Raw genomic sequence first — 287,244 nt, forward strand, 5'->3', positions numbered from 1 at the left:
TTAATTTTCAAATTTCTTTTATTTTTTTGTTATTAGAGAATAACCAAAATACATATAAAAGATTGATTCTAACCTAGATATTTTGGATAAATATATAAGATAATAACCTAGAAATTACGCAAACAAGAATTTACATGTGTAATATATGTTAAATATATGAGTAGACGAAATATGGATATGGTAGGATTTGTATAATTACTTATTATGCACGTAATGATATGCGATTAAAAATGTGGGTGGTCTATATAAAGGTCATGGAGGAGAGATGTCAATGAATACTAGTTTGTTTAATTAGTTTGCCCCCCAATGAGTTCTGAATATAAAAATAAAACTAGTTAGATATACACACAAATAAAGTTAATAAACAAATCGTTCAGTAACATTATATTCACGGAAAGTCCTAATTGACTTCGACATTCTGTTCTGAACAGGAAAACACCCTTTAAACTCTAGTTTTCATTATCTCTCTGATCACTTTTGGGAAGGAGAATGGTCAATAAATATTTAATATCTAAAATTTGGGGATAATTATTTGGTTTCTGAAAGCAATGTTGTAATTTGTATGAACGGTAAAACAAGATTTCATCTTGAGTTAATGAGTTGGGTCAAAAAAAAGTTTTTGTCGAGGAATAGTGATGTTGTAACTCATGCCAACATCACTCTGTCGCAACTTGAACATGGCTATAACCCAAGATTATATTGAGATGAGCCCGGATTTTAGAGTGAAATGGTAGTTTAGTTTTTATGTTGGCTAAAAAAATCGAATATTAGTTGGTCATGATTCAGCATAGGTCTCTAGAATTTTAGCCATGTGAGTCTCTGTTTCACTGTAAGTTCGGAGTTCTCTCTCTCTTCTCTGTTTGGGCTTGCGCGGATAAGCGGCAAACATCTTGTTCTCTTAGCTTCATATTTTTAATGTTTGTCTTCATTTAGTTATTTGTAGATTTTTTCATTGTATAGCTTGAGAACTGATTTTGTTGTTTCTAACTCAATCTTGCTGTCTTTTTGGTCGTTTTGGAACTATAAATTAGCCAAACTACTCTCTTGAGGCTTGGCCGGCCCTAATCTACGAGAGGCTAGCTGAACAAACGAATTGATGGTAATTTGTCATTAATAATTTAAAACATAAGATGATGTGAGAAATAAAAATAACAAAACCTATAAAAATATATAAACACTGAAACTATGAACTGTGGTAGAACTAGTAAGATAAATTAAAAAAGAGGAAAAAAATTGTGAAAGAAAATTCGCCAAATAAAATAATACACAAAATTAAAGTGCAATATTGTTTTCTATTCTCTTTGGTTTCAGTATTAAGAGATTGTAGTATTGTTTGTCTGACTAAATGGAGAATTTCAAAACATCATGTAAAATCATGAAACCATAATCTTGTATTCCAATAGGAAGGTAACCAAATTAAATGTTGTCTAAAGCACAAGCTCACTAGGGTTTTAGATCAGAACCAATCCTGATTGAAAACGCATACTCCGTATATATATATCTATGCGCATGTATATTGTTGTGAATCTTAACTGCAAAGATGAAACTTGTTAAAACACATTAGGAAAGATCGATGGCGACTTCAAAGTTATGAATCTCTTTTAAAATGAATCAACTTATGGTGGCATAGTGGTTGAAGATTCACTCTATTAGTTGGAGAGAAGAAATCAAATTGTACCACAGTAATGTAAATTATAGTTAGCTAGCAGCTTGTGGATACCACAGGTAGCAAAAAAATCCAGATTGTCACATGTTCTGAGAATTAGTCCGAGTTTTTGTTTGGTATTCCTTGCTTAACAAAAACAAATCTCTCTTAAAATCAAATTCCAATTTCAATGTTCACATTATGAAAGGTCACTAACATGTCAATGATCATGATCTTGTGTCAAGGCCTCAAGCAAGATCAAGGCCTCAAGGGAAGGATAAATTATTACAGGCTAATTACTCGGAAATGGACTTTCCACATGTCGAAGTTCTAATAGAATTGTGTTCGATAAGAAGTGGCTCTTGGTCTTTTAAATTATATATTTGGTTTGGTAGTAAGAATTTTTGTTGCTTTTGATGGAAAAAATGGAAGTCATTACTCTGACCAAGTTAAGGGGTAAAGAATGCTTATACGAATAGTTAGACATCTGAAGAAAAGATATATCTTATATGTAAATTTATTAACCACTGGTTAACTATATGTGTCAAACGACTCACACCTTGTTTGAAAAAACCTCTCTCGAAATGGGAAGCAATCGAAACATGCACGTAGTTTGAGAAGACCAACAACTAAAACACGTAGGCATGTAGCTTCTTGATGAACAACCACACATATAATTTTGAATACACAATATATATATTTTTTAAAACCTAGTTTCTTTTATGAAATGAAAAAAAAACCATAACTAGCTAAAAGCCTAAAACAAAAAAAAATTTAATTAAATTAAGAGCTTGAATAATATGAATTTTTCATGTTTTTTATTTATTTTGAAAATATGATTCTGATGAATATATACTATTTATAGTAATAAGAACAATGATAATAATAAAATTAACAAATTATTTTTCAATCCATCTCGCAAATTTTAAATTCTAAAATAATTTTATATTATAAAATAATTTAAATAAAACTTTATTTATCAAACAAACCATAGTATTTTAGCGTTTTAAGTTTATTAAATTTTAAATTTTCTTGTCCAGTTGATTATACTATTTTTTATTCAGCTATTTTGCAATACATATATAGTTTTGTTTAACGACTGTAGATTTTGAAATTCTGATTATAGAAATGGAACTTTTACATCAATGTTTTTGCAAAAATAAACTTGTAGATTAAATTAGTTTACGTATCAAGATAAATTTTATCTTATTATTTATTAACCTCTCCTCTCATTTACTTGTTTCTGCGTCGTTGATCTCTATTTATAACGATCTCATATTTTTAGTATTGTATATATTCACATTGTTCCCAACACTTCAAAAGATGTTTCAGAAAGTTTTCTCTTTAGTAATAATAGCAAACCTAGAAATGTTTTTGGAGGATTGTATGTCTAATGAATATTTGGTATCTTTTCATTTATAATTAAACTTTTAGTAATCCAAAAAATGTTTTGGAAAACCGTTTTTTTTTCTTCATTTTTTTTTACTTTTAACTATTGTCAGTTTAGTTTTTTTTTGAATATTCATATTTCTCATTTTTATTATTTTAGAAATTTTAGCGTTTAATTATTTTTGATAATATTATATTTAAATTTAATATACAATTTTTTTTCAAGGCCCGAGGCATAGTACATATAGAACATTTATCAAAACTCTATATTTTTAATTAAAAGTTAAAACCATTAGATTTTTCGTTTTGTTTTTAGTTATCATTTTTTGTACTGAATGGGACAATTTCTCTAGGATAAAAAAAAAACCAAAATAAAAAAACCCCAAACCAAAACCAAAACCAAAATGAATAACCGAATTTCCACCCTACAATTAAAGACTAGACAATTTGGTTTATGTTGTGAATCAGTTATCAAGAGTTATCAAGAGAGAGAGAGGAAGTTGGTGTGTTTTATTCCAGAGAAAGAGAGGTATATAGTGTTACAAATACCCAGCTATAACTTCAAGTTTCCGATGTGGGACAAATACAATATCAGTAATGGGCCTTATAATGGGCATCCATATATTATATTCATAACACTCCCCCTGATGACCATTATAACAATATTGTAGTAAAGCGCGTAAGATGCTGCCTCATTAAAAACTTTACTAAGAAAACCCTGTGGGAAAAACCATAGTTAAAGGAAAAAGAGTGCAGCGCGCATTTACTCCCCCTTATGTGTACCTCTGTCTAGGTCCTTGAGACATCGTAATCCAATGAGTTGAACCAACTTCTTGAAAGTACCAGTTGGAAACACCTTGGTAAATAAATCCGCTAAATTATCGCTTGAGTGGATATGTAGAACACGAATATCCCCATTCTTCTGCAAGTCATGTGTGAAGAAGAATTTCGGTAGAATATGCTTTGTTCTATCTCCTTTGATGTATCCTTCCTTAAGTTGAGCGATGCAAGCAGCATTGTCTTCATACATAATTGTTGGAGCTTCTTTCCCTTTTGATAAACCACAATCTTCTCGAATATGTTGAATGATGGACGTTAACCATATACATTCTCGACTGGCTACATGAATAGCTAAAATCCCAGCATGGTTAAAAGAAGTAGCTGTAATGGTTTGCTTCATAGAACGCTAAGCAATAGATATACCACCACATGTGAATACATATCCTGTCTGTGATTTGGTATTATGGGGATCAGATAAATATCCAACATCTGCAAAACTAATCAAATCTTCTTTGGATGGGTTAGAAAAAGTAAACTCATATATTTTGTTCCTTTGAGGTAACAAAATATTTGTTTATTTTCATTCCAGTGCTTTCGAGTTGGACATGAGCTAAACATTGCCAATAAATTTACTGCAAACAATATGTCAGGTCTCGTATGACTCGCAAGGTACATTAATGTCCATATTGCACTTACGTATGGTACTTCAGGACCAAGTACTTCTTCATCGTCTTCTCGAGGAAGAGATGGGTCCTTTAACACATCAATTGATATTACGACCATAAGGCTACTCAAGAGATGTGCATCATCCATATAAAATCTTTTAAGTACATTTTCTGTACATGTCGTTTGATGCACTAGGATTCCATCCTTTTAAATCATCAATTTGCAATCCCAAGCAAAATTTTGTTTTCCTGAGATCTTTCATCTCAAATTCTTTCTTCAGATATTCCACTATCTGAGAGATTTCTATATCAGTTCCAATGATGTTTACATCATCAACATACACTGCAATTATCGAGTGTCCCATCTTGATATATTTCTTTGCTTCTGATGATCTTAATAATCTCTTTAGTCGTGATAGACTTTCATATTTATATTCCTTTTAGGTCACTATCATTTGCATGTTTTTGTTGCCTCGTTAAAACCTTGTCATGGAAAAATCCAGTGAGATAAAAATCATGAGAAGAAAAAAGAGTACAACCACACAGATCATCATATTTCTCCCCCTGTAAACATCTTCTTCAAGAGATGCTTTTCAATCATATATCATCTTTAGGAAATTGATATAAGCATAACCTTAGTTAATGCACTCATATGCTTATCAAACTTTCTCTGGTTAATGGAATTCTAGTCCATAACATTCTTTCGCATAAAAGATATTTTCTTCCTCTATTTGAACTTTATGCCAAAGTCTTAACATACAATTTTTTACATATTCACATTGTACATATTTGTACATACGAGTTATTCATGCTCTTCTTGTAAAAGCTATCATGTTGGCTTTCTTTCTTGCCATACCAAATCTCATCTTTCAATCATGAAAGTGATCAACAACTTGCTCAAATATCACTTTAGGTGTGGTACTTCAAGACCAACTATGTATGAGCATTTTTATGTTAAATCATACAAGGATCTTTGAAACACTATCTCTTTCTTTAGTTTACAATTTGGATAACCTCAAGACAAACTTGTCATTCTAAAGTTTCTTCTTCCAAATCTTGACTTCCGATAACTCTTCAAGAGTTTTGATTATGTCCAAACCAAAGAATCTATTGATCCATAATATTTTGATACATACACATGGGTATATTGATTATCGTATAATATCCACGGTAAGAGTATACCTCATGAAGCATATTTGCTTTAATTCAATCCAATAGCCAGTGTTCTCGAGAACATCATTTTGAAATCATTAATCCTTCTAATTGCTTCTGGCAATTTGATTTCCTTTAGGACTAAATCAAGTTTCTCTCTTGTTCGTAGACTGATAAAGGATCTGTAAAATAGTTGCATCCACCACAAGAAAGTATATCTTTTTATGTATCACTTTCATTCATCTTTCGTATAAAGATCCACTTATGTCTCACCAGATAAACACTTTCAAGTGTACGGACTACTGGTCCAAATTCTTCTTTACAAGATATTTAATCTTTGCCTTTACGGCCTCTATCATGATTGGCCAATCATCGGTTTACGCATTTTTCAATACATCTTTTATACCGCGGTTTCTGATCCTCATTTCTCATCATCAACTGCTTCATTGCATGCAAAAATGTTATCGACGTCGATTTGCTTTTGATTCCATTCATTCCAGACATGACTCAGTTAGTTGAAATCTCTTATCATTACTAGGTACATAGATTTCTTTCTTTCTCATGTCTATATCTCTTCTATAGAATCTTTCCTCGATCTTGCCATTATATAATATGCTCCTTTTTGCTTTTCGAGGATTCTTATCTTTGGAATCAGTAGGTCTATCACACTTCATGCGATCTTTAGCCTATATAACAGTTGATATTGTCCCCCTGGGACATCAATATTAATTGGAGCACAGCTGGTATCACATAATCAGGGTCAAGTAATGCTTCTAGCATCAAATTTTCTTAACTTTGCAAATAAATTATCTTTCAAACTTTTAAGTGCACATTCTTTCTGAGGATCAAGATAATTTTTTTCACTGATTTTCCAGCTGCTATTTTCTCCCCCCTTCCTTAATTGTTGGAAAGACTGACTCACTGAAATTACAGTCTGTAATTCTAATCTTATCTCTGATTTGATGGCTTAATACATTTACTCATCAAGGGAGATTCATATCCAACATATATTCCTCTTTTGAGGTCCCATCTTAAATCAATGTGGTGGAGCAACATTATCCAAAACTTTTAGATGGGAAACATCTGGTTTCTGACCAAAACCAACCATGAGGAGAACTCAAAATTATTCGTTGGCATAATGCGAATCAATGTGGTTTCACTCTTAATCAGTTAACCAAATACTTTCACAAAGATACATAGTGGGTGATCAATCCAAAATATCTCTTTGTGTATGTACCAGAAAATTAACATATCCAAATTTATTGGAGAGTAAAAATCAAACACATAAGAATCTTCTGGATCTTTTTCGCATTGTTATTTAACTGGAATGGCTTAACCAGTTATGCAAAACAGTGAGATTTTCAGTAAATTTCTTGTTTACTAGACCCATTTATATCTCATATACTAGCATAGTACAATTCAATAGAGAATACAAGTTGTTTCTCTAAATTACTTTTACTGCCTTGGATAATACTCATGATGTGAAGATGTTAAACATTTTCTTCACTCATTGTCTCAACTTGATAAATCTTAAAATCCTGTGAAGATGTTAAACATTTTCTTCACTCATTGTCTCAACTTGATAAATCTTAAAATCCTTTGGATTTTCTTTGCACATGATTTATCGAACATGATCTTCTGGATGTTACACTTACTATGAATTGTGGGATTTTGTAATTCTCCCCCTCGAGATGATGACACTTCAGGTCCATCCATCTCGAATTGAATCCACTCTAGGATCAATAACATACCCAACTTGGGTTTTGTAGTATATCTTAGATTCTCTTAATCTTTTGAGACTTGGGGGAGTACAATTCATTAATTATTCCAAATCATTTCCATAGACAATTATATATTCTCTTCTGGAGCTTTTAATATTTTATACAATCTCATCTTGTACTCACACTAGTTTATTTTATCATCATATGATAGACATATCTCTTGTATGTTATCATCTTTATTTTCTCACTTTTAGTGAATATCTGAGTTCTTAAAAGAATCTCTTTTGCCTCAAGCTTGACCTTGACCATATCAACATCCATATCCACATTAATATCTGCAACCACTTCCATAGCCACTTATTCGGCCTTTATCAATCATGTGGTCTTTTCTTTCTCAATATAAGATGTCACATTTACTTCAGGAAATGGAGTATCTCAAATCAGAAGTGTATTCTGATTTTTCTCTTTCTAACTCATTATGTTGCTCAGCCTCTTTTAGACACATATACAAGTTTATAACACTTCTCAAAGTGTAGAGTATTGTGTCTCTAGGATAACATCTCATTCTTGAAATGGCAGAGTATGTCTTTTAACATCTCTGCATCAACAATATTATCCTCACATAATATCTGAACATAACTGAGTCAAACTCACTTAGAAACTTCAAGTCATGTAATTTTAGATTCAACTAATCATAATGAGTGTAATATCATATTCTAATGATTATACATTTTCTTTAGATTAATCTAAATTTCTTGTGGATCTTTTCGGTCAAGTACTCGATCTTAAAATCATTTAAGAGGTAATGACACATAAATATAATCTAATCATAAGAATATATCAAATTATGTGAACAAAAGATAATGATTTAAATCAAATAACAAAATAGTATTTTCTTTTAACATAAATACAAGATACCACAGAAAATTCAGAATTTATTTGATATAATACTTTTAAATCAAGTTTAACATAATTCTTGGCATATACATATTCAGTTCTTATTGTAACTATCTATGCACATATTCACGGATTGCTTGAATAAATTAACCATGGTAAACCAAACCAAGTAAAACAATTGGTTTTAAATAATAACATGTGCACAAACTTATAATAATAACATGTGCACAAAGTTTTAAAATAACCATGGTAAACCAAACCAAGTAAAACAAATAAAATTCTCAATCTAAGATGTAATTTCCAAACTAACCAAGTCATATCAATTATACCAAATCAACGATTGTATTTTCACTTTCAATTAACAATTTTCAATTCATGTATAAGATCAAGTAATAGCTAAGCATTTGAATTGGTTTTTAGAGGTCTATTTCTAAGAATTTTTCGATCTTAGAAATTCTTGTTTTAAGAACAGAGCACTAATAAACATATTTTTCATCCTAAGTTCGGAAACAAATTTGTCGAATTATTGACCGATAAAAGAAGGTTATATATGTATATACAACATCCAAAAACATTGTAATCATTACTTGTATCTCAAGAAAACTCTTTATTCTAATAAATTCCTAACAGTATCATGAAGTGGTTTTGCTAACAACAAGGGCTTCAAAACTCTGTATATGTGCCGTCGCAACTTCCAGAAGTCCCTGTTCATTTTCGTCGCCATTTCCATCTGATCGACCGATGTTTCTTTCCCCCCAAGAAACAAGCGCAATCAGGCGTTGAATTGATCAATTCGCATCATCTTCCTGAGTATTTGAAAACCCTAAATCATCTGCTTTTGCTGCTGAATCACCAACACAGAAGCTTGGCATTTAAGATCTTGTGAAGTCAAGAGATCACCAACCACTCCAAGTTCCTCGAACTCGCTCCATTCGTCAAGCCCTTCCGTGAACACACTCTTCCTTCCTTTCTCTCTTCCAACGATGAACAGATCATATTCATTAGCAATCGATTTCAAAAACTCTGATGTCTGAGACGCGTCATTCACTACTTCCTCGTTAAAGATTATGTTGGCACCATGAAGAACATTGCTCTTCACGTCTCTGAGTAGCTCTAAATCGAGCATTCGATCCCAATCGGTTATTTGCTTGTTTCTCTGCTCGGAAGATATCAGAGAAACCACGGTGATCTTTATCCTTGAGTCACGGGCCATTCGCTTGGCTAGTGTTAAAGCTTCTCTATCGTCTCTACCTCCAAGGAAGAGCATACACACTTGGTAAGATGAGAAGTTTGCAGCCGTCTCTCGGATTGTTCTCCGGCCACTATTGCTCCGGTAAACAAAGATTCCGACAGAACAAGGAGAGAGCTCGATGACACTCTTGTTCAGTTTCCTGATCATCCTGCTGTCTGAAACAATGGTTGATCCATCAGAGGACCAAGTCTGGTGAAAAGGAAGGATGATGAGAGACGTCGTGTTGTTAAGAGCAAGCATACAGATGTCTCCATGCATCATCTTGGGAACTGATAAAGCCGTGTAAGTACTGACGAAAACAGAACCGAAGTAATCTTTGTGGAACTGATCAAACGAGGCAATGACGCTTTCCGAGTTATAAGACATGTCCTCGCTTTTTCGGGTTTGCAAACGGTGTGAGATGAAAACCGGATTGGCTCGTCCCACAAGTTCCATCAAGTGGAGGACGTAAGTAGCTACGGGACTTTCTCTTGAGGGACAAGTAGCTTCAAGGAGATTGATCATGGGATGGATATCGTCTGTTCTGTAGATACAAGATAGTATCCTTAACTCAGAATTCGGTTTCATGTGAAGCATGTTCCGCTTCTCGTATCCTGCGTACATTCTTGAAGGATCGTATATGCGTCTCAAGATCGGTGGTATGATTGCAGAGTTGAACAAGATGTAAAGAGATAAGATAGTGAAGGTCACTGGCCGGATAGACTGCAAACGAATATGGAAAAACAACGATACGCTTAGCCACGGTTTTGTATCAAAATGTGTTAGATGCATATGTTTATGAATATTGAACTTACCCCTCTTTGAAACCCAAACGCATAAGCTCCAAACTCGAAAATGCCTTTGAAGGACATGATAAGAGACAGAGCAAGGCAGTCATTTGCAGGCATACCGTATAATAAGGCAGGGAGAGTGGTGAGAGCGAATTTGACAAGAAAAGATATGAATATGAGGATGAAGATACTCTTGAAATCGACCCAAGACCGTAAAATAGAAGTATCTAGCTCTTCAGCGGATGTAGCCACGAAGAAAGGAAGGAATGTACCGAAAAACGCAGGCTCGAGCTTCTGAACTATCGCAGAGCCCAAAGGAGGACCGTGAGGAACCGCTAGGCCTAAAATGAACGGTCCCATGAAAATAGACTGCTTGCACCAATCCGCAAGAATGGCAGATCCAAAGACAAGAATGACGATTGAGTATATATAGAATTTCTTCACGGGACGACCAGAAGGCGTTCTTTTGACGACAAGGAACATCAATGGCCTGAAAATGTATATGGCGAAACAAACAAAGATCACCACTGCTGCTGCACGCTTCAAAGGACGGTCTCCGACGAAAACATCTCCGATAAAGGTGGATCCAAGACGAGTTTTCTCGTCCCTGAGTTCCTTCATGAAGACGAGAACCGCGGAGAGAATCGAGGTGCTGAAGTCACTGATCACTGCAGAAGACATAGCGAGACGACCAAGCTCTGAGTTCTGTAGCCTGAGCTCGAAAAGAAGGTTTCCAATCACCGGAAACGATGAAAGGCAATTGATCGAGTAGATGAAGATGATTTCGAAGAAATTCAGAATCGGTTCTCCCTTTTTGGTTCCTACATCTCTTAAGACGACGAAGAAGATCAATGAGCAAACTGTGATAGAGAGTAACACTGAGGAGAGACCAATGGTGATGGCTTTCTTCCCTGTGTTGCGGATTAGACTCAAGTCCATTTTAACTCCCATCAAGAACCAGAACATCATGTATGAACATGCACCGACAAGACCAAACAGAGTCTCTTTATAGTCTTCCGTGGAAAAGAAATGTCTCCCGGGTGTATTCTCCTTCAGAAACGACTTGCTTAGAAGAATACCAGTCTGCAAAACAAAAAACAGAGTTACACCCAAAAAACTCACAAACAAAAGATGAAACTTTCTGTGTTTCCAAACCAAAGATACAAACTTGAATCGAGTTTGAATCACAAACAGAGTTAAACGAAGAAAACCCGAAAAACCCAGAAACTAAAAGATGAAACTTTCTGTGTTTTCCAAACCAAAGATACAAACTTGAATCGAGTTTGAATCAAAAACAGAGTTAAACGAAGAAACCCCGAAAACCCCACAAAAAAAAGATGAAAACTTTCTGTGTTTTTCAAACCAAAGACACAAACTTTTCAAGATCGAGTTTGAATCAGGGAAAGAACATTTGAAGATTCACTTACAAGCATATGGGAAGTGAAAGGAATCATGCCAAGACGTTTGAGGAAGAAATGGAAGAATTGCCAGAGGATGGAGACGATGAGGAAAATAATCTGAACATGTGGGAACATGTAATTCCAGAACTCGATGTTCTCGTTGGGATCTGGAAGCTTCGGGGATGGCCATATCCCGCTCGAGCTCGGGTTTATGGGCACGACGCCACAGATTCTGTTCACTTCTCTCCATGTATCTCTCAGGTATAGGTTCCTATCATCTCCCAACTCCATTGTGACACCAAACTTTCTTGACAAGAACAGAGGATGATAGAAACGAGACAAAATGGTTATAAAATCGAATTAAAAACCTATAATAACTGTTTTAAACAATAAGATTGCGTAACAGAATTGGAGTGAAACGAAATACATCTGGGTTTTGTTTTTGTTTTAAAACCAATTCATCTAAAAATAGTAAATCTTGTCGGAATAAGAGACGGCGACATACGTTTCATTACAGATATCTGGTTATTTGTTAACCTTTTACAGCTTGTTAGTGTTTAATTTAAGCGTCTCTTTCCACTTCAATAGAAATATAATAACTTTGAGGAAAATATTACATTCTTTTAGTATTTCCAGGTTCCAAGATAACTTTCAAAAAAATAGCAAAAATACAAATGCATCAAAGATCTACAAGAAAAAAAATTCACAAACTTTAATTCTCAGCCACTCTCTTTTCCCTTTCTCTATGTTTCCTGCAAACCTCAAAACACCAAACACAGTGCAATGGTCCATTAGCATCTGCGTTTACGGCTAAACCTTCATTCGACGGCCAATATTCTCAACCAATGTTTAAAATATCGGTTAACTACCTTTTTCAATGCGATTAGAGTTCAGAATATGGGTTTAACTACCTATTTCAGTGTGAATTGAGACGAAACTACCATCTCTTAAAAGGAATAAGCCATAAGATCATGGAGAGCCGAGAAATACCTTGGGATGTAGTAGTAATCTTGATTCTTGACTATCTGAAGGGTTAGTTGGCGAAAACGTTGAGCTTAACTCGAGCAATGACATCAGGGTGAAGTTTGAGCTCGGCTATGTATTCTCCGGTTTCACGGATTTCCGGGAGAGAGACAAGGCGTTTGTCTATGTCCCTGCAAAACCAAGACGCAGAGAAGGAGAGAAAACCACATTAGGTTCTTTAAAGAACACTTGAAAACCAAATGCATACTGATCCAACTAAAGTGCATGTTATGTGGAATTAGTCAAATTGTTCTGTGTTATGTTACCTTTGGAGCTGCGCCTTGATGATGTCGACGAGGTCTTGTGCTGTGACACTGCATGGAAGATTAAAGTTAAGTAGAGGCTAGACATGTTTCCCAGGATCATTTAGAATCTGGATTTGGCTAAAGACGACTTACGATCCAAATATTTGTTTGCCTTTACCACCCTTGCGTTTAACCTTGAAAGCCCCAACGGTTTCAAATATCATCGCCAGTTGTTGCGCCTCTTCTTTCACCTGAAAAGTGGTTTCACGCAAAAGAAAAAACAACATACAAAATTCTCAGGTGAAACTCTATAACCAAGTAAGAGAGATTTTGGTGATCACTCAAACACCAAAACTTTACACGACGAGCAAAATGAAACAATCAATTCATTCATCTAAGGTTACCCTTTGCTTTTCTGCCTCTATCCGTTCATCTTCCATCTTCATTTCCCTGGAAAAGACAACAAAAAAAACGTTTAATTTACAAAATGAAACATTTCTTGTTGATCTCATAACAGTATAACAAATAGCTTTCGAAAGACAAGGCTTTAGAAAACAAATGTAAGAGCTTTTGCTATGCGAATAGATGTTGAGGTGACTTTAGGATTCATGAATTTACTTGAGCAGAATCGGAGTCATGAGCTGAGCCTTTCCCGTAGGCAACAGGAAGTTTCTGAAAAAACCGGCTTTCACGTCCAGTAATTGCCCTTGCTTACCCAAGTTGGACACATCCTCTTTCAAGATTACCTTAAAAAAACAAACAATATTTACTCCATTACAAAACTTCCGACCAGAAATCAAATAAACACACAAGGAATCAACCAATCCTTCGTTATTATCTTGGAGCTAAACTCCAGTAACAAAGGTTTCAACTTTGAAATTCAAATCGCACTTTTATCGCATTCCAATTTCTTACACTGTCTCGAAATGAAACATAAACAATACAAATGCGTCATGATAAATTGGAACTAGGATCAGTTTTGAATATTTCTTACCACCTAAACTGATACATGAAGAACAAAGACGGTGTTTTTGCACTAAACCCATATATTAAGCTTCTTCAAGTTCTATTTCATCTCCATCAAAATTCTCCGCTCATAATCAAAGAGAAACTAAACTCTAATCGGATTTTTTGAAGGAAACCAATGAAATGTAATCACCAGAAAAGACTTTACCTTTCGGAGTTTCTTCGTTTTCTTCTGAGCAACAACCTCCAAAGTGGACCTTCGCTGAGATACTTTTAGGGTTTCATTAGCGGCGCCATTGAAACTGTGCGGCGAAGAAAGAGAGGAGCTCCATGAAAGGGACAAAGCTGTAGAAGAAGCCATTGCGAATGATTCAGTTCAGAGAAGAGAGATAAGAGAGCAGTTTTAGTGTTATCTTCTTATCGGTGAAGAACGAATGTCTTTCTGATGTTTCGAATTTGGCCCCCTAAATTTTTGGTCGTTTGGTTTTCTTCCATAAGCTTTCTTTAATTTTACTTTTTACCCCCAACAAATATAGTCATTTTTCTTGCAACCACAATTAGATGTTAGCTATTGGAGAGTTACGAATACTGTAAAATTGCTATCAATTTCTCTGATTTTGATTTACAAGGTTGTAAGATGATTGTGTACATATACAACATATCTATCTATTCAATTTCAGAGTGAACGTAATCTCTGAACACAAAGTTATTCTCTTTTTCATGTAAAGCATAAGCAGAAGCAGCTGAGATCAGTGCTAAACCAGCCAGAACCAACCGAATCTGAACATCCGAAGGAACACCGGCTGTGGCGGCGAAGAAAACCGTCGTGCCAACAAGAAACTTCTTGAGGGTTTGGAAACCTTTGTATGCTCCTTTGCATGAGGAACACACTTGTGTATGCTGCTCAAATCTATCCAGCATCTGTTTTTGTTCAAAACATAGATGAGTTTGTATATATAGAGATCAATGATGTTGCAAAAGAAGGGTCGATGACTCACCTCGCGCTTGGTTAAGACAGTGGAAGGAAGAGGTTGGTTAGCTGCAGTGGAGCCAAACCAATCAGGCTGACTCTTCCCATGCCGTCTGAGCCAGTTCCTGAACGCAAGAACGAACCGGTCTGCTTGTGTTGGAGTGAATGTGAGCTTTGTGTACTCTTTGTTCACATCATAATCCGGTGAATCCATTGATTTAGAGAGGAACACTTTCTCTTGTCCCTGAAGTACGATCATGTCACCGTCATAGACTAAGTTTGAGGTCCAGTGTTCATACCATCTCGGTACAACCTATAACAGAACAGCATTAGAAGAGTTATGAAGACAAATCGGATTGGAGATGGAATTCAAAGTTTGTTTTTTTACCTGCCACCAAGCGGGTCCTGGTACAGAGAACTGGAAGAAGTTACGAGCGCTGCAAACGATGGAACGGGTCTTTCCCGGAGCCATTGGTATATTGAATGAGCAAATCCAAATAACCCATTTTTGATTACCAAAGATAGGTAACTTTGCATCTATCTCAATTCTGTACACACAAACATATAGAATCCCCATTACAGTATGAAACTTTATGCTAACCATTTGTGTTGGGAAACTCAAGACTCACTTGTTCAGAGAATAGCAAGGAGCAACGAATTTCGCAGTGATCCTTGGATTGTCGTCATTTGCACCTTGGAAACCCCAAGGCCCACTTGACTCCACCTTAAACGGCAATGGTTTTGCTCTGTCTCTTCTTCCTGTAACCTGTTTTACAACACCAAATCTTTGCCTGAGGATACTTTTCCTTGGCAAAAAATGCAAATACATTGGGAGCTTTGAGAGAGAGAGAAAAACACCTTATGATGAGCAAAATCGATATGTGAAGGATCAGATACGTTTTCCATGAGAGTATCATATCCATAGAAAAGATCTCTTTGAATTGTCACTGTTGAAAATTCTGGTTTGTCAAAATCATCCGGTAACCTAAATTGTTGAAGATCAAAGCTTTATTAAAGTCTGCGCATTAAACAACAAGAAGATAATCAGTTCACTCGTTACCTAGGAGGGTCAATTGAATTGGCTCTGTCCCAGCCATTTTCATCAGGCCACACAAAGAGAAGACCTTGAGACACCATTGTTGGGAACTTAATAGCGCAAGCTCTAGGGGATTTAACCGCGCGAGCTTCAGGTCCTGAAGTAGAAGCCTGTGGAATCCTAGTGCAAGATCCACACCCTGAGAAGGACCATCCATGATACGAACATTGCAAGTGTCCATTCTCATCCAATCTTCCTTCCTACAAGACCCACAATACATCAACACATACACAACACATGTATCTCTACGTTTGCTACACAAAAGTCCAGAAACTGATTCAAAGCTCAAGACTTAGGAACTTTGCCAGAAAGTTGACTTCTTTTTGCACATAACAGTTCTGATTCTGATCCTAATATTTAAATTCTAAACTTGTTGAAGCTGACTTAATAGTGAAATACACTTTAAAATAGATATATTATTACATAGTAACAATTAAACAATCATATCTCCATTAATTTATTCTTCTAATCCAATACCTAATTAAACTGTTTGTTCCAAGAGAGAGACAGAGAGATAAAGAGAGAGAGAGATTACAGATAGAGGAGCGAGCCGATGAGGGCAGAGGTCATCAAAGGCGGCCCATTTCTGATCATTCCGATCAAACCAGAGGACGAGGTCTCGACCCAGAAGCTGGAACCGGGTCGGTACATTCGGATCCAAATCTTCAACCAGAGAAACCGGGTACCAGTGATCTCTCCACTTAAACTCAGACCCTTCCTCTTCCTTCTCTCCGCCGATATCTTCTTCGAACCGCCTCTCCTCCGCCGGATCTGAAGTAGGCGTAGAAGGCGGCGCCGCCACGCGAAGAGGGTTGTCGAGAAGTTTCGGTCTTTGAGGATAAATCGAGACCCTGAAGGGGAATTTCGTGGAGTTGGTGGTGGGAGATAAAAAGGGAATCTTTATGGATTTGGATTTCGTTAGTGTCGCTGAAGCAGAAGAGACTAAAACCACTGACATTTTCCTTTTCCGACTTGCTTCTCTGGATTTTGACGATATCTAATCTTACTGAAGTTTCCGAAATCTGCGAGAAGAAGGACGAGGAAGAGCTTGCGTGCAAGTTTGCGTTTTATTCGTGGCCATCGATACCACTTTGTTGTCTTTTAACGAGAGAAACTGTTGAACAAATGGGTTTAACACGTGGCGGATTTTGGCACATGGCAAATCAGAACGTTGATCAAAGCCTTTGCCGTCAAAAATGTCAAAAATCTGTTGGACTGTTATTACTTCTTTCGTTTCAAAAAATAATTCATTTAAAGCTTTTTCATACATATTAAAAAATAATTTAATTTTCTATTTTACGTTTTATGAATTTTTAATATATTCTATTCATTTAATGAATTAGCTATAAAAATAAAAATAAAGTAGCTTTTTTAGAACATTTGCAAACCGAAAGCATCTTATATTTTAAAACAAAAAAAATCAATTTTAAAAAAAAATTTATATTAAAACAAAGAAAATATTATTTTTTTTTAGCAGCATCAGTTGAATTCTATCTAAGAATCGACCAAATCTATTGGCTTATGGCATTTTGTATGTTTTAGATTTCAAGTATAGTATCTACAATTAGTCAATTTGTAACACTTAAGTTTCGGGTATCTGAAGATAACCAGAGACCTCATACTTAGATTGACGGACTAATCTCTTTTGGTTAGCCACTTGGTTTATTCTTTTGGTGAGTACACAAATCTGAAAAAAAAAAAAACAGTCAGATAACAATAATAATATAAACTTTGCTGATCAACCCAACCTGAAAAACAATAAAAAAAAAAAGAAAGGTAAGTAATAAGGATTAAATGAGCTTTAGAGAAGCCCACAATTCACCATTAGACAATTACGAGAGAAAACTATATATAAAAGTCTACACTTAAAACAAGCTCAAACAATCATTAGATAATAACTCAACCATTTTCCATAGCATCTCCACATTAATACTATTTCTACTCAATATTCAACACCACAAAATACACTAATCAAGAGCTCCTTTCGCTCATCACACAAATCAATAACCACTTTAACATCCGATCCTCGCCTTCCCGTAGAGATCAACTGAGACAAACCTTTCATAATCTAAATCTCCTGTGCATCCAATCGCGCTTTTCCGTAAGAACTAACTAGCGATTGGCCATGCTACCACAATAAATGTGTCACACAAACTCCCAAAACCATAGATAAATGTTTGTCTTTTATTTTCGAAGCACTAGTCAAGCTCTTCTATCGAATTAAGCGTATATTGGCAAAAGCAAATATTTTAAGGTTATCCTAACTTCCCATTGCTAGAATGCTGGTTTTGATGTTATCAACCTCTTCGATGATAATATTATCATCAGGTATAGGAAACTACTTGTGATCCTATAATATCCCTACTTTTTTTTGTTTTTACAGTAATCAGCTTAAAAGCCTAAAAGAAAGAGTTAAAATATAATGTAAATTACTCAAGGATTATTGCGCTATATTTGTCAGTATATATTTATAACTCTGTTGTCATGTACTTAGATGACAATATCTTATGCAGTTGTCCGTATAAATCAAAATCTGAAAAACAAAGCACAATTAAATACATAAATATATTGTATTAAATTAGAAGAGAGATTGTTTGTTAGCTATGAGGCCCAAAGGCCACCGAGATTGTTTGAGTCCACAAGGAGAAAGAAGACCCAGGTGAGTAAGGAGTAATTTGGGAAGCAAAAGTTATACCTCAGGTCGTGAGATTGTGGCATTCACCAAAGGGATTGATTCTATAATTAAGGAATAACCACCAGTTAAGGGGAATCTTATCCGTTGCAACAAACCACATGAGGGGGCAGTGATGTGTTAAGAGACCTATAGTATTAGTATTTAAGCTTGTAATTTTCCTAAAGTAAAATATCAAGAAGATTGATCAAGTGTTGGGGAGGTGAGAGACTCCATTAATGTTCTCTCAGATTGTTGTATCAACTTTGATCTATTCATAATAAAATAATATCTTGGTTATACAAGGAAATCATAACTAACTTGGTATTAGAGCTCACCTTTCTGGGAATCCAAAATGCCTCCAAAGTGAACTGATGCTGAGAAGGCCCTCAAGAATCTATAAATAGAGGGAGATAAGAATCACCGCCTTGGAGAGGAGTGTCGACGAGATCAAGCAACAGAGTAGGGGAATGAATGAGATGCAAATGCAACTCAGCATGTTGGAGAAGATGGGCCAATGCTGGCTACTGCTGGCTTGAAGAGGATGAGGCCAAGCATCGTCATGTGGAAGCGTCATCAGGTTCTGACATGATCGGGATCGCAGCATCCGCGATCAAAGACCTCGACATGGGAGGATCAGGTAAAGGGATCACGTATTTCTCAGAGCAGACCCATATAGAGGAGCAGATCAAGATGGAGGTTCCCCTGTTTGATGGCGAAGACGCGGAGAGCTGGGTACTGCGAGTGGATCAATACTTCAAACTCAGCCACTTCACCGAGGATGAGAAGATGAAGGTGGTGAAGATGTGTTTTATGGGCGAGGCACTGCTGTGGTATCGATGGGAGCGAAATCGGAATCCCATTTTGAGCTGGGAGCAAATGAAACAACGAGTTCTGGAGCAGTTCTCCACCACACGACACCAGCGAGAGGCTACTAACATTGAGACAAGAGGGCTCTGTGCGTGAGTATTGCAAGGAGTTCATATCCCTGGCATCTAACGCGCCTGAGATTTCCGAGTCAGTTGATAAGTGGCGATTTTGATTCATTCAACCTGTATTTGCTGATCTTTTTAGAGTCTTTGGAGTCTTTTCAGGCCGTTTCAGGTAACTATGAGGCTTTAGGCGAGGTTTGTAGCAGCTGGAGCTCTGGGATCAAAAAGGAGTTGAAGCTGACCAAAAGAGCCCAATTCACACGCAGAAGTACCACTTCTGGTTTCAGAGCACTTGCTCCTGACAGAACCCTTTCGCAGAGCACCTGCTCCAACCTCCAGAAAAAAATAAGAAAATAGATTTTACCTAGTTCTAAGACGCACAAGGAAGAGAATAAAAAGAGGGAGCCGCCTCAGAAACAATGACACGTTGTTTTACGCTTTATTTTTATAGTTTCTAAATCTTTTGGAGTTTTTGCTTGTAAGATTTGAGAGAAGAATTTCTGCTAGACTTGAAAAGAATTCTGAACCCTTTGTTATTCCTAAGTTTTATTCATGAACTCCATTTCATCTCCTGTTGTTTTTCTTTTTGCCATGTCTGAGTAGTCTTTTAGCTAGATTAAGGGTTTTTAAGGAATTTTCAGGAGTTAGAGAATTAAATGCAAATATGACGACTTAATATCGATTGTCTTCACCATTGTTAATCTTAGTTCTTAGGTTGAATTGATCACTCAATCTGCGATCCTAGGTAAATCTATTCATCAAAAGTGTAATAGGTTGCTAGAAAAGACTTAGGCGAGTGAGTCGTCCTTGGTCAATGACAGTTGATGCTAAGGCGGATCATGAACAGATCAAACCTACTTGTTAATGCTTGTCTGCGATTTTTAGGTTTAAACGACATTTTATAATTTAGGTTGTTACATGAAGTTATTGGTTCGACGACAATGGGTCAATATGAATTTGTGTTTGAGTTCGAGATTTGCATTTAAGCCGTGTCATGAATAGTCATTTGATTGCTATCTCCGAAATTTCTGCGAATTGCTTTAGTCTAGTGTTTTGTTTTATTAAATTTAAATCGTTAATTACATTTTCTTGCATGTCACGTCACAACCAAACAAGCCACCTTTGTTTTAGCTTTGTTACAGTTTTCGTAGAGTCATAGTGTAACACTGGTCCTCTGGAATTCGAGTCATTTATATTACAATTACAAGCTGTTCTATTGCAGTAGAAAATAGGAGATCATATCCAGTGAATCAATTTTTGGCGCCGTTGCGACGGGGACCAATTTGTTACCTTTGATTCTTGGCTTGAAATTCCGTCTAATATTTTACTAACTTGCTATATTTTCTCTATTGCGTGTGTTTCAGGTGTATGAGAAAGAGATCCACAAGAAAAAACTGCACCGAGGATCTAGTCACCTTATCAAACGCAGAGCTTGCAAGAGTAGAGCGAGCAAACAGACGTCAAAAGCCTACCATAGCCAACATGGACGACCAAGGCAAAGATGAAATGGCTGCTGAACTGCAGCAGCTCCGACAGCAGTTGGAACAGCTGCAAAAATCTCAGCAAGACAGGGAACAGTGATGCGAGCTAGGGTTGCTGTCGCAAAATAGTTTTAAATTTATAAACCCTAGTGTCTGCAAGTGCACAGTCGTGCGTTGTAGTACTTAGGGTGTCGATCCACAGGGAGAGTTGTCTTTTCCTGCAGAAACTTCAAACTGGATTAGTAATCGAACTCAAAGACCAGTTGGGGTTTTAGTGGGGTTGTTTGTCACGATTTCTAAGCTAAACAAGAAATAAAAATAGATCAAAACAAAGATGAAAAACGTGCTGGGAATTAGGGTTCATCTCTAGGGTTCATGATCTATGACACAAGGAATCTAGGTAAGGATTTTCTATGATTCTGAAACTAGGATATACACATGTAAGATTAGCTAACTCTCGTCACCCTAATCATCTAATCACTTATTCATGGCAATTAACTCTCACTCTCATGCCAGAACAAGATCATGCTTTGTAGCTCGGAATCAATCTCTGCTTACGTATCCTCCATATGTAGCTTTCGTCTCCTATGACGGGGACGTCCATAAGATCCAGTTCAGGCAACCCAGATACAACACTCTCGTGGCTCGGATTAAACCTAGGATCGGACACTGGTTAGCTACTCCAGCGTTACCGCTTTGAGATTTGGATGAATGGGAGAATCATGTTAAAAATCGAAATCCTTTAACCTAAAAAACCTAGATGTCATCGGTCATGGGGTCCCTTTCGATGGCCCTCTTCACCCAGCAAGGTGACTACTCAGACATGGCTGAGCTTGACAACATCATCATTTGTTTTGAAATAGAAAAACAGTAAAGAAAAAGAGATTGCATAAACTGAATAGATAGATGAAAAGAAACAGTAAAGATTCAAGAGAAGAATCTCTATCTCCCTAATCTAAACCTAAGAAACAAAAGTTTGGTGCCTCCCTATCAAGGGAAAAGGAGCACACACGAAATTAGGTCTCTAAAATACATATTTATTGGTCTATAAGTGTTTCTGGTCGTCCTTAGGGCTTCTTGTGAAGAGACAATGAGTTGGGCTTGAAAACAGGCCATTGGGCCGTTTATGGGGTTGTCGCAGAGTTGGGCTTCTCCAAGTCTGGTAAATGCTTGTCCACCGTGGATGAAGGCTCTCAGTTGTGGCCAGGATGATGTTCACCGCGGTCACGAGCTCCTGGACCGCGGTGGTTGGTCTATGATCTCCAAACTTCATTCTTCCTCTAGCTTCATTCACGAGACTGCAGAACATGTCTTACCATTGGAAATAACTTATGATTCAACCGTTAGATTGCTTTGATTCCACTTGCATTGGAAAGCTGGTTGTGTCCTCTATCTGGTGTCCAAACTTGATCGGACGGTGAGAAAGTCTTCATCGGATGTGAAACTTCTGACGGTTCAAAATTGGCCAAAAGTGGATTTTTCTCCAATTTGCATTGTTTTTGCCTAAGTAACCTGAAAAGTCTTTTAAAACTCCAAAACATAGAAAAAACTTATAAAACCTTCAAAAGTGATTGAAAACACCTGCATAAGATATTGAAAGTGATCCATAAATATGGTCAAAATCAGGTGTTATCAAACAGCCGCAACCAGCCATTGGAGACAAGGATAATCTGCATGTTTTTTTATGAAAACAGAGCTGTGATTGTCCGTCCTGCAATTCAGAGGCAAGACTTTGAGATAAAACCTCAGATGATCTCATTTGTGAAGCATCACCTCTTCCATGGGCTCCCTGCTGAAATTTCGATGGACCACATCGAGAATTTTGAAGAAATTTGCAGCACAACTGGTTCGAATGGGATACGAAGTGACTTTCTGAAATGCAAGCTTTTCTTGTTCTCTCTTGCGGATAAAGCTTCGCGCTGGCTGAAGTTATTACCACATGGGTGATGTGAGTGCAGTGGGCAACTACAAGTTTTACCCTAAACAAAGCTGCAAGTACACAACAAACGCATTAGTTTTTAGGGATAAAATCCACAGGGATTTGTGTGTTGAGGACTCCTAACTGATACTAAGAACAATCATAGACCTAATCAGATTAAATAGAGTTTTGGTTGTCACTAATCCTAATAAACTAAGAAGAAAATAAAAGCTTGAAAAGAAGTCAGTTTAAAAAAAATAGAAAAACAATGCTGGGCTTAGGGTTTATCTCTAGGGTTCATGATCTATGACATAAGGAACTAGATAAGGATTTTCTCTGACTTTGGAACTAGAATAAACACTTATAAGATTAGCCAACTCTCGTCACCCTAATCATCTTATCACTCCAACTCGACAAGTAGCTTTCGTCTCTTGTCGTGTGAGAGATCATGCATTAATAATTAAATTCATTTTGGCTCACATCCGCTCTGTAGGTAGCTTTCGTCTCATAAGACAGCCACATCCATAAGATCCAGTTCAGGCAATCTGATACATCACTCTCGTGGCTCTGATTCAACCTTAGATCAGATACTGTTTAGCTACTCCAGCATACAACATTAAGAAGGGGATGAATGGGAGAGTCATATAAAAATAAAAATCCTTTAACCTAAAAACCTAGATGTCATCAATCATGGGGTCCCTTTTGATGGCCCCTTTATCCAACAAGGTAACTACTGAGACATAGATGAGCTTGACATCATCATTGGTTTTAAAACAAAAGCAGTAAAGTAAAAAAAAAAAGAAGATGAAGAAAAGCTTTTCTTATTGAAGACAAGTATGGCGAGAAAAGCCTTCTACAAATTCATAAAATTAACACCTAAAACTAATGCATGAAAGAGGCTTGGTTACAAAAGATCTAAAGACAATGTATTTATAGTGTTTCTCTTCCTCTAGGCGTCTAGGGTTTGTAAAATGAGTCTAGGAAGTGACTTGGGCCTTGGCTGAGCTTCTGAGGGTCGGAATTAGGTCCACCACGGGTGAGAGTGGCTGAGCCGCAGTGTAGGATATCTTGGCCGTGGGTGAGAACTACTTCACCTTTCCGGACTGTGTTGATTGACCTTCAGTGCATTGATGATATCCGGAGATCTAACCATTGAATTGCATTGATTCTAAGTGCATTGGAAATATGGTTGTCTTCTCTATAATTTCTCCAAATTTGAAGATGATCAGACGGTGAGAAAGTCTTCTTTGGTTGCCAAACTTCTGACGGCCTGAATTTATCCAAAAATCTATTTTTGCTCTAAAATGCACTCCAAAAGTCCAAGTTCCTGAAAAATCTTTTAAAACTCCAAAACATGGAAATCACTTATAAAACATTGAAAACACCTACATAAGACATTGAAGTGATCCATAAAAATAGTAAATATCCGGTGTTATCAACTCCCACATACTTAGACCTTTGTTTGTCCTCAAACAAAACAAAGATGTAATCCTAGAAAAGAGGTTTGAAACTCGCAGGAACTAACAAAATCTCAGTGACCATACTTCTAGACTAAATCAATCATCATGCTCTAATCGAGTGTAGCCTAGAAAATTCTCACCAAAACACAAGCACAACTAGTCTTTTGATCCATCATACGAAAATCTACACGCTTAGACATGACTTCCAGTCAACTAGCTCTTAACATTCATTAGAAGTTCCAGTGGTTCTCATCAAAAAGTAATAAACAAAGCATTCAAGGCTATGTATTCAAAAGGCTTTTTATGGGTGAGGTTTGATGTATTTAGGGTTTTTCTGAAGAAGCAGGATATTATGCAAAACAACAAGAGATGATAAGATGTTGATGTTCACAGTTTCTAGTCACTTTCTTCTTGCCATAAAATCTTTGGTCTCCTTTTTCAGGTTCTCCCTCATATTTCCCTCAGACTTAGATTCTTTTCTAGGTTGTAAAAACCATAACTCTATAGATGAATACTTGTAACCTTTTGCTTCCAATAATTTCGACCCTCTAAGACTCTTGAGGCTTTTGTTTTCTTTCCTTTCATTCTATTCAGTTTATGCTCTTTTTTTTTGTAAGGGGAAACACCTTTAGATTTAGAGGTCTTAGTGAGCACGAAATTTACCATTAGGAGTGAGCTTCCTTAGGCACCATTAAGCTTGATACGCTTCTTTCCCAATCCTATTCAGTCCTTCTTCCGAGTGACTGAAAACTGTGTTGATCCTCCCTCTCCGGCGTTTTTGCACATATCTGCCGATAAAAACTAAAGAGAGAATGCATGAGGTTCGAACAAAAGAGTTTGCGTTAAGGGTATGGTACCAGCTAAAGATGAAATGACCATCTAGGACAACAAAGAGTGGTAAAAATGTAGGAAAAGATGCCCTAGAAGTATATCATGATGTCTGTCTAAAATCAATGATGAGAAAAATAAATGTCAATATTAAGTTCAAGTAAAATGAGCTAGTATATCCTGTCAGAAAGAATCTCCATGAATAAAAGTCTTCTGGTGGGAATTCGTAGTGCAAGCATTCTAGCTACTGCTTAGTCTAGGACTAAACACAAAAAGAGCTATCATATATAATCTAGAAGCATATAGGTCGAAATCATCATAGATTTGTGTCAAACATTCCTGAAAAATACTAAAGGTCTTAGTAACAAAAGAAAAAATTTTAAGAAAAATTTGCATAAATGGATAAGAAACAAGAAAAATAAATCAGTATGGATAAACATCCTCTCCCTCGATCTGATGGGCATTGGTGCAGGCTGGAGTCTTCTGCGAGTCTCAGCTGCATCTCTCTTGGCTCTCGCAGCCAGGAACTGACTCACAGTAAATGGAAGAAGTGGAACAGATGGTAAGAAATCTTGTGTACCTGATCTCCATCCAGGGTTTGCGCCATCTCTAGTCTAGGGACCGAGTCTGTTGGTAAAAGAACTCTGAACTCATATGTATCAATGAATAATTTGTAGGCGAATCCAGTGGCGTCCATTCTTGTCCTAGATATGTTATGTCTCTGGAGAACTGAGATAGGTCGAACCAGTCTTCGCAAAGAGGTGCCTCAGCTGATAGATCAACTCCTGATGCAAGCATGATGGCAGTGATGATGCTTCCAAAAGCTGGTGAAGGGTCTTGGCAATCGGATTTGAGAACTTCATGCTTGACTTTCACCATGTTCTTGCCAATGATGAATGCAAAACAGGGGAAACGAGGGTGATTTGCGAATGGAAGCTGAAGAGTGACTAACTCTGGCTTGATGAGGACATTCACGTGGTTGCTCCTAGAGAAATAAGTGTCTGCCAACAACTTATGAAAAAATCGCACTGGTGGGTGAGTGAGAAGAGAGGCCTTGGATCTTCCTTTGTCATACATTCCTTGACACATCACTCTCCATAAATCCTCTTCTGGATCTTTCTCGAAAGTCATCTCATCATTGTATGGGAGTTTTAAAACTTTACACATCTCAGAAATGGTTAGAGTATAAAGATGTCTCTTAATAGAGAAGGAAAGTGTACCATCTAGGGCTCTTGAATTGGCACTCTTCTAGTAGCACAAGGTGACTGAAGCCAGAAACTCTCTAGTGTAACTCATAGGTTGGAAAACTCTGCTCCATAAAGGATCTGATTCCAAGTGAATCAAAATACCATACCACATCTTCTCTGATTCCAATCATCTCTAGGGTAGATTCTGGACGTTAATGCCGACATTGTAAGTCAGCCTTAATAGGCCCAGAAGTCGTTAGTGGATCAAATATTCTTGAGTATGAACCATCGTAAAACCGTGATTAATTGAGCCAATCTCGATTCATACCGGGCTTAACCGGGAGTGTGGAATACACCTCCAACATCTATTAGGCCAAAAGATTAGACGGTTAACTCCAGAGTTACGAATCAGAACTTTCAAACCTGGTATTATTAATTTAGGGAAAAGGGTCAAGACCAACCCGAACTAAATTTGGTGTGCCGAAAAAAATCTGAACATAAATACGGTGTCAATAACTACCCGAATTCTAAATAATTTAAATTTCATACCCGAACTCTTTTTCATGTGTCAAAATCTACCATGACTAACTTTGATATTAGTCAACTGTTAAAAGACGCTGACGACGCATTACGGAATATGACCTAGCATGACACGTTGTCACATTACTAAAAAGACGACATTTTTGTAAAAAAAAAATCTAAAATTTTTCCTCTTTCTTGGACTCGAGCCCGAGACATTTTAAACTGTACTTAAACATATGGACCAATTGAACCATGAGACATCATTGGTATTTCTCACAAACATATTTATATATGACTGATATGCTTTTCATACTCAAGATCATTAGTAGGAAGCTCAATTCTCTCTCCATCAAATATGTCAAAACTTTCGACATGGATCTAGAGTCATTAAATCCTTCGCCAACACCGGAATCTCTTTGTCTCCTTGTATCCCGAACGACAAGATTCCGCCTCTAGCCTACAATGCCTCTGAAACCGAATCAATCATCAAGAATCTCATTTTACCTTATCCTAAGAGCACGGTCATCACATCAATCACTGTTGTAAACGAAGTCTCCCTGCTGCCGCAATTCTCTGAACGTAAAACCGAACTCTGTTCCCTCTTAATTGCAGCCTCTAAATGCTTCGATAATGGAACTCGATTAAAAAGAAGAACTGTCTAACCCTAATTCGTTTTTGGGAGTTTAATTTACCCCTAATTGAATACGCCATTGTTTTGTTTTGTTTTTTTTTTCGAATGTTGACATATAGTATATACCAATAATATATAACTGAATTTGTAAGAAAAACCAATAATGTATGGTTCAACTGGTCTGCATACTTATATTTTGTTGACAGTGTCTTGGGTTCAAGTCTAGGAAAGAGGAAAAAATTTTGATTTTTTTTTTTACAAAAATGATGTCATTTTAGTAAGGTGATAACATGACATGCTAAGTCAGATTCCTTCATGCCTCGTCACCGTTTTTTGACAGTTGACTCACATCAAAGTTAGTCAATGTAGATTTTGACACATATATTAGAGTTCGGGTAGGAAATTTGAATTATTTTGAAATTCGGGTAGTTATTGGCACCATATTTTAGTTCAGATTTTTTCCAAACACCAAATTTAGGTCAGGGTGGTTTTAGCCCTTTTCCCTGAATTAATAATACCAGGTTTGAAAGTTTTGATTCCTAACTCTAGAGTCAACCGTCTAATCTTTTGGCCTAATAGATGTTGGGGGTGTACTCCGCACTCCCAGTTAAGCTCGGAATGAATTGAGATTGGCTCAATTAATCTTGGTTTTACAATGGTTCATACTCAAGAACATTTGACCCATTAACGGCTTACAGGCCTATTAAAACCGATTTACAATATCGACATTAACATCTGGACTTCGCATAATATTTTCTAATCTTATCTGAAAAATGAAATATTCCAAAAGGACATATCCAGAGAAATACGGATATCACTAATATCAAATCAAGAGAGAAAAGGAAAATCAATGGACTTCGACATCTATAAATAAAGAGCACCTCATTTATTCATTGAATTTTTGACCGTTAATAATACCAGGTTTAAAAGTTCTGATTCGTAACTCTTTAGTCAACGGTCTGATCTTTTGGCCTAATAAACAAAGAATCTGAACAGTTTTCTCATGGTGAAATTTAACTTTTACATTATAAGTCAAGACCATGACAAGATAAAAAAAAATACCCATACATCAATGTCATGGCAACATAGTCTCATAAAGATTTCACTTCATAGATCTACATTGATCATTAAATCAATATTTTCGAAGAACAATGAGGTATTGCATTCCGGGTTTGGCTTTGGCTATTTGAGGAAGCATTTCTTGCGTTTTCTTTTTCACAAGCTCATAGGTTTTCTCCATCACATCTTGCCCAAATTGTGAAGCTACAGATCCTCCAACTGTGACCTTAAACGTCATCGTCAAATACTCTGGGTCTAACGGATATTCTTCGTTCGCATGGCTAATGTTGTCAAAAATCTCAATTGTGAAACATCTGTTATCCTCGATGATTCGCTTCAACTCATCCGCGTGTGCAAAATAGATAGGCAATATGAAAGTGTCGAGGTTTTCTTGATCAATGAGACCCTTTTGATTAGGAGATAAAACCGCTAATGTTAGTATTGATTAGAGCTAGATATTATGATCCAAAGAGCTAAATAATTTTGTTTGTTTTGGATTTTACCTGTTTAGCGATTTCATGAAGAGAAGATCCAATTAAATCTATCATGATTCCATTGACGGTTTCAGACATTTGAACTCCATTTGGTAGACATGATCCAAGAAGCAATAGCAATCCACCAGACACGAGCTCTTGAGCTCTCGCGTTCAAGAAACTCCCCACATCGATCTTGTATTGATCAAGATACAAGCTCGCTACCTTTTTGGAGAACCCTGTGCAATGTATGTCCTTGTTCCACATCGGAGAATCTCGGGTTTTAATCCCTTTGGGAATATTGGATACGAAGTGGAGTGAGTAAGAAGAAACTCCCACATGAAAGCTGTTCTTAGGAAGAACACGACCAAAGAAAGAACCCGGAACTCCAGCTGCGAAATAATTTATAGCCGGAGGAAGTGTCATGAAAAGAGTGTTGAAATCATTGTTCGAAGAATCATTGAAGAAAACTTGGAACTCAATGTCTTTTAGATACTTGTGTTCCACGGCATCTATTATGGTTTGTACCGCGGCGAAAGTGTTAGGTCCCGTGGAACAACCAAAATCTGCTATGTTAACGAGATTTGAAGTAAAATCAATATCGAGTTTTGTGGAAATGGCTTCGTTGATCTTCTCCTTTGAAGCTTCAAGCAGTACTGCTCCCTAATGAAACCATCAATGTCTCGCAATCAATATCTCAACCTCAAAAGTCAAAAGAGATGATTAAAGTAGATAACACGTTCATATATTAATAAACCTGGTATTTCGAATGTTGTCGGTAACTATTAGGACCTTCACCGCCGATCATCGTGAATGTATTCGACATGTTTATCTTCTCTTTTGTCTTTTGATTATTGTGTGTTATGTGTATATGATGGTATATATTTACCAATCGGCCTTTGGGGTATGGGTATCAGGGGGCAATACTATTGCCGAATAGACTGACTAATCAGAAAACGATATACAGTATTGGGACCATTATGTTTGTTTTCTTTAGTCACGGACTGACCAAGAGCAATAATTTTTGTGGAGGCAGCGGACTTATGTGGACTTGTCTTCTAAGTTCCGACAAATTGTTTCACAAAAAGGTGCGGCTAAAATAAAATAAAGGTAGTATTATAGAGTATAGTATTCACACACAGGTTGTAGGAAGGTTTGAGACATAATTACACATGTGTATGAACAAAATATTTAATAAATAATAACGCAATAGTGAAACATGGCATTTTTTAAATGTTTTCTAACCGCATATTAAACTAAAAACTAGATTTAGTTGGTTATCAAATTTAGAGAAACTAAAATGGAAAAATAAAGTTTACAACGTAAAATTTTATTTTAATAAGATAAACTTCCTCTAGTTGTCTAAGACTCATATATATACGCTTTTGAGTATAGCTTTAGACTAATACAAAGCAAATATGCTATCAATCCGTTAAAGGAAAATATGTTATTTAATATAAAAACAAGTAGACTATTTTGTTCAAATTTTACCTATCCCAAGTTTAAATTGAGAGGTTAGAGTTTAAAGTTGAGGAAATTTTAGATAGTTTGTTTCATTTCCTCTTGTTGCAGAAGCACTAGCGGTCAGAAGTGTAAGAGCTGGATGAACAATGAAGGTAATGTGTTGATGGTGTCTTGATGTGGGTGTCGAGGGTTGTCAAGTTTTAACCTAATTGAAATCGATAGCCGCAAGTACACAGCTGATCAATTGTAGTACTTAGGTTGAATCCACATGAAAGAAGGATCTTTTGCTGCAAAAAGCCTTTGAAAATAAGTTAAGTAAGGAAGTCTAGAACTAAAACGGTTTAGTGGGGGTTTGGTAGTGTGTTTAAAATGTAAAAACGAAATATTAAAAGAGAATACGGAAATTAAATGGCGTAATAACTAAACTTAACGAAAATAACTAAAAAAGATAAAAACGGATATTCTAATGCTTAAATGAAAATGAACTAAAAAGGAAAGACAATATTGAATTAAAGCTTAAAGAAAATCGGTGTAAAACAATGGAGAAAACGGCGTTGGGCTTCAGGGAAGTTTTCTCAGGGGTACGAACGATTCAAAACATTGCTAGAGAGGAAATTGATAAGATCTTAGCTTAAACTTTTCGAACTGGAGTCACGGACGTATGAATACGCCACTGTCGTGATCATAGACAACTATCTCTCTCAACCCTGACCAGTAGGTTTCCACTCTGGCCCTGGAAGAGAAGAGATGCATTATGTTTAAGACTCGTCCTAATTCACAAATCGCCCATAGGTAGGTTTCCACTCCTATGTTTGTTTTGCTCTCCTAAACTAGATCTGATACCGGATGAACACTTTTGCGTCACCAAGCATCTGGATCAGATTGTAGTTCATGATGCTACTCTCATGCAGTATAAACGAATTCAGAAGAAAAAGTTCTAAGATTCAGCTCAATAGCCAATGGAATCCTCACCGAACATATAAATCCCCATCGAAAATCCCTTAATCCCAACAATAAAACTACTCAGACATAATAAATGAAATCAAAGACATAGTATTAAGAAGTAGAATAGAAACCGAAATTGAAAAAGAAAGAACAAGGGTTCAAGAGAACAAATCTCTCTCTCCCTAAAAGCTAAAGCAAAAACAATAAAAGTTTGAAGTAATGAAAGATGATATTCGGTTTTTTCTCACGATATTCTAGGGCTCCTAAGACATGTATTTATAGTGCTCAAGACCTCTCTGGACGTCACTTAGGGTTTCTCCAAATGTGGGCTTCAGAAATGGGCTTTTTGGGCTCGGAGGTTGATGGCCGCGGTCGGGAGTGCTCTGACCGCTGGGAATGTATGGTTTGCTGCGGTCGGGATGCTCCTGACCGCGGGAAAATGCTTGTTGGCCGCGGGTGGAAGTGCTGGCCAGCTGGTTTACGGGACATCTTACTCTTCGCGTATCTTTTGATTGAACCGTTGGATTGCCAAGCTGTAAAGTGCACTGGAAAGCTGATACTTCCATCTTTAAGGTCTCCAAATTTGAGCTGGATCAGACGGTGAGAAGGCCTTCAATCAGGGGTGAACTTCTGACTGTTTGACTCTGAGCTGAAATCTGGTTTTCTATCCATTTTGTTAAGCTTTTCCCTAAGTTACCTGAAAAGAGTCTTGAAACTACAATACTAGAAAAACGTAATAAAAGTATTTAAAAGCAATTAAAAACATAGAAAAAGTATTTCAAAACGATCCATAAAAGTGGTCAAAATACGGTGTTATCAACTCCCCCAGACTTAAACCTTTGTTTGTCCTCAAACAAAGCAAAAGCCTAAACTGGTTAAGTGAAAACAAAAATAGGGAATGCACAAATCTCATAGACATGAACTCCTAAACTAGGACCAAAGATAGTGCATCAATCCACAACTTAGTCTAGAAAATTCTCACTAAAGCACAAGAGATACTAGTCCACTTTTTCCGTCATGCAAACCTTAAACAATTTAAATCTTGATTTCAGTCAACTAGCTCTCTACATTCATTAAGTTCAATAGTGAGTTCTCATTAAAGACATCATCCAGGGTAGACGGCGTTTGGCATTAAAGGGCTATTTAAGTGGTGGAGTTAAAGTGTTTTGGGTTACCTGAAGATCTGGAAGATGCAAGATAATATGCAAAACCGCAAGAGAGATAAGGACCTGTTGATGACCACAGTTTTCAATCACTTCTTCTTGCCAAATGTTGTTGCATAATCCTTCCTCCTTTGTTGTAAACAGCTGTTCCCCCAGACTTCGATTTTTTCCGGGAATCAGAAAACAATCTCCAAAAACTCCATAAAATCGAACTCCAGTTGCCTTGGGACTTAAAATTCGACCTCTCTAGACTCTCTAAGGCTTTTATCTCCTTATTTTTGGATTTTTTTTTTTTTTTGGGAAAGGAAATGCCTTTTAAAGAGAGAGAGAGACTAGAGGACGAGATTGTACCAAAATTTGAGATTTTTCTAAGGCAAACTGAGCTTCCTCTTGTGTTGAATCCTTCCGGGAACTTTTCCGGCAAATCGCAGGTCTCTGTCCTTGGTGACTGAAAACTGCGTCGTCCCTCTTTCTCTCCAACGTTTTTGCACTTATCTGCATATAAGACAATAGAAAACAAGAGTGCAAGTGGTTTGAAAGAGGATTGGTTAAGGTGGGGAACTAGCTAAAAATGAACTAGCCATTCAGGATCAACAGAGAGTGGTAAAAGGATAAAGGAGTCCTGAATGTATGATTCGTTTCCCTGGTCTAATGCTTCAATGAGAAAATTAAGTCCAAATTAAGTCCAAATAAACAGAGCTAGTGTATCCCTTCATCTAAATCGAAATCATTCAAATTCCTCTAGGGTACTTCGTTTCAAATGTGTTTAGCTACCGCCTAGTCTAGTCCTAAATCATGAATGAGCATGTCACTAGGAACAGTCTAAAAGCACACAATCAACTATCATTGATTCATGTTCACCATTCCCTTTTAAAACGTATTTTGTTTTGAAAACCGATTTTGAAAAACTTTAAGGAAAATGCAAAAAATGTAGATAATGCAAGACTCATGAAAGAAAAGTGGTTAGAAAGGGATGAAATCCTCCCCCAGACTTAAATCACACTGTCCTCAGTGTGAAACAAGTCGAGATTGGATGAGAAAATGCATAAATAATCGAATTGGTAAGGACAAAGAGAACTTACCTGGATCCGGGATGCTGGTGGAGATGAACCGGATTCATTCGAAGGGGTTTGGGGAAGTGATTAGGTGGTGATGAAGGTGGTGGATGGTGATGAATGAGGTGGAGGGTGATTGGTGAGGTGAAAGGGGGTGAAAGGGGTGGTTTGGGTCGGGTTTGGATCTCAACGACCAAGTGCCGCGGTCAAGGGCTGCACGACCGCGGCAATCAAGCACTTGGCCGCGGTCAGGACTACGCGACCGCGGCCGACAGTAGGTTTCCCGCGGTCAGAGCACTTGCGACCGCGGGGGCTTATATCGCGGCCTCTTCCTGCTTCTCCTTGGTTCCTGCTGGGCCGAGCAGTCAGGTACCATCCTTCTTTTTGGTTTTTTCTGGTTTTTTTATTTTTTTTGGCTTTTTTGTTTTATAAGAAACACCTGAAACTAAGAAAAAGAAAAAGATCAAAAGAAAAAGAAAGAAAAATTCTAAAGAAAACAATACCTAAATGGGTTGCCTCCCATGAAGCGCTTTTGTTTTAAGTCGTTTAGCTCGACTTTTGGTGTTGGACGTGACTTATTCCAATGAAGAAGACCTTGTCCTTAGACAAGTCTTTTTCGACATCTCCTTGCTTTTCTTAGCAGGTTCTTCTTCACTCCAAAGTTCTTCTTCAAACTCTTCAGTTGCAGAACGTTTTTCTGCTTTGCTGTTGTATGGGACAGCTTCTGTGAAGACATCTTTGTCGATATTAGCAAATGAAATCCTCCGGTTTGGCCAGTCCATTATAGCTCCGGAAGTTGCTAGAAAAGACCATCCGAGAATCACTGGATAAGTTGCATCTCTCGTTTCGACAATGTAGAAGTCGACAGGCACAATGCAATCTCCTATTCTCAAAGGAATTTCATGAGCTATTCCTTGAGGTGTTGCATTTGAATCATCAGCTAGGCTAATTTTTGCTCTAGTCCTGCGCAGGTGTTTAATACCAAGTCTCAAAGCAATTGCCTTGGACATCATGTTAAGACAAGCTCCAGAATCACATAGCATGTTTTTAAACATTTCTCCTCTAATAGAACAAGAGATAAGAAACTGACCTACTCCTTCTATTTTATGAAGTGTTCGAACAGGTTTACCTTTTCTGGCATGATTGAACAAGTCTTCTATCTCAGGGATTGATTCTTTTCTCTCACAGAAGTAGTGGCCTATCATGAAGTCCTTGCAAGCTTTGGCAAACGTGATTCCTTCAGGTAAATTTCGAACCACATCATTGAATTCGTCGAGCTTTTCCTTGCTGATTTTTGTTGGTGTAGTGGCTGCAGTCTTCCGGATTTTTGAGGTGAATCGCATAGACAGCTGCTTCTGGTGTTGTCATGTATCGAGCTCTCATAAAGTATCTATGGATATCCTCTTTAGACTCCTTGCAGTACCTGAAAAAGACTTGCAAACGACCAAGTTTCCAGATTTCATCAAAGCTTAAATGAGCAGGGAATGACCTGACTACGTTGTTGAACTCCATTAGCTTCTCTCTACTGATGTTGTTGGTGATCCATTGAATTTCTCCTGAGTCGTCTTCTGAGGAATATCCTGCGTTTGGATCTTCTACAAACAACCCATACTCTTCATTTTCAGAGTATTGCTCTTCATACTCATCTTCACAAGACAAAGCCATGTTGCAAGGCCATGACTTGTCCTCTTCTTCAGATCTTTGGGTGCTGATGGAGCAAACCAGTTGTTGATGAAGTGGTTTAGTCATCCCAGGAGGTGTACCAGACGTACAGATGCTTGTATGAGCTGAACGGGACTATTTTGGAACGTTTTTACGGTTGGCCTTGACTGCAGGTGACGCGACCGCGGGGAAGCGACCATGGGCTGCGGGCAGACCCATCACGACCACGGGGGAACGCCTGTTGGCCGCGGTTGGAGCCAACGCGACCGCGGGGATTTGCCTCCGAGTTGCTCTGCTGCTGTTGCTTCCTCCTTTGCCTCCTTGGTGGTCTCCTGGGTCTTATAGCTTGATGTACTTCCTCTCTGGGCTTGAGTCTTTAGTTTTGGTTGTTAGAATCTGCTCTCCAAGTCCTTGCATGATCTTCTCAACCTTTTCTTCAACTTCATCAAGAGCATAGACTACTTTGTCCATGGTTGAGTCAAGCTCTTCGGTTTTGTCGATGACTTTGTAAACCTTCTCTGAAACTTCGACTGTAAAGTCATAAGACTCGTTCTTGTTCGTTTAGGGCTTTGTCCACATCATCAAATTTGAAATCCAGGTCCATGACTTTGTTTTTGGTGTTGCGAAGCTCATAGTTGTGCTTTGCTTGCTCTTCCTCCATGTTGTTGAACCTGTTAGCTATCATAGCTGCATCCTTGGTTGCACGTTCCTCTATTGAATTGACTTGTGAGGCTAGGTTATCGATTTTTTCATTGAAAAGTTTTGATATCCCATCAATCCTTTCGTTTAGAGCAGTTGTAGCGGTTGCTTGAGCTTCTATGAACTGTCTGATCACGCATTCGAGCTGACTCAGTCTGTTACTGAGCTGTACGTTCTCATCTTGCTGGAGAACTTGGTGAGGTAGGCGATACATAGAGTATCTAGGGTTTGCCATCTCAGGTGCGTAGGGCTCCTTCTGGAACGTTCTGTAGTCTTCGGTTTGAGTTTTTTCGTAGAGATCGCGTAGATGATTCTCTCTGCGTCTGGTGGCTTGAGGAGTGTTATAGAAACCTTCCTCATAGTGTATATTTCGATTTATAGGATCCATATCTTCTGAAATGGAAACAAAATAACCAAAAAATGGAAAGTTGCAGAAAAGGGGGTTCTAGAGTCGATTTACTAACCTTTCTCGGGGTTTTGCAGAAAAGAAAATGCGTGCCTTCCCCGGCAACAGCGCCAAAAACTTGATGGTGGTGTCGATGTTGTGACTTGATGTGTCGAGGGTTGTCAAGTTTTACCCTAATTGAAATCGATAGCCGCAAGTGCACAGCTGATCAATTGTAGTACTTAGGGATCGAATCCACAGGGAAGGAGGATCTTTTGCTGCAAAAAGCCTTTGAAAATAAGTTAAGTAAGGAAGTCTAGAACTAAAACGGTTTAGTGGGGGTTTGGTAGTGTGTTTAAAATGTAAAAACGAAATATTAAAAGAGAATACAGAAATTAAATGGCGTAGTAACTAAACTTAACGAAAATAACTAAAAATGATAAAAACGGATATTCTAATGCTTAAATGAAAATGAACTAAAAAGGAAAGACAATATTGAATTAAAGCTTAAAGAAAATCGGTGTAAAACAATGGAGAAAACGGCGTTGGGCTTCAGGGAAGTTTTCTCAGGGGTACGAACGATTCAAAACATTGCTAGAGAGGAAATTGATAAGATCTTAGCTTAAACTTTTCGAACTGGAGTCACGGACGTATGAATACGCCACTGTCGTGATCATAGACAACTATCTCTCTCAACCCTGACCAGTAGGTTTCCACTCTGGCCCTGGAAGAGAAGAGATGCATTATGTTTAAGACTCGTCCTAATTCACAAATCGCCCATAGGTAGGTTTCCACTCCTATGTTTGTTTTGCTCTCCTAAACTAGATCTGATACCGGATGAACACTTTCGCGTCACCAAGCATCTGGATCAGATTGTAGTTCATGATGCTACACTCATGCAGTATAAACGAATTCAGAAGAAAAAGTTCTAAGATTCAGCTCAATAGCCAATGGAATCCTCACCGAACATATAAATCCCCATCGAAAATCCCTTAATCCCAACAATAAAACTACTCAGACATAATAAACGAAATCAAAGACATAGTATTAAGAAGTAGAATAGAAACCGAAATTGAAAAAGAAAGAACAAGGGTTCAAGAGAACAAATCTCTCTCTCCCTAAAAGCTAAAGCAAAAACAATAAAAGTTTGAAGTAATGAAAGATGATATTCGGTTTTTTCTCACGATATTCTAGGGCTCCTAAGACATGTATTTATAGTGCTCAAGACCTCTCTGGACGTCACTTAGGGTTTCTCCAAATGTGGGCTTCAGAAATGAGCTTTTTGGGCTCGGAGGTTGATGGCCGCGGTCGGGAGTGCTCTGACCGCTGGGAATGTATGGTTTGCTGCGGTCGGGATGCTCCTGACCGCGGGAAAATGCTTGTTGGCCCCGGGTGGAAGTGCTGGCTAGCTGGTTTACGGGACATCTTGCTCTTCGCGTATCTTTTGATTGAACCGTTGGATTGCCAAGCTGTAAAGTGCACTGGAAAGCTGATACTTCCATCTTTAAGGTCTCCAAATTTGAGCTGGATCAGACGGTGAGAAGGCCTTCAATCAGGGGTGAACTTCTGACGGTTTGACTCTGAGCTGAAATATGGTTTTCTATCCATTTTGTTAAGCTTTTCCCTAAGTTACCTGAAAAGAGTCTTGAAACTACAAATACTAGAAAAATGTAATAAAAGTACTTAAAAGCAATTAAAAACATAGAAAAAGTATTTCTAAACGATCCATAAAAGTGGTCAAAATACGGTGTTATCATGTGTGTGACACATAGAAGCACGGGAACTATTGGAAGTCTGTTGGTAATACGTAGGATTCTGAGAAGAAGCTGACATGGCACAACATGAGTAATGATCGTGAGAAGATCTCCTGTATCAAAAAAAGAGGATTGGGAATTATAACAAGAAAGGAAAAATGATATGCACAGGCTCAGGGTCAGATATGGTATATATTATGAAGGTTGAGTGCTTAGAAGGTTTGGCTGTTCTGAGCATAAAGAGAGATTATCGTCACAAGAAAATGAGTGAGAAATTATGGTTCTTGTTGAGCGATTGTATCTTAGTTACACAACTGTTGTTGTGTAAGGTTGAGTAGATTAGGAATTGGTCAGTGACGAGTTGCGTAGCAAGGTCATGTAAGTCTGATTATCCCTATGATTATCTAAGTGATTCGAATGCAAAAAGTGAAGCAAGAAAATACAGTGATTTTGGTCATTGGAAAGCTCGAATGCAACTTATCATCAGAGGAATCGATGAAGATGCTTAGGGATGGACATATCCAACTGTGTTCTCTGAAGATAAAGATGGGAAGAAAATACAGATTCCAAAACCCAAGAACACTTGGACTGAGGTGGACAAAAATCTGTCTAAATACAATTCATAGGCCATATCAGCAATCTTTGCAGCAGTTAATCTGGACGAGTTTGGAATAATCCAAAGCTGTGAATCAGCTAAGGAAGCATGGGATACATTGGTGTACAACTTCGAAGGAGACACTAGTGTATAAAAAGGACTCGCATATATCAACCTCGCGTCTGAATTCGAGAATCTCAAGATGTCATCAGATGAATCTGTTGCAAGCTTCACTACAAAACTGAGCACCATTGCAAATGAAGCGGCAGTCCTTGGCAAAAAATACAAGGATAAAAAAGCTAGTTAAGAAACTTCTCATGTGTTTACCTCCGAAGTTTGCGGCACACAAAACGGTAGTAAAATACTCTATGGATACAGATAATCTGAAGTTTGACAAGCTAGTTGGGCTTCTAAAGGCAGAGGAATAAAAATATAACTCATAAGGGTATCGCGTTTGCAGCTACTGGTGAAGTTGATCGAATGAACCAAGTTGAAGAAAATCTAAGCCTTATTGCTAGGAATTTCAACAAGATGCTGAAAAAAGTTGAAAAGGGTCAAAACAAATTCACCAAGGTACAGAGATCCGATGGTGACAGAGGAAATTACCGAAACTCACATTCCGAAGGTGAACGCTCAAGAAACTCCAGAAAAAGAGACCTTCAGTGCCATGAATGTGAAAGGTTCGGGCATTTCAGAAGTGATTGTCCTTTGACTAAAAGAAAAGAGCTGAAATGTATTGAGTGCAAAGGGTTTGGACATACCAGAAATGAGTGTCTAAAAACATCAAGTCCAAAGATAAATCATTGATTGTCTTTGATGAATCTGACTCTGATGATGAAGAGGAAGAAAGTGAAAACCTTATGCTGAATTTTGTAGCTTTCACTGCTGGTGATGAAGTGAGGATCGAATCTCAAGCTGGCGACTCAGAGTTAGAATCAGATGAAGAGGACATTGATCCAAAAGCTGAAGACAGAATACTTTATGACAGTTGGGTGAAACTAAGCTCTGAAAATCTTCAGTTAATCAAAGACAATGCTCTGATGAAGGCTCAGCTTAACATTCTGGAAATAGAACAGGGAATACCAAAGGATCATAAGACAGATAGTAACCTAAATTCAGATAAATGTTTGGATCCTGAAGTGACAGATCTTCAGGGTGAACTAGCTCTCGAGCAAGAGAGGAGAAAAAACCTGGAGGATAAGTTGGAAAATCTGAGAGAAGTGTGTCACTTGGAGAGAAAAAAGGCCAGGAACTTATAGAGTCAACTGGTGCTGAAAATATTGATCAAATTCTGTCCTCAGGTCAACCACCTAAAAAGAATTGGGGGCTTGGGTACACTGGAGGCTTTCAGGTTGAGAAACTCACATCATCTGCTGGACATCTGTCTGGTTTTGTTTATGGAGACACATCTGTCAGTGAACTGTCAACTGGAAATGATGGGTGCAGTAGTCTAAAGGAAGAGATCAAGAAGACGAGTGCGGTCGAAACAAGAGATGTCAAAATATATGGACATATTGTACAACCTCAAGAGAGAGAGGTTAAGAACACAAGTGTGATCAAACCAAAAGATGTCAAAGTCTCTCAGCACACTGTATCTCCTTCCGCCAGGAACTCAAGACAGAAACATGCATGATATTTCTGCAACAAAGTTTGCCATAAAAAGAGAAACTGTTTCAAGTTCAAGAATCGTATAAAAGAGGCCTGGTGGAGTAGACTTTGCTATCCTGAGCCCAAACACTTTAGAAAAGTGTGGATTGATAAGAGAAATCTCTATGATGAGGAAGTCACAGCTAACCATATGAAGAGTGACGCTGTAAGGAAAAGGTAGTGTGTAATCTGGTCCATATGGAAATTATCAAACCAGAAGTGCTGAGTAATGTCACATATACATCTGCTGATGGTGAAATTACAGAGGCGTGGTATTTCGACAATGGATGCTCGAGACACATGACAGGAAATCAAGGCTGGTTTCATAATCTCAACAAAGACAAAGGAGGACAAGTGACTTTCAGAGATGGAGGACAATGGAAGATACTCGGTGTCAGATCTCTTGTAGGTGAAGATCAACCACAACTTTTGAATGTGTACTATGTCCATGGTCAGAAGGCAAACCTTATCAGCATTGTGTGAGCCAAAACTCGCACAACCAAAAATTTGTTCAGAAAAACTTAAGGGATCTGAAATTTCTAGGGTTTATCGCAAGAACAGGAAGATCAAAAGAAGGTTTTTATTGCTGTGAAAGTGTTTAGTCTTTATTGCTTAGGGTCGCAAAAGTTACATAATGAATCGTGCCAATCGCCTATTTATACTAATTCTCTAAATAGCCTAGCCGAGAATCTCGAGAGAGATTTCCGGAATATTTCCTTATCTTGTTATGCGGCCACCGTCATAATGTTTTCGCCAAGGGTTTCAGCGGGCTCGCGTCCTTTGGCTCAGCCCATCTTCTCTTGTACGCAGCTCGGCCCATCTTTTCTTATGCACGGCTTGGCCCATCTGGATGTCACGGCTCGGCCTGCTTATTTCCTCCACACAGCTCAGCCTATTTACAGCTCGGCCTACTCTTCTTGTGCGGGGGTTTGGCCCATATCTGATGGATCTCTGGTTCCTCTCGCCAAATCGGCTCTCCCTGATGTTTAATCGTTCTTTGAGATGGGTTAAACCGGTTTGGGTGGAAACCGACCCCAACAGTTAGCCTCCCAGCTCGTCAGTTTTGGAGACGAGAATGACGAGGTTTATTGCTCTTAGCCACGGGATAAACCATCGAATTAAGTTTTTACCGAGCAGTCTTAGGTGAAGTGTTTCTGGAACACGAGTGCCTAACCATTCAAAAGGGCAAAACAACTCCGAGCTGCTTTTCAGCGACGTAGTTCCAAAATTTGCTAGGCGACGAAGCACATCGAGATAAGAGACATCACCGAGCTGTTTTGTTAACGAGGCATGGCATAGTCTATGTTGTTTAGTGGGTTGTTCTAAGGAAAAGGCTTGTTCACGAGGCAATTTGCGAGTGTCGTGCCAAGCCATGTAAACGACGAGGCGTTCTATGAAAATTATACCGAACCGTGAACGTCGAGGCGTTTTGAGAAGGCTACGCTGAGCCGGATAAATGACGAGGCGTTGTGAGAAGAATATGCCGAGCCGAATAAACGACGAGGCGTTCTTGAGTAGGATATGCCGAGCCGAATAAACGACGAGGCGTTGTGAGAAGAATATGCCGAGCCGAATAAACGACAAGGCGCTCTTGAGTTGGATATGCCGAGCCGAATAAACGACGAGGTGTTTTTGTGAAGGATATGCCGAGCCAAATAAACGACGAGACGTTTTTGTGAAGGATATGCCGAGCCGAATAAACGGCGAGGCATTTCTTGAGGAAGCTTTGACGTGGCATTAACGAAAGGCTCAGATTTACCGACTGTTGGTTTTCCAAAAGAAGATACGCGGACACTGACGCGTGCAGCAAACGCTCTTAGGATTTGTTCGTTCGCCGCGGATTCTACGCGCCGTTACCTTGATGGTTTCCCGAGGTTAATGCGGATCCCACGCGCCTCGGCTTATTCTATAAGAAGACGAGTCCCCTTCTTATCTCCTCATAACTTCAGATCTTCGATTTCACTAAAGGTAGCTCTCCCTTCTCTCTTCTTTCTCTCTCTAGTTTATTTATATTCCGGCTAAGGTTTCGAAGTCTTCCGCCGTCCCAGATCTTTTTCCGACGAAAACTTGCAGCGTTGTATTGTAATATACGAGCTGTATATTATGTCGAACCGCTCTGACGATCCGCTAGATCCTCTTTTCCACTACGAGCCGAGCCGCGTAGATGCCGGGATAAGAGGCAAGACGGAGTCTTCCGAGGCGTCTGTTTCGCCGAGCCCCTCCAATCACTCATCTAAAAGTGACGGGGCGTCGAATCGCTCGAATCCTGCAGGTGCTTGCTCTCCGGACGACAAGCCATCGATCTCGACGAGCTGCTACCGGGGTCCCGTCTGCAACAAAAGCGTTGATTATGCAGCGATCAAAGTCGAAGAGAAAGCGTTTTCTTTCGATCCAGTCGAGGCGAGGCTTGAGTTAGAATGTCTCATGTCATCCCGAGGCACCTCTTCTTCCGGGAAGAAGCCACATAAACGAGGAAAAAGGCAAAAACCCGACCCTCTGGTTCCACGCTCTCTTCTCCTGAATCGCTCGAGGTGTTGCGGCACCGCTTTGGAATCTCTGAGGCGGTGGAATTTGTTCTTCCGGAGAAAGACGACCGAGCCGACAAGCCTCCCGAGAATCACTTTACCCTGTACGAGGTGTTATTTGAGCTCTGCATCCTTTGGTCCCGGATCCCGGGGGTTATTCTCGAATACTTATGGAAGCACGAGCTCTCGATCGGGAAAATCATGCCGAGGGGCTTGCAGCACATGATCGGCATATTGGTTCGGGGTTTTGAATGCGGGCTTGACATTGAGCTGGGTCATTTGCTCAATTTATTGGAGATTAGAAGAGCTCTGTAAGGGGGTAGATTCTACATCTCTAATAAGTCGAACCGTCAGATTATCGGCGGTTTTCGGAGCAAGGATCAGTTCTGTACCGAGCGCTTCATCTACGTTTTGGTGAACGAGGCGTCGGTGGGCGAGGAATTTGTTTGAAAAACCAAGACCGCTTGGGGACCACTTGGTAGCCGATCTGAAGCTCTGCCTCGGCCCGGTGCTGTTAATATGCAATTTTCTTCTACTAACCTTGTCTTTTTCGGTCATCTTTGCAGTTCGGAGCATCTTCCATTCGATTCCTGACGACCTCTTCACCGTTCGAGACACTCTCGCGGCTCGGAAGGTTAATTGGAGGAGACACTTCTCGTTTGAGAGAGTTGAGAGAGCTCGTGCCATCTTTGCTGGGATGTCTGTCAGTTCTTCGTCGTCTAAGTCTTCAGGAGATACGAGAGAGAAAATGGTGATCGTTACTCTTAGGGACAAGAAGAGGCGTGAGGCTGAAGAGGCTGCTAAGCGGGCCGCCTAAGTGGCTTAAACAGAGAACGAGGAGATTCCTCGAGAAAATCCACCGAGCCGTGAAGAAGATGACGCGAACCAAGCCGCAGACACGACTGTTGCCGAGGCGGTTGCAACAGGGGTGGCGCCCGAGGTGGAGCCGGGCGAAATCATCCCCAAGGTGTCCAGAGAAGACTCCGCAGCTCCAAGAAAAACACCATTTATCTTGGCCCTGCCGCAACCGTCGAGGCCCCCGGCTTCGAGCCTGCTGAAGCACGATGCTGGTCGAAAACGATCAGCTACCGACAAAGGAAAAGGAGTGGCCGCTCAGAGAAACGAGCCGCCAAAAAGAAACCCAAGCCGACGACAGGCAAACCTAAGTCGCGCAAACTGCTCGTCGATGATCCGGACGCTTCCGCGGTGATGTTCGCGCGTGTTAATAATGCCAACACGCGTCTTCCGCCCCCGGAGCAGCTTAGGAGGCCGAGGTCCTACGGCGCAATGGCGCAGCGCAGCACCAAGGTCTGTTACCTTTTTCTCGCTTGTATCGAATTTTGACTAAGTACCTAATACGTGTTTTCCTCCATAGTTCGTGGCGGCTATCAACGAGCTAATGGCTGAGTACGAATCGGATTTGGCCAAGGTCGAGCGTCGCCTGGAGGAGGCTCAAAGTGAACCTGCGGCTGCAAAGGGGAAGCTGGACGAGGCAACGGTCAGGATCAAGAGGCTGGAGGAGGAAAAGATAGTCCTCCATGCTAACGTCGACAAGGTGTCGTCCGCGGTCACTCGTCTCAAAGAGGCTAGTAGAGCTAAGAGTGCCGAGGTGGCGCTACTGAAGAGGCGTATCGAGGCCAAAGATGCCTTGTTCGACGCCAAGGTCAAGCGCGCGAAGAAGGAGGCGAGGCGCGAATTGACCGCCAAATTCCAAGAACGCCTCGCCAAAGTGGAGGAAGGTCTCGCCAAGCTCGAGAAGGCCAGGAGTGACGAGAATGAGTTGGGGCAAATCAAGAGCAACCTTGCTATGATTGACGAACTCCGAAAGCCTGACGGCTCGACTTTGGATGCCAAAGAGGCAAAGTTAAAGAATTGGGAGAGTGAGTACGTCGACGACAAGGCGTATGAGCGCATCGCATCCGAGATCCAGGGCGAGGTAGTCTTTTCTCTCGTATCGCCGGATTCCGTGGACACCTGCTTGGGTAACGAGCCGATCGAAGAAACAACGCCTTATCTGGGCGTTGAGGATCCGACCAGATCAAACACTGGTACGCCGGCTCTTACGAATCTCCTTGTCGAGCGAGAGACGCGATCTGCAGCTTGACTCTTCTGTTTTCTCCCTTGTTTTTCTTTTACATTCTCTTTTCGTGCTAAGTGCCTGGATGGCTTTATCCGTTTTTCAGACTCGAATGTATTTTTGCGATTGGCGCCTGGATTGATTTTTCAGACTGATGGCTTGATTTTGCTATAATTATATCTATATCTTTGTTCTGTCTTAGCGATATTGAGGAGTTATGTTTATTGTTTCGTGACCAACTTCGTTGGACCGAGAGTTTCTTTCTTCCCTAGCCGTTAGAATAGTTTGGTCGGGCAGGCTATTTTGTTTTTCCTTATATTGAATAGACTTTGTTTAAGTTAAAAGGTCCCGAGCTGGGAGACGTGTTCTTGTTTAGACAATACTTATAAAGGAAAGGTAGCATTCTTTTATGTTCTCGGCTGTTAGTGCCGTGGCGTTGAGTTAACAAGGGAGAAGGTGTATACAAATCCTTTTAATCCGAATCTAGTTTTTGCCTCGTGAGGTGTTACATTTGAACTTATCGTTGCTGAGGTTCGTGTCGAAGTAGACGGTATTTAGAAATTCGTCGTAGACCGGTGTTCCCGAGAGGGTGAGAAAGCGATGTAGTCTTGACTTATAATCTTGTGTGCGATGGCGAGATTTGTATAGCGCGCTTTTTTTAATTTGTATAGCGCGCTTTTTTTAATCCGTATAGGATGTAACTTGCACCCTCGTCCTAGGAAAGGTGGTAAAAGTCCATTTAGAGAACTTTGTGATTGTTGTCTTGTTGTGGCCAGCAGCAAGACGTAGTGTTCGAAACGAGAAAAGCTTTGCCGAAGCAAGTGCAAGGATATGCAAAAGTCAAGGCGAAGTGAAAAACAAATGGGTAAGTGCTTGAAAACGAGTTTCTCAAAAATTTCTAAAGTGAAGATAATCTTCGAGATAGTAGACTTGACGAGCTAAATATCTTAAAAATGGTGTAAGTGTAAGTGTATACGTACCCTCTCCCCCCCCCCCCCCTTTTAGGAGGGGGGGACAGCTGAACCCGTCCGAGGACAGGCTGCCTACATACCCTTTGCAGGGATTAAGCTGTCCCGTAGTTCATGTTGACCGTGTTGTAGTCTTAGTGATAGTACTTCTTTAGGTGCATCGCGTTCCACGATCTTGGAATTGCTTCGTCAGCTACCGTCGCAAGTTCATAGACTCTTGGGCGAACTACTTTTGTAATCTTGTAAGGGCCTTCCCAATTTGCTCCAAGCTTTCCTGCATTCCTCTCGACAGTGTTTTAGAACACTTTTCGAAGAACGAGCTCTCCTTCTTTGAATCTTCGGCTTCTAACATTTTTGTTGTAGTATCTCGCCGTTGCTTGTTGGTAGTTCTGGACCCGGATTAGAGCCTGGTCGCGCCTTTCGTTGACGAAGTCGAGTTCGTCCAGCATCATTAAGTGATTCAAGCCATCCTGTCCTGGCAGAAGTCTTCGTCGAATCCCTGGAAAATCCATCTCGGGGGGAATTACGCACTCCGTTCCATAGACGAGAGCGAATGGAGTTTCTCCAGTGGCTCGGCGCGGGGTCGTCCGATGCGACCAAAGGACTCCTCCGAGCTCGTCTGCCCATCTTCCTTTCTTGGTGTTGAGCCTCTTTTTTAGGCCGTCAAGGATCGTCTTGTTGGCTGCTTCGGCTTGTCCATTCCCCTGGGGATATCTCGGCGTAGACTTGCTCAGACGAATTTTCCATTTCTCGCAGAAGGCTTCGAAGCAAGTTGAGATGAACTGGGATCCGTTGTCGGTGACTATCTCGTAGGGGACCCCGTGTCAGCAGATGATGTTTTTCCAGATGAAGTGTTCGACTTGGGCGTCCTTTACGCCTGCGTAGGAATCGGCCTCGACCCATTTGGAAAAATAATCTGTAAGGACGAGCAAAAAACGCTTCTGCTTCGATCGATGTAAAGGCCCGACTATGTCCATCGACCATCTCATGCAGGGGTAAGGCGACGAGATTGACGACAACAGCTCGGTAGGTTAATGGATTGTAGGCGCGTGCCGTTGACACTTCTCGTACTTCGCCGTAAACTTCTCGCAATCCTAGACCATCGTAGGCCAGAAGTAACCGTGCCGTTTTATCTTGATCGCAAGTGACCTTCTGCTAGAGTGATTTCCACATGTGCCACTGTGCACCTCGTGCATTATCTTTCTTGCTTCCGGTCCCTCGACACACGTCATTAGTGGTTCTGAAAATCTCCATTTGAATACTTTGCCGTCGACGAGGACGTATCATGCGGCTGGAGCCCTTAATTTGCGGGCTTCCCACTTGTTGGATGGTACTTCTCCATCGGCGATGTATACTCGGATAGCTCTGAGCCATTCCTTGTTGCATCCGTACTCCAGCTCGGTTAGCGAGGCATCTTCTTCCAAGCGATTGCTTCGCCGTTCTCTGGTTCTTCCTCGGGAGGGTTGATCAGCCAAACTCCTTCTACCTCTTCTATGCTTGGACGTTCAATGAATTCGACTGGAATTGTTCGACGGAGATCCAGGTCTGAGGTTGAAGCAAGTGCTGCTAAGGCGTTCGTCGAGGTATTTTTGCCCCGGGGTATTCGTGTGAGTTCAAACTCGTCAAACTTTCGTACCAAATCTTGGACTACTCTAAAGTAAGCTCCCATTCTTCCATTCTTCGCCTCGTACTCTCTCTTAAATTGACATGCTACGAGCCGTGAATCGCAAAAGACTCTTATTTTTCGAACTTTGATTCACTGCGCTAGTCGTATACCAGCGATCAGTGCTTCGTACTCTGCTTCATTGTTCGAGGCATGGAAGTTTAGACGAAAAGACTGCTCCAATATTTCTCCAGTGGGAGAGGTAAGGCGGATTCCTATTCCCGAGCCGTGTTTAGATGACGAGCCGTCGACATACAGCATCCAAACTTCGTCTGGGGTTGGCTCGGTCGTCGCCTTGGTCGGAAGTTCGATGAGAAAATCTGCGAGCACCTGTGATTTTGCAGATGACCTGTTCCGATACTCGATGTCGTACTCGCTCAACTCTATGGCCCATTTGGCGAGCCGCCCAGATTGGCTCGCGTTGTGCAGGATCGAGCGTAGCGGAAGGGTGGCGAGCACCATAATCGAATGTGATTAGAAGTATGGACGCAGCTTGCGAGCCGATACTACAACGGCTAGGGCGATCTTCTCGATCTAGGGGTAGCGGGTCTCGGCATCGATCAATGTCTGACTGACGTAAAAGATGGGTTTTTGCTCGGATCGCTCTTCTCTTATCAGCACCCCGCTCACGGCCGTAGCGGATACAGCGATGTAGAGGAAGAGAGGCTGTCCTTCCACTGGTTTTGCCAAGACTGGCGGGCTCGCCAGATAACCCTTCAACTCCTGGAAAGCTGCTTTGCATCGCTCGTCCCACTCGAATTTCTTACTTCCTCGGAGGATGTCGTAGAAAGGCAAACACTTGTCGGTAGAACGGGATATGAATCTGTTTAGCGCGGCTACTCTTCCAGTGAGCCTTTGAACTTCTCACTTCGTCCTTGGGGAGGGCATCTCGACTAACGCCTTGATCTGCTTGGGGTTCGCTTCAATGCCTTGATGAGTTACCAAGTAACCGAGGAACTCTCCCGAGATGACCGCAAATCTGCACTTTGCCGGGTTTAGTTTCATGTTGTGCTTGTTCAATTGCTCGAAGCATTCTCGTAGGTGTGCGATATGGTCTTTTTCTTCAATCAATTTAACCAGTATATTGTCGATGTATACCTCCATGGTTTTTCCGAGCTGGTCTGCGAACATCTTATTGACAAGCCGTTGATAAGTTGCCCCCGCGTTTTTGAGTCCGAACGGCATGACTTTGTAGCAGTAAATCCTGTGATCGGTTATGAACGCCGTTTTTTCTCTGTCATCGGGATGCATCAGGATTTGGTTGTAACCTGAAAATGCATCCATGAATGTCAACAACTTGTTCCCCACAGTGGCTTCAACGAGCCGATTGATGTGCGGTAAGGGGAAACTGTCTTTTGGGCACGCCTTGTTGAGATCAGTGAAATCTACACAGACTCGCCACTTGCCATTCTTTTTTTCACGACCACTGGATTCGCGAGCCAGTCCGGGTACTTTGCCTCGGCGATTGATCCTACTTTGAGCAATCTTTCCACTTCATCGTTGACGGCTTTGGCTCGTTCAGGCCCGAGTTTCCTCCTTTTTTGCTTGATTGGTTTGAAGGTTGGGTCCACGTTCAGCTCGTGACAGGTTATGTCGATGCTTATGCCTGGCATGTCCTCCGCTGTCCAGGTAAAAGTGTTGATGTTCTCCTTGAGGAAGGAAAGGAGTTCGCTTTTCAAAGGTTCTTCCAGCTTAGCTCCAATCTCGACGCGCCTCTCCGGATGTGCTTCGTCTACGCATACCGAGTCCACCACATCACATTCGGGCTCGGTACGCGTTTTGCGGCTCTCTGCGATCTTTAATTGCTATAAGAGTTTTGAGAGCTCGTTCGCGGGCTCTCGATCTGTCTTCAACTTCTTGCGATCTACGTCTGCTCATGCGTCGGTGACGGGGTTCCTCAACTTGTGCTCCGTCAAGAAACACATTCGCGATTCCTTCTGATTTCCCCAAATCATTATGATGCCTGCTGGAGTTGGGAATTTGAGGCAGAGGTGATAGGTGGAAGGGATCACCCTCATCGCATTGATACATGAAGTCCCCATAATCACGTTGTAGATTGCTGGGTGGTCGGTGACAGAGAATTTGACGATCTTAGGAACTCCACTGGCAACCACTGGGAGCCTAATTGTGCCCATAGTCATTGTTGTTTCTCACGAAAATCCGGTTAGAGGTTTGGGGATCGCCGTCACCTCGGAGAGATCGATTCTCATCCTTCTTAGTGTCTCCCTGAAAATGACATCCACCGAGCTCCCGGTATCGATGAGTACTCTTGCTTGGTGGTCTCTGATCGTCAGTTCGATCACTAGTTAATCGTTGTGTGGTCTATCTATTCCTGCCGTTTCCTTTCGGCGAAGGAGATCAACGTGTTCGGGATATCGGTCAGTTCTGTCCAGTTCTCCTTTGCTTCGGCTCGGCGCTGATAGGCTATGATGGAAGAAACCGTGTCTTGATAATATTGGGATCCACCCATGATCATGTTGATTCTTTGTCTCGGCTCGGGTCGCTCTTCAGGTTCACCTCTTCTGTCGTGCTTGGTGTTATCGCCTCGTCAGGGAGGATTTATGGGTTTTGTCGCGCCGCTAGGCTAGGTTCCATCTTTAGGTTCATTAGAGACGAGGTCTTTAAGGTTCACCGCGCTCTAGAGCTCTCCCGCTGCCATTTTAGCCGCAAGTTTGGCTCCTAAGGTTCGGCATTGCGCCGTCGGGTGCCTGTAGGTTTGATGATACTCGCAGAACGCCTTTTCGTCGTGGTTAGTGGGTCTCCTTACCCAAGTATTGCTGCGCAGCTCTCCTCTTCCACGTCCAACGCCTACTTGATAGTTGTGGGCGCCTCCGCTTCTCGGTTCCTCCGAGCTCTGTGTTGTCGCGTTGTTGATGTGTTACCTTTCTTTGAGGGGCGCGTCAAGATTGAGCTCCGGATCGCTGCTTTCGTCGCTTTGTACTGCTCGTCCAGATTTTTCATCTCTTCCTCGTTTATGACGAAGTCTGACGACTGATGTAAAGCGTCTTGAATCGTTTGTGGCGTGTTGAGGGCCATTTCCCATTGGAATTCAGATTTGTACCACAAGGACCGCTTTAGAGCCACGAGTGCAGCCTTGTCGCTTATTCCTTCTACTTTGGACACGACCGCCTTGAGCCTCGCCATGTAGTCCCGAAGCGGTTCGTTCAGTCCTTGGGATAGTGTCCATAGGTCGGCATTGGAGGTTCCTCGATCCATGAACATCGAATACTGCTTGAGGAACAGAGCGGAGAGCTGTTGGAAACCGCCGATTGAATTGCGCTACTGTCTTGAAAACCATTTGAGCGCGGCTCCCTTGAGATGCTCTACGAAGAGCAGACAATATCCGGCATCTACCTCTCGTTCGGTCAGATTGGCTATCCGAAACGCTGTGATGTGCGCCTTCGGGTCAGTTGTACCTTCGTAGAATGGGATTCTCATTTTCCGGGCCTCAAGAATCCTACCCTCTGTGATTCTTGCCGTGAACGGTGCTCTCTGGGTCTCTTCGAGCATTCGATCGATCTCAGGCGCGGCACTTGTCGCGTTATGCACTTGAGATTTCATGGCGCGTATCTCAGCCACTGTCCGAGCCATTGAGGCTCGCAGCTCTTTGATTTCGAGGGTTTGTGCGCGAGTCATTCCCTTTGATTGGTGAAGTCGCTCCCGGTCTTCTCTCCTCGGCTCATCTTCGCGCTCTGCCTACTCGACCCATTGGAGGTTTTCCTCTTCTTCAGTTGGGTTGTCGTCGCGAGCCAGGTCGGTGACTTCGTCAGTCCGAATACCGTTTAGTGCCGATGCGAGTTTTTCTTGGCTTATTCACCGAGCCGAGCCGCTTGGTTGCGAATTCGTGGTTCCGTCGTTTTGTTGGGCGTCCACGTCGATCGCGTCGTTCTCCTCTTCGTTGGCTCATCGTCTTGAGTTCCGACGGAGTGGAGACGGCTCGGTCATGTTGATTCGGGTTGCTGCGGGAGTCTGTTCGCCGAGGGGACGAAACTTTGGTGGAGCCAAGGGGTTTCTTGCGCCGCTGCCCGAGGCTCTTGCAGGCGTTGAGAAATCGAAACGTCTCCGGACTCCGTCCGTCGGATCGGAGATTCCGGCTCTCCAAGTTGGGTGTCGTCTCTCAGCCGTCATTGCGTTGAGCCTTTCCGTAATCGCCTTGTTCCTTCGTCCTGGTCATCAATCTTCTTCATCAATGTAGCCATCATGTTTTGCATCTCCTCTTGGGTTTCAGTTGTCGCCGTCGTTGTGCCCGATGGTGGAGCGTCCTTCTCCGCGCCGTTGTCGTTGTTGTTGTTGTTGTTGTTATCGTCGAGGGTGTTGCTCGCCATGTTCTTCAGATCTTAAAGTCTTGTCGATTTAGAGTAAGAAAATTTCGATCCCCCACAGTCGGCGCCAAATTGTGTGAGCCAAAACTCACACAACCAAAAATTTGTTAAGAAAAACTTAAGGGATCTGAAATTTCTAGAGTTTATCGCAAGAACAGTAAGATCAAAAGAAGGTTTTTATTGCTGTGAAAGTGTTTAGTCTTTATTGCTTAGGGTCGCAAAAGTTACATAATGAAGCGTGCCAATCACCTATTTATACTAAGTCTCTAAATAGCCTAGCCGAGAATCTCGGGAGAGATTTCTGGAATATTTCCTTATCTTGTTATGCGGCCACCGTCATAATGTTTTCACCTAGGGTTTCAGCGGGCTCGCGTCCTTTTGCTCAGCCCATCTTCTGTTGTACGCAGCTCGGCCCATCTTTTCTTATGCACAACTCGGCCCATCTGGATGTCACGGCTCGGCCTGCTTATTTCCTCCACACAACTCGGCCCATTTACAGCTCGGCCTACTCTTCTTATGTGGGGGTTCGGCCCATATCTGATGGATCTTCTGTTCTTCTTGCTAAATCGGCTCTCCCTGATGTTTAAGCATTCTTTGAGATGGTTTAAACCGGTTTGGGTGAAAACCGACCCCAACAAGCGTCAGTCAGCTATGTGATGAGGGACTGAAGGTAATTTTCACTCGAATAGACTGTACAGCAGTGGATAAGAATGGGAACACAGTGTTGTTTGGTGTTAGGTCTGGAAACAACTGTTATATATGGAGTGTATCAAATCAGTGTTTGTCAGCCAAACAATCACAGCTGGATCTCTGGCATAAGCGCCTTGGTCATATGAATGTTAGTGGTCTGAGCAAGCTAGTCAAAGCAGAAGTGGTCCAGGAAATCCCGACTCTCAAAACAACTACTAAGACAGTGTGTGCTGCATGTCAAAAGGGAAAACAATATCCTCTCAAATTTTGGAGCTGATGCACATGGATTTGATGAGTCTGATTCAGACTGAGAGTATTAACGGGACGAAGTACATATTTGTGGTGATTGATGATTTCTCTAGGTATACGTGGGTCAGTTTCTTGAGAGAAAAGTCTGAAGTAGCCGAGAGTTTCAAAATTATAGCTCTTCAAGTAAAGAACGAGAATGACAATATCATCCAAATATGCAGTGACCACGGTGGTGAGTTTCAAAGTCAAGATTCTGTCAAAGTCAGAGGATAATGCATCAATACTCTGCACTTCACACTCCTCAGCAGAATGGTGTGGTTGAGCGGAAGAACAGAATCCTGCAAGAGATGGCACAAGCCATGCATCATGGGGACAATGTTGCTCCTAGGTTTTGGGCTCAAGCTATTAATACAGCTTGTTACATTATCAATCAGGTGTATGTCAAACCTGGAACCAAGACCACACCATATGAAATCTGGAATGGGAAGACTCCAAATCTGAGTTACCTTCACATTTTCGGATGTGTCTGCTATATCCTGAATGATAAAGACAACCTTAGAAAATTCGACTCTCGGAGTGACACTGGCACGTTCCTTGGTTATGTTACATACAGTCGTGCATTTTGTGAGTACAATCATCGAACCAAGACTATAGGAGAGAGTATCAATGTTATGTTTGATGACCAGAGTACATGTACTCTAGAAAAAGTTGTGTCGAATGACATGAGAAACTCAGATCAGGATGTGTCGCCCACAGAATCTGATGGTTTGAATGAACAAGAAGATCTTGAACAATCTGATGAGATAGATAATTCGGGAACTCACCAAGTTCAAGTTCACCGAAATCACTCAGTCAGCGATGTTATTGGAGATGTCCATGATGCTAAGACAACACAGAACATAAAAATTGATTTCAAGGCAATGGTTAAGCTGGCTTGTTTCATATCATTTGTCGAACCAAGCACTATTCAACATGCTCTTGAAGATGAGCTATGGGTTGCTGCGTGTCACGAGGAACTGGCGCAGTTTGTGAGGCTTGATGTGTGGGATTTGGTGCCACCACCAGAAAATGTCAACATAGTGGAGACTAAGTGGATCTTTAAGAATAAGACCGATGAGGATGGTAATGTGATTAGGAACACGGCTCATTTGCTGGCACAAGGATATTGTCAAATTGAAGGTATCAGCTTTGATGAGACCTTTGCCCCTGTTGCAAGGTTAGAGTCATTTTTCCTTTTGTTTGCAATCACATGCAAGATGAACATAATCATGTATCAAATGGATGTGAAAAGTGCATTTCTGAATGGTATGCTTCAAGAAAAGGTGTATGTGGCTCAACCGAAAGGTTTTGAGGATCCCAACTACCCAAATCACGTGTACAAGCTAAAATGTGCCTTGTATGGTCTGAAACAGGCTCCTCGGGCATGGTATGAGATGCTAGCTCAGTTCCTGCTCTCATACAACTTCCAGAGAGGTGGGGTGGATAAAACCTTGTTCATTCAGTGTGTTAAACACGATATACTGACTGTACAAGTATACGTGGATGACATTATCTTCGGGGCTACTCGCCAAGACCTTGTGAAAAGGTTTGTCCAAACAATAACCAAAAAATTCCAAATGAGTATGGTCGGAGAGTTGAGCTACTTTTGGGGATTACAAGTGAGACAGACATCAGAAGGGATATTTGTGTCACAGAGTATATACTTCAAGAATATGATCAAAAGGTTCGAGATGCAGACCAGCAAACCAGCAAGTACTCCCATGAGTACTTCAAGCAAGCTGTCTAAAGAAGAACAAGGTCAACGGGTTGATGAGAAACTTTATCGGGTGATGATAAGGAGTCTTTTGTATTTTACAGCAAGTCGTCTGGACATCTGTCCCAGCGTGGGTCTGTGTGCTCGCAATCAGGCCTCTCCACGTCTCTCTCACTTGACAGCAGTGAAATGTGTGATCAAGTACATCAAGGGGACGCCTGAGTATGGTATGTATTACACTAAAGAGACTAACTTAAATCTTGCAAGTTATTGTGATGCAAATTGGACAGGGTGCCTAGATGATAGGAAGAGCACATCAGGAGGATGTTTTTTCCTTGGAAATAACATGGTGTCATGGCACAGTAAAAAAGCAAAACTGTGTTTCTCTCTATACAGCCGAAGCTGAGTACGTTGCTCTTGGAAGCTGCTGCACTCAACTTCTATGGATGAGGCAAATGCTCGCTGATTACAGCATCCACTCTGACTCATTCCTTGTTAAATGTGATAACAAAAGTGCGATTGATTTAACTAAGAACTCAGTTCAGCATTCACACACTAAACACATCTGAGTATAAACTTGGACTACTCTGAGTATCAACTGGCTGATATTTTCACTAAACCCTTGGATCTCAATAGCTTTCTGCGCCTACGCAAAGCTCTAGTTATATGTGAAGACTTGGTCGGTTTTTTCAGGGAGGAGGAGGTTGTCGCGCTGTAATTCAAACTCAAGTAGTTTTCAAAAAACCTTCTTGGGCGAGTCAATGGCAAGGATAGTGGACTTATCAAGAGATCTCTGCCTTTTGGTAGCCATGTCTCAGTGTGATAGTCATTCAGGTCGGAATGAGGTATCACCACACTTTGATTCTGGTCTTGATCACTGATTTGATTGAGCAGAGATCCTGTACTCTCACAAGTAAAGGGAAACATGGTCATTGTGATATCTGTCCTGGTTACTAACTTGAAGTTGTGTGAAAGCTCCTCGGCTGAGAGTAGGCTGCACAAATGTATGACAGGAGAGAAAACAGAGACTTAGTCATCGAACGCTCACAAGCTAAGGAAAAGAAACTAATGGTTATCATCTTAAAAAAAGAGTTCAGAAAACTCGGACGTACGTCACAAATGTAGTCTGTGATTGTGTGAATGCTCCTTAGATGAGGGTATGCAGCACAAGTAGATCCTTCATGTGGGCCTCGGAACTGAATCTCTCAATGTGTGATCATGTGCTAGTGGTTGATGAAAAGCATCCCCTGAAAGTGGTTTTCGGTGATCTTGTAGACTCATGGCTCTCTTGGATCATGATGTCTCATGTAAGGCGTATTATCCTTGAGTTGATTGGTTGTGTGAAGGCTCCTTGGCTAAGGGAATGCCGTACTTCTGGGTTTAGAGACTTGCTTTGCTCGTAAATGCTTTGTTTGGTTAAGTAGAATTGTTTCCACTGCAGCTCCTCCTCTTTGCAACAGTACTAGATTGTGTTCCATCACCTGATCATATCGTTGTGAATATGTCTTGTTTGAGCCTCATTGTTGTTGCATACTTAGGTGTGATATAGTTAGTTAGGCATGAGGTCCTTATCTTACCGTCTCTTGCATATGAGTGTGGGCTTAGCCGAATGAGCATGTGTAGTGGCCTTCTTCTCAAAATGGGTTTTTCTATTTTTGATCGCGGGCTTGTTTGTTCTCTCATATGGGCTGTCGGCCCAATGTAGTTACTGAGGAATGGTCTGAGTTTGTGATGGTAGAGTTTCTTCCCGCGATCCTTTAAAATGAGCTTGATGATGTTTCGTGTGCCATAAACCCTAATTGTGTGCCAACTTAAGCTTTACTGAAATTTTCGAGCTTCATCATGCCTCGCAACACCCGTTTAGCCACCGCGAAGCGCTTCGCCTCAGCTATTGAGGCTTCTCACCGCCGTGCACCTGGTGACAAAGAAACACTCACTTCCGCCCTCTTGCATCTCACGGCTAAGCGAAAGTCCCTTCAACGGTTCGGGAAGGAACCCATCGAGATTCTAAGTGCTGAGGAGGAGGATAGTGATGACTCGAGTGGCGCTTCTGAGTTTCAACCCCTGTTTGAAGGTTCGTCACACCCACCGGAGGATTTTTCGAACCCGTTTGGGCAATCCTCCGCCAATGAGATGGATGAAGACTCTGTTGAGAATCTTGACGACATTGTTGACCCGCGTGAACCCAGTCACCCTCCCTACATGGATCTGGAGTTCCGCTATCCTGCGAACCAGCGTGAACAAATCGATCGTAACCGGATGCAGCCTGAGCTCACGATTCCTCGCCGTCAGCCTCACAATAATTTTGCCTCCATTGCTGCTCAGAAAAGGTTTGTGTCCTTTCGTCTTAGCCCGTTTCACAATCAGAAATACCTTCTTTTGTATGATCCCAAGCTCGTGGGAGTTCGAAAGCTCTTAGATGCTGCTGGATTGATCTATACAGTCAATGATATGGAACCATAACATCCGACTGTGGTCCATGAGTTTTTCGCCAACGTTGCTGATCTGGAATACCTCAATGGTACCAATCTGATCTACATCTGCGGCTTGATGTTTGAGTTCACTCCTGAAATCATCAAAAAGATGCTTTTTGTTGATAATTCGCTTCCCTACGGCAATTGGGAACAGATAAACATTGATGATGCATTTCGTCTGGTTTCTGGGGGTCGCAAGAACCGCTGGGAAGGCTTTCGGTCTCGCCATCTCACCCTTCTCTACGGTGTCATTTACAAACTTTGCTGTTGGAACTTGATGCCAACCACCAACAACACCACGATGGTCAAAGAAAAGGATCCGCCTTCTCGTCTACATCGTTCAGGGCAAGAAGTTTAACTTTGGGAAGATGGTGTATGATCAAATTTTGGCTGCAGCACAGACGCCTGAAATGGTTAACCACAAACTGATGTTTCCGAACCTCATCTTTCAGCTCCTCCGCTTTCAGCATTTGGTCCCGGGGAATAAGGGTGATCGTCCTCTTCAAGGTTTTCCTGTCAAAACCACCTTGATCCAAAGGCCGGCAAAGGCTTTGGGGATGATAAACCTCAAGCAGCTCCTTCTCTAGCAGTAGACTTGGATCAGCTCGCCACGGGGCTCAAATGCATTCAACTGCGTGTCAAAGGTAAGTTCTCTTTCACTCAAGTAGTGTTCATTATGTTTCTGTGTTTTTCTCTGAATATGCACTCAAGCAGGGAGAGAATACGCTGAGATGGTCTCTTCATCGGGACATGCTGATGCGGACGCAGAAAATGCTGATCACGGTGGATCACACACTGAGGAGGAGCAGGATGATGGGTCAGATGGTAATGGCTGGGCTGCAAACTAAATGTTTCATAGTGTGTTGTAATGTTTGGAGTTTCTTTTATTTTTGTTTGTGGAACCTTTTTCTTGTGTTTTGTTTCTTTTATTCTTGTTTGTGGAACCTTTTTCTTGTGTTTTGTTTCTTTTATTTTTGTTTGTGGAACCTTTTTCTTGTGTTTCGTTTCTTGTTGAACCTAAAACGGTGTGTTGAAATTTCAGTTCAATGTCTTGATTTCATGATATTGCTCGTCTTATTGGAGACAACTCTATCGTATGTGTGCTTGTCCTTGGTTACTGTGTTGTCCGATAGTACAGGAAGCTTGGAGTGTCACACTCAGTACCCATAGTTAGCATGTATCTCCCCGGGTCATACTGGATGAACAGGGAGAGAATGTAAAAGCTGGATGAACAACGAAGGGAATGTGTGTGACACATAGAAGCGCTGGAACTATTGGAAGTCTGTTGGTGACACGTAGGATTCTGAGAAGAAGCTGACATGTCACAACAGGAGTAATGATCGTGAGAAAATCTCCCGTATCAAAAAAGAGGACCGGGAATCATAACAAGAAAGGAAAATAGATATACACAGGCGAGATGTGGTATATATTCTGAAGGTTGAGTGCTTAGCAGGTTTGACTATTCTGAGCATAAAGAGAGATTATCGTCACAAGAAACTGAGTGAGAAAATTAGGGTTTTTGGTGAGCGATTGTATCTTAGTTACATAATTGTTGTTGTGTTAGGTTGGGTAGATTAGGAACTGGTCAGTGACGAGTTGTGTAAATCTGATTAGACAGATCCCTGTGATTGTCTAAGTGATTTTTAATCGTATTGCAATAAGAAATTTTTGCTATTTCGAAAGTAGTTTTAGTTGTCTCTGTGTTACAACCCTTACAAGAAGAGCTGTAACTTATGCAGTCTCTTGTTAACGTTAAAAGCCTTTTCAGTGTTCTCAAATTTGCAAGTGCTTATGGACGATGATTGTATATGTTGTTTGACTCTATCTTTTTCACTTTTATCCCTCATAGTTGTTGCAATTGCAGACTCTTTAAGAAGTTAAGCCTTTTGGCTGCAAACATTTCCTCTACCGTTGGAGTGAAAATTTATCTAGTAATGTAGAAAGAGTTTGACCAATAAAAGAAGTTAAAGTTTAACATGTAAGACATAATTGTTTTTCTATTTTTTTGGAAACCCTCAAATAAATCTCTGTGTAAAGGGAAGTAAAATCACTTTTATAACCTTCATGTAAATTCAAGTTCAGCCAAACACTCAAATGGATTGGATGCCGAGCAAACGTGAATCAACCTCAAGTGGGCCTGATATGAAGATTCAGCCCAATAGTTTATGTGGGCGTATTGAAAGACTTGCATAGACTCGACTTCTACAAAAGAAGAGAGAGAGACTTACAAAGGTCGTTACAGAGAGAGAAAGCAAAAGAACAGAGAGATAGAGAGAGAGAAACAAGATAGAGAGATCATTGGAGGCGTCTTCCTGGAAGTTATTCTCGTTGATTCTTCTCCTCTATGCCTGTTCTTGTAACGTTGAGTCGCCGTTGACTGCAATTGAGGGACATCGTCTCCCTCCCTTGAGACGCAGCCATTCCGGTAACTCAGGGTGTGTCATTCGTTTTATGCTTGCTTCACTTTTACGATCATAGAATCTCACCTAAGTCTTAGATTGGAAATCGGATTAAATCTCTACACTTTGTTGCTTCAGTTTCAAAACAATGGTTCAGTTCCAAAAATATCTACTAAAAGTTTCAAAGTTTACTCCTACAACGAGAAAACTTATCCAGCATGTATATTGTAAGTCGTGCATATTAACATTTTAAGATTTCTGTTCCTCTAAATTAGGAATTTTAATATATTAATCTTCTGCTTTTATATTGTTTTGGAGAAAATTTTGTGACAATTAACAGCAATGAGCCTCTAAATTGAGGGAGACCGATCTGAGTCAATTTATCCAGCCCTTCCTGAGGGAGCTCTCCTACCCTTCTCAATGCACGAATTCACATACAATTATACACTGATCACTACGGAGAAGATAAAAGATGACCAATACCATAGCCATATTCAATCCGGTAGGTCAAGAGAAGGAGAGCGGGATTGCATATCAGGTTAAATAAAGCGGGTGAACTCTAGAAACCAGTACAAAACTGCCCCATCAAAGACGAAAAATTGGTATAAACCAAGATAGCAAATGGAATGATTTAGAACACCTTTATCAGTAAGATCTTTAAAAAGAAGTTTTTAAAATTAAAATATTACTATTTTAATATAATTTAGTTATCTGATTTAATTTTTGTTATTATTAAACAGACAAACCAATTAAAAATGGATAGGTGTAGAGACTCTCTTTTATGGAGCTCTTATATAAAAAAATTTAGAGCTTCTTCTATAGTTTCTTTCATATTTTTTTATTTTTTTTATTTAATTTATTGATTAAGAACCTCTCCTAATTCTCTTGATGGAGATGCTCTAACTAGTGTCAACCCAAACCCAAAAACAATCTAACCACAGGTATGGATTGACACCACAAAAAAAAAGTCAATACAAGAGGGTTAAGAGTGAATGGAAAATATCGAGATAGATATCAAGATATCAACCCAAAACCGTGGGTCTAGAAATTAACGTAACCTTGGGCACATAAATAGTTTTTTATTTATGACTTAATAAATTATTTATAAAAAAAATGTAGCATTAGTAATATAGAAAAAATCCACAGCTAAAGGGGGAAAAACATAAAACAACTGTCATGTGACGAAAAAATATATATTATAAAGTCGTATAAAGGTATTTTCCGATTTTCTATATCTTAAAATCTTTTCATCGCTATTTTAATTGGCACTTTGTCAAAGTTCTCGGTTTCAATAGAGAAAAACATCAAATGTATTATTTGGTATGACTGTAACAGCTCTTATTCTCAAATAGGAAGCAAAAATAATGAAAGATTATAGACATATCTCTTGTTATAACGTGCTATACAAAGTGATTTCAAAGGTGTTAGCAAACAGATTGAAAAGCTGATATTCATTGCTTCCAATCAATCGACATTCATAATAGACCGTATGTTGATGAAGAATGTTCTGCTTGCGTCTGCGTTATTGCAGACTTATCATAATAAAATGGCTGCTGCTCATCGAGCAGTTAAAATCGATATTGCTAAAGCCTTCAATTCAGTTCAATGGCTTCTTCTTCTTTCCACATTACATGCGTTGAACATACCCAAAATTTATTTATTGAATCAAACTTTGTGTTACAACAGCATCATTCTCGGTTCAAGTAAATGGTGGCATCATTCTCAGGTTCAAGTAAATAGTGAGTTTGCAGGTATTTTAAGAAGTGCTCGGAGACTAAATCAAGGTTGTACATTATTGCCATATCTTTTTGTGATATACTTGAATGTGCTTTTAAAAATGCTTGATAAGGCGGCAGAGGATAGGAAGTTTGGAGATCATCTATATTGCCAAAACATCAGGCTCACCCATCTTTATTAGCAATGAACTATATATTCCTCTCTAAATCTTAAATCAAATGTAAAATAATTCAAGTCAAATTACAATTTTCCCTTAAATGTAAAAGATCCTGCCATTTGATTGAACTTTCCAAAGCTCGCAGAAGATGGCCTTTTAGCTGTTGTATATATTCGTCTGATCCTTTCGTTTGTTAATTGTAATTACGTTTGAATCTAACTTTGTTATTAAATCAAAAACTTAGATTAAAATTAGTACTAATTAGTACTAACAAAAAAGTCAATTATTTAGATCTTTTTTTGCAGTACATAGTTTTGGCATATTTGTTTCTCCCAGAGTCATAAGTTAAAGGGAAAAGAAAACTCAAGCTGAAAATGAGCCAAATCAAAATGAATTGAATTTTTTGTTTGTTTGTCAACGAACTGAAATATTGGGATATATGATTATGACTACAAAGAAAGTCAGCAACACATTTAAGAAATTAATTATGAAAATAGCAACATATAATGCTACTTCCTCTGTGAAACAGTAATTATTTTTTGAGGAGTTTTTTCTTGTTTTTTACAAGTGACGTTTTACATTTTAAATGCAACTTTTAGCACATAATATTTAATTTAAATTTAGATCATTATAATATTTTTAAGGATATTATTGAATTTCAGTATGTTTGATTTAATTTGTGTGCCAATGTCAAAATAACACTTTTTGTAAAACAGAGGAATAATAGCTTTTCTTTGGGTACAAATATCAATAACATTATATCCCCTCCTTTCTTGATTTTATAGAGCTTTCATCCTGTTAAAAAAAAACGACAATCAAGTACCGTATCAAAGTTTCAATACAAAAAAAAAAAAATACATACGTACACATAAGCAAATAAGGAAACAAAAAAGGAGTAAACGATATAAAAGTATTTACCAGGTAGGAGGAAGAGCAGGAAAACCACAGCGAGTAAAAATGCATTGAGCAAAGCAGTTCTTCTCTCCAGGCTTGGCTAAGCACAAGTTATGACACTTTATCTCACACCTTCGATCTGGCGAAGGCATCCACGATCCCCTGTATATTATGGTTTCCACCAACCATGTCAAAGTTTTGTCATTAATAGTTTAAACAAAAAAATATACGTACATACGCACAATCAATAAGCAAATGTAGATAAATAACATTATTATATATAAAAGTATTTACTCGGGAGGAGGATGAGAAGGAGGAACACAATGAGTTCGGATGCATTGAGTAAAACATTTTATATTCACAAACTTGTCTGCGCCTGAGCACGAGTCAGAACAGTATTTCGCACACTTTGAATCTATTTTAGGCAGACCCGGATCTATCCCTACATCTCCTCGTATGGTTCCAACCAACACAATCATCATCATCATCACCATCATTATCATCTTCATCATCCTCATCTCTTCTGCTTCTTTTTTTTTTATGTTCTTTTTATATATTTATTTGGAATGAATATATTAAATTACAAAAATGACTCTTTATTTATAGTTGTAAACATATAGATATATTAATTGTAATTAAATGTTAGTGATAGGAATCATAACATATACGTCGACCAAATCTATAGTTGTCATTAAATTCCTGTTTGACTGAATAATATATACTAATTTATAGAGATATCGTCTTGTCATTAAATTTATTTTGACTGAATAATATTTAACTATATAAATATGTTTTTTGAAGAAAAATATCCTAGGGAAACCAGTTACCATGTTAATGTTTTGAAAATTGGACCAGACACCTAACTGGCATCGTTACTTATATAGCTAGTCAGATCGTTCTAACCCTTCAAACCAAGTTTTCAAATTCATGCATTTTTGTTTACCAAAAACAAAATTTATGGATTTTTAAATTAAATAAAAATACAATATGCGAAATATAGACAACATAAAACAAAAGAACAAAAAATATATTAAAATCAATTTTTAAAAAAGCACTTTGAATTATATTAATGAAATTTTGTTTAGTTAATGAATAGGGTTGGTAAAAAAAAGTTATTTAAATTTGTTGAACCGGATTTTATACTAAATTAGATCACTGGTTTTTCTGATTTTTAGCTGATTTTAACGGTTGAACTCAATTTCGATTTTTGGATCAATCAAGACCAGATTAATAAATTATTCTCGGTCGACCATTTTAATTTTGACATAAAGTCGATTGACCTAATTTGTAACATCCCGACTTTTGGTTAACCAAATATCGGATGTTACCAGTTCCTAATTCCGGTTTTATTAAATTAAACCATCTCTATTTCTTTTCTTTTTATTTCCTTTTTATTTGGGCTTTTCCTAATTTCTTTCTAAGAGCCCATTAAGCCCAATCCATCTACTAAACCTCTATATAAATACCTAATTAAATCCCTAAAATCCTCATTAAACTCCTAATCAATCCTAGCCACCTTTTTCCTCTCTCTTTCTCTCCTCCCTGCGCCGAGCTGCTCCCTTCCTCTCTCTCTCTGTGTTTTCTTCTTCTTCTTTCTCTCTCTTGGCCGTGTCTCTCTCTCTCCTTGCCGCGGCCGCCGCCATCCTCCAAGCCTCTCTCGCCGCCGAAGTTTCCTTGCCCAGCCGAGATGTCTGCGCCGCCTCCTTCTCCTTTGGGTGAGATGGGATCTGATTCTGATGAATCTCCTCTTAGATCTCCTTCTCCTCTGCCACCTCCTCCAGTTTCTCAGCCTTCTAAGCCAAGGTGAGGGCTCTGTGGCTTCATCCTCTCTTACATATGCATGGTTGTCTTTTAAGTGATCTTTTCTTAGATCAGGCTTAGATCTGCTTGTTAGGGCTGTTAGAATTGTTTAGGACCTGGATCTATGTTGCCTGTTCGTTGATGATTGCTGCTTGCTGGTGGAATGAGATAATTAACCTGAATATGGATCTAAACCTATTTGGACTTTAAAATATTGATTGTGTGATGTGACCTGATTAATGTTCCTTTTTGTTACAATTGGTATCACCGAAAGTGCATCTTAATAATGGAAGGACTTTTAAGAAATGGATGATTCTTTGAAATGGATGATTGTGCATATAGATCTCTGACAGGACCCCTGGCTCCTGGAGGCGGGAGTCAGTGTTGTTTGTTGGCTATCGCTGTCGTGTGAGGCATGGCTAGAGCCATCGCTGGAGTGGATTAGCGATCCACTTTTTATTGAGCCGTCCAAAGGGACCGCTGGGTACAGCTTTCTGGGTGACCGCTTTGAGCAGCCGTCTGAGTGACCGTTAGCTCATAGCCTGTCTTGGTGATTGCTGGGATCAGTCTGTGTGACTGGCAGAGTGAACCTGACTAATGGGTATGGTAATAGGCCAGGCATTGGATGAGATTATTCTGGTTGCCTTTCCGGGTGAGGCATGGGGGCCCATGTCGCAGCCCACCGTAACTGCCAAGGCTAAGGACCCGCTGCTTGTGTAGTTGCTTGTAGGGTTACCCTTGATTGCTGTGTGATTGATTGTTAGGAATGAAGTGTCTATATATAAGTAAATATATATATATGTATTGTTTGGGCTTGCTTTAGGATTAGATCTCTTAAAACCAATTTATGCTAGTTTAATGATGTAGTGGGCCTTCTTAAGGCCTATCCTCACTGAGTAATTCCAATTACTCACCCCTTCTCTCCCCTTGTCTTTCAGGTTTAGTAGAGAGATCAGCCTAAGTCTGTGTTGTTGATTGTTACCTGGGCGTTTTCCTGGCGAACCTGTGTGCTCACCAAATCGGACATCTTACCGGACGTGGTTCGATGGCTGATCTAACATACCCGGTTCCCCACTCTCTTAAGAGCCTGGGATAGGGATGTTACATAATTACTGTATTAAAAGTTAAGTTTTCCTCATTCTAATTTATATTAAAACTTTTGTAATTATCCAAATGACAATTTCCCAGCTTTAAATCAATTTTTTTTAGAGAATACCGACTAATCCATCTATTTTACAAGAATCTATGCAGAGACAACAACGAACAATTTTTCTTGCATCATTCTGACGATTTCATGTAAATGTACCTCTATTAATTCACATAAATCTGTGTTTTCATGAGAATCTAATCCCAGACCTCTTACTGTATAGTAACATTAATTAACCGTTTGGTTAATGCAAATATTACCACTTAAAATCTTGATGCTCAAAGTTTTTCAAACTAATATTACCACAAGTGCATGAATATTTGAAGATCCAGTCCACGTGGAAAAGAGAATAACTCTACTAGAAATCCAAAAAAACTAATCAAGCTAAGCTAAGCAAATAACTAACTATTTTTGGTTTGCTCAAGCAATCCTAAAAGAAACAAAGAGGATACTAACAAGATTAAAGCGATAGATGGGAACAGATAATAGACTAGAAAGTTTCAAATGTAAATAAGGAGGGAAATCAAATGGCAAAATGAACATTTCAATTCAAGACTAAAATAAGTAAATATTTGGACAAGGTTATCAATTTGGGTGGTTTCTAACTCATCTATGATGTCAATTCATACAATCAATGATATAATCTTTAAGCCTAGATAGAATAATCCATTTCTATGGTATTAGTCATTTTACAAATTAATTATCCATTCGCAATTAAACAATCAATAAGCATTAAACACAGGTTCAAATAACCAATAAGCACCGTAGATATTTGTGAACCCCCGACCCGTCTGTCAAACGAACCGGACTATTCACCCTCGATTTTAATCGGTTTACAATTCTTTTGGTCACACAGGCATTTATATGGTTCACCTCAACCACCAAGAAATGTAGATCATCCTTTCTTCCAGGTATGAACCCCAACAAAGAATAATCGAACCTAGTGTCTCCGCACAAGTCGATCACCAATTTTCTAGCTACTTTACAATCATTATCCAATCATCAGAATGAACAAAAAATTATGCTGGTGCTTCATCTAATGTTTTTCTTATTCATTTCATCTTCTATTGATCTCCCTAAATGCAATAATCAACTACCTGAATAGTTCTAAACTCAATACACCAAAAACAAACAAATAAAGTGTTAAGAACGTAGATCTACTCCTCACCTTGGGAGATTTGAAGATCTGGATCAAGGAGACTGATAGATGATGTAATCAAGCAGACGACAGGATTGTAGAGGCTCTCGGCGGCTCCTCCTTGGCTCGGCAGTGGCTTGCAGTAATTCAGCTGAGTTGGACGAAGGCATGCGGCGGCTGGGACAGTGCGACGAAGCTTCTCGGCGGCTCAGATCAACTCACTAATAACACCGTATTTGGGCCACTTTTATGGATCATAATAATGTCTTATGCAGGTGTTTTAACTCTATTTTCAAAGGTTTTTAAAGTGTTTTCAATGTTTTAGAGTTTCAAAAGAATTTTCAGAAAACTTGGGCAAAATATATACAATTTGGAACAAATGAGCAATTTTGGATAAATACAGACCGTTAGAAGTATGGCAAGCGATGAAGATCTTCTCACTGTCTGATCACCCCCAAAATTTGTGACAGCATAGAGGATACAATCAGCTTTTTAATTCACTTGTTTTACAGACAATCCAACGGTTAGATCTTTAGATACACCGATGCAATAAAGACAGAAAATACAGTCTCGGAAGGAAGACACGAGCCCGGACCGCGGCCAAAGCCTATTTTCCCGCAGGCAGGAGCACCGCGACCGCGGCCAGGAGTCGGCCAGGAGTCGTTCACTTCCCAGAAGACTTAATTAAAGCCCAGATCAATTCCTTTCGTTATTTTTGAAGCCCTAAGTGTCCAAGACAACTCCAAAAGCTATAAATACCCTCTTTAGATCATTCTAAAGAGGGAGATCAAAAATTTAGACAGAAAGAGAGAGAGTTCGTGTGTGTTCTTCACAAACCCTAGTGAAGCCGTCGTTATAGAAGGAGGAGCCGCCGAGGGAGAGCATCATCGTGCCTCCACAGTCGCCTCTGTTCTTCGTTTTTCTTCCTTGTTCTTTTTAATTTCCAGCAACTTTCAATACTCTGTGATGATTGTTTACAATATGTTTGAGTAGTTTCCCAGTTGAGTTTAAAGAGATTTTTCAAAGGGAATTTCATGTGTCTTCTTCTATGAATCGATAGATTTAGGATTTATAATCTTCTCGATGTTCTTCGTTTGCCTTTAATCTTACTGTGTGATTCTCTGCTGGCCACTCAGAAGCCGATCTGATATAATTTGTTGCGGAAGTTTTCATTGATTATCTGACCTAGGGTGAAACGAGCAATGATTCTATAGGAGTGGAAACCTACCTATAGTTGAGTTGTGAATGTTTATGAGTCTTGTTCTGCTATTGCATCTACTCCCTTCAAGATCAGAGTGGAAACCTACTGATCAGGGTTGCGAGAGATAGTTGTTTAGTGCTGCAAAATAGGCTATTCATACTTCTGTGCCTCGAGTTCTAGAACATAAGTAGTTGATTACCTTTATCATTTGCTTAATTTCGACATAGGTTTAGTCCATGAATCCCTGCGATACCCTTGAGCCCAGCGTTCGTTTTTAATTGTTTACAGCCTTCGATTTCGATTCTATTTTCATTCGGTCTTTACTTGCTTTTACTTTCTTTAATTTTCAATTTCTTTTTACTTGCTTTCTAGTTTACATTTAGTGACAACCAAAACCCAAAACCAAAACCCAAACATGTTTAGTTCTAGTCTGATTTAAGCGTTAGCGTGAATTCGTACTGAAACAACTAAGTCTCTGTGGATCGATACCCTAAGTACTACAGCGCACATCTGTGCACTTGCAGACATTTAGGGGTTATAAATTTAAAACCTGAATCTTAGTAAAACAAGAACACCCCGCTTTTGCTCGCATCACTCACGCAGGCTCGGGATGCGGCAGCGCGGGCTCGGACAGCGACAGAAGGCTGATCGGCAGCGGCAGGAGCTCTCGTCGACTGGGACTTCTTGATCTCTCTCTGCGGCTATGGTTATTTTTGTAGGAATGAGGGTCTGTTTTTGGACTCTCTCTTTTATATCTGCAGGAAAGGAGAATTGGGTTTTCTGCTGGACTTTCTGCTGGGCTGGGATGTCACAATATTTATTTCCATTGGCTAGATATGCAATCACTCATTAAGTTATTTGATGAAAATCATCAATCACCTTTCAGGCAAAAAATTTCAAAACTAAAACATAACTTTGCCAAAAAAAAAAAAGGCTTAAAAAGAAAGGTGCAAACCAGGTCTACCTGAAATAAAACAGGTTTGAACTGGTTATGTTTTTGAGAGAATAGTCTTATGAGCGACCACACGATCACTTTTGTGGTTGATCGTTTCTCATCTGGCTCCAGAATTGATCGACAGGTTGTTCGGTCGATTGAAGCTCTTCTGGATCCTTTTTCTAATTCTGATCGGATGATCAAACATGAAGTCAATTGAAATGTGCAGTCACTCTCCATCGCTTTGATCGATTAGAGGTACTTCTCCTCCTCTCTTGGCTTCTCATCACTCTTACAACAAGTCTCCATGCCCCTCCAACTCCTTGGTACCTAAAGACGAATAAAAGATGCAAGACATGCCATGCTAATGACACTATAAAATACAAGATATGGACATAAAAGACTCAAACACACCAAAATTATCTCTAAATGATATGAAATGTGGTGAAACCAAGTACAACAATCTTTTTCTTTAGAGCCAAACCTTCAAGGCACCTACAAGTGGTCAATACAACTCAACTCTTTCACAGTCAGTTATGGGTTTTTGCATTAACTCTCAACTGGCTAAATATTGAAAAAGCTCATATCATTTTAATGTACGGTTAGCAAGTAATCATGGGCTTATCTCAAGAAATAGAAAAAAAAAACTTAATTCAAAAGCAAGAAGAATGAGAACAATTTACGAATACAAATATACACTTACATGTTCAACCCACCCCCTTGGTTTTTAATGCTATGATCTAATGAACAAGCTCAATGCCATATTCTCATCTAATGTTCATTATCCCCAAAGCCCCTTTTTGGCTATCAATCCAACACTCCTCATGAAATCTCAATACTTAGGAAGTTTTTATCATTTTTAGCACTAGCTCTTATTATTTTCATACCCTTTTCTTTTTCTTCTATACTATGTTTCTTTTCTTTTCTCTTTCTTATTTTTTGGAGATGCATCAATTCACTTATACTTAGAGGAGCTCTTTAACTTTTAAATCGACATCATTGACTTTCAATTACCCAAGCCTTTGGTTACACTCTTCTTAACCTTTCTCAACCAAGCATATCATCATAAACCAAAATTTCACAATCCCAAACCCAACATCGACTTTAAACGCAGAACAATATCAATTCCCCCTCCTAATCCCTAGCCAAATTATTGGAAATTGGTCAATTGAAGTTTAGGCCTACTCGTTCTCATATCTTATGTTATTTTGCACAAGTATGCATTATCAATACGAGGTATCATTCATCAAACAACAATGGGTGGAAATAATGTTTGTTGCATTCTGCATTTTCTTTAAAACTTTTCAATTTTTCTTAAAACTTTTCAAAAGTCTTTTGAGTTTCAACAAGTGTTTTCAAAGGTCAAATACATTTTGAGAGAATAATGAGAAAATCGATGATGATAACCAACCTGTTTGCTTCTACACCAATCACTCATGAAAACTCTTTCAAGGTTTAGTACCAGACTAGGCGGTAGCTAGAGTACTTACACTACGAAATCCTACCAGAGGACTTCTATTTATGAAGATATTTTCTGACAGGATATACTAGCTCATTCTACTTGGACTTAATCTTGACATCTAATTTTCTTACCAATGGTTTTAAAAAGGCATCATGATATACATCTAGGACATCCTTACCTTATTGTTACCACTCTTTGTTGTCCTAGATGACCAGTTCATATTTAGCTGGTACCACATCCTTAACCCAAACCTTCATGTTCTAACCTCCTGGATTCTTTTAAGTCTAATTTGACAGATATGTGCAAAAACGCCGGAGAGGGAGGAACAACATAGTTTTCAGTCATTCAAGAGAAAGACTGAAAAAGACCAGAAGGGAGTGTGCTAGAAATCGTATGATGCCTCAGAAAAACTCATTCTTAAAGGTAAATTTCGTGCTCCCTAAAACTCCAAGTCAAAAGACAGTTTCCCCCTTTCCACAAAAAAAACGACAAAAAGAGAAAAAGAAAGAAAGGAAAGGAAACCAAAAGCCGAAAAGAGTCTTACACTACAAGAAAAACACCGTTTTACAACGGCCAAAATCGTCGCTAGTTCGTCGTAATAGGGCTATTACGACGAACTAGCGTGGATTTCCAAATCGTCGTAAACTCATTGTCGTAATAGATAAATTTTCGTAAAATCGTCGTATAATCTACGACGGTTTATATTCGTCGTAACATCGACATAAAAAGATCGTCGTAAACGCGTCGTAAAGCTTACAACGACTTTACATCAATTTACCTCAATTTGGTATACAGCGAAACCGTCATAAAGTCGTCATTAAAAGTCGAGGTAGGATCGTCGTATAATATACGATGCAAATGTTCGTCGTAATTCAATCGTAAAACATTTTATCATTTTGTCGTAAAACAGTCGTAAAAAACGGACGTATATTCGTCGTATTAGACGTCGTATAATATACGACGAATAGGTGGTCTTAACTTCATCGTAAGAGTTACGACGAATATGCGACGGTTTAATAAATTAATAATAAATATATTACGACGATTATACGACGTTTTTTTATAAATGAAATTTAAAAAAAAAATAATCCGAATTAAAATTTAAATTAAAAAAGAAATAATTTACAATTTAAATTTTAACTAAAATTCAAAATAAAAATAAATTATAATAATTACAAAAAAACCCTAAAGATCTAAATTTAAACTAATGTCGATCCCGTCATCGTCCTGCTCCCCATCTTGCTCCACATGTTCTTTGTCGGGTCTTCGGTCGGAGGCTTCCGTCGCCTGATCCCCGGGTCTTCGGTTGGAGGCTTCCGGCGCCTGATCCTCGGCTCTAGGAGGATCAACCCCGAGAAACCGGAACATCTCCTCGTCCGTCTGCACCGGTGGTTGCCTCCTAGAAGATGAAGCAGATGATCCGACAACTCCAGCTGCCCGCAGCCTGTCCAACTGCGCCATGAGAACCGGGTTGTCGGCCCCCATAATCTCGAAGAGACCGTATAACTGGTCGATCTTCGTCTCATACTGGATCCGCATCTGATGGATCTCCTGGTGGATAAACGAATCCGCTGCCCGGATATGACCAGTAGCCGTAGCGACTGGGGTATCACGGATGGATCCCATCCCTAAAACCCGACCCTTCTTCTTAGGGACAACCTGAAAATATGTAAAAAAATTATGTTAAAAAGTACAATATAAAGTTAAAATTACACTAAATAATAAAAAGAATACACTTACCTCTTCGAAGATCTGGTCCATCTCCGCAACCGTCATCGTTGGGGTGGATTGGACCGAGCTACCTCCGGGAGACGTCGGAGGCGCCTGCTGAGTGAGCTGCGTCTGCTGCTCCTCGATCCGCGCACAAGCGGCGTTGTAGATCTCCTCCGCCCGAGGATCCGTGAATTCGCCGCTCCTCTTCTTATGGGTCTCGGCGAAGACCTTCGTCATCGGAGGAAGTTCTCCCCCGTTTTCTTCGACCTACAAAATCAAAATGAAATTATTAATAAGACAAATAAGAGTTAATTATTTAAAAAAAAAACTTATTAATTAAAATTTATCATCATAAGTTGTCTCCCGGCGAAAGGAATCTGACCGGAAGTGTGCGGGACGTTTTTCCGATTTCTCGCATCGTCAGTAGCGTTCCTGAAAAATATAGTAATTAGAATTGTAAACAATTAAAACACATATTTTAATTTAATCTTAACACAAAAATACCTGAATGTGGAACACTTGGCGGCAGTAGTCTGGTTGTGCGGAGTCAACCAATATTGCACCAGACCTTGCCAAACGGTATCGGCTATTGGCGCCGGCTTGGCCTTGTCGCCGTCGACCTCCTACTTCCACTTCTAGTCAGAAACGGTGTTGTTGAGGTGGAACTTGACCTTCTCTTTGAAGGCCGCCTCCACACGTCCGTGTAGGAAGTTTCCCAATGCCAGTTTTGCTAGGAAAAAATATAAAAAGTTAGTAATTATTGTAAAAAATAAAAAATAATAATATAAATCAAAATTTTAAAGAAGTACTTACCGCAAAACACTTGAACCAAATGTCAAGAGTTGCCTGATCCAGCTTCTTCCAGCTGGTATGAGGTTGTACGAAGAACCCCTTGATGATGTCGGCAACGTTACGACTGACTGCGTTGTCGGTCGTAAACCTAGTCAAATGCAAACAAAAATTAAGTTAGATATTTCAATTAATTATAAATATTATTCGTTTAAAAAAATTTGAAAAAAAAATTTCGTACCAAAATGTCCCCGGGGCTCGATCCGGATCGAGTTTGTTCATACTCTCACGACCAAGTTGGCGTAGAAGATCCTGAACCGTAAATTGGGCATGCGATACAGGCTGTATCAGGGCTGCGGCTGGTGCTGGGGCTGCTGGTTCGGCTGGTGGTGGGGGAGGCGGTGCAGGCTGTGGTACAACGACCGGTTCTGAAACCGTTCGTTGTGTTCCCGAGGACTCCGGGATGACGGACCCTGTAGCTAAGGCAGACGGAGCCGTACCGTCCGGATCTACCATCTGTCGGTAGTGGAACCTCTTTGTCCGAGGAGCCATATCTGAATAATCTACAAAATTAAATGAAATATAATTACTAATAATATCATTTAATTATAAATTCCGGACCTATCTAAATTCTGAATCTAACTAAATCCCCTAATTATATCTATCTAATTATTAAAAATTAAACAAAATTATAATGAAAATTTTTTTAAAAAAAACTTACAAAGTAGCTGGAAAGGAGGGAGAGGAGGGAGAGGTAGAGAGAGAGAGAGAGAGAGTTATTTGTAGAGAGAGAGAGAGAGAAGTGAGGAATGAGCGACGAAGGAGGAAAACTCGTGTCCCTTATATGGATTTTGTGATCGTCGTAAAATCGTCGTAAAGTTACGACGATTTTACGACGATTTGGTTGTATAACAATCGTACCAGTGCATGACATAACATGTGTCATGTTCACAGCGTTTGACCATTACGACGGTTTTACGACGACTGAATCCTACATCGTCGTAAAACCGGCGTAATATGCCAACATTTATAACCTCGTACCTCGGATCTGGAGCCAATGATCGTCATCAATGTTACGACGGTTTAACGACGGTTTAAGGAACATTCGTCGTAAAACCGTCGTAACGTTACGACAATTGAACGACGGTTTTACGATGTTTTTTAAAAAAGTTTTCAAACCCTAAATCTTTCAAAAGGCTTATTGCATAAAGAACTACGCAAAGCTTATTTTATACTAACATATAACAATAGGTTCATAACTTTGCATGTATGACGGATTTAGTAAATGAGATAATAAATATTGAAAATAACTCACCTTTTACTTAACATTTACAAAAACATGCATAAACTTGTAAATATGTATGTTTTTTTTCAAATTTCTGATTTTGATCAGATTGACAACTTTTCATATAAAATAAGGTAACCAATCAAAAACATTTTTGAAATACTTTAAAACCAATCAGATATAAAAGATTCAAAATCTTGGATTTCAATAATACGACGATTTTACGACTGGCTTGTGAACTTGTCGTAAAATCGTCGTAATGTTACGACGATGTTACGACTGATAGTCGTAAAGTCGTCGTAATACTTAAACCCTATTCATTCAGGGTATAAAACCTAAACTTAAGGTATAAGGTTTACAAAAATTATCGTAAAACGGTCGTAAAATCGATATTTTTATCATTAAAAAAATTCAAACAAACACAGAGTCATCAATCAGTTACTAAATTATATAATAACAAACATTCACTAAATACGATGCATGAAAATCAATCAGATTCATCTTCCTCTATTACTTCGTCACCATCACCGTCGTCTTCCGCCAAATCGTCATCATCGGTTTCAGCAAACTCATCATCACCTTCTTCTTCTGTATTCAACTTGCCTGTTCCGAGGGTCAATTAAGAAAATATCCTCATCAACATCTGGTTCAGTCAGATCTACGCAAGTGTCCAGTTGTAGTGGAACATCCTCAACCCCTACAATCTTGCTGATAACACTGTATTTTAACATCTTTTATGGATCGTTTTGAAATACTTTTTCTATGATTTTAATTGCTTTTAAGTACTTTTTTCTCTTTAAAAGGCATTTCCTTTAAAAAAAAAAAAAAAAAAATCTGAAAATAAGAAAAGAAAGGAGATAAAAGCCTTAGAGAGTCTAGAGAGTCGAATTTTAAGTCTCAAGGCAACTAGAGTCTGATTTTATGGAGTTTTGGAGATTGTTTTCTGATTCCCGGAAAGAATTTAAGTCTGGGGGAACAGCTGTTTACAACAAAGGAGGAAGGATTATGCAACAACATTGGACAAGAAGAAGTGACTGAAAACTGTGGTCATCAACAGGTCCTTATCTCTCTTGCGGTTTTGCATATTATCTTGCATCCTCCAGATCTTCAGGTAACCCGAAACACTTTAACTCCACCACTTAAACAGCCCTTTAATGCCAAACGCCGTCTACCCTAGATGATGTCTTTAATGAGAACTCACTATTGAACTTAATGAATGTAGAGAGCTAGTTGACTGGAATCAAGATTTATATTGTTTAAGTTTTGCATGACGGAAAAAGTGGACTAGTATCTCTTGTGCATTGGTGAGAATTTTCTAGACTAAGTTGTGGATTGATGCACTATCTTTGGTCCTATTTTAGGAGTTTATGTCTATGAGATTTGTGCATTCCCTATTTTTTTTTTCAATTAACCAGTTTAGGCTTTTGTTTTGTTTGAGGACAAACAAATGTTTAAGTCTGAGGGAGTTGATAACACCGTATTTTGACCACTTTTATGGATCGTTTTAAAATACTTTTTCTATGATTTTAATTGCTTTTAAGTACTGTTATCACGTTTTTCTAGTATTTGTAGTTCAAAGACTCTTTTCGGGTAACTTAGGGAAAAGCTTAACAAAATGGATAGAAAACCAGATTTCAGCTCAGAGTCAAACCGTCAGAAGTTCACCCCTGATTGAAGGCCTTCTCACCGTCTGATCCAGCTCAAATTTGGAGACCTTAAAGATGGAAGTATCAGCTTTCCAGTGCACTTTACAGCTTGGCAATCCAACGGTTCAATCAAAAGATACGCGAAGAGCAAGATGTCCCGGAAACCAGCCGGCAAGCACTTCCACCCGCGGCCAACAAGTAATTTCCCGTGGTCAGGAGCATCCCGACCGCGGCAAACCACTCATTCCCCGCGGTCACCACTCATTCCCCGCGGTCATCAACCTCCAAGCCCAAAAAGCCCATTTCTGAAGCCCACATTTGGAGAAACCCTAAGTGACGTCCAGAGAGGTCTTGAGCACTATAAATACATGTCTTAGGAACCCTAAATCAAAAAGAACCGATCACCACCGAAATATTTACTTCATATTCTTATTGTTTTTGCTTTAGCTTTTAGGGAGAGAGAGATTTGTTCTCTTGAACCCTTGTTCTTTCGTTTTCAATTTCGGTTTCTATTTTACTTCTCAATACTATGTCTTTGATTTCGTTCATTATGTCTGAGTAGTTTTATTGTTGGGATTAAGGGATTTTCGATGGGATTTATATGTTCGATGAGGATTCCATGAGCTTTTGAGCCGAATCTTAGAACTTTTTCTTCTGAATTCGTTTTTACTGCAAGAGAGTAGCATCATGAACTACAATCTGATTCAGATGCTTGGTGACACGAAAGTGTTCATTAGGTATCAGATCTAGTTTGGGAGAGCAAAACAAACATAGGAGTGGAAACCTACCTATGGGCGATTTGTGAATTAGGACGAGTCTTAAACATAATGCATCTCTTCTCTTCCAGGGCCAGAGTGGAAACCTACTGGTCAGGGTTGAGAGAGATAGTTGTCTATGATCACGACAGTGGCGTATTCATACGTCCGTGACTCCAGTTCGAAAAGTTTAAGCTAAGATCTTATCATTTTTACTCTCTAGCAATGTTTTGAATCGTTCGTACCCCTGAGAAAACTTCCCTGAAGCCCAACGCCTTCTTCCTTATTGATTTACACCGTTTTTCTTTAAAGCTTTAGTTCAATATTGTCTTTCCTTTTTAGTTCATTTTCATTTAAGCATTAGAATATCTGTTTTTATCATTTTTAGTTATTTTCGTTAAGTTTAGTTATTACGCCATTTAATTCCCGTATTCTCTTTTAATATTTTGTTTTTACATTTTAAACACATTACCAAACCCCCACTAAACCGTTTTTGTTCTAGACTTCCTTACTTTAACTTATTTCAAAGGCTTTTTGCAGGAAAAGATCCTCCTTCCCTGTGGATTCGATCCCTAAGTACTACAATTGAGCAGCTGTGCACTTGCGGCTATTGATTTCAATTAGGGTAAAACTTGACACCCACAACACACACCACATCACTTGCCCCTTGGAGCCACTTTAACTACTGCTAACCATGAGATTCATGTTAATCGAACTCGGGGGTATGGCGGAAATGTTACCTATTCTGCTTGAGAAGCTAATATAAATGGCTCAAACCTGTTGTACCGTCGTAATTTGAAGAGAACAGCTTTCAGCCTTAACAATCCATGATACTCCACTTCAATTATTTCCTGCAGAACTCCATAAAAATCTATTTCACCCCTCACACAAACTCCATAGTTAGTTGTCGCCCGCTTTGCACCGTGACGATATGTGTGAAAAACATAGCCCCGAGTGAAATACATGGAGGCTGTAGTTATTTTTGTCATCGGACCTAGTAGTAACTCATGGAACCATGTTGGAAATTCATCCGGATCATTCGGGTCCACCTAATAAGAAAAAAACTTGCTTTAATTTCTTGATTTTGCATGGAACAATGTTGGAAAATCATCCGGATCATTTGGATATATATCAAAGTAGTATTTTAATTTATATTTTATACGTACTTGCGCTTTTAACCACTGGGCATAGTGTTGATTTTTACGATCATTGATTTCAGTTTCAGAAACCCCAGATATGCATTCTTTAACCTCATCAACAAATGTGCTGAGAAAACAACAAATAGTTAATTAAGACTGACAGATATATATATATATATTATTCTTCTGTTAAAAAGTACCTTTCGTACGATGATAACCCTTCGCAATTTAGCAGGATATACGCATGTGCACTGTGATAATCTTTTTCATTGGACAACCAAACTTCTTTTAGTTTTCCACTTAGACGTCTGATCGGCGAGAATATGTCAGGTACACCCTCAACTGCATATGTTTGGCTAACTCCTCCATCATCATATCGACGAGTAGCTCTTTTGCGTGTTCATACTTTCGGTGCAAAATAGTACGAAGTGAAGTGCGAAGTCTCTTGCGTCAAGCTTCCCGCCACAATTGAACCTTCCACTTTAGCTAGGTTTTTGGCTTTACCTTTAAGATGCTTCATGAAACGCTCGAACGGATACATCCATCTGTACTGAACTGGTCCACCGAGCTCTGCTTCGTGAGGGAGATGAACAGGAAGATGTTCCATAACATCAAAAAATGATGGTGGGAAGATCTTTTCCAAATTGCACAACAAGATTGGAATATTCGATGCCAGTTGTGATATTACATCAACTGATAATGTTCGTGTACTAAGATCCCGAAAAAAGCACCAATGCCTCCAACAGCTTCATGGACATTTTTGGGCAAGAGTTCAGCAAATGCAAATGGAAATAATCGTTGCATAAACACGTGGCAGTCATGGCTTTTCATCCCTGCAAACTTTACCCCCTTCTCAACAGATTTAAAAAGATTAGAAACATACCCATCAGGAAATTTAACGTCAGAAGAAACTCATCTGAACAATGCTGACTTTTGATCTGCACTCAACCGAAATACATGAACTGGTGCTTTCCCGTTTCTCAGTATATGCAACTCACTTCTGTTGCATAAATCAGGCAAGTCCAATCTTGACTTACCATTGTCTTTTGTTCTTCCCGTTACGTTCATAACTGTATGCATGATGTTATCAAAAAAGTTTTTTTCAATGTGCATGACATCAAGATTGTGTCTGAGCAGATGATCTTTCCAATAGGGTAGTTGCCAAAATATACTTTTCTTGTGCCAATTATGATGAACTCTATAACCTTCATGTATATTTGCAGGAGTGTGCCAGTTTCCCCCATGCGTTACTATTTCCTCTGCCCCCCAATGCTCGATTTTCGCATGTATATCAGCTCCTGTTAGATTTACGGGTGGAGGGACATATACACTTTTGTTCTTCATAAATAACCTCTTGTTCCTCCGATATGGATGGTTATCCGGTAAAAACCTCCGGTGACAATCAAACCAACAAGTTTTTCTACCATGTTTTAGTTGAAACGCATCAGTTTGATGAAGACAATAAGGACAAGATAACCTGCCATGTGTAGTCCATCCTGATAGCATACCATAAGCGGGGAAATCGCTTATTTTCCACATAAGCACAGCCTGCATAGTAAAATTTTTGCCCGTAGAACAGTTATATGTGCAAACGCCGGTATACCAGAACTGATTCAACTCATGTATGAGTGGCTGCAGAAATACATCGAGAGCTCGCTTCGGATGATTGGGACCTGGAACCAAAATACTTAGGAAAATAAATTCCCTTTGCATGCATAAATTTGGAGGAAGGTTATAAGGAGTTAGGATTACTGGCCATAATGAATATTGTCTACCAGACATACCAAATGGACTAAAATCATCAGTGCACAGACCAAGATAGATATTCTGTTTGAACTTAGCAAAATCTGGGTACACCATATTGAAGTGTTTTCATGCCTTTGCATCTGATGGATGAACAACTTCTCCATCTACTTGTGTATATTCTGCATGCCATCTCATTGATGCAGCTGTCCTTTCAGATTGATAAAGCCGTAGTTATAAGGAGATACCACATACGTTGGTACGGTATCCTTTTACGCCCACCAGTTTGTGGCTTGTATCTTGGTTTTTGGCAAAATCGACATTCCTCCAGCTGATCATCATCTTTCCAAAAAATCATACAATTGTCAACACATACATCTATCATCTCAGAAGGTATACCAAGACAAAAAATCAACTTCTGTATTTCATAGTATGTTGCCGCTGCCAAGTTATCCTCCGGTAGATACTCTTTCAGAAGATCAGCCCAATCATCCATGCAAACCTCAGCCAGGTTATGATCTGTTTTAATTGACATCATCCTAGCTGCCAACGATAATTTAGACAGACCTTATCTACATCCTTCGTAGACTGACTGATTAGCATTGTCTAACAAATCATAAAATCGTTTGGCATCTACAATAGGTTCCTCAACAGCATTACCAGTATGCGTTTCATGAAATGCATCAGTCACCATCTCATGCATCTTATCATGATCTAGACTTCGATCAGATTGATACTGATTAGGCTGATGACCATAATTCGATTCATCAAAATTAACATGACTTTGATAATTACTACTACTACTACCAGCATTCCCATGAGTATTACTGCCATATCCTTCTCCATGTAGATACCAAACAAAATATTGCAGCATAAACCCTCTAATTAATAAATGCGTCCACACGGTTTTGGTTAGTGTATACCTCGTATTCTTGCATTTCAAATAAGGACAAAACATCTTCCCGCTATCTCTCCATATTTGTAGCCTGATACATAAATATTTCTAACTTGTTCTTGAATTCTTCTGTTAACGCCCCATCTGAATCTTTATGCATATACATCTAGCTTCTTAGCTCGTAAATAGACATCTTGAAATAAACTCAAAATACTATCTCTTTTTATTGATTAGACAATAAAAGAGCCGGTCTCTTGTGTCACGTCTAGCCACGTGAATGGAGTAAACCTTTTAATATTATTACTTCTTTTTTCAAAGAAATAACTACTAATTCGGGTTTCCAGCAATGGACAACCCAATATATCAGGATTTACAACACTATACTAAGGTTTAAGAGACCTAAAATGGGTCTCCAGGATGTTGATGCTCTTATGTTTGAATGATGATGTGTTGTGAATGAAAGAAGGAATGAAGATCTATTTATAACAAAATTTTGGACTTTACGACGCTTTTAAGACGATTTTTTACATCGCTTTTACATTCAACATTACTATTATGACGATTTTACGTCGATTATGCGATATAATATTTCATCGACATTAGTTAGTTAAACATGTTTTAAATGTTCTTCACCCAACTTCTTTGTCGACGTAAAATCGTCGTAAGTGTACATCGAATATAAGTCGTCGTATATTCGTCGTAATGTTACATCTAATTTACGACGATTTTGCAATTAATATCAAATCTCTCTTTATCGATGTATAATCGTCGTAATTCGTCGTAAATTGTACGTCGAGGTTACGACGGTTTTTTTGTACGACGGTTTTACGACGTTTTTTTTGTTTGACGTAAAATCGTCGTACAATCGTTGTATGTTTGCGACGATATTTAAACCGTCGTAATGGACCGTTGGAAAACAATTGTTTTCTTGTAGTGTTAGAAGCCGAAATCACTTGAGCCAAGGCACAAGGTATTCACTTAAGGAGTTATGTATTCACAACCTAGACAAAAATCCAAGTCTGGGGGAACTATAAGGAGAACCTGAAGAAAGGGGATCAGAAATCTTAAAGCAAGAAGAATGTGACTGAAACTGTGGGGGTATTTACAGTTCCATCCTCTCTTGCTGTTTTGCATAATGTCATGTCTCTCCAGAAAAAAGTAACCCTAAACACATCAAGCCTTACCATTAAAAAGTCTTTTGATACCTAACCTTGAATGCCTTGTTTAATATCCTTTTAATGAGAACCACTGAAACCTTCAATGAATGTTAAGAGCTAGTTGACTGGAAGTTAGTTCTAAGTGTGTGGATTTTCGCATGACGGATTAACGGACTAGTTATGTTTGTATTTTGGTGAGAATTTTTCTAGACTTGATCTGATTGATGCATTGTCCATAATTAAGGTCTAGAAGTATGGTTACTGATATTTTTGAGTTCCCTCTCATTTATGTTGAATGATATTTTTTCAGATTTGATCTTGTTTTGTTTGAGGACTAACAAAGTCTTAGGGGGTGTTATTGGAGAGTTGATTTATAAAGATTTTTAGAGTTTAAGATTCTATTGTTATTGGTTTGTGGATTTTTACATTCTTAATAGATTTTTAGAGTTTAAGTTTGGGGAGTTGATAACACCAGATTTTGACCCATTTTCACCATTGATTTCAAATGCTTTTTCAAAGGTTTTACTTAGTTTTAGTAAATTTTATTATGATTTCCATGTATTTGTAGTTTCAAGGCTCTTTTCAGGAAACTTAGGGAAAATGATGGCAAAATAGAAGAAATCTACTTTTTCAGCTCAAAGTCAGACTGTTGGAAGTTTGGTAACAAATGGAGGCCTTCCCACCGTCTGATCCAGCTCAAATTTAGTGAAAATCAAGAGGAGACAACTAGCTTTTTATATCACTTTACATCACAAAGATCCAACGGTGCAATCAAAAGATACATGGAGAACAATTTGACCCCGTTCACCAGTCTCGGAAGACTCTCACCCGCGGTAAACACATGTTTTACCTGCCCTGGAAGACTCTCACCCCCGGTGGACCTTAGGACGAGCCACAAGGCCCAACATCAAAACCCGCTTTTCCATTTCTCTTCAGAGAAGCCCTAAATGAGACCTTTAGGACCTATAAATACAATGTTTAGCAGCCCTAAACGGGTGTGTGCTCCTGTAATGAGATTTTGAGCCACCAAACTCTGTTTTTCTAGGGTTAGGCGATGGAGATGGGGATTCTTCCCCAGATCCATTGTTCTTCCTCCTTTTTATTTCATTAACTTTTCTGTTTCATTATTCTGCATTTTTCTATGTCTTTCATCATTCATTGCATCATGTAGATTAGTCCTAGAGAGTCAAGTTGTTTGAAGATATCGACAACCATATATATATATATATATATATATATCGATTAAGATTTCTATTGTTCTAGACCATATAAAGATTTCTATTGTTCTGGATTTCTATTGTTCTAGACCCTATATATCGATTCATCTCTTCTAATTTGTTCATAAACATGAGAGTAGATTCATGACATATTCTCTGAGCCTAGGATCGATCAGAGCCACGAGAGTGTTGTATCAGATCATCCATACCTAGCTTCAGAAGAACATAGTCGCTATAGGAGTCGAAAGCTACCTATAGAGAAGATGTGAGCAGATGAATTCAATGTCTAATGCATGATCTTAAGTTTAGCATGAGAGCGAGAGTTAATTGCTAGATCTAAGAGATTAGTTGATTAAGGTGACGAAAGTTGGTTAATCATACATATGTCTATTCTAGTTCCATGCAGATTCCCATAAACAGATGAAGATAAATCGTCCGGAAGCTAATTGGAAATGCCATCATACATCGATTAGAGTAAACCGGAGAAGTCTAAGTCGCCACCTAAGAGTTTAAGAGTCTTTAGTTTGAGTCGATATGCTTTAGATGTTCTTTTAACAATTCATCCTGCATTTCATTTTTTGTGAATATTAGATTAAGTTTAGTTTAGGATCTTAACCAAAAACCCCAAAACTTTTATTGGTTTATGACTTTGCTTTCTTCCCAGTTTGTTGTTTCTCGCAAATTAGACATCCTCCCTGTGGATCGACACCCTAAGTCCTACAACGTATATCTGTGCACTTGCAGACACTAGGGTTTTATAAATTTAAAACTTATGGAGGACCAACGGGCTTGTTAAAAAACAACCCTAGGTCCGCAAGCCCATCAGTGATCAATCCAGAATTACCGCTTTAAGATTTGGATGAATGGGAGAATCATGTAAAATCGAAATCCTTTTTCCTAAGAACCTAGATGTCATTCGAACATGGGATCCCTTTGTATTTCCATTTCACCCAACTAACTGACTACTCAGACATGGCTGAGATAGACATCATCATCGGTTTAAAACTTAGAAAAAAGAAAAGTAAAGAAACAAAAGTTGCAGAAAAATTTCTCTTATTGAAGACAGAGTGGCGATGAAGAGCTTCTACAGATGCATAAAAATAAAACCTAAAACTACAGATGAGTTCTCTCTCAAAGAGAAGAAAGAGACTCCTTTACAAAAGACCTAAAAATGAGTATTTATAGTGTTTGACCAAGTCTAGGGCGTCTAGGGCTTGTTGGGCTCCTGAGGTTTGGACATAGGTCAATTGGGTGTGAAACCTCTTGAGCCGCGGTGGGAACAATTCTGGCCGCGGGTGAAAGCTCATGTGCTTGACTGGACTTGTGTTGATCGTCCTTCTGTGCATTGATAATATCTGGAGGTCTAACCGTTGGATTGCTTTGATTCCAAGTTTGTTGAAAAGCTGTTTGTCTCCTCTATAATGTCTCCAAATTTGGGGATAATCAGACGGTGAGAAGGTCTTCATTGGTTATCAAACTTCTGACGGCCTGAATTTATCCAAAAATGTACTTTTACTCCAAAATGCACTCCAAAGCTCCAAGTTTCCTGAAAAGTCTTTTAAAACTCCAAAAAATTGAAAACACTTTTAAAACCTTTAAAACTGATTGAAAACACCTGCATAAGATATTAAAAGAGATCCATAAAAGTGGTCAAAAGCTGGTGTTATCATGCATCGCTGAAATGTTGCAGGTGCATTACACAGTTCGAAAGGCATTCGCCGGTAGGAAAAATTTCTGTATGGACAGGTGAATGTTGTCTTTTCTTGATCTTCTGGCCTAATAGGAATTTGGAAAAAATCCACAGTAACCTTCCATAAAGCAGTAGTATTCATGATTTGCTAATCTTTCTAGCATTTGATCAATGAAGGGTAAAAGAAAATGATATTTCCGAGTTGATGCATTCAGTTTTCTGTAATCAATGCACATTCGATGTCCCATTACTGTTCTTGTAGCGATCATTTCATCCTTGTCATTTTTAACAACGTTACTCCTTCCTTCTTTGGGACAACATGCACAGGGCTAACCCAAGTGCTATCTGAGATAGGGAATATGATTCCTGCTTCCAAAAGTTTCATGATTTCCTTCTTTACTACTTCCATCAGGTTTGGATTTAATCTCCTTTGGCTCTTGATCGAATTCTTGGCATTGTCCTCAAGATTTATCTTGTGCATACAAAGGTCTGGAGAGATACCTGGTATGTTATCAAGAGAATAACCTATGGCTTTCTTATGCTTCCTTAACTCATTCAATAACCTAGGACTTTCAGCTTTACTCAGACCAGAATGTATTATGATAGGATAAGTTGAATTTGGTCCAAGGAAAGCATACTCGAGTCCATCAGGAACAGATTTAAGCTCGACTTTTGGGGCTTTGAGCTCGCTCCATGGGTCGTTTACAGCAGCCAAGGTATCTTTTGGGGAAGTGAGGATATGAAGGTCGAGGTACTTCACAAGTTAGCATAATCCTTGGCTTTATCAAGCATTTGCGCACACCCTTTTGAAACTTCTTCGAGCAGGTCGCGTTCATCATTTGTGGTTGTGACGATGATTTTTAAAGGATTGTTAAGAAGGATTTCTTCATATTCCTCAGTGATTTCATTAAGCTCATCAATCCAGAAAAGTCTGCCATCTAAAGTTGGTTTTCCAAGACCTTTGTTCATATCAAACTGCATAACCAAATTGCCTAGATGGAGATCTATTTTTCCCTCTGGAACATTTATTATCACCCCTGAAGTTGATAGGAACAGTGGACCGAGTATGAGAGGATCATTGGGTTCCTTATCTAATTCAAGCACTACGAAATCAGTCAGAATACAGTTTTCTCCTATCATGACTGATACATCAATCAGAACTCCCTTCGGTTGTCTAAGTGATCGATCGGCAAGAATCAGTGAGATTTTTGTGGGCTGGAAAGTATGGTATCCAGAACGTTTTGCAACTGAGAGCGGCATCATGTTGATGCTTGATCCCAAATCTCAGAGAGAACATTCAAAATTCATACTCTTGATTTTGCAAGAGAGTACAAAACTTCTTGGATCTTCTTTCTTTTGAGGGATATGACTTTGTAAGATGGAACTACATTCATGAGTTATCATCATAATGTATTCTTCTAATGCTAGAGAATTTGTTAAATTGCCCTTCATGTATTTCCTAAGAGCATGTACCATTGCACAAGCTTCAATAAAAGGAAATTTCACAATTAATTGCTCAATTAGCTCTTTTAGCTTAACCCTTTCCTTCTCCTTCTTTGGTCCTTTCAAGTCTCGTGGGTATGGTGGTTTGGATTTGTAGATGCCAGTCGGTGGATGTGGTATAGGGTCTTCTCCAAGGACTTCTTGAGAGATATCCCCCTTTTCCTTTTCTCCATCTTTCCTGACTACAACATTTCCGGCCCTCATCATCAGTCGCAGCTTTTTCTCTCCTTTCCTTGTCAGAATCTTTTGGGTACTCTGGTTCCCTGTAAGCTAAACTACTCTTAGAGTAATAGCTTTTAAGTGATCAGAGGCTTCCAATTCATTCATTTTATCAGGAAAAGGTTCACCAAGATCATTAACAAAAAAATCTGTCTCCTTTGACCCATCACTAATCAGAGAAAGAAGGGTGGAGAAAGTGTTGTGGATATCCTCAATCTTCCTTCCAAACTCTTCAAAGGTTTTTTCATGTATATTCATCCTCTCAGACTCTTGATATATCTCTTTTTCAAGTTTTTCATCTTTGGAGAGAGAAAGATAAGAAGGGAATACTGAGCTGGGTTGATCCGATTGAGTTTGCTCAAAAGAAGGCTGGAAAGGAGGTTGAAGAGGGGGTTGGCCGCAGTTCAGGTCTTTGCACCCACGGTAGGGGTTATCTTGGCCACGATTGGAAGCATCGCACCCATGGTAAAAGCTACCTGGGCCGCGGTTGAGAGGCTCCCACCCCTGGTGAGGCCGGTTCCGATCAATTTTCTCAATCTGGTAAACTTCAGCAGTTTTCATCATCTCCTGGGTTTGGTAGTTCTTCTTTACTCCATAGTTGTGCTAACTATCATTGTAAGGTTCAACAGGGTTGCTCCCATAATCAAAGTTGTGCATTGAGTAAGACTTGTCAAGGTGCAATCCAAAATGATCCATTATCTGACTAACACATTTCATAAAATATGCTTCCTCTTCCTTGACCAGAGGACGTCTAGATTGGGTTAGAAGTCTTATATTTCTGATGCTTCCTACTAGATTAGTGATGTAGGCGTGAGCCTCATCAACAGATCTAGTGGAAAAACTCCATTGCTAGAGGTATCAAAAAAAAATTTTAGTTCTTCATTAACTCCTTGATAGAAGATGGTCTTTAAGCGCTCCTTGGAGAATCCGTGGTGTGGAGTGGACAATCTCTCTGGTAGTCTCTGAACCTTTCCCAAGCATCGTAGAAGTCTTTTGTGTTCTTCTGCTGAAACTTTTGTATCTTGTCCCTTAAGAGATTAGAACAATCTCTAGTATAAAAGTGACTTAGGAAAGCCTCTCTACACTCTTTCCACGTCTTTATGGATGCAGGTGGAAAAGTTTTAAGACATTTACTAGCTCTACCAGTCAAAGAGAATTGGAAAAGAATGCACATGTGGTAATCTACATTTTTTTATATGGTTGAACACAGGTCTTCAAATGATTCAATATGATCTACTGGATGTTCTGTGGAAAAACCATTATATTGTTGTTGTTTAAGCAAACTAATGTAGTCTACCTTAGCTTCTAAGTCGTCATCCTTAGGCAAGGGTGATTGAATTGCCCGCCTATCTGCGAAGAATTTGTGAGCTGCATTGCATTCTCCGATCAGCTGTTCTCCTTTCTTGGTATGTTTTGGTCCTCCAATCGCTTCATTTCCATCATCGATTGGATCACCATCTATAAAGGGGTGCTTTTCAGCGAGAGGATCTGTATTCATGATCCCTCATCGAAACAGTACCTGAAAAATGCAAAGAAAATTAAAAATGAGAAAATTTTCTATAGAATTAAGCAGAGATTTGCAACGAAAGAGATCGAAATCCCCGACAACGACGCCAAAAACTTGATGCTAATAAAATCAAGTGTTACTTCTAGCTTCACGTTTTAAATTTACAACCCTAAATATCTGCAAGTGCACAGATGTGCGTTATAGTACTTAGGGGTCGAACCACAAAGATTTTGAGCTTTCAGTACGAATCAATCAAGAACTTAACACTAATAGAACGAACACAATGGGGGTTTTGGTTTTGGTGTCACTAAATCTAAATGCAAAACGAAATAAAACAGTTGTAAAACAATAGGAACTAAGTGCTGGGTCAAACGGATTTTCGCAGGGGTTCATGAACTGATCCAATGACAAACAAATCGATAAAGGTAATCAACTAGTGATGATCCAAACTCGAATAGGCGCATGTATGATTAGCCAACTCTCGCCACCCTAATCAACTAATTACTCAATGCGGCAATTAACTCTCACTCTCATGCTGTGATTAAGCTCGTCCATTATTAACAGAATTCATCCATGCTCACAATTCTCTATAGGAAGCTTTCGTCTCCTATAGCGACTTTGCTCGTATCACTTCTAGGTCAGGTAATCCGATACAACACTCTTGCGGCTCCAATTACCTAAGATGAGTTTCTAAGCGGCTAGCAACAGAAACAGCACAAAGAACAATAATGAACGAAGGACTCCTAGAAGATTTGAACCCTAAATCTAACAATTCACAAGATCAAGACATGAAATTCCCTTTGAAAAATCCATTAAAAACCCAACTAGGAAACTACTCAGACATAGTTGAGTTTAACATCACAAAAGCGTTTAGAATTGCAGAGAATTGAAATAGACAAAAGTAAGAAACAGATAACAGAGTGAAGAAGGAGGGCCAATGGTGCCCCTCTCTGTGGCTCTTCTTCTCGGCGCGTCTCTCTCTCTAGGGTTCCTGGCAAAATTCGGCACACCTCTTCTAAATGACTTAGAAGAGGTATATATAGTGTCTTGAGTCTTCGGGAATGTCTAGGGTTTGCAGAGATAATGACGGGAATGACCTGAGTTTTAAAATGGGCTTCTAAGATTCGGAAATAGGCTCCTGTTGTCTATAATGTCGCACCCGCGGTGGATGATGCTTTGGCCGCAGATCAGCTTCCGACTGTATTGATTCGCCTTCAGTGCATTGACCATATCTGGAGATCTAACGGTTGGATTGCTTCGATTCCAATTGCATTAGAAATCTGGTTTCCTCCTATATCTTGTGTCCAAATTTGGGGATGATTTGTAACACCCCCGACCCTAGTATATTCATTACTTAGATCGAGCCAGAAGCGTTACAATGCGGAGACAGACACAGACCAGCCCGAGAATCCCATACTACTCGAGCTAGTCCATGTCTGAGACCGTTCCTTGAGCTTACAGGCTATGGCTTTTCAACCCGTATTGCGAACCCAAGTTGTTTCGACCCGGACAATGTCTAATATCATTAGGACGACGTTTTTGTTAGAAAATACTTCTTTATTACATATTGAAAATCTCTTTACAAAACTATCTTCCAATACATAATATTCGATGCATCTTAACACAAAACCACGCTTAACGTGTATATATATATAGATCTTACAAGAACACTGCAATCTACTCTGGCTCGCCTAGTGTCCGTTGCATTCCCTCTATGTTCCCGGTTTTTACGGCTATCTACGAGATATAAAAGAGTCATGAGTATTCACAATACTCAGTGAGTCAAGACTCTAACACACAATCCACCAAAATCTCACATAACACACATAGCCGAAGCTCACACAAAAAGGAAAGCAATGGACAAATCAAGCCAAGCATTCACAATGACCTCACACAATCACCACACAATCAATTCACAGCGGAAGCAATTCACCAACAAGTCTTAGATCACTACTTTAAGTGCATCTACAGACTTAAACAACACCATGCAAGGGCCCCTAAAACGTGCCATGTTCCACCAAACATGCACTGATTCGACACATCTGTCCTGTGAACCACAACGCTCACTTTGATCACCACACAGGATCACAAAGCGGGTTTACGTTCCGACCATATATGCGGTCCACCGACCAGTTGGGCCACACCGTCGTGCAGCACTCGGCCAAGGGCGCGACCCTTGGTTTCTCCCCGAGCTTCACCATTGGGCCGTGCCTTGGCCGAGAAATTCCTCTGTGAATTCTCTTCGGCCTTAACTCTGCATGCAACCTATATGCAACATACAAACACTTACAGGACTCTCCCGTATTTCTCACAAGTCTTATGGGCCTCTCCCATATTTCTCACAAGACTTACGGGCCTCTCCTGTAGCCTGCCCTTCCGGGACTTCTCACTGTGCTCATCGGTTCTCAACCGACTCTTGCTCTCTTTTTGTTCTACCCGGATTTACCCTAAGCTCACCGGTCATCTACCGGGTGTTGCTTCAGCCTTTTGAGACTTATCACATCAAGCTCAACGATTACATACTGTTTATTGCCCATCTTTGCCCTTCCGCGACTTATACTTTTCTCGGCTCAGCGGATCCCACAGCGTCTTGCCTTACTTGCCCTTCTCCCGGACTTACTCTAAGCTCATTGGTCACGTGTCGGGTATTGCTTCTGCCTTACGGGATTTATTCCTTTCTCGGCTCAACATTTTCCACTGTGTCTTGCCTTATTGTCCTACTAGGACTTACCTCACTACGGCTTGACTCTCTATCTACCATCTCACACCTCTGGCTCACCGTATCCTCAATTATTTTGCCAGCACCACCATCCCAAAGCACCTATGGATACATACCCCATGGCTGCATCCGAGGATTCTCACAAGCACTGAACCACGTCCCTAATCTCTCAGGCTTAGCCGGCATGCAACCCTTATACCTGCACCAAACTCTATGGACTACAGGGAGAAATTCACTAAGGGACTCACCGTGACACTTGGATGCGCTAAGTTGGATCTTTCTCGCCTAAATCCTGTCTGCGCACCTAACCACGACCCACCTCCGCGGTCTGCTTCACACACTCTCGAACTTTCTCTCTCTAAATTCACACGGAAAGGTTTTCTAGATAAAAGCAGAGTTTTCTTGGAATGAATTCGCTTAAGGGGGTGAAGTCCTATATATAGCCGCAGTACAGCCCATGCAGCCGTACATGTGTCGCCCAAAACAATCCATCGGTGCATGCAGCGGTTTGTCTCGCCACTTTGCAGGTCTACAGTCCTTTGTTCCAATCCTAGGTCGGCTACCGCAGCTCCTGTCCCCCACTAAACCTGCTGCAGCCCCCTCCCATCAGTACATGCAGCAATCCGTCCTGACACCTTGCGGATCTATAACAGTTTTTGTTCAAGCCTAGGTCGGCTACAGCAGTTCTTGTTTCCCACTATATCTGCGTTGTCTCCACGTGTCAGCGGACAGAAAAAAAAGTGGTACTGTTCATTGTATTGTTCACAGTACTGTTCCTAGTCAGGAATCTCTCCAGTCTACTGCACAGTTTCTCCCTTAGTGCGTGAACAATTCCCAACACTAAGAAACTTGCGGACCAAGTTTTGCCCAGCTGGTCCCCTTGGATGATGACAGGTGTTGCCCGGCCATAGCCCATTTTTCTTTTTCTTGTTTTCGAGCTTCTTTCTTCTCCTCTTGGTTATAAACCTTCTGATATCCCTTCGGATCAGATCTCAACACTTCTTATGACACTTAACCATTTTTCTCCGATTTTTGGCTAATATTCAGCCAAAACTCCTTGTCTCGGACAATTTTCAATTTGGCTCGAGCAAAATGCTTTCTGCTTCGACCAAAGCTTTTCTCTTAGCCCAAATTTCCTTCCCATCTCAACTCCTAGTCGATTCCACGACTTTGTTTTTCCGGCCGTTTTAGCTCTAAGTCGGAGTATTACATCAGTCGGTGGTAAGGTTTCTATTTGTTGCAAAACTTTCGACAGCCTAAATTTATCCAAAGTTGCACTTTTGCTTCCAAGTGCATCCCTTTTGTCCAAATATCCTGAAAAATCTTTTGAAACTCTAAAACATGGAAATCACTTAAAAACCATTGAAAACCAAGTTAAAACATCTGAATAAGATCTTAGAATCATCCATAAAAGTGGTCAAAATACAGTGTTATCAACAAGAATCGAAAGGAGCTCATCTTCGAGCCAGAAGATTGGGTATAAATTCATATGAGGCCGGAGAGGTTCTCAAATCAGAGAAAATCAAAGCTCACACCTCGCGGCAATGGACCATTCAAAGTCTTGGAGTGCATCAACAACAATGCCTACACACTAGATCTGCCAGGTGAGTTACACATTTCACCAAGTTTCAATGTTGCTGATCTTTCTCCTTTTCATGCAGGTGAAACAGTTATGAGGCCAGAATTTTCTCAAGAGGGAAGGAATTATGAGGACATGGCCCCTAAAGATATTTTTCCAACAATGAAGTACCCGCCGAGGACAAGATCAGACTAAGAAAAGTGATCAAATCCGCCTAGAAGACATCACCAAAGGCATTGATCAACTTAGCATCGACCAGGCTCTTCTTAACCAAGTAGCAATGGGAATGTCCGAGAAGAAGATGCTACTTATTCAAGGTGGAGATCAACTAGAGAGGAGCCAAGAGCTTGAGGATCAAGAGGACACAAACATCACGTCTACACCAATATTGGAGTGGCCTCTACTAAAGACACAAGAAGCTCGCATGATCTTCACCATTGAGGCTGCCAACGACTAAGTGTCAAAACGACACCAAGGTGAGTGTTTGATTTATTTAAGTTTTAAACTCACGAGTTTCCTTCTTTTTTGTTTTGCAGGTTTTGTTTGAAGTCCCTTAGTTATTTTTCTTTTTAATTGAGTCAGAAACTTTAGAATTGTTTCATTTTTTTATTTACATTTTAAAGAGTTTGTCGCAAGTTTCTTTCCTTTATTGAGTTTAGAGTCGACTCTACAAGATCAAGGCCGAATGACTGTTTATAAATTCCCACATGCGACATTGTAAGGCACAACTTTTTACCCTAAATCAATAAAGAGTGTATTTTCATAAGAGTAACCGCCTCTTCTTCGAGTTCTTGAGCATTGAGTGGATTTCCGTTTGTTCTTGAGTTCAATCGACTTATCACAGCCTTTCCATCAGCTGTGTGGCGTCACATTGATCCACTGGTTACTTGTTTATCATTCACCCATTGATCTAGACAAAAAGAGCCTCTCAGCGAGTTGTCTAGGTTCCATCCTTATTCATATGAGCATATTTCCTCTAAGTGAAGAGAACCTTTTGGCCAGTCACATGGATCCATCCATATATCAACCAGTTTGGTTAACCGAACCGTTTTAACGTAGGCTTTTGAAAGAGAAAAAATGAACCTAACTCATACTTAACTAAAAAAATTGTCATCAACAATTTGAGTTTGTGTTTTGTTGAGTTATGACTCATTTACAAGTCTGAGTTATAGTACTCTTTGTCGTTTGTACAATTGGTAAATCAATCCTTAACTCAAAATCATGAAAAATATGATGTGTTAAGCTGAGTATTTTTTTTTAAAAAACTTTTGTTTTAGGAATAATTTCAATCTTGTATAACTATTTTTTATTATTATTTCTGTTAACTTTCACTTTGGTACTTTTTCACAAGAAAGACAAAAAGATTAAACTCCTAACTATGTCACAACCTGATCTTAATCCTCTCCGATATTTTCAACACATCAGAGTAAACCCTATCGCCACCTAGTTCCTGTCCTGAAGCTCCGGCAGCGATCCTTAGAACATCTTCAATGAGTCCAACATTACCCATTATGTCCACATGCGCTCCACTTTCCGTTCCTCGATTTTCCAGCAGACTTCCCGGTGGCTTGTGTTTATATTCCCGCACGAACGTCTCCATCCCCGATGGGTTAAACCGTGTTTTGCCTCTCCATCCCTTTGCGCACATAAACCCTGCACTTATTACCGGTACACTCTCGTCTCCATCCACAAACCTAGCTCCTCCTTTAAGACACACATCTTTTCCATCCACCGATCCATCTATTCGGAATGGTATGTTGCTCTTGCACTTACCAGAAGAGGTTGAGAGCTTGTATATGTAAGATCTCTCCGTTGGAATCCCTACTCCGTAAAGAGAGTACATCTCCATCTCTGGTGCATCCGGTAATCTGTTTCGAAAAAAAAAGGAACAACGAATTAATATTTCGGCCGTTGATGATTTCTTCTTGATTAGCTAAGCTTATTAGCTAATAGAAATGTTTTCATGTGCTAATAATTTCCACGGACCGCCTTGAATAATATGACACGGTATGGTCCAGTTTGTTTCTCCTTAGACAAATAGGGCTAAGCCGGAGCGACACCGAACAAATGAGACAGGCCTAGCACATCTAGCCGGACCACCAATCTTTATCATTTGTTTGAGGTTTAACCCTTGGCTCAAAATAGCCGGGATAAAAAAATTTAAAATAGGGCTTAACGTTGGCCCATGATAATATCCCTACTAGCTATAAACAAATAAGAAAATGGAACTATGTTTTGTACTTACTTGGTCTCTAATGGATTAGACCAGTATTTATAATGTCCGTACTTAGGGTCGTCGAGATTTTCAGCAATGCCGTGAGAGAAATGTGCTTCGGATCGTCTCATCATCTTCGGAGCTATAAATCGGAGAAGATCAAAAACGGTGGTAGCCGTGTAAGCTGTGTTTTCTGCTACTTTTACTATGCTTTCTCGGCTCATTTCACTATACTCCGACCAATACTCTCCACATGGTAAGCTGTCATTTGAAGTGTTGTTTACTCTTGAAAGTTCCTGTTAAGGATACACGGTAAAAAGATCGAAACTAAGTTAGATTCCAATGACCCGGAAAAGGCTGGACGGTGGCAAGAAGATTTATCTAACCTTGATGTTTAGAGAAGAGAGTTGTGAGGACGGTAGTTCAGACGCTCGTTTTCCAAAAGCTATAATTCTTCCGAATTTTGTGGGTTCTTTTACCCATAACTCTTGTTTGACACTGATGTTTTGTGTGTGAAGATTGGTTAGCGATGGCTGCAGTGATTTCCTCTTGGAGAAAGTGCAAGTGAGGTCTTCTTCAGGGGAAGCGTCTAGATCTCCCCAAATTGCCTCACCTCCCTTTGGTAACAAAGAAACTATTGAATCCCAGCTATGTGACATCCGTATAAGGTGCTCGAGTGTCTGCACCTTAAGAAGCTCCGAGTCCAAGAGACCGGGCGCCAAAGCTCTGAACCACAAACATTACCATTGAAAAATCCATAAAGCCAATTCAAATATTGATACAACCCAAAAAAAAAACGTAACTCTAAAATATAACTATCAAAATGTGAAAAAATGTAACTCTAAAGTAACTTTGAAACGTCAATGACCTAACCTCGCGTAAGCGATGTCTTTGCCCTCAGCAGAGAGCAAATTACTGACGGCTTTAGGGACACCTAAAAAGGCTGGTCCGATGTTAACGACGGCTTTGATGTGTTTGGCACACCAACCTGAACCACCACCACCGCCTCCATTGGGAAGAGGTGTTTCAACCCATTTAAGGAAGTGAAGGAAATAGATAGCCCCCATTGAATGCGGAACCACCACCACTTTCTTATACCCATTGGTTACATACATGAGTTCGATTTTACTCTTTAGTCTACTTAACGATTGGTCGCGTACCTGCTCGGATACAATTCAAAAACAATTAGTCCAAACACTGCCTAATCTATACAACAATATGTAATTACATAGTATACTAATTTGATGTCTTATCATTCTCTAGACCAATGCGGTCATATGGTGATGGTATGAATACCTCGGTGTTATGAAAAGAGAGTCTCCAATCATAAGAGGCCATATGAAGGTTCTTGCCTTCATATCCGATTTTTGCAAAATTCTCTATGAGAACTGCCCAAGCAAAGTAACATGGGGAGAAGTAGTCTGCAGCCACCAGTCCACGCACTGCTCGGACCCGGATGCCTGCTGGGTCGAGACCAGTCTCACTGTCCAAAGACAGGTGCTCCAACCAGCACAATGGCCTGTAAATAAAATCATAACAATAATCACTGCAAACTGAATCGAGTGCAGAATTTAGAAAATCGAAATGCTAACCAGATAATTAGTTAAAATCAAAAACCTTAACAACCCTAAAACCATAGCCAAATCAAAATCATGAGGCTTATCCATTTTTAATATTTATGTTATGCATTAATCAATTGTTCAATCAAATTTACAAAAAAAATATATATGAAATTAACAAAAACAAATGTTAAAATTCATGTTATATTAATAATACTTTTAAGCTGGAATGAAAATAATAGTCGTATTGCATAATATATTCTCTGATATTCTATAGTTTTAGGATGATATAGTAATTGGAATAAGGAAATTAAATCTCGCGGTTTCCATTTCCAATGATATTAACGAATCTTTCTGAAAAAATTACAACTAATTAATTAGTTTAATTTCCGAGAATCATCCAACAAAATTAGAATTAAATAAAAATTCTGAGATTTAGAATCTTACAAAATTAGTAGTAGTTGGGGATAAATAACAAGAAACTCATAAAAGAGTTAGGGGTGGGGAGGAAAACAAACCGAATCGAAACCAACCGAATTCAAACCAAACCAACCCAAAACATATTCTATGCCCAATCCGATTGGTTGAATTTCTTTCAACCCGAAAAGTATGGTTCGGTTTCTTTGGAAGCTTAAAGCACTTGTCTCTGGATTTCCTTGGTACAAAAATGAATTTCAACCGAGAATTTGTAACCCCTAACTGGAAAAACCGAACCAAATAGCTATCCGATTCCTCAATTTCTCGAACCGAACGAAGGATGCAAAACATAACGGTTCAAATTTGCTTACCTTCTAAGAATCTCGGTGAAGCTGCCGCCCCAAAGACGTTTTCTGAAAAGCCCTTCAGCGCAAGGCCGACCTTCCCATAGCTCAAGCCCGCCGGTGACTATCCCCGGTACTAGAACCACCGGATAATGCGCCTTCACGCCTTCTCGACTCAACCGAGTCCCCGGAGACTCCGGAGCCTGAAGCATCGCCGGGACCGGAACAGAGTTGTAGAGGAAGAGAAGTAGCCACCAAGCCGTACAGAGATACCCAATTGCCCAGCAACACGAGTCGATGCAGCTCCATATCCCGGAACGGCGCCGTTTTGGTTTTACGGCGGTGGATGTGTGTTTGGCTTCGGGAATAACGGTATCCTCGCTGCGGATAGTGTTGGCACTTTTAGGGGTAACAGAAGAGAAGCATAGTTTTCTAAACCGGAGAATTGAAGTCATCGAAGAATGAGTATAAGAGCTAAAATATTGATTTACTCAAAATGATTGACAAAATATTTTCATAAGGTGGAAAATAAGTTTAGAGAAATTGTGTCGGCAGTTGGCACTAAATGATAAACTAGTTATTGGTAAGTGCAAAGAAGTAAATAACTAAATTTGTCTAAAAATATTCGTTTCATCATTCCTGAATTTACAAACTCGATTTTTTAAAATCTTTAGAACATGAAAAGAAAATTCTTGAAGCTTCACGAGATTTTCAAGATCGATGAAAATATAGGAAGAAAAAATTAATATCTATTGAAAAGCCAAGAAGAGGAAGAAGAAACTGAGGAGAAGCTTATGGGTTTGTGCTTTCTTGCGCCGCCTAATTCACTACAAGTTGTTGTTATGTGTGTGTCTTTGTTACTATGAAATTTCAACATTTATTGGGGATGATCCGGGGTCAGAGAAATATTCGATGTGCTGGTAAGCTAGTAGATGTGTGTGTAAAGCATGAAGATTGTTACTTTTAGGACACTTGTCTTCATTTTTACATGCAAACGCTCAAATAGTTTTACTTTAATTTTCTATTGCCATGCTAATCAGTAATCACAGAGTTTGTTGCCACGAAACGAATACTTAAAACATCACATTTGTTCACTACTCTCTGATAATCTGACATAGCTTACATACAAACTTAATAATAACAATAAGTTAAATTTCTATGAGAGAATTGGAATTCTGAAGAATGTAGATAATGATATTCACTAATTTTAATTTACCATACATGTTCTGTATTAAATTGAATTTATTGATATTTTTCAAGAGGCTTTTTGTTTTTTGCCGTATATATCCTTTTTTTGAGAAAACAAAATTGTATGTAAATTGGCATCGTAAACCACGAAGACACGTGAGCATGCAGACAGAGTGACAAACTGATCCAAACACGTAAACCCATTTTCGTTTGATCACATGCCACCAAAATTCTCTCCACTTTTTTCTTCTTTTTTCACCCTCCATCTCCTAATTAATGATTAACTGCTAACGGGCAAGGGCGTTTCTATACAAGATATAGTATAATCTTCTTTTCAGTGTATTATGTATTAAGAAATACATGGAACAGTGCTTGTCATCTGTATTTCAGTTTGATGAATGTTTTCTAAGTTGTAACATAAAAATCTCTTGTTTCATAGAGTATGTCTAGTCAGTCAGTCGTCCCAAGCAAAGTGATATATAATATACAAAGGGCTAGCTGCTGCAGAAGTTTAAAACATTTTATTGTGGTAGTCAGAGGATCCAAAGGCCACAAATGGGATAATCGAAAAGATAGCGCTACGTCAATTTCCTCAATCATTGGGGTACACATCACACACTACAAGAAAATACACATTCTTATGTATAATGCATAACAGTATACATATGTATATGTATGTATATTTATGTATATGATTATGTATACTGTTATTAGTAATCATATACATGAATATATGTATACTGCCCTGATTCTCAAACTCAAATAGAGTCTCATTTTTCTCAATCACTTAGATCTCCGGCGAGTGCTGGCGGTCCAACATCGTGGATTCATTTATCCAGTGTAACGATTTACTATAGAGAGCTACCGGCTGCTGTGAAAGTGTTGTTATTGTGCAATTTATATTGTCTAATGTTGCACAATGAAGTATATTTACAAGACATTTATGTGTGCAGGCTGTGGATAACGGTGTTTATACTGTTTTTATCCTTAGTTACTTAACTTATTTATGTTTGTTTAAAATCTCTGGTTTTTTTTCTCAGATTTATATGAAAAATGAGAAAATAAATTTATTAGATGTTTATGGCTATTTGCTTATGCTGATTCAAATTCTATGTTAATTTGAGAAATGAGAATATAAACTATTTTAGAATCGGTCTTTTTCAGGTCTGGTTTGTAGATCTGACTTTTCCCTAGCTACTCGGTTATAGCGGTGATGGGATATCTCTCTATGGTGGCTCCTTAATCAACAGTGGCGCAGGCTCAGTGGCATTCTGGGTTCGTGGTGGCGGACGGGTGTATTCCCAACAGCATTCCTTTCGGTGTCCGCTTTGTCATATCTACCGGCGATGTCTCCTTGCTCACCGGAGTTTTCCTCTCTTTGGGTTTGGTTTTCCTTTCTCGAGCTCCTCCTGCCAGGTCAGCGTGCGCTTTGTTCTCGTGGGGTGGTGGCAGTCAGCCTTATCTAAGTTTCTGAGGCGGCGGTGTGGTGGCTAGTAGATATGAGACCCTCAACTCTTGGCAGTGGCGATCATGGGCCATAAGGACGGGCTCATATTTTCTGTCATTTGTTGTTGAGGCTTTTGTCTCATGGCTAGCCTCAGAGTGGTGGCTTGCGTCTTTTCTTGGTTCATGTGGCTCTACCGGTGAGTTATCTGAGACAGAAGGTGGTAGGCGATGTGGCTCGGATAAATGTCTCCATGGTGGAGAGATTTTTTGTTCTTCTTCTCTTCCGAGTGACCCAAATTCATTCATCGGTGGTGTGCGGTAACTGCAGCATGCCGCTGTGCCAAGGTCTCTTCAGGCTCCTGCGCTGGTTTACAAGGAGGTTTGGTTTGTTGTATAGGCAGTGAGGCTTAGGATGAGGCCCCTTTACTCCTGTCTTTGTAGACTTTGGTTTGCTGGAGGTATTTTTGTGGTTTCGGCTTCTATGAAGCTTTATTAGTACAATTAGATGATTACCTACATGTACATGCGAGTTTCTTTTTCTAATATATATTTGGGGTTTTTGCAAAAATAACCTAAAACTTGACTTTGAATACAAAGTAGACCCCTGAAAAAACATTTGGCAGAAATAACCTAAAGGGGTAGTGAAAAAACCATTTAATCATGTATGAGTAAACAAAAAACGGACGTCCTAATTACCGTTTACACCCTGACGAAGTCTACTAAAGAGAGAAAGAAGTTTAATAGTAGACTTCTTTTATCGAAATAAAGTCTACTAAGTAATTAAATCTGAAAATTTAATTTTAAAATTAATAAAAAAATATTTTGGTATCAAAATTGCATTCATAAATTAGATAATTGTAATCTAAATGTATATAAATTATTTTTTCATATTGATAAATTTAAATTTATGTTTTTAAAGTAGGAAGAAGAAAATCTATTATTTAGAGTTTAAACTTAGATTTTAACCAAATAAACCCTAATAAATTATTTTAACCAAAATTTAAACCGAAATTAAACCAAAAATAACTTCCAGTATATAAACAAACTAACCCTAATTTTAGAGCAAATAAACTCTAATACGGATCTCTCTAATACGGCGCTCTTTCAGGCTCTTTTGCCGTTGGTGTCGCTCGTCCCTGTTCTGCCGCAGCATAAGACGCTTCCTACAGCCTGCAATTCGACCAGAAGCCACACCATCAGATCCGCAAACACAGCCTCGACGAGGTCCCTAGATCTGCCATGTTGGGAGCCGTAGCCGTTTACTTCGGATTCCTCCTCCGACGAGTTCCCCATCGGAGGTACCATCATCAACGGCGAAACCGTCTGCAGGTTTGCTCTGGTTACTCTCTCTCTCTTTCTCTCTCTCTCTCTCTCTCTCTCTCTCTCTCTCCCTTCCTTATTTTCTGAGAGAAATTTGATGCAGATTATCTGTTAGTTCTCTTTGCTATGTTTAAGCTGCAACTCTGTCAAAAAATTACTTCCAATCAACTTCTTAACTGGGAAAAATCCAGTTTTTTTTTCAGATTCTTTAGGAATTTCTTGCTATCTTATGCTTCAGTTTTGTTTGCTTGTGTTTTAGGAAATAAATTCTGTTGTGAAGGTTGGTGAAGCCCTCGTTGGATTTGTTTTGGATTTTAAATTTTTTGATAAATTTTGTATTTTATAGTTTGAGAAATTGGTTTGGTTCTCAAATGTGTCAATGTGAATCTAAGAGCTTGGTAGTCGATTGTGAAATGATATTTAATCGCTGATTTTGTGAAATTTTGGATTTTGAAGTTTTGAGAAATCTGAATTTTTGGGTTTGGTTCCCAAATGTTAGCTGCAGTCGGTTGTTTGCGTGCCATAAGCACAATTCTTTGAATTTGTTAGTAGTCTTCTGATAAGCCGGTGACTTATCGGATCTCGTGTAGCCAGTGACAAAACACGAGAGTGAGAGTGAGACAACAACTGTGCCGATAAAATATGATATATTGATATCCTCCAACCCTAAAGTTAAGAGTGGCATTAAATACACTGTTCTCTTAGGTTTAATTCTACTGAAACGACATAGTTTAACAAAAGCTATCTGAATGCTTATTTAACTAGAAGACCCTCGGATTCAGCTGGAGGGATAGACTCTGTTCCTTTTGACCGTTGCTTTAGCCACTTTGAACCCTCTCTTGCCTTCTAGCGACTCTTCCACTTCTCTTCTTCTTCCTGCAATAAGCCAGAGGGAATGCCAGCTTATCAGTACTCCCGCGCAGAAGAATCAGCTTGTCCTCAAGCTGGAAGTTGGGGTACTGCGTCGCAATCCTGTTCAAAGGCTCCCATGAGTTTTCAAAAGCTGGAAGCCCTTTCCATTGTATCAATATCTCTGGTTCTGCTCTCGCCGCTGACTTTCGGATCTCCAACACATCTTCTGGTTCAGTCTTCCATTCCAAGGTCGGAGTGAGGATGGGTGGTAGGGGCTGAGTTTGTGTGTCCGGCGCCACAGCTTTCTTCAGTTGCGAAACGTGAAAAACTGGGTGGATAGCACTCTGCGGTGGAAGTTGCAGCTTGTAGGCTGTTCGTCCGACTTTGCTTGCGATCGTATAAGGTCCAAAATACCGGGGCGACAACTTTTCATTCCTCCTCAGCGCCACAGTAGATTGGCGATATGGCCTCAGTTTCAAGTACACACGATCTCCCACCATGAACTCTACATCTCTTCGCTTCTTATTTGCAGAGTTCTGCATCTGTTTCTGAGCCTTCTCCAAATTCCCCCTCAGTTCCCCTATCAACCCATCTCTGTTTTGAATCATTTCCTCCACTTCAGCATTAGTGGTGGGAATATCCTTGTATCTCAGCAACTTGGGAGGATCCCTGCCGTAGAGAGCTTTGAACGGAGTGGTGTTGGTGGATGAATGATGGGAGGTGTTGTACCATAGCTCGGCCCACGGCAGCCACTGACTCCAGGATTTCGGTTTCTCATTCGCAAAACACCTGAGGTAGGTCTCCAAACACCTGTTCACTACCTCAGTCTGCCCATCTGTTTGGGGATGGTAAGCGGAGCTTCTTCGGAGATCAGTGCCTTGTGAGGTGAACAGCGAGGTCCAAAAGTGGCTCACAAAGACCTTGTCTCGGTCCGATACCATCGTCTCAGGGTAGCCGTGCAACCTTACTACCTCCTTGAGGTACACTTCTGCAACCGTTTTGGACGAGAATGGGTGCCTTAAGGTGATGAAATGGGCATACTTGGTTAAGCGATCGACTACCACCATGATTGTATCCCAACCTCTCGACACCGGTAAACCCTCCACGAAATCTAAACTCACGTCAGCCCAAACTTGGGTGGGTATAGGGAGAGGTGAGAGAAGACCCGCGGGGGTGAGAGTGGAGTACTTGTTTTCTTGGCAAACGGTGCACCTGGCTATGAAGTCCTCCACTGATTTCCTCATTCCCTTCCAATACACCTCTCTGACCATCCGCTTGTACGTTTTTAGTACTCCCTCGTGTCCTCCTATGGGGCTAGCGTGAAACTGCTCTAACAAGGATGTGGTAAGCGGTGATTTCACAGGGATGACTAGGCGAGAATCCTTGTAAAGCAAACCTTGCTCATACTTGAATCCACTGTCCTTGTTTTCCCCACTTAATCCTTTAATCAGCTCCTGCAACTCTGGATCGTCTCCCACCTGCCTTGCTAACTCCTCGCGATCCGGGTTTAAGGGGGCAGTGAGGCTAAGGATCGCGATCTGCTCTGAGTGTGGAATCCTTGACAGAGCGTCAGCCACGCGGTTCTCACTCCCAGGCTTATATTCAATGGTATAGTTGAGCCCCAGCAACTTGGAAGCCCACCTCTGTTGCTCGGTGGGAACCGATTTCTGATCCAAGAGATACTTGAGACTGCGTTGGTCTGTTCGGATGACAACCTTGCCGCCCATCATGTAATGTCTCCACTTGTTGATGGCGAAGACAATAGCGAGAAGCTCTCTTTCATATGCAGACCTGACTTTCCCTTTGTCAGAGAAGGCTTGACTTATGTAAGCGATCGGTCTCCCTCCTTGCGAGAGCACTGCTCCTACTCCTGCTCCGGAAGCATCTGTTTCTATGACAAAGGGCTGGGTGAATTCCGGTAAGATCAGAACTGGCAACCGTAACATCGCCTCTTTCAGTATTCCAAACGCTTTACTTGCCTCCTCGCCCCACCAGAATCCGTCTTTCTTCAACAATGCGGTAAGGGGTCGTGCCTTTTTGCCATAATCCTGCACAAAGCGACGGTAATAGCCGGTTAGACCCAAAAACCCTCTCAACTCAGTTACATTTTTAGGTTCCGGCCAGCGCTTGATGGCTTCAATCTTGCTTGGATCCGCAGCTACCCCATGTTTGGATATCACATGCCCCAGGTAAGCAACCTCTTCTTTACCAAACTCACACTTCTTCATGTTTGCGTAGAACTGGTTCTGTTGCAATACCTTGAACACAGTCTCTAAGTGCTGCAAGTGTCTATCCAAGGTTAGACTGTAAACCAATATATCATCGAAGAAAACCAACACAAACTTACGGAGATACGGTCTGAAAATGTCGTTCATGACCGATTGGAAGGTGGCTGGAGCATTGGTTAAGCCGAAAGGCATAACCAAAAACTCATAGTGCCCTTCATGTGTCCTGAATGCAGTCTTCTCCACATCCTCTTGTTTGACTCGGATCTGGTGATACCCTGACTTCAGATCGATCTTGGAGAAAACCTGAGCACCCTGAAGTTCATCCAGCAACTCTTCTATGACTGGTATGGGATATCTATCCGGAATAGTGAACTTGTTAACCGCCCTGTAGTCAACACAAAACCGCCATCCACCATCCTTCTTCTTAACCAACAGCACGGGACTGGAATAGGGGCTGATGCTAGGCCTGATCACTTGCGCCTCCAGCATTTCCTTCATCAAGGCTTCGATCTCATTCTTTTGGGTAAAGGAGTATCTGTAAGGCCTAAGGTTTATCGGAGCTGTTCCTGGCTGCAAGTTAATAGCGTGCTCCCGACTTCGTACCGGTGGTAACTGCTTCGGCATCTGGAAAACCTCGCTATAGCGCTTTACCAACGACCGAATTTGAGGGCTCATCTTCGTCTCCTGCTGTCCTGCCTTTGCCTCAAACAGCTCCGTCATTTCCAACAGGTACACCTGAGCTCCCCCACGAGCCACCTTAATCATGGAGTTAAACGAAATCTGGGATCATATGAGCGCCGGGTCTCCCCTCAATGTCACCCATTCAAACCCTATCTTGCAGCTCAGAGTGTGGAGTCCCCATTTTATCCTTGTGTCTCCCAGTTTGGCTAACCACGAATAACCAAGGACCACATCTGTAGACCCCAACTCGAAGAGTAAGAAATCTTCGGTTATCTCCACCCCTTGTATAGCTAGGAGGACTCCTTCGCATCTTCCTCGGCCTGATATTACTTGGCCGTTTCCTACTGATACCCCAAACCCGACGGTATCCAGTACTGGTAGCCCCACTGATCTTGCAACTTCAGGCGAGATGAAATTACTTGTGGCTCCCGAGTCGATTAAGACAATTACTTCTGTCTCCGCAATCTTCCCCTTCATCCTCATTGACCGTTCAGCGGTTAAACCGACCATGGACTGTAGGGAGAGACGCAAGAGGCCTTGTTGCTCGTTCGGCTCTTCGCCTGTGTCTGGTTCTAACCCACTTTCAACCAATTCCTCCTCTCCTTCTTCCTCATCGTTCTCCTCTGCCTCCATGTTACGGAACCTCTGTTGCGATTTACAGCGGTGGCCCGGAAACCATTGCTCTCCACAGTGACGACAAGGATTCGATTTCCTTGCATCAGCTCCAGCGTGAGGCTTCCTTACATCCTTTCCAGACTCCACTACCTTCTTCCCTGGGGCTGAGTCGTTGGCACGCGGTGGGGCGTATCCGGTGTTACGGCTGCTCGAAGCCAGAGGAGTGTTTAGCGGAGTTCGGAAAGAGGGTCTGTAAGAGTATCCTTGCACCTCGGCCTCCTGGATCTCGATGAGCCTTGCCTTTTCTACCACATCGTTGATTCCGTTTGGAGTGCACCTTAAGACCTGATCTCGTAACCCTTTTCGCAGTCCCCTGAGGAACATTGACTCCACCACGTCATCAGGGATATGGGGTGCTTCAACTATCAGCTCCTCAAATCGCTCCCAGTACTCATCTACCGTCCCCTTTTGAGTGATAGTCATCATTTGGTCCACCACTGAACCTCCCCTGCCTGGACCGAACCTCCGCTTAAACTTTGCTTTAAAATCTTTCCAGTTCCGTACAGCATCTCGATCTTTAGTGTACCTCAGCCATGTCACAGCACTTCCCGTCAAACGCGCTGTGGCTTGTTCGACCTTTTCCGCCTCGACGGTCTTGTTCGCTGCAAAACAGAGCTCCACCCTGTAGATCCACTCATCAGGGTTTTGCCCCTCGTAAAGCGGAAGTTCTGCGAGCTTCGTCGGGGGTTCCTGGGGTTGCTCCGTCAGATTCGGCCTCTCCTGCTCCTGTTCGCGGGTTACCGGAGTAGGAGGAGCTTCTCCTTCCTCATTCTGTCTGGTCAGAGGAGTAAATACGCTACCTTGACCTGGTGTTTGGTTGTGAGAGAAGGGTGTAGCTTGCGGGGTGATGAACCCAGCGCGCGTAACCTCTCCCATCTGGTTCCTGAGCAGTTGTCCGAGAGCTTCCCGGACCCAAGCTTGCTCCTTTTCCATCTTTAGAAACTGTTTTCGCAGCTCTTCGTCGCTGATGGGTTTCTCTCCTCCGGTCGGATCGGTGACCTCCACGGATTCAGGTGTTTCAGTCATCCTGAGTGCTCTGATACCACTGATAAGCCGGTGACTTATCGGATCTCGTGTAGCCAGTGACAAAACACGAGAGTGAGAGTGAGACAACAACTGTGCCGATAAAATATGATATATTGATATCCCCCAACCCTAAAGTTAAGAGTGGCATTAAATACACTGTTCCCTTAGGTTTAATTCTACTGAAATGACATAGTTTAACAAAAGCTATCTGAATGCTTATTTAACTAGAAGACCCTCGGATTCAGCTGGAGGGATAGACTCTGTTCCTTTTGACCGTTGCTTTAGCCACTTTGAACCCTCTCTTGCCTTCTAGCGACTCTTCCACTTCTCTTCTTCTTCCTGCAATAAGCCAGAGGGAATGCCAGCTTATCATCTTCCTCAGCTGTTTGTTGAGATAGAACCAACGATACTTCCAATAATGCAGAAAATGTTGACCACTGATAGCCATTGTAAACTGACGTATAGAATTGCTTCTCGAGTTTGTATACCTTATGTTTCTTGTCAGCTAAAGATACTTCGTTTTTATTTGCTAATAATGCTTGCGATTTTTGCTTGGTGCATTGAGGACGATGACTCTGTGGAAAATGAATCTGCAGGACCATCAAAAAGAAAGCGAAGACTTGTTCTTGATGCTGACATGGAGATAAAGATGAAAGAACTATATGAAAGGTATATTTTGTTCAATGCATAGTTACTGAATGAAGAAACACAAATCATTCTGCTTATTTCTTAGTTTAGTAATATAAGCAGTGATCCATGGTTTAGATTTTATAAGCATTTGAAGTTGTAAAACTCCAAATTTTACATGTGAACCATGGTACTTTACAGTTTGATTCCATTGGTTTCTTATAATGAAATTGTTGCAGGTTCAAAGATGATAAGAATTGCAGCCAGCTTATTGCCGAATCTTTGAATCCTGATGGTGGATTTTCTGCTGCGCAAGTAACCAACAAGCTTGAACACCTAGGTCTAGAAACAAGGAGAAGACTTTGGCGTGGTGACAGCTCTCTTGAAGAAAGTGAAAGCAAGAATGAAAATGGTGATCCAGATCACTTAGAGGCAGCATCAGATCTCTTTAAGAAAATACAAAGTTTTCTTCTTTTACCACGTGCCCTTTTTGGGCTTGCATGTAATGTTGCTGTCACTTTATAATCAAGTGTTGTAGTTCAGATTTTTTAGCTTCATGATCAGCTACTTTAAAATCAAGAAATTTCAGTTTTAGGAATAACATACAAATAGAAGATTTGTCACAAAATATATTTCAAAGATTCACAAAATATATTTCAGAGATTCACAAAGTATGTCAAATCCAAAGAAAGAAAAAAAAAAACCAAGAATGAGGTTGGTGTTGACAACTTATAAATGTCTAATTCTACAATTTTTTAGAATTTATGATGATTTATTTTTATGGAGTTGATCATTTTTATGGAAATTTTTGTAAGTCTAATAACACAAGAATAATTGAAGCATAAGTATAACACAAACATATTTAATTGGTAGTTTTGTAAAAAAACATAAAAAATAACATTAGCAAACATAATTACAAAAAACATTATAGCAAATACATAAGTATTATTTTTTTTACACAGAAGACTTCATTCGAAGACTTTGTAGATTGCAAATGAAGTCTATTTTCACAAGCTAACTAGCTTATAAATAATAAAAAATTTGATTCCACAATAAATATCGATTTAAATCAAATGAAAAACATTGAGTAATTCAATTAATTGCTAACACGCATGTCAAATCCTAAAAATTATAAAAAAACGTTATAAATATTTAAGATATGCGTTTTTAAAATAAATACAAAAAGTAGACTTCCTAATTAGACTTCTTTAGTCTACTGAAGTCTACTTTGATAAGCTAAGTAGCTTAAAAATCAAAACTTCTGATTCAACAATAAATATCGAATGAAATGAAATAAAACTCACTGGGTAGTTCAATCACTTACTCAAAAGCATTTCTTATCCAAAAAATAAAAAAAATACTTTACAAATTTACCTAAAATGCGTTTTTAAAAAAACTGCAATACGTAGACTTCTACCGCAGACTTCAAACGTAGACTTCTTTGAGAAGTCTACTTTTTCATAGTGAAGTCTACTAAAGAAGTCTACTTAAAAACATGTTATTTTTGCAATTGACCAATTCGTTGACTTTTCCTTCAGTAGACTTCAAAAGTAGACTTCCGGCCAAAAAGGTTACTTTAGCATTTGACCGAGCCATTGACTAACAAAGTAGACTTCTATTGTAAACTTCATGCAAGAGTAGACTTCTCTGACAGTCTACTTTTGAAGTCTACTTTTTCAATAGAAGTCTACGAAAAAAATAGGTTATTTTTGCAATTGAATTTTTTGAGTAGACTTCACTGTGTGAAGTCTACTTAAAAAAAGATTCCTTCTAAGTTTGACCGAAAAATATAAGTAGACTTCCCAAAGAAGTCTACAGGTTTTAGACTTCTTTGGGAAGTCTACTGAAGTTTTTTGGAATTTTTGAATTTTTTATTTTTAAAAAAACTGTAGTCAAACACTAAAATAACCTATACGTTTTTGGTCAAACTATAAAAGTAACTATAACGTAGACTTCTTATGTAGACGTAAACAGTAGACTTCATACGGAAGTCTATATTAAAAAGTCAAAATACGGTCAACTACAAAAATAACCTATTTTCTTTCGTAGACTTCTTAAGCCTTCAAACGAAGTCTACTAGGTTTTTTTTTTTATTTCAAAGGATATCGAGTAGACTTCTCGTGAAGTTTAATGAAGTCTACTTTTAGAAAGTCAATTGCAAAAATAACCTTATGTTGACTAGTAGACTTCAAAAGTAGTACTGTATATTAAAATATCAGTTCATAGCCTAATATATATTTTTAAAATATATTTAACTACTAAATGATGGTTTATGCATATCTTCTAATTATTTTATTTTATTTATTTTATGTGCTTTTCTCTTAATCCAATATCTATATCACTGTGAATTTTAATATTTTTAAAAAAATTAAAAAACTAAATTAAGTTATTAAAGTAAATCATAATAGGAATAACTCATATTCTTCCATAAAAGAATTATTCATATATAACGTCATCTTATTTATAGATGAATCTAGGATGATCATTTATAATTCATTTATGTTTTTAATTTTTTTTGTATTAGGCTCCGAATGGTGACAGCGTTTTTGGCTGTGCAAAAAAAAAAACGATTTTAGAGTGTGGTACGGTTCAACTGCGTTACGTGCGGGAAAATATATTTGCGGGACAAGTACGATTTTTATATAATTAGCGGTACATAATAAAGTTTGATTGGTGAAAAAACAGCTTACGGTCCACAACAAAATGTTTGAATGGTGAATAAAACTAAAGCGGTACGGATAAGAGACTATAGATAAATATATAATAATTAATATAATTATAATTAAATTATTAATTTTGGTTAATAAAAAATAATTTCATATATTTATGAACTTAAAATATTCAAATTTTATTTAAAGTAAAAATTTATTTTCGATATAAATAGTGTTAAACAAGATAAAACCATAATTCATAATAAATAAAATACAATACAAGAAAAACAATCATCAACTATTTTGATTCCACAACATATCTGCAATTCTATCTCTTATTTGGTCCATATAATGTCCATCAGTTGCCTCTGCTCCTTCAATGTCATCTAAATCATAATCAGAATCTATATTGTTTATTTCCGTCTCTGCCATTGCAGTTGCAAAATCTGGATCTGCGAAATCTGAAATTTTGATAAAATTATTTAATCCTATTGTAGACATTATTACTTTCTTTTGGATTTTAAGACTATATCTTGGAAATTCCTTAACAATTCTCCATTTTTTCTTCCAACATCCAAAAGTTTTTTCGATAACAGAACGCATAGACGCATGATTTCGATTGAAGAGTTCTTGTTTATTCCTAGGAGCAGGACCAGAATTGAACTGAGCCATATGATATCTCACAACTCTGTTTCGTGATGATCTATATGGAGCCAAAAATCCTTGTTTGTTTGGATAACCAGAATCAACGAGATAATACTTCTCTGGTGGCGGCAAAGGAAACTCAGAGTCACTTTGTTGTGCCATTGTCAAAACCGTTGTATCATGGCATGAACCTGGTGCTCCATTCCAAATATATGTGAATAACATATTCAATCACAAATTGCCATGATGTTCAAGGATGGATTACTATGTCGATCCCTATACATTCCTTGTAATTCTTGTTTCACGTTTACGCATACATGAGTCCCATCCATAGCTCCTACAAATCCACTGAAATATGGCCAATACCTTCGATCTTGTATAAGTCTTTCAGGAACTCTGTCTAGATCTTCTATTGTTGGAGTTCTAATATAATCACATGCTTGTAATTCAGTAGCCCTAAGAACTTCAATGAATTTTCTCTGCACAGTTTCTTGGTTTCGGCCAAATCTCAATCCAACATCTCTTTGAACTTCATTGTACCCACATATACGTAAAAATATTGCCACACTTTCTTCAATGCTCATGTTTAATGTTAGTTGAAGCCCGTAATTTGTTTGTAGCGTATCACATAACTGCAGCGTATTATAAAACATGGCATTGACATTCGTAGTAACTGCAGACAAGCCTTAGCATCTTGTTGTAGCCGAGGCCAAATATTTGTCCATCCCAAACCTCTGTCTGTTAGGTCTGGTGCTCTTTCAAAATAGCGATGATAGTAATTCAAACTTGGCTGAATTATTAACTCCATAAATTGTTTATTTTCCAAATTCCACAATTCGATTCTCTCTTCGTAACTTAGGTTGTGGATGCCTTGTGATCGTAACTGACATAAACGAAAAGCCTGAAATTTTAAACATAAAATAAAAAACATCAATAGAAAATATAAATATATATTAAACAATTAAACAAAAGTTAAAACAGAAAATAAAAATATTAAATATTTTATTACATAAACGAGTGTTTAAACACAATTGTTACAGACTAATCTTCGTCTTCTTAACAACTTTGACGATCTTCGTTTCCATTTGTGTTTGTTCCTTGCGGAGTACCCCATATAGTAAATATACCTCCTGGTCTAGGTATTTGATGTCCAGTTTCAAAATAATTTGTGAAATCAAGACCGCGTGATGTTGTTGGTTGAGCGTTTGGTGAAGCTCCTGAAGTTTCTTGTTCGTTAATTCTTGTACTTTCTACTTGACCTCCAACAGAAAATCCATATTGAACATTGGTTGGAGCCATTCCCTATGAGCCACCTTGTTCAAAGTTTTGTGTCTGACCTCTTGCGTGAAAGTTTGATGGTGAAACCCAAGATTTGGTGAAAGCCCCCATTGTTGAGTATTTAAGGGTGTGCTCCACTGTTGAGTATTTGGTGATGTGCCCCATTTTTGCGTATTTGGTGGTATGCCCCATTGTTGTGCATTTGGTGGTGTACCCCATTGTTGCGCATTTGGCGGTGTATCCCATTGTGCACACGATTGAGGTGAACCCCATTGTTGAACATTTGGTAGTGTACCCCAATGTTGAAAGTTGGGAGGCCATAATCCTCCTGCATTTTGTCCTCTAGATGATGGACTACCAGATGATAACCCTCCTGAATTTGTACTTCCAAATGATTGGCCAGAACCTAATTGTTTTGGCACATCTTGGTTATTCCGTGAAACACCAGTCATAGCTTCTAGCAGCTGTAGCTTATCCTCCTCGATGCTTTCCGCTATGTCAATGAAATACTTACGCAAAAATACTAACTCCTTCAAAGTATTAAGACATGCCCAGTAAAATTTAGTGCCCTTTGGAATTTTAACGCAAGGAATATGGCTTCTGCCTTTTTCCATTCATCATAGTCAGCTTGGTCAAAAGCACATGGACGAAGTTGTTGTAAGCTTTGTCGTTGAAACTCTGTATATCCAGCAATAGTGTCTTGTATGGTGTTTCAAATGATTGTCTTCTACGACCTCCTCGTGAACCACTTGAAACAGAAATCTGTGAGCTTCCACCTAATCTTTGTGAACTAGTCCCTTGTCTAACGCTAGACCGTAAATTAGCCTTACCTCGTTGGCTTCTACGAGCAGGATTTTGGACTGGTTTACTTCTATATTCATTTGAATGGCGTGTATCATCTTCAACGGTTACACGATAAACTTCTTCTTCTTCTTGTGTCTCAGGAACTTGTGTTTGTTGCATATCACCACTGTCAGTGTCTGAGCCATCAAAGCCTTCTTCATCAAGTGCATCTGTTGATCAATTCTTCTCTTCTTTGCTGTGAAGAATGTTGAGATTGTGAGTGAACATCATATAATACAAGACATTTTACCATCACATCCCAAAACTCTGGCGGCTGTCGGTTAAAGCTTTTTGTTAATTTTCATCCCTACAAATTTGAAATTATAAGATTTCTTATTTCAATACGTTAAATACATATTTTCATTATTAGAAGGATTAAATATACTTACGAATTCACGTTCCTTCCACCATTCTTCAGATGCATATATCATGGATGTTTCAGGATCGACCGAGATACCAGTAGAATTCATAAGAGCCTTCCATCTCTTATATCTTTTTTTGAATTCATCAAGCTTGTTTTTGAAGAATGCATAAGTTATATTCAAGTTGAACGCTCGATTAAACTTTTGAACCATATACTCTCTACCAGCAGCCGAAGGATTCTTGAGAGTGTAATTATTCATAGCAATTGCTTCGTCGAATAATTGAATTAGTGTTTTTTTCTTGTATGTACGACCATTTGTATTTGTCTTTGTTCTACAAATTTTTATAATTATATTGTTACTTATGATAGTATATACTTAATATTTATATATAAAAAACAAAATAATTATTTACCCTAACAATCGTTTCTGTGGGAGGAGTTGAAATTTTAATCGGACGAGTTGTTCCTGTTTGTCTGGAAGAATTTGAGTTGCGTCGCTGAGTACCCTACATATCTACATTCAATAAGAAAATACCTGAATTAGTTTTAAAGACACATGAATGAGAAAATTTCACACTTATAAGTTTTAATATATTTTGATAAAAAAATTCAAAATAGATTTTTTTTTTTCTTAAGACAATAGTTGTTATTTTGTTTTTTTCTCAATTTTCGTCGTTAAAACACTCATACTCATTTGTTAGATTGTAACAGAGCTTGTATTTAACATATTTGTTTATTTATAAATTTATAAAATATATAACTTATTATCATAATAAATTTAAATTAAAAAACCTATAATAATAAATATCGAATCAGAGATATGGCTTCAATTATTAAAGATAAAACACTAGATTTTGCTTCCACGCTACGTATGGGTATTTTGTTAATAAAAATTATATGCAATTAATTATATTTATTAAGATATAAATTTTATATATTAGTATTTTAATTATATATTAAAATATTATGGTATTAATCTAATAATTTATATCTAAATTTTGAGATTTTTTACAGTTTTGTTTTAAATCTATATACAATTTGTTTTAAACATATTATTTGGTTAAACACTTATAAGTTAATATACCTAAACCAACTAAGATTTTTACAAATTAATCAAATGTTACTTTTTAAACATAGTATTGACTTAATGATAAAATATTATACATTCACTTCTTTAAATCATGAAGATAATTTTTTTCATCATTTTTATTTTTATTCTAATTATATATGTGTTCTTTAAAAACAATAAAATTTAAAATTTAATATTTTTTTCTTGTTTAACCGATACAAATATTTATTTTGTTAAATTAATTTAAAAATGTTAATTTAATTTAAAAAATAAACTAATAAATAAAATGTTTGCTTTGAGATTAATAACAACTTTAAATTTGAAACTAAAATAATAGTTGAATGTAAAACTAATAAAATCACAAAAATTTGTGAATTAAGTATATTTTTGTCAATTGGTTGTGTAAACGTTTGAATAATTTTTCAAAGATTATACGTCATCTCTTCTAATAAGAATGAATTTTTTTTCATCATGTTATATCTTGTTATTCTTGTTATATCTGTTTTTCAATGAATATATCATATTTCTTTATTTTAATGATTTTCGTATGATTATATCAGTTTTATTATATTCATTTTTATTTCTTCTAATTATAATTAAGAAGGCAAAGCCAGTACAATTTAATACATAGAGATTTAGAAAAAATAAAATAATAAATTGAACAACTCAAAACTAAGAACTTCTACATTAATATATTGCAATTCCAAGTCGAATATACAAAATGTAATTTTTTCGATCATTTTCGCATAATATATTACATGAGATTATGTGGAAATATGTTTTGCATTTGTGAAAAAAATTTAGATGAATATAAATCATAATGATTAGTAATTTAAAATTCTACGTGAAAAGCTTTAAAATCAAGTAACTTAAACTTGTATAAGTAGCATATATTTTTTATAGATAATAAATTTAATTTTGTAATTTAAACAGTGATAATAGAGATCATAATATCATGTGGGCTTTTTTTTTTGTTAATAGAATTTTTTTATTTTTTATTTATTTTCTTAACCATAATATTAGAATTGGAGAACTTTTTATAATTTAAAATTTTGATATATACGAATAAAATGAAATTTTTAAATGCTGATGTGGATGCCTTGAAAATAATATAGCATTAAATGTTATTAATAATTTAATAATTTTAGTTAACAAATTTTTCTATATTGTTTTGTATTAGTGTAATTTTATAATTTAGAAACTTTTTAATTTTAGTTATTGATGTACACTAAAAAAATTAACCTTTATATCTTATGTGGATGTCCTTAGTCCGTAGGGGCATATAGTTTCAATTTTTATTTTTCTATAAATTATTTTTTTGTTAACAAATTTTTTTTCTCTATTTTCAGTGCTTTGTTTTTCAAAAGTGTCATGATTTTGGTCTCTCCTCCTTGTTTTGAGGCTTACCGAATGTATTCGGATGCTGCTTGGTCAGCTAATTGTTACTTTTGTGGTTAAAGTTAGGTTGCTAAAACCCTATATGATGCTATGTTGTTTCAAAAATATTCCTCGAATACCTCAGTCTCATTCGTCTTAATGATGGAACCTCTTTCTCTATTTTCAGTGCTTCGTTTTTCAAAAATGTTGAGTATCAATCACTTGATATGTTTCTCGGATTGCTTGAAATTTATCATTCTTCTCGAATTCGGTGGCTAAGCTTTGGATATTTTACGGTCTCTTTTTCAATATTAAAGCGGCTTATAATGGTTTTGTATATATATTCTTTTATTATAGTTAAACATATAATTTAGTCAAGTTGGTTCTTTTACGTTGTAATGACTCATTTTTTAATGAAACTTAACTCTATTTTTTGTGTTAAAATTCTATTAATAATAACAATATGAAAAACTATGAATGAATTTTTTTTTTTAAATTCATTTTTTTTTTTGAAATAAATGCACACATAGAAAAAGAAACTTAAAATTTATTATAGTTGTGTGACAAAAATTTGGATGCTAATGTAAAAGTTTCTAAATATGTGTGTATACATCTAATTTAAATTTAAAATTTACTTTTCTATTATTTATTTTAATTTTTATTATTAAAATAAAGTTTGTATATAATTTTTTATCTTTAATAATTTTTAAAAACAATAATAGGATTTGGAAACTTTTAAATTTTCAATGTTGAGGTGGACCAATAAAAAAATTATACATAATTTCTTTATTCAGCTATAATATTAGAATTTGTAAATCTTCTTAATTTCCTTATTCAGTAATAATATTAAAATTTGTAAACTTTTCTTAATTTTGATTGCTGATGTGGACCAATAAAATTACCATTTTAAATCCTATGTGGACGCCTTAAGAAGCATTTAGCTTCAACTTTTATTAGTATATATATAAGATTCTAGTATGTAGAAAAAAAAACGTACATGTAAAGGGTGGGATGATATTCTACAAATGTGTTTAAGAATTTAATTTAACTATAAAATACAGCTTAATTAATCTTTAATATATATATATATATATATCACAGCTTAATTTATCGTTAAATACATTAATGAAAGAGATATTATTTATTATAGCATGTAATATAAACAACAACTTTATAACAACAATTATAAAAACATGAAAACCTTTGCATAAAAATATACACAATACCTTATATGATATTAAAATAGAAGAAATTATAATGAGATATTCTTGTTGACAAAAAAAAAAGAAAGTGGATTACCTTTTTGTTGTTGTGAGACGTGAGAGAGAGAGAGTTTAGAAACTGTTTTTTTCTTTACTTTGCTTGTGTTTGTAGGAAGAAATAGTCTTAGAGTAGCTATAATTAAATTATTATTATCCACCGCGGATTTGCATTGGACAGCTGGATAAACAGAGCTGTTGTATAAAAATGCGGTCCATGTAAATTATCAGTATTGAAATCCGCAAAAGTTATTTCTTTTATTTTTTAAAAAAAAACGTAAATAGTTAATAACTTTAAGTGATTGGGTAACATATTACGTTTTTTACTCTTTTCTTTTGAAAATCGCACTTATTAAGTTACCATTCATACACTAAGAATCGAACACACAAATTCTATAGTTCATACAATCATTTTTTTATCTTCGTAGGCAGTCCATGCCACTTGTATGCTACCCAAAAAAATTCGACTCCAGACCTTATCAATCCAGCATTTATCTTCTCCAAAGCTACATCTTAACCTCTACTATACAAGGTGAGTCTTCAATGAGTTATCAGCAAATACTAAAGCAAGTCAACATATAATTAAATCAAAATTCAAACTAACAATTTATGACTTACTAAAGAGTCTAAGCTTTGTTATGTCATTGGCTTCACTTCACCTCCCTTCAAAAGGGGTATGATATCCTTTGATGTAATAGACAAAGGCTAAAATGTTATTCACTTGAAACCAGCAAAATTTTCATAAGTAATAACTTGCTTACGTCTTTACAAAAGCAGTGATGGAATATGCAACCAGTGAAAAGAAAACCAACTGATTCACTTTTCATTTTATAACGATATTTCACCTCTTACAAAATACAAAGTCACCATGGTAAGCCTGTATTAATAATTTGCATCTGATAAATAGAATATAACTGAATTCAGAGCTAGAATATAACTGAATTCAGAGCTACATTCCAGCCGAAGAAAGCATGGTAATCTAAGCTAAAATGAGGTGACAAGCAAAGACTAAACATTAGCCAGAAATGCTATTCCGTATTCATATTCTTTTTCAAGATTTATTTACTGTTTTCTCAGTATCTTTTAGTGAAACTTCAACCCCTATTCTAAAACCATGATAAAACTATATATTAGCTCCAAGTCTATGGAATACACTGAAAATTACAACCTTCAAGCCTACTGGAATAAGAAAGATATATTATCCATGTAATAATCGCATTCAAAAAAGTTCCTACCATCACCACATGCCTCCTTAAATTCCTTAGTCATGGGGATCAGTATTGTCCAAAAAACCATAATCAATCAAACTTGTCTTACAAAAAGTTTTTTTTTTTTTGTCACTTCAACCCTATAATACATAAAGAAACAACAAAAATACTAACGTTAGTGTACTAAAAAGATAACAGAGGCTTTCGGAAGATGAGCTGACGGTTTAGTTTGTCATAGTGTTAATTGAGTCTAATGTACACACCTTGTTTTGAGTGAGTGATCAAAATTTTATTCTCTTACACACCATGTTGGTCACACTTTTGAGAGTTGAACCAAATAAGTAAAAGACTTCATCCTGATTTCTCAAGAACCTTGTGATGATCCTTTAACGTTTGCAAAATTTATCTATTTTTACTAAAGTTCGAGTACAGAAATTGAAGCCAAATGAAAACAACATAAAGTAAAAGTACATTTAGAATTTATAGAAGCCTTGAACACATAAATAACAAACACGTTTCGTTTGCCCTCAAAGTAGTCTCTTCCATCTTCAAGCTTTCAGTACTCGATAATTAGCTATGGTTATAATCAAAATACTTCATCAAGATGACCAACAACAAAATGTACATTTGAATCAGAGACTACACAGAGATTCAGAAGGGAAGCTTGTTTCATGAACAAAAGTCAACAATCGATGTTTTAAAGTTTAATTCACTTTCGCTGTCGTCTGCCTCTGTGTCGAGATAATATCCATCACTGGTCTTTGATTTCTTTGTATACAACCAACCAGAAAACAATATTTAGTGAAAACTGGACTAAAAAAAAAGAAAAGAAGTTAAGAAATCTGCTGAAGAGATCATTGAGAGGGACATGAGTGACCATTTTTGGGACGTAGATATTGTTGTCATAGATAGAAAATTAATTTATGTTGACCTAATTAAAGAAACAAAGAAGAAGAGTCGTAGTGTGATATATGAGTGGTAGTTATTAGTTTTTCCTATTAATTATTGACATGTTAAAAAAATGGTGAGATGTCAAATTTTTGGAGACTGATGTATTTGAAGGAGGGGAGCAGATGTTTCAAATTTGTGAGACACAACGCACTCTTTATATAATAGATTTTTAGTTCTCGAGTGTAGGATACATTGATTTCTATCTACTAGTAGTTCAGAACTTCAGCTTGCTTGTTAGTCTCATAGAGAGTCTCCTCTGTTTGTGGTGAAGTTGTAGACAACATGTTTTTTAGGTTTTGAGGATGAGCCTGGTACACAGATCTTGTGGCAACATCAACAACATTATAGGCATCAGAGCTACCCCATACCACAGTTGAGCCATGGGATTTGATGGCGGACTTAAAAAGCCATCTACAAACGCTTACGCCCAATCATTCCGGATAACGCTTGCATCCTCTGTATTACCGTGGCTGCTGCTACCCCATACCACAATGCGTTCCTCGTGCAGTCCTGTTTTAGTTCTTTTTCAGGTTGTATAATTGGATTGTCTTTTCTAGTCTTACATGTTGTTTCTCTTTGTTCTAATTTATTTCAGTTATTTTTAGTTTTTTCCAATTTTTGTTTATTCTTATAATTCTGTCAAAAATTGAAAAACGGTAATATAATCTTAACATTTTTTACCAAAAAAATAATCTAATAAAAAAATGGTACTGTCGGAATTGTGCCAAGGTTAAAACTGTTCCAAGCCTATGATATTTTAGTCTCAATATTATATATATATATATATATATATATATAAATTTTGCTCTAAATTATTTTTTTTTTACTTTTTGAAAGTATTGAGTAAGAGGAATTAAAGAAATAAAAAGTAATGATAATAGTTATAAAAAAAATAGATTTTTTTTACTAATGTTTTACTTTCCTCTATGTAGAGGAATAGATTCTAGTGGAATTAGGCTTATTCACAATACTTTAGAAGCCCAATATAATTTAAAATGCTAACTTGAATAGTTGATGTCATCAATTTTATCTTTCTAATGTGTCAACATTTTGCATCAGACATACATACAAAACAAGAACAACAAACAAAAAATAATAATTATATTTGTATATATATTATTCTAAACAAATATAATATAAAAGAGGTTAGAAATATAATGTTAAAAAAATTCAAATATAGGAAATGTTTTTTTTTTTACTTTTAGATAAGTCCAAAACTTTTTTTACACCCAAAGGCCCTGAAAAATTTTGAGCCGGCATTAGGTTAAGAGAAATAGGAAAATGCCAATGAGTATATAAACTTCCATTTAAGATGTTGCCATGGAGCTATGGATGAGCTATGGATTGTCTAACCCTTGATTTATTTTTGAGCTCTTTTCTTAGTTAATTGAGCTTGAGTTAGAACTAATCTCATCCACCAATAAAGAAAAGAAAAAGTCATTAATTCATTCAATTAAAATCAAACACAATGAGGCCTCCGAAACTAAAAATTTGATGCTAAAGGTCTCAAAACATTTGCTAAATATATACCTTTTTATCATGATACAAATTACTGAGCAACAAAGGCACAAAAGACACAAAAAGTCATATCTTATTTGGACTATATGATTTTGTATGGACCTTGGACAGATCCATTCAGACACAAGTTGAATCTCTTCTTATCTTTTCTTGTATTTGTCATGTGTATTGATTTTTTTAATGATCCTCTTTTTTTTTTTTTGAAAAATTCTAAATTCGAATTTTCTTTATTTCCATCTCGATTTTCAGAAACTGTTTTATAGTTATAGTATGTTCGAACGTGGAATTCATCATCCTTTCTAATTTTGTCTTTTCCATTCACTCGGATTTCTTCCATTTCATTTATATTTGGATGCAACCACCTTTGACGACAAAAAGAAAGTATCATCAAAGTGATGATGGTCTAGTGGTAGTATAAGAGAGTTGGTTTTCCTCTTGCCGGTGGTTCACACCCCCTTTAGGACAAAAGATTAATTTTACTCTTACATCAGAATATCTAAAGATTTTCCTGGTTCGGAGGAGAAAAACCCAAAACACCTACGATTCATAAAAAAAATGTCTGATTGGATGTCCATTTGAATGGGATAAGCCCACTAAATAGCCTCTATTCACATCGCCCACAATGATGACAATCAGACAAGGTAATCCACAGTTGTGTCATGTAACCAAAGTGAGAATCTTGGTTTTTTTATTTCTCTGGCACAAAAGGTACAAACTATATCTGAATTGAAAACTGAGACATATTATTGTCTATTGAGAATAAACCGGACATATAATAAAACCGACCTGAAATTCCTCCGGACCAAACCTGAATTTCTCTGAACATAACGAAAGCCACGTTGGTTACGTCATGCTATGCCTCTATAACTCTACCTCTCTAGACTATATTTTTTACTCTGTCTCTCTCTCGGTCCTTAAAAGAAACTTCGAAACACTAACTCATCCTCGCAGTTCCTTTTGTCTCTTTGTCTCCTTAATTCCCTCTCCGATTTATTGCTTTTCTATTTTAGTTTCAGCTGAAAATCATACATAACGTAAAAGGAGAAAAAAACCCTTTTCTTCCTGGGATCTATAAAACTGATATATCATCCACTTTCCCTGATTTCACTCTAAAAATCTCTTCTTTGAGATGATAGTAATTTCACTTTTCTTTTTTAAGGAAAAAAATAAGGGAGATATTATCGTTTCTTTGATTTACTCTCTTTCGGGTGGGAAGTAGTTTTCCAGAAGATTATTAGAGAGGAAGAAGCACAAAAAATTACAAGTAGCTTCGATTAAAATCAGGAAACTGTTTGTTTTCAATTTTGGTGAAACAGAAAGTATTTATATTTTAATTTTGTACTTTTAAATCGTTTTGGATTTTCTTCCGTCTTTGGTTGATTTTAGCTGTAAAGGGCCACACACCAATGCCCACAAAATGCCCCTTCTTGACGTCTCTTCTCTCTCTCTGTGACTTTTGATTTGAATGATTTGAAAAACAATTAATTAATTTTCCTTCTTCTTAGAATTCGCTTTTTGTCTGAAAGTTTTGATGGAGTTGTAGTGGTGTTCCTTTTCTCTTCAGTTTATTATTATTCTCTTCTTTGGCTCCGTGGAGAAATTTCTGGGGTTTGGTGGGTTTCTTTCTTTTAAATTTCCCTGTGAGATGTGAAAATTTTCATTTTTGATAATTTGGGTCTTCTCTCTCAGAGGCATGTCACCTGCAGCCAAAGTCTCTGACTTTCACAGAGAAGGGAATGACTGGTAAATCTCTCTGTCTGCATGTTTTTGTTTTGTTGAAAACAATTTCAGTTCATGGGTTTTGTCTAGAACTGATTTAATTGTCCAATTTTATGGTTTTGGTAGCTCCAAGACCTTAAAGTTTGCAGGTTTTTTTCATTTCTGCACTTGCCAAATTATTTCAAAGATGTTCAGAAAGAGAGAATGCCTTAAACACAATTTGGCTTGTCATATATGGGGAATTTTGGATTATTGGGCTGGATAACAAATGGAGATAGATTGCCTGATACATTACTCATATCTCCATCGTTGAATAGATAGTGCATAAGGTGGAATTTCCCCTAGAAATTTGTTCTTAGATTATTTTAAAGAGAGGTGGATATTTAATTTTGCAGGTTTTGCAAAACAGGACTGTCAAGTGATATCACTGTTGTTGTTGATGATGTGAAGTTCCATCTTCATAAGGTATAGCTTCTTGCTTTTTCTTTGTTCTTTGATTCTTTGCTTTCATCCTGAGTTTGGTATCATCTTTTTCTTTTTATGTAAGTATGTGTTTGATAGTTGAGACAGAGAATTTGTGTGAATCTCTTTGAAAGAACCATGAAAATTAGTATCATAGGAACAATGCTGGAACATAAGTGGTCAAGGCATCATTTCGTGGAGGATTTTGGGATATCTGAAAAGGATAAGTCTACTTGTTCACTTGTTCCCATTAGTTTACTTAGATCGTGTTAAGTTACATAGATCATCTACTACTTATTCAGTTATTTGTATTGCCTTTCTTATGGTTATGTAAGCTTACGATGTTTTAGTAAAGACCTAGCAACGCTTTTAGAAGAACGACGAGGGTTTATTTATGAGTGTATTTGCAGTTTCCGCTGGTGTCAAAATGTGGAAAGCTAGCACGGATGTATGAAGATTCTGAAAGCTCCAATAAGAAGTCTCTTTGGACAACAGTTCTTGAAGAGTTCCCAGGTGGTGCAGATACTTTCCTGATAGCTGCTAGATTCTGTTACGGGACTCGCGTAGATTTCACCTCAAAGAACATAGTTCCCATACACTGTGCAGCTGAGTACCTCGAGATGACATATGAATACGGAGAAGATAACTTGATTTACCAAGCCGAAACATTTTTACACAAGCACGTGCTTCGCAATTGGAAAGAGTGTATCTTGGCCTTACAAAGCTCAAATCCGGTGTTGAAGACTGCAGAAAAGCTTCAGACAATACCAAAACTCATGAACGCTGTGTCCACGATGGTGTGTACTGACCCTAGTTTGTTTGGATGGCCCATGATGATGTATGGTACATTGCAGAGTCCTGGTGGAAGCATTCTATGGAACGGAATACACACGGGAGCGAGAATGAGAAGCTCGGGTTCGGATTGGTGGTACGAAGATATCTCTTATCTAAGTGTAGATTTGTTTAGAAGGCTCATCAAGACGATGGAAACAAAAGGTATACGTGCTGAAAGTTTAGCCGGTGCTATGATGTATTATGCGAGAAAGTACTTGCCTGGTTTGGGACGGTGGCAGAGCGGAACAAGTGGGAGAAGTAAAAGCAGAAGAAGTGTTGTGAGTTTTAGTTTGGCACCAGCGTCTTCGTCCTCCTCTATGTCTCCTGTTGATCAGATTGTTCTGCTTGAAACCATTCTAAGTCTTCTACCTGAAAAGAGAGGAAGATCATACTGCAAGTTCTTGTTAGGTCTCCTTCGTGTTGCCTTCATTTTGGGAGTTGATGGGAGTTGCGTACAGAAATTGGAGAGAAGGATAGGGATGCAGTTGGAGCTTGCAACGCTCGAGAATCTTCTGATTCTTAACTATTCTGATTCAGAGACGCTTTATAATGTAGATTGCGTAGAACGAATGATCCGCCATTTTGTGTCATCATCATCTTCCTCACAGTTACCTGACTTCTCTCCTCCATCATTGGATCCAGAGATGTCTCCTTCCTCTTCAGCACCCTTGAGAAAAGTGGCTAAGCTGGTCGATAGCTACATGGCAGAGGTTGCTTCCGATGTGAATCTTAAACCGGATAAGATGAGGTCTCTTGCAGCAGCTCTTCCAGAGTCTTCAAGACCCTTATATGATGGTCTATACAGAGCATTTGATATCTACTTTAAGGTTGGATCATGTTCTTGTCATGTTTTTCTTCAAAAGGTCCAATAATTTAATGTGAATCTTGAACTTTTCAGGAGCATCCATGGCTATCAGATAAAGACAAGGAACAACTCTGCAACATCATGGACTATCAAAGACTCTCCATAGAAGCTTGTGCTCATGCTTCCCATAACGATAGGTTACCGCTCAGAGTTGTTCTTCAAGTCCTCTTCTTCGAGCAAATGCATCTCAGAACCGCTCTTGCAAGCGGTCTCAATGTTGCAAACACCGAAACAGCTCATGCACTGACCGTTCCAGGCAGGGAAACAGGACAGCAGATAGTTCAGAGAGATGGGTGGGTGACCGTTGTGCGCCAAAACCAGGTTTTAAAAGTTAATATGCAGAAAATGAGGTCACGGGTCGGAGAACTGGAAGAGGAGTTTCAGAGTATTAAGCAGGAGATCATGAAGAAGAGAGTGAATAAGTCCTCTAGCTCCATGAGCTCACCTCGTCTGGTCAAGATGGGCTGCAAGTTTCTTCTTCCACGACCCTCTGATGCCAAGAATGATACAGTCCAGAGCTCGTTGGCTAGCACTCCTAGATCTTCTGCCGCTGACCACGTGCTGCCTCGCTCTTCCCGCCATTCCAAACACCGGAAAAGCTTCTCCTTTTTCGGATGAATCTCCCTCCAAAAACGTTTATCAGCTCATCTCCTCTCATAACCCAACACAAAGAAAGTTCCTTTTTCTTTTTCTCAGACTTTCCTTCCAGAAAGTTTCTCTCTCTTCCCGGGAAACCCAACAGAAAAGCTGCTTCTCTTCATTGCCGATAATCCCAACATAAATTTTTTCCCTTTTCCTGTGAAAACCAACAGAAAAAGGGTTGCTTCGTTTCAAGAACAAAAGCTGGTCACTTGAAGTTGGGTCTCTTTCAGTTCAGCAAAGCGTTCTGTGTTCTTTATCACTCTTTGGTTAAGAGTATTTGCCGCGGTTTTTCTCACAAGGTAAAAGCTTCGAAGACTCTTACCATCAAAGTTGATAGGGTTTTTGGAAAAGACATAATTTTTGTGATCTTGGTGACGTGGTGGTTTTTGGGATATGGATATACGGTGAAAGTAAATAACTAGAGTTAGGATCTATAGAGCAAAGAGGGTATAAATCTTGTTTGATTTTATATGATTCTGTTAAAATCGTTTATAGATGTGTTGTTGTGGCTATTTATGTGTAAATCTTGCTTCGTTACCTCGTTCAACAAGCAGGTTGCTGCTCTGTCAATAATATAGGATACTTTTTACTGTTCAGATGCTTTGAAATGTTTGATAAAGGAATTAAGCTACTCAAAAAAACTTCTCATGGTTTGGCCTGAATCTTATGAGAGATGCACATTTGTCCTTGTCGGGTCCGATATACATTCTGCATTCGGTTTGATTGAGATCCAGTTCAGCTTATCTTACCACCTTAACTTTGTTCAGTTTGAATGTTTGATTATTGATTCTTTTATCTTCAACCTCTATGATATTTTCTTTTGAGTTCAAAGAAGTGATTAAACTTAAAAGCTTTGATCTTTACCTTTTTTTTTTCTTATATTGTCAATTAGATTGTCTTATATACTCTCAATAGGGAAACTGGATCTTACCGTATGTTTTCTTTCCTTTTTTCCTAATTTCTCTTCAAAATTGTAACGTGAAGGTGAAGCAAGTTTGATCATATACAAAGTTTAATCGTTTTCTGAAAACGAGAAAAGGAAATCTTGAAAAAAATATCCATTCATTAGCCTCATCCATAAACAAAAGAGAACCTCAAAATTCGCAGACCAGCAAAAAGGACTCATAACTGAACCTTGTGATATGGGGCATGGTGAAGAAGTTGCGGATCTTGTAAGCCTTAAAGTTTTGACCTTTTGGCTTTGTATACTGTTATGAATTCTCTCTCTCAAACATGGCAACTAGATCTAACTCTCTCCGAGGTCTTTGTTAAGGCAAATTTTGAGCTTTGTCTAGTTTGTCTGAAATGCTCCTAGTTTTCGAAAGTGTTGTACTTTGCTTCATACTAGTTGGTTCCAGTTTTTTACAAAGGATTGCATAGTTTCAGGTACCACAAGGGAAAGGGTCTGTCTCTAATCCGAGTTGTGTGGCTTCATTGAATTGTCTTCCAGATTAGCTTCTTGTCCAACTTTTGTCCTTTTTTCCTTATTAAAGAAGCTGTTGTGTTCTCTCCAAAATGTGGAGGACTCTATTTGCTGTTCCGCATGATCTAGATTTTGACGATTCCATCTATTGGTATCCGGAAGAAGGTAAACGGGACAAGGACGACATTCGAAAGAGTTTCAGGGATTTCGTGGATAGAATATTGGCTTTGCAAGGTGGTGACCCTAAGTTCTCACTAAAATGTGAAGATGGAGATGATGTAGCTCATGTTGACCGCTGAATAGGTAAATGTTGGACCGATTTTTACCTAAGCCATTTGGGCTTAGTTAAATCAAAGTGTGTGAAGAGAAATGAATTGGCTTAGCTCAAGTAGGAGCTCCGGTGGGTTGTCGGGTCGGGTTAAAAGAAGAAATCAAGCTCGATCTTGTGCTCCCGTGAGACTCGGTCTCCTCTATTTTCACAATTTCCTGATAATCAGCTTCATGGAGAGATCGTTGCAGAAGATCTCGAAGCCCACCTCCCTAGATTTGCGTGTTGATTTCAAATCAAAGCTATCCATAAATCTCTACATCAACACAAATAGGGATGTTGTCTTCTTCACCGAGAAACACACAAACTTCAAAACTAAAAACTCCAGCAATCTCTCTTTGTTTTTAATTAAGTGTTTTGAGAGTATCGTAAAAGTTAAGTTCGTATATAATCCGTGTTTTCTAGTGCTTGTAAAAACAGATTAAAGTGACTGTATCCTGCGGCTCTTCAATGGGAGAATCTCATCGCACTGCGGGTGATTCAAGAGTTACGGAAAGAGATTTTGATAGGTGTGAGAAGCCTTTGAAAGTATATGAGAGGCAAAGGTGGAAGAGTCAGAAAAGAAATTGAAGTGTGAACACTCACGAGCGTGTGGAAGAGAGTAGAATTTCACTGTTTAGTATAAATAGCTAATTGTGTTTAGTGATTTGGATTATGTGTTGATTGTGTGTGTACATGAGCTTGATTATCTTTCTGTTAAAATCTTTATGAGGTTGTTTGTAGAAAGATAAGATACACAGTTCTTCACTTCCTCTTGTAATTCTCTTTTCAATACCAATACAAGGAAATTCAGAGTGAAATATCGAGTGAAAGCTAGCTAAGTTCTATCAAAATGGTGCGTCGTGACAAGATGATGCCGCAAAGATGACGATTACCGATCAAGCGAAGACGACGATGGAGGAATTTCATTGGTGAGAGAAGAATTGAAATTTCTCCATGGTGGATTTACAAGACTATGCAATGCGATAACTACAGCTGAAAATCGCATGGCGGAGCTAGATGCAAAGCTGAATACTATTTGCAAACCAACAACAATCATCGTTACCGGCAAGATCAGACGGCAGATTGCGACCGATAGAGATTCCAGAATCGTCGCAACTACCAAATCAGGTACACGACTCTAATCTAGGAACGATCCAGAATAATTCCGTTAGGTTATTGGCCAGGTCACTCAGATCTTGTGAATAAAGAGAGTATGTTGAAGAAGATTGAGATGCCAATATTCGACAGAATTTCTCCGTATATATGGATCGCGGATGTCAAATAGTTCTTCTAGTTAGGAAGATATGACGAGAGGCGAAACTGGATTTAGTCGCTTTAACATTGACTGGAAGAGTGAAGAAATGGTACGTTTGGGCAAGAAAAAAAAGATTTCATAGTTGGAGAGATTTACTGGATAAGATGTTGCTCAGATTTGTAGAAACATTGGAAGAGGAACCTGAAAAACGCTTATATTCGATCAAACAAACTGGTTTTGTGAAAGACTATATATATGAATTTGAAGATTTATCTTTGCAAGTGCCTGGGGTGGATGACAAAGGCTTGGAAGATATCTTCTACAATGGTCCGTCAAAAGAAATGAAAGAAGTGATTAAGATGAAGGAACTAAAAAGCCTATCTAATCACATTGCAGCGGTCTTAAAAATGGAGAATAGTGTCTTTTGCACGGTAGTATGTGATTCTACGAAGAAAGATATCGTCTCGTATGAAGGGTCAAACGCAGTATTCCAACATGAAAACACAGGCTATAGTACCATTTCGTTCAAGAACCTTAACTGGTGACAAAGTGGAAAATAAGGATCAACAACAAAATGGTACACCACAGCTGAGACCAAAACAGAAATTCACGGATGCAGAATTGATTTGAAACATAGCTTGGGATTATGTTTCAAGTGTGATGAGAAATGGTTTAAAAGACACAAGAAGGGCTGTTCCAAGAGGGAGCTGCAAGTGTTAATGGTACTGAATGGATTTGACGTAGAAGTTTTAGATGAAAACATGTTTGAGTTGATGATAGAGAAGGAAAAAACGCAGGGTGGTGAATTGATGCACCTATCACTCAATGCTTTTCTGGGTTTAGCATCTCTAAAAAATACAAAAGTCTATGGTCAGATTGACAAAACAACGTGGAGGTCATGTTAGACAGCGGTGCTTCACATAACTTTATTGCACCATCTGCTGTTCACAAGGCTCATCTCAAGACTTCCTAGAGTCCCATTTTGGATGTTTTGTTGGGGAATGGCTTACAAGTGAAAGGGTTAAGAGTTTGTCATAATGTGGCTTTCTCCTTAGCTGGTTATGAATTCTCCGCAGATTTTATATCGTTGGAGTTGGGAACGGTAGATGTGGTTCTGGGGATTCAATGGCTAGAAACACTTGGGATGTGTCATATGGATTGGAAAACACAGGAGTTTTCCTTTCTACATCAAGGAGAATGGATCATGTTATATGCTGACTTATCATTGCATTCCCATAAGTCATCTCTAAAATCCTTGACGAGTAAACCATCGGTGAACACTGAAGGATTTACACTGGAATTTGGTACTCAACAATGATCTCATGTGGAGGTGGTAGAAGTTCCACTGATGATTAAGGAATTGCTTGATGAATTTGAAGGGGCCGTCTTTGCAATTCCGACTGAGTTACCACTAGTTCGAAGTCACGAACATGGGATTGTGTTGCAAAATGGAAAAGAACCAATAAATGTGAGACCTTATTGATACCCGCAAATGCACAAAGAAGCAATGGAAAAGATGTGCAGGACATGCTTAAAGCTGGTATGATTAGGCAGAGTGTAAGTCCATATTCGAGTCCAGTATTATTGGTGAAAAAGAAAGACTCGAGCTGGAGATTTTCTGTGGATTACAGAGCTTTACACAGAGCCACTGTTCCTGATAAATTTCCTGTTCCATTAACTGATGAGCTACTGAATGAGTTACACGGTGCAGTGCTTTTCTCTAAATTGGACTTACAATCTGAATACCATCAAATCCGCATGAAAGCTGAACATGTGGATAAAACAGCATTTAGAACTCATGATGGGCACTATGAGTTCCTGGTTATGCCGCTTGGCTTAACGAATGCCCCAGCCAACATTTCAGTCATTGATGAATGATCTGTTCAAAAAATTTCTGCGTAAGTTTGTGCTTGTATGCTTCGATGACATATTAGTCTCAGTCGCAGCTTAGCAGAGCATCCAGATCATTTACGAGTGTTGTTGGAAATTTTTGCTGCAAACCAATTCTTGCTAACAAGAATAAGTGCCTATTTTCTCAACCTTAAGTGGAGTACTTAGGTCACATAATTTCAAGCCGGGGAGTCTTACTGACCCAAGCAAGACAGCGGCTATGAATAAGTGGTCCACACCATGTATGGTTAACGAGTTAAGAAGTTTTTTTGGGGTTAACCGGCTACTATAGACGTTTTGTCAAAATGTACGGAAATTTGGCTAAACCTCTGACAGAATTGCTGAAGAAGAATAAATTCCAGTGGTCGGAAGGAGCTCAGTTGGCATTCGAAACACTTAAGAAGGCAATGATATCAGCACATGTATTAGCTCTTCCGAATTTTTCTGAGCAGTTTGTGGTTGAGACTGATGCCTCAGGATTTGGCCTAGGTGTTGTGTTGATGTAAAATAAACGGCCGATTGTTTATTTAGCAGTGATTTAACTCCAAGAGAACAACTTAAATCAGTTTACAAAAGAGAATTGATGGCTATTGTGTTATCCATTCAGAAATGGAAACACTACTTGTTGGGAAGAAAGTTTGTGGTCCATACAGATCAACGCAGCTTGAAATTCTTATTGGAGCAGCGTGAGGTTACAATGGAGTATCAGAAGGGGTTGAATCTCTTATTGGGATATGATTTTGACATTGTATACAAACCAGGGATAGAGAACAAGGCTGCTGATGGGTTATCCTGTTGTATGCATGCACCATTGGAGTCGGTGAGTTCTTTCTTGGTATTAACCATTACATCGGTCCTTCAGCTTCAGGATGTGTTCAAAGAAATTGGGGAAGATGATCACATTTAGTCGATCATAACAAAGATAAAGGCGGGTAAAGTGGTTAAAGATGGTTATACTGTGATTGATGATAAGTTGTGGTGCAAAAGATGTTTGGTAATTCCTTCTCAGTCTGCATATGTACCATTGCTACTTGCAGAGTTTCATGAAGGACCTTTGGGTGGACATTCGGGTGTGCTCAAAACTTTGAAGAGGATTCAACAATCTTTTCACTGGAAGGGGATTCGTGAATCAGTACAAAAGTTTGTGGGCAAATGTCAAATATGCCAGACTCATAAATACTCAATTTTGTCCTTTGTTGGTCTGTTACAACCACTACTGATCCCTAAAGCCATATGGAAGGACATAAGCATGGATTTTATTGAAGGACTTCCCTTGTCTTGTGGATTCAATGTTCTTTTTTTTTGGTAGTCGACAAACTAAACAAGTATGCTCATTTTATTGGCTTGTGACATTCCTTCACCGTGACTGATGTGGTAAATAAGTTCATCAAGGAAGTTGTGAGATTGCACGGATTTCCAGCTTCAGTGGTGTCGGATCGGGACAATATTTTTGAGTAATTTTTGGAAGAAAGCTTTCAAACAATCTGGAACGAAACTGAAAATATAGCACGACATTTCATTCTCAAACGGATGGTCAAACAGAGGTATTAAACTGATGTTTAGAAACTTATTTGAGATGCCTGGCTTCTGCTCATCTAAAGACATGTGGAAATTTTTTGTCCTGGGCCGAATTGTGCTATAACACCACCTATCACACGGCTTTGAAGGCATCTCCATTCTTGGTGGTATATGGTCATGAACCTCCGACCTTGGTGCGTTATGAAAAAGGATCAACGACTAACTTTTAGCTGGAACAGATGATCAAGGACCAAGATATGATGCTGCAACATATCAAAGAACATTTATTGCAAGCTCAAGATTTGATGAAGCAGCAGGTTGATAAGCATCGCCGTGAGATTGAATTTGAGGTGGAATCTCATGTATTTTTGAAGTTAAGACCACACAGCCAGGTCTCGGTTGCAAGAAGGACTTGTCAGAAGCTTGCAGCTTGTTTTTTGGACCTTTTGAGGTGCTTAAAAGAATTGGTAAAGTCGCCTATCGTTTGCCATTACCTGATGGGTCCAAAATTCACCTTGTTTATCATGTCTCTCAACTAAAAGTAGGTTCTTGGGAAGGATCACCAGGTGTTACCTTTACCATTATCTTTACCTGGAACTGATGATTGGTTGATTGTTCCAGAGAAGGTTATCAAGTCACAAACTAATGTATATAGTAAACTGGAAGTGTTGGTGGTTTGGAAGGATTAACCATCACATGAATCAACTTGGATGTTAGCGGAGGAAATTTTGGCTCAGTATCCTACCTTTAATCTTGAGGACAAGATTCATCTCGAAAGGGGGGGGGGGTATTGATAAGAGTGGGAAACCTTTGAAAGTATATGAGAGGTAAATGTGGTAGAGTCAGAAGAGAATTTGAACTGTGAACACTCACGAGCGCGTGGAAGAGAGTAGAGTGTCACTGTTTAGTATAAGTAGCTAATTGTGTTTAGTGATTTGGATTATGTGTTGGTTGTGTGTTTACTCGAGCGTTATGAGCTTGATTATCTTTCTGTTACAATCGTTATGAGGTTGTTAGCAGAAAGATAAGATGCACAGTTCTTCACTTCCTCTTGTAATTCTCTTTTCAATATCAATACAAGGAAATTCAGAGTGAAATATCAAGTGAAAGCTAGCTAAGTTCTATCAGATTCATTATCTCGCCTTCACTCATTCTCTTTTACCGTAACTCCTTTTATATTGTTCTTGTTTATTCAATCACACTTGTCGTAGTGCTAATTTTCAGCTCCCACACATAACTCTTTGAATCCGTTGTTGTCCTATAAACATCTAATGAATTGATTTACGAGAACATAAACTCTTTCTCGAATTGTTAACATAAACTCTTTCTCGAATTGTTAAACCCACCTGCGATCTGTTAGTTTTTAATTGAGTTTGGTCTAAATATCATTTGATAATTGAGTTTAGTATGTTAAGTCAAATGGTGTGTGTGAAAAGGTGTATGTGAAAAGATGTGTGTGAAAAGGTGTGTGAAAAGGTGTGTGTAAAAAGGTGTGTTTTAGAGTTGTGTCTGTTAAGTAAGAACAGTTATTTTATTAAGAGTCATGAGTATGAAGAGACACAACTCATTGTGTTAGTATCTGTTCGTTTTGTATATAAATCAATTTTGTCTTATTGTAATTAACAAGTTTTAGATTCAATAAAAGTTTTTATTTCATTTATGTTCTTCTTTAGAAGAGAAGAGATAATCTTTATCTCTTACTATGTTTCTTCTTTCTTACTTTGTGTGGGAATCTATATTCCAACATGATATCAGAGCTTATGTCGGTCTTGGAGCCTGTTCAAGCACAATAAGAATAAGAAGAAATCCGCTGCGAGAAGAAGAGAAAGATAGAGACGAGATACTGAAAAAAGGAGATGGTGACAAGAGAATGAAGGCTCCAAAAAAATGAAGGAGATATGAAATCTTCTCAAAAGGAAATGGAAACAATGCTGTAACTTCAAGAGGAAGGCTCCAAAAGAATGAAGGAGATATGAAATCTTCTCAAAAGGAAATGGAGACAATGGATGTGAACATAAAGTTTGGAAGGAGAATTATGAAACTTTGTTCGAAGAAGCACAAAACGTAAAAGATGTGAAGTGGATTCATGCAGGAGACGTCAAGGAGACGTGATGGTGATCAAAGGAAGAAACCAAATAAGAAAGGAGGATGCTTACCTCATAAAAGATGGAGCAGACGTCAAGGAGACGTGATGGTCGAAGCAAAAGAAGAACCAAGGTGTCTCTTCACAAAAGGTTGTAAACAATGAGATAAGGTCTTTCGTGTGTAACAAATCGGGACATCTTGCAAAGAACTGCAAACTTAGAAAAACAGAGAGAGCGGATCTAAGTCTAGAAGAAACAGATGATGAGGATCACATAATGTTTAGTGCGGTTGAAGAAAAAGTATCATCAAAAGTAGATGATGAAATGTGGTTAGTTGAGCGGGGGCACTAACCATATGACCAAGGAAGTTAAATATTTCATCACTCTTGATCAAAGCATAAAGGTTCCAATCAAAGTGAGGAATGGTCAACGTGTAATGACAGCAGGAAAAGGAAATATCCAAGTGATGACAAGCCAAGGAGAGAAGATCATCAAAGAGGTGTTTCTAGTGCCAGGTTTAGCAAGAAAACTATTGAGTGTATCTCAAATGATATCAAAAGAATACACAGTCTTATCTGAAGACAATAGATGTTTCATCAACGATCTTCAAGGGAGAAGGATTCTGAACATTAAGATGAAGCATAAGAGTTTTCCACTCAGATGGAGTAACTTAGACGCAAGTGCCTTACGTGCGAGTGAAGAAGAAGCCACAGTTTCACAGGGAAAGATGGAGCAAACGGTTGATGTGATTGACTTTAATGTTGATCCATTGGAGAACTAAGGAGGAAGTTTGGAGTAAGACCAAAACTCAATTAAGGAGGAGTGTTAGTTTATAATTGAGTTTGGTCTAAATATCATTTGATAATTGAGTTTAGTATGTTAAGTCAAATGGTGTGTGTGAAAAGATGTGTGTGAAATGGTGTGTTTTAGAGTTGTATCTGTTATGTAAGAACAGTTATTTTATTAAGAGTCACAAATATGAAGAGATATAACTCATTGTGTTAGTATCTGTTCATTTTGTATATAAACCAATTTTGTCTTATTATAATTAACAAATTTCAAATTCAATAAAAGTTTTTAATTATTTTATTTCTGTTCTTCATTAGAAGAGAAGAGAAAGTTTTATCTGTTACTCTGTTTCTTCTTTCTTACTTTGTGTGGGAATCTATATTCCAACACCATCGAGCTATCATTGGAGGTTTGAATTTACAACGCACGGTCCTGGTGCCTTTCGTTATTGATGGCCATTTGAGTTGCGGTTATGAGTTTTCATAAACGTATGATTTAGTCTACCAATTGCAATTGGTCAAACTTTGAACACAATACGAGAGCTTGCGAGTCTTAAAATTGTGTAGTGAGTAATTCAGTTGAACTTCATTAAAGTAAATGATGCTGTGTGGTTCGATCTCAGACTTGAAATTGTGATTTAGAAGTTTGAACAAAATCTGCAATTTCTCTGCAATTTTTTTCCTATTTTTAGGTTTAAAAATTGATACACGGTTTTGATTTCTAGTTTCTCGAAACTTGAAATTTTATACAGACTTGAATTGAGATCCTATTGTATCATAACTTGCAGATTTCAGTTTGATTTACTTGCTATTGAGAAGTCTGATTTTAAATGCTGCAACGAAACCTGCAATTTTTTATTTCAACGAAACCTGCAATTTTCATTTCATCAGAAACTTGCAATTTTTGGTTTAGATTTCGCAGACTAAGACTTGGTTTAATTTGGTTTGAGCACATTCTCTTTTAACTATCGAGAATGCATTATGTAACTAAGAGTTGTGATTAAAATATTGTTTAATCATTTGGTCATTTTATCATAATTGAAAATTTGGATTGTGTTATTACTTTGCCGAGAGCTTAATCCATCTTCCAATTATATCGTTTCTAATTCGTGTAAGTGTTTTCTTTTTTTAAAAAATGGAAAATGAAAACAACAACTACAACGCTAACAACGTCTTCATGGAGACTTTGTTTGACGAGACTGAGATCGGAGTGACGGCTGCAAACACTTCCATTATCTCAACCAGGACTGAACAGATCCAGTGACTGTTACCATCCCTGCTCCGATTCCTGCTACTATTCACATTGCTGTCACTGGACAGTATCATTCGATTCAAATGCCAGTTGTGAATCCAGTAGGTGTTCTTCTCAACAAGTTTGATGAGACCAATTTTAAGGTGTGGCAGAAACAGATGTTTTCTATTTGGCAACACTTAGCTGGAGAAGTACACCTGTGAAAAAAAACCTACTCTCCCATCAGACAATGATGATGCTTATGCGCTTGTGAGCAAGATAGCTCGGGAACACATAGATTTTATGTGCAGAGGATACATCCAAAGTCATCTTGCTGATGCCCTGTTCATTGTGTATAGCAATGTCGAAACTAAAGAACTTTAGGATTTCTCTAGACAAGAAGTATCACACAGAAGATATTGGATTTCAAAAATATATTATGGCGAAATTTCAAGATTACAAAATGGTGGACTCGCAGCCAACCATGGACTCGCAGCCAAGATTACAAAATAGCGATTGAAATACAAGATTTAAATAAAAACGTTAAGATAAAGAGAAACGAATGGAGGCGAGACTATGATATATTTCCTTAACTCTTTAAATCACCCGTAGTGCGACGAGTTTCTGTGATCCAAGAGTCGCAGGATACAACCAGTCTTATCCGTTTTCAACAGCACTAAGAAACACGGATCTAAACGAACTATAATTCCACTATACTCTCGGTAGAAGACTTACGAAAATAAAAGAGAGAAAGAGAGAGAGAGAGACTGTTGAGAGAATTTTTTGAGAGGAAAATGAGAGGTGTCAACTGTGAAAAATGAGAGAAGAGATCGTGTATATATAACGGAGGAAGAGACTTGAGCAGTCTCCAAAAATCCCAAAAAATCCGCTAGTCAACACGAATCTTGGCCATAAATTTAGCGTAGTCAAAGGCGAAAAATCAGCAATCTGTGATTAATTACAATCTGTTACATTTTTATGGAGATAATGAATATCCAATATTCTTTTGACTGAATCAAAAACATATTACAGAAAGTCAACCAAAAAACATTGACCAGACACTCATAAAAATATGGCCCAAAAAGAATACTCGCCTTAGGCCCGAAGGCCCATTCGACCAACAGGACCCGCGCCCGCGCCCGTGCCCGGCCCGGCCTGGCTTGGATTGGCGGCGGCGGCGGCGCGCGCGTGGGGCTTATCCTTTTCTCTCTCACATGTTTTGAACATGTATGAAGCAGCTCTGAATATATACTAGAGCATTTTTCCTTGCACAACCGATGTGGAACAAACTCTTATTTCCCCTTTACATTTCCTCTTCACCACCTTTACTGGGCTTCATTAAAAATTTCGGCCCAACAGTCCCCCACATGAAGAGAAATGACTCTAAACATATGAAGACTCAACTGACTCGATAAAACTTAACTCGACTAGACTAGACACGACTCTGACTAGGCTAGACAGACTTTCGAGAGTATACGAAAATGCAACTGTATCTGAGAGGTGGCATTTTTCAGCTTTGAACCAATCATTTTTAATATCTGTCCGGTTTACTCGGCCAGGAGGTGAACATGATGTCTTGAACCACCTAGACTTTGATGTAAACCGAGACAACAGTTATTGCGCAGCAACATTTTCTCGTAGAACTTGAGTTCTCTATTGTGTTCATTTTGGCCTTGAACATTCCTGGTTTCATGAGTGAACTTGGAGAATATAGCCTTCTTTTCATTCTCCTAGAAACAGCCCCATTTTACAGTCATTAGGTGATCAGCCATTAGTTTTGTTTTTAAGAAGTAACCTGTAATACTTCACGAATATCTCAAGACTATGGAATCATTAAAAGCTACAGATTAACCTTAACACTCACAGGTAGCACTGTTTATCATCTTAGGAACAGGGAATAGACATAGTCTCACAGTGCTCACTTCTGAATCCGCTTGATTTCGTTTTTCCTTTGAACCTATATCTTGGGATCTCCAGTAACATAGGTGGAGTTACCATCATGCGTCACTTTTATCTATAGGCTTTAAACCCATTCCTCTTGATGATTTAACAACTTGATCTCGTGCCAGACTTTTCGTAAAAGGGTCTGCTAAGTTTTCAGCTGATTTGATGTAATCTATCGTGAGTACACCAGTCGAGATCAAATGTCTAATGGTTTTGTGCCGTCTTCTAATATGACAAGATTTACCATTATAAAGCTTATTCAGTGTACGAGATATAGCCGACTGACTATCATAATGTACACGTAATGCGGGCACTGGCTTTTCCCACATCGGGATATCTTCCAAAAAATTCCGAAGCCACTCTGCTTCCTCTGCGGCTTTGTCTAACGCTATAAACTCAGATTCCATGGTTGATCTGGCCAACAGAGTATATTTGGAAGATTTCCAGGATACTGCTGCACCTCTATGTGTAAAGACATATCCACTCGTCGATTTCGAATTCTTAGAATCTGAAATCTAGTTGGCATCACTATAGCCTTCTAGGACTGCTGGTTCTTTACTCGTCGATTTCAATACTCTAGTTATGGCCTTCTAGTGATTATGGCCTGGATTACTTGTATAGCGACTAAGTACATTTACTAAGTGCGCTAAATCGGGTCTAGTGCAGTTTTTTAAGTACATAAGACTTCCGATTACTCTTGAATATTCCACTTGTGACACTGATTCATCCGAATTTTTCGTCAAGTGAATATGAGGGTCAGCTGTAGTTTTTGCAACTCCATTTGAGTAGTTCTTAAACCGCTCAAGATTTTTTCAGCATAATGTTCTTGGGACAAGATTATTCCATCTGAGTGTCTTATAATTCTAATTCCTAGAATCACATCAGCTAATCCCATGTCATTCATATCAAATTTGCTACTTAGAAAATTTTTAGTTCGATTGATCATGTCTTTATTGCTCCCAATAATGAGCATGTCATCAACGTATAAGCAGAGCAAAACATACCCATGAGGTGTATTTTTGATGTATATACATTTATCACATTCGTTAATGCTGAAACCATTTGACATCATTACATTGTCAAATTTTTTCATGCCATTGTTTTGGAGCTTGTTTCAGTCCATACAATGATTTAACAAGTCTACAGACTTTGTTTTCTTGTCCTGGGACAACAAACCCTTCAGGTTGTTTCATGTAAATTTTCTCTTTTAAATCACCATTTAGAAATGCGGTTTTAACATCCGTTTGATGGATTTATAGATCTCTCAGTGCTGTAATTCCGATCAGCATTCTGATTGAAGTTATTCTCGTTACCAGAGAATATGTGTCAAAGAAATCTAGACCTTCTTTTTGTCTAAATCCTTGCACTAAAAGCCTAGCCTTGTACTTGTCTATTGATCCATCGATTTTCAACTTTGTTTTGAAATTCCATCTACACCCTAGAGCTTTAAACCCTTGTGGTAGATCGGTTATCTCGTAAGTGTGATTCTGTCTAATTGAGTCCATCTCACTATTGACAGCTTCCTTCCAAAGAGGACCATCTGGCATTGACATTGCTTTTGTAAATGTTCTTGGTTCATTTTCAGCTAGGAAAACTATTAAGAACTCAGAACCAAATGTGTTTTCCTTACGAGTTCTTTTACTCCGTCTAGGTTCTTCTTCTTTTTCCTCGTCATTAATAGCAGTGCCCGAAGTGCTTGCTTCATTTCCAGAAGTAGAGGCATCTCGTTGATCACGAGATCGTTTATTGCTTTCTCTATCCTTGCATGGAAACACATTCTCAAAAAATGAAGCATTTCTTGACTCCATTATTGTATTCACATGAATATCTGGTATATTTGATTTAAGTACCAGATATCGATAGGCACTACTATTATGAGCATATCCGATGAAAATGCAATCTACCGTTTTAGGTCCAATTGTGACCTTTTGTCGGAGGTGGAGCTGCAACTTTTGCCAGACACCCCCACACTTTTAAGTATTTATACGAAGGTACTCTTCCCTTCCAAAGGTCATACGAGGTTTTTCCCGTAACTTTATGTGGTATTTTGTTGAGACTTGAACACAAATCTCAGATTTGTCTTTACTTATTTTGTGTTTAGGAATCATATTCATGTTCATCAATCTACTCATAGTTTTGAAGTTAACATGTCCTAAACGTTCATGCTATAAAGTAAAAGACTCAGACAAATAAGCAACTGGTTTCTTATTCTCATTAATCTTCGAGGTGGAAGCCTCGTTTACAACGTCGCTGCGAATAACAGCTTCAACACACATCTTAAAGAGACCATCAGTTACAAACCCTTTCCCCAGATACATCCCATTCTTGGATAGCACCAGCTTATCCGCATCTAACTTAATGGTAAATCCATGCTTACTCATGAGAGATCCAGAGATCAAATTCTTGCGCATATCAGACACATGGACCACATTTGTCAGGGTGAGCTCATGTCCAAAGGTAAGCTTCAGAACAACTTTCCCATAACCTTCAATCTTTGATGTTGCAGAGTTTTCCATAAAGGGTTTTTCGTCACTCTTATTCTTGGTGTAGGCAGAAAACATTGACCTGTCCAAGCAAATGTGCCTGGTTGCACCAGTATCGAACCACCAAGTCTTGGGATGACTCTCAGCAACATTTGCCTCAGTGATCATTGCACACATGTCTGGATATACCATATTTGCTTCATTCTTCTTTGGAGCCTTTTTGCTGCGACACTCAAATGATTTGTGGCCTGTTTTGCCACAATTGTGACATGTTCCAGCGAACTTTTGTGAGCTTTCACCACCACCAGATTTCTTCCTTTTGAACTTCTGTGAGTTCTGTGGTGGTACTTTGCCCTTTCCTTTGTCTTGGCGTCCTTTGTTCTGGCGCCCTTTGTGTTGGTGTTCTACCACATTCGCATTGGGTTCGCAAATTTCCACACTTACTCCGAGATTCTTTCGGTTTGTTGACTCCATACAGAGCTTCATGGTTAAATCTTCAAGACTCATCCACTTCTTCTTCAGCTTCAGATAGTTTTTGAAGATCGTCCAGATAGGTGGAAGCTTCTCAATGATGCATGCGACCTAAAAGGTCTCACACAGCCTCATCCCCTCAGCATGGATTTCATGGATTAGAGTTTGTACTTCTCCCACTTGATCCATTATTGGTCTGGAATCCACCATTTTGTAATCTAGAAATTTTGCCACAGCGTATTTCTGAGATCCAGCATCTTCCGTGCGATACTTCTTGTCTAGAGAATCCCATAGTTCTTTAGACGTCTCAACATTGCTATACACATTGAATAGTGCATCAGCAAGACGCCTTTGAATGTATCCTTTGCACAAGAAGTCCCCGTGTTCCCATGCTAACTTGCTCGCAAGTGCATAAGCATCATCATTATCTGATGAGAGAATGGGTTTCTCTTCACGGGTGTACTTTTCCAGCTTAAGTGTGGCCAGATATAAGAACATCTTCTTCTGCCACATCTTAAAGTTGCTGCCATCGAACTTGTCGGGAAGGACAGCTACTGGAGTTACCGCTGGCATCTGAACCGATTGATACTGTCCAGTGACCACAGTTTGGACAGTAGCAGAGATCGGAGGTGGGATAACCACAGTCACTAGTGGGAAAGTCCCAAACTGGATCTGTTCAGTCCCAAAAAAGATCTGTTCAGTCCCAACAGTGGTAGTCTGATCAACTGAGGAGACATTGAGAGTTTCGTTTTCCATTTCTGAAAAGAAACACAATCCGCAGATTAGTAACGATTTTAAGAAGTATACAAAACACAATCCGCAGATATAATATGTATATTGAACTTAATTTTTCAGAATAAAAAAAATGAGTCTAAAAGTATACAATTTAAAATATTATATGTATACTATTTATTAAATCCAACTCAAATGGCTATCAAATAAGATCGATAAGCACCACAACCATGTGTTTTTTTTTTTTTAAATTTCAAACCTCCAATGAGTGTTCGACCACAGGTGGGTTACGATAAGAGATGGAGAGTAATAAAAAAGAAACGTTTTTAGAAAATACTCGTATCCAATCCGCTCAATGTTTATATAACAAGAACGGATTCAAAGAGTTAAGAGTGTAGGACCAAAAGAAATTGAACAATACAAAATAGCGATTGAAATACGAGATTTAATTAAAAACGTTAAGATAAAGAGAAACGAATCGAGGCGAGACTATGATCTCTTTCTTTAACTCTTTGAATCGCCCGTAGTGCGACGGGTTTCCGTGATCCAAGAGTCGCAGGATACAACCAGACTTATCCGTTTTCAACAGCACTAAGAAACACAGATCTAAACGAACTATAATTTTACTATACTCTCGGTAGAAGACTTACGAAAATAAAAGAGAGAGAGAGAGAGACTGTTGAGAGAATTTTTTGAGAGGAAATTGAGAGGTGTCAAGTGTGAAAAATGAGAGAAGAGGTCGTGTATATATAGCGGAGGAAGAGACTTGAGCAGTCTCCAAAAATCCCAAAAAATCCGCTAGTCAACACGAGTCTCGACCATAAATTTAGCATAGTCAAAGGCGAAAAATCAGCAGTCTGTGATTAATCACAATCTGTTACGTTCCAAAAAACAACATTGACCAGACGCTCATAAGCAAGAGACCCATTCAACCAACACGACCCACGTCCAGCCTGCTTTGGCTTGGCGGCAGCGGCAGCGACGCATGAGCCTTATTTTTTTCTCTCTCACATGTTTTGATCATGTATGAAACAGCTTTTAATATATACTAGAGCATTTTTCCTTGCACAACGGATGTGGGAAAAACTCTTATTTCCCCTTTACATTTCCTCTTCACCACCTTTACTGGGCTTCATTAAATATTTCGGTCCAACAGCTGGAACATTCTCGAAACCTAGAAACTCTGGTTCTCTCGGTGTGAAGCAAACCCTGAACAAATCCTATATGAGTGTGTCATGAAATTAAAACTAGTCTCTCCTCTTGATGATTCAGGGTCTGGATAGTTTGCGACGATTTATTGGGATTTGCATTTCCCCTGTTAATTAAGTAAAGATGCTGCGTATTATGAATTATCAAGGAAAAGCAAATGAGGTGAAACACATTAGCCATTTTTTACTGAAATGGAGTGTCTTGAAGTGGTGAGAAATTATGCGGCACCTGCAATAATGGATGACCCCAACAAGTTGCAGCAACTCACAGAGGCTCTGCGGAAGCTTCCTGCAGCTTCATATAAACTTAAGATGCAAGTCATGTGATCTGTGATCATCATCATAATCCATGTGTTGTTGTGTTTCTTCAACACTCCAATAATAAGGTTGTCTCGTTTCCATAAGTTTTTGAATCTACTCTCTACCCAGCCAAGTCCATGCTTTAGTGGTTTCTGAGATATTTGACTCCATTAGCTATGACTTCTTGTAGAAAAACAGCGGTTCCTTGTCACCAAGTAAAGAGCAGCGATCAAGTCTCCCAAATCCCAAGAATGCACAACCGATCCAACTGGACATAACCAAAGCACCAGAAGTTTGCTGTAAGAATATTTATATTTTTATGTGACCTATGTGTCTTTTCGGTTTAATTGTAAAGATCAAGTTTATATTAAAGTTTACGGTTCTAATATAAAAGATGATACCGTGATGGATCGGTTTCGATTAAAAACATTAGAATCTGAGTGTATTGATAACCCTCCTCCCTTACCATATTAAATTTTATAAGTGCTATTCTCTTAAATGGTTATATATATATATATATAATATGAAAGCATATATATGAAAGTACACGATGGTTGGAAAAGCAACTCAATTATCTGTACATATATATATGTTGGTGGTTAATGTTGAAGGGTGTGGAAAACAATTACGTGTCTCTTCACTTAGAAGAGAAACAATTAAGTTTCCTTAAAACAGAAAACCATCGATCAAAGAGAAGATAAGATTCCTTGTCCATCAAAAGGAATCATAAAGGAATTAGAGGTCAAAGGGAGGAAGAAATCAATTGGTGAATAGAATCCATATCAAGTCTTATCAAGCATGGATCAAGGTTAGTCTTTCTTTTTCTGCAAGTATTTGTTTGTGGTTGAATTAAATTAAATCTAGATCATCTTGGGAATTAGATTTCATAATTGAAATCATTAAAGTAATTTACATGTGGTATCAGAGCCAAACTAGGTTTAATTTATTCACCAATTAAAATATGTGTTCATGAACAAAACATAATCGAATTTTGATCATGCAACCATGAACGTAAAACTTGTTCCATAAATTGTTATGTTTACTGGATCAAGATTCATTGTCGCATGAATCTGAATTTATATATGCATGTATAGGCTTGCATATATAATAATGAAAAGACGCATGAACACCATTTTACTGCATCATTTAGAAATTCTGGGTTTATTGTTGACGGTTACTACATGTTCTATTTTGTGGATCAAATCACAATTGAAAAGTAGAAGAATAGTAATAACGCCGTTAATAAAGTAACCGTTTATGCATGAAAAGTTTTTTGTTCTCATGATCGCATGCATATCGGCATAATTCTGGAAGTTTGCATGCATAATTAAACAAAACTGCATGCATGTGTAAGGCATACTCGACACGTTATTTTAGTGGTGTTGGAGAATAAACAATAATACTGCTATGCATGAAAAGTTATATGCATGTAACCGTTCTTTTGTTCACGTCGCTCTACATAGTAAAATCATAATTTATGAAAACACCATTAAACTGAAGACATGCAGTTATTTAAGAAAGAATAAAACTTCTGCATAATAAAGTTTTTTATGTAGTAACTTAAGACACGTATATAAGAGGATAAAATATTTGCATAAGTGGATTCATAAATGTCAACAGAATCCATAATCATGGGTAATTTAAAATTTTCCGCTGTGCATTTGAATAAAAGGATAATTTGTGTTATGAAATATTAACACAATAAAAAATATATATATTTTATCCATTAAAGTTTTAATGTTTATATTGTATATAACATGTTAGTCACCAAAGTGGCCTTGTTATTTACATATATACATTAAAAGGTAATAAAATTTATAATTGATCATGATTAAAGAGATGCTATAAATGACATTAAAGTTTTGATTGATCAATTATTTTACTATCTATATTCTAGGAGATTACCCAAAGGTGGATCATTGAATATAGTTAGTAGTACGAAAAAGATTAATCATTTTTTACTATAGTCAATAATATGCATACCCAAAGGTAGCATACTTATTTGACTTGCGTATGATTTGATTAATTATAAAAGTTTAAATTTAGCATCGATGAAAGTGTATGCATTTAAGTATTGCCCAAAGGTTGCTTAAATTCATACTTTTAAAGTTTTTATCATGGATTTTGAATCTGTATTAAAGTCTCAAAGCACTAATGGGTAAGCATGTATAAATATTTGCAGCTTCATCAAATTTGTTTGCATCTGCCTCTGTCATAAAGTTCAATGGGCTTAATTACGGAGAATGGTCCGAACAGATCCGGTTTACACTTGGTGTTATGGCATTGGACTCTGCCATATTAACTGATGAGGAGCCCTCAGCCATTACAGAAGATAGCTCCGAATCTGAAAAGTCTCGATATGAGAGATGGGAGCGATCTAACAGGCTGAGTTTGAACCTCATGAAGATGACGATGGTGGAAAGTATTAAGCCATCTATGCCTAAGACAGAGAAAGCAAGGGAATTTTTACAGAAAATTAAGGAGTGTTCCCACTCGGATTTGGCTGACAAGTCAATTGTAGGAAGCTTAATGAACGAGCTTACTACAAGAAAGTTTGACTGGTCTCAGCCAATCCATGATCATGTGACGCACATGTCTAACTTGGCAGCAAAGTTAACGACCTTGGGAATGGAGGTTCATGAACAGTTCTTGGTCCAATTCATCATGAACTCTCTACCTTTTGAGTTTAGCCAGTTCCAGATGAATTACAACACCATTAAGGATAAGTGGAACTTTAAGGAATTAAAGGCTGTGCTGGTTCAAGAGGAAGGGAGATTAAAGAAGATGAAGGATCAAGTTGCAAACCTCGTAGGTCATGGAAGTGCCAGCAGCAATAATGGAAAACCAAGTAGAAAGGACAAAGGAAAGGCTTTCATGAAAGGACCTGAAAGCAAAATCCATAAGGAAAAGAAGTGTTTCTTTTGCAAGCAAATGGGACACTTCAAGAAAGATTGTCCGAAAAGAAAGGCATGGTTCGATAAGAAAGGTAAGCATCAGGTTTATGTTTGCTCGGAACTGAATCTTATTGAAGTGCCAAATAATACTTGGTGGTTAGATTCTGGTGCCACTACTCATGTGTCTCATATTAAACAGGAATTCAGTTCGATCCAGCCCATAAGAAGACCTGAACAGTATTTGTTCATGGGAAACAGGATGAAGGCAAGAATAGAGGGCATTGGGACATATAGATTGATCATGGACACTAAGTGTCATTTGGATCTTGAAGGGTGTCTTTATGTACCTGAATGTGCTAGAAATCTTGTTTCCGTAAGTAGATTGGACAATTTAGGTTTTGACTTTAAGGTTGGACATGGTGTTTTCTCATTGTACCGGAATGATTACTTTTATGGTAGTGGTACTTTGTTTGATTCACTATACAATTTCAATCTTGATTCAAAGTTCTCTGAATCCCTATTTAATATTGAAAGTCGAGGCATAAAGCGTAGTGCATCTGATGAAAGTTCTGCTTTCTTGTGGCATCAAAGATTAGGTCACATTTCCAAAGAAAGGATGATGAGGTAGGTAAAGAATGAGATTCTTCCTCAGTTGGATTTCAGTGACCTAAATGTATGCATAGATTGCATTAAAGGAAAGCAAACTAAGCATATTTTAAAGAAACCAGCCACTAGAAGCACTCAGCTTCTTGAGTTAATACATACCGATATCTGTGGCCCTTTTGATGCTCCTTCTTGGAGCGGTGAAAAGTACTTTATCACCTTTATCGATGATTACTCACGTTATGGTTATACATATCTACTGCATGAAAAGTCCAAGTCAGTGAATGTCCTAGAGGTATTCATTGATGAAGTGGAAAGGCAGTTAGATAGAAAAGTAAAGGTTGTGAGGTCTGATAAAGGTGGTGAGTTTTTTATGGAAAATTCGATGAAAGTGGACAATGTCCAGGTCCATTTGCAAAGTTACTTGAAAGGAAAGGCATTTGTGCACAGTATACAATGCCTGGTACACCTCAGCAGAATGGGGTAGCTGAGAGGCAGAATCGTACTTTAATGGATATGGTTAGGAGCATGTTAAGTCATTGTTCTTTACCTCTTTCTTTGTGGGTATATGCATTAAGGACTGCAACGTATGTACTTAACCGGGTTCCTAGTAAGGCAGTTCCTAAGACCCCTTATGAACTGTGGACATGAAGGAAACCTAGTTTAAGGCATTTGCGTGTTTGGGGTTGTCCAGCAGAAGTAAGGCTATATAACCCACATGAAAAGAAACTTGATTCGAGGACTGTCAGTGGATTTTTCATTGGCTATCCTGAAAAATCAAAGGGGTATACTTTTTACTGTCCTAACCATAGTACGAGAATAGTTGAGTCGGGTAATGCTCGGTTCATTGAGAATGGTGAAACTAGTGGGAGTGGTGAACCAAGAAAGGTTGACATTCAAGAAATACAAGTTAAAGTCCCTCCACTTGGTATTGTACCTAAGATTGATGTTCCTATTGTTGCATCACAGTTAAATGGCACAATAGAACACCATAATGATGTACAAACCCCACTAGCTGAAAATAAAATTAATGAACCAGTCATAATTCAAGAAGAGAATAGTGATCCACAAGAACCATTACGGCGATCTGGAAGGGAAAGAAGATCTGCCATTTCAAATGACTATGTGGTTTATGCTATTGAAAGTGCATGTGACATAAGCATTGATGAAGACCCGGAGTCATTCCAGAAAGCCATGGAAAGTGACAATTCTGGAAAGTGGTTGATTGCTTCAAAAGAAGAGATAAAGTCTATGGATGATAACAAAGTATGGGACTTAGTAGAGTTGCCTAACGGTTTCAAAACCGTTGGATCTAAATGGGTCTTTAAGACTAAACGCGACTCGAAAGGTAACATTGAAAGGTACAAGGCTCGCCTTGTTGCTAAAGGTTTCACCCAAAAAGACGGCATCGACTACAAAGAGACCTTCTCTCCGGTTTCAAAGAAGGATTCTCTAAGGATTGTTTTGGCTTTGGTGGCTCAGTATGATCTCGAGCTTCACCAAATGGATGTGAAAACCGCCTTTCTGAATGGAGAGCTTGAGGAAGAAGTATATATGGACCAACCTGAAGGTTTCGTGGCCACAGGAAAAGAACATCTGGTATGTAAGCTGAGAAAGTCAATATATGGACTAAAACAAGCTTCCAGACAATGGTATCTAAAATTTAATGATACCATCACGTCATACGGTTTTGTAGAGATCATTGTTGATCGTTGTATCTACATTAAGGTCAGTGGGAGCAATTTGTGATTTTAGTCCTATATGTTGATGATATTTTGCTTGCTGCAAATGACATGGGCATGCTACATGATGTAAAGAAGTATCTCTCTAAGAACTTTGAAATGAAAGATATGGGTGAGACATCTTATGTGATCGGAATAGAAATTCTTCGAGATAGATCACAGGGATTGTTAAGCTTGTCTCAGAAAGGATATATCAATAAAGTCTTAGAGAGATATAAAATGGATAAATGCTCCGCAGGGATAGCTCCAATTCAGAAGGGGGAAAAGTTCAGTAAAATGCAATGTACTAAAAATGAATTGGAGCGTAAGGAAATGGAAAGAATTCCATATGCATCAGTGGTTGGAAGTTTGAACTATGTTCAGACATGTACTCGACTAGATATCAGTTTTGCTGTTGGTATGTTGGGTCGATATCAAAGTAATCCCGGAATGGACCACTGGAAAGCTGCAAAGAAGGTTCTCAGGTACTTGCAAGGCACCAAAGAGCACATGCTTACATATAGGAGATCTGACCAGCTAGAGGTCATTGGATATTCAGATTCAGACTATGCCGGGTGCATCGATAGCAGGAAATCGACGTTTGGCTATTTGTTCCTATTAGTTGGAGGTGCAATATCATGGAAAAGTGGGAAGCAGTATGTCATTGCTACTTCCACTATGGTGGCCGAATTTGTGGCATGCTTTGAGGCCACAATTCATGCATTGTGGCTGCGGAACTTTATCTCAGGGCTTCGAATTGTCGACAGTATAGAGAGGCTGCTGAGAATTTATTGTGATAATTCTGCAGCTGTCTTCTTTTCAAAGAATGACAAGTACTCGAAGGGTGCTAAGCACATGGAGTTAAAGTACTTGTCTGTCAAAGAAGAAGTACAGAAACGTAGAGTGTCCTTTGAGCATATAAGAACGGATATGATGGTTGCGGATCCGTTGACGAAAGGATTACCACCCAAGGCGTTCATTGGCCATGTAGAGCGTATGGGTATTATAGATAAGACCTTGCTGTATTGATTATGGTTTGCTCATTAGGTGTGTGACACTACTATGAATTCACTAAAGTTATGTTTCTGTTTTTATTAAGTATGTTATCATTAAAGTATGTGTATACACTTAAGGTTCATGGATAACATATGGTTAGGTTGAGAATTAAGGTTCTTCTCAACATAAGGAAAACTATCTATATAGAATTAGGATTGGTTTGTGATACATGGAAGGAATCATGTCGTTCAATGACGTGTGACCGCCATGATTCGATCAGTTCCGATTTTATTATGATAGTTAAAGGTCAAGTGAACTTGATATAAAAGCGCGCATTATAGTTATTAAACCATTAAGGCGACACAAAGGTCAAGTGGGAGAATGTAAGAATATTTATATTTTTATGTGACCTATGTGTCTTTTCGGTTTAATTGTAAAGATCAAGTTCATATTAAAGTTTACGGTTCTAATATAAAAGATGATACCGTGATGGATCGGTTTCGATTATAGACATTAGAATCTGGGTGTATTGATAACCCTCCTCCCTTACCATATTAAATTTTATAAGTGTTATTCTCTTAAATGGTTATATATATATATATAATATGAAAGCATATATATGAAAGTACACGATGGTTGGAAAAGCAACTCAATTATCTGTACATATATATATGTTGGTGGTTAATGTTGAAGGGTGTGGAAAACAATTACGTGTCTCTTCACTTAGAAGAGAAACAATTAAGTTTCCTTAAAACAGAAAACCATCGATCGAAGAGAAGATAAGATTCCTTGTCCATCAAAAGGAATCATAAAGGAATTAGAGGTCAAAGGGAGGAAGAAATCAATTGGTGAATAGAATCCATATCAAGTCTTATCAAGCATGGATCAAGGTTAGTCTTTCTTCTTCTCTTCTGCAAGTATTTGTTTGTGGTTGAATTAAATTAAATCTAGATCATCTTGGGAATTAGATTTCATAATTGAAATCATTAAAGTAATTTACATTTGCCACTACTAGTAGCAAAGAATGATTGTTGGACACTCTATAGCAGCCGCGGCCAGAACTAACGAAAAGCTCAGCCTCCGAGCAGGCCACAAGAGTGTCTCGCAATGTACTCAAAACAACCAGATGGTTTTTTTACTTTTTGTTCTTTACTCTTGAAACTTGAAAGCATTGCGCTAAGATGTTCTTTAATAGATTTTAGACCCATTTTTGAAAAAAATATAAACCACACTACTTTCGTAGAAACTTTTAATCAATTCAAATTTAGTTAGCTTATACATCAAAAATCTTAATAAATTACTCTATGTAAAAAATCATATAAATAAATAAAAATAAAATAAATATGTTTACTAGATAATGATGAAATAATGCTAATTCTATCAATAATAATGAAATACCCTTAGGATTTAAAGTTTAGGATTTGGGGTTATAAATATAGACTTCTTTGTAACATTTTTTTTTTAAAATATTCTAGACTATTTTCTTAATATTGGTCTAAATAATTTTTTTGAAGTCCCTAATTTTTATTTGCGTAACAATCTAATCTATATTGTGGGTTATAACAAAAATATGCGTCAATAACTATTAGTTTGACCTAATAATTTACTAAAAGCCGGAAAGGATATGTAAGTTTTACTTTTTTGTATAAAAACTACATTGGAGAATATAAATGGTCGAAGGAATTAGGGTTTGGACTAACAAAGTATTGTTGAGCAATCGGCCATGGCTGAACAAGAAGAGAAGAGGGCAAGGATCCAGAGAGCAACACATGATGATGATAATGATAAAAGATCTAAACTAGACCCGATTCCTCTTGATCTGATCTCGGAAATACTCTCAAGACTTCCTGCGAAATCATTAGTGAGATCTCTGTGTGTGTCAAAGCTCTGGTCTTCCTTGACCAAACATTCAAGTTTCATAAACTCGTTCGCGACTCGTTCCTCTGAACGGCCACCGCGTAATCTGGTCACCTTCTCAGTAGAATCGAAGCGATTCGTTTTCTCGGTTCCTCAAGACCGAAATCCTGACCGCTCTTTTTCTTCGATGGACAGTTATCAGATGACAAACCATAAAGTTATGCGCTTTCTACTATCCAAGAGCGTCCAGGGCTTGGTTTTATTAACCGGATTCTTGATTTGGAACCCTACCATGAGACGGTTTTTAAACTTATCACAGCCCAAAACAAGAAACCTGGGAATGTCTTTTTTAGGATACGATCCATTGGAGGGTAAACACAAACTACTGCATGTAGATCGCGAACATTCCAAATCTGCTTGGATTCTTACATTGGGAGCTCAAGAATCATGGAGAAAAATATCCAAAGATATGCCTTTCTGTAGCTCATTTGGAGAAAGGTGTGGGCGATGCTTCAATGGAATTCTGTATTATTCAGCATGTTTTTGTACTCATCCAAGTGGTCGTCCTCTTGAGTATCATATAGTGAGATTTGATGTTAGATCTGAAAAGTTCAATCTGATAAAACCGCCAAAGGGTACTTTTGCTCTCGTTGATCATATGATGATACCTTACGAGGGAAGGTTAGCCTTAGTTAGTCCAACCATTTCCGATGATAATAAGGTTGAAATATACATTTTGCAAGATGCAGATGGACAAAAGTGGACGCATAAACGCTTTCGTGTACCTTCTATGAAAGATACAAGAGAAGGGAGGAGGCTTTCAGATCTACGCTTCCATGATGTTACTGATGCTGGTGAGTTTATCTTTGCACCAAAGAGTTTCTCTGAATCGTTTTATATTCTATATTTCGATCCGAGGAGAAAGAGTATTAGAGAAGAAGTCTGGTTTGAAGGAATTTCTGGTGACGAATTTAGACGACGTTATGGACTTCGTGATCATGAAATACGCGACTTGCATATTTTCCCAAATCACTTCGAGAGTATTGTGTCTTGTTTGTAAAACGTGCTTTCATCGCTCAATGCTCTTCAATGCTCTTGTGTCTTATTATTATTATTATTATTATTATTATTATTATTATTATTATTATTATTATTATTATTATTATTATTATTATTATTATTATTATTATTATTTTCTTGTGTTCTTCTTTCAGTTTTGAGAATAGCATCATTACAGAGCCATATTGTTTGTCCGACACTCAATCCAGTTTAGTAAATCTAAAAGACAAAACCATGTGAAACTTTCTTTTTGTACAAGTTTCAACTCAAACTAAGTCTTTGTAAATAGATAGACACATCTTAAACAAGATTAAAAAATGATTTATCTAAACACGGTTAGAAAATAATTTATCATAAGACAAAAATCTTGATGAGGACATGGTAAGTCAATCACACATACCCGGTTAGCTAAAAAAAAAACACAACAGGGATAGTCATCACATAACTTCGAGATTGATAATAGAGACTTTTGTATTTGGGGACAAACCAAGACATTAAGTAGAGAGATACTACCTTGAGGAGTAATGATGATCGTGGAGCCAACATGGGTAATCGAGAGCTGCTGAACATTTTTCAACAAGAACACTTTCTAGCCCGTGATATGGAGTGGTGTTCTGAAGAGATGTAGCTGAAGCAGTGATGTGAGCCAGTGATGTGAGCCAGAGATTTGTCGGAGATAACATGTTATCGATGCGACAAAGCAGGGCATTATGCTTCTAATTGCCCTGACAGACTTCTCAGACTTCAAGAGACTCAGGAAGACGAAGACATTGATGACACACATGAAGCTGAACGACTCATGATGCACGAGGTGGTGTATCTGAATGAGAAAAGGGTGAAGCCAAACGAGTTTGAAAAAAGCTGTGAAGGAGACAATGTTTGGTATTTGGATAATGGTGCTAGTAACCATATGACTGGAAACTGAAATTACTTTTTAAAAATTGACGAGACGGTCACAGGAAAAGTAAGATTCGGCGATGACTTTCAGATAGACATAAAGGGGAAAGGATCGATCCTCTTTGTCAGTAAAGATGGAGGGAAAAAAGTGCTTGCTAATTTCTATTTCATACCAGATTTAAAGAGTAATATCATCAGTTTGGGACAAGCAACAGAGCCTGGATGTGATGTTCGGATGAGAGGAGATTATCTGACATTACATGATCAAGATGGAAGACTCCTTATGAAGGCAAACAGATCAAATAATCGTTTATATAAAGTAATCATGGAGGAGTCGCATGGAGCTGCATTGAAGCAGGTTTTGAAGTATTTGTGTGGAACTCTCAATTTTGGTATTGAAGATGTCTCTAAGGAAAATTTCAAGCTTAAGGAGGAGACTGTTGGAATAAGCTTGAAGGAAGTGCAAATTTCCTAATCCTAATCAAAGTGTGTTTCTAGAAGGTTAGGATTAGAAAAGGAAATTTAGGAGTTATCTAAAAGAAAATTTAGGAGTTATCTAAAAGGAAATTTAGGAGTTATCTAAAAGGAAAATTAGGAGTTATCTAAAAAGAAATTTGTTTATCTATTGGAATTAGGAGTTAGCTAATCCATTATCTATATAAGGAGTTGCAGAGTTGTTGCAAACACTTATGAGTTGAGAGAGAGATTTGAGAGCCTTTAGTTTTTGAGTGATTTTTCTAAAGGAAATAAAAGAAATTGCTTTTATTAATTCTTGATCTAAGTCTCAATTCTATATAACCCACCCACTGGATGATCAAATTCAAACTCTTCCATTCAAGACGACTAAGTTTAAAGATTTTTGTAGACAGATTGCAACTTATCATATTCATTGATCACTTTCTACATATACACATAACCCATTCTTTCTACCAGCAACCAGCAACAAGCAATCCAATAACTTGCATCTTTTCATACATCTCTTCCAAAACTTCAAAAGAATTCAAAGTCTCAGACAAAAGAACTAGAAATGGCTTTGGTAAGAACTCTATTAGGCGCATGGCGGATTCTTGGACGCTCTGTAATAGAAGCAGCCACAACAAGGAAAAGGGCAGCCTCTGCGGAGCCAAAAGGGGTTCTTGCGGTGTATGTAGGAGAGAGCCAGAAAAATAAATATTTGGTGCCAAACTCATACTTGAGTCAGCCTTCGTTTCAAGCTCTTTGCAGCAAATCCGAAGAAGAATTTGGGTTCGATATGGGTGGCTTAATGATCCCTTGTCGTGAAGATACATTCATCACTATGACGTCTCGGCTCCAATGATAACATATTGTTCTTTGAGTTGTAGATAGATTTTGTTCCTTGTAAATATATGAGTTTTTTTTTCTCTTTCTTCTTGAGGGAGTTGTTTTATAAGTTTTGAAAGTTCTATCACAATTAAACCAAATTCTATCCATTGGATTCTTATATCTAACAAAGTAGAGATGATATTAAGATAAAGTGCACAGTGAGAAAAAAATAAAAAGTAAAAGGATCGCATTAAAATTGAGCATAGTCAAAAAGTTATCTAATTAATAATGTTACCGTTAAATTGGCGCCAATAAATACAGGAATTGACGTTAGTCGTCTCATTGAAATTCTTAAAGATTATAAATAATTGACGAATATACGGGGTCGTAAGAGAACTGTCAAAAGATTGCCATATATTTATAATTTTTAATATGAACATATATCCACCATTCAGAAGCAGGTCTCCCTCTTTGACCTCCTACGTCCTAAAAGGTTCCCACTACATCAGATACAAGGAGAATTTGAAATCGAATGATGGAGCTTAAGAGGTCGAGGTTAGATACTATACTTTGGGTTTTGTGTTCTATATGACGTTGTTGTATGTTTTCAAAATAGGGGCACATGATCACAAAAGCGGATAAAAATCGGTGTTGATAAGGCAACAAAACAAAGAGAATCACGAGAAAAGACATTATTATTATTATTATTATACTGATTCAAATTCGTGTAATCTAAACCAAATCCTATCTTTAATATTAATATTAGGTGAATACCCGCATATAACGTGTAGATTTTTTTCTTCAACTATTTCAAAATTATATAAATTTGTATTTTTCTTAAAAAAATAATCATTATTTGTTATATGCTATTAAGGAGTCTTATGTAAATATATTAGAGTATATTCTCTATATCTTAGATTATGTTAATATTCCTTAGAGATAGAGTCGGTGGTGTATGTATATAAACGTTTGTGATGGAATAAGATCGAAACAAGTTTCTCTTCAAAGCTTTACATGGTAGCAGAGCAGAGAAAACCCTAAAAAAAAACAGAAAACAGAGTTATTGAAGAAGAAGAAGAACGACGATGGCTGGTGGCAAAAACGATTGCAGCAAGTTACCTGCGGAAAGCGGTACGAGTGGGACAGATGAGGCGATGTTGTCACCAATGTATCTCCATCCGTCAGACAGACCTGGAGATTTGATTACAACAGTGCAGTTAAAAGGAGAAAACTATGAAGACTGGGCTAAGCATGTGCGGAACGCCTTGCGTACGAAGCGAAAGTTAGGATTTATTGACGGGACATTGATGAAACCCACTACAGCAAAAGAGCTTGAGCAGTGGGAGGTGGTAAACTCAATGTTAGTGGCGTGGATTATGAACACAATTGAGCAGAATCTTCGAATTTCGGTTTCGATGGTTGATGAAGCGAAGGAGCTATGGGACGATCTGAACTGAAACTGACGTTCTCAGCCGGAAACGTTCCGAGAATCAGCGAGCTACGAGCAGACATCGCTAATTGCCGACAGAATGGAGACTCTGTCATGGTGTATTTTGGGAAGCTTAAGAAGATGTGGGACGAGCTCGCGATTTACAAGCCGATACGAACCTGTTCTTGCGGAGAGCTTAAAGCTCAATTGGAGGAGGATCAAGAAGAAGAGAGAACCAATACCTTTCTCACGGGATTAGACGCAGAGAGGTTTGGTACGGTGCGGTCGACGATTCAGAGTATTGAGCCACTTCCGAAACTTTCTCAAGTGTATCAGAGGCTCGTGCGTGAAGAACGTCAATAGACGATGATGAGAAACAAAGACGTTGCTGCTGAAGTTGTCGGGTTTGCAGTGAATGCTGGCAACAAAGAAAACTCTTCACAATTTCGGGAGAAAGGTGTTACCTGTACTCATTGTGGTAAGTACAGGCACGCACAGTCGGATTGTTTTCAACTTAATGGCTTTCCGGGATGGTGGGGTGAGAGAGAACGTGATTTCAGCGAGAGAGGAAGAGGAGGTGGCACTCGTGGGAGATTTGGACGTGGTGGAGGTGCTGCAGGCAGAGGAGGACAAGGTCGCGGATCGTATGGTCACGCAAATGCAGCACAGGCGGGTGCAGTTCAAACAAGCACACCACGAAAAGAGGGAGATTATGATAGGGCATCACTTCCTCAGCTCAGCGATGACCAATGGACCTTTATCTTGGCGTTTCTCTCATCTAAGAAACAAGAAGGTTCAGAGAAGCTGAATGGTAAGAGTGATTGTGGGGATTTTATTATTGATACAGGAGCTTCACATCATATGACATGGGAGCTAGATTTGTTGCAAAACATTGTGAATATCCATCCCTGTCCGATCGGTTTACCTGACGGAGATACAGCCACCACGACAAAACAAGGGGATTTATGTCTTGGAGGAGACTTGTGGCTCAAGGGAGTATTATACTCCAAAGAACTCACATGTTCTTTGATTTCTGTTGTGAAGCTTTTGAAATTGGTTAAAGGGTCTATCACGTTTACTGAAGACCTTTGTGTTTTGCAGGACCGTACCTCGAAGACGCTGATTGGAGCGAGTGAAGAGAGAGGGGGAGTGTACGTTTTTAGAGGGGTACTTGGCGCGAAGGTCAACAAGGCAGTGCATTCAATGTCATCTGACTTGTGGCATCAACGTCTCGGACATCCCTCAAGCCGTGTTTTGTCATTTTTATCTAGTAGTTTGGATTTTGAAGAAAAAGTTGCATCTAAACATACTTGTGAGATTTGTTTAAGGGCCAAACAGACCCAAGACTCTTTTAATGAAAGTTAATAAAGCTGTTGGAGTTTTTGATTTAATTCACTGTGATGTGTGGGGTGCATATCAAACCCTTTCTACTTCTGTAGCAGCATATTTTTGACGATACTAGATGATCATTCAAGAGCTGTTTGGGTATATTTGTTACAGGAAAAGAAAGCTATTGCCAAAAACTTAAAGAACTTCTTTCGAATGGTGGAACGTCAGTTCAACAAAAAAGTTCGGGTGGTACACAGTGATAACGGAGGAGAATTTATGACTATGAAGTCGTACTTTGCAGAAGAAGGGATACTGCACCAAACAAGTTGTGTGTATACACCTCAGCAAAATGGAAGAGTGGAGAGGAAACATAGACATATTCTGAATGTCGCAAGATCTTTAATGTTTCAAGCAGGGGTACCAGTTCGATTTTGGGGAGAATGTGTTTTAACGGCTTGCCATTTGATCAAGCGCACTTCATCCACCTTATTACAAGGCAAAACATCGTTCGAAGTTCTATACGGGGTAACTCCAAATTACTCTTCTCTTAAGGTATTTAGGAGTTTATGTTATGCAAGAAATGTTTACGCGACAAAGACAAGTTTGGTGAAAGGAGTCGTCGATGTGTGTTCATGGGATATCCATTTGGACAGAGGGGTTGGCGTGTTTGGATATCGAAAAGCAAGAGTTCTTTGTTTCTAGAGACGTGGTGTTTGAGGAAACAACGTTTCCATGGAAGACGATATCTCCGCAAGTTGACGATTTGAGGGTGCTTATCGAAGAAGCAAGAGTACTTAATGATGATGAGTTTGTTGATTTAAGGGGGAGCGAACAGACACAAGAGATTGATGATACACAGATAGTGCCTGCTGAAACGGTTGACACCAGTATGAATGAGACACCAACAGAGAACACAAGTGTTGTTCCTTTGCGTACGAAGTGCCCTATAGACCCCATCTAGATTATATGGCTTTGTGTTATATACGACGAAGTGCCCTATAGACCCCATCTCTCTCTCTTTACACTCGCCTCCACCAGCGTCTACGAATCAAGGTACGGTCAGATATCCTCTTGCTCATTATGTCAATTGTGATAGATTTTCATCTGTGCATCGAGCTTTTCTTGCAGCAATTACAGCTGACTGTGCACCTAGTTCGTTTCGCGAGGCTATGAAAGAAGAAAAGTGGAGGAACGCTGCCTCAACAGAAGTGAAACCTTGGAGGCTAACAGAACGTGGGATATTACTGATCTGCCTCCGAATAAGAAAGCTATTGGTTGTCGTTGGGTATTTACGATCAAATACAGGTCTAATGGAGAGGTAGAACGATATAAAGCAAGATTGGTTGCCTATGGAAATCAACAAGAAGCGGGTCTGGACTATGATGAGACGTTCGCAACAGTGGTGAAAATGACGACGGTTCGTATGTTCTTGAGAGTATCAGCTGTCAAAGGATGGGAGGTTCACCAGATGGAAATCCATAATGCATTTTTACACGGTGATCTCCATGAAGAAGTATACATGAAGTTACCACCAGGGTTTGAATCGCAAGACAAGTTGAAAGTGTGTCGATTGAGGAAATCATTATATGGTCTTCGTCAAGCACCGCGGTGTTGGTTCGCTAAACTTACAGCTGCACTTCGCGAGTATGGCTTTGTTCAGAACAAACCCGATTATTCTTTGTTTACTTTGAATCGAGGTGATATGAGACTTTATGTTCTTATATATATGGATGACTTATTGATTGGTGGTACTGATCCAGATTCTATAAGACGCTTTAAAGGCTATCTTAGCAAATGTTTCCACATGAAAGATTTAGGCCCACTGAAGTACTTTCTGGGGATTGAGGTTGCAAGATCTCCTGTGGTAGTGTATTTGTCGCAAAGAAAGTATGCTTTGGAAATTGTGAAAGAGTGTGGCTTATTGAGGTGCAAACCCGGTTTCAACTCCGATGGAACAAAACCATCGGCTAGCTACAGACGAAGGTGTGTATTTTGATGATCCGGAATGGTATCGAAGGATGGTGGGTAGGCTGGTTTATCTCACATATACACGACCTGAGCTATCATACGCTGTACACATGTTGGCTCAGTTTATGCAGAAACCTCGATGCAAACATTGGGATGCAGCGATCAGAGTTGTACGTTATCTTAAAGGTTGTCCAGGACAGGGCATTCTCTTGAGCTCCAATTCAGATTTGCAGATTAATGCGTATTGCGATTCAGATTGGTCTTCCTGTCCTATCACTAGACGATCATTAACGGGTTTCATTGTGCTGTTAGGAGACTCTCCAATAGCATGGAAAACTAAGAAGCAAGACACGGTTTCGTGTTCTTCGACGGAGGCTGAGTATCGGGCGATGAGTTTCACTACCAAGGAACTGAAGTGGAATCATGCTCTTCTAGAGTGTTTTGGTGTTCTCCATACTCAAGCTATGCACTTACATTGTGATAGTAAGTCGGCTTTAAACATTGCCGCTAATCCTGTTTTTCATGAACGGACAAAACATTAGAAAACGACTGCCATTTTGTCTGTGATGAAATCCAGAATGGCTCCCTCACCACTTCACATGTTTGAACCACATAGCAGTTAGCAGATATCTTCACGAAGGCGTTGGGTTCTACACAGTCACATATTTACGAAGCAAGTTAGGCATTTGCGATCTCCAATGCTCCAACTTGAGGGAGAGTATTAAGGAGTCTTATGTAAATATATTAGAGTATATTCTCCATATCTTAGATTATGTTAATATTCCTTAGAGATAGACTCGGTGGTGTATGTATATAAACGTTTGTGATGGAATAAGATCGAAACAAGTTTCTCTTCAAAGCTTTACATATGTTAGTATATTATTATAAATTAATCAATTTAAAATAAAATGTCATTAAAAATCAAGAGTTTATACAAAAAAACTATCAATATTTTAATTAGTTATAACATAATTTTTTGTTAAAATTTACATAAATATTATATAATAATAAATTTATACTTTTTTGAAGTGGTTTAAAATTTAATATTAAAATTTATTAACTATGTTTTTTTAAAAAACTGTAATTTTAAATGAATCTTTTTCAGCTATTTCAAATTTATATATATATATATATATATATATATTTATTTTCTTAAAAAATATGATCATCATTTGTTATGTGGTAATATATTATTATAAATCAATCAATTTAAAATATAATATCATCATAAATCAAGAGTTTATAAAAAAAAAAACAACAATTTTTAATTAATTATAACATAAATTCTTATTAATATTTATATAAATGTTATTTAACAATAAATTAATAGAAAAACCTTTTATTTTCTTTGAGTGACTTAACACTTAATATTAAAATTTCTTAATTAATTTTCTTTAAAAACTGTAATTTTAAATTAAAAACTATGACATATGTCATTCTCATATCAACTCTCAAATGCTGATGTGGCATTCATATAGAGAGAGTTGAGCAACTTTTATATATAAGACTAGGTGAATACCCACACATAACGTGCAGATTTTTTTCTTCAACTATTTCAAATTTATATATTTTTATATTTTCTTAAAAAAATAGAATCATCATTTGTTATGTGTTATATATTATTATTATAAATCAATTAATTTAAAATATAATATCATTAAAAAAATAAAGAATTTATACCAAAAAATATCCATCAATATTTTTAATTAATTATAACATAATTCTTTTTTAATATTTACATAAATGTTATTTAAGAATCAAATAATAAATATCTTTTATTTTTGAGTGGTTTAAATTTTAATATTAGAATTTATTAATTAATTTTCTTTTTGAAAACTGTAATTTTAAATGTTTTTTCTTTAATTATTTCAAATTTCTATATTTTATATTTATTAATAAATATGATCATCATTTGTTATGTATTAGTATAATATTAGAAATCAAAAGAGTTTTTTTTTTCTTTCGAAAACCTTTGCGACTGTGAAGCCGATTGAAACTGTTCATGCCACCTCCTTCTTCCGCCATGGCGCCATCGCCGGTTACGATTCCTCCAGATCCGGGAATCCCCCAGGATCTGCTCTTCCTCCCGAGTCTAGAAGTTTCTCCACGCCTTGTGGATACTGTTATGCTCGACGCTCCTCCCCTGTCATCTGCCGGGGTTCCTTCCCCATCTGCTAATGGGGTGTCTTCTCAGGTCTCGGTACCTGCAGTCTTTTCTTCTCCTACACCAGATCCGCTTGTTCCTGCATCCAATTTGGTTTCTGAGATTCCACCTGATGTGTTGTGGTGTGTCGAGGGTTGTCAAGTTTTACCCTAATTGAAATCAATAGCCGCAAGTGCACAGCTGATCAATTATAGTACTTAGGGATCGAATCCACAGGGAAGGAGGATCTTTTCCTGTAAAAAGCCTTTGAAATAAGTTAAAGTAAGGAAATCTAGAACAAAAACGGTTTTGTGGGGGTTTGGTAGTGTGTTTAAAATCTAAAAACGAAATCTTAAAAGAAAATACGGAAATTAAATGGCGTAATAACTAAACTTAACGAAAATAACTAAAAATAATAAAAACGGATATTCTAATGCTTAAATGAAAATGAACTAAAAAGGAAAGACAATATTGAATTAAAGCTTAAAAAAAATCGGTGTAAAACAATGGAGAAGAAAGCGTTGGGGTTCAGGGAAGTTTTCTCAGGGGTACGAACGATTCAAAACATTGCTAGAGAGTAAATTGATAAGATCTTAGCTTAAACTTTTCGAACTGGAGTCACGGACGTATGAATACGCCACTGTCGTGATCATAGACAACTATCTCTCTCAACCCTGACCAGTAGGTTTCCACTCTGGCCCTGGAAGAGAAGAGATGCATTATGTTTAAGACTCGTCCTAATTCACAAATCGCCCATAGGTAGGTTTCCACTCCTATGTTTGTTTTGCTCTCCCAAACTAGATCTGATACCTGATGAACACTTTCGTGTCACCAAGCATCTGGATCAGATTGTAGTTCATGACGCTACCCTCATGCAGTAAAAACGAATTCAGAAGAAAAAGTTCTAAGATTCAGCTCAATAGCCAATGGAATCCTCACCGAACATATATATCCCCATCGAAAATCCCTTAATCCCAACAATAAAACTACTCAGACATAATGAACGAAATCAAAGACATAATATTAAGAAGTAGAATGGAAACCGAAATTGATAAAGAAAGAACAAGGTTTCAAGAGAACAAATCTCTCTCTCCCTAAAAGCTAAAGCAAAAACAATGAAAGTATGAAGTAAATAATTCGGTTCTCTAAGGTTACACGATTTCTTGGGCTCCTAAGACATGTATTTATAGTGCTCAAGATCTCTCTAGACGTCACTTAGGGTTTCTCCAAATGTGGGCTTCAGAAATGGGTTTTTTGGGCTCGGAGGTTGAAGGCCGCGGTCGGGACAAGTGTGACCGCGGTGGATGAGTGGTTTGCCGTGGTCGGGATGCTTCTGACCGCGGGAAAACGCTTGTTGGCCGCGGGTGGAAGTGCTCGCCGGCTGGTTTACGGGACATCTTGCTCTTCGCCTATCTTTTGATTGAACCGTTGGATTGCCAAGCTGTAAAGTGCACTGAAAAGCTGATAATTCCATCTTTAAGGTCTCCAAATTTGAGCTGGATCAGACGGTGAGAAGGCCTTCAATCAGGGGTGAACTTCTGACGGTTTGACTCTGAGCTGAAATCTGGTTTTCTATCCATTTTGTTAAGCTTTTCCCTAAGTTTCCTGAAAATAGTCTTGAAACTACAAATACTAGAAAAACATAATAAAATACTTAAAAGCAATTAAAAACATAGAAAAAGTATTTCAAAACGATCCATAAAAGTGGTCAAAATACGGTCAGGGGCTACGCGACCGCGGCCGACGGTAGGTTTCCCGCGGTCAGAACGTCTGCGACCGCGGGGGCTTATATCGCGGCCTCTTCCTGCTTCTCCTTGGTTCCTGCTGGGCCGAGCAGTCAAGTACCATCCTTCTTTTTGATTTTTTCGGGTTTTTTTATTTATTTTTTTTTGGCTTTTTTTTTGTTTTATAAGAAACACCTGAAACTAAGAAAAAGAAAGAGATCAAAAGAAAAAGAAAGAAAAATCCTAAAGAAAACAATACCTAAATGGGTTGCCTCCCATTAAGCGCTTCTGTTTTAAGTCGTTTAGCTCGACTTTTGGTGTTGGACGTTACTTATTCCAATGAAGAAGACCTTGTCCTGAGACAAGTCTTTTTCGACATCTCCTTGCTTTGCTTAGCAAGTTCTTCGTCACTCCAAAGTTCTTCTTCAAACTCTTCTGTTGCAGAACGTTTTCCTGCTTTGCTGTTGTATGGAACAGCTTCTGTGAAGACATCTTTGTCGATATTAGCAAAAGAAATCCTCCGATTTGGCCAGTCCATTATAGCTCCGGAAGTTGCTAGAAAAGACCATCCCAGAATCACTGGATATGTTGCATCTCTCGTTTCGACAATGTAGAAGTCGACAGGCACTATGCAATCTCCTATTCTCAAAGGAATTTCATGAGCTATTCCTTGAGGTGTTGCATTTGAATCATCAGCTAGACCAATCTTTGCTCTAGTCCTGCGCAGGTGTCTAATACCAAGTCTCAAAGCAATTGCCTTGGACATCATGTTAAGACAAGCTCCAGAATCACATAGCACGTTTTTAAACATTTCTCCTCTAATAGAACAAGAGATAAGAAACTGACCTGTAGTCTTGACCTTATGGAGAATTCGAACTTGCCTTTCTCTGTAGGTGTTGGCTGGTGTCTCAAACGCAGAATAGGATTCACAAAAGAAGGCTGCAGCATCATATTCAATGATTGAATCAATGTACGGCATCTTTATTTCGCTGCACGTCTGGTCCTCTTGGATTGAAGAGTCAGCTGAATCTTCAACACATTCCTTTGCCATCATACAAGGTAATGATTCCTGCCAATCTGGTTCTTCATCTGAAACTTGGTTTTCTTCTTCCTGAGTTGCTTTTTTAGGTGCTGGAGGCTGAAGTTGGGACAGAAGGTGTATTATTTTCCTATCAAAACCCGGAGGAACATCTGAACGACCAACTCACGCGGTCAGAGGTGTCGCGACCGCGGGAAAAGTGCTCTTGGCCGCGGTCAGGACGCTTGGACCCGTGACTCCGGATATGACTTGCTCAAAGTCCGTTTCTTCCTTCTTGTACTTGACACGCACTCCTCCTGCATCTTTATTAGGTAGACTAGCATCATATGAACTCATACCAGGGCGTTGATGTGCATCTTCATCAGGATCTTTGGGAGATTTCTTAGAAAATCACTCAAATTGCTCAATGTTGGGCATCTGCTCCATTCTTGCATCAATCTCCCATGCTTTGATCTCGAGTTTGTTCAGCATGTGCTCGATATCTTGCAACTCTTCGTCTGTCTTCTCTCTATACCAGGAGGTGGACTCTCTGACTTCTTTAATCTCCTGTTTTGATTCAACAATATCACTTGAGTTTTGTATGATGTCATACCCTTGTCTTGTCTGCTCTGTTGCAACTTGGTGGATCATCCCAGCTAGTGCTTGTGAGTCCTTGTGGGTTTGCTCTTCCAAAACTCGAATATGGTTGGCCATATCATCGAATTTTCTGTTGAACTCTTCAGAGATTGAATCAATTTTCTTGAGCAGGGTGTTTTCGGCGAGAATCTGCTGATCAAGGAATTGGTTTATCATTCCTTCGAGGCGTCCCAAACGTCTGCTGATCCTCAAGTTGTCCTCTTGCTGACTAGGGTTCTGAAGTGGAGGATTATAGGCGTGTGGCTCGAAGTAGGTCGGAGGAGGGCCATAAGGATCTTCCCGGCGTCGAACAGTCTCTCTGCGCCGGTGGTAAGGGTGGTTTGGCTGGCTGTATCGATCCATGTAGCTAGGATTTCGGACTTGGTGTTCTTCTCTGCGTCTGGTGGCTTGAGAAGTGTTATAGAAACCTTCGTCATTTTGTTTATTTCGATTTATAGGATCCATATCTTCTGAAATGGAAACAAAATAACCGAAAAATGGAAAGTTGCAGAAAAGGGGGTTCTAGAATCGATTTACTAACCTTTCTCGGGGTTTTGCAGAAAAGAAAACGCGTGCCTTCCCCGGCAACGGCGCCAAAAACTTGATGTGTTGTGGTGTGTCGAGGGTTGTCAAGTTTTATCCTAATTGAAATCAATAGCTGCAAGTGCACAGCTGATCAATTGTAGTACTTAGGGATTGAATCCACAGGGAATGAGGATCTTTTCCTGTAAAAAGCCTTTGAAATAAGTTAAAGTAAGGAAGTCTAGAACAAAAACGGTTTTGTGGAGGTTTGGTAGTGTGTTTAAAATCTAAAAACGAAATCTTAAAGAGAATACAGAAATTAAATGGCGTAATAACTAAACTTAACGAAAATAACTAAAAATAATAAAAACGGATATTCTAATGCTTAAATGAAAATGAACTAAAAAGGAAAGACAATATTGAATTAAAGCTTAAAGAAAATCGGTGTAAAACAATGGAGAAGAAAGCGTTGGGGTTCAGGGAAGTTTTCTCAGGGGTACGAACGATTCAAAACATTGCTAGAGAGTAAATTGATAAGATCTTAGCTTAAACTTTTCGAACTGGAGTCACGGACGTATGAATACGCCACTGTCGTGATCATAGACAACTATCTCTCTCAACCCTGACCAGTAGGTTTCCACTCTGGCCCTGGAAGAGAAGAGATGCATTATGTTTAAGACTCGTCCTAATTCACAAATCGCCCATAGGTAGGTTTCCACTCCTATGTTTGTTTTGCTCTCCCAAACTAGATCTGATACCTGATGAACACTTTCGTATCACCAAGCATCTGGATCAGATTGTAGTTCATGACGCTACCCTCATGCAGTAAAAACGAATTCAGAAGAAAAAGTTCTAAGATTCAGCTCAATAGCCAATGGAATCCTCACCGAACATATATATCCCCATCGAAAATCCCTTAATCCCAACAATAAAACTACTCAGACATAATGAACGAAATCAAAGACATAATATTAAGAAGTAGAATAGAAACCGAAATTGATAAAGAAAGAACAAGGGTTCAAGAAAACAAATCTCTCTCTCCCTAAAAGCTAAAGCAAAAACAATGAAAGTATGAAGTAAATAATTCGGTTCTCTAAGGTTACACGATTTCTAGGGCTCCTAAGACATGTATTTATAGTGCTCAAGACTTCTTTAGACGTCACTTAGGGTTTCTCCAAATGTGGGCTTCAGAAATGGGCTTTTTGGGCTCGGAGGTTGAAGGCCGCGGTCGGGACAAGTGTGACCGCGGTGGATGAGTGGTTTGCCGCGGTCGGGATGCTCCTGACCGCGGGAAAACGCTTGTTGGCCGCGGGTGGAAGTGCTCGCCGCCTGGTTTACCGGACATCTTGCTCTTCGCGTATCTTTTGATTGAACCGTTGGATTGCCAAGCTGTAAAGTGCACTGGAAAACTTATACTATCATCTTTAAGGTCTCCAAATTTGAGCTGGATCAGACGGTGAGAAGGCCTTCAATCAGGGGTGAACTTCTGACGGTTTGACTCTGAGCTGAAATCTGGTTTTCTATCCATTTTGTTAAGCTTTTCCCTAAGTTTCCTGAAAAGAGTCTTGAAACTACAAATACTAGAAAACGTAATAAAAGTACTTAAAAGCAATTAAAAACATAGAAAAAGTATTTCAAAACGATCCATAAAAGTGGTCAAAATACGGTGTTATCACCACCTCCTCAATCGGTGGTCATTTCTACCCCTCTGGCACCTGCGACCTCGGTCTCTGATAAGCAAAAGGGCATGGCGGGTAGTAGCGAGTTTAAGTGGGCAAAGAGTCTTCATTCTTCTTGTAAGATCAAGCAATCCTCTGTGCCGGTTATTGTCTATGAGGCTGGCAGACCTAGGGTTAAAGTCCCAAACGCAGTTTTTGAAAGGGGAGCGTCCCTCCATTCGGATTTCATAGTGGGTATCTTCTATGGCAAACCTCCCTCTCATGGTAAGATATGAGGGGTCCTAAATTTCCTTTGGGGAAAGGACAGGAAAGTCACTATTCAGAACCTCTCTTCAAATGCTTTCCTTTTCTATATTCCATCGGCGGCGTTGAGAAGAAAGGTCCTCCAACATGAGTTATGGCGAGTGGGAGACTCCCCTTTCTTTGTCACCGAATGGAAGGCTTCCTTTAGCCTGGATTCTCCCTCTCTTCATCGGGCTCCCATCTGGGCAAAGATTCATAACCTGGTGACAGATGAAGGTATGAGCTTTATCGCAAAACCGCTTGGTGTAGTGGTTGATGTCAAGCCTTTCTTAAGCTTCAATTCTACTGAAATTAAAGTTATAGCAGATTTAACCCAGAAACTCCCTGATTCGATGGAGATTGAAAGAGAGGATGGCGAGGTTGTAATTCTTTCTATTTCTTACCCATGGCTGCCTCCCTTCTGTTCAATTTGTGAGGAAATCGGTCATAAAGAAGCTCTATGCCCGAAAGGTGCTGATGTAAGAATAGGAAAAGTCAAGGAGTCTTTGAAAAATGCTTCGGTTAGCACTCAATGTTGGGTTAAGAAGTCTCAAAGCCCGAATGTCCCTGCTGTTCCAACGAGCAAGGAAGATGTATCTCTGGATGGTTCTGTTCTGAAGGCTCAGGATGGTGTTCAATCGGTTGTTGTTCAATCCGGTGACTCTGTGCAAGATGGTCAATCGGCTGCTGATCAGTCTGTTGATTATACGCAGGATACTCAGATGGTTGTTGTTCAGTCTGGTGCTCCTGTGCAGGATGTTCAGTCGGTTGTTGTTCAGTCTGGAGATCCAAAGCAGGATTCTCAGTTGGTTGTCTATCAGTCTGGCGGGTCTGTGCAGGAAGTCAAGTCGGTTGTTGTTCAGTCTAGTGTTCCTAAGCAGGATTCTCAGTTGGTTGTTGTTCAGTCTGGTAATTCTGTGAAGGATGTTCAGTCAGTTGTTGTTCAGTCTGGTGGTTCTGTTCAGGATGTCGGGTTTGCTACTCCCATGGATCCTGTTGGGGAAGCATCCACGGCATATGTCAATGTTGTAAAGGAGGCTTCTTCTAAGCCTTTGTCTAGTGCTCCAACAGTCAGATTGGGATCTGATTCAACCAGTATGGATCTAGTGGCGTCGCCCGCTACTACCTAGTCTTTGGAAATGGTGAGTGATAGATTCACAAATGCCACAAAAACCCTTCCTGCAAGAAAGGTTTTAGAGGCTAAGGTGGAATCCCCAGTGACTGTGAGTAACAACTTTGGATCGCTGCAGTGTGATGAGGATCTGGATGATGCCTGCTTAGTTATCTCTGGCCAGGAGATTGCCGTGTATAAGGATCAACCTGGACTTTCTGTCGACTCTCCCTCTTCTTCCTCACCATCTCACCAGAGAATGAAGAAGCAGAAGAAGTCTTCAAATTCACCGGTTACTAAGGCTGTCCCTCTGCTCAGGCTAGGGGGTCGCAAAAACTAAAATCTATTTATGTGTGATACATTTTTTTGGAATGTGCGTGGGATTAACGACCCTTCAAAGCATAGCACCCTTTCAGATTGGATCCGGTCTCGGCCGATCTCTTTTGGTGTGCTACTCGAGACGCATGTAAGCGAAACCAATAAGAACCATGTTTTGTCAACCAGTAGAGCAGGTTGGTCTGCTATCTCAAACTATATCTTCTCACCGATGGGGAAAATCTGGATTATCTTCAAGAACCCGGTCCACAATCAGCATCTTTTTCTGATAAGCAATCTATATCATGCGAAGTCTCTCTCGAGGAGGGAGATAAGTTTATTCTTACAGCGATTTATGCTTCGAATGAGGTTGAAGAGCGAAGGGAGCTATGGCAATCATTAAGGGACACCCACATCTCTTTTAATCTTATCTCCAAGCCGTGGTTGGTGGTAGGTGACTTCAATGAAATTCTCCAGCCGTCTGAATCATCTGAATCATCAAACCCGGCTTTTATTTCTTCTTCGTCGGACATGAGATCCTTTGGTGACTGCTTATCCGATCTCTGTCTCTTCGACGTGCCATTTCTAAGGTCCAAGATTTACGTGGTCGAATAAAAGACCTTCAGCTCCGACGGCTAAGAAGCTTGATAGAACGTTGGCGAATGACCATTGGAGGGTTTTGTTTCCTTCAAGCCACTGCACTTCGAACCTCCTGAGTTCTCTGACCACACGCCGTGCCACATTCGTCTCTTATCTCCTCCGCCGGCTTTTGGTACGCGCTCTTTCAAATTCCTGAACTGTCTAACCATGCTTCCTCAATTCAGTGCAGTTGTGAGAATTCAGTGGGAGGGTCTTGATAGTCCGGTTACCTCATTGAAGTCCTTGGATTTCAAGCTCAAATCGCTCAAGCCAGCGTTGAAAACCCTTTGCAAGGAAAATTACAGCGACATTGAGAAGAGAGTTCAGGAAGCGAATGCTGAGCTTAAGTCTCTTCAACTTCAAGCCCTAAATGATCCTTCTCCGATAACTCTTCTCTTGGAAAAGGAGGCTCGGGATTCATGGGTATTGCTGCGCCAGGCTGAAAAAAGTTTTTTCAGGCAACTTTCGCGGATAAAGTGGCTTGCTGAAGGTCATAGTAGCACCCATTTCTTTCACTTTATCACCAAGTTGCGAAACGGTTCTAATGCGATCAAGTATCTTCGCAAAGAAGATGGCTCGAGGTCTTCTTCTCTGATGGAAGTTCGCCAGCTAGCTCAGGCCTATTATGAGGCGATCTTTTGTTCTACTAGAGGTTCATACTGCCCCTTTCTTAGGGAATACCTTGCCAGGTTAAAGTTGGTTACTTGCTCTCCTTTCCATCAAGCCTTGCTCTCTGCATCATTTCCCAATGATTCTATCAGAGAGTCTCTATTTGCAATGCCGAGAAACAAAACTTCTGGCCCAGACGGCTTCACTATGGAATTCTTCAAAAGCGCATGGGATATTATCGGTTTGGAGGTTATTGTCGCGGTCCAAGACTTCTTCTTGAACGCTTTCATGCCTACCTCTATGAACGCGACTTCCCTCGTTTTTATTCCGAAGCGTGCGGGTGCGGACGAGCTTAAAGATTTCAGGCCCATTTTTTGCCTGAACACCTCCTATAAGCTCATATCTCGTCTCTTGGCTGATAGATTGAAGCGGATTCTTCCCGATATTGTGGCCCCTAACCAGATGGCGTTTGTAAAAGATCGTTTGCTCCTTGAAAACGTTCTTCTGGCATCAGAGGTTCTTAATGGCTATCATAAGTCTGACCAGTCTCCCAGAATCACCCTGAAGATCGATATAGCGAAGGCCTTTGACACTATTCGATGGGATTTTGTGTTATCCTCGCTGCAGGCTTATAACATCCCCGAAGTGTTCATCTCTTGGATTTGTGCTTGTATCTGCACGCCTACATTCTCGGTTTGCATAAATGGAGTTACCTCTGGATACTTCAAGGGTCGCTCAGGGCTTCGTCAGGGAGATCCACTGTCTCTGTTTTTGTTTGGGAGCGGACGATGGTATTTTTAGGTATCATCCGGGTTGCGAAAACCACTTTTTAACGCACTTATCCTTCCTGGACGATCTCTTAATTTTTGTGGAAGGATCATTCCAGTCTGTGGCGGGTGTTTTCTCAATCCTCTCTCAGTTTCAGAAAATATCAGGATTAGGTGTGAACCTGGAAAAACCTCTCTGTTCTGTTCGGGTGTTTCTGATGCTGCCTTGGATCTCCTGCGTAACAAGTTTTCACTTATCCCAGGATCTCTCCCCATTCGATTGGGCCTCCCTCTTTGTTCTAGGAAGCTATCGATATGTGATTGTGATGCTTTGCTTCAGAAAAATGGTTGGATGCACCGTCACCTAAGCATCGCGGGTCGTTTACGGTTGTTAGCTTCGGTCATTGCGGGAATTATCGGCTTTTGGACCGCTGCATTTTTTTGCCTAAAAAGGTTATTAAAAAGCTAAACTCTCTTTGTGGATCATTCTTATGGCATGGAAAGCTAGAGGGTTCGCCTAGTGCTAAAGTAGCATGGGCTTCAGTTACGACCCCCCGAGCTGAAGGTGGTTTAGGCTTGAGACCTATCGCGAGCTGGAACGCAACTTGTGGTATGAAATTGATATGGATGTTGTACTTCCGTTCTGGGTCACTATGGGTAGCGTGGATTCGAAGGACTTATTTTTCCAAAGGTTGCTTCTGGTCCCTGAGTGAGAGGAACTATAACCTCTCTTGGATGTTTCGCAAGCTTCTCAAGCTCCGTAAAGCTGCTTTGAGGTTCCTCCGTATTAAAATTGGCAGAGGCGACGAAACTTTTTTCTGGTGGGAGCCTTGGACTCCCTTCGGTCCTCTTATCGAGTTCCTTGGCCCTCTAGGTCCTTCTTCTTTGGGTATTCACAAAAACGGCCTAATCTGTGAGGTGCGTAAGGACGACAGTTGGCTCCTGCCACCTGCAAGATCGGCAAAGCAACTTCAACTCCTCTCTTATCTCGTCTCCATTAGCCCTTCTCAATCTGCGGACTCGCCGCAATGGCTCATTGGGGAAAAAGTTGTGGAAAGGTTCCGATCATCTCAGGTATGGTATGAAATCAGGGAGCATCATCCAGAGGTTAACTGGTTCAAGCTGATTTGGTTTTCGTCAGCCATCCCGAAGCACTCTACCACTGCGTGGTTATTCACTCTTGATAGGAATCCAATAGAAAACCGCATGTTGGCGTGGGGTCTTGATGTCGAACCGACGTGTTTGCTCTGTGGCGCCGGTGACGAAAGTCGGGATCATCTGTTTTTCAATTGCAGCTTCTCTAGTTTCATCTGGAGAAGGTTGCTTGTGAAGCTTCACATTCATCTTGCGCTTATCGAGTGGAATGATATTATCCACTGGCTTCTGAATACTTCTTTGTCCTCTGATCTAACTCTTGCTTTATTGCTCGGCTGGCAGGCCATCGTCTATGAGATTTGGAAGGAAAGAAACAGAAGATTTCATCATGGTATGACCCTATCACCTTTGGCCATGCTCATCAACGTTTTAAGGGTGATGAAAAACAAGGCTTTGGCTTTTAAATGTCTGGGTATGGACTCCGACGACTGTCTTCTCCGCATCTGGTCTGCGGCGTGACATTTTCAGCTAAGTGCTGCTCCCTCTGGTGTTGCTTGCTCTTGAATTCCCCTTCCTTTCTCCTCGGGTTTTCAGATGCTTTTGCATTTGGTGCCCTCCCCCTTCTGGTTTGTTTAAGTTCAATGGTTCATGGTTCTTTCCGGTTTCGTTGTAAACTCTTTAAATTAATGAAGGCCTTTTAACAATATATATATATATATATATATATATATTATTAGAAATCAGTCAATTTTAAAATATAATATCATTAAAAATCAAAAATTTATTTAAAAACATTAAATTTTAATTGATTACAACATAAACTTTTGTTTAATATTTACATAAATGTTATTTAAGAATCAATTAATAAAAAAAAATATTTTCTTTGAATAGTTTAACACTTAAAATTAAAATTTATTAATTAATTTTCTTTAAAAACTGTAATTTTAAACTTGAAGATATGACGCATGTCATTTTTATATTAACTTTCAAATGTTGATGTGTCACTTATATAAAGAGAGTTGATCAACTTTTATATATAAGATACTGATCTATTTTTTTATGAATTTATTGTGGTATAAAAGTGTGATATTGTTTGTGTAGTGATTTGCTAATCTTTAGGTACTTGGCGAAATTTGATATGTTTTGCTTACATGTCAATTTTTTAAAACATTTTGCTTACAGTCGAAATTCACTTAAAACAAACCAATTTTATTTAAAACAAACAAAATTAAAACGAACTGAAATCAAAACTTGAATCAGTTTATATTTTTTCCGGTTGGTTTGTTAAAATCGGCCACTGCCGTAAATAATATTTCTGTATAGATCTCTAAAATCAAAACTTTTTTTCTTCTTTTTATTGTCATCTAGATTTATTTTTTTAATATTTTGAGATTTCTATATGTGAAATCTTGGTTAATTAGGTTCTTATTGGGTTTTTTTTTTTAAAAAATTTGATATGTTTTTGTATAATTTGTTTGAATTTGGTATAGTTTAAAATCTCATTTTGTGATTATATACTTACAAATAATTGAGGAATATAAGGGATCCTAAGAGAACTGCCAAAAAGATAGATATAGTTATAGTTTTTGAGAAGAACCTAAATACACCATTCAGACGCAAGTCTCCCTCTTTGACCACCTATTTCCTAAACGATTCCCATAACTTGCTCAATATGTTGGCACGGGATCACATAAACAGATTAAAATCAGTGCGAAAACAATACAGTTGATAAGGCAACAAAAAGAATCACGACAAAAGAGGTAGATTATTGTACTGATTTAAATTTGTATCAACTAAACAATTAATTGTACTGATCTATTTTTCATGAACTTGATGTGGTACAAGAGTGTGGCATAATATTAGGTTTGTGGTAATTGTATAATCTTTATTTTTGATTCACAGCTCTCTTTTGATTTAATTTTTTAAATTTGATTCAAGGGTTTCTACTTATGTGATCATGCGACAGAGTAGAACGATGATATCTATAATGAGCATCCGAGCAAAATGACTGCGGCAGAATTGTTGAGCTGAAAATGGTTGCACATAAAAAGTATCGCTGGAATAAGATGTGTCACTTAATTTTCTAGCAGCAGAGATATAAGTTGTGGTGGCTCCGAAATCGATATTTAGCGACAAGCTAGCCACAATCTTGGGCTCCAAGCAACGTATATATATTCATGCATATTTTGGTCGCTTGCTGCTGTCGTAGGGATAAGTAAATGAACAGGTTAATAATCACATCGGTTGTTGAAGCTATAGTGTCTCGATTTTATTTACAGGGATTGGTGATTAAGCTCTTACTCAGAAATGTACCTGGAACAGAGCTTGTGAAGGCTGATGTATTCTCTCTACTTTATCATCGAGTACTTAAAAGTGATGAAAAAATAAAATTTGACGAAAAGAAAATTAAAATACTTGAACTATTCAGTCTAAAGGTTTCACAATTGATGTGATCTTAGGTAAATTTGAAACCAAAAAAGTAAATACGGACTCATAATCTGTAGCACAAAAAGGGAGCCAGTGAACTATTTTCCAATTTTTAAGTTACTTGAAGATGCTGCATATACCAAACTGATAAATTACGTTATTTTTTCTTGCGTGTTATCAATATATGCACCAAGTTGTAAGCAAATCTACTCCATTATTAAGGATATATATGGAGAGAAACTGTGGGATAATGGCCTTATTATTCTTTCTATATGGCCCAATACGAATTCATGCTTCAGGTGAGTTCAAGTGTTTGCCGGCTCAAATTCCTTTACATTACAAATTTCTTCGTTGAGTATAAAAAAAAGCCGAGAGAAGAAGAACCCTAACACAAGAAAGAGAGAGTCAAAGAGCATACAAGCAAGAGATACAGGGAGAGAGAGAGAGAGAGAGAGAGAGAGAGAGAGAGAGAGAGAAGGAGAGAGAGAGAGAGAGAGAGGGAGGGAGAGAGAGAGAGAGAGAGAGAGAGAGCAATTGAGAAAGGAGAGAAGAGGAAATCCAAGAGAGCACTAAAGAAAGTTCGAGTCTTCTTTGTGTTGTGATTCAAGTCTTCTTCTTATATTGTTCTATTCTGTTACTTGTACCTGAAACACAAAGAGAGCGTAAAGTTAATGTGTTTGTGTATTCTTTGATTGATAGTGGAGGTTGTGGGATACAGTTCCCACCCCAGACGTAGCAGTTCGAGGCCATAAACTGGGTAACCAATTTCTTTTGTCCTTTAAGTTTCTGATTCGTATCATAGATCCTAAGATCAAAACACTTAAGATAAGTTAAAAAACCCTTACATGTGGTATCAGAGCAATCCAGGTTTGAGTGTTAGAAGGATCAGATTAGAAACTCAGTGATGATGACACAAAAAATGGAGGTGAGCATGTTCGACGAATCAGGTGATTTTGTGATCTGGAAGAAAATGATGCTCGTGTACTTAACCGTTCAAGGTTTGAAAGATGTTCTTTTGGAACCGACATCCAAAGAAGTGGATGAAAAGGATCCAGAGGCAGTGAAGAAAAATAGCAAAGATGACTTCAAGGCTGGAGCGAGATGAGAAGGCTTTGAATCTTATCTTCATGTGCATTGGAGATCATGTATTAAGGAAACTAGACAAGTGCGTAACCGCAGCTCAAGCGTGGGCTACTCTTGAGAGGCTTTACATGGCAAAGGCTTTGCCTAATCTGGTCCATTCTCAGCTTAAGGTGTATTCTTTTAGAATGCAGGATTCAAGATCAATTGATCAGAATGTAGATGACTTCTTGAAGCTGATTGCAGATTTGAGCAACCTCAACATTGAGATACCAGAAGAGGTTCAAGCAATATTGCTACTCAACTCTCTTCCCTTTAGGTATGATTCTTTAAAAGATACTCTTAAGTATAGCAGGGAAGCTATTCAGTTGGAGGAAGTAGCTAGTGCTGCAAAATCTAAGGAGAGAGAGAGCTGTCTGAAATTGAAAGGCTTCGAAGATCAAATGGAGAAGGGTTATATGTTGAGGCTAGAGGCACATAAGAAAAGAGGTCAGAGAATGGAAGAGGAAGGTCTAAGAGTAGAGGAAAGAAAACAACAAAGGTTGTTTTATCTGCGGAGATGAAGGGCATTGGAAAAGAGAATGCCCTCACAGAAAGAAACATTCAGATTCTGCAAATTTTGCAACAGATTCAAAGGAACCAATGGTGTTAAGTGTCAGCACTCAAGATACAAAGAAAGTATGGATTATGGACTCAGGTTGTTCATACCATAGTACACCAGACAAAGAAGTCTTGTTTGACTTCAAGGAATTTGATGGTGGTAGAGTTCTGATGGCTAATAACACTCACTGTAATATCAAAGGAATGAGGAAGATTCGGATTCAGAATCCAGATGGTTCTGTAGTGATACTCAAGGATGTGAAATACATGCCGGAGGTGAGTAGGAATCTTATTTCTTATGGGATGTTAGAGAAATCTGATTGCAGGTATAACGGAGGTGACTTCAAAGTTCAGTTCTACAAAGGCAAGAAAAAGGTAATATCTAGAAAATACCAAGGTGGTTTGTATTATCTTCAAGGCACAGTTTCTAAGGTTGAAGTGAACATGCCAAGATTTGAGGTAGAAGTGAAAAAGAAAAAGTCAAAGAAGATGAAATTCAGTAAGAATATGATTATAGGACATACTCCATATGGTTTTGAAACAAGGGGTTCATCAGCTCAAGGTGGAGACTCTTCATCGTCAGAAAAATTGGAAAGTACGAAGGAAATTGAGTCTAAGGAGAGCAAGGAAGAATCTGAAATAGAATCATCACTCGATGATTTCTTTGAAAGTAAGAAGCAGATGCATCAGAAAAGTGTTAGAGAAGAAGAGAGTTTGAACAAAGAACTTGAGGTGAAAGATTTGGGAAACATTCTAAGATGTTGGGAACAGGTTTCTTTGGAGATAGAGCTAAAGGAGAGGTAGTTTTATCTACAATTCACAAGAGTAAAACTTCAACAGATTTTATAACGGAAGCAGTACCTGGACAAAAAGCTCAGGTTTGCTGCGATCTTCTCAACCTAGTTTGAAGGGTGGTGCAGCTCCAGGTAACTCTATTATCGACAGTGTACTCTCGCAGGAAGAAGAACATAGAAACGGGTCAGTTTTTTGGAGATGTTCTTATGTCGATAAAGTAAAATCAGATTGATTAATGGGTTAAATGAGTTACCTGGAGGTGGCTGGAATTGCAGTAAGGAAATACTGATTCCAGGTGGAGCTGCAGGGAGATTCAAGGAAATACAAGTTAGTCGTGTGTGTTCTTGAATCTGGGAAACAAGTCGAGAGTACAAGGTTCAGGTTAAGGGATTTACCTGAGGTCATCTAAGTAGCTGAAGAACATGGGCTGTTCCCTGGAAGAAGCTGCAAAAGAAGATGAAATTGAGACTATGGTTAGTTTCAGGTGGAGTTGCTGCAAAGTGATTCATAAAGAGGTTGATTCAAAAATCAGTGCACATGAGATGAATTAACAGGTCGGCAAATATGAATCAGAAGGATAACTCATAGAAATCAAGTTTGGATTTCACAGTGTCTTGGAAATATCAGTCGATACAGAGACAGTGCAATGATAAATGGTTCAGGTCAAAGGGGTTACCTGGAATCATCGGAAACAATGAACAAGACAAAGTGGTTCGTTGGTGAACTTGCGAAGAGCTAAGCAGATGAACATGGAATGTTCACACAAAAAAAAACTGTTTTCCGCTGCAAATAAAGGATCGAAATTTTCAGAATTTTGTGAGTTGGTAATCTCAGAAAGGAAATCTAAAGTTCGTCATAGCAAGGAGATGAAAACGAGATTGGGGATGATACCTGAGATTACAGAGAATAACAGCAAAGAGGAATCGCAGGAGATGAATTTTTTTCTGGTTTGAAAAAATTTGCATCTAGTTTCACTATCGGGAAGAATCAAAGAGGAATTGAGGCTTCAGGGCTTGAATGGTGACGTGTGAGGACTGTTGAAGATACCAGATAGAGTCGACGACGAAGGCATACCGGAAATGGCAGACCTGGATTGGATTTTGTCTCTTGAAATAGCGATCGAGAGGACATTGGGGAGTTGGCGACAAAGCTCGAAATTGGTTGAGCCGAAAGGTGTCGCGAGCTTCAGAGTTTGACAGAGGTGGTAGAGGTTTGAGATTTTGCCGGAGTTGCAGAGATTCACAGGAATTGCATCTGACTTGAATTAGGGTGTCAATGATCTGTAATGTAAATGGTTCAATACGAATTCATGCTTCAGGTGGGCTCGTGTTTGCTGGCACAAGTGTTTGCTGGCACAAATTTTTTTGTATTACAAATCTTCTACGTTGCGTATAAAAAAAAAGCCGAGAGAAGAAGAACCCTAACACAAGAAAGAGAGAGTCAAAGAGCGTACAAGCAAGAGATACAGAGGAAGAAAGAGAGAGAGCAATTGAGAAATAAGAGAAGAGGGAATCCAAGAGAGCACTAAAGGAAGTTCGAATCTTCTTTGTGCTGTGATTCAGTTTTCTTCTTATATTGTTCTATTCTGTTACTTGTACCTGAAACACAGAGAGCGCTGGTTAATGCCTTTGTGTATTTTTTTATTGATAGTAGAGGTTGTAAGAGACAGTTCCCACCCCAGACGTAGCGGTTCGAGGCTGTGAACTAGATGACTAATTTCTTGTGTTCTTTAAATTTCTAATTCATATCATAGATCCTAAGATCAAAGCACTTAAGAGAAGTTAAAAAAACCCTTACAGAAACATAGATTTATTTAAAAGTAAGTGTGTTATCAATATTTATATCTTTCTATGTTATAATATTTATCTATACATTTTTTTATTCAATTAAGTGAAGATAGAAGCCATTTTTGCCAATAGTAGGTCTGTTCATTTTGAAAGTAAATTATTCATGTACTAAAAAAATAACTCTAAAATGTTTTTGATATAAAAGAGAAATTTGAGTAATGGGACAAATCAGGTAGCCAAAATAACTTTTCAAACTCTTAACTGTGGATGGGTATTTAAAAAAAATGGATAGTTTTAGGTATATATATTTTTAAAATATTAATTTTCAAACAAGTAATTCAAGTACCTATCTTATTATTGTTCCTTCTGTTATCCTTCTTGTATCTATTTAAATTAAATAAATAATTCTGAACAGAAAATTATTTGGATAACACTGGGAATGGAACGAGAAATTTGGGACGGAAATGGAGTTTACACCCAAAATTTCTTTTGGTTTGCTTAACCATAAGTTGGTTTTATAAGTAGGTTCTCCAATTATACTTCTTAAGAACATTGATCTGAATTGCTGATTTTGCAATGGCAGTCGACTGATACTAATTTTGTTGGCTAATCATATTCTCAAAGCTAAAATGATTTAAAAAATTAAAGCTAAGAAAAAACTTTAGAGAAGGTGGATTTGTAAGACCAACATTGGTCTTCTCTCATGTACAGCTTTGATGTTTCACTTTTCAGAATTACCTTATTATTAGGTAATATTTTCAAGACCTGAATTATATATTTTTGTCTTTTTCTGAAATATCACATTCTACTTCATAAAATAAACATACATATAAATATATATATATATATATATTTAAAATGTAACTATAATTTTCTTTTAATATTAGTTTCTATTGTATAAATATAAAAAATTATAACTGTTAAAAAAGTTATTTATTGCTTGATTCACACGATAAATGAGTCATGGGAGAAAATATATTTTTTTGCAATTGTATAAAGAGTAATTAGCAATAAAATTATGGATTGGATTTTCATAATAAAAATTAAATAAAAATTTAGACATCAAAAAACATTGATTGATATATATATATATATATATATATATTTTTTTTTTTAATAATATATTAGTAAACTAGATTACAAATCCAAACCAAAACCCGAATAGGTCTGAGAAATCAGGCTAAGCAGATACAATGGAAATTGAAAAGAGCGAACCAAACCGAAGCAAACAAATCGGAGACAAACTGAACGAAAGAAAACCTAAAACGATGTGTCCGCTGAAGGAAAACCACCGCCGTCGACTCTCCACTCCGCCCTAGCCCAGAACGGCGTAGGACCACCGATCAAAAATTATGGAAAGCCGAGATTACCACAACCTCTTAAACTCCGAAGGCAAGACGCCTCGCAGCTCACCCCAACCACAGATGAGAAGAGGGGCAAAGTGGAATTTAAAGGGCTAATTGGAAGGTGACAAGCCGAGAGAATTCTGCCGCTTCGCTTTAATACTGTCCCCGGGCGGCAAGCCCACTCGCCCAACACTGACCCAAGGCCAAAGCTTCGCCACACCCACGCATCAAACACCGGTAACCACCGCCTGTACAAACGAGCATGATTCCATCACCGGACCACTTTTTCGAGGTCCAAATTAATTTTTAAAATTATTTTCTGTATAAAATTTTTAAAATTGTTTATAATAACATACGAATATATATAACAAATAATGATTATGTTTGTTTTTATAGAAGATTTGAAATAGTTAAAAAAAAAAACCCGCACATTATGTACGGATATTCACCTATTATGTATAAAGTTAACTATTTGGGAATTTAATACGATTGACTCAGACGGCAAGAAGGTTGACTACAATTCAACGGGATTTTGAAAAGTCTTGCCGATTCAATATGTGGTTGTGAGCCAATGCCTTTTGCATTTGCTTCGTCTCTTATATTCAATTTCCTGCAAAATATGAGAAGCACAAAAAGCTTTTAACTCATATGCATTTTGCAGTTGCTTCGTCTCATATATTCTAGTGAAAATTCCTCAGACTAGCCTTTAAGGTTGATGAAATGACAAACCTAGTCTAACATATTGAAGGGCTTACTAGATTAACCTTATAAAGTTGGTATAAGTCCATTTTATCTAGATGTTGAATATTATTACGAAAATGCCATTATGATTTTTTTTTAAAAAAAAAAAAATTTTCGAAAAAACTTTAGTTTCGAAAAAAAAAATTTTAGAAAAAAACTATTTTTTAAACGAAAAAAGCAAAAAAAAAAAAAGAAATACAAAACCAAAACCAAAAAATAAAAAACTCTAATTCATCTTCTTCTCTCTCTCTTTCTCCAGCGCCGCTTTCTTTCTCCCATGGAACTGCTCTTCTTCTTAACCTTTTCATTCCTCTCTTGCTCTCTTCAAAATCTTTTCTTTTGTTTTTTTTTTAATTTTGTTGTATGAATAGGTATTCTTTATGAACTTCAAAGCATCGATGTTTCAGATCGAGAAAAACACAACTAGCTCTACCGATTTTTTGTATCAAGAAGCGTCCAACGTTTCCAAGCTCGGAGATCTAGATCTTCCCATGGCTTCTACAATTCATTCTGCTATTATGTGAGTTTTTTTTTCTTTTTTTTCGAATTCTTTGATTTTTTTCTAGATCTGGGTTTTTGGATCTAATATCAACGATAAACTACGGAGATGTGGCGGTTGACGGTGACTCTTAAGCAGCATTCTCGCTGCTTCGCGCACAACCGCAGTGGACAAACGTTGTTTCGATGGAATGGTGGTGTTGTGGAGGTTGTCGGCGGCGTAAATTTTTCTGTAAAAACCGTAACCCTAATTTTTTTTCAGGTACGTTTGGTAGATATATTTGGAAATCGATATTGTATTTTTTTGTTGTAAAGTTCATAATATGGTCGATTTATTTGAAAAACGTTATGTAGTTTGGTAGATTATTAGTTATTTGATGGTAGATATATTTAGAAACGAAATGTGGTTTGGTAGATTTATTAGTTATTTGATGGTAAAATTATTTTAAAAAATGATGTCGTTTGGTAGATTTATTAGTCATCTAATGATAGACTTATTTGTAAAACGATGTGGTTTGGTAGATTTATTAGTCATTTAATGGTAACTTATTTGAAAAATGATATGTGTTTGGTAGATTTATTAGTTATTTATGGTAGATTTATCAGTCGTATATATTTGAATTTTATATACGAATAACAATATTTGTTTATTTTTTTCTGACAGATTATGGGCTTTGCCATGGTGAACAAATCTTTGATGGGATATCCAGCATCGATCCAACATGTTTTACTATGAATTGTAGATTTACATTTGGTAGATTTGTTTTGAAATGATGGTAGATTTATTATTAAATTGATGGTATATCTATATTTTAATTTATAAAAATGATAATTAGATTTTGAATGATAATATTTTTGTTTTCAAATTATATTTGTCGTAAAACATTGACCCAGACATTTCACATTTTTATCACATTTGCTAGTAATGTTATTATTCAATTTTCTTTATTTCTTTACTTTCACTATGGTGTATATCATAACTGAATAAAATTTTAATCAAAACACATGACTAAAATCATTTGATATTGTGATGTTGTAAGAGTTTATGTAAATAGAGTTAAATGTAACAAATATTCAAAAATTAAAAATCAAAAGATCATAAGTTAAGAGATGATTATTACAAATATGACATATATGTTCAAAGTTAATATGAAAAGCAAAGTTATCTTAGAGAAAAAATATATCATAGAAAAAATATTCATGTTAGAAATTTTTGACCATTGATTATGGCATCTATATCGTAAAGACCAATAATCATCTGTGATCGAATCACAGTCAACCAACATAATCTTAGCAAACTCATGCAAAGAAAACGTCAATGGTAACAAAACCAAGTCAAATATAACCATGGAACAAGTCTACCATATGTACGAAACATGTTTAACATACAACATTCCAAAACAAGTCTACCAAACCGCTGGTTTTTTCGTAGATAGGAGAATACTTTTAGGACAAAAAAGTAATTTCAATCCAAAAAGTCAAATGTCTGCCAAACATTAACAACTAAGTCTACCTCAAGCATGGAAAATAACTCTACCATAGAAACAAGTCTACCATAAGCACCTCATATGTCTACCAGATCGAGGTTATCTTTGTAAATACCAAACTTAATTAATCTACCACATGATTATTATAAGAAGTCTACCATACGTACAATATCTCTACCAGATTACATAAAATCTACCAAACTAACAAACAAATCTACCAACATTCTGTAAGTCTACTTCATGTAACAAATAATCTACCACTTACCGGAAGAAATTTTATTTCAATTTAAATCTACCACACAACAAACATATCTACCACAAAACAAATAAATCTACTAACATTTTGTAAGTTTACCTCATGTAACAAATAATCTACCACTCACCGGAAGGAATTTTACTTGAATTTAAATATACCACAAAACAAACATATCTACCACAAAAGCAAAAAATCTACCAACTAGATATAACTCTACCATAAAACAGATATATCTACCGTCACGTATTGACAACTTTTTTCACATAAGTCACTGCCAAAGGACATAAGTCTACCAACTCAGAAATTCAATCTACCTCATTATCAATAAATCTACCGACAAAGTCAACTATGCAACAAAGTCATCGCTTTTTTTAATAAGTCTACCAACACGTTTGATAAGTCTGCCATTCATAACAATAAATCTACCAAAACATAACAAATTTACCTCTCATCGTCAAAACTCTACCAAGATAAGTCTACCAACATTTGTAAACTCTACCAACTCTCGAATAAATCTACCATCGACCTAATAACTCTACAGACAAAATTTTTGCGTTGACCAAAATTTGATAAGTCTACCGTCAAAACCTGATAGACTTATCAAAATTTCAGCGCCATATTCTGTCTACATGGCATTAAAAAAGTAATGGCATTTTCGTAATTAGGTTTTTTTTAACAAAGACAAAAAGGGTATTTTAGGTATGCTAGGTTAGTTTTGTAAAAAAAATAAAAGTGCGCCAAACAAGTTATATAGATACTTTCTAAGGTTAATACAGTAATCCTCTCTATATTCTATTTGATGCAATAAATGAGAAGCACAAAAAGCTTTTAACCCAGGAAAAAAAAATGAGACTGTTTCTTTTATTTTCTTTCAGTGCTTTCATGTTACTTGAAGCATATCGTTTTACCGATAAAACTGATAAGAAAGCATTGCTCGAGTTCAAGTCTCAAGTTTCTGAAGACAAAAGAGTTGTCTTGTCCTCATGGAACAACTCGTTCCCTCTCTGCGACTGGAAGGGGGTTACATGTGGCCGCAAACACAAGAGAGTTAATGGTCTGGTCCTCGGAGGGTTTCAATTGGGTGGGGTGATATCACCATCTATTGGTAATCTTTCGTTTCTCATATATCTTAATCTCTCTCGTAACTCTTTTGGTGGAACCATCCCTCAAGAAGTGGGAAACTTGTTTAGACTTCGTTACGTGGATATGAGCTTGAATTTCTGGGAGGAGGGATTCCAATCAATCTATTTAACTGCTCTCGATTGTTGATCCTTTATTTATATTCAAATCGTCTTGAGAGAAGTGTTCCTTCAGAGCTAGGGTCATTAACAAATCTTGTCGATTTGCATCTTGGTGAAAACAACTTGAATAGCAAACTCCCTGCATCTCTAGGAAACTTGACATCACTCAAGCAAGTTAGCTTTGGCGATAACAATCTCGAAGGAGAAATTCCGGATGATATATCTAGATTGACTCAAATGATCACACTTGAATTAGGAACGAACAAGTTCGCTGGTGTTTTTCCTCCCCCAATCTATAATTTGTCCTCACTTGAGTATTTAGGCACCGCTAATTGTCATTTCTCGGGAAGCCTGAGACATGATTTTGGTATGCTGTTACCAAACCTACGGGAGTTAAGTTTGGGACATAATTATTTCAGAGGAGCCATTCCAACAACACTTTCCAATATTACGAATCTTCAAAGGCTGGGAATCCAGAACAACAGTCTTACAGGAGGTATTCCTCAGAGTTTTGGAAAATTACAGAATTTGCAATTGCTATTACTTTATAGCAATTCTTTGGGAAGTTACTCTTTTGGAGATCTCGAATTTCTTGCTTTCTTTGGCTAATTGCACCCAACTAGGATATTTATCCGTTAGTGAAAATAGACTTGGCGGTCCCATGCCTACCTCTGTTGTGAATCTGTCCAGAAACCTTCACGACTTAGATCTTAGAACAAATTTCATCTCTGGAAACATTCCTCACGATATTGGGAATCTCATAAGCATGCGAAGACTTGTGTTAGAAGAAAATAAGTTAACAGGTATACTACCAATCTCTATTGGTAAGCTTTTACAATTAGGGGTACTATATCTCAATTATAATAGTATGTCTGGAGAGATACCATCTTCTATAGGAAACATCACTCGATTAGAAGAGCTATACTTGTTTAACAATAGGTTTGAAGGAACCATTCCTCTGAGTCTCAGTAACTGTACTTCGCTGCGGGAATTAAATATTGGGTCTAATAAGTTGGATGGGACTATACCTCGGGAAATTATGCAAATTCAATCCCTAGTTGAATTAAACGTGTCAAGGAATTCATTGACCGGCTCTCTACCAAAAGATGTTGGGACGACTTGAACATCTTGTTAAACTATCTGTTTCACATAATAAATTATCCGGAGAACTCCCACCATCCTTGGGAAATTGTCTATCGATGGAAGTACTTTGGTTGGATGGAAACGATTTTCATGGAGCTGTTCCAGATATAAGAGGGTTGAAGGGTCTTGTAAGTGCTGATTTCTCGAACAATAGTTTTGTCCGAAGTATACCTGCATATCTTGCAGACTTTTCCTCGTTGGAGTATCTGAATCTATCCGTTAATAATTTTGAGGGAAGTGTCCCAACGAAAGAAAAATTTCGGAATTCTAGTATAGTTTCAGTATTTGGTAACAAAAATCTCTGTGGAGGCATCAAAGAATTGAAACTAATGCCATGCTTTAGTGGAGCACCACCGATGGGATCACATCATTTTTCTCTTTTAAAGAAAGTTGTGATCGGGTTCAGCGGAGGCATAGCTTTGCTTTTGCTGCTGTTCGTAGCTTTGGTTTCTCTATGTTGGTTCAAAAAAAGAAAGAAGAACCAGCATACCAATAATCAAACTCCCTCCACATCAGAGGTTTTCCATGAGAAGATAAGCTACGGAGAGATCAGAAATGCGACTGATGGCTTCTCTTCGAGCAACATGATTGGGTCAGGGAGTTTTGGTACTGTCTATAAAGCTTTTCTCTTAGGTGAAAACAATGTTGTTGCAGTGAAAGTTCTAAATATGCAGAGACGTGGAGCAATGAAGAGCTTTATGGCAGAATGCGAATCCCTCAAAGACATACGACATCGTAATCTTGTGAAATTATTGACGGCTTGTTCGAGTATTGATTTCCAGGGAAACGAATTCAGAGCTTTCATCTATGAATTCATGCCTAACGGAAGCCTTGATATGTGGCTGCACCCAGAGGAAGTAGAAGAGATTCGTAGGCCGTCAAGAACCTTGACACTTTTTGAAAGGCTCAATGTTGCTATAGACGTGGCTTCTGTATTGGACTATCTTCATGTTCATTGTCATGAACCTATAGCTCATTGTGATATGAAGCCAAGCAACGTCCTCCTAGACAATGATTTGACAGCCCATGTTAGTGGCTTTGGTCTTGCTCGTCTTCTTCTCAAGTTCTATCAAGAGTCCTTCTTCAACCAACTAAGCTCCGGTGGTGTTAGAGGAACCATCGGCTATGCTGCACCAGGTAAACCTATCACCACACATGTGTAATGTCCCATGAAGAAAAATAGTGTTTTATTTGTTTCATTACAATCTTGTTTATGTGAATTATGATGCAGAGTATGGAATGGGAGGACAACCATCAATACATGGTGATGTGTATAGCTTTGGAGTTCTTCTTTTGGAAATGTTCACAGGAAAAAGACCAACCAATGAGTTATTTGGGGGAAATCTTACCCTCTACAGCTTCACAAAGTCAGCATTGCCGGAAAGAGTGTTGGACATTGCAGACGGATCAATTCTTCACAATGGTGGTTTCCCTGTTGCTGAATGCTTGGCACTGGTTTTGGAGGTGGGGCTTAGGTGTTGTGAAGAATCTCCTACGAACCGGTTGGAAACAAGTGAAGCCACAAAGGAGTTAATCTCAATCAGAGAAAGGTTCTTTAAAGCTAGAAGAACAGCCCGACGTTGAAGTGTTTATGGTTTCCTCTACAAACTTTGAAGCCTACTTAAAGGCCTAATCTGCGGCCTCCAAATTATCCTTTCCCTTTCATCATGTGTGGTTTTGCTATTTTTATGTACTCATATGCGTAATGCGTCCAGAATTCCTGAAAAAAAAAAAGATGAATGTTATGCTATTACTTACTAGCTTTCACAATTGACAACCCTCAATTGACCAAAACACCTCTTGAAAACCATAGACAATAATAAAATCTATCTTAGGGAGTTTTACTCTTTTCTGATTTTTTTTTTTTTCTGAAAAAACTCTCTGTCTCTATTTAGTACTATCTTAATAAAGGTTTAGATTTTGAATTCGATTCTTATCCCTAACAGTATTCCACAGCTTCTCTAAGTCTACATAAAGAAAATGTATTCCACAGCATATGCAAGTCAATTGGAGGTAACCTAATAATGTCTTGTTGTTCTTTCCGTTTGCCTCATCAAAATGACTTTACAATTTCCTGCATGTTAGAGGAGTATGAGACTAAGACCTCTTGCTCTTTCGTAAGTATTTTATAATCTCACTCTTTTTTTTTTTGAATGAATGTAAAATTTATTCAATCAAAGCGGTTTTACATCATAGTGCTTCATGTTTTAAAAGGAAAAAGAGCTTTACAAAAAGTTTAAACTCGGGTTCCAAACCAGATCGTTAGTCCCTCGTCATACACCTTATCCCCCTGAGAGCGAATCGTACTTAATCTGTTTCTCACTATCTTGTCCAAGAATTTGATCAGGCGAAGAGGAGGTGATGGGGTATCTCCATGTCGTCTCGCATTCCTTTCCCGCCATAGCCCATACATGGTGGCGTGAATTGCGTAACGAAGCAGAAACAGAGTCACTTTGTCAAAGACTCTGTTATTAGCAAGCCGAAGTATTCTGTTCCAGTCTGTTGTATATTGGTCTCGCAATATACCCTTGACAAGAGCTTCCCAGACCTGAGCAGAGAAAGGACAATTGAAAAATAGGTGTTGAATCGTTTCCAGAAGATGATGGCATAGAACGCAGGCGGGATCCAAGTTTGCATTCCATGTCAGCATCTTTTCTCCTGTTGATACCCTGTCATGCATTGCAGTCCAGAAGAAGAAGGAGAATTTCGGTTTTGAGTGTTTGAACCACACTGTCTCATCCCAGCCACATCGAGGATGAGTTTCCCGAATTAGCAACCAAGTCTCTTTGGACTTAAATCGTGGTTTATACGCATCTGTACGACTCTTCCATTTAACGATGTCTCCACCTGAGGTTGATTGGTTTTTAAGAACCTCAAGTTCATCTTCCACCCGATTTAATACAATCTGTCGATGGCGTCGGCGACGATGTGACCGTAAGACCTCATCCATCCCTGCGTGTAATGGTATTCCCATGTCAATACTACCTCGAGGCCCCAAAAGCTCAATAAGTCTGCCTTGTGTAGACCAATGATCAAACCAGAACGATGTTCCAACTCCATCACGAACCTCCACTTTGTGAAACTGACTTGCCAAAGGTCTCAACTTCAACAATTTCCGCCACATCCATGAACCAGAGCTGTAATTTTCCTTTACCGACCAGAACGACTCTTTCCGAAGTAATGTCATACGAATCCATTTCCCCCAGATGGAGTCAGATGACGATAGAACTCTCCATATCAACTTGAGGCAACTGACTATGTTAGATTCTTTTAGCGGTCTTAGTCCCAACCCACCTTCCATCTTCTTCCGAGTGACAATGTTCCAGGCAATTTTGGTCTTACGAGGATTTAAGTCTGGACCAGACCAAAGAAAAGCGGAAAAAATCTTCTCCAACTCAACGATACAGGAACTAGGCAATCTGAATGCAGTTAACCAAAAATTGCAGATACTCATCAAAACCGATCGGATAAGCTGCAGCCTACCAGCATAAGAAATGTGGCGAACAGTCCAAGAACTAATAGATGCTCGAATTTTTTCAATAAGCGGCTGATAGTCTGCTCGTGTCATCCCTTTTGAGAGAAGTGGTAAACCCAAGTATCTTACCGGTAGTTGACCAGCTGCAAATGTAAAATCAGAGAGTATCAATTCTCTTTCAGCCTGAGGAACACCCGCCATAAAGATAATAGATTTCTCCAAACTGATTCTCAGTCCTGAAATCTTTGCAAAGCTCTCGAAAACCTGCAGCACCCCTTCTACTGTTGAGATAAGCTTGAAGATAACTTAGTCACCAAGATATTAGGAATAGGAAATATTCTTAGGAGTTATCTAAGAATAAGGAAATTCATAATATCATTATGATTAGGAGTTATCTAATCTACTCACTATATAAGAGTTGCCAAAGTTGTGGTAAACCTTATGAGGTTGAGAGCTTTAGTTTTTGAGTTAGTTTTCTAAAGCAATAAAGAGAGTTATTCTTAATATTTGAGTTCTTAAGTTCTTAATCGATCTTCCTAAACTAGATTTGGTATCAGAGCTTAACAAAACCTAAATCTAGCCGATAAACAGAGACGAAGATCATACGATACGATATCATGGGGGATATCATAGCTGCGACAGATAAACCTAAAGAAGGAGGAGTATCTTCTTCAGCAATTCAATGTCCGATGCTAACCAGCACCAATTATACTGTATGGGCTATGCGAATGAGAGTTTGTCTCAAAGTAAACAAAGCCTGGGAAACGATAGAAACAGAATCTACGGATGAAGAAAAGAACAACGTTGCAACAGCTCTTTTGTTTCAATCGATACCTGAGGCATTAGTTCTACAGGTCGGTGAACTACAATCAGCAAAGAAGGTCTGGGAAGCTATCAGGACAAGATATGTAGGAGCAGACAGAGTAAAAGAGGCTCGATTACAAACGCTAATGACAGAGTTCGACCGGCTGAAGATGAAAGACTCCGAAAAAATCGATAACTTTTCTGGCAAGCTATCGGAGATCTCGTCGAAGTCCACTGCCCTTGGAGTAACCATTGAAGACTCCAAGTTAGTAAAGAAGTTTTTAAAGAGCCTACCTCGGAAGTACATCCATATTGTAGCCTCCCTAGAACAAGTCTTGGATCTTAATAACACAAGCTTTGAGGACATTATAGGAAGGTTAAAGGCTTATGAGGAAAGGATTTCTGAGGAAGACGAAGCACAAGAGGATTCAACCACACTCATGTATGCAAACTCAGAAGATCAGACAGGGCAGTCGAACCGTGACAACAATGGAAACTGGAATAATTGGAGAGGTCGAGGTCGTGGAGGAAGACGAGGCAGGGGTCGAGGACGAGGTTACGTAAGGAGAGATACATCATCTGTTACGTGTTACAGATGTGATAAACTTGGCCATTATGCCTCAGATTGCCCAGATCGTCTTCTTAAACTTCAGGAAGCACAAGAAACCTCTTCCAATAGTGAGACACAAAACGCAGATGAGCTACTAATGCACGAAGTTGTCTACTTAAACGAGAAACATTGTAGACCAAGCGAGTACGAAACAAATTCAGGAGATGATGACTTGTGGTATCTTGACAACGGGGCTAGTAACCACATGACAGGAGATCGAAGATATTTCTCTAGTATGGACGAATCAATTACAGGAAAGGTGCGTTTTGGTGACGACTCTCGTATAGACATTAAAGGCAAAGGATCGATATCTTTCACTGATACGAATGGAGAAGCAAGGGTAATGACTGATGTATACTTCATTCCGGATTTGAAGAGCAACATCATTAGTCTTGGACAGGCCACAGAATCTGGCTGTGATATCCGAATGAAAGGAGAGTGTTTAACGATGCACGACGCGAAAGGGAAGCTACTTGCCAAGGCTACTCGATCGAGAAATAGACTATACAAAGTGCGAATGGGTATTAGAGATCAGCAATGCTTACATCTATCAGCTATCAGTGAATCAAGAAGATGGCATTCAAGATTAGGACACATAAATCTCGAATCGATTAAGTCTATGGTGAACAGAGAACTTGTTCAAGGGATTCCAAGTATGAACTTTGAGAAAGAGATATGTGGATCGTGCCTATTGGGAAAACAAACAAGGAAAGTGTTTCCTCAAGCCACTTCTTATCGAGCAACCAAGACACTTGAGCTTCTCCATGGAGACCTTTGTGGCCCCATCACACCGAGTACCTCAGCAGGAAATAGATATGTCTTTGTGCTCATCGACGATTTCTCACGATATATGTGGACAATTCTTTTAAAGGAAAAGAGTGATGCGCTTGCCAAATTTAAGAGGTTCAAAAGTCTTGTCGAAGGAGAAGCAGGTAGCCGTATACAAACGTTTCGAACAGACAGGGGAGGAGAGTTCGTTTCGTATGAGTTCAACTCTTTCTGCGAAACTTCTGGAATAAGGAGACATCTCACTGCACCATACACTCCTCAACAAAATGGTGTTGTTGAGAGACGTAACAGAACCTTATTGGAGATGGCAAGAAGTATTATGAAGGATATGCGAGTACCGAATTTTCTGTGGGGAGAAGCGATCAGACACTCTACGTATCTACTAAACAGAGTAGCTACACGAGCACTTAAGGATAGAACGCCTTATGAACTGTTCAAAAACAAAAAGCCAAACGTAGGACATCTCAAGATTTTCGGATGTATCGCATATGCAAAAGTGGAAAAACCATCGCTAAAGAAGTTGGACGACAGATCGCGTATTCTGGTTCATCTCGGGATAGAGCCTGGATCAAAGGCATATCGTTTGCTTGATCCACAAGCTCGAAGAATTTTTGTGAGCCGGGATGTAGTCTTCGATGAAACAAAAGGATGGAACTGGGATTTAAGAGACTCAAAGGAACGACAAGGTGGAAGCTTCAAAATCACCATCGGAGAATTTGGGAATCACGGTATTCAAGGAGATAATGCCGAAACAGAGCAGGAATACAGAGGAGAGCAAAGAACAGAGCTCCCTGTGACAGTAAACGAAACAGACGATGGTGAGCTTGAAGATTCATACGAAGAAGGGATCAAAGCTCAAGATAATGAGAGTCAAACACCGCCTGTTTTGCGACGATCATCAAGACCATCGATAAAACCAAAATATCTTGTTGATAATTATGTGCTTGTCGCAGAAGAAGAAGGAGATAAGCTTCTAATGTGTCTGAATGAGGAACCTGCGAATTTCGACGAAGCCAAAAACATAAAAGAGTGGAGACTCGCATGCGAAGATGAGCTACATTCAATTGAGAAAAATCGCACTTGGACTCTCGTCGATCTTCCAACAGGAGCAAAGCCGATTGGCTTAAAATGGGTATTCAAGCTTAAACGAAATTCGGATGGAAGTATTAACAAGCACAAGGCTCGTCTCGTCGCCAAAGGATACGTGCAGCGTTACGGAGTTGATTTTGAGGAAGTATTTGCACCAGTGGCAAGGCTAGAAACTATACGACTCCTCATTAATCTTGCAGCTTCAAATAGATGGGAGATACATCACCTGGATGTAAAAACAGCTTTCCTCCACGGCGAATTAAAGGAAACTGTGTATGTATCACAACCTCAAGGCTTTGAGAAGAGAGGAAGCGAAGGGAAAGTTTACAGATTACACAAAGCCTTGTATGGACTTAGACAGGCACCGAGGGCCTGGAATAACAAATTAAATCAAATTCTGGTCGAGCTACAGTTTAGAAAGTGTTCGAAAGAACCCTCTGTGTATCGAAAGGAGATTAGTGGAACACTTTTGGTCGTGGCAGTGTATGTAGACGATTTATTTGTCACAGGTACAAGCGAAGAAGTCATAAAGCAGTTTAAAGGGGAGATGTCTTCAAAGTTTGACATGAGTGACCTTGGGAAGTTGACATACTACCTTGGTATTGAGGTATGTCAACATAAGAATGGAATAACCCTGAGTCAGAATCGATATGCTTTAAAGATTTTGGATGAGGCTGGAATGAAGAACTGCAATTCAACTCATACACCGATGGACCTTGGGTTGAAATTGTCCAAAGCTGAAGGCGAGAAGGAGGTTGATGCTACAGGATATCGAAAGGTCATTGGATGTCTTAGGTATCTACTACATACAAGACCAGACTTGTCCTATTGTGTTGGAGTTCTAAGCAGGTATATGCAGAGTCCTAGAGTGCCACACGGAGCTGCAATGAAACAGTGCTTAAGATATCTGCAAGGAACTACAACTCTTGGGTTAAGTTTCAAACCTCCAGCTACAAAGGTTCCAAGATTGATCGGCTACAGTGATAGTAGCCACAATGTAGACCCTGATGATGGCAAAAGCACCTCTGGACACATATTTTATCTTGGAGAAAGTCCAATAACATGGTGCTCGCAGAAACAAGAGATAGTGGCATTATCTTCATGTGAAGCTGAGTTTATGGCAGCCACGGAAGCCGCAAGACAAGCTATCTGGCTCCAAGATTTATTGTGCGAAGTCATAGGATCATCAAGTGAGAAGGTTATTATTCGGATCGACAATCAATCAGCCATCGCTCTCACCAAAAACCCGGTATTCCATGGTCGCAGCAAACATATTCACAGGAGGTTTCACTTTATCAGAGAATGTGTTGAAAATGGGCAGATTGAAGTGGAGCATGTACCCGGAACTGAACAAAAGGTGGATATTCTAACAAAAGCTTTGGGAAGAACCAAGTTTAAAGAAATGAGGGATCTTATGGGAGTTCAAGATGTAGTAGAGAATGACTTCAAGCTTAAAGGGGAGAATGTTGAGATAAGCTTGAAGATAACTTAGTCACCAAGATATTAGGAATAGGAAATATTCTTAGGAGTTATCTAAGAATAAGGAAATTCATAATTTCATTAGGATTAGGAGTTATCTAATCTACTCACTATATAAGAGTTGCCAAAGTTGTGGTAAACCTTATGAGGTTGAGAGCTTTAGTTTTTGAGTTAGTTTTCTAAAGCAATAAAGAGAGTTATTCTTAATATTTGAGTTCTTAAGTTCTTAATCGATCTTCCTAAACTAGATCTACAGATCGCTTTTTCCCATCAGTAAATACCATAATGTCATCAGCAAAGCTTAGATGTGTAAGTGGTAGGTTTTGGCATTTCGGATGATAGCCAATATCTCTTCGCTGAGCTGCACCATCAAGCTTCTTGGACAGCACGTTCATACAGATAACAAATAGGTAAGGAGAGAGTGAGCAACCCTGCCTTAAACCTCTACTACTTCTGAAAAAACCTGCAAGTTCACCATTTACCTGAACCGAGAAGGAGGCAGTGGTAACACACAGATTTATCCAGTGAATAAACTTGGGAAGGAAGTGCATTGCAGATAGAGTGTTAAGTATGAATGGCCATTGAACCGAATCAAACGCTTTGGAGATGTCAATCTTCAGAGCACATCTTGCCGAAATTGAAACTGTATGATAGTCCTTTACCAGTTCAGTTGCCAAAAGCAGATTTTCCATCAACAGTCTGTCTTTAACAAAAGCTGACTGATTTGGAGCAATAAGTTGTGGCATCAGTCGTTTTAAACGGTTTGCAATGATTTTGGAGATAACTTTGTAGATAATGTTGCAACAAGATATAGGCCTATAATCCTTCATCTCGCTTGCATCAAGTTTCTTTGGAATAAGAGCAAGGATGGTTGTATTAAGACCTTTTGGCAAGAAACCGGTAATGAAGAAAGACTGAATCGCGACAATGAAAAGACTGGCCAGGCTGCACGGAAGAATTCATTCGTATAACCATCAGGGCCCGGTGATTTATTCGCTGGCATCGAAAACAATACTCTTTGAATTTCCTCCTCTGTGACCTCTTTCTCAAGTACGTCGCAATCAGTTGCCGAGCATCGAAAATCCAGTAAGTCTTCTAACTCAGAGACCGAAGCCTCTTGCAGATCCTTTGGTTTCTGTGTGAGGAACTCGTGAAAAAAAAACGCTCAGCTTCGTTTTTAATACCTTCTTGCGTGTTCACTCTCTCGCCACTTGGGCACTGCACTTCCCTGATCGTGTTCCTGGTTTCCCGAAGTTTAACAGCAGTGTGAAATGTCTTATTGTTTTGATCTCCAACCTCCAACCAGTGAAGCTTAGATTTTTGCTTATAGAATTCTTCCTCCAACGTTGCGACTGTCTGCCATCGTTCTAAAGCTTCTGCTTCTTGTCTAATGTTTTCGGAAGTTGGCTGCAGATGTGTTTCACTTTGCTTCTCACACAGAATTTGATACGCCTGATTTACCCTAACTGACAACCCCCCAAATTTCTGCTTGCTCAACTCTCTTATTCCCGGTTTCCACGCTTTAAGTTTCTTTGAAAAACGGAAAAGTGCTGAAGTGGAGTGAAATAATGTATCAGTACGAGACCAATGATCACCCACCAAAGGCAAAAATTCTGGCATTTTCCCAAGGGAATTCATGAATTTGAATGGTCGTTTCCGCTTTGTTTCTTGTACATTAATCTGAACTCTGCACCGAAGATGATCGGAACAACCACCAGCCTCAAAAACACTATATGCTTGAGAGTATTTGTAAAGCCAAGCATCATTCATGAGCACTCTATCCAGTTTTTTACACACAATTCCTTCATCTCTTTTGTTGCACCAAGTAAAGAGAGGTCCATGCCCTCCTAGATCCGAAAAAGAACAGTATCGAACAATTTCCTGAAAATCCCTCATTCCCGACGTTGTAACAGGAGCCACCTCCGAATTTGAATGTTCCTCATCATCCAAAGTCTCATTAAAATCACCCATAATCAACCAAGGCTTATTCCTAAACATTGGAGAGTCTTGATGAGTTCTAAGATCTGCCCACAAACTCTTCCTTTCCTCAACCGTATTCAAAGCATATCTGCCTCCCTCACCCAGTTTCTGACAGTGGAATGTTTTAAAGTTTTGTTGAATCCGCGCACATTCCAGAAGAAACTCGACATTCAGGTAGTTTTGCGAGAGACTTTTTTTCCCATAACCATAGGGGTATCCTTATTAGCTTGGGTAGAAGTCTCCGTTAAAAATCTGTGCTTATTTTTTGAATCACGCGGGAGAGAGGGACGTAAACTACTATCTGTCGTCTCTTTTCGAGCCTGCTGATTTAGTTCGGGGTGATTGCTTGGCAGCGATGCTTGAGAAGCCTGAGCTTGCTCTTGAATAGTTATATGAACCAACTCCAAATTCTCTGTTTCTGTTTCCACAATTTCCCCTTCCTCTTCATTTGAGCTCAGAATCGAGAATTTGGCTTGTGAAATATGAGAGCTTTCAACCTCCCGAACATTTGGTTTATGTGGGCTTCGGCCTACCTTAGAGGGAGAGACTTCTGTCCACTGCTCAGAATTCACATCTACTACTTTCTCTACTACCTTGTCTTTTGCTCCAGATCCTGTATCTCCAGCATCAGCTGGACTTTCTGAAGTAATCGCCACCTCTGGTTCCTCTGTTTGAACCGAAGTCTCAGATTCCTTGTTTCCCTCCACTCGTTTCTTGTTAATTACACAAGACGTATCTAAATGCCCCCACTTATCACATGTTGAACATCTCGGAGGCAACCAGGGATAATTGAATTCCACCAGAGATTCTTGACCATTCTTCGAAAAATTTATTGTTTTCGGCAGTTCCTTTGAGAGGTCTGCGTTCACAAACACTTTTGCAATATCAAATGTCGAGCAAGCAGCCGTTTCCGGATGTAGATGTTTTGGTTCTCCCACCGCACTGGTAATGAAGCTCAACCCCTTCCAGGAAAACATATTCATCGGGACATTTTTCAGATGCACCCAGATTGGAATAGGTTTCAGTTCCGGGATGTCTTCCTCTGTATACGGTGTCCACTTCGAAACCACCATAGGGATATCCGCAATATTCCACATATCCACTTCGAAACCATCATCGAATTTGAGGATTTTGAATCTGGAATTTCATTGTGTTTGCGTTTATCACTTGGATATCAACTTTGTGAGAGTTTTCTCCTTGCGACCAAATTTTGTTGATGATAACGTGAACTTTAGCGACATGCGGTGCCGCCGACAGGAACCGACCAATGACAAAATCTTCCCACAAGGGGGATGGGTTTACGAATACTTCATCAGGGATTTCCACAGATCTCTGACCCTCCGTGTTTGAAATTTGCAGATCATACTTCGTGAGAACATGCTTATTTTGGACTACTGACGCAAAAGAGACTGGTTGCTTGGTTGACGGTTGGGACGCTGGAGGTTCTCCAGGAGGCTCCGGGGATGCCGGGGCAGCCATAGCGGCGCCGGTGAGCTAGCTTGATGACTAAGGAAAACCTAACCCTAATCGCCTTCAGAATCACCTCAGAGCTAAACGCAGCGTTCAAACCTATAATAATCTCACTCTTTTCATGGATCTTTCGTGCATACGTACACTTACTGTGAGATATTATTCTGGTGTTCTGCCATGCGCTGTTTGTTGAGACTTAGTAATTCTCTCTGTTAAGAAATAAGAATGAAAGTTTGAGCTTATCTTCTTCATATTTTGCTCTTCCTCAAGTCTGCTTTCTGCCTTCAAGAGATATGCTCTGTTTGGTGAGACTAATTTTCTCTGAAATTCCAATCTGAGTGTTTTTTCAATAGGTTTCTGTTTGTTCGTATAAGCACGCGAGGTTAATTTGGTAAATATTGTTGAGGGCAGTTCGGAGATTCTTGTTAAATAGAGTCGAGCTCGATATAATGTACTTAAGCGAGGTCTTTTGATCGAGGTGAGAGTATGTAGTTCTGTATTCGCAAGTGTCGAGCTCTTACTCTTTATTTCAGATTACGAATCCCGTAATAAATGAAGTTACAGGGCTATTTATAGTGTTGAGATTAGGTTATATTTCGGTCAGAGTAGATTGGACGGCCGGGCAGGTAGACCTGACCGACCGTCTATCTGGGTGTCGTGCGGGCGAGCTGTTTCACTCATGTCGACGTGGTGAGCTGCTCCTTAAACTCATAAGCCCGTCTCTTGAACGTCCTCGTTTTGGATCGTCGAATGGGCCCTTAGCGACCCTTGATTTCGTTGGGCTTCATCAATTAGCTAACGGGCCTGATCGAAATTACCAAAAGGGGGCTGTGCTCAGCCCACCTACAACAATTGTCCCCCCCAGTCCGTTGATAGAGATGTTACTTCGATATTCAACGCATCGAATTGGGATCTTCCGATTCTCGGGACCTCGATGTCAATTGCGGGGTTCTCGGAATCGAGGTGATACTTGGGAGTTGGAGCGTTGCGTATAATCGTTAATGCTACTAACGAAGAGTCGCGAATAGCGGTCAACTCGAGAAACGAAGAGTCACGAGTGGAAACCTAATTTTCGGGAAACACGTGGAATCCGCATTTAAATAAAATACTGGGACGCGTCCGGGTGATCATTACTCTCCTCGGTAACCGCTACTCTTTCCTTTATATATTCTGCTCTCCTTCTCTTCTTCTCATTTTCTTCTCCGTTGATAAAAAGATAACTTTGCTCTGCCTTCTCTCTAGAGTTTTTCTTTCTCTTTCTAGAATTTATCTTCTCCGCCGTCTCCGTCTCTCTTTCTGTGGTTCGATTTCTCCAATCACGTTTTTCCGATCACGTCATGACATCGAGTGATGGCTTTGGGGAAGCAACGCATCGAGTCGAGCTTGGAGTCTGGTTCTGGTTCTGACCAGGAAACTTCTGGGAACGCAAGCTCCTCTCCCGAGATATCTTCGAGGTCCGACACTCAATCAGAGCGAGAAGAATCGTCGCTGGTTGAATTGACGGACCGGGTTCGTTCTGATGGAGCATCTCCGCGAGGCAAAACCACGAGTCTTCAAATAGTTGCTCTCGAGGAAAATCCACGTGATGGCGAGGCCAAGGAACAAACCGAAGAAGAGGTCGATGAGGGTGGTGAGGAGGAAGATGAACAAGCCGAACAAGTCAGACCTCGTAGGAAAGGTTCCAAACGCAAGGGAGCTATTAAGAATCGCTTAGTCAATATTCCGTCTCAGATGACGGCTCAACGCCTGGAAGAGATGCGATCACGATATGGCTTTCGCGGCGAAATAAGAGCGCCAGGTCCCGAAGATCGACCATGGAAAGCTCTGAAAGGCTGGATCACGCTTTACGAGGCATGGTTTAGTCTGTGTCATCTCTGGGTGCCTCTGCCGAGGTTGCTAACAGACTACGTCGATCGGCGACAAATCGCCTTCTCGTAAATCCTTTCAGCGGGGATCCGTTTCATGGTCGCGGCTCTTTTATTTGGGAGCGAGGTCGGGGTCAACATCGACTGGCGTTTCTTCGAGGAAATGACTACCGTCCAGAAAAAAAACTTGATCTCGGGCACCTACACGATTAAGGCCAGAAAGGATTGCTCCCTTGTCTATCCTGTCAATAGAACACCAAGTTGGGAGGCGTCATTCTTTTACGCGAAAGTTGACGAAGCGTTAGTCGTCGACATGACCAGAGATTTTAGGAACGAGTGGAGCAGAAGCATCTGTAGATCGCTAGTCTGGTCGTGTTTAGAGTTTTCCTTTACCCTTTGCTGATATTTCTTTTTCCTTCTGCAGATCGGAACGTTCAGCTCGGTGCGTATCCAGAAAACTACCACGAAAATCTTCAGAAGATTAGGGCTGTTGGAATACGGCATTGGCCTGAAATACATCGCCGAAGAGTCGAAGCCGCCATTACTCGCATTACAAACGGTAGGTCCGACGTCATCAGCATTTTCCTATAGCTAACATCGTCTGACGTATTGCTTTGTTTCAGCTAGTTGGAGAAGAGAAAACCTTCAAAGGGAGAGATCGATAGAGATGGCTCCGACTCAAGTGAACGCACCTAGCCTTGCCACAAGGCTCAAGGCTAAAAAGGGTGGAAGCAAAGATCAGGGCCCTTCTCCTTCTCGGTCTGAGCGTACAGATCAGGCGACAGTGGTTCAAGAGGAGACTGAGGTAGATCCTCAACGAGATGCAAACCTCGAGTCTGTTGCTGAAGGTGAGATTGCGACTCAGATCGCTGAGCATGATCCTGAACTCGATACGGAGAATCAAGTGGAACCTCGCCAAACAGATGACGAAGTTGAGGAAGCCACGCAATCGGCGAGGCGAGAAGAGAAGAAGCAAAGGAAGAAGAAGAGCAAGAAGCAGAAGGAGAAGGAGGAAGTCGAGGCTGCTCGCCTTGCTAAAGAGGAAGAGGAGGTCACCAAGGCTAAGGCGAAAGGGAAAAGGAAGAAGCCTTCAGGAGAGAACAATGATGGTGATCAAGTCGGCAGCGAAGAGGCGAGCAAACAAACAAAATTCGATCCATTTGGTGATGATAAAGCCAAGGAAATCGATTGGATTTTTTCGTTCGAGTATCCCAAATCGAGCGAACCATTTGTCAACAACATCGACAAATGTGCTGAGTTATTCGAGATGATAAGGGGATCTACCGCTGAAGTCCTTGCTAGCTCCGACGGGGCTTTTAAAGATATGGTGAGCTTCGCCTTCAAGGTATGTTCGTAATCCCTATTCTATACTTTCGTCTGTATTTTGATGATCGGTGAGCTCGACTGAGGTGGTTCCTTTCATTTTTGTTCAGTTCATTGCGAGCTGCAATCGCACGAGGGGGCAATACATGCGCTGGCTTCGGAACGCTGCTACTCGGCTGAAAAATACCCAGGCTGCCGGTCAGAAGGCAGTGAACGAGCGTGATGCCACTATTGCTCAGCGGAGGGTTGCCGAAGATAATTGGCAAACCATGAAAAGAAGGGCGGAGCAGCAGGATGCCGGGGTAAAGGAGTTGACCGAGAAGATCGAGGCGATGAGACTGGAGAATCTAGACTTAGTCAAGAATCTTCAATCGGTTAACGAGGCAAAGATCCTAGCCGAGAAGTCGATCGCTACCGAGGTCGCTCGAGCAAAGCGACATGCTGAGGAGAATATCGAGATGGAAACCACTCGAATCTGGGTGGAGGCTGAGGCTAAGTATTTGGGTCGCATCGACCGGCTGAGGACTCGCGTCGCGGAACAAGAGGCGATCGAGCGGGTGAAGCTTGATCTCGTTGCTCGAGGTACCCTGGAATGCCTCGATCTTTTGAAGGAGAAAGAGATGACTGAAGCGGAGCTGAGAGCCGAACTCGAAGCGACGAAGTGCGACTGCGAACTGAAGCTGGAAAACCTCAGTCTAGCCGATCTTGAGGAGGGTGACTTACCCCCGCCTTTTCCTGACACCCCAAATGGCGGCTCGCACAGCGATGATGATGAGCATCGAGAAGATCTCGAAGGCGATGCTCAGTCTTAGGGATAAACCTCGTTTTCTTTGTTGTTGTATCTCGTTTTCTTTGTCTGTTGTCTTTTTGGACTCGTCTGTAATATTTCCCACCTTGCTTTTTTTTTTAATGAAAATTATTTTATAACTCGCTCGAAAATTTCCACTGTTTTAAACCGTCATAGAGCAACAGATGCGAAGTAAAACTTAGCTTAGTAGAACAATATGTGCAAGGTAAAACTCGGCGTAATAGGACGATAGGTGCGAGGTAGAACTCGGCTTATACTGTTTTATTTCATTAATCGTGTCCGAATAGTGAGAGTGTTCTTGACGTAATTATTCGGGTGATTTAAGAAAGGATGCAGGACTGGTCCCGTCTTATTTTCTTATAATCGTCATGTTTTTGTTCCTTAGGATTTATTAAGAAATTGCATTGTAGGGAAATGCGTATTTGGAGATCGAACATCTAGCTAGGATGTCGATGTAAAAGATGTCGAAGAAAGAGTTGGTAAAAAGTAAATTTTATTCATAGTTGTACCTCGTAAGAGGTTGCCTACGTATCCAACAAATTGGGATCAAGCCGATCATAGTTCACATTCGAGATCAAGCTCGACCAAGTATAGCTCGGTAAGCGTCTTTTTTTTTGTAGCTAATAGTAATATCGCTTGATGTTCATCGAGTTCCATGATCGAGGTATCATCTCGCCGTCCATAGTCATAAGTTCGTAAACGCCCGGCTTGACTACCTTGGTGATTTGATAGGGGCCTTCCCAGTTCGCGCCCAATTTTCCGGCTCCATCTTCCTGAGTATTGTCGAATACTTTGCAAAGGACGAAGTCGCCAGTTTCAAAGTGTCTTCCTCTAAACCGTTTGTTGTAGTAACGAGCGACCTGCTGCTGATAATTTTGCATCCGTAGTAAGGCGCGATCTTGTTCCTCTTCGAGCATGTCATGGCTATCCTTGATCATTTTACCATTTGTTTTACTATCTTGTGTCAGCATCGTTCTGCGGATACTTGATAACACCGTATTTTGACCACTTTTATGGATCGTTTTGAAATACTTTTTCTATGTTTTTATTTGCTTTTAAGTACTTTTATTATGTTTTTCTAGTATTTATAGTTCCAAGACTCTTTTCAGGTAACTTAAGGAAAAGCTTAACAAAACGGATAGAAAACCAGATTTCAGCTCAGAGTCAAACCGTCAGAAGTTCACCCCTGATTGAAGGCCTTCTCACCGTCTGATCCAGCTCAAATTTGGAGACCTTAAAGATGGAAGTATCAGCTTTCCAGTGAACTTTACAGCTTGGCAATCCAACGGTTCAATCAAAAGATACGCGAAGAGCAAGATGTCCCGTAAACCAGCCGGCAAGCACTTCCACCTGCGGCCAACAAGCATTTTCCCGCGGTCAGGAGCATCCCGACCGCGGCAAACCATACATTCCCCGCGGTCAGAGCCCTTCCGACCGCAGCCATCAACCCCCGAGCCCAAAAAGCCCATTTCTGAAGCCCACATTTGGAGAAACCCTAAGTGACGTCCAGAGAGGTCTTGAGTACTATAAATACATGTATTAGGAACCCTAACCGAAGAGAACGGATCACCACCGAAATACTTACTTCATATTCTTATTGTTTTTGCTTTAGCTTTTAGGGAGAGAGAGATTTGTTCTCTTGAACCCTTGTTCTTTCTTTTTCAATTTCGGTTTCTATTATACTTATTAATATTATGTCTTTGATTTCGTTCATTATGTCTGAGTAGTTTTATTGTTGGGATTAAGGGATTTTCGATGGGGATTTATATGTTCGATGAGGATTCCATGAGCTTTTGAGTCGAATCTTAGAACTTTTTCTTCTGAATTTGTTTTTACTGCATGAGAGTAGCGTCATGAACTACAATCTGATCCAGATGCTTGGTGACACGAAAGTGTTCATCAGGTATCAGATCTAGTTTGGGAGAGCAAAACAAACATAGGAGTGGAAACCTACCTATGGGCGATTTGTGAATTAGGACGAGTCTTAAACATAATGCATCTCTTCTCTTCCAGGGCCAAAGTGGAAACCTACAGGTCAGGGTTTAGAGAGATAGTTGTCTATGATCACAACAGTGGCGTATTCATACGTCCGTGACTCCAGTTCGAAAAGTTTAAGCTAAAATCTTATCAATTTTACTCTCTAGCAATGTTTTGAATCGTTCGTACCCCTGAGAAAAAAACTTCCCTGAACCCCAACGCCTTCTTCCTTATTGATTTACACCGATTTTCTTTTAAGCTTTAGTTCAATATTGTCTTTCCTTTTTAGTTCATTTTCATTTAAGCATTAGAATATCCGCTTTTATCATTTTTAGTTACTTTCGTTAAGTTTAGTTATTACGTCATTTAATTCCCGTATTCTCTTTTAATATTTTGTTTTTAGATTTTAAACACACTACCAAACCCCCACTAAACCGTTTTTGTTCTAGACTTCCTTACTTTAACTTATTTCAAATGATTTTTGCACAAAAAGATCCTCTTTCCCTGTGGATTCGATCCCTAAGTACTACTATTGATCAGCTGTGCACTTGCGGCTATTGATTTCAATTAGGGTAAAACTTGACAACCCTCTCAACACACGACAGCACACATCAAGTTTTTGGCGCCGTTGCCGGGGAAGGCACGCGTTTTCTTTTCTGCAAAACCCCGAGAAAGGTTAGTAAATCGACTCTAGAACCCCTTTTCTGCAACTTTCCATTTTTCGGTTATTTTGTTTCCATTTCAGAAGATATGGATCCTATAAATCGAAATATACAAAATGAGGAAGGTTTCTATAACACTCCTCAAGCCACGAGACGCAGAGAAGAACACCAAGCCCGAAAATTTAGCTACATGGATCGATACAGCCAGCCAATCCACCCTTACCACCGGCACAGAGAGACTGTTCGACGCCGGGAAGATCCTTATGGCCTTCCTCCAATCTACTTCGAGCCACACGCCTATAATCCTCCACTTCAGAACCCTAGTCAGCAAGAGGATAACTTGAGGATCAGCAGACGTTTGGGACGCCTCGAAGGGATGATAAACCAATTCCTTGATCAGCAGATTCTCACCGAAAACACCCTGCTCAAGAAAATTGATTCAATCTCTGAAGAGTTCAACAGAAAATTCGATGATATGGCCAACCATGTTCGAGTTTTGGAAGAGCAAACCCACAAGGACTCACAAACACTAGCTGGGATGATCCAACAGGTCGCAACAGAGCAGACAAGACAAGGGTATGACATCATACAAAACTCAAGTGATATTGTCGAATCAAAACAGGAGATTAAAGAAGTCAGAGAATTTGCCTCCTGGTATAGAGAGAAGACAGACAAAGAGTTGCAAGAGATCGAGCACAGGCTGAACAAACTCGAGCTCAAAGCACGGGAGATTGATGCAAGAATGGAGCAGATGCCCAACATTGAGCAATTTGAGAGGTTTTCTAAGAAATCTCCCAAAGATTCTGATGAAGATGCACAACAACGCCCTGGTATGAGTTCATATGATGCTAGTCTACCCAATAAAGAAACTGGAGAGGTTTGTATCAAGTACAAGAAGGAAGAGACGGACTACGAGCAGTTTACATCCGGGGCCGCTGGTCCAAGTGTTCCGACCGCGGCCAAAGCCCTGTTTCCCGTGGTCGCGACCCCTCTGACCGCGGGAGTTGGTCGTTCAGATGCTCCTCCAGGTTTTGAGAGGAAAATAATACATCTCCTGTCCCAACTTCAGCCTCCAGCACCTAAAAAAGCAACTCAGGAAGAAGAAAACCAAGTTTCAGATGAAGAACCAGATTGGCATGAATCATTACCTTGTATGATGGCAAAGGAATGTGTTGAAGATTCAGCTGACTCTTCAATCCAAGAAGACCAGACATGCAGAGTGATAAAGATTCCATACATCGATTCAATCATTGAATATGATGCTGCAGCTTTCTTTTGTGAATCCTATTCTGCGTTCGAGACACCAGCCAACACCTACAGAGAAAGGCAAGTTCGTATTCTCCATAAGGTCAAGACTGCAGGTCAGTTTCTTATCTCTTGTTCTATTAGAGGAGAAATGTTTAAAAATGTGCTATGTGATTCTGGAGCTTGTCTTAACATGATGTCCAAGGCAATTGCTTTGAGACTTGGTATTAAACACCTGCGCAGGACTAGAGCAAAGATTAGCTTAGCTGATGATTCAAATACAACACCTCAAGGAATAGCTCATGAAATTCCTTTGAGAATAAGAGATTGCATAGTGCCTGTCGACTTCTACATTGTCGAAACGAGAGATGCAACATATCCAGTGATTCTGGGATGGTCTTTTCTAGCAACTTCTGGAGCTATAATGGACTGGCCAAACCGGAGGATTTCATTTGCTAATATCGACAAAGATGTCTTCACAGAAGCTGTTCCATACAACAGCAAAGCAGGAAAACGTTCTGCAGCAGAAGAGTTTGAAGAAGAACTTTGGAGTGACGGAGAACCTGCTAAGCAAAGCAAGGAGATGTCGAAAAAGACTTGTCTCAGGACAATGTCTTCTTCATTGGAATAAGTCACGTCCAACACCAAAAGTCGAGCTAAACGACTTAAAACAAAAGCGCTTAATGGGAGGCAACCCATTTAGGTATTGTTTTCTTTAAGATTTTTCTTTCTTTTTCTTTTGATCTTTTTCCTTTTTCTTAGTTTCAGGTGTTTCTTATAAAACAAAAAAAGCCAAAAAAATCAAAAAACCAGAAAAAACCAAAAAGAAGGATGGTACCTGACTGCTCGGCCCAGCAGGAACCAAGGAGAAGCAGGAAGAGGCCGCGATATAAGCCCCCGTGGTCGCAAGTGTTTGGACCGCGGGAAACCTACCGTCGGCCGCGGTCGCGTGATCCTGACCGCGACCAAGCAATGGTTTGCCACGGTCGTGCATCCCTTGACCGCGGCACTTGGTCGTTGAGATCCAAACCCGACCCAAACCTCCCCTTTCACCTCATTTCACCTCACCAATCACCCTCCACCTCATTCAACACCCTCCACCACCTTCATCACCACCCATCACCTTCCCAAAACCCCTTCGAATGAATCCGGTTCATCTCCACCAGCATCCCGGATCCAGGTAAGTTCTCTTTGTCCTTACCAATTCGATTATTTATGCATTTTTCTCATCCAATCTCGACTTGTTTCACACTGAGGACAGTGTGATTTAAGTCTGGGGGAGGATTTCATCCCTTTCTAACCACCTTTCTTTCATGAGTCTTGCATTATCTACACTTTTTGCATTTTCCTTAAAGTTTTTCAAAATCGGTTTTCAAAACAAAATACTTTTTAAAGGGAATGGTGAACATGAATCAATGATAGTTGACTGTGTGCTTTTAGACTGTTCCTAGTGACTTGCTCATTCATGATTTAGGACTATACTAGGCGGTAGCTAAGCACATTTGAAACGAAGTACCCCAGAGGAATTTGAATGATTTCGATTTAGATGAAGGGATACACTAGCTCTGTTTTATTTGGACTTAATTTGGACTTAATTTTCTCATTGAAGCATTAGACCAGGGAAACAAATCATACATTCAGGACTCCTTTATCCTTTTACCACTCTCTGTTGATCCTGAATGGCTAGTTCATCTTTAGCTAGTTCCCCACCTTACCCAATCCTCTTTTAAACCACATGCACTCTTGTTTTCTATTGTCTTATATGCAGATAAGTGCAAAAACATTGGAGAGAAAGAGAAACGACGCAGTTTTCAGTCACCAAGGACAGAGACCTGCGATTTGCCGGAAAAGTTCCCGGAAGGATTCAACACAAGAGGAAGCTCAGTTTGCCTTAGAAAAATCTCAAATTTTGGTACAATCTCGTCCTCTAGTCTCTCTCTCTTTAAAAGGCATTTCCTTTCCAAAAAAAAAAAAAAAAAAATCCGAAAAAAAGAAAAGAAAGGAAATAAAAGCCTTAGAGAGTCTACATAGGTCGAATTTTAAGTCCCAAGGCAACTGGAGTTTGATTTTATGGAGTTTTTGAGATTGTTCCCTGATTCCCGGAAAGAATCTAAGTCTGGGGGAACAGCTGTTTACAACAAAGGAGGAAGATTATGCAACAACATTTGGCAAGAAGAAGTGACTGAAAAACTGTGGTCATCAACAGGTCCTTATCTCTCTTGCGGTTCTGCATATTATCTTGCATCCTCCAGATCTTCAGGTAACCCGAAACACTTTAACTCCACCACTTAAATAGCCCTTTAATGCCAAACGCCGTCTACCCTGGATGATGTCTTTAATGAGAACTCACTATTGAACTTAATGAATGTAGAGAGCTAGTTGACTGAAATCAAGATTTAAATTGTTTAAGTTTTGCATGACGGAAAAAGTGGACTAGTATCTCTTGTGCTTTGGTGAGAATTTTCTAGACTAAGTTGTGGATTGATGCACTATCTTTGGTCATAGTTTTAGAGTTCATGTCTATGAGATTTGTGCATTCCCTATTTTTGTTTTCACTTAACCAGTTTAGGCTTTTGCTTTGTTTGAGGACAAACAAAGGTTTAAGTCAGGGGGAGTTGATAACACCGTATTTTGACCACTTTTATGGACCGTTTTGAAATACTTTTTCTATGTTTTTAATTGCTTTGAAGTACTTTTATTATGTTTTTCTAGTATTTGTAGTTCCAAGACTCTTTTCAGGTAACTTAGGGAAAAGCTTAACAAAATGGATAGAAAACCAGATTTCAGCTCAGAGTCAAACCTTCAGAAGTTCACCCCTGATTGAAGGCCTTCTCACCGTCTGATACAGCTCAAATTTGGAGACCTTAAATATGGAAATATCAGCTTTCCAGTGCACTTTACAGCTTGGCAATCCAACGGTTCAATCAAAAGATACGCGGCGAGCAAGATGTCCCGTAAACCAGCCGGCAAGCACTTCCACCCGCGGCCAACAAGCATTTTCCCGCGGTCAGGAGCATCCCGACCGCGGCAAACCATACATTCCCCGCGGTCAGAGCCCTCCCGACCGCGGCCATCAACCTCCGAGCCCAAAAAGCCCATTTCTGAAGCCCACATTTGGAGAAACCCTAAGTGACGTCCAGAGAGGTCTTGAGTACTATAAATACATGTATTAGGAACCCTAACCGAAGAGAACGGATCACCACCAAAATACTTACTTCATATTCTTATTGTTTTGCTTTAGCTTTTAGGGAGAGAGAGATTTGTTCTCTTGAACCCTTGTTCTTTCTTTTTCAATTTCGGTTTCTATTCTACTTCTTAATATTATGTCTTTGATTTCGTTCATTATGTCTGAGTAGCTTTATTGTTGGGATTAAGGGATTTTCGATGGGAATTTATATGTTCGATGACGATTCCATGAGCTTTTGAGCCGAATCTTAGAACTTTTTCTTCTGAATTCGTTTTTACTCATGAGAGTAGCGTCATGAACTACAATCTGATCCAGATGCTTGGTGACACGAAAGTGTTCATCAGGTATCAGATCTAGTTTGGGAGAGCAAAACAAACATAGGAGTGGAAACCTACCTATGAGCGATTTGTGAATTAGGACGAGTCTTAAACATAATGCATCTCTTCTCTTCCAGGGCCAGAGTGGAAACCTACTGGTCAGGGTTTAGAGTGATAGTTGTCTATGATCACGACAGTGGCGTATTCATACGTCCGTGACTCTAGTTCGAAAAGTTTAAGCTAAGATCTTATCAATTTTACTCTCTAGCAATGTTTTAAATCGTTTGTACCCCTGAGAAAACTTCTCTGAACCCCAACGTCTTCTTCCTTATTGATTTACACCGATTTTCTTTTAAGCTTTAGTTCAATATTGTCTTTCCTTTTTAGTTCATTTTCATTTAAGCATTAGAATATCCGCTTTTATCATTTTTAGTTACTTTCGTTAAGTTTAGTTATTACGCCATTTAATTCCCGTATTCTCTTTTAATATTTCGTTTTTAGATTTTAAACACACTACCAAACCCCCACTAAACCGTTTTTGTTCTAGACTTCCTTACTTTAACTTATTTCAAAAGCTTTTTGCAGAAAAAGATCCTATTTCCCTGTGGATTCGATCCCTAAGTACTACAATCGATCAGCTGTGCACTTGCGGCTATTGATTTCAATTAGGGTAGAACTTGACAACCCTCTCAACACACGACAGCACACATCAATGCTCGGTAGAGCGAACTCGGTGGGGGCTAAAGCTTCCATACCATGAGGTAATGAAAAAGGAGTTTTGTTCGTCGATCGTCACGGTGTGGTTCAGTGTGACCAGATGATTCCTTCTAACTCGTCTGCCCATAAACCCTTCTTTTCTTCGAGTGTCTTCTTGATGCCGTTAAGGATAGTTTTGTTGGTCACTTCGGCTTGTCCGTTCCCTTGTGGGTATCGTGGTGTTGATTTGCCAAACCGTATTTTCCATTTGGCGCAAAAGTCCTCGATTATGTCGGAGATGAACTGGGGACCGTTATCGGTGACGATCACGTAAGGGAGTCCGTGGCGGCAAATTATGTTTTTCCAGACAAAGCTCTTCACATCGGTTGCTTTGACTTTAGAGTATGATTCAGCCTCGACCCACTTCGTAAAGTAGTCAGTGATGATAAGCATGAATCGTTTCTGTCGGGATCGGGGAAGTGGACCTACGATGTCCATCGCCCATCGCATGAAGGGATAAGGTGGCGAGGAAGCGGCGAGGAGTTCGGCTGGTGCATAGATCATTGGTGCGTGCCGTTGACATTTCTCGCAGCGAGCTAGGAATCGGTCACAGTCTGTCAGCATTGTCGGCCAAAAGTGGCCGTGGTTTTTGATTTTCAGAGCTAGAGCTCGATTATTAGAGTGATTTCCACATGCTCATTGATGTGTTTCTTTCATGACATCTTGTGTCTCTTCTCCGTATAGGCAATTGAGCAGGGCTCCTATCAAACTCCATCGATAGAGGTTGCCGTGTGACTGGACATATTTCATGCTTCGAGCTTTAAGGCATCTTGTTGCCCATCGGTCGGGTGGAGCTTGGCCATCTGTTATGTAAAGCAAGATCTCGATCCTCCAATCATCATTTGATGGTTCCTATTCTGCGGGCTCATCGACGACATCGGGGAGAGGCAATTCATTGGCGTCTACGCTGTTCGCTTCGGCACATACTCCTCGAGGTAAGATGATGTTGGGGGCGTTGATGCTTTCGACTAGGATATCGCGCCTTTGGTATGATTCAGATGTCGAAGCGAGGGCGGCGAGTGCGTCCGCGGAAGTGTTGTCGCTCTTTGGGATTCTGGTGAGGGAAAAAGATTCGAAGCGATCGGTGAGACTCTTGACGGATTTAAGGTACAAATTCATCCGGTTGTTCCTGGTATCGTAGTCGCCACTGTACTGATTAGCGACGAGCTGTGAGTCGCAGAAAGTTTCGATTTTCTTTACTCCGATTGCTTGAGCTAGGAAAAGTCCCGCAAGTAGGGCCTCGTACTCTGCCTCATTATTGGAAGCTGGGAATTCGAGCCGGAATGATTGCTCCAATATCTCCTTTGTCGGGGATTCCAAACGGATGCCAATACCTGCACTTCGGGATGAAGAAGATCCGACGTATAAAGACCATTTCTCGTCAGGGAGGTCGGTCTGGATTAATTCCAGTGGGAGTTCTACCAGAAAATCCACGAGAACCCGTGATTTGTCGCTTTTCTTATTGTGATACTCGATGTCGTACTCCGTCAACTCTAGTGCCCATTTCGCCATGCGACCTGACTGGCTCGGACTGTGCAGTATCGTTCAAAGTGGCTGATTTATCAAGACGATGATCGAGTGAGACTGGAAATAAGGTCGTAACTTTCTGGCGGACATAATGACCGCAAGGGCGAGTTTTCCAACTTTGGATAACACTTTTCCGCGTCGTCCAGAGTTTTACTGACGTAGAAGATCGGTTTCTGCTCACCCCGATCTTCCTTGACTAAGACTCCGCTTACTTCAGAACTCGATACCGCGATGTAAAGGTAGAGGGTTTCGCCTTTCTCTGGCTTCGCTAAAATTGGCGGGCTCGCGAGGTACTTCTTAAATTGCTGGAATGCATCCTCGCACTTGCTATCCCACTCGAAATGTTTATTGCCTCGGAGGAGTTGATAGAAGGGAAGACATTTATCGGTGGAGCGTGAGATAAACCCGTTGAGTGCCGCGATTCGGCCGGTGAGGCATTGGACCTCACGAGTGCTGCGAGGTGATGGCAGATTGATTAAGGCGTCGATTTGCCTCGATACCTCGTTTAGTGACGATGTAACCGAGAAATATCCCGGATGTAACCCCGAAAGTGCACTTAGTCGGATTGAGCTTCAATTTATACTGGTTCAAGACAGTGAAGCAAGCCTGTAGGTGACCGATGTGAATGCCGGCGGTGAGTGATTTTACTAGCATATTGTCGATATAAACTTCCATTGTTCGTCCCAACTGATCAGGGAACATGTGGTAAACTAGTCGTTGGTACGTCGCGCCCGCGTTCTTTAATCCGAACGGCATTACCTTATAACAGTTGGTCCCCCGGTCAGTGATGAAAGACGTCTTTTCATGATTTTCGAGATGCATCGTGATTTGATTATAGTCGGAGAAAGCATCCATAAACGACAAGAGCTCGTTCCCGGCAGTTGCCTCGACGATTCGATTTATATGTGGCAAGGGGAAACTATCCTTGGGGCATGCCTTCTTGAGATCGGTGAAGTCCAAGTAGATTATCCATTTGCCGTTTTTCTTTTTGACGACGACTGGGTTCGTTAACCACTCCGGATATTTGATCTCGATGATCGAGCCAACCTTCGACAAACGCTCAACCTCGTCATTGACAGCTTGGGCCTTTTCTGGACCTAGCTTTCCCCTTTTTTGCTTGATCGGCTTAAATGTAGGGTCGATATAGAGTTCGTGACTTGTTATCGCGGGATCGATCATAGGCATATCGTTTACCGACCAGGCGAACGTCGATGCATTCCGGCAAAGCAGTCTGACGAGCTCAACCTTGATTTCTTCTTTTAGGTCAGCTCCGATTCCTACGCATCGTTCGGAATCGCTTTCATCGATGTTTACTCTTACGACGAGTTCTCGCTTGGGTCCTTCTTGAGATTGTAAATCGACTTGGTTGGATTCGTGGGTAAGATCGTGAGGCACGCCTTGGTTGGAATCATGGATTTGAATCGGAGTTTGTGTTCGGCCGTGAAGCAAAGTCTCGACATTTTTTGGGATCTCCGAATGGTCTTTACCCCAAACGTTGTAGGGAACTTGAGGCATTGGTGATAGGTCGACGGTACCGCCTTCATGGATTGCAGCCAGGGGGTTCTCAGAATTATGTTATAGATGGCAGGTTTATCGATGACGATAAATTTGACGAGGCGAGTTGTCTTCGCAACGTAGACCGGAAGTCTGATTGTCCCGATCGAGTAGACCGTATCCCCATCAAATCTGTGAATGGCTTCACGGAGGATTTGAGATGGTGGTTGGCCAATTCCATTTTATCGAGAGTTTCCTTGAAAATCAGATCCACTGAGCTCCCTGTATCGACCAAGATCCGTGACACCTCGCAATCTGTGATCCGCAGCTCGATTACAAGCGGATTGTTGTGTGGCATGTCTACTCCCTCCGCGTCGACCTCTGAAAATGTAATCGCATCGCTTTCAGTTGCTTTGGGACCTTTTACTTGCCACTTCTGTGCAACCATGACTTGTCGGCCGTACTTTTTTATCGACCGAACGGAATCGTTGCAAGATGACAGGCCTCCCATATTCATGAACACTTTTTTTCGAGATGCCAGGGGAGTGTCACCTCGCGGCTGGGTTACCTCGATCTCTCTTTGTTGGATAGTCATTTGCTTGCTCGCTAGTTGGAGGATGAGGTGGAAGCTGCTCGGTGGGTACCATTGGTCGAGCTTCGTTATTGCGTGATGCATTACTTTGGGGTTGGTTTGCTAGGGCGATCTCTCCCTTGCGATACTTTGCGAGTAAATAGGCCTATAGCTCACGACACATCGCGGTCGGATAGCCATACTTGTTATGGTAATCGCAGAAAGGCCTCGTCTCCCCGCGATCACCTCGTTACCATGTGTTTGATTGAGGTTGATACTGGCGATTTTGTTGCTGAGTGTTAATGTTGTACGTCGTTCCTCGGCGGTTATCGCCTCGATAGTTATTATCCAAGTGTTGTCGAGGCTCCTGGTAATCTTGCTTGGGAGTTTCTTTGGGAGGTTGCTGTCTCGGCACTGTCTTTGCTGAGGATGCGATCTCTTTCTCCTCCTCGTCTTCAATATACAAGGTGATGCGGATAAGCGCATCCTCAAGAGTTTGTGGAGCGCCGATTTGAGGCTGTCCTAGAATTTCGTGTCAAATCAGAGAGCATTCCAGAGGGCTGAGATCGATGCCTTGTCGGTCACTGTGACGCGAGAAACTATCGCATTGAATCTGCTGATGAAGGATCGAAGGGATTCTTTTTCACCTTGCTTGATTTGGAAGAGATCGGCGCTGGACACTGCGCCTTGAATGTACATCATGTACCGTTTGAGAAAGGCGGTCCATAATGCTTAGTAGCTGTTGATTGAATTTGCTTTTAACTTGGAGAACCAGACAAGAGCCGCGCCGCTGAGGTTTTCGACAAATAGTTGGCAAAAACCTGCATCTTTCTCCTCGGGGGTGAATCGTGCTCGGCCCATTTGAATGCTAAACGTGGTCATATATTGACTAGGGTCCGAGTTGTCCGTGTACGTTGGGAGGTTGAACTTTACTTGATTTTTTATTGGAAAATCAGTGATTCGAGTTGTAAATGTTGTGCTTTGGCTTTCTTTCAGCACGCGGTCGATCTCAGGTGCGGAACTGGTAGCTTGATGTACTAGCGAGGTCATGGCTTGCAGTTTTGCCTTCATTTCACTTATCTCTTCGTCTTATTGGGGGTTTCTAACTCGAAGTAGACATGTGTCGTGCTCAAGAGCTCCGGTATTCACCTCACCACATTCGAGGTCGGATGATTTTCTGTTGTTGGTGGCGCAGGCGAATCTCCGAGTAGAGCGCGCTGCACGCGCTGAATTTCTTGCGCTTGTCTTCCCGGTGCTTGGGTCTCTGAAAAATGCAACACATTGACTTGATCTTGACACGAGAGTTGTGCTGCCGCTAGTTCGTTCAAGCGAGCACTGGTTTGACGATTCAATTCTTCCATTCGAGCCATCATTGTTTCGAATAATATCGCGACATCGGTTCTGGCCGGTGCGCTCTGGTTTACATTCTCCACTCCTGGGTTTAAGGTTGCGTTTTCCACGGGATTCAGCGTCGGTGACTGCCTGTTTGAGGTTTCTTGGTCGTTGGTTGTGGTACGTTGAGCCCTTCCTCAGCAGTTGTCGATGTTGGCAGACTAGTCGTCTCGTTGATTTGAATTCCTGACATTATCGAGCTCCTCTTTGCGTAGAAAGAAATCTCTTAGCCCCACGGTGGGCGCCAATTGTTTGTTCGTATAAGCATGCGAGGTTAATTTGGTAAATATTGTTGAGGGCAATTCGGAGATTCTTGTTAAATAGAGTCGAGCTCGATAGAATGTACTTAAGCGAGGTCTTTTGATCAAGGTGAGATTATGTAGTTATGTATTCGCAAGTGTCGAGCTCTTAGTCTTTATTTCAGATTACGGATCCCGTAATAAATAAAGTTACAGGGATATTTATAGTGTTGAGATTAGGTTACATTTCGGTCAGAGTAGATTGGACGGTCAGGCAGGTAGACCTGACCGACCGTCTATCTGGGTGTCGTGCTGGCGAGCTGTTTCACTCATGTCGACGTGGCAAGCTGCTCCTTAAACTCATAAGCCCGTCTCTTGAACGACCTCGTTTTGGATCGTCGAATGGGCCCTTAGCGACCCTAGACTTCGTTGGACTTCATCAATTAGCTAACGGACCTGATCGAAATTACCAAAAGGGGGCTGTGCTCAGTCCACCTACAACAGTTTCTATTTTCCACATTTTTAGGAAAGGATTAGAACTGACCTAACGGACAAGTCCCAAAGTAGTTACATTTTGAGTATGATATCATTTCTACCACAAACCCTAAACTTCACGATAAAAATGCTGAAAGAGACAAGATTCATTCTCAATCCCTTGCAATTGAAATTTCCACTTTCAACCTCACATGGCTTGCACGAAGGTAAACTATAATTATCTCTAATGATGGAACCCTGTAAATCTGAATTTTTAATCGGTGAAGTATTTATGATCAAAAGCTTAAAGAGTGTTCTCTCTGCTCACTCATCTTAATGTTTTTTTAAGAACATTACACTCACCCTAATTATATTGTTACTACAGAGACAAAAATTCTCAAAAGTCAGAGTGGTATTAAGTTGAAAAAACATCTGACTGTGAGTTTCTCCTTTCTATATTTCTTAAGTTCGATTCTAATATGATCTTGGTGAAGATCTTCCCTTGACCGGCATTCTAATGACTAGATCGGATAGATCTTGTGCTTAAAACACAAAGGATTCAAGCACAAGAGAGATGGATCGAGGGGTCACACAAGAAATGCGGAAGGCTCTTGATATGCCAGGGTGATCCAAGGATATGACACATCTTATGATCCCTTTGCTTAAGAGATATTACACACTCTAAAGCTAAGATGTTCAAAAGAACAAATGATCTTAACTAGAAAGAGATTTTGATATAAAGATAAGATAAGTATTTACAAAGGTTTACAAGACAATATAAGAAAGAACAAGTCGGCCAAAGATATTAATACATCTTGGAAATAACATAGCTACTTGTCAAGTTTGAATTTGAACTTGGCTCCTCTTCATTTTATTGGCCGAGACTTAATGTTGGGTTTGGCTTAGTTGACTTAGGATAAATAAGTGATCCAACCTTGCCTCATTAAAAACCTATTTCTAGGAAGTCCATTGGTACAAAACTAGAGTAGGGAAAAAGAGTACAAGATTGGAACACAAGATCACTTAACTATTTTGGACTTGGATCACAATCAAAGTGCTTGTACGTAATCTTCTCTTTTTCCTCTTCAATCGGTGGATGGCTTTGTTTGATGATGTTTCCTACGATCTCCTTGAGTCTCTTGGTTCTTGGCCGAGTCATAGGTCCTTTTGGAATGATCAAAGGCTCCTCTTGATCAGCTACAAGCTTTCCATCCTCAGGTTCAAGCTCTCTTTGATCTTTGTTGATGTCCATGATTACATCAGATTCCAAATAACATATATATACATGATAGAGCTTGTGGGGTCTATTAATATAAGATTCAGTTAGTAAACTTTGCTTTGCGAGCGTTGTATCTATGTTGTGAGCCTATGTTCAGAACAATTGAATGAGACAAACATGATGTTTTTTTTTTGTTAACTAAGAGGGGTTCGGGCCCGAGCCTTAATCCCTCCCCCCAATGGTCTGGAACTAACCTTTGTTAATACCTTATGACATGGTGTAATGGGAATCGAACTAGGAGTACATGAGACCAACCCCTGCACTTAACCACTAGCCAATTTCATCCGGTGGTGACAAAAATGATGTTAATGCTCTGTTTGGCTGGCAAGATCTCTTAGAACATCTCCAACAGTGGGTGCTTCACAAAAAGTTAGATTAAAAATAAATCTTTAATACAGAAATTGCTTAGCATCGATGCTTTCCTTAGCAACTTAAGCATCCTTAAGCACGATGATGTGCTCGTTTCTCATTGGTCAGACATTTTTTTTTTTTTTTCACGCGGGTTAAGCATATCTCTCTCTTCCTCATGATAACACCTGATTTTGACCACTTTTCACCATTGATTTCAAATGCTTTTTAAAAGGTTTTACTTTGTTTTAGGAACTTTTATTATGATTTCCATGTATTTGTAGTTTCAAGGCTCATTTCAGGAAACTTATGGAATATGATAGCAAAATGGAAGAAATCCATAATTTTAGCTTAGAGTCAGACCGTCAGAAGTTCAGCTTCAAATGAAGCCTTTCTCACCGTCCGAGCCAGCTCAAATTTGAAGACAATCAAGAGGCGACAACCAGCTTTCCATAGCACTTTACATCACAAAGATCCAACGGTGCAATCAAAAGATACATGGAGAACAAGTTGACCCAGTTCAGCAGTCCCGGAAGACTCTCACCCACGGGAAACACATGTTTTACCTGCCCTGGAAGACTCTCACCCCCGGTGGGCCTTAGGACGAGCCACAAGGCCCAATATCAAAGCCCACTTCGCCATTCCTCTTCAGAGAAGTCCTAAATGAGACCTGGAAGACCTTAGGACCTATAAATACATTGTTTAGCAGCCCTAAACGGGTGTGTGCTCCTGTAATGAGATTTTGAGCCACCAAACTTTTTCTTTCTAGGGTTAGGCGATGGAGATGGGGATTCTTCCCCAGATCCATTGTTCTTCCTCCTTTTTATCTTATTAACTTTTCTGTTTCATTCTTTTGCATTTTTCTATGTCTTTTATCATTCATTGCATCATGTAGATTAGTCCCAGAGAGTCAAGTTGTTTGAAGATATCGACATGCATATATATCGATTAGGATTTCTATTGTTCTTAGCCATATTCTGGATCTCATCTCTTCTAAGTCATTCGTAAAGCATGAGAGTAGATTCATGACCTATTCTTTGAGCCTAGGATTGATCAGAGCCATGAGAGTGCTGTATCAGATCATCCATACCTAGCTTTAGAAGAACATAGTCGCTATAGGAGACGAAAGCTACCTATAGAGAAGATGTGAGCAGACGAATTCAGTGTTCATAGCATGATCTTAAGTTTAGCATGAGACCGAGAGTTAATTGCTAGATCTAAGAGATTAGTTTATTAAGGTGACGACAGTTGGTTAATCATACATGTGTCTATTCTAGTTCAATGCAGATTCCAAGAAACAGATGAAGATAAATCGCCCGGAAGCTAGTTGGAAATGCCACCATGCATCAATTAGAGTAAACCGGAGAAGTCTAAATCGCCACCTATGAGTTTAAGAGTCTTTAGTTTGAGTCGATATGCTTTAGATGTTCTTTTAACAATTCATCCTGCATTGCATCTCTTGTGAATATTAGATTAGGTTTAGTTTAGGATTTTAACCAAAAATCCCATATCTTTTATTTGTTTATGATTTGCTTACTTCCCAGTTTGTTGTTTCTTGCAGATTAGACATGCTCCATGTGGATCGACACCCTAAGTCTTACAACGTACATCTGTGCACTTGCAGACATTAGGGTTTTATAAATTAAAAACTTTTGGAGGACCAACGGGCTTGTTAAAAAACAACACTAGGCCCGCAAGCCCATCAAGTTTTTGGCGCCGTTGCCAGGGAGGCATGAAGTCGTTGGAGGTCTAAACCTGGGAGTTTGAAGCCGCAAACGACTATATATATGTCGAGATTCTGCCAAAGCAACATAGGAAGTAAACCAAATTCATAAACACCCTAACTTTTTCTTTTTCTACTTATTCTTTCTTTTGTTTGCCCTTGTTTCAGAAACCTTTGAAGCATGGATCACTCAAGGAGAAACCCTAACCCCGAGCGAAGGTCCTGCGACCTGTGTGAAGCTTCCTGCACGTGTGAATCAACCTCTAGGCGTGATTTTGATCATCATCTTCGGAACCCTAATCCGAACCACCACCATGGAGACTCGCGACCTCCATACCGCCGAGATGAGCCTTATTCGCCACACCTGGTGAACCATCGACAATCTCATCAGATTCTGCACCAGAACTATGAGAACAATCGACTTAACATCCTGATTAATCGATTGGAAGCCAAGCTGAATCAGTTCCTTGCTTCCCAAGCCCGAATCGATGCTGCCCTGCGAACAAGGATAGATGACGTGATCATCGGCCTTGACAAAAGGTTTGATGAACTCTCTGAGCATGTGAAGACACTGGAGGATCAGAGAACCAAGGCTAGTGACGTGTTAGACCAGAGGATAGAGTCTGTCAGGGAAGAACAAGACAAAAACAAGTTTATCATTTGGCAAAACAAAAGGGAGCTGCAAACCCTAACCTTTAAGATCGATGACTTGGATAAGGAGCTGAATGAGAGCAAAAACCAGACCTACGATTACACATTGGAGCTGTGGCAAAGCGTAGTAAAGGTTGAAAACAAGACAGAAAAGCTTGACGCTACTTTAGACATAGTTGTCTATGCTTTGGATGAAGTAGAAGAGAAAGTTGAAAACTTTCTAAAGATCATAAGGAGTGTGATCTGAACTCTGTAATCAATAATTTGGATACCCAAGACATGCCTGACGACCACTGGAAGCAAGAGATCAACAATGGAGAAGAAGAGATTGAAGAAGCAAGCATGGAGAGCCGGAGGGAGCTGACCGCGGCTGCGAGCTCTCCACCCGCGGCCAGAGCCACTCCCACCGCGGCTCCGAACTCCTCACCCGCGGTGGAGCATGATTTCTCAGATTGGGAGAACTTTCAACCTCTTTCTGAAGCCTGTTCATCAGAAAACCGACCTCATGTGACCAGACCTAGGTTGTTTGATCAAGCTGTCTTCTCAATCACTGCACAAGCATCAAAGGAAAAGGAAGAATCCAACACTTATGCATCTTGCAACATGGTTTACACTTGTGACAATGAACTTTAAGAGCAAATCTCAGAAGATGAAGAGTATGATTTGTTTGTAAAAGATCCAAGCCCTAGGGATGATTCATCTGATGACAACACAGAACCAATAACCAAGAGCATATCTAGAGAGAGACTGATCGAATTCAACAAGTTTGTGAAGTCCATTCCTCTCTATCTAGCATTTTGATGATGTCTGGAAGCAAGGCTGCCTTCAAGTCTTTTTCAGATACAGCAAGGAGACTAAGGAGAACATCTCTACATATTTCAGAAGGGCCAGGTATCTATCTTTTCCTAGATCATCACCTGATGCAGCTGTTTACAGGATCCACCTCAAAGATCCCCAAGAAGCCAGTGATTACACAAACAAGATCAGCAAAGAAGCACTTGAAGAGTTCAACCAAGTAGTTCAGACCCTGCTAGAAGGAATTTTGTTTGCCAAAGCATGTAGAGACTACATGATAGGCCACTTCTTTTGTGACGGCAAAGAATCAATCCAAGAGATGAAAGAATTGTTCACACACGCCCAAGAAGGTAGACCAGTTCGAACTCTGCACAAAGTTCAAGACAAAGGTCAATTTCTTATCTCTTGTGACATTAGAGGTGAAAGATTTCTCAATATTCTTTGTGATTCTGGAGCTTGCATTAACATAATGTCCAAAACAACTGCTTTGAGACTTGGTATTAAGCACATCTCAAGTACCAGGACAAAGATTAGCTTAGCAGATGATTCAAGTGCAACACCAAGAGGGATAGCCAGAGACATTCCTCTAAGGATTGGAGATTGCATTGCACCTGTCGATTTATACATAGTAAAGACCAAAGATGACTCTTATCCAGTTATTCTCGGATGGCCTTTCTTAGCAACTGCTGGAGCCATCATGGATTGGCCTAACAGGCGAGTTTCCTTTGCCAATATCGACAAGGGCATCTTCTATGAAGCTACACCACTTAAGAGCAAAAGAGGAGAGCAAATAGCCCAGGAATTTGAACCAGAAGAACTCTGGAGTGATGAAGAACCTGCAAGACAGAACAGGAGGATTTCGAAAAAGACTTGTCTTAGGACAAGATCCTATTTGAACTAAGTCTTTTTCTTTGCAAAGTCTAGCTAAAGACTATAAACCAAAGCGCTTGATGGGAGGCAACCCATTTTAAGTACTTATTTGTTTTTGTTTAAGCTTTCTTTTTCTATTAAAAGTTTTGTTTTTCTTATTTTGGACAGGCCTTCGTATGCTATAAAAAAAAAAAGAGAAGAAGAGGAGCTGACCGCGGCCAAAGGAGGTTCGGCCGCGGCCAGCCTGAGTTTTACCGCGGCCGCGATGTCTTCAACCGCGGCCGGAGCGCGTTCTACTGCGGCCGGGATGCCTTCATGCGCGGCCAGCACATCCGGCCACCTAGGCCATCTTCATTCCACCTTGGCCACCTCCATTACATCCTTGGCCACTTTCATCACCACCACCACCTTGTTCAAATCAGTTTTGGATCTCTAGCATCCAAGTTTGATCAAGCATCACCACCACATCCACCTCACAATCCATCACCACCACCAGGTAAGTTTTCTCTTCCTTAAACTTTTCAAATCTTTTACATACTCTATTTCCCATCTTTGCCTAATTTATTTCACACTGGGGGCAGTGTGGTTTAAGTCTGGGGGAGGATTTCATCCCTTTCTAACCACCTTTTCTTGCATGAGTCATTGCATTCTGCATTTTATTTAAATTTTTTCAAATTTTTTGATTTTCTTAAATCTTTTCAAAGTCTTTGGAGTTTCAAAAAGTGTTTTCAAATGTCAAAAATATTTTGAGGGAATAATGACAAAATCAAATGATGATAACCAACCTGTTTGCTTCTACACCAATCATTCATAAAAGCTCTTTCAAGGTTTAGTACTAGACTAGGCGGTAGCTAGAGTACTTACACTACTAAATCCCACCAGAGGACTTCTATTCATGAAGATCTTTTCTGCCAGGATATAACTTAATCTTGACATCTAATTTCTCATCAATGGTTTTAAGAAGGCATCATGATATACATCTAGGACATCTTTTCCTTATTGATACCACTCTTTGTTGTCCTAGATGGCCAATTCATCTTTAGCTGGTACCACACCCTTAACCTAAACATTCATGTTCAAACCTCATGCACTCTCTCTTAAGTTTATATCGACAGATATGTGCAAAAACGCCGGAGAGGAAGGAACAACATAGTTTTCAGTCACTCAAGGGAAAGACTGAAAGAGACCAGAAAGGAGTGTGCCATAAATCTTTTGATGCCTCAGAAGAACTCATTTTTAAAGGTAATTTTCGTGTTCCCTAAGACTCTAAGTCAAAAGGCAGTTTCTCCTTTCAAAAAAAAAAACGAAAAAAGAAAAAAAGAAAGAAAGAAAAGGAAACTAAAAGCCTAAAGAGTCTTAGAAACCGAAATCACTTGAGTCAAGGCAATAGGTATTCACTTAAGGAGTTATGGATTCACAACCTGGACAAAAATCTAAGTCTGGGGGAACTATAAGGAGAACCTGAAGAAAGGAGATCAGAAATCTTGAAGCAAGAAGAGTGTGACTGAAGCTGTGGGGGCATTTATCAGTTCCATCCTCTCTTGCTGTTTTGCATAATATCCTGTCTCTCCAGAAAAAGGTAACCCTAAACACATCAGCCTTATCATTACAAATCTTTTTTGATACCTAACCTTGAATGCCTTGTTTAATATCCTTTTGATGAGAACTATTAAAACCTTTAATGAATATTAAGAGCTAGTTGACTGGAAGTTAGTTCTAAGTGTGTGGATTTTCGCATGACGGATTAACGGATTAGTTATGTTTGTATTTTAGTGAGAATTTTCTAGACTTGATCTGATTGATGCATTTTCCATAATTAAAGTCTAGAAGTATGGTTGCTGATATTTTTTAGTTCCCTCTCATTTTTGTTGAATGATATTTTTCAAGATTAGATATTGTTTTGTTTGGGGGAGTTGATAACATCTAATTTTGACCACTTTTCACTATTGATTTCAAATGCTTTTTCAAAGGTTTTACTTTGTTTTAGGAACTTTTATTATGATTTCCATGTATTTGTAGTTTCAAGGCTCTTTTCAGGAAACTTAGGGAATATGATAGCAAAATGGAAGAAATCCACAATTTTAGCTCAGAGTTAGATTGTCAGAAGTTCAGCCTCAAATGAAGATTTTCTCACCGTCCGATCCAGCTCAAATTTGGCGACAATCAAGAGGAGACAACCAGCTTTCCATATCACTTTACATCACAAAGATCCAACGGTGCAATCAAAAGATACATGGAAAACAAGTTAACCCAGTTCAGCAGTCCCGGAAGACTCTCACCCACGGGAAACACATGTTTTACCTGCCCTGGAAGACTCTCACCCCCGGTGGACCTTAGGACGAGCCACAAGGCCCAACATCAAAGCCCACTTCGCCATTCCTCTTCAGAGAAGTCCTAAATGAGACCTGGAAGACCTTAGGACCTATAAATACATAACTTTTTTTTTCTAGGGTTAGGCGATGGAGATGGGGATTCTTCCCCAGATCCATTGTTCTTCCTCCTTTTTATCTTATTAACTTTTCTGTTTCATTCTTTTGTATTCTTCTATGTCTTTTAACATTCATTGCGTCCTTCTATGTCTTTTATCATTCATTGCATCATGTAGATTAGTCCCAGAGAGTCAAGTTGTTTGAAGATATCGACAAGCATATATATCGATTAGGATTTCTATTGTTCTTAGCCATATTCTGGATCTCATCTCTTCTAAGTCATTCGTAAAGCATGAGAGTAGATTCATGACCTATTCTCTGAGCCTAGGATCGATCAGAGCCACGAGAATGTTATATCAGATCATCCATACCTAGCTTCAGAAGAACATAGTCGCTATAGGAGACGAAAGCTACCTATAGAGAAGATGTGAGCAGACGAATTCAGTGTTCATAGCATGATCTTAAGTTTAGCATGAGATCGAGAGTTAATTGCTAGATCTAAGAGATTAGTTGATTAAGGTGACGACAGTTGGTTAATCATACATGTGTCTATTCTAGTTCAATGCAGATTCCCAGAAACAGATGAAGATAAATCGCCCGGAAGCTAGTTGAAAATGCCACCATGCATCAATTAGAGTAAACCAGAGAAGTCTAAATCGCCACCTATGAGTTTAAGAGTCTTTAGTTTGAGTCGATATGCTTTAGATGTTCTTTTAACAATTCATCCTGCATTGCATCTCTTGTGAATATTAGATTAGGTTTAGTTTAGGATCTTAACCAAAAACCGCATATCTTTTATTTGTTTATGATTTGCTTACTTCCCAGTTTGTTGTTTCTTGCAGATTAGACATCCTCTATGTGGATCGACACCCTAAGTTCTACAACGTACATCTGTGCACTTGCAGACACTAGGGTTTTATAAATTTAAAACTTTTGGAGGACCAATGGGCTTGTTAAAAAACAACACTAGGCCCGCAAGCCCATCACTTCACCGATTCATTTTTTTCCCAAGTCCTTTTTTTCTCCTTCGATTCATTTGCAGACTGAGAGATTACCCAGCTAGTTCTTCATGCATGCTTATTCGAATCGTTTCCTTGCTTTGATGGGATAGTGGTCGGCGATTTTCTGGGATAGAGGGAGATGGTGGAAGGTAAACCGGTATTCTCTGTAATTTTGATTTGGTTGTTCTTATTTTGTTAGATGAATTGGGTGTAGTTGGGGAGTACTTAACCACAAACGAAATCGATTGTCTGGGATTGATAAGGGTTACTCGTGTTGGTTAGTTGGGGAATCAAATTTCTGAAACCAAATTTGATTAGGAATTTTGTATTTGTTGCGGAATTGATTTTTGACTGATGAATGATTCGTTTCTTTTCAGGCAGAATACAACTTAGGGATATTAATCACAAAAGAATAAGTCTCCTAAGCTATTTTATGAGCTACTCTATTGCCTTCTCTTGGGTTAAAGCAAAATGTTGATCTTGAAGTCTTGATAGAAGCTCTTTAATGTCCTGCTGAAACATACTTAGACAAGGCCATAAGTTCTCATCCTTCATACCATCCACTAGACTCTTAGAGCCAGCTTCAAAATAATTCTGGAATAGTTGAGATTAGTGACCATAATCATTGCCCATCTAAGTGTCTCAGCCTCAGCTTCAAGTACCGAACCCAGCTGATGGAGTGCTTTTCCTCTCATCCAAACCGCATTTCCATGACAATCTCTTAAACAAATTTTACATCTGTCACCGTCTTTCTTCCAGGCTGCATCCACATGACACTAAAACCAATTTGATGGTGGTGGAATCCAAGTTGAACGAGGTACGGTTGGGGTGATTATCCTTGGTCTCTCACATTCAACCTCTATTCTGGAATGTCATTCTTCAGCATCGTCCAAAGCCTTTTTCACCAAATCCCGAGCTTCGAATTCCATCCCTTTAAAGAGAAGATCATTTTGATTCTTCCATAATCTCCACATGATCCACGACACCACTTTCACAGCATCAGTCTCTAAAAGATGTTATTTTGCAATGTTGAAGTCTAGAGTCTTCTTATTTTGTAACAATGGTTTTTGATCTCAGATTTACCTTTTTATGTTCTTTAACTGAATAAATAATTTATTCAAACCAATGGAATTAAGGGTGAAAGCCGATGAATGCCTTTCCAGTCGAGTTTGTGTTCACAATCTCTCCTTTTCAGTAGATTTTATATAATAAGATACCACTATGTCTTGTAACCAATCAAAACATAAAAAAATGGTATCAAGTTAATCGACAAAACAATGAGAAATTACCCGATTTTAATGGAAGCCGAAGATAAATAATTTTAAAAAGGATTAGTGATTTGGTTTGCTACAAAGAACACATTTTAAATTTTCAAATCACATTTTATATATTTTAAGTATTTTTAACTTAAAAAAAAAAACCAAACCATTTTTATCTTTTTTTTTATATAACATTTGCTTTATTAAAATTATAAATAGGGGGAACATAGTAATGTAACCACATTTTACAAAAAACACATTTTAAATTTTCAAATCACATTTTATATATTTTAAGTATTTTTAACTTAAAAAAACCTAACCATTTTTTTTATATATATATATAACATCTGCTTTATTAAAATTATAAATAGGGGGAACATAGTAATGTAACCATTTTATCTATAAAATATTTTATGGTTTGAATAATTTTTTTATTCAGTTAAAGAACATAAAAAGGTAAATCTGAGATTAAAAACCATTGTTACAAAATAAGAAAACTCCAGACTTCAACATTGCAAAAGAACATCTTTTAGAGACTGATGCTGTGAAAGTGGTGACGTAGATCATGTGGAGATTATGGAAGAATCGAAATGATCTTCTCTTTAAAGGGATGGAATTCGAAGCTCGGGATTTGGTGAAAAAGGCTTTGGACGATGCTGAAGAATGACATTCTAGAATAGAGGTTGAATGTGAGAGACCAAGGACAATCACCCCAACCATACCTCGTTCAACTTGGATTCCACCACCATCAAATTGGTTTAAGTGTCATGTGGATGCAGCCTGGAAGAAAGACGGTGACAACTGTGGAATTGGTTAGATTTTAAGAGATTGTCATGGAAATGCGGTTGGGATAGGAGGAAAAGCACTCCATCAGCTGGGTTTGGTACTTGAAGCTGAGAGTAAGACACTGACACTTAGATGGACAATTATTATGGTCACTAATCTCAACTATTCCAGAATTATTTTTGAAACTGACTCTAAGAGAACTTATGGTCTTGTCTAAGTATGTTTCAGCAGGATATTAAAGGGATTCTATCAAGACTTCAAGATCAACATCTTGCTTTTTTCCCAAGAGAATGCAATATAGTAGCTCATAGAATAGCTTAGGAGACTTATTCTTTTATGACTAATATTCTTAAGTTGTATTCTATTATGCTTTGTTGGATTAATCCCTTAATTGAAGATGATAAGACTATGTTTAACGGTAGAAATCTATAAAGGTTCTTAAAGAATATTTTATTATTAAATTTATGTTAAAACTAATATATATATATATATTTTAATATTAAAGTTGGTCCAGCCCAAAAAAAAGAAAGAGAGAGAAATGAAGGAAAAGTAAAAATAAAATAAAAAGAAAGAAAACACAAGAAATAGAGAAAAAAGTAAGAAGTAGGGATTAACTTTATCCAATAAAAAATTGACATGTGGCTTTAAGAATCGATTCTTAAAACTCTTATTTAAAAATTGGTTTCTGAATTATTGACTCATTTATATTTACTAGGTGAGTAACTGCGCGTATGCGCGGGTTTTGTTTTGAATAACTTGTGTTTAAAAATGTTTACATTATAGTTGCAATGATATTATTATGTAGCTCATGATAAGAACACAATTATTTGCTAGATTGATTTTGCTATTATGTAGCAAATAAGTTTTTCTATACTTTTTATACTTTTTTTTCATGCATATGTTATTTTTCCATTGTATTTGATAAGCTACGTTCAATTTGGAATTAGAGAAAGATTTTGACAGTCAAATCGAGCAAAACATTATATTTAAGAAAATATCATCAAAACAGGAAAAAAGCGTTAAAAGACTATGATTTAGGAGTCTGTTAATTAGACAATTGAATTCTACTAACTTTGTTTGTTGCATCTTATCATTATTGGGTAACTGAAAAGCCAAAAATAAATTTACAACGAAAAAATAGTGATATATTCCAATATCTTTACTTGAACTTATACTATTCTACACTGTTAGCAATCGTAACGCAACAGAGAACAAAAAAGTATATAGCATATGCCTGATTTATTTGACAACAATGAAAAAGACATTATCATCGTTACGAACTCAGGGTCGCCGAAATTATTCGTTGTGTACTGTCGGAAGCTTCTCTTTGAGCATCGAAAACATTAATATTCGTAGTGTAGAATTAGCCATTAAATATATAAAATATGAACATACTTTGATGCATGCGATACACTAATCTAAGATTGCGAATTTGATGTAATTTTGGATCTGTCAAGAAATCTTTCTTTGTGTACTATCAGAAAATCTTCATATTGTCAAGAAACAGAAATAAAATCACGAAATAGAGATAGAAATATCTCACGCCGAGTGTACTCGTACATTTTAAATAAAAATGGCATAAGAATATGACTGCAAATTTTGATTGCCTCATGAAATTGAAAAGAGAGGATAAAGAAGGGAAGCTTAACATGATTCAGCCTCTACAATACTCAGAAGATGCCAATCAATATGACAATTAAAAACCATAAGGATAAACCAAATTATTTCACTTACATAACGAAAATGCTTTAGATTCTTCCGTTGTCTCGCTCACTGACGTGTTTTCGAACCCATACGGCCAATTTTTTTTATGAACCTTTTTTGCATTAAATTTAATTTTTTGGGTTTTTTTCTTATAATAATAGAAAACCGGATCAATAAACCAAACCCTAAACCCAATTAGATCTGGTTTGGGAAACTAAACCAGTAAAATAAGAAATCGAAATCTAGACTAAACCAAAAGTAAAACTGGATCTAAACCAAAGACGGAAAACCCTAACTGCTACAATGAAGCTGCTGCTGGGAGCTTACCACCAGTTCAATCTGCCAGCACCATGTCCAGACTAACCCACCCATTTTGAAGCTTGATTCCTCTGTGGCTCCGCCTATGGGTTTGGTTGTCCACTTCCCTTGAAGGTTTTGATTTGGGAGTTCCACGAGCCATTGTTTTCAGCCTACTTTGCACTCTACAATGAAAGTGTCAGCGACAAATAGATGGATCAACCAAAATCCATTGACAAAGCAAATCTATAGAAATCCTGTAGAGACCAAAATTGAAAAATCAAGGAGAAATTTAATAACCTTTTAAAAGGTTTTGAAAGGCTTTCATGATTGGTCAACTAAAAAAGACGTGAATTTAACAACGGATCGATGTATGACTTAGAAAAAGATTGAAGATAAAGAGAGATGGAGGGTAAGATGAAACGGCGAGTAGTTGATGGAGGCATGATACCCTTGTTTGTTGATGTAGCTAAGATCTGCTAACCCAGAAATCTAAACAGCGAGTAGTTGTCATTTGACACAGCGGAGGAGGCAGCGTTATATTTGGCTGACAGGTTTTGGAAGCTCAATTGGACAATCTCTATCCCGCAACAGAGGCTATTCATCGAACTGAGTTTCTTCCCTTCAATTCTCTGTTAATGCAAACCTTTAAGCTATTTCCCAGAACTTGGTATAAACACATAAATATGGAAAAGCAGAGTAATTTTTTTTATATAGGAAATGTTCTTTCAACCGACGTGAAACTGAGATCATGATGGAATTATAAAAAATTGAGATCCTTGCCTTAATGATGCACAGACCATAAACCCTTTTAAGTTTTTTTTTTTACGTTTTTTGACGATTGAATTTTTTTTCATTTCTGTTATGATTACAAAGCAAACAGATCGACATACATTGAACTTGTAAATTTCATTTTTTTTGCTAAAAATTGTTAGGACACGTGTCATTTTATTGAATGCTGACGTGTCACCTTCTTGAAAGAGTTCCTTCTTCTTTTATATAGTAGACTAGTGATTGTTCCGCGTTACGCGCGGATATTTATATTTATTTTTTTAATAATTTTTGTGTTAAGAATAATTAATTAAATCATTAAATTTTAAAAATTAGCTTGAAATTTTACCAAACATTAAATTGTAAACACTGTTTTGTAAGCTGCCTGAATTAGTTTGATATAATACTTCATGTGAATATAATCATCAAATAGAATTGTTTCTTTTCTTAAACAACCTCTATTATATTACGAGACAATTTTTGTATGTACTTTGAGATTTTATTTGCGAGTACTCTTAATATATTTTGGATATTAAACTTTGTAGTAGATAATTAGAGAACCAACAAATACAAAACTACAATAATTTCCAAAACTTTGATATCTTTCTCTCCGGTCTATTCATTTGAAAGAAATTAAAATCTCTCTCTGATTGGCTATTTTTAATAGTTAATAGATACCAATATAAAGACGTTTATCCCAACTTCTTCGCTTCCTCTGTAAGTGAAGTTGTTATTTTGTTATAGAAAATCGAATAGAACACTACTATATGAAAATATATATCATGAACCCAACCTACATATACAATCTTTTATTATTCTTTTAATTGGATCTTATCAAAATGGGTTATTTTTGTATACGTTTTCGGGTTGACCGAACCAGCGCACTGAGAAGCCCTCTTGTTTTGCCACTTATTTAGTTTTAAACGCATATTTTCTTCCCAGTTACATGTTGTGAAATAGAGCGTTTTTCGTCGACTTATATATCACCATAGACTCGCACTATTGTAGTGGATAGCACTAAGTGGCAAAAAAGTTAAATCAACCATTTTTATATATGATCTCAGGCATTATCTTTGAAATAACCATCTGTCATCTCGTTGACTTCATATGCGATCCTCTCCATATATGAAGTCTTTGTTGGGTTAATTATTTGGTCATTGGTATACTAATCTTTTCCAATCCCTGATCTTCCTTCCCGCGCGCCTTAAACATCTTCAATCCTTGGAAGCTCGTTTCCTCTCCCTCTCCTCTCCCTTCATACATATTTTTAGAAATCAGAAATGATTTAACTTAAGAACTGGTAAGAAATGTGTACAGAACTAATTAAATGGTACGTTCTTAGCACAACCACTGTTGGAGGTGAAAACCGCACCCCGGTTTTCTCCGGTACAAACCGAGATCGGCGTAATGTAAATCCGGTTCACGAATGAATGTACCGGGGAAACTGGGCTGAATAAGATCTTAGGTCGAACGCAGCCCATTAAGCCTAGGTCGGCGAGAAGCTTCTCGAAGGAACCGAGAAGTTTCCCGAGTTCGGTCGAGAATAGGAAAGTTTCCTATTGGAAAAATAAAACTACTACGAGAAAAGGCAAAGGACCGAGAGAAAAGGAAAGTCCTCTCGGTCCCATATCACTAAAAATGCACTCGATGACCGACTCAGAAGATATATGTAAAGGGAGATGGATCGACACCAGAGAACACAAGATATTCCAGAGAAGACTTAGAGACTGAGAACTCATCACACTAGATTCTTGGTTTCATAAAGTCTTAGTTCGTTATTATCTGCTTAACTACCAAACTCAGTTGTATTCTTTCGATTCGATCTAATAAAACCCGAATTTACCGATCTAAAGTACTGTTTTGCCCCTTGTCGATATTCACATATTAACAATTGGCGCGCCAGGTAGGGGGCCTTAAACAGATTTTTCAGTTTTAGATCGGACTTCGGATAGATTGAATCAGCGATGACGGACCAAGCCAACACTCAGGAGGAAGGAAACCCTCTCGGTAGAGAGAACACTAACGTCCGAAACCCTGCAGAGCAGGGAGGAGGAATTCCTGGGGAAAACGCTGGGACTGAAGCCGGCCAAACTCCCGCAGCTGTAGGAGGTTTTGGAACGGAACTATTGCTCCAAGTGTTCAACGCTCAGTTCGAGGCCATTAACAAAAGGAGCGAGGAACGTTTCAGTCAGATGGCAACACAAATCGCCGGGCTTCAGTCAAGCACGAACTCCCCTTCGAGTTCGGAACATCATTGACGATCTCAATACTGACGGAGATCCAGCCGGAACTATGAGGTCTACCGCAGTCGGATCAGCGAATGCACCAGCATCGGATTTAAGCCGAGACGCCGAGTTTGAAGCAATGAAGGCGCAACTTCGCGAGATCACTTCGAAGATACATCAAGCAACAAGCGCGGCTCCGGAGATCGAGCGCGTCATTCAGGAAACACAGAAAACACCCTTCACACTGCGCATAGCAGGAACGCCGGTCAAACACATGGAGAAACTGAAGATAAAGATCTATGAAGGCAATACCGACCCTCGACACTTTTTGACATCATTCGGCATCTGCATGAATCGATATCAGTTCAAATCTTCCGAGGAGAGAGATACAGTTCAGTGTCAACTGTTTGTGGAAAGTCTGGGAGGAGTAGCTCTCGACTGGTTCTCGCGACTCGAGGCCAACTCAATCGATAACTATAAAGAGTTGACGACGGCCTTCGTCTAACACTTCTCCATGTTCATCGGGCAGAACACCAAGAACTCTGAGCTCTGGCAAATAGCCCAAGGAGCAAGCGTGAGCCTTCGCGATTTCATCCAGCTCTTTAAGACGATTGTCGCTAATTGTACGATCAGCGATGAAGCCGCCCTCTTATGCCTTCGCGATTTCATCCAGCTCGGATAAAAACTAGCTTCCGAAGCGCAATCACGCACAACCCTCCACAGACGTTAGAGGACGCACTACACCGAGCTAATACTTACATCGCCGAAGAAGAAGAGGAGGCCGCTTATGAGCAAAGTTATTCGACAAAGCAACCCGAGCGTTCGAAAGCAACAACAAACAAACCACAGTCAGGATACAACAGAGGGTACGGGAATCGTAAGAAGTTCTACGCTAATGCGATCCAGCAACCAACCAAACAATGGAATAATAAATGGGTCCGCGGTGAAGAAGATCAGGACAAGTCCTTGTTCTACGAATTCCACAACCGTAGAGGACATAGCACCGAAGAATGCAGACACCTGCGAGAATATCTACTCGGCCAATACCGAAAGGGGCCAATCTCGGTTGACGATCTCCGTCGCTCAAACACGCCTAGGAACAGTGGGCAAATCTCGATTGACGATCTCCGTCGTTCAAACATGCCTCGACCAAATAACATACAGCTCGAGAACGCCATCACCAAGGATCCACCAACTCCACCGGCTTTACCGACGTTACCAGCTTTACCGGCGCTACCACCACCGCCACCGAATCCGCCTGCATTGCCCGAACAACAGAAACGCAATCGTGACGATCGAGCACCAGAAAACCATGCTCCCAAAGCAAGGAAACGCGTCAACATGATAATGGGGGCCATCGAAGCTTGCAGCTATTCGGTTCGAGCTATCAAAGAATACAGTAGACAGGCCGCCAGCGCGGCCAAAGTCCCGCACGATCCGCCGAAGGGAACGCCTTTGGTATTTACCGAGGCCGACACAATCGGACTGCATAAACCACACAACGACGCCCTCGTCGTCGAACTGCTTCTCGACGACGTCGAAGCTAGTCGCATTCTGGTCGACACAGGCAGTTCGGTCAACATTATCTTCAAGGAAGCACTTGACCAGCTCGATTTACCGTCAGATAAGATTGAGCCTTTTATCGAGCCACTTACAGGTTTCGACGGAGAACGTTGCATGACGGTCGGCATGGTCAACATATCGATCTACCTCGGTGGAGTCGTAAAGATTATCCAGTTCCTTATCCTCGACAAACCGGTAATCTACAACGCCATCCTCGGTACGCCTTGGTTACACGCAATGAAGGCGGTTGCCTCAACCTACCATCAATGCCTGAAGTTCCCAACTCCCGACGGTGTCTACACTCTCCGAGGAAACCAAACCGTCGCTCGATCATGTTACATAAACGAGTGCAAACTCCGCTCAGCCAACGAAGCTTGTGTCATCAGTTCGTTAGGACCGACGAACGAGCTCGTCGTCCAGCAGACAAAGCCTAAGCAGGAGTCGATCGTTCAAGTTTGCATCGACGAACTAAGGCCAGAGTGTCAAGTCGGAATCGGTGCCGAACTCGACTCAGCATCCGCGATCTGCTCATTCACTTTCTGAAACAGCATTCGTCAACCTTCGCATGGTCGGTAGAAGTTATGCCTGGGATTGATCCACAGATCGCGTGTCACGAGCTTAACATCGATCCAACATACAAACCGATCAAGCAGAAACGCTGAAAGCTCGGACCAGAGAAGGCGCAAGCCGTCAAATGATGAGGTCGAGCGGTTGCTTCAAGCAGGATCTATTACTGAGGTCAAATATCCTGATTGGTTAGCAAATCCCGTAGTCGTTAAGAAAAAGAACGGTAAATGGAGGATTTGCGTCGACTTTACCGATCTCAATAAGGCATGTCCGAACGATAGTTTTCCTTTGCCTCATATCAACCGCCTTGTGGAAGCGACTGCCGGAAACGAACTACTCTCGTTTATGGACGCATTCTCCGGATATAATCAGATTCTTATGCATCCGCAAGATCGGGAAAAGAAATCGTTCATCACAGACCGCGGCATATACTGCTATAAGGTCATGCCTTTTGGTCTGAAGAATGCTGGAGCAACGTACCAACGACTGGTGAACCGGATGTTTGCAAGCCAGCTCAGGCGAACTATGGAAGTTTACATTGACGATATGCTCATGAAATCACTCGTCGCTTCCGATCACATCGGTCATCTTCGCACATGCTTCGATATTCTTGACCAGTATGACATGAAGCTCAATCCCACTAAGTGCACGTTTGGCGTAACGTCTGGAGAGTTCCTCGGATACATAGTCACACGGCGAGGCATTGATGCTAATCCGAATCAGATTGCAGCTATACTCGAGCTCCCATCTCCGGCAACCAAACGCGAAGTTCAACGACTCACTGGACGCATTGCAACACTTAATCGGTTTATATCCAGATCGACAAACAAGTGCTTGCCTTTCTACCAACTTCTTCGCGGTAACAAACATCTCGAATGGAATGAGAAGTGCGAAGAAGCTTTTGCCGAGCTAAAGAAATACTTGTCTACGCCACCAGTCTTATCCAAACCCGAAACCGGCGAGACACTTTACCTCTACATCGCAATTTCAGAGTACGCGGTCAGCAGTGTTCTTGTTCGAGAAGATCGTGGCGAGCAGAAGCCAATTTTCTACACAAGCAAATCCCTTAATGGGTCAGACTATCGATACCCGACCTTGGAGAAATTCGCCTTTGCCGTGGTTATTTCCGTGAGGAAGTTACGCCCGTATTTCCAATCACTCGATCGTTGTCCTAACTGACTACCCTCTTCGCACTTTCCTCCATAGCCCAAGTCAATCCGGACGACTCGCCAAGTGGGCCATTGAACTCAGCGAATATGACATCGAATACCGAGGAAGAACCGCAACGAAGTCTCAAGTCCTGGCGGATTTCTTGGTCGAACTCCCACCTGAGCTCGTCGAAGCTAATCCTGTCATACAACCTTGGATTCTTCACGCCGATGGCTCCTCTTCCCATAAAGGATCCGGCGTCGGGATTCGTCTCAAATCCCCCGAAGGGGAGGTTATCGAACAATCATTCCGCCTTGGCTTCCCGGCGTCCAACAATGAAGCCGAATACGAAGCATTGATTGCCGGACTACGACTTGCTAAAAGTATCGGTGCCGAACATGTACACGCCTACTGCGACTCTCAACTTGTGGCTAACCAATTTCACGGCGAATACGAGGCCAAGAACGATCGCATGGACGCGTACCTCAAAGTCCTTAAGGATGTTGCTTCGGAGTTCTCAACCTTCGAGCTTACAAAGATACCTCGTGATGAGAATGCAACCGCCGACGCCTTAGCCGCTCTCGCGACTAATTCCGATCCCGATCTTCGGCGAACTATCTCAATCGCAGCAATCGAACGACCAAGTATCGAGCCTGGTCCAAACTGCAACATCATCACAAGACGACGTGATTACGAAGCCCAACCCAATCTCGCCCCACCCCTCACCCGAAAGACGAAACCCAGAGAGGTCGTCACCGACCTCAACACCACCATGGACGAACAAAACGATAACGAATCTGATCCCGAAGACGAGTCCGAAGGCCAACACGTTCCAATCGATATCGAAGCCGAAGGTGAAGACGAGCCCGAAGATTGGACCTTAGAAATTGTGGGCTACATTGGAGATGGAACGGTCCCCGCAGATAAATGGGCAGCTCGGCGCCTTAAGGCTCGTGCAGCTCGATACGTGGTCATTAAGGGCACTCTTCTCAGATGGGATGCGTCCGGTGTACTCTTGACTTGCGTTCACGGCAACGAAATCATGGAAGTAATGCAGAAAGTACATGAAGGAGAAGGAGGGAATCACTCCGGAGCTCGGTCTTTGGCGTTCAAGATCAAAAAAGCTGGTTATTACTGGCCTACCATGCTTTCCGACTGCGAAAAGTATACAGCACGCTGCGAGAAATGCCAACGTCATGGCCCGATGATCAACCTTCCTACCGAGCTCTTGATGACTTCGACCGCACCATACCCTTTCATGCGCTGGGCAATGGACATCATCGGTCCTTTTCGCCGATCTACGACTCAGAAGCAATACGTTCTGGTCGTCACGGACTACTTCACCAAATGGGTCGAAGCCGAAGCAGATCCCGAGATTCACGGAATCGATATCAAGAAGTTCGTCTGGAAATTTATCATCTGCCGACACGGAGTCCCGTACGAGATCGTTATGGACAACGGAACCCAATTCACTTCGATAATTTTCACAGATTTTTGCGCCAAGTGGAAAATCCGACTAAGCTTCTCTACCCCGCGATACCCACAAGGAAACGGACAAGCCGAAGCCACAAACAAAACCATTATCGATGGTCTGAAGAAGCGACTAGATACCGCTAAGGGAACTTGGGCGGACGAACTCGATGGTGTTTTGTGGTCCCACCGAACTACACCACGACGTTGGACCGGTCAATCACCATTCTTCCTTGCATATGGTACCGAAGCTATGTGTCCCGCCGAACTCAATGTCCCAAATATTCGCCGAACCATGCTCACCCAGTAACCCGATGCGAATAACGACATGATGCTCGACACAATCGACTTAGTCGAAGAACATCGCGAACGAGCATTACTCCGGATACAAAACTACCAACAACTGGCAGCTCGTTACTATAACAAGAAGGTTAAAGGCCGTCACTTTGAAGATGGTGATCTCGTACTTCGCAAAGTCTATCAAAACACAGAAGAAAAGAACGCAGGAAAACTCGGCGCGGACTGGGAAGGACCATACCAAGTGATGAAGGTTGTTAAGCCCGGCATTTATCAACTCATGAAGTCAGACGGAACTCCGATCCCGCGATCTTGGAACTCAATGCATCTCAAACAATACTACTACTAGTTCGTTACGAGCTTGATCAAAAAAAAAAAAAAAAAAGCCTCCGAACTACTTAGTCGGAGCAAAAAACACTTTTGTACTCAAAACTACGAATGGCTTGATCCCTTTAAAGGGTACGTAGGCAGCTCGTTACCGAGTCCAGCTATAACATCAATAAAATTTTATTAAGTCAAAAAACGTCTAAGTTCTAGTTCGGTAATCACAAGATACCGAACTCCTTGTTCTTACATCGACTTCCTGGCTAGTTGTTCGATAGCATTCCACATGAATGCAAACTTAAAAAGCCGAGATCCGTCTCGCGAACACCCACATGGTGCCGTGGTAAAACCACATATCAAAAGCCGGGGCCAGTCCCGCAGTTAAATTTCTAAGTCACCAAGAACAATAAGCCGAGCTCATCTCGCATACTTAGGTTCGACTTAGAAAAACCTTGAACTCGTTTCGTGCGCTTACAAGAGTTTGAGTAAATTCACTCTTCCAGTACAACACGATTCACTTGGGTTCCCCAGGCCGAGCTCTAATGCTCGCACAATAAGCCGAACTCCTCAGATTCGCACCGTAAGCCGAGTTCACAACACTCGCAAATGTAAGCCGAATTATCGCAATTCGCTACCGAAAGATAAAATTATGTTCAAAACGTCATCTGCTAAATACCGATCTACTACTTGAGAAAACGTTAAGAAAAGATACTACCGCAAAAGAACAAAAAAAGGAACATATCATAAAACCTTCCCAAAGGCAAATAAGTTCAAAAACCCACCGAAGGTTCAGAAATGAACAAAATATTACATATAACCCATGAAAGGGCAAATGAGTTTGAGTCAAAGAAGAAAAAGAAAAGACTAAGCAGTCTTTGAAGTAGCAGCTTGATCAGCGTTAAGCATATCCTCATTCGAACCGAACTACTCGCCCCTCGCAGGATCCTGTGCGCTTTGGGTCACATTCACGACCGGAATATCATCCTCTTCTGTGAACGGAGACATCCGCTTGTCTTCTTCCATCAGAACACAGGCGTTGATTGAACGGAAGTCTTCCAGAGCCTTAGCGTGCTTCGCCTCGATGTCAGCGACCATCTCAGGCGGGACTTCGTACAGACCTTTCTTCTTCAGTTGTTTGATGAAGCCGAGAACTCCGGTGAGCTGGTTGACCACTAAGTACGACTTACAAGCTCGATCTGCATCATCCAAACTTCGGATAACCTTCTCCAAGCGTTCACAAGCCGTCGCGTGAACGCTCCTTGCTCGACCTTTCCAATGGGCCACCAAGCCTTGCAGCCGTTCCTTGTCCTTTTCGAATTCCCGAGAAAGCAAGGTCTGAGCTTCGGTCAGCTCGGCTCTAACCGCTTTTAGCTCCGAACTCTCCTGCTTCAGCAGTTCAACAGCAGTGTGGAGAGAGTCGTTGATCTGAAGTTCGGTGGTGAGACGTTCTTCCGCCTTAGAGATCCTTTCCTCTAGCTCGGCGACTCTTACCTGCTCATCGTACAGCGCAACCTCATACGCTGCGACCAAATTGTTGGTCTGGCTAGCGAGCTGTGCCAAAAGGAAAGTGTGAATTAGAACTCATACTTAGGAAAGTAGTAAAATAAAAGAATGGAATCAGAAAAGTACCACGGCAGTGGTACGAGCAATCCCTTTGTATAGATTAGGGAACCGGAGCTCGGAGATCGCCGGGAGACTCGGGACGTCAGAGGAGATCTTGTGGTAAAGATCGGCGCAAGCGTCGACGTTCTCCTCAAAAGGACCCTCTTCATCGTAATCGAAACACACCTTAGTCCTTTTGGCTGGCTCTGGCTCCGGAGAGTCTTCAGCATGCTCCCTGTCTTGCCTCTTCCGGGAGTTGGAGGCTTCAGGCTGATCCTGAGGAATCGCGAGATCCGACATTGCAGCCGTCAAAGGATCAAGCTCGGCGGCGGTATCTGGCGCAAGAGAAGACCCTTCAATTCTCTTTATTTCTTTGAGGATTTCTTCCTCTTCAGCTTCTTCTGACCAGCCTGGTCAGGTGAGTTCGCAGCAGGTGGCAGTTCTTCGGGCTGCTCGTTCGTCCCTTCAGTGGCAGGGATAGAAGCCGGATCTGCAACATTCGGTTCCTCCTCGTCGAATAAGGTGGGGATCTCATCAAGTGAAAGCATCCTTGCGGTCCGTGTTCGTTTGGCTCGCGACTTCGGCGCCTTTCGTCTTGGAGCAGCTCGGGGCTTGTTAGCTCGAGCCTTTCGCTTCAGCGGCTTCGGTTCCTGAACGGAGGCAGCAAAGAAAATGTATGAAGGGAGAGTTCGGGACAAATTCAAAATAGAACATAAAAGGGAACTCAATAATCAAACCTGCTTTTTTAGCTCGGCGCTGAAGAATCTCTTCCCAAACTTCAGGCCAACGGCGTTTACCGGCTTCGCTAAAAGCTGCTTCGAATTTAGAGGTGAGTCCGGAGTTGAGAATAATGCTCGGGAGATGACTACCTGCAAAGATGAACCGTAAAGGAGTTAGAGGAATACAAAATCGAAAATCAACAAAGTACAAGATCATCTTCTACCGATCGGAATCTTCCACTCCGATTGAGTTGGGATGTCAGAGTTGCTGACGGTGAGATCGTTCATCTCGAGGTAAAAGTACTGAGACTCCCAGTCATTGAATTTACTGGGCTTAACTCCAGTAACGATGTTCTTCCTCGGTTTGGCGTTCGCTGCGAAGAACCACTCCTTGGACTTGTGGATGTTAACTGAGAAGAGGTCTTCAAAAAGTCGACTGGTTGGGATTTCGCCGAGCTCGTCGCATAGAGTAACGAACCCTACATAGTTCGTTATCGAGGCCGGCATCACATGCGTGAGAGCTACGCCGCGCCGGTTACAGTACCCAAGAAGACGGGAAGGGATTGGAAGCGAGAGCCCGCACTGCGTGAAATAGGTCAAGTAGACGCAGAGGAAGCCTTTGGGGACGTCCCACGGCTGATCTCCAGCTTCTGGAATTATAAAGATGACTTGGTCCGAGAGCCCGTTTTCTTCGAGTACAGCCTGAACAGCACCCGGAGAAACAGAAGAAGACGAGACGTTGTTGGGACGAACGATCCTTCGTCTTGGAAGTGGTGGTGAAGCATGGTCCACTGCTTCGAGGTTGTCCTCGGCAACTTCTGCTTCAGTGGCGTTCTCCTCCCGATTCTCTTCCTCGGGTTCCTCGACCTCCTCGATCTCATGGTCAATACCGCCAATGTTCGGCCCAGTCCGAGCCCCCGTTTCGCGAGTCTCTGTAGTCAGTTGCTCGGTAGCTTTGACTCGAGGTCTAGCACGGCTGCTGCTCGCATCAACCGACCTAGAGTTCTTGCGAACTAGCTGCGGGGGATTGCTCTCTCTTTGAGAAGAATCTGATGAATGAGGATGTGAAGAGGAAGAGCTCGGCTCCGAAGGTTCACGGCGATCTTCCGGAAGGATCTGATTAGAAGAAGAATTGATCGAAGAAGAGTTCGAAGACATGTTGAGTTCGAAGAAATGAAGTCGAAAGAGGATCTGGAGAAAGTGAAGAACAGCTTGAAGATCGATCGGAAAAGATTGAAGATCGATCGGAGAATTTGAAGATCGATCGGAAAGTTTGAAGATCGATCGAAAAAGTCAAGAAATTGCGACGGCGGGAGTTGAAGAAACGAGAGAGAACTACAAACAAAAACTAGAGAGAGAAACAAAATCTAGAGAGAAGGGAAAGCAGCGTACCTTATATATGCTTGAGCGAGAATAATGAATGCGAGAAGGAGAAATTCCCTTATAAACAGTGGGAATCGTGGATCCTCGATTTTCGCAAAAACCCAGAATTCACGTGCTTCATTGAAGACAGGGTGCGAAACGTCCAGGAATGCGAATCGATTTCAGTTACCGAGCTCGGTTTGTGATCTACTCTTAAGTTTAAAACAAATAAGTTCGACTAAATCCACTTCCTTTCATCGAACTGAGGGGAGGGCTAACTGTTGGAGGTGAAAACCGCACCCCAGTTTTCTCCGGTACAAACCAAGATCGGCGTAATGTAAGTCCGGTTCACGAAGGAATGTACCGGGGAAACTGGGCTGAATAAGATCTTAGGCCGAACGCAGCCCATTAAGCCTAGGTCGGCGTGAAACTTCTCGAAGGAACCGAGAAGTTTCCCAAGTTTGGTCGTGAATAGGAAAGTTTTCTATTGGAAAAAGGAAACTACTACAAGAAAAGGCAAAGGACCGAGAGAAAAGGAAATTCCTCTCGGTCCCATATCGCTAAAAATGCACTCGATGACCGAGTCAGAGAATATATATAAAGGGAGATGGATCGACACCAGAGAACACAAGATATTCCAGAGAAGACTTAGAGACTGAGAACTCATCACGCTAGATTCTTGGTTTCATAAAATCTTAGTTCGTTATTATCTGCTTAACTACCGAACTCAGTTGTATTCTTTCGATTCGATCTAATAAAACCCGAATTTACCGATCTAAAGTACTGTTTTGCCCCTTGTCGATATTCACATATCAACAACCACCTACAGAAAAGGTAGAAATATAGTATGCTAATCAAATCCAAACTTACGTTACCGTTTTTGCCGAACATACAGAGAGCTATTAAGAAGGAATATAGACTTTTGAAACAAATCTGTCAAGAAAAAAAATTTAGAAACAAATGAAGAATGTTAAGAAAATAAAGAAATGATGATGACCAATATGGAAGATAGGTTCTTGTTCGATGCTTGTAGTCACTTTACAAATTAAATATGAGTATCAGCTATGAATGATTTAACAGGGAGAAAATAAGATTAAAGTAAACAGAAATCAAACCTTTGTATCCGAAGAGACAATCTTGGTTAGCTTGGCGTAACTGATATCACGTATTTCATATTAAAGTTGTTAAGAGATTACAAAAAAATTGGTGTTACAATTTTCAATATATATGCTTTGATGCTTACTTCATCCCATTTTGGTTTGCTGCAGCTACTTCACCGCCTTTGTCTCCATCGCTGAGTGCGTTCACCTCTTAGTTTGGTCGAATTCGAAACCTTCTTGTTCATCCGGAACGCCAACCTTCGATCCCTATTGACAGTATCGGGACTGCGAGTCGATGCTTCTTCATAACTGCACAGAACAAATAACTTGATGCCGATACATGAAAGCAAAATAATAGAAATTCAATATATATGGGTAATGGGTTAGCGCTGATTTCAAAACCCCTAAATCTAAGAAAAAGTGAAGAATAAGGACAATATCACTACGTCGGCTGGAGGTCATTAAACAATTGAATTCATAGGTTTAAAAATGAGAGACTGATATTATATATAGGAGATGAGATCAAAGGTTTAAACCGAAGAGAATGGCACTGTGGAAGACCATCAGGTTTAGAGTTTATTAGAGTTGGAACTCTGTTTTAAAAACGATTTTGTGGCATAATGTATCAGAGTTTAGAGTTTATTAAGGAGGAAAGGAAGAGCCGAAGAGACATTCCATGAGATATGTTTGCCCTTGATTGGGCTGACGTAGACTGTCAAAAAGTTTAACGTGGGAATTTATATAAAGGGAAGTATTTGTACTTAATGTGACCACGTGTCTATTTGAAATCAAGCTAAAAACTGCTGATGTGGACACAATCAGAAACCCCAAACTTGTGCTTTTATATAGTATAGATTTTAAATAAAAAAAATGCTAAGAACCAATTTAACTATTTAAGGACTCTCCATAAACATGTCCTTAGAAAGCTTTGTAATGTTAGTTTGAGGATTTTTTTTTTTTTTTGGTAGGCATGATAGTTTGAGGATTAATGAATAAGAAGTTGAGCCAAAAAAAAATAATAATAATAAGAAAACTCCAGAAAAAAAACGTAAGTACACGGTGACAAGTTTCTCCAATATAACCAACCACACGAAGGTGTCTTCTAAACCTTCCTCTAGAAACTTCTCGTTGATCGAAACCCAACCCTAATCCACGAAGCAAACTCTTGTGATTTGAGAATAACCTCGTAAAGCTATTGGAGATGGCGGAACACTTAGCGTCGATTTTCGGGACGGAGAAGGACCGCGTGAATTGCCCGTTCTACTTCAAAATCGGCGCTTGCCGTCACGGAGACCGATGCTCGCGCCTCCACACCAAGCCCAGCATCAGCCCCACGCTCCTCCTCTCGAACATGTACCAGCGTCCCGATATGATCACCCCTGGGGTTGATGTCCATGGCAACCCGATCGATCCCCGTAAGATGCAGCAGCATTTCGAGGTCAGATTTATTCGCGAATCTGTTCTTTTTCGTTTGTTTCCCTTGCTTTAGGGGATCAAATTTGGGAATAACTTATGCGATTTGGGTTTACTGTTTTGAATTTCTGAGATTTGCTGCGAAGAGATTGTTTAGTTCAAATGTTCCTGAAGATTGTGAATCACGGGTTTTATGTAATTTATTTGAGTTTCTTCTTATATCCAGTTAAAAGGATTTGGGAATTATTGATACGATTTAGGGTTATTGTTTTGAGATTTGCTGCGAAGAGATTGTTTAGTTAATAAGCTTGTAATGGAATATGTTCCTGAAGATTGTGATTAATGGGTTTTATGTAATCAAATTTTTGTTAGCGACCATGTATTCTTCTGTAGTTCTTGTTAATGATTATGAATGAATGATTCCACTTATGATATGCCATTTTTTCAGTATCCTGAAATAATGTAGTGAATTTTTCAGGACTTCTATGAGGATCTTTTCGAGGAGCTGAACAAATATGGCGAGATTGAGAGTCTGAACATTTGTGACAATATTTCTGACCACTTGGTTAGTATTTTCGAGATACTTTTGCAAAACATTCTCTCATTGATTCCTTCCTGTATGTTAATCACAAGAATATTTATCTTCTTGTGTAGGTTGGTAATGTGTACGTGCAGTTCCGAGAAGAAGAGCAAGCAGGAAAAGCACTTCAGAATCTTCGCGGAAGATACTATGCAGGTTGTTTACAGCTAAAGTGTTTCTCTTGTGTATAAGTTTTCTTCGCTTTCAAGCCTACATGCTTTGTGAGGCCTTAAGTCTTACTTTTTAACACATTTGGAAACACAGGTCGCCCAATCATTGTTGACTTCTCCCCTGTCACCGACTTCCGCGAAGCTACTTGCCGACAGTACGAGGAGGAGATTTGCAAACGTGGTGGGTACTGCAACTTTATGCACCTTAAAAGCATTAGCAGGTCAAATGTTTTCCCTTTGCCATGTATTGTTCATATTAGCAGATCCGACTAGAAACCACCTGACCCTCTTGTCCATCAACTTAACTTTAAAGGGATTTGAGGAGGCAGTTATATGGAAGGTACAATAACAGGCATAGCCGTAGCAGAAGTAGGAGCCCATACAGACATCGTAGTCACGAAGAGCGCTCTAGTGGAAGGCATAGCCGCAGTAGAAGGTATGATGATGATGATGATGAAAGCCGGATCAGGAGCAGAAGATACAGGAGCATTAGTCCTCGCCACAGGAGAGGGAGGAGTAGGACAAGAAGCAGAAGTCCCGGTGGAAGGAGACAGAGAAGTCCTGTTAGGGAAGGGAGTGAGGAAAGACGTGCCAAGATTGAGAAATGGAATAAGGAGAAAGAAGAGCAGGAAAATGCAAGTAGGAAGAGTGAAGGGGGTGATAACAATTGCAGCGATGGGTACATGAGGAAGGACCACTATCATCAGGAGCCGTCCTCTCAACAAGAAGGCTATTGATACCACCAATTACCTTTGGTCAGTGAAAGTTTTCCTTTACCCCTTTTCCATCTTTATAGGTAGTTTTCAGTTAGGTATTGCAACATTTAAATAAACATAGCTCACAGCCATTTTCCGCTGTGCAGGTTGCAGGGTCAGATATCTGATTGAAATTCAGTTAGCTCACATTCATTGATTCGTGCTTGATGACTTTTCGCTTGAGATTTATGCATGTTAGTAGCCATGATGACACTATAGCCTTGCATGTGCATGCTTACTTGCCCTCCATTGACATGAACTACCATAACCTTCACGTTTGCATTTGTGAGTCAGTTTTTCCAAATTGTTTTCTACTTATCTACAATCTTAAAGCTGCGAAGTTTCTGATACAAACCCAGTTTTGCATTTAGGAAGATAGCATTTTCCTTAAGTTAGGCCAGTTTTTTAGTCTGTTGTGATGTTGATTGAATATTTTTCGAGTCCTAGAATATATCATTGCGTGTTTTGGGTCTGTTTGGTTTTGAATTCTATATACTGCGTGTAGTACTTTGTTTGTTACAGTCAGGGAAATATGACAAGTGCACTCTGGGGATTAAGCAAATGCAACCAAAAATTTTCTTCTCTGTTGGTTCTGGTCATCTAATCTCCAACTCCATTTTCTTCCCAACTCTTTGGCTTTGTTTCTCTTTTGTGATGATGATGCTTACGGTTTGTGAAGAGTTTTGCAGGTTCAGGTATGGACTTGTAGGGTGATGGTGCGAAAAAGGTTTTGTTAACAATCTGCAGATTTGTTTTACAGGTTTGGTGGTGGCTGGAAGATTTGTGCTTTAACAGATTGCAGATGTGAGGAACGTTGGATTCAGAATATTTTCTCTTCATTTCTTGGTTTTGAGTTTTCAGACTTTTTTGTAGACTTCTCTTGTTTGGAGTTTTATTGTGTGCTTTGTCTAAACTGATATATTACCAGCCGTTTCAAAGACAAATCAAACTGTGCTGATTTGAATTAAACCATTAGTTGTCTTTTCCGATGCATTAATTTTTTCCGACCAACTCAGTATCGTAATAGAGATATTGGAAAGTAGTAGAATTTTTCTTATACAAAAGTTTAATAATTTTTCATGGAGAAAGTGAATCATCTTACCAATTTCTAGTTGCTTTGGCCATTGTGTTGGATCCATGACCTTAATTGTCCGATTTCGAATTTGTCAATCGAGATATCCGAAGTTTCATAACAGATAAGATTTTGTATATTAATAGTTTTGTTTAGCTCTCTAGTTTGTAGAATTTACAATTATATTAATAGTTTTGTCTAGCTCTCTAGTTTGTAGAATTTACAATTATATTTTCGTAGCCGTCTTTTCCTCTTCCGCACTCGGAAATTCCCCTGTCACTTATTCACAAAGGACACATATACCGGCTGAGAAAACCTTTTAATCGATGTCACTTATTCACAAAGGACACATACGGCTAAGAAAACCTTTTAATCGATGTATTCTTTCCTCTAGGTCGACCTTTGATGAATTGTTGATGGTGGAATATTTAGTAGGTACACGAATTATATTCACTCAGCGATTTCAAGTCAAGGGGTCTCTTCATTCTGACCTCAGTTGTTATTCTTTGTTGTTTTATTTTAAATTTAACAGTTGTGAACTTTTGCGCGATGGCAACAACGAAGGAAAATGTCAATCCCGGAGGCAGAGAAAAACGAAAAGGAAGTAACATGAAATATATTTGTTAAACGTGTGATCAAGATCGAAAGTGTGACCAAAATAAATCTGATGGTCGCTTGGTCGGCGAAGTGGTAGACAACCACAGAAGATTGTTTTGTTAGCTTGTGACTCTAGTTATTATGGTGTGTTGGACTCTATGAGAAGAACGGGACAAATATCTACTGGAATTATCTAATCGCCGGTTAATACAGGACATGAAATATTGTAAGTGACCAACTTCAGTTTGCGATAGCTGAATGTTTTAGAAAATGGCCCTCTGGTAGTTCCTAGGCTTCATGGCTTCACTCCTCTTGAACTAAAAACGCGTAGATCAGCCAAGACTTGCAACACTGTGAGTCTATAATTGAATGCTCATATGCGGATGTTCGGAAACTTATGTGCATGATCTCAAGTACATTGATTATATTATTTGTAGAAAACATATATAATATTCATAGAAGTTCATGGTTATGTTTTATATAATGTAGTCTGCACAAATCTGCATAAGTTCAAAAAGTTCTTTGAGAAAAGATGGAAACATATAGGAATTCATGTCATCTTTCAAAATCCCACCGGAATCTAAATGATCTGTAACATATACTGTATTTTAGAGTATGATTACAGGCACACTTTCGACCAAAATCGGTACAAACCAAAATCGGCATAATTAAATCTGATCTGTTTCAAACAAATTTAAGATTTTATGCTACTAATCTAAAATAGGCCCTATAATATAAAATTTTTGAAATTTTTTATATCCTGAGCTAATAAAAACAGTTGTCATATATATGAGTAAGAGGTGAGTAAAGAACCGTTAGATAATTAATTTAATAATTTTCATAAATAAACAATGATTATTATGTAACACTAAACACTTCAACCATGAAAAATATATAAAAAAAAAATTTCGAAAACCAAATATATACGTCACAACTCACTTAAAAATTAATAATGAGAAAAAAACTAATTATGATAAAAAAGAGTGATGGCTTATTGAGAAAAAAACTAATTATGACAAAAAAAGAGTGATGGCTTTCTCATACTTTCCTTCTGAAAAGCTACAAGTGACTACGCTGATAATACATTTGTGGGGACAATGGCCAAAACCGACTCAAAGTATATTTAAATGTTCATGTTTAGTTTTTTAAAAAACTTTTCTTTAATTTCTTTATTTAAACATCACTATTATTTTTTTATTTATCTTTTACTTTTATCTTTTAGAATTATGAATTGATTATATATTTATTTATATTTTTTATATTATATGTTAAAATTATTGTAAATGAATAATATATAACAAAAAATATGATACATAGAAATAAATATTCAATTTTCTTTTATAATTATTGTGATGAAATAGTACAACGTTTTAGATCCTAAATGATCTTTATCAAATATATATATATATATATATATAGATTTTTTTTTTGACTTGAGCGTTTTCATTCGTGTTTTGATATTCGAAATAGTGTTAAGGTCTATTAAGAAATTAAGTGAATAAACTTTTTAGTTACACTAATTTAGAAGGATAATCAAATAATAAAAATCTATATATAATTTTTTTTAATGAAACTTCAAATAACATAATACTACAATAAATAAAAAATCTACTCCAAGTTGTTCCTTTCCTATATAGTAGAATTTAGAAAATATAAATAAAACAATCAAATACTATTTTAATTATTATTTTATTTTAATTAATTAGTAAATCAAATAAACAGATTGGATTATTGGTTCGATTTTGAACTCACCACAAGAAAAACATCATTTTACAACGGCCGAAATGGTCGTTATTTCATCGTAATAGGGCTATTACGACGAATTACCAACGATTTCGAAATCGTCGTAAAGTCATCGTCGTAATAGACAAATCGTCGTAAAACCGTCGTATAATATACGACGGTTTCGTTTCGTCGTAACATCGAGGGAAACAAAATCGTCGTAAATGCGTCGTACAGTTTACGACGAGTTTACATCGAATTGCGTCGACTTGGTCTTCGCCTGGACCGTCGTTAAGTGGTCGTTAATGGTCGACGTAAGATCGTCTAAAATGTACGACGCATAAATCGTCGTAAATCAATCATAAAGTATTTAATCATTTCGTCGTAAAATCGTCGTAAAGAACGGACGTATAATCGTCGTATTTGTCGTCGTACATTTTAGTCGTAAATTCGTCGTAATATTTACGACGAATGTACGACGGTTTTAATAAAGCTATTACGACGATTATACGACGTTTAATATAATTGAAAATTAAAAAAAAAAAATTCAAATTAAAATTTAAATTAAAAAAAATTTAAATTTATTAAAATTTGAAATTAAAATTAATTGTAATTTACATAAAAACCCTACAGCTCTAAATCTAAACCTAAATCTAAATCGTCGATCCCGTCATCGGCCTCCTCCCCATCGTCCTGGACGTGTTCCTTGCCGGGTCTTCGGTTTGATGCTTCCGCCGGCGCCTGATCTCCGGCCCTAGGAGGCTCAACCCCGAGAGATCGGAACATCTCCTCATCCGTCTGCACCGGCGGTTGCGTCCTAGTGGCGAACCGACAACCCCATCAGCCCGCAGCTTGTCCAACTGCGCCATGAGCACCGGGTTGTCGGCTCCCATGATCTCGAAGAGACCGTAGAGCTGGTCGATCCTCGTCTCGTAACGGGTCCGCACTCTGATCCATCTCCTGGCGGATAACCGAATCCGGGACCCGGACGTGACCAAACGCCGTAGCTCTCGGGGTATCACGGATGGACCCCATCCCTAATACCCGCTCCTTTTTCTTTGGGGCAACCTACAAATATTTAAAAACATTATGGTTAGAAATTCAATTTAAAACTAAAGTTACATTAATTAATTAAATATAGTAATTAAATTTACCTCTTTGAAGATCTGGTCCATCTCCGCCACCGTCAGCGCTGGGGTCGATTGGACCGAGCTACCTCCCAGAGACGTTTGACGCGCCTGCTGAGTCAGCTGCGTCTGTCGCTCCTCGATCGCCGCACAGGCGGCGTTGTAGATCTCCTCCGCCCGAGGATCCGTGAATTCGCCGTTACGCTTTTTATGCGTCTTGGCGAAAACCTTCGTCATCGGAGGAAGTTCTCCTCTGTTAGCTTCGACCAACAAAATCAAAATGAAAAAATTAATTAGTATCGAGAAATAAAAGTTAATTATTTGAAAACAAAAAAATTAATAATTTTAATTTACTTACCATCATAAGCCGTCTTCCGGCAAAAGGAATCTGGCCGGAAGTGTGCGGGACGTTCTTCCGATTTCCCGCATCGTCAGTAGCGTTCCTGAAAAATATTTTCATTAGAATCTATTATAAGAAAAAAAAATAATGTAAATATTATTGAAATTAACTACTTACCTAGATCCGGAACACTTGGCGGCTGTAGTCTGGTTGTACGGATCCAACCAGTACTGGACAAGGCCCCGCTAGACGGTATTGGCCATAGGCGCCGGCTTAGCCTTGTCACCATCACCCTCCCACTTCCGTTTCCAGTCGGAAACGGTGTTGTTGAGGCGGAATTTGACTTTCTCCTTCAAGGTCGTCTCCACACGTCCGTGTGCGGATGTTTCCCAATGCCAGTTTTGCTAGGAAAAAAAAAAGAAGTTAGTAATTATTGTAAAAAGTTAAAATTTAAAATTAAAATTAAACGAAATGGTAAATTACTTACCGCAAAACACTTGAACCAAGTGTCAAGTGTGGCCTGATCCAGCTTCTTCCAGCTGGTATGGGGTTGTACGAAAAACCCCTTGATGATATCCGCAACGTTACGACCGACTGCATTGTCGGTCGTAAACCTAGTCAAATGGAAAGAGAAAAAGTAAATTAATATCAAATATATAAGAATAAATATTAATTAATTTAAAAATATTGAAGGAAAAAAATTACGTACCAAAAGGTGCCCGGGGCTCGATCCGGGTCGAGTTTGTTCATGGTCTCACGACCGGATTGCGCCAGAAGATCCTGTACCGTAAACTGGGCATACGGTACAGGCGGGATCGGATCAGCCTCAGGATCGGCTTGTGCGGGAGCAGCTGGTTCGGCTGGTGGTGGTGGAGGCGGTGCCAGCTGCGGAACAACGACCGGTTGGGAAACCGTCCGTTGTGTTCCCGAGGACTTCGGGATGGCTGATCCGGTCGCCGAGGTAGACGGGGCAGTACCGTCAGAATCGACGAGCTGTCGGTAGTGAAATCTCTTAGCCCGAGGAGCCATATCGACAGAATCTACAAAATTTTAAAAAATTTGTTACTAATTTTTCAAATATTTATTTAAATTTACAAAATCCGGGCCTATCTAAATTCCGAAACCTAAATCTAAATTCCGAACTTAAATCTAAATTCCGAACCTAAAAATCTAAAATAATATGTAATGAAATTAATTTAAAAAAAATACTTACAATTAATTGGCTAGGAGAGTAGGGAGAGTAGGGAGAGAGGGAGAGGGTTAGTTTTTTAGAGAGAGAAAGAGATTTATAGAGACAGAGGGGGAAGAGAGGAATGAGCGACGAAGGAGAAAAACTCGTAAAGTTACGACGATTTTACGACGATTTGGTTGTATAACAGTTTTACGACGGTTTTGGGTTTAATCGTCGTAAAACCGTCGTAAATTTACGATTATATTACGACGGTTTTACGATGTTTTTTAAAAAAGTGAGTAAACCCTAAATCTTATAAATGGGATATTGCATAAAGAACAATGCAAAGGTTATTGTATCCTAACATATAATAAAAGGTTTATAACTTTGCATGTATGATGGATTTATGACATGAGATAGTAAAAATTGAAATTCCGTAATCTAATATATAACCTTTCACTTAACATTTACGAAAACATGCATAAACTTGTAAAAATGTATGTTTTTTTTCAAATTTTTGATTTTGATCAGATTGATAGCATTTCATATAAAATAAGATAATCAATCAAAAACATTTGTGAAATACCTTACAACCAATAAGATATAAAAGATTCAAATTCTTGGATTTCAACATTATGACGATTTTACGACGAAACATTACCTGTTCTGCTTGAGAAGCTAATATAAATGGCTCAAACCTGTTGTACCGTCGTGATTTGTTCACGTCAACAACTCCAAACTTGTTTAGACGTACCCCTCGTCCAACAGTTGGATCAAACCAATCACATTTGAAGAGAACAGTTTTCAGCCTTAACAATCCAGGATACTCTACTTCAATTATTTCTTGCACAACTCCATAAAAATCGATTTCACCCCTCACACAAACTCCATAGTTAGTTGTCGCCCACTTTGCACCGTGACGGTATGTGTGAAAAACATAGCCCCGAGTGAAATACATTGAGGCTGTAGTTATTTTTGCCATCGGACCTAGTAGTAACTCATGGAACCATGTTGGAAATTCATCCGGATCATTCGGGTCCACCTAATAAGAAAAAAATTCCGCTTTTATTTCTTGATTTCGATATATAGCAAATTAAAGTAGTTTTTTAATTAAAATTTTATATATACGTACTTGTCCTTTTAACCACTGGGCATAGTGTTGATCTTTACGATCATTGATTTCAGTTTCAGAAATCCCAGATATGCATTCTTTAACCTCATCAACAAATGTGCTGAGAAAAGCAACAAATAGTTATTAATACTGACAACTCATATAAATATATTATTAATTAAAAAGGTACCTTTCATACGATGACAACTCTTCACAATTTAACAGGATATACGTATGTGCACTGTGATAATCTTTTTCATTGGACCACCAAACATCTTTTAGTTTTCCACTAAGACGTCCGATCGGCGAGAATATGTCAGGTACACCTTCAACGGCATATGTATGGCCAACTCCTCCATCATCATATCGACGAGTACCTCTTTTGCGTGTTCGTACTTTCGGTGCAAAATAGTATGAAGTGAAGTGTGAAGTCTCTTGCGTCAAGCTTTCTGCCACAATTGAGCCTTCCACTTTAGCTAGGTTTTTGGCTTTACCTTTAAGATGCTTCATGAAACGCTCGAACGGATACATCCACCTGTGCTGAACGGGTCCACCGAGCTCTGCTTCGTGTGGGAGATGAACAGGAAGATGTTCCATAACATCACAAAATGATGGTGGGAAGATCTTTTCCAAATTGCACAATAAGATTGGAATATTCAATGCCAGTTGTGATATTACATCAACTGATAATGTTCGTGTACTAAGATCCCGAAAAAAGCACCAATGCCTCCAATAGCTTCATGGACTTTTTTGGGCAAGAGTTCATCAAATGCAAATGGAAATAATCGTTGCATAAAGACATGGCAGTCATGGCTTTTCATCCCAGCAAACTTTACCCCCTTCTCAACAGATTTGGAAAGATTAGAGACATACCCATCAGGAAATTTAACGTCAGAAGAAACCCATCTGAACAATGCTGACTTTTGATCTGCACTCAACCGAAATATAGGAACTGGTGCTTTCCCGTTTCTCAGTAGATGCAACTCACTTCTGTTGCATAAATCAGGCAAGTCCAATCTTGACTTACCATTGTCTTTTGTTCTTCCCGCTACGTTCATAACTGTATGCATGATGTTATCAAAAAAGTTTTTTTCAATGTGCATGACATCAAGATTGTGTCTGAGCAGATGATCTTTCCAATAAGGTAGTTTCCAAAAGATACTTTTCTTGTGCCAATTATGATGAACTCCATAACCTTCAGGCATATTTGCAGGAGTGTGCCAGTTTTCCCCACGAGTTACTGTTTCTTCTGTCCTCCAATGATCGATTTGCGCCTGTATATCAGCTCCTGTTAAATTAACGGGTGGAGGAACATGTACACTTTTGTTCTTCATAAATAACCTCTTGTTCCTCCGATATGGATGGTTATCCGGTAAAAACCTCCAGTGACAATCAAACCAACAAGTTTTTCTACCATGTTTTAGCTGAAACGCATCAGTTCGATGAAGACAATAAGGACAAGATAGCCTCCCATGTGTAGTCCATCCTGATAGCAAACCATAAGCGGGGAAATCGCTTATTGTCCACATAAGCACAGCCCTCATAGTAAAATTTTTCCTCGTAGAACAGTCATATGTACGAACGCCAGTATACCATAACTGATTCAACTCATGTATGAGTGGCTGAAGAAATACATCGAGAGCTCGCTTCGGATGATTTGGACCTGGAACCAAAATACTTAGGAAAAGAAATTCCCTTTGCATGCACAAATCTGGAGGAAGGTTATAAGGAGTTAGGATTACTGGCCATAATGAATATTGTCTACCAGACATACCAAATGGACTAAAACCATCAGTGCACAGACCAAGATAGACATTCCGTTTGAACTTAGCAAAATCTGGGTATACCATATTGAAGTGTTTCCATGCCTTTGCATCTGATGGATGAACAACTTCTCCATCTACAGTAAAACCTCTATAAATTAATAATGTTGGGACCATGCAATTTTATTAATTTATCGTGATATTAATTTATCTATAAATTAATAATTATTAATTTATAGAGAAAATTTGCTTTCTGCATATAACTTTCTAAATTTTTTTTGGAATAATGTTATATTTTAAAATTTTAACAAATCTCATAATAAAAATTATGATTAACAATCTTAATTATCGCAATGATTTTTTTTAACACTATATTAGATTGTCCATGTAAAAATATATATGTTCATAAGTTTAAAATTTATAAAAAAAAAAACCATGGCTACTATCAGTATTGTTGATGATAAAATTGAAGATAACACTACAATACATTTAAAAACATTTACAGATAAAAAAATCAACTATCACATCAAAAAATCATCATAAATTTTGAATGTAAATTGTAAAACAACAATAAGAGCTACTGATATAATAATTAGAGAGATGATAACTAATAAGATTTCAACTTTAAGTAAAAACAAACACATTATTCATATTTTAGAATATTTTATTTACATATATTTATTTGAATTTATGTAATTATTAATTTATGTTTTTGTTGGGACCATATATTTACATAAGAGTTTCAAAAAAAATTATTATCTTATTATTTTATCGAATTTGATGGATTTTTACACTGGCCCGACTTGGGACCAACAAAATTTATTAAATTATAGTGATTATTAATTTATCGAGTATTAATTTATAGAGGTTCTACTGTACTTGTGTATGTTCCGCATGCCATCTCATTGATGCAGCTGTCCTTTCAAATTGATAAAGCCGGTTTAACCTATCAGTTATAGGGAGATACCACATACGTTGGTACGGTATCCTTTTACGCCCACCAGTTTGTGGCCTGTATCTTAGTTTTTGGCAAAATCGACATTCCTCCAGCTGATCATCATCTTTCCAAAAAATCATACAGTTGTCAACACATACATCTATCATCTCAGAAGGTAGACCAAGACTAAAAATCAACTTCTGAATTTTATACTATGTTCCCGCTGCCAAGTTATCCTCCGGTAGATACTCTTTCAGAAGATCAGCCCAATCATCCATGCAAACCTCAGCCAGGTTATGATCTGTTTTAATTGACATCATCCTAGCTGCCAACGATAATTTAGACAAGCCTTCTCTACATCCTTCGTAGATTGGCTGATTAGCATTGTCTAACAAATCATAAAATTATTTGGCATCTACATTAGGTTCCTCAACAGCATTACCCGTATGCGTTTCATGAAATGCATCAGTCACCATTTCGTGCATCCTATCATGATCTACACTTTGGTCATATTGATACTGATTAGGCTGATGACCATAATTCGATTCATCAATATCAACATGACTTTGATAATTACTACTACTACCAGCATTCCCATGAGTATTACTGCCATATCCTTCTCCATGTAGATACCAAACAAAATATTGTGGCATAAACCCTCTATTTAATAAATGCGTCCACACGGTTTTGGTTAGTGTAAACCTCGTATTCTTGCATTTCAAACAAGGACAAAACATCTTCCCACTATCTTTCGTTCTCTCCATATTTGTAGCCTGATACATAAATATTTCTAACCCGTTCTTGAACTCTTCTGTCAACGCCCCATCTGAATCTTTACGCATATACATCCAACTTCTTAGCTCGTATATAGACATCTTGAAAATAAACTCAAAATACTATCTCTTTTTATTGATTAGACAATAAAGGAGGTAGTCTCTTGTTCACGTCTAGCCACGTGAATGCAGTAAATTAACCTTATAATATTATTACTTTTTTTTTCAAAGTAATATAACTCTTAATTCGGGTTTCCAGCAATGGACAACCCAATATATAAGGATTTACAACACTACACTAAAATTTAAGAGACCTACAATGGGTCTCCAAGATGAATATGCTCTTATGTTTGAATGATGATGTGTTGTGATTGAATGAAGGAATGAAGATCTATTTATAGGAAAATTTCGGGCTTTACAACGCTTTTACGACGACTTTTTACGACGGTTTTACATTCAACAATAATATTACGACGAGTTTACGACGATTTTGCGATAAAATCTTTCATCTACAATTGTTAGGTAAACATGTTTTAAATGTTTTTCACCTAACTTCTTTTCGACGTAAAATCGTCGTAATATGTACATCGAAATGAAGTCGTCGTATATTCGTCGTAATTTTGCATCGAATTTACGACGATTTTACATTTACTAGCAAATTTCTCGTTATCGATGTATAATCGTCGTAAGTCGTCGTAAATTATACGTCGAGTTTACGACGATTTTTTTATACGACGGTTTTACGACGGTTTTAAAATTAGACGTAAGATCGTCGTAAAATCGTTGTAATTTTGCGATGATTTGAAAACCGTCGTAATGGACCGTTGGAAAACTATTGTTTTCTTGTAGTGACTGTATCAGGACTGATCAGGTTGAAAATTAAGTTAGAATACTAAACCGACCCGATTGTGCATAAACATCTACAGTTCGGTTTGGATTCAGACATGAGATTGGGTTATGTTCTGCTTCTAAACTTCTAACTAAGATACTGGTCCGTACGCATGTGCGGAAATAATTGGTGTTACCAAAATTTTAATATATTTTACATCTATATGGGTTGGTCATTAATATAAAATATGTTTACCATGTACTAATGATCTTAAGTGGTTAGTCTGCACGTAAGTGCGTGAATGAAATTTTTGTTAAAAAAGTTAATTGTAATGCTTAGGTGTTGATTAGCTCTCCTGATACAATCCACAATCGTTATGTTTTCAGACGGTTGTCTTTTTGGCATTTAACAATAATCACGTAAACCGTTTTGTGTAGTTTCGTACTGTTTTTATATTTTTTTAAATTTGATTTGGATATTTTTAATGGTATAATTTATGAAATCTCTATGATTCTGTTTATTATTATTTTTTGGCAAAAAATTAGAAATACATAATAGAGGATAATTTTAGTATTTTATTATAAATTTAAATTAAAAATTTTGAATCCAAACTTACACATAATCAAATTACTATAATTCTTTTTTAACATAGTTATAGTTATGTTGTCCTAAGAGCGTCTAGATGGTTCGTCTGCAGATACCTGCAGACCAACCACCTATCCGCTCTTAGGACCGGTTAATTATATTATATCTTTTAGTTTCTTATATAACATTTTTAATAATTTTTAATTATCTAATATTTATAATTACATTGATCCATTTAAAGTGATATAGTTTTTAAAAAAACAATTATATATCTCGTGTGAAAATATGATTTTGTTTTTTTTTGTATTTTTTGTTAATTACTGGTATTAAAATTTCTTGCAAAAAGTCTGATTTCATGTTTTGTCACAAGTATGACTCTGCATTTTTCCGTAAAAATTTCAATATATTCTATTGTTTATTTGGATGTTTACTACACAAATATGAACAAACAAACACATTCAAAAGGAAATTTTGAAGATCCAATCTTTATTAGAAGACAGTTATATTTTCTCTTTTTTAAAATCTCTTGTTTTGCAATCAGAAGACCTAATAGTCGTCATATACATAAGTTACATAGCCCCAGAAAAAAAAAGAGCAAAAAGACAACCGCTCAGCCATAATAACTCCCATCGACCCAATATCTGAACAACAAAAATTGCAAAGTTATTAGACATAAGTGTATGTCACTATCTACAAAATATTATTTATTGCTACAGTATGTTTACTAACCAACTTTAGATGTGTATAAATATGACTGTAGAAATACCTATTAGAACAAAGACTTATAGATGAGTACGGACTATAAAAGATGGACTTACCGGAGTGTAGAACTACTCGATAAAAGGTGGACTTGAATTAACCTCCCTTGCCAGCAATCTTAATGATGTTCTTAGAAACTAATAGATTTTCTGCAACAACCTATACAATATAAATATTCAGTGACCACATATTAAATCAACAATTTAATATCAGCTTCAGAAAAAAACTTTTGTCGATCCTTCATAAGATGGTAAAGATTGCACTCATGATCAAGTAAGAATGACAAAAGCAAATTCAGTGCAATGAAGATAAGTGTTAGGTAATATCAAATTACAGGCAGGAAGAAGTATACCATGTAATTAAAGACAAAAGATAGGATATCAATTTCCCATATAACATCCTTCAGCTTCACCTTGTTGGGAGGATTAATTCTCCAGAGCGACTAATAAGAAAAACAAAAGAAGGAGAAACAATAAATATACAGTTAAAAAGACAAAGAAAAAAAATGCATTTCAACGAAGTCTGTTCACTACCTTCACTTCTCATAGATTATATAAATAGTCATTGATAACACCGTATTTGTACCCATTTTCACCATTGATTTTAAATGCTTTTTCAAAGGTTTTAATCAGTTTTAGGAACTTTTATTGTGTTTTCTATGTATTTGTGATTTCAAGGCTCTTTTCAGGAAACTTAGAGAAAATGATGGAAAATTGGAAGAAATCCACATTTAGTTCACTATATACAACCAAAAAGACAAAAACAAATGCATCTCAACGAAGTCTGTTCACTACTTTCACGTCTCTCAGATTATATAAATAGTCATTGATAACACCGTAATTGTACTCATTTTCACCATTGATTTCAAATGTTTTTTCAAATGTTTTAATCAGTTTTAGGAACTTTTATTGTGTTTTCTATGTATTTGTGGTTTCAATGCTCTTTTCAGGAAACTTAGGGAAAATGATGGCAAATTGGAAGAAATCCACATTTTAGCTCAGAGTCAGACTGTCAGAAGTTCAACCTCAAGTGAAGACTTTCTCACCGTCTGATCCAGATCAAATTTAAAGACAATCAAGAGGAGACAACCAGCTTTCTATAGCACTTTACATCACGGATATCCAACGGTGCAATCAAAAGATACATGGAGAACAAATTGACCCAGTTTACCGGCCTCGGAAGACTCTCACCCACGGGAAAACTACATTTTACCTGCCCTGGAAGACTCTCACCCCGGGTGGACCTAAGGACAAGCCACAAGGCCTAACATTAAAGCCCACTTCGCCATTCCTCTTCAGAGAAGCCCTAAATGAGACCTGGAAGACCTTAGGACCTATAAATACATTTCTTAGCAGTTCTAAACGGGTGTGTGCTCCTGTAATGAGATTTTGAGCCACCAAACGTTTTTTTTTTTAGGGTTAACCGATGGAGATGGGGATTCTTCCCCAGATCCATTGTTCTTTCTCCTTTCTATTCTACTAACTTCTCCGTTTCATCTTTTGCATTTTTTCATGTCTTTTATCATTCTTTGCATCATGTAGATCTGTCCCAAGAGTCAAATTGTTTGAAGAGTCATCGATGAGCACATATATATCGATTAGGATTTCTATCTTTCTAGACCATATTCTGGTTCTCATCTCTTCTAAGTTGTTCATAATGCATGAGAGTGGATTCATGACCTATTCTCTGAGCCTAGGATCGATCAGAGCCCCGAGAGTGCTGTATCAGATCATCCATACCTAGCTTCAGAAGAACATAGTCGCTATAGGAGTCGAGAGCTACCTATAGAGAAGATGTGAGCAGACGAATTTAATGTCTAATGCATGATCTTATTTCTGGCATGAAAGCGAGAGTTAATTGTCAGATCAAAGTGATTAGTTGATTAAGATGACGAGAGTTGGTTAATCATATATATGTCTATTCTAGTTCCATGTAGATTCCCAGAAAAAGATGAAGATAAATCGCCCGGAAGGTAATTGGAAATGCCACCATACATCGATTAGAGTAAACTAGAGAAGTCTAAATCGCCACCTATGAGTTTTAGATCTATAGTTTGAGTCGATATGCTTGAGATATTCTTTTAACAATTCATCATGCATTGCATTTTATTTCTTGTGAATATTAGATTAGGTTTAGTTTAAGATTCTTAACCAAAAACCCTAAAGCTTTTATTGGTTTATGACTTTGCTTACTTCCCAGTTTGCTGTTTCTTGCAGATTAGATATCCTCCATGTGGATCGACACCCTACGTTCTACAATGTACATCTGTGCACTTTCAGATTTTAGGATTTTATAAATTTAAAACTTTCTTTATGGACCATTGGGCTTGTATGAAAAACAACCCTAGGCCCGTAGCCCATCAAAGTTTTTGGCGCCGTTGCCGGGGAGGATTTTGGTCGTTGGAGGTCTAAACCGTGGAGGTTGAAGCCGCAGATGACTATATATATGTCGAGTTTCTGCCAAAATATCATAGGAAGTAAACCAAACTCATAAACACCTTTAACTTTTTCTTTTTTCTGCTTATTCTTTCTTCATTTTGCCCTAGTTTCGGAATCCTTGAAGCATGGATCATCCAAGAATAAATCCTAACCCTGAGCGAAGGTTTTGCAACCTGTGTGAAGCTCCCTGCGCATGTGAATCACCATCCAGGCGTGATTCCAATCATCTAGTTCGGCCAGATCATCCGAACCACCATCATGGAGACTCGCGAACTCCACACCATCGAGATGAACTCTATTCGCCACACCTGGTGAACCATCGACCATCTCACCGTCTTCCTCATCAGATTCTGCACCAGAACTATGAGAATAATCGATTCAACATCCTGTTAAATCGATTGGAAGCCAAGCTGAATCAATTCCTTGCCTCCCAAGCCCTCATCGAAGCTGCCCTGCGAACAAGGATAGATGCCATCTCCATTGACCTTAACAAGAGGTTTGATGACCTCTCTGAGCACGCGAAGACACTGGAGGATCAGAGAACTAAGGACAATGACGTGCTGAATCAGAGAATGGGGTCTGTCTAGAAGAGCAAGACAAAAACAAGTTCAACATTAAAAAAAAAAACAAAAGGGAGCTGCAAACCCTAACTTTCAAGATCGATGACTTGGACAAGGAGTTGAATGAAAGCAAAAACCAGACCTATGACTACACATTGGAGCTGTGGCAAGGCGTAGCAAAGGTTGACAATAAGACAGAAGAGCTTGATGCTACTTTAGATAAAGTTGTCTATGCTTTAGATGAAGTAGAAGAGAAAGTTGAAAAACTTTCTAAAGATCATAAGGAGCATGATCTGAACTCTGGAATCAATGATTTGGATACCCAAGACGTGCCTGACAACCACTGGAAGCAAGAGAACAACAATGGAGAAGAAGAGATTGAAGAAGCAAGCATGGAAAGCCCCAGGAAGCTGACCGCGGCTGCGAGCATCTCACCCGCGGCCAGAGCCACTTCCACCGCAGCTGCGAGCTCCTCACCCGCGGTGGAACACAACTTCTCAGACTGGGAGAACTTTCAACCTCTTCTTGAAGCTTTTTCAACTGAAGACCGACCTCTTGTGACCAGGTCTAGGTTGTTTGATCAAGCTGTCTTCTCAATCACTACACAAGCATCAAAAGAAAAAGAAGAATCCAACACTTATGCACCTTGCAACATGGTCTACACTTGTGACAATGAACTTCAAGAGCAGTTCTCAGAAGATGAAGAGTATGGTTTATTTGTTGAAGATCCAAACTCTGGGAACAATTCATCAGATGAAGACCTAGAACCGATCACCAAGAGCATATCCAGAGAGAGACTGATCGAATTCAACAATTTTGTGAACTTCATTCCTCTCTACCATGGGTTCGACGACATCTGGAAGCAAGGCTGCCTTCAAGTTTTCTTCAGTTACAGCAAGGAGACTAAGGAGAACATCTACACTTATTTCAGAAGAGCCAGATATCTATCTTTTCCTAGATCATCACCTGATGCAGCTGTTTACAGGATCCATCTCAAAGATCCCCAAGAAGCCAGTGATTACACAAACAAGATCAGCAAAGAAGCACTTGAAGAGTTCAATCAAGTAGTTCAGAGCCTGCAAGAATGAATTTCATTTGCCAAAGCATGTAGAGACTATATGATCGGCCACTTCTTTTGTGACAGCAAAGAATCTATCCAAGAGATGAAAAACTTGTTCACACACGCCCAAGAAGGTAGTCCAGTTCGAACTCTATACAAAGTTCAAGACAAATGTCAATTTTTTTTATCTCTTGTGACAGTAGAGGTGAAAGATTTCTCAAAATTCTTTGTGATTCTCGAGCTTGCATTAACATGATGTCCAAAGCTACTGCTTTGAGACTTGGCATTAAACATATTTCAAGTACCAGGACAAAGATTAGCTTAGCAGATGATTCAAGTTCAACACCAAGAGGGATAGCCCGAGACATTCCTCTAAGAATTGAATATTGCATAGCACCTGTCGATCTATACATAGTGAAGACCAAAGATGACTCATATCCAGTTATCCTTGGATGACCTTTCTTAGCAACTGCTGGAGCCATCATGGATTGGCCCAACAGGAGAGTTTCTTTTGCAAATATCGTCAAGGAATCTTCTATGAAGCTACACCACTAAAAAGGAAAGGAGGAAAGCATAAAGCCTAGGCAATTGAACCAGAAGAACTATGGAGTGATGAAGAACCTGCAAGACAGAACATGAGAATTTCAAAAAAGACTTGTCTTAGGACAAGATCTTATTTGAACTATGTCCTTTTCTCTGCAAAGTCTAGCTAAGGACTATAAACCAAAGTTCTTGATAGGAAGCAACCTATCTAGGTACTAATTTGTTTTTGTTTAACTTTCTTTTTAAATTAAAGTTTTGTTTTTCTTATTTTGGATAGGCCTTAGTTTGCCATAAAAAAAAGAAGAAATGAGCTGACCGCGGCCAAAGGAGGCTCAGCCGCGGCCAGCAAGCATTCCAACGCGGCCAAGAAGACCTGGCCCACGGACAGCACGCATCCCAATGCGGCTGCGATGCTCTGACCCGCGGCCAGCACGCATCCCACCGCGGCCACGATGCTCTGACCCGCGGCCAGCACCATTCGGCCTTCCTTGGCCACTTCCACCTCCACCTTGATCGAGTTTGGACTAGTTTGGATCCCTGGTATCCAAGTTTGATCAAGCACCACTTCACATCACCCACCATCCGACATTCAACACCCTACCACCTCCATAACCACCACAATCTATCACCAACACCAGGTAAGTTTTCTTTTCCTTTATCTTTTAAATTTTTATATACTCTATTTCTCATCCTTGCCTGATTTATTTCATATTGGGGACAGTGTGATTTAAGTATAGGAGAGGATTTCATCCCTCTAAGAACCTTTTCTTGCATGAGCTTTGCATTCTGCATTTTCTTTAAAAAAATTTCAATTTTTTCTGTTTTTCTTAAAACTTTTTAAAAGTCTTTTGAGTTTCAAAAAATGTTTTCAAAGGTCAAATACATTTTGAAGGAATAATGACAAAATTGATGATGATAACCAATCTGTTTGCTTCTACACCAATCACTCATAAAAGTTCTTTCAAACTTTAGTTCTAGACTAGGCAGTAGCTAGAGTACTTACACTATGAAATCCCACTAGAGGACTTCTATTCATGAAAATCTTTTCTGACAGGATAAACTAGCTCATTTTACTTGGACTTAATCTTGACATCTAATTTTCTCATCAATGGTTATAAGAAGGCATCATGATATACATCTAGGACATCTTTACCTTATTGTTACCACTTTTTGTTGTCCTAGATGGCCAGTTCATCTTTAGCTGGTACCACACCCTTAGCCCAAACCTTTATGTTCTAACCTCCTGCATTCTCTTAAGTCTAATTTGGTAGATATGTGCAAAAAATCTGGAGAGAGAGGAACAACATAGTTTTCAGCCACTCAAGAGAAGGACTGAAAGAAACCAAAAGGGAGTGTGCCAGAAATCTTATGATGCCTCAGAAAAGCTCATTCTTAAAGGTAAATTTCGTGCTCCTTAAGACTCTAAGTCAAAAGGCAGTTTTCTCTTTCGAAAAAAAAAACGACAAAAGGGGAAAAGAAAGAAAGGAAAGGAAACTAAGAGTCTAAAGAGTCTTAGAAGCCGAAATCACTTGAGCCAAGGCAATAGGTATTCACTTAAGGAGTTATAGATTCACAACCTGGAAAACACTACAAGAATATTAGGTATTAATAGCATTAGAAGATAGCGTTTTATGTAGTTGTGCTATGTTTGATTTAACCTTGACTTTTATATAGCGTTTGTAAAATTGTAAACGGTATAAATTTGTTCATTGAACAAAATAATGAAATGTGCTAATTTTTTAATCTCTTTAATTGCACATACCTTAATTAAACGCTATAACATAGTGAGCGCGTTAAATATTTTATGAGCCCGCCGCCTCTATTTTTTTACTCTTGAAAATTTTCAAAGTCAAAAACCTAATTTCATTCTTTTATTATTCGGCTTCTCCTTCTAAAAAAAAACTAATCGTATCTCAGCCTCTCCTTTCTCTAGCCGCACAGACTCATCATGAGTCCTCACTCTATCTCGCCGGTCCCCTCAAATTTCTAACCCTTCTCCTAATCTCACGCTCCTTTCTCTCTTGCCACCTTGCCCAGTCTCGCCGTGAGCCCGCCGGTTCCCTCTATCGCCGACCTCTCTCTCTCTCAATTTCTCACTCTCTCGCTCCCTCCAAACGTCGTATGGTATTACCTCTCAATTTCTCCATGGATTTCTTCTTCCTCCGGCTTCAAGTCACCAGATCTTCCAGATTCGGGATGGGAGATCAAGTGGGAAAACTCTTTACAAGGTATCTCTCCATTTTAATTTTTAGGGTTTTGTTTTGTGGATCTAAGCTTTTCCTAACCCCAAAATGTTTTGACTTCGTTTTGGTATTACTGATTGTATGAATTTCGTTGTTGATTTTTGGAATTCTAAGAGAGAATCCCCTTCTTTTGCTGGTGGTTAATTGGATGATTAGAAGAATTTGATGAAATAAAATAGTCCGTCTTTCCTTGAAGATTCTTGGTGTCGGAGCAACTGCATCTCTACAGGAGATACGGAAAGCATACATGAGTTTGCATTGAGGCTTCATCCTGATAAAAATTAAATAAGGACGATGAGGTTAAACACACTTGCTCTTGAAGGCCTTTTTTTACTTTTCTTTGTTTCTTTGCTTTTTCTTAGTCTTCTATAGGTCCATTTAAAGTAACAGGAAACTTGATTTCCTGGCATTTTTGTTTTGACAGGAAGCTAAAGAGATATTTCAGCAGCTGCAAAAAGTGATAGCTATACTCGGTGATGAAGAGAAAAGGGCAGTCTATGATCAAACGGGCTCAGTTGATGATGTTGTAAGTCGGTTTCTTCCATTTTCTCATATTCTTTCCTGTTTCAGTTCCAATATGAATTGGTGAAAGAAAGCTCTCAACTTTATAAGAAAACTGCAAGATGTTCTTCCAAACTGGTTTTCCCAAGAGAAAAAGCAGAGAATTCTGAGAGATATGGAAAAATAGCAAATTTATACATGCCTTAGTTAATCTATCATTCTCTAAAGCTTTGTCTTTTGTGATTTCAGATGTAATGGAGGATCTGGTGGCACACTCATGATCTGGGAGGTACAACAGTTGTTGTTGATAGGAAGTTGTGACTGCATCCAAATTTATCTTCTAATTATTACTTGTGTATATTTGTGATTTAGGTCTTTTGTAATACTTTAGCCTTTGTAATACTTTGAATATCAATAAATGTCATTTTATTTTGCCGCAAGAACAAGCACAGCTTAATAAGAAAGAGCAAGTGTAGCATAATAAGAAACTGCTATCAACCCAGAAATCCAGAATCAATGCTGTGAGAATATAATAATAGCAAAATCCAAATGCTATTGTATTATATACGATTGCAGACAAAAATGTGCTATATTTAATGTTGAATCGGTAGCAATGCCCAAAACCGCTATCTAATGTGCCAGACCTATTATCGGGGGCGATGATAGAGCGCTTAACTAAACGTTATTATATCGTTAGATAGCGATTTTCAGCCGCTATTGAAACCCGTTTTTCCTGTAGTGAAAAAATCCAAGTCTGGGGGATTTATAAGGAGAACCTGAAGAAAGAGATCAAAAATCTTGAAGCAAGGAGAATGTGACTGAAAACTGTGGGGGGCATTGACAGTTCCATCCTTTCTTGCTGTTTTTCATAATGTCATGTCTCTCCAGAAAAAAGGTAACCCTAAACACATCAAACCTTACCCTTAAAAAGCCTTTTTGATACCTAACCTTGAATGCTTTGTTTAATATCTTTTTGATGAGAATCACTGAAACATTTAATGAATGTTAAGACCTAGTTGACTAGAAGTTAGTTCTAAGTGTGTGGATTTTTGCATGACGGATTAACGGACTAGTTATGTTTGTATTTTGGTGAGAATTTTCTAGACTTGATCTGATTGATGCACTGTCCATAATTAAGGTCTAGAAGTATGGTTGCTGATATTTTTGAGTTCCCTCTCACTTTTGTTGAATGATATTTTTCCAGATTTGATCTTGTTTTGTTTGAGGACAAACAAAGTCTAAGTCTGGAGGAGTTAATAACACCGTATTTGTATCTATTTTCACCATTGATTTCAAATGCTTTTTCAAAGGTTTTAATCAGTTTTAGGAACTTTTATTGTGTTCTCTATGTATTTGTGGTTTCAAGGCTCTTTTCAAAAAACTTAGGAAAAATGATGGCAAATTGGAAGAAATCCACATTTTTAGCTCAGAGTCAGTCCGTCAGAAGTTTAGCCTTAAATGAATACTTTCTCACCGTCTGATTCAGCTCAAAGTTGTATACAATCAAGAGGAGACAACCAGCTTTCTATGACACTTTACATAATGAAGATCTAACGGTGCAATCAAAAGATACATGGAGAACAAGTTGACCCAGTTTATCGGCCCAGAAGACTCTTGCCCGCGGGAAAACTACAGTTTACCTGCCCTGGAAGATTCTCACCCCCGGGTGGACCTAAGGACGAGCCACAAGGCCCAATATCAAGGCCCAATTCTCCATTTCTCTTCAGAGAAGCCCTAAATGAGACCTGGAAGACCTTAGGACCTATAAATACATTTCTTAGCAGCCCTAAACGGGTGTATGCTCCTGTAATGAGATTTTGAGCCACCAAACTTTGTTTTTCTAGGGTTAGGCGATGGAGATGGGGATTCTTCTCCAGATCCATTGTTCTTTCTCCTTTCTTTTCTACTAACTTTTCTGTTTCATCTTTGGCATTCTTTCATGTATTCTATCATTCCTTGCATCATGTAGATATGTCCCAGAGAGTCAAATTGTTTGAAGAGTCATCGATGAGCACATATATATCAATTAGGATTTCTAAGTTTCTAAACCATATTTTGGATCTCATCTCTTCTAAGTTGTTCATAATGCATGAGAGTAGATTCATGACATATTCTCTGAGCCTATGCTCGATCAGAGCCACGAGAGTGTTGTATCAGATCATCCATACCTAGCTTCAGAAGAACATAGTCGCTATAGGAGTCGAGAGCTACCTATAGAGAAGATGTGAGCAGACGAATTCAATGTCTAATGCTACCTATAGAGAAGATGTGAGCAGACGAATTCAATGTCTAATGCATGATCTTATTTCTAGCATGAGAGCAACAGTTAATTGTCAGATTTAAGTGATTAGTTGATTAAGATGGCGAGAGTTGGTTAATCATACATATGTCTATTATAATTCCAATGCAGATTCCAGAAACAGATGAAGATAAATCGCTCGGAAGCTAATTGGAAATGTCACCATAATTGGAAATATTCATACGTATGAGTTTTAGATATAGAGTTTGAGTCGATATGCTTGAGATATTCTTTTAACAATTCATCCTGCATTGCATTTTATTTCTTATGAATATTAGATTAGGTTTAGTTTAAGATTCTTAACCAAAAACCCTAAAGTTTTTATTGGTTTATGACTTTGCTTACTTCACAGTTTAGATTAGATATCTGCTATGTAGATCGACACCCTAAATTCTACAATGTACATCTGTGCACTTTCAGATTTTTGGGTTTTATAAATTTAAAATTTGCTTTATGGATCATTGGGCTTCTATAAAAAACTACCCTAGGCCCGTAACCCATCAGAAAACTTCAGTAAGTAAATATAAGAGAAACATCACAAAGACATTGCTTACAAAAGTGAAAATTATTTTTTGATCCAATATAATCGCTGAGAAAATAAGTAGAAAACAAAAATCCCATACAAAAAACTACACCAAAGACCATAAAGAAAAAAAGTTTGCAGAAATTACGTGTAAGAAATTTTCTAACTTACATTGCACTTGATCACACCTTTTTTATTCCTCAATTAAATGGCTGTCTTTATTTGTCCAATCGGTGTGGCACTAGCTTTGTTGGTCTCCACGAACAACTGAAAAATGACATATATTGATATTTCAAAGAGTTAAAACAAAAAGCAACATTATGAAAAAAAATTTGGAGACTTGAGTTTCTAATTTTGCAAATTAGTAGTACCTTCAATTTACATGGAAAACTATTCATATTTGGATGGATTGAGACTTGAAACAGCCTACAACAAATAAAAAACAGAGATATAACAAAAAGCAACATTTACATGGAACGTCTATTCATATTTGGATGGATTGAGAATTGACTGCAACAAATTGAAAACCAATATAACTGAATATGAAAGCAGTAGTTTTCGTTTCAAAAATAATCGATCTTTGAATGGAATTTGTGGGGAGATTGGTTCGTGGTAATTGTTCTCTTTCTTACCATCCTAAAAGCAAAGAAGAATGAAAAATAAACGGCAAGGATGATTGGAGAAAAATTCATTTGTCTCCTTCCCAAATGGTTTGAACACGATCGGATCTGTGCAAGAAAAACAAAAAAAAAAAATACAGAAAATTATTAAACAACAAAACATTCTTTTTTTACCAAATTAATGATAAGCAATGAGATTTGTACCTCAACATTTTCATTGCAACTTAAAGTTGAGCGGTCAGAAATAGAATATGAATTCTTAATACACAAGAAAAAATGATTTGCCAGGAGTTCTCTGTATCGTTTTATCCCTACAAACTCAAACAAAACCAAATGAATTTATAAACGATATATATACAAAGAGAGGCATACACTTAAACAAATACGCTATAGAAAATCAAAAATTATAATGAAACCAAAAATATACATATAAAACGTGAAAGATGAATGTTGCGTTTAATAGCATAGTGAGATCTTATATACAATGAAGAGAGAGTGGCGATTTAGGGTTTTCAATGGTTAGCTTGTTGCGAAATTTATGGAATTAAATTGATTAGATTGAAATTTTATAGAGTATTTTTGAAATTATTAAGTTAAATATAATTTTAATTTTGAAGTACTGTCGAAGAATTATGAGAAAGTGAATCCTACAAATATTTGTTGTTGTCCATCCACCGAGTATATCTCGTGAAAATCAAGGAAATCATGCAATCTGATTTTTCATTTAGAAATATATTGTTTCGATATTTTTATCTTTTAAACCATCAAATCATTTTAGAAGATTGGATATGCCGATAATGATTCTATAATTTAATACTTTCCAAATTTTATATTTTATATTTTAAATGTATTCATGGATATAATAGGTCGGATAATTAAGATCCACCCATTTTTAATTGGGTCGGATTAAAAGATCCGCGTGTTTATCCGTTTTTAATTAGTAGAATATAAATACAAATCAGAATTCTGCACATCAGCGTCTTTGCCATGTCACAGTTGACGTGGAATAAACATCATCATTGACATAAGCAAAACCATTTTTTAAGCCAATCAAATTAAAACTCCTAAGATTTTTTTATTAAACTACATTCTCATTTAATATATAGGATTTATAAGGAGGTAACCGTATACATAAGAAAATTTAGGTTTATCAATTTTAAAAACAAAATCAAAATATTCATTGATTAGATGCAGATTTTATATCTCAATTCTTGTTACGAATTTATTGTTTAAATATTTTAAAATTTTCAAAATCATTAACAACGCCATTAATAGCAACAAAAAAGGAAACATAATAATTTTAAAAATATTTTAAAAATTTAAGAGTTATAACAATTAAAAAGAATTGCTGGAAAAGATTCAAATAGTATATACAACATATAATTAAGTTTTATAGATTTAATCTTATGGAAAAAGCATTAAATATATGATATCTTAAGAAATAATCCCTCCATTTTAGGAAACAATAATATCTTATTAGATTAATAATTAATATATTTAAATATATATTTTTTATTAAATATATGCAGGGATATCGAAATATGTAGATTTGTATACTTTAATACATTTTTATTAACTAATTTTTTATACTGTTTATATTTTTTAAGTAATTGAAACTAAATTTATTTTTTTTAATTGAAATTTATTAAATTTAAAATCAGATCTTAAAGATATTTTTTATATTATTTTTATTTATATGAATTTTAAAATTTTGAGAGCCAAATAAGCAAATATTTAATTATTGTTTTTAATTTATTTAATTATAAAATTATTTTTAACTAATAAATACATAAATTTTAAAATTAAATAGGGATAATAGTAAAAAAAATTTAATATATTTATTTAATTTTAAAATGTATTTAAACTTAATATCTCATTTATCATTTAGAATTTTTCTTAGAGTTGCATTAATTTGATTATTTCGAATTTAATGAAAATTTTAAAATTTTGAATATATTTGCAATTAGTTAAATAATTTCCAAAACAAAAATAAAAAAAAATCTAAAGATCCATGTGTTTATCCGTTTTTTTAGTTAATAAATATTAATATAATTAATTTGATTTTTTTCTATTAAACTGAAACCAATCAGAATTATCCACATCAGCGTTTTTGTTCTGTCACATTTGACATGAAATAAAAATCATCATTGTCATTATTGATATAAACAAAAACTGTTTTTTAAACCAATAAATTAAAACATCTTAAATTTTTTTTATTAAACTGTATTCTTATTTAATATATAAAATATCCATTAGATAATTTCTAGCGAGAAAGGGGAAGAGAGTTAAGAAACTTCTTCTCTAATTTGATTTACTTTAAAAAAAACAAAAACGCAATCCTAATGCAAATTTCGTTTTCATAAAGTAACATAGAGCGATAATACTGGCATCATCGGCGGCGAGAATCAACGGTGAGTTTTTAAAATTTTCCAATTTCTTAATTGTTTTGCGATCGCTTGATTTCGATTTCGCTTCCGCTAGATTCATCGATGTGATCGATTGATTTCGGTTTTCTATTTCTATATGCTTTTCCGTATTCGTATGAATTTTCCGTGATTTAGTATCTATATGTTCGTCTCTTCGTGTGCTCATATTGAATTTCGATAATCGAATTTGTTAACGTGGATGTGGATTTCGTATATCGTTATCCAAATTTCCGTAAAAAATTCCAATTTGATTCCGTGATACAGACAAGGTGTGTGAGAAGAAGATGATTGATTTTCTAACGGAGAAGCCAGTGAGTAGTAAAAGAGAAGGTCGTAGACATGGTGGAGAAGATCGAATAAGCTTATTACCTGATCCACTTCTTTGTCAGATACTCTCGAATCTTCCTACAAAAGATGCGGTCAAGACAAGTCTTTTGTCCAGTAAATGGAGATATATTTGGCTTTCGATTTCCGAGTTGGAACTAGACGACGAAGAGTTCGCAAACTCCGACTCATTCGTGAGTTTCGTCGACAGATTCATCGATTTCTCCGTGGAATCACCTATTGAGAAGCTCAAGCTCAAGCTCACTTCAAAGAGGGAGAAATGTAGCCCATTTGCTATCAATTCATGGGTCGACGCAGCGGTCAAGCGTAATATCCAGCATCTCGAGATTGATTATGCTAAAAGATATTTAGGGTTTGAGCTTCTTTCTACAGACATCTTCATCTGCCAGACTCTGGTTTGCTTAAGACTCCGTTTCGTGGCCTTGAACGATTTCGAACGTGTCTCTTTACCTCGTCTTAAAACCATGCATTTAGAAGAAGTCAGGTTCGTGAATCACTTGGCTTTAGAGACCCTTGTCGCGTCTTGTCCAGTTCTTGAGGATCTGAGCGTAATTAGAAGCCAAGATGACGTCAAGGTCTTACGAGTTTGCTCTCAGACTATAAACAGACTCATTCTGGTTCTTGATGTTGCTGAACTTCACCGTAACCGTTGGGCAAATAGTGACGTTGTGATTGATGCTCCTAAACTCAAGTATTTGAGTATTAAAGACAACCAATCGACAAGCTTTACTATAGTAAACAGCTTGTGCTCATCTGCTGAGGTGGATATTGCTGTCGATTTCAATGTGAAAGATGTTTTAAATATTAATGACTCGGGAAAGAGAAGTAGCATTGGTTGTTTTCTCGCAAGGATCTCGAGTGTCAGGGATATGACCATATGTTGGAAAACTTTCAAGGTGTGTAGATAATGTCAATGAAGAGGAATCGGACATGTGAATCTTGGTTCATTGATTGATCAATTTTGGTTTTTTTTTTTTCAGGTTATCCGTCACTACTGTAAATTAGAACCACTACCTCAGTTTTGTTACATGTCCCAGTTGCATGCTAAAATCTTTGCTGTGGATTTGGAAATGTTGCCAGACCTTCTCGAGAGCTGTCCGAATCTCAAATACCTCGTCTTGGTGCTGGTTTTTTCTTGGTCTAATTAGGATGTGTTTACTTGTTTGTGAAAAAGATTTTTCTTAATGATCTTATATTTTTGCAGGAACTGAATGGTTCCATTAAGAAGGATGAGCAAATGAGCTTCTCATCTTCTGTGCCTTTGTGTTTGCGATCATGTCTAGAGCACGTGGAGATGAGAAAACCAATTAGTGGATTTGGAGTAGAAATGGAACTAATAAGGTATTTCCTTGAGAATTCAACAGTCCTCAAGAAACTTACTCTGCGTCTGGGTTGTCCTAGGATGAAACAAGAGTCTATCATCTTCAAGGAACTCCTGGGATTCCGAAGATGCTCTAGCGCGTGTGTAGTCGACGTTGTTGGACTCGAAGAGACATTGATGAAACTATGATTGAAGAGATTGTGTTTCAACCAGAGTCTGCTTTTTGTCTCAATCTTTGGGTTAGATTATTCTCACCATTGTGTCTGTGTAATTATCATATTCTCTTAGAGATGTGTAGGACTCTAAAGATTTGTAATTTAGTGCTGTTAAGACACTGATATTGATGGTGGACATCAGGTTTCTGTTTTAAACCATAGTTGAAATTACAAACCATAGAATGGTAAATGTAATTTTACTGATTTCTGCTCATTTGTTTCTCTTGAGTTTGGTTCATGGATATGCTAAACTTTTTTTTTTTTGAACATCTGCTAAACTAACTAGGTGTAATATATACAGTGGGAGAACGTGGCGACTGGCCATTATTGGCAATGCAAATTCTGATGAGAAATCTTGAGGCATAGTCATGTGATTGATAATTGACATGAAAGAAATGCACATTCTTTAGGGACATGAAAGAAATGCACATTTTTTAGGGACATGAAATGTCGTTACCTTCTTAGACCCATTGAACTTTGAAATGTCAGTTACCATATACACAGTAAAACCTCTATAAATTAATAACGTTGGGACCATAATATTTTATTAATTTATCGTGATATTAATTTATTTATAAATTAATAATTATTAATTTATAGAGAAAAATTGCTTTTTGTATATAATTTTTTAAAAAAAAATTTTGGAATAATGTTATATTTTAAAATTTGAACAAATTTTATAATATAAATTATAATTAATAATCATAATTAACTATCATAATAAAATAGTTTTTAACACCAGATTGGATTGTCCATGTAAAAATATATATGTTCATAAGTTTAAAATTTATAAAAAAAAATAATAGCTACTATCAGTATTAGTGATGATAAAATTGAAGATAATACTACAATACATTTAAAAAAATTTACATGTAAAAAAATCAATTATCACATCAAAAAATTATCATAATTTTGAATGTATATAGTAAAACAGCAATAAGATCTACTGATATAATAATTGGAGAGATGAGAACCAATGAGATTTCAACTTTAAGTAAAAACAAACACATTAGTCATATTTTAGAATATTATATTTACATATATTTACATAAATTTATATAATTATTAATTTATGTTTTTGTTAGGACCATATATTTATATAAGGGTTTCGAAAAAATTATTATCTTATTATCTTATCAAATTTGATGGATTTTTATATTGGCCCGATTTGGGACCAGCAAAATTTATTAATTTATAGTGATTATTAATTTATCGAGCATTAGTTTATAAAGGTTTTACTGTAGTTCAAGTTGATGTAAGTTTATTCATATTGGGATTAGGCTACCAATTATTATGTCAACTAACAAATACTTTATATTTCTGCACAAGGAAGTTAGGTATCCACATACTAGACTATCATGGCTCGCCCTCAATACAAACTCTTGGTACAAATACTCTCACATTTTCACGACCTTAAATAGGTCTAATCGCAGTCACCAATTCCACAGCCACAATTGCCCAACAAATCTTCAAAAACATTTAAATAATTATCAATTATGAAATGTGGAAAGGTAAAGAAAAACACTTCAAACTAAGCATTGGAACTACAACATGGTCCTTGATCTTTTACTGGATCGTAAAAAGGTGAAGGATCTTGCGGTTGATTCGGCTCACAATCTTCAGACCTTGGTCATATGATGTTTTCCAGTAACGGCAAGCACTTGAGAGTCATTACTGAAGCAGACTAAAACCCGAAATACCCGGAAAACTACTATTACTTAAATGACATCTAATGATTTTTGATACGCTATGTTATGTTTTGGGATGTCCATGACTAGCATGCACATCTACTCTTTATTTTATTGAACTCTGTTTTTTTTTTTTTGGTGCTATTTCACCAGCTATTGTACTATCACTTCTCTTTGTTCGATTACATTGTACTCTGAATGTAGTTTCTCTATGCTGTCTTGACTGTAACATTTATGTTATGATGAAATACGTGTATAACTAAATACAACATCCATTTTAAAACATCATGTTTTACTATATAACACTGGGTGAAAGATCTTGCACAAAACGAAGCTCAGATTTTTCAGGCTTTCGACTGTCTTTCTAAGTTCTTAGACCAAATTTATTTGGAGTAAAGAATCTCGACATGTTTCCAGATTGTTAAACATGTATGTATGTTGTTAGTAATGTAGGTCTAGTAGATGTCTGTTGTATTTGGGATGAGAGAGCAATAGGCGAGTTTTAAAAATGATTGTATGCCGTGGGATAATGAAAGAAACTGATGAGACTGAGATTCTATGAGGTAAAGAATGTTTCCTTTATGTGTTTGAACTTTGAAGTAAATGCTCCTTCTGTATATGTTGTGTTTCACAGGTGTAGGAGCAAGACATTTGTGAAAATGATTGCATTCGTCTACATATTGAATTTGCAGATTCTTGCATTTGGAGGTATAAGATGGTATTTGAGTGTTTAATGAAAAATCTCAATATACTAGGAATTAACCCGTGTATCACGCGATACGTGGAATTATAATATCTTAAATATTATTTTAAAAATTAATTTTAAAACTTTTAGTTAAAAATTTTAATTACGCGAGATTATATCGGAATAAACTGTTCATTTATCCCGTTGACAAATCATAATAAGTTGTTTATTAACCCATTAACAAATCATAATATTTAATAAATTGAATGTACCACCTATTTTTAAAGTTAATATTTTGAATTGCAATATTTGTTTTTGTAGATATTCAGAAATTAAAATCATAGCCCGTTCATATAAGAAGAAATCGTTTACTTAACCCGTTTTTCACTCGATGTAAATATAACTTTAAAAATATCAATTTTAATATGCAATGTTTAATGACTTCATTTTATCGTTAATTTTTTAAAAAATAAAATTAATTTTTTTTAAGTTAAATTTTGATAAAAATAGTTTTAAAACTTATATATTATCATGTAAAATATAACAGATTATAGTAAAAAAAATATTTCAACATTTTTTTAATATTATAAATTTAAATTTTGATTTTTCACATTTGAACAATTGAGAAAAAATATTTTTTCCATGTTATTTTTAATTAAATATATTAAATAATATTTTTTGAAATAAAAATATAAAAATGTAATATTTTATATTTAAAAATTAAATAGTAAATATACTCTATTAAATGATAAACACAGACTTTCCATATGTTTTTTAATAATTTTGAAAGACAATTATATCTTTTCTTATTTTAACTATTTTTTATTATTTGTAATGACATTTTATGTAATAATCTACAAAATAAAAGTTAATTTTTATAAGTGTCTACTTAAAAAATAATATAGAGATTCTTATGCATTTTGTGAACTTTATTAAACTTAAACTGCATAAAAAATTTAGTTTACCTGTCGAGATCAATAAATGTGGAAACTTGAGGCAAATATATTTGTGGCTGTATAAATGAAAGTGTAATACTTCACCAAGTTGCTCTGTTTTTGATAAAGACCCGTTTAAGAAAAAAGGAGACAGACATCCGAAGGTTCATAAAGACTACAGGCAAAATTCCAAAATTATCATAATCTTCCTACTCAAAACCCAAAACAGAGGAAGTTGATAGCTTTAAGAAACCACTTCACTTAGCAGAGTGCTTGGCCTTGTTATGAGACTCAAGTGCATTCCCTGAATTGAATGTCCTGCCACACAGCCAACAAGAATTGTTATTACAAGTAGAAATATTGGGCTCAGAGGGAGTTTGGAGAGACAGAGAGAGAGAGATAGTCTCACTTCTTGCATGAACCACAGGAGACTTGAGTTGCTGACTTGGGGCTCTGGGTTGCAGTTGTAGGAGTTTTCCCACCTTTCTTTGCCGGGTGGGGCGTTGCGGTGTGTCCACCTTTCTTCTTCTCCTCTGTGCCAAAGAAATCTTCAAATGAGTACTAATGTTTCACAAATTGTTTGCTACTTCATTTGAGATTTAAGTGATGCTTTTAAAAGGAAAAGCTCTATCGTTACCTGTTTTCTTAGGAGTAACTTCAGCTTTAGCCTTCTTTGCAGACACAGGTGTTTTGGGAGCTGCTTCATTTGCTCTCTTCTTGCTTGATTCAGGCTATTAAAACCAAATCAAATGAAAAAGTATACTGAGAAAGAAAATCATGTAGAAAGAAACTATTAAGCAAAAGTGTTGGAGAGACTTAAAATATATTACCTTCTTAGGTGTCTCCTCTTTTTCTTCCTCTGAATTATCTTCATCATCAGAATCGTCTTCATCAACATCCATCTGCACACAAAAGAAACTCATCATTTTAGAACTTTTTCACCAACATTTTATCGAAAAAATCGGTCTTCTCTCCTAATCATCATCACCCTAAATGGTATATGAAATGCTACAGAAATCAAAATACGCTACAGAAACTTACTGTGAACAAAGAGACAAATCAAAATACGGTACAGAAACTTACTCCTTCATCAGAATCGGATTCATCCTCTTCAGCATCATCATCATCTGCTTCAGGCTTCGCATTCTTTTTCACTTCTGCAGGCTTGCCCTTTGGTTTTGCTACGGCCTTGGCAGCATTGCCATTAGCGGTAACCAAGGCAGGAACTTCCTCTTCCTCTTCCTCTTCCACTTCTTCCTCTGAATCTGTCAAATAAAGACATATAATCAGTCATCAGCAACCAAACCAACATTGCGGTAAGAAAGAAAACAGAGATTTATCTTGCAAACTCACCAGAAAAGTCTTCTCCTCCCTCAGTGAAAACACAACCGATTAGGAGTTAAGGAAACACAGGAAAATTCAAGTCAAGAGACACTCAAAGCATAAACATTACACAAGAATCAATCAAAGGATATTAATCTTCAATGTTGTGAGATTTGAAACCAACAAAGTGGACACTTCCTTTTCCCCAGTTGTGAGAAAGCTCAAATTCCTTCTCAAATATCATATCAAAGCTAGTCTGAGGAATGCTCCCAGACACAAGAGTACCAAGAACAAATTTCTTGTCCCCAACTTTCACATACAAAGGCACAGTATCTCCCTTCTTGTTTTTACAATCCCCAAGCGATGCCTACAAAACCAAAATTCTTACACTCACCTCAAAAACATCTCAGAATCAAAAATCATCAAATAGCAATTTTGTTACTACTCACATGAGAGATGTGGACAAGAGTGTCTTCTTTAGGCGTCACTTTAAGTGGCTTCCCTGCTTCAACTTCAACTCCTGATTATATCAATTAAAGTAAAATCAACATCATTTCTCTGTAAGAATCATGAAACTCAAAAATCCTAAATTCACATAGATGTATACACACAAAAGAAAGCAGGAGATAAACATCTAACAAAATCTCAAGAGGGTTTGAAACAGATACTATAAAACTCGAAAAAAAAAGCCTCTAGAAAATTAACTATCAAATGAATGAAATGGAAAATATTCTTACCCCAGAACTCCATTGCTAACAATCGAGGAAGAAATTGAGAAGTGAGGAAGTTAGGGTTTATGAGCAGCGGAAATGGAAGGCAGTGAGAGGAAAAAGAGAGTATGGGGTTTTTGGGAGAATTTATATAGGGTTGACTTTTTAAGTTTTAATTTGAGGAAAATGAAGTTTTAAGTTTTAATTAGTCGGAGTAGGGACATATTTTCATAATGGCAAATTTACCTTTTTTCTGAGAGAGAGAAACAGAGCAGTCTGTTCTTCAGAGAGAGACAGAGGCAGAAAATACCGTGGGTCCCAGGCGTAGTCTACCTCCGCGCGCATATCAGCCGGGAAGAGAGCACTCACGCGCGTGTTTGGGTCGTTTTTTGGGCCTGATTTCGTATTTAGGAATGAAATTCCCAAAAACCACCTAACTGGGCCTCGGTTATGGGCCGGAAACTATCCAAGTAATTACACGAAAAACTACCATTTCCATTCCCTTTTTAATTTTGGCGGCAAAAATTGTGGTTAATTAGGGATAATGGAGATAAATTGGTTAAAATAAGAAACAAAGTACCCTAACCAAATTAGAAACCCTAGTTTCCCTTTCCAGAAGATGTTGAAATTGAAGGGGAAATTATGCGATGATCTAGAGGACAACAACCACGGTTAGTTACTTAATCCTATTATTGTACACCCATAGATTTGTCATTGTTATTTTCGATTTTTTTTCGGTCTGGTGTTCGCCATTTGCCAGTAGTTTTATAGATATGGTGTTCGCGAATTGCAGTGGATGCGTTCATTCTTGTTATGGCAGGAACGTGGATAAGGTACTATACAGGAGAATGGGATTTCAAAATGGACATATCTCGTCGTGGCAGGTGCATAAATTGCAAAGATGTGTCCGGACCAGATGATTTGAGAAATCTGATTGCGCATGAGTTCGGATTAGACACGAGAGTAGTTTCGGTGGAGATTTCCTACTGGTTTGATGATGTTCTAGCTGAGCTTAATGGTGATGGGAGTTGTCCATGTGTAATAGTTACTCCTCGAGAGTACAAATTCTTCCTTTCGCTGCATAAGTCTGACAAGTCTGTGAATTTATTTGTCACATTCAAGGAGTCAGTAAATGGTAAAATGGTGAGATTGAAACGGAAGGAAAGTCTTGAAGTTCAAATTGCGAGGGAACGGCGAAAGTCCTTAGGGCCAACAAACTTCATAGCCTCTTCTTCGGCAGAGTCTAGTCAACCCGATGATGAAGCAGATGATGAAGATATCGATGATTGTTTGCTGATAGCACATGCCGAGAAAATAGAGGCAGAGGCCGCAATGAACACCTCCAAAGGTGTACAACTTGAAGCTGTCTCTGTTATCCATCCTCCATTGGGATTAAAAATGTCCCAGGAATCAGAGAAAGTAGAGGCTAAGGCCAGCACTAACACCTCCGTTAATGTAAAACTGGATGTTCCAAGTCACGCTGTCTCTGATGACCACCCTGAGTTGGAATTAAAAATGTCCCAGGAATCAGACGAGGCGAGAGATTCGGAAGAGAAGGAAGCTGATGATGTTGACGATGACGCACACGGCTCTGATGATGATTATGATCCGGATTATGATTTTGACTGGTGGAATGATTACGTACTAGCAGATGGAAAGGGTTTCCATTCTAAACCTGGATTTGATGAGGATAAAGATGACTCCGGTAGTTCAGGCGGTTGTGGAAGTACTCGCGGAAGTGAGCCGAGTGATTCAAACCATATGGACAACTCCATTGTCTTAACGGAGAGTCCTATTCATTTTCCTGGAAGAAAGAGGACTGTATGTGAGAATGTTCTGGCTCACCATGGAGATGATGATGATTTTGTGCAGACTCCGACAGGTGATGTCAGTTGGGGGCGTCTGAATGGCGGTGCAGAGCTGAAGAAAGCGATTAAACGTACAGAACTATATGGATTTCCGGATGTGGCACCAGTCTCTGATGAAATGGGAGGGGATTTCGATGAACTTGATTTGTCAAATGAAGATGGAGAGATATGGGTTGGGAAAAAGTTCAGGAACAAGGAACACTTTAAAATCACGTTGGCCATCAATGCGCTGAAGAATATAGTGACGTTCAAATTCAAAAAGCATGCGAAGAAGTACACAGTCGCCGAATGTCCATCAAAGATATGTGATTGGAGAGTGTTGGGGTGTCAAGTTGGCGAGTCGGCGTTGTATGAGGTGAGGAAGGCGTGTTTGAAGCATACATGCCACCCGGTTACAAGAAAGAAATTTTCAAAACATGCTACTTCTAAAGTCATGGCGGCTCTGCTGAAGTCTAAGTATGAGAATGCAATAGTTGGGCCACGTGCGAGTCAGCTACCTGCGATTGTTCTCTCCGAATATAATATTACAGCCTCGTACTGGAAATGCTGGAAAGCTAAGGAGCTGGCTATATACTCTGCTCACGGAACAGAGGAGACTTCTTTCAAATTATTACCGATTTACCTCCATGTGCTCAAGTATGCTAACCCCGACACCATAACGCATTTGATAACTGAGAGCGAGAGAGATGAAAAAGAAGGAAAATGTATTACCAGGTTTAAGTCTGTATTTATGGCATTGGCTGCGTGTATATCTGGATGGAAACATTTGAAACAAGTAGTTGTTGTTGATGGGACTCACCTCACTGGTAAGTATAAGGGTTGTCTATTAACGGCCAGTGGACAAGATGCTAATTACCAGGTATTTCCAATAGCGTTCGCCGTTGTTGATGCAGAGTCTGACAAGACGTGGAGGTGGTTCTTTGAGAAGTTGTTAGAAATAATTCCAGATTCCTCTGATCTTACTATTATCTCAGATAGGCACGGTAGAATTGCCAAAGCTAAAAAGAAATGGTATCCACAGTCACACCACGGTGCATGTCTTGTCCATATCCAGAGAAATGTTCACGCTAAATACAAAGGTTCCGGTCAGAAAGGGTTGGTCGGAAAGGCTGGAGAAGCGTTCACAGTTTCTAATTTCAAGAAACTATACGCAAGGCTGAAGGATGTTGATTATGGTTGTTGGGAGTACATGGAAAAAATCCCTCTTGCGCTGTGGACTAGATCACACTTTTCTGGTCAGAGGTATAATATGACCTCCAGTAACATTGCAGAGTCTTTGAACAATGCACTATTAGCTCCAAGAGACAGTCCAATCGTTGCAATGCTAGAATTTATCAGGCGAATGTTAAGTAGGTGGCTTGAATGCAGAAGAGAGACCATTCAAAAGATGGATGGTGACATTACAGAAGAGGTTGACAAGTTAATGAACCTGCAGCAGCAAAAATCTGCTGCACTTTCAGTTCAAGGCATTTCTTTGTGGGAGGTTGAAGTGAGTTCTGAGTTCGGTGTACGGAGGCATGTTGATCTCCTAAACAAAACATGCTCATGTCTAGAGTTTCAGACATTGAAATACCCTTGCTGACATGCAATGGCCGCGGCTAGGCTTCACCAAATGGAGTACAGCAGTTTGGTTGATCCAATTCTTAAGAAATCAATTTGGAGTGCAACAGTTTGTGGCAAAATCCTACCAGTGCCCGACCCTGACGACATTCGTATCCCAGCAGAGGAGCGTGACCTTAATATTATGCCACCTAAGGCAAAACGTCCATCAGGAAGGCCTACGACGAAGAGAAAACTTTCAGCAGGAGAGTATCCTCAGGTTACTGTACACTAAACATATATTTTTTTTCCCAGTGATACTGATTACTGATTAATGATTACTGATATACGCTGTTGCAGGTTGCGAAAAAAAAGAAGCCAAACAAATGCTCTAGATGTGGAAATGCCGGCCATAACCGGGCAAAATGCAAGGAACCATTGGGTTGACCGGGTGTGGCTTTTGTGTGTGTCTTGATGTTTTTTTGTGGGGATGTTGCTTTGTTTTTTGGGTTTGTTTGTAGCGTACACTATGTTTCCCTATATTTAAACTTGAAAAGGCATGAACTATGTTTAATTTGTTATGAAATTTATGATGTTTACTGGTCAGGGTTTAGGGTTTAGACGGTGGACATATTGCTATGTTTTTCGGGTTTCTTTCTAGCGTGTACACCCTTGACGGTGGACACTGTTTGTGTACACTGTGATGGTGGACAACATCAATCAGTTTACATCATATAGTGTATTTGCATTATAGCTTATGTATAAGTTTACATTTATATGGTTTAGCATATAAATCTATGTTATGGACGTTATGGGTTAGGGTTTAGGGTTTAGGGTTTAGGGCTTAGGGTTTACGATGAAGGCTTTAGGCTTTATCTTATTAAGGAATCAAAATAATTAGCACAGGCATGGATCTGGATCAAAATAATTATCAAAGACATGGTTCTATAGCAGAGAAAGAAAACTTTATGAAAACATGGTTCTGGATGAAAATAATTATCAAAGACATGGTTCTATAGCAGAGAAACATTATATAGAAAACGGACAATGATCGTGTCTTTGAATTGAAATTGTAGGACAGGACAACACGAGTAAACGGTTTTTTCAAAAAACAAGTCATTACAATTTTGAAAATCGCAATAATGAAACCAGTGTCTGAGTTCAAAAAAATCAAATTGGAAACGACAAAAACTAGTTAAGTACCTTTTTTGAAACCTTTTACATCGTTTGACCGACTCGTTTCCCTTCTTTACTTTTTAATGTTTTTCCGGTCGTCCTCTATAAAAACTGTCCCCTGCCTTCTTCAGTGAAACAAGTTTCCGATAATAGCAAAAGTTAATAACAGCAAAAGTTACTTACTTTCTAAACATGTACTCTGCGAAAGTGATCTCATTGCAATTGAAGTAAGTGGAGAGGAAAAACAGTCCATGTTTCAGTACAGGTATTTGATGGTTAATTTGAAAATAGGGCATTAATTAAGTTTTAGTTTTACAGGGTCGGTCTTTTACATCGTCTACCTAATTAGTGGTTTGCCGATTTCATTAGGACCTGTGGGTGAGGACTTGTATCACTGGGAAGCTATCATAACGGGGCCAAAAGGTTCACCCTATGAGAGTGGTGTTTTCAAAGTAGACATCCACTTTCCGCTTGACTACCCTTTCGCGCCACCTAGGGTAAGGAATGAAGCATATGATTGCTCTCTAAAATTGCTGTATTTTTAGGGTTTAGGATTTAGTCAATAAAGATTTCAATTACTAATAACACTGATTTTTTTCAGGTGATGTTCGAAACAAAAGTGTATCACCCAAACGTTAATACTGATTTTTCTAAAGATGTTGAACCCAACTCACTTCAGGACCAACAACAGCATCAATGATGTATTTTTACACATGAAAGAAATAAATCGTTATTGTCTTTTAGGGAATATAATATAGTAATTCCGTTTAAATAAGGACTTACCTGTGTTTACATGTATATGTAATCAGGTACTGACGGAAATACACCAAATGTTTACTGCCCCCCAAATAGGCGAAGGACACTTTTTTGTTGAAGAAATTGCTAGGATTTACATGGAAGACAGGGCTGCTTTTGAAACCACTGCACTTGCGTGGACGGTGGAGCACGCCGGAGGAGCATAAACTCCTTAATTGTACTTTTAATTATGTTTGTTGAATTGTGTATTTTTTTTAGGAAAAAAATAAGACCTCTATTTTGTTAGCGTGTAGTTGGTTGGGAAGTTTATGACTTCATATTAACTTTTTAATATCATTTTGTGGTTTTTATGTTTTGAATTTGATAAATTGTCAAAGCATAAATTGTCCAACGATTTCATGAAACATAAATCATGGAATATTAATTCAAAGATTGTTCATTACATACTAAAAAGGAAATATATGTGTACACTTCATATAGTGTACACATACTCGTGTACACTTGCAAAGGTGTACAGCATAAACTTATTTTTAAAGCATTTCGCAGATACGCCTAGCACACCAATATATGAAGCAACCATTGCAAAGTACTCGGATCTCAGGTTCGAAATGATCAAATGCACAATCAGGCAGCTTGATGACGTCGTCGTTTGGATATGAAAATGAGTTTGAGTACGTATCTATGTATGCAGTTCCGTAATATGAAATCTCAAGAATTAACTCCTCACCTAATTGTCGCACGCGCTCTGCTTTAGACTTCCGTGATGCGTTGCCAACAGTTGCAATGTTTGGCTTGCGGAACAAGGGTCACCCAAGCAAACGCTGAACATGGCGGACGCCAGGGTCGAGAGAGCGTCGGTGGGAACATTTGGTTCCAGCATGGTCCTACTTGCAATGAGATCTGCGCCTCTTGTTGCAAGTCTCAGGCCTTCCTAGTATCTTGCCTCAGGGTTTCCACTCGCCAAACATCTCAGAAAGAATGGGCGTCTTTCATTTCCAGGGCATATGTCGTTGGGGACACAGCAAAGGGCATAAATGTTGGAAGCTTTGAGGACATCGTCGGTGAAAACAAGCCAGAGGGTGCGCTTTCCAGCGCGCACAAATGGTCCGAGTCGCCAAAATGCTTCACTGCCGAGCCTCTTGAGGATTTCGATAAGAATTTCATCAGGCAAGTCTGGGAGCGACATGTTCGGTTTAGGGTTTGTTATGTTTGGTTTAGGGTTTGTTTTCGCTGGAAAGGAGGCAAGTTTTGGTAAGACAAAGCAAAATCATCATATATGGACTTCACTGGTGTGTGGTTGGGAGGTGGAGAATTTATTATACGGTTGAAAATAATATAATAGTGTACTCCTTTTTAGTAAATATTTCACCTACCCGTTTTGTACCCCCAATTTTTTAGAATAATGGTTAGTTCTCTTTTATTAAAGTGCCCGAAACTAGTAGTTACATTTATAATGTAGTGCGACGTGTTGGGGTCAGTTTAGCAGTTATTGAAGTGGCTCTTATCTGTATACCAACCACGAATTAGGACATTTATATATCTATCCACCTTGTCTACAAATAAAACGAATCAAATTTATTTTTCACCAAAGTGAAACAACAATGCACTACTTAGACGATGATGTTTTAGGGTTAATAGTAAAGAAACTAGCTAAGGATGATTCCTATCATCTTGGCCCCTTTATTCGCGCAGGAAAACGTGGAAGAGCCATCGCGTTCACCGACGACGTGTTACGCTCTGCAGACATCTCTCGATTGGTTGACTCACCGCTCGACGTATCCCCTAGGAGCCGTTACCGCCCATTCTTTGAGCGTTGTCTTGGCGCCTGTAATCCACGAGCTATTTATTTCGAAGCCATTAGAGTTGCCGTGAGTGAGCAAAGATTGTATTCAGCGATTACAATGCTTAACCGACTTGTCCCATGTGATAAACATGCTACTTTCGCATGTGCCATGTTTGAAATTTGCGTCGGTCGTCCACAAAGGGCTAAAAAACTCCTCACCTATGTATTCACTCACCACGTCCCTTATGCGGCTTATGAAATGAAGCTGTTAGCGCACGCCGTTATACGTCACGTATGGGAGTTTGCACTGGGGCCGTTTCAAGATCCGTGGGGTAGCCTTTGGTCCTTCCCCATCACCCTACAAGAAGAACCTATATCGGAGTTTGTAGATGACCATTACGATGGCTCAAATACACCAGACTGCGAGTATTGCATTCTACAATGCACGGCTCTGCGCATAAGATATTTACTTTAGTTTAATTATTTAAATTGCAAGTGCTTGTTTAATTTTGTAATAAATTTAAGGTGGAAACTAAGTGAAAATCACTTGACGATTGATGTTGTAACAAGTAGCTACTAACAACTTAACTAGTTGTAACAATGTAACTACTTCTTTAATTTCTGTAGTTGGTAAACATCACTTCACAAACTTATTGTAATATTACTTCTGTTCAACTACACACTAATTGTCTTACCATTAACTATTTCTCAACAACAACTACCCATGGAATTCAATATATAGTTTCATAATATTGCGCAGAAAGTTCACCCTACACAAACCTTACACAAACCCTATAACCTTCCCAAAAAATGCCAGATTTACCAGATTTACCAGATCATATTTTCGAAATCATTGTGAAGAAAGTTGCTCAGTCTGACTGCATCGACCTTGGACCGATTATTCTGGCGGGGGCCCGTGGTAGAGACATTGCGTATAGCGCGGAAGTACTCAGATCGGCATACCTATGGACATTGCATGACACACCATCTCGGATATACCCTGGTGGAGTATATCGGCCTTTATTCCTGCGCTGCTTAGCGTCGAGAAATCCACGGGCCATATTGGTCGAAGCTATAAGGTTCGCGTCAACAGAGGAGAAGATCTACACCGCCATTAGGTATAGGTAAGTAGGTGTATGTCTATAGGTATACGGTAATAGGTGTACATAAATAATTACAGTGAAGAGGTGTACATAATTAATTACTGCCCTAGACGAAATGATATCCTGGCACTTTCATGTTGATACAAAACATTTTAAGAGCTTGATGATTAATTACTACATTTACGAACATAAGTACCATAAATATCATAAAATCAACTACTAATTCTCCTTAGATTATGTTTTTACAAAAGTAAGAGTTGCAACTAAAAACCGAAAGCAGACAAGCAATTTGAAAAATATCAGTTGTAGTTTGGAACACTTAGACAACATAAATAATTAAAGAGACACGAATGCAAGCAAATACTAAGATTACGACTTTCACCAATCGAGCATGAACGGCCAGCTTGGAACGACGTTCCTAATGAAGCGGAAGAACCTTTGGGTCTCTTGGGCCCAGAAACAGGTTGTGCACTTTGGCTGCTTAAAGTCTTCTGCAAACCACTGGATCCAGTAATTGATAACCCCGCAGTGACAGGTGTACAGCGCAAGGAATCTCGGATGAAAGGCAACCGCTTTCTCAGTGAAATCCACTGGCAAATCGAAATTCCATCCGTGTGGAACGTCGGCCAGCAACAACCGGCTCATCCTCCTCCGGTTTTGCACCGTGAGCCTGCCCAAATACTCCTCTGCACGGACGAAGTCTTCCGGCACAGCTCTGAGCCACATCCCGTACACAAAAAGGGCTCGGTCGTAGCCTCCCTCCGCAGCAGCCCTTATCAATTCCACGCCTTCACCATCGTGGAAGAAAAAGTAGGCTTGCATCCCCCTCTCGAAAATAACCCCTGGATTACCCGCGTCATGGAATCTCCTCATCATCGTTGGGTAATGTGGAACCGCCGCTTGTTCATGCACGATTTCGGCGGGATCAATGGCTCGATAGAAACCCCTGCTTGTGCCGATACGGTTGAAACGAGAACAAACAGCACGGAGGCGGGCTATTTCCCTCATAGTTGGGTTTGTAGCGGCCAGAATTTGTTCCAGCAATTCATCAGGGAGTGAGAGAAGATAGGGAAAAACAGCATCACCACCTATGTTTCTCCTTGGAACCATCATTTATTTCGGTGAAAAGAGAAAAGATAAGAAAATGGAATGAGGAAGAGGAGAAAGGATTGAAAATGGTACGAAAGAGGAAGTTATGATGGTTCTAAGTAGGCAGTTACGGTGAAGGGATTGAATTTAAAGAGGTAGTGCGGTTTTAATAGAGCTGAATAGCTGTCTTTGAAGAGAGACGTTGAAAAGAGACGAAAATGTGTCTTTTCGTTTACCGGCAAAATTAAATTACCACAATAAATACAAAGAATCACCAAATCAAAGCAAATTTCACCAATTAACTTTAATGATGAATGCTTTAATGTACTTTTTGATATACCACAATACATTTATGATTTCTGAGACAATACTATTACTATTTATGATATTATCGAAATTTCATTAACAAGACAGTCCTTTTATAATTGTTGGAAAATAAATTTCTTGTCATCATTACAGACGTTTTCTCAACATCACGTTAACCGAGATATAGAGTACAGATTGAGTCCACATAGACGAAATCATGAATTTTTTTTGAAAATATGCGTACAGAAATAGGTAAGGTAAGGCTTTTAATAAATAATGTCGTCTGTATATCCATGTTCTCCAAAAATTCTCTGAAAACAGATAATGCCGTTTGTTTACTCAAATATATAATATGTGATAACTGTAACATTCAGGTGTACAAATTTAGGTGTACATATTGAATCCAGATTGAGGTGTTCTTTTTTTTTTGCAGTTATTAGGCGTACACAGAGAGGTAAACTGAGACTTTAAAGATATAAGAGAACGGTTCTCGAAAAACTTGCACTACCACCCACCGAAATTAAATAAAGTCAGCACAATTAAAGTATCCATAGATAGAAAGCAAAACAAAGTACACCTACATACATACATACGTAGTAGGGCTAAATAAAATTTTAAATCTTAAAGTACGAAATAACAGCAACGCCGAGGTGTACTCAACTTAGGTGTACACACCAAGGTGTACACAACGCAGGTGTACACACCGAAACTGGTTGACTTGCACCAATCAGTCACCATTCTTCCATTGACGGCCCAGAACGCGCTGCATACCAAACAAATACGAAGAACTTTTGCGTTTCTTGTGCCCAGAAACACGACGTGCACATGCTTGGCCCCTTTAACAATTCATCATGCCATTCAAGTTGAGCATTGGCAACACCACAGCGACAAGACCAAAGTGTGGCAAACTGAGCATTAGTCTCAAATCTCCTCCTCGAGAACTCTTCTGGCAAATTAACATAACCACGCTCACCTCCATCAATAATTTTCCGAATTATTCTCCTCATTGCCCCCCATGCCTAGTTTTGAAAGATACTCTAAACCCACGGGGTCTTCGACCACTGCTTTCATGTACATGCCATACATGTAAATACCTGTTTCGTATCCCATATCTGCAGATTCCCTGATGAGTTTTATGCCACATTTGTCTCCACGGCAGAAGTAGTCTTGCATCCCCTTCATGAACAGCAAACCAGGATTGCGTGCGTCATACATCGTCCTCAACAAGTTGGGAAATTCCCAATACGCGATAAAAGGCATATCGAAATCTTCGGGAATAGGCATCTCCAATTCCACGGGATCAACCGATGCTAGAAAATTGTTGTTTAAAGTGCAGGCCTGAAACCGTTTGCAAACTTGCTTCAGTGTGAAAATTTGTTGGACGGAGTTACAACTGTATGCGAGAACCTTCTCCAATAGTTCGTCGGGAAGCGCCATCAGAGGAGATTGACAATCACGGATATCCGCATCACATCGCCCTCTTTTTGGTGCCATAGTTAATTTGTGAGGTTCAATTGTGATGAAAACGGTTGTTTATGGAGATGGAATAACTGCGGTTTAGGCTTTGTGAAGCGGAACGGTTCTTTATGTTGCATATATATAATAATTAAAAAAGCCCACTAAATGACCGTATACATTAAATGCGGTTACCGTTAAGATTGTAAATGAGTTTGTAAAATTAGTGGATAAACCATAAATTTCCTTGTTGTACACCCAGTTGATGTACACCTAAATGGATATTGGTGTACAGGTACATATTTAGCCGGGAACAAGGTATTCACACAACAATTAATAAATACTAAAATAATGTGAAGTATAAACAAATTTGTCTTTATGTACTCCCATTTGATGCATATTGGTGTACAACTAAACGCTATTAGGTGTACGGATACGCAATTATTTAAGTAAACTAAATTATAAGAAAATCAAATAATCGACACACCAATTAATAGATAGTAAAGTAAACAATATTATAAGCATATAAATTATCAAATAAACCCACATCCTAAACATTATCAAACACATAATCCAATAAATAACCCTTGCATAAATTGTCAAGTTCAACATTAAACTTCAACATTCGTCCTAAGCGTTGGCAATAGCCGGATTCCCGACAAAATCTTCGTATGAGTCCA

General features: G+C 38.9%; 16 protein-coding genes, 1 long non-coding RNA gene and 4 pseudogenes across 24 annotated transcripts; 9 read left to right on the plus strand and 12 right to left on the minus strand.

The window, feature by feature from the left end:
• Positions 1-8,888: 8,888 nt before the first annotated feature.
• LOC18013717 (cation/H(+) antiporter 4) lies at positions 8,889-11,962 on the minus strand. The gene is made up of 3 exons (XM_006419027.2): positions 11,699-11,962; positions 10,296-11,354; positions 8,889-10,203 (listed from the first exon to the last, which is right to left on the minus strand). The coding sequence occupies exons 1-3, from the start codon at positions 11,960-11,962 to the stop codon at positions 9,073-9,075; spliced, it is 2,454 nt and encodes an 817-aa protein (XP_006419090.1). The 3' UTR covers positions 8,889-9,072.
• Positions 11,963-12,232: 270 nt separating this feature from the next.
• LOC18013718 (50S ribosomal protein L9, chloroplastic) lies at positions 12,233-14,370 on the minus strand. Of its 2 annotated transcripts, none has more exons than XM_006419029.2 (7): positions 14,114-14,370; positions 13,558-13,685; positions 13,344-13,389; positions 13,093-13,190; positions 12,961-13,008; positions 12,662-12,825; positions 12,233-12,423 (listed from the first exon to the last, which is right to left on the minus strand). In XM_006419029.2, exons 1-6 carry the CDS (start codon positions 14,264-14,266, stop codon positions 12,705-12,707), a joined length of 594 nt encoding a protein of 197 aa, XP_006419092.1. In that variant the 5' UTR covers positions 14,267-14,370; the 3' UTR covers positions 12,233-12,423; positions 12,662-12,704. The 2 variants fall into 2 exon arrangements, with proteins under 2 accessions (XP_006419092.1, XP_006419091.1); XM_006419028.2 differs by having other exon boundaries at positions 12,245-12,431.
• A 121-nt stretch (positions 14,371-14,491) lies between these two features.
• On the minus strand, positions 14,492-17,041 carry LOC18013719 (pheophorbide a oxygenase, chloroplastic). Its single transcript, XM_006419030.2, has 7 exons — positions 16,507-17,041; positions 15,936-16,171; positions 15,734-15,860; positions 15,505-15,641; positions 15,264-15,423; positions 14,904-15,188; positions 14,492-14,826 (listed from the first exon to the last, which is right to left on the minus strand). The coding sequence occupies exons 1-7, from the start codon at positions 16,927-16,929 to the stop codon at positions 14,572-14,574; spliced, it is 1,623 nt and encodes a 540-aa protein (XP_006419093.1). The 5' UTR covers positions 16,930-17,041; the 3' UTR covers positions 14,492-14,571.
• An 11,572-nt stretch (positions 17,042-28,613) lies between these two features.
• LOC18013608 (farnesoic acid carboxyl-O-methyltransferase) lies at positions 28,614-29,982 on the minus strand. Its single transcript, XM_006419031.2, has 3 exons — positions 29,891-29,982; positions 29,164-29,796; positions 28,614-29,066 (listed from the first exon to the last, which is right to left on the minus strand). The coding sequence occupies exons 1-3, from the start codon at positions 29,957-29,959 to the stop codon at positions 28,734-28,736; spliced, it is 1,035 nt and encodes a 344-aa protein (XP_006419094.1). The 5' UTR covers positions 29,960-29,982; the 3' UTR covers positions 28,614-28,733.
• Positions 29,983-62,244: 32,262 nt separating this feature from the next.
• On the minus strand, positions 62,245-62,984 carry LOC112084672. Its single transcript, XM_024153967.1, has 3 exons — positions 62,705-62,984; positions 62,435-62,572; positions 62,245-62,311 (listed from the first exon to the last, which is right to left on the minus strand). Exons 1-3 carry the CDS (start codon positions 62,926-62,928, stop codon positions 62,296-62,298), a joined length of 378 nt encoding a protein of 125 aa, XP_024009735.1. The 5' UTR covers positions 62,929-62,984; the 3' UTR covers positions 62,245-62,295.
• Positions 62,985-92,947: 29,963 nt separating this feature from the next.
• Positions 92,948-97,015, minus strand: LOC18013609 (putative phospholipid:diacylglycerol acyltransferase 2). Its single transcript, XM_006419032.2, has 6 exons — positions 96,211-97,015; positions 95,160-95,382; positions 94,737-95,023; positions 94,250-94,589; positions 93,894-94,159; positions 92,948-93,516 (listed from the first exon to the last, which is right to left on the minus strand). The coding sequence occupies exons 1-6, from the start codon at positions 96,636-96,638 to the stop codon at positions 93,030-93,032; spliced, it is 2,031 nt and encodes a 676-aa protein (XP_006419095.1). The 5' UTR covers positions 96,639-97,015; the 3' UTR covers positions 92,948-93,029.
• A 3,372-nt stretch (positions 97,016-100,387) lies between these two features.
• Positions 100,388-106,778, plus strand: LOC112084625. The gene is made up of 3 exons (XM_024153882.1): positions 100,388-100,689; positions 105,972-106,268; positions 106,466-106,778. The coding sequence occupies exons 2-3, from the start codon at positions 106,018-106,020 to the stop codon at positions 106,749-106,751; spliced, it is 537 nt and encodes a 178-aa protein (XP_024009650.1). The 5' UTR covers positions 100,388-100,689; positions 105,972-106,017; the 3' UTR covers positions 106,752-106,778.
• A 2,393-nt stretch (positions 106,779-109,171) lies between these two features.
• LOC112084516 lies at positions 109,172-111,252 on the minus strand (annotated as a pseudogene).
• A 127-nt stretch (positions 111,253-111,379) lies between these two features.
• On the minus strand, positions 111,380-112,266 carry LOC112084654 (annotated as a pseudogene).
• An 8,086-nt stretch (positions 112,267-120,352) lies between these two features.
• On the plus strand, positions 120,353-126,458 carry LOC18013593 (BTB/POZ domain-containing protein At3g44820). Of its 4 annotated transcripts, XR_002898249.1 has the most exons (6): positions 120,353-121,132; positions 121,504-121,573; positions 121,981-123,231; positions 123,303-124,210; positions 124,896-125,083; positions 125,298-126,458. XR_002898249.1 is itself a non-coding variant. In XM_024153737.1 (5 exons), the coding sequence occupies exons 2-5, from the start codon at positions 121,083-121,085 to the stop codon at positions 123,885-123,887; spliced, it is 1,956 nt and encodes a 651-aa protein (XP_024009505.1). In that variant the 5' UTR covers positions 120,354-121,002; positions 121,079-121,082; the 3' UTR covers positions 123,888-124,551. The 4 variants fall into 4 exon arrangements, 2 of the variants coding, with proteins under 2 accessions (XP_006419096.1, XP_024009505.1); XR_002898248.1 differs by lacking the exon at positions 125,298-126,458 and having other exon boundaries at positions 124,896-125,235; XM_024153737.1 differs by lacking the exons at positions 124,896-125,083; positions 125,298-126,458 and having other exon boundaries at positions 120,354-121,002; positions 121,079-121,132; positions 123,303-124,551.
• A 25,927-nt stretch (positions 126,459-152,385) lies between these two features.
• Positions 152,386-152,893, plus strand: LOC18013584 (annotated as a pseudogene).
• Positions 152,894-167,822: 14,929 nt separating this feature from the next.
• LOC112084517 lies at positions 167,823-170,644 on the plus strand. The gene is made up of 3 exons (XM_024153666.1): positions 167,823-169,054; positions 169,139-169,269; positions 169,371-170,644. Exons 1-3 carry the CDS (start codon positions 167,823-167,825, stop codon positions 170,642-170,644), a joined length of 2,637 nt encoding a protein of 878 aa, XP_024009434.1.
• A 1,972-nt stretch (positions 170,645-172,616) lies between these two features.
• Positions 172,617-176,572, minus strand: LOC112084344. Its single transcript, XR_002898239.1, has 5 exons — positions 175,919-176,572; positions 175,704-175,810; positions 175,423-175,471; positions 175,094-175,328; positions 172,617-173,196 (listed from the first exon to the last, which is right to left on the minus strand). It is a non-coding gene; the product is annotated as an uncharacterized LOC112084344 (long non-coding RNA).
• Positions 176,573-181,988: 5,416 nt separating this feature from the next.
• On the plus strand, positions 181,989-185,314 carry LOC18013587 (annotated as a pseudogene).
• A 448-nt stretch (positions 185,315-185,762) lies between these two features.
• On the minus strand, positions 185,763-195,231 carry LOC112084518. The gene is made up of 7 exons (XM_024153667.1): positions 195,008-195,231; positions 193,959-194,889; positions 193,069-193,860; positions 192,957-193,012; positions 192,027-192,717; positions 186,325-187,295; positions 185,763-186,087 (listed from the first exon to the last, which is right to left on the minus strand). The coding sequence occupies exons 1-7, from the start codon at positions 195,229-195,231 to the stop codon at positions 185,763-185,765; spliced, it is 3,990 nt and encodes a 1,329-aa protein (XP_024009435.1).
• Positions 195,232-197,250: 2,019 nt separating this feature from the next.
• LOC112084519 lies at positions 197,251-199,222 on the plus strand. Its single transcript, XM_024153668.1, has 5 exons — positions 197,251-197,440; positions 197,512-197,646; positions 197,711-198,039; positions 198,088-198,432; positions 198,521-199,222. The coding sequence occupies exons 1-5, from the start codon at positions 197,251-197,253 to the stop codon at positions 199,220-199,222; spliced, it is 1,701 nt and encodes a 566-aa protein (XP_024009436.1).
• Positions 199,223-229,848: 30,626 nt separating this feature from the next.
• On the plus strand, positions 229,849-234,256 carry LOC112084520. The gene is made up of 3 exons (XM_024153669.1): positions 229,849-231,213; positions 231,337-232,472; positions 232,534-234,256. The coding sequence occupies exons 1-3, from the start codon at positions 229,849-229,851 to the stop codon at positions 234,254-234,256; spliced, it is 4,224 nt and encodes a 1,407-aa protein (XP_024009437.1).
• A 1,235-nt stretch (positions 234,257-235,491) lies between these two features.
• On the minus strand, positions 235,492-238,046 carry LOC112084521 (meiosis-specific protein ASY2-like). The gene is made up of 5 exons (XM_024153670.1): positions 237,162-238,046; positions 236,907-237,038; positions 236,576-236,819; positions 236,197-236,504; positions 235,492-236,118 (listed from the first exon to the last, which is right to left on the minus strand). Exons 1-5 carry the CDS (start codon positions 238,044-238,046, stop codon positions 235,492-235,494), a joined length of 2,196 nt encoding a protein of 731 aa, XP_024009438.1.
• Positions 238,047-240,412: 2,366 nt separating this feature from the next.
• On the plus strand, positions 240,413-243,237 carry LOC18013654 (splicing factor U2af small subunit B). 3 transcript variants are annotated; one of them, XM_024153799.1, is made up of 6 exons: positions 240,413-240,788; positions 241,242-241,328; positions 241,418-241,499; positions 241,608-241,734; positions 241,827-242,268; positions 242,376-243,237. In XM_024153799.1, the coding sequence occupies exons 1-5, from the start codon at positions 240,552-240,554 to the stop codon at positions 242,248-242,250; spliced, it is 957 nt and encodes a 318-aa protein (XP_024009567.1). In that variant the 5' UTR covers positions 240,413-240,551; the 3' UTR covers positions 242,251-242,268; positions 242,376-243,237. The 3 variants fall into 3 exon arrangements, with proteins under 3 accessions (XP_024009567.1, XP_024009569.1, XP_006419102.1); XM_024153801.1 differs by having other exon boundaries at positions 243,029-243,237; XM_006419039.2 differs by having other exon boundaries at positions 241,827-243,237.
• A 24,936-nt stretch (positions 243,238-268,173) lies between these two features.
• On the plus strand, positions 268,174-270,304 carry LOC18013655 (F-box/FBD/LRR-repeat protein At5g22660). 2 transcript variants are annotated; one of them, XM_024153459.1, is made up of 4 exons: positions 268,174-268,252; positions 268,532-269,508; positions 269,593-269,733; positions 269,817-270,304. In XM_024153459.1, the coding sequence occupies exons 2-4, from the start codon at positions 268,552-268,554 to the stop codon at positions 270,120-270,122; spliced, it is 1,404 nt and encodes a 467-aa protein (XP_024009227.1). In that variant the 5' UTR covers positions 268,174-268,252; positions 268,532-268,551; the 3' UTR covers positions 270,123-270,304. The 2 variants fall into 2 exon arrangements, with proteins under 2 accessions (XP_024009227.1, XP_006419103.1); XM_006419040.2 differs by lacking the exon at positions 268,174-268,252 and having other exon boundaries at positions 268,282-269,508.
• Positions 270,305-273,534: 3,230 nt separating this feature from the next.
• On the minus strand, positions 273,535-275,616 carry LOC18013660 (histone deacetylase HDT1). The gene is made up of 9 exons (XM_024153783.1): positions 275,517-275,616; positions 275,229-275,299; positions 274,932-275,146; positions 274,810-274,832; positions 274,540-274,721; positions 274,287-274,358; positions 274,094-274,187; positions 273,866-273,989; positions 273,535-273,774 (listed from the first exon to the last, which is right to left on the minus strand). Exons 1-9 carry the CDS (start codon positions 275,527-275,529, stop codon positions 273,714-273,716), a joined length of 855 nt encoding a protein of 284 aa, XP_024009551.1. The 5' UTR covers positions 275,530-275,616; the 3' UTR covers positions 273,535-273,713.
• Positions 275,617-287,244: the final 11,628 nt, after the last annotated feature.

Source organism: Eutrema salsugineum, unplaced genomic scaffold (assembly GCF_000478725.1).
Source record: "Eutrema salsugineum unplaced genomic scaffold, Eutsalg1_0 scaffold_4, whole genome shotgun sequence".
NCBI classification, from domain to species: Eukaryota; Viridiplantae; Streptophyta; class Magnoliopsida; order Brassicales; family Brassicaceae; genus Eutrema; species Eutrema salsugineum.

What these genes read in the sequence shown, in the direction of transcription:
- LOC18013717 (XM_006419027.2), bottom strand. Translation starts at nt 11,962, where the DNA reads ATGGAGTTGGGAGATGATAGGAACCTATACCTGAGAGATACATGGAGA. An exon ending in CTTTCACTTCCCATATGCTT is followed by an intron (nt 11,355 to 11,698) that starts GTAAGTGAATCT and finishes TTTGTTTTGCAG; the next exon opens with ACTGGTATTCTTCTAAGCAA. An exon ending in CGTTTGGGTTTCAAAGAGGG is followed by an intron (nt 10,204 to 10,295) that starts GTAAGTTCAATA and finishes ATTCGTTTGCAG; the next exon opens with TCTATCCGGCCAGTGACCTT.
- LOC18013718 (XM_006419029.2), bottom strand. Translation starts at nt 14,266, where the DNA reads ATGGCTTCTTCTACAGCTTTGTCCCTTTCATGGAGCTCCTCTCTTTCT. An exon ending in GGCAAACAAATATTTGGATC is followed by an intron (nt 13,009 to 13,092) that starts GTAAGTCGTCTT and finishes TCTTCCATGCAG; the next exon opens with TGTCACAGCACAAGACCTCG. An exon ending in ATCAAGGCGCAGCTCCAAAG is followed by an intron (nt 12,826 to 12,960) that starts GTAACATAACAC and finishes TTGGTTTTGCAG; the next exon opens with GGACATAGACAAACGCCTTG.
- LOC18013719 (XM_006419030.2), bottom strand. Translation starts at nt 16,929, where the DNA reads ATGTCAGTGGTTTTAGTCTCTTCTGCTTCAGCGACACTAACGAAATCC. An exon ending in ATCGGCTCGCTCCTCTATCT is followed by an intron (nt 16,172 to 16,506) that starts GTAATCTCTCTC and finishes TGGGTCTTGTAG; the next exon opens with GAAGGAAGATTGGATGAGAA. An exon ending in CCTTGCTATTCTCTGAACAA is followed by an intron (nt 15,424 to 15,504) that starts GTGAGTCTTGAG and finishes TTGTGTGTACAG; the next exon opens with AATTGAGATAGATGCAAAGT.
- LOC18013608 (XM_006419031.2), bottom strand. Translation starts at nt 29,959, where the DNA reads ATGTCGAATACATTCACGATGATCGGCGGTGAAGGTCCTAATAGTTAC. An exon ending in GACAACATTCGAAATACCAG is followed by an intron (nt 29,797 to 29,890) that starts GTTTATTAATAT and finishes TGGTTTCATTAG; the next exon opens with GGAGCAGTACTGCTTGAAGC. An exon ending in TTCATGAAATCGCTAAACAG is followed by an intron (nt 29,067 to 29,163) that starts GTAAAATCCAAA and finishes CCTAATCAAAAG; the next exon opens with GGTCTCATTGATCAAGAAAA.
- LOC112084672 (XM_024153967.1), bottom strand. Translation starts at nt 62,928, where the DNA reads ATGAGGATGATGAAGATGATAATGATGGTGATGATGATGATGATTGTG. An exon ending in CCTTCTCATCCTCCTCCCGA is followed by an intron (nt 62,573 to 62,704) that starts GTAAATACTTTT and finishes CATAATATACAG; the next exon opens with GGGATCGTGGATGCCTTCGC.
- LOC18013609 (XM_006419032.2), bottom strand. Translation starts at nt 96,638, where the DNA reads ATGACTTCAATTCTCCGGTTTAGAAAACTATGCTTCTCTTCTGTTACC. An exon ending in TCTCTTTTCATAACACCGAG is followed by an intron (nt 95,024 to 95,159) that starts GTATTCATACCA and finishes GTATCCGAGCAG; the next exon opens with GTACGCGACCAATCGTTAAG. An exon ending in AAAGACATCGCTTACGCGAG is followed by an intron (nt 94,590 to 94,736) that starts GTTAGGTCATTG and finishes TTTGTGGTTCAG; the next exon opens with AGCTTTGGCGCCCGGTCTCT.
- LOC112084625 (XM_024153882.1), top strand. Translation starts at nt 106,018, where the DNA reads ATGCAGAAAATGTTGACCACTGATAGCCATTGTAAACTGACGTATAGA. An exon ending in ATGAAAGAACTATATGAAAG is followed by an intron (nt 106,269 to 106,465) that starts GTATATTTTGTT and finishes AAATTGTTGCAG; the next exon opens with GTTCAAAGATGATAAGAATT.
- LOC18013593 (XM_006419033.2), top strand. Translation starts at nt 121,083, where the DNA reads ATGTCACCTGCAGCCAAAGTCTCTGACTTTCACAGAGAAGGGAATGAC. An exon ending in CACAGAGAAGGGAATGACTG is followed by an intron (nt 121,133 to 121,503) that starts GTAAATCTCTCT and finishes TTAATTTTGCAG; the next exon opens with GTTTTGCAAAACAGGACTGT. An exon ending in TGAAGTTCCATCTTCATAAG is followed by an intron (nt 121,574 to 121,980) that starts GTATAGCTTCTT and finishes GTGTATTTGCAG; the next exon opens with TTTCCGCTGGTGTCAAAATG.
- LOC112084517 (XM_024153666.1), top strand. Translation starts at nt 167,823, where the DNA reads ATGCTTCCTCAATTCAGTGCAGTTGTGAGAATTCAGTGGGAGGGTCTT. An exon ending in TTGTTTGGGAGCGGACGATG is followed by an intron (nt 169,055 to 169,138) that starts GTATTTTTAGGT and finishes TTTTTGTGGAAG; the next exon opens with GATCATTCCAGTCTGTGGCG. An exon ending in TGCTGCCTTGGATCTCCTGC is followed by an intron (nt 169,270 to 169,370) that starts GTAACAAGTTTT and finishes GCTTTGCTTCAG; the next exon opens with AAAAATGGTTGGATGCACCG.
- LOC112084518 (XM_024153667.1), bottom strand. Translation starts at nt 195,231, where the DNA reads ATGGCTGCCCCGGCATCCCCGGAGCCTCCTGGAGAACCTCCAGCGTCC. An exon ending in GAGAGTGAACACGCAAGAAG is followed by an intron (nt 192,718 to 192,956) that starts GTATTAAAAACG and finishes TCTTCCGTGCAG; the next exon opens with CCTGGCCAGTCTTTTCATTG. An exon ending in ACAGATGCGTATAAACCACG is followed by an intron (nt 186,088 to 186,324) that starts ATTTAAGTCCAA and finishes TTTCAATTGTCC; the next exon opens with TTTCTCTGCTCAGGTCTGGG.
- LOC112084519 (XM_024153668.1), top strand. Translation starts at nt 197,251, where the DNA reads ATGACTACCGTCCAGAAAAAAAACTTGATCTCGGGCACCTACACGATT. An exon ending in CATTACTCGCATTACAAACG is followed by an intron (nt 197,647 to 197,710) that starts GTAGGTCCGACG and finishes GCTTTGTTTCAG; the next exon opens with CTAGTTGGAGAAGAGAAAAC. An exon ending in TGGTGAGCTTCGCCTTCAAG is followed by an intron (nt 198,433 to 198,520) that starts GTATGTTCGTAA and finishes ATTTTTGTTCAG; the next exon opens with TTCATTGCGAGCTGCAATCG.
- LOC112084520 (XM_024153669.1), top strand. Translation starts at nt 229,849, where the DNA reads ATGCCTTCGCGATTTCATCCAGCTCGGATAAAAACTAGCTTCCGAAGC. An exon ending in AGCAGGAGTCGATCGTTCAA is followed by an intron (nt 231,214 to 231,336) that starts GTTTGCATCGAC and finishes CATGGTCGGTAG; the next exon opens with AAGTTATGCCTGGGATTGAT. An exon ending in TCCGTGAGGAAGTTACGCCC is followed by an intron (nt 232,473 to 232,533) that starts GTATTTCCAATC and finishes TTTCCTCCATAG; the next exon opens with CCCAAGTCAATCCGGACGAC.
- LOC112084521 (XM_024153670.1), bottom strand. Translation starts at nt 238,046, where the DNA reads ATGTCTTCGAACTCTTCTTCGATCAATTCTTCTTCTAATCAGATCCTT. An exon ending in GCGCCGAGCTAAAAAAGCAG is followed by an intron (nt 236,820 to 236,906) that starts GTTTGATTATTG and finishes GCCTCCGTTCAG; the next exon opens with GAACCGAAGCCGCTGAAGCG. An exon ending in TTGCTCGTACCACTGCCGTG is followed by an intron (nt 236,119 to 236,196) that starts GTACTTTTCTGA and finishes CTTTTGGCACAG; the next exon opens with CTCGCTAGCCAGACCAACAA.
- LOC18013654 (XM_006419039.2), top strand. Translation starts at nt 240,552, where the DNA reads ATGGCGGAACACTTAGCGTCGATTTTCGGGACGGAGAAGGACCGCGTG. An exon ending in ACAATATTTCTGACCACTTG is followed by an intron (nt 241,329 to 241,417) that starts GTTAGTATTTTC and finishes CTTCTTGTGTAG; the next exon opens with GTTGGTAATGTGTACGTGCA. An exon ending in TCGCGGAAGATACTATGCAG is followed by an intron (nt 241,500 to 241,607) that starts GTTGTTTACAGC and finishes TTGGAAACACAG; the next exon opens with GTCGCCCAATCATTGTTGAC.
- LOC18013655 (XM_024153459.1), top strand. Translation starts at nt 268,552, where the DNA reads ATGATTGATTTTCTAACGGAGAAGCCAGTGAGTAGTAAAAGAGAAGGT. An exon ending in TATGTTGGAAAACTTTCAAG is followed by an intron (nt 269,509 to 269,592) that starts GTGTGTAGATAA and finishes TTTTTTTTTCAG; the next exon opens with GTTATCCGTCACTACTGTAA. An exon ending in ATCTCAAATACCTCGTCTTG is followed by an intron (nt 269,734 to 269,816) that starts GTGCTGGTTTTT and finishes ATATTTTTGCAG; the next exon opens with GAACTGAATGGTTCCATTAA.
- LOC18013660 (XM_024153783.1), bottom strand. An exon ending in AATCCGATTCTGATGAAGGA is followed by an intron (nt 274,359 to 274,539) that starts GTAAGTTTCTGT and finishes TTTTGTGTGCAG; the next exon opens with ATGGATGTTGATGAAGACGA. An exon ending in TCCTGTGGTTCATGCAAGAA is followed by an intron (nt 273,775 to 273,865) that starts GTGAGACTATCT and finishes GCTGTGTGGCAG; the next exon opens with GACATTCAATTCAGGGAATG.